This window comes from Thunnus albacares, chromosome 11 (genome assembly GCF_914725855.1).
Source record: "Thunnus albacares chromosome 11, fThuAlb1.1, whole genome shotgun sequence".
In the NCBI taxonomy this organism is placed as follows: Eukaryota; Metazoa; Chordata; class Actinopteri; order Scombriformes; family Scombridae; genus Thunnus; species Thunnus albacares.
Window position 1 is genome coordinate 23,332,603 of NC_058116.1, and position 281,723 is coordinate 23,614,325.

At 39.5% G+C, this 281,723-nt stretch overlaps 1 protein-coding gene across 6 annotated transcripts; it reads left to right on the forward strand.

Annotated features, from left to right (window-relative positions):
* Positions 1-11,654: 11,654 nt before the first annotated feature.
* pard3bb (par-3 family cell polarity regulator beta b) lies at positions 11,655-240,274 on the forward strand. 6 transcript variants are annotated; one of them, XM_044365206.1, is made up of 27 exons: positions 11,655-12,443; positions 12,693-12,920; positions 26,593-26,694; positions 65,357-65,510; positions 72,439-72,533; positions 82,756-82,826; positions 93,211-93,294; positions 94,694-94,819; positions 98,639-98,897; positions 100,430-100,538; positions 101,884-102,023; positions 102,213-102,341; positions 113,787-113,978; positions 114,475-114,633; positions 119,276-119,429; positions 125,783-125,888; positions 126,216-126,331; positions 129,208-129,252; positions 139,956-140,171; positions 142,842-143,073; positions 155,711-155,821; positions 156,310-156,687; positions 180,048-180,162; positions 215,830-215,906; positions 234,400-234,615; positions 234,935-235,042; positions 235,373-240,274. In XM_044365206.1, the coding sequence occupies exons 2-27, from the start codon at positions 12,804-12,806 to the stop codon at positions 235,485-235,487; spliced, it is 3,726 nt and encodes a 1,241-aa protein (XP_044221141.1). In that variant the 5' UTR covers positions 11,655-12,443; positions 12,693-12,803; the 3' UTR covers positions 235,488-240,274. The 6 variants fall into 6 exon arrangements, with proteins under 6 accessions (XP_044221141.1, XP_044221142.1, XP_044221140.1 ...); XM_044365207.1 differs by having other exon boundaries at positions 11,655-11,981; positions 180,051-180,162; XM_044365205.1 differs by having other exon boundaries at positions 11,656-11,981.
* Positions 240,275-281,723: the final 41,449 nt, after the last annotated feature.

Here is a 281,723-nt window from a genome sequence, read left to right on the forward strand (position 1 = left end):
AGTAGGTGGATAGCTTGAAGTGCGCATACATATTATTCTTCAGCTTTAGAGCATCAACACATTGCATTCTGTGTAAAATTCTTTGAACTGCTTGGGGATTAATCCAGAGCAAGAGTCTGTGTCAATCTCCACTATTATTCGCAATGATAATGTTAGGATGAATAAAGCAGGCCAAGACATTTCCAATGAGATGGCGTGTTTAACATAACAAAAGGATGTTTTTCACTGCATCTTATTCTGTTTTCTGAAAAACCTTGATTTCATTCAGGAAGTCAGTCAGTCAGTCTGCTATCATCTCTTTGTTTCATTGCCTTGTTCTTTAAGCCCCTCTAAGCCACCATCTTTTTCTTACCCTTCACAGCATACTTTCTGTCTTTCCTCCTTCCTTTCTTTCTGCCTCTCTTTCTTTGTTATACTGTATTGCCTCTTCATCTTCTGTTTTCTCATCATACTGGTTTTCTCGCTCTTCTCTGAGGATTTGCCCCAGACAGAAAACGCTTGTATGTTCAATTATTTATTTATTTGTTTCTCATTTGCATGAGGGCAGAGGGTGTGATAGTGTGTGTGTGTGTGTGTGCTGGATAAGAGAGGTCAAAGTATAAGCATGATGTAGTTATGGGTTTGCAATTAATGAATTTACATACAGTAATGGGGAATGTTTGGCAGGCAGAATGCCGCTCCCAGATGGGAACAAGTCTGACCTCTGACAAATGGACTGATCACAGAAGCAGAGAAGGAAGGAAAGAAGGAGACTGACCTTAGCGAAAACAGAACGATCTCCCACTTAATTTCACAGACACTCATTTACAGACGTTTTCATAAGAGAGGGAACGAAAGGAAAGATATTAAATTGCTTCATGCATTGATAATATCCTATATTTTGTATTAGAAAGAGACAGGAGGGAGCCAAAGAAAGGGAGAGGGAGATCGACAGACTTAGCAATCTCTGGGCGATCTCCTTAATTTCACAGACGCTCATTTACAGGCATTTTCATAGGAGAGAGAGAGAGATTAAATTGCTTCATGCATTGAAAATGTCATATTTTTTGTAAAAGAGAGTGGAAGGAGATAGAGGGCATGAACCCACTGGTCTTTTGGTCTGCAATTCCTCTGAATCCAATTCAGCATTAGACTGCTTCCCATTCCGTCGCTCTATTCAACGGCTCACATCAAATTCTTATTGCACCGAGAAGGTGCATATAACCAACTGTATTGATTTAAAGGATAAAGCCGGTGATATTCGAAAATTTTCTTAGCATCAACAAATCCCATGAAAAGGCCAAAACCAATAATAAATTGATCCTACTGACAAGTATTGCCTGTGTATCCAAAGCCCAGTACAGCTTATTCCTCTGTGTTATAGATTTCCATTGTTGTCCAAAAACACTTCAGTTTCTCCATTACAATGAAAATGGGCACTGTAGTTTATTTTGAGTCAGTCCCATATGCACCATCCTGCTCCTGCATCCTGCATCTTTCCAAGAGATATCGCTTAAACAGAACATCTTTATCATTGTTATTTTTTTTGACAGCAAAGCAAAGAGAATCCAGGCTAAATACCCACATCATTGGCTTCAATTTCAGCAAATGCTGTGTTGCTGTGTTTGTGTTTAAACCATTGTCTGAATCAACATCAGGAGCAGCGGGGTCTCTCTGTTCTGGCTGTGGAGCCTTGCTGTTGTCAGGAGGGGGTGAGGGAGTGCTTGTACTTGGGCCAGTGCATGAGAGCTCCGACGGATTCTCCGGCTTAGCAGAACCAACAGAGTGGGAGGTGGTAGTAGCTGGGTCGGGGGCAGTGGTTTGCACGCTAAAAAATGATAGATAATGAAATGCTAGTCTAACACACCGAAGCATTTAGCAGCAATTAGCATGAGACATGCACATAAACAAACAGACACTAGAGCTGTGCTGCACTTCCACATAGATGTAGCCCCTCACTGATGGACCTATTTAGGTGAGGCAGCAAGAGTAGAAAAACTGAAACGATTAAGAAATGTGTCAATAGAGTTTGTCTGGCACAAATAGATTGGCCTACTCTCCTATAGAAAAACTGCTTGACAGACAGTCACAGGAGCTAGTCACTTGTTCCACCTGATTGGTGCAGCCCACCTTAGCAAACCTCCTTAATCCGCATCCGATCCTGATCCACTTTTCTCCTTAATTGTACATTTCATGGTGTAAATTACATAAAAATTAAGTAAAGATCATTATCCAACTTCTATATTCCCAGTTGAGTCTCAGTCTTGCCTTGATGTATTGCAACTTTGTGCCATGACATCAGAGGTGAATGGAGAGATCACAGCACAGTCACATGATAAAATACACACACACACACACACATACACACACACACACACACACACACACACACACACACACAAACACACCTCCCAGTCTCACAGCTAATAGGTTTCAGGAGCTGTCGGAATAATTCTCTGCTTGTTATACACACATAATTAGTTTTCAAAGTAGCTTTCCATGAATATAGTATCAATTACTTCCTCTCTCTTCGCTATCCTCCTTGGAGACAGGTGGATTTAGTGGGCTCACATTTTCTGATGTGACAGTGTGTTAATTGAGCTATTAGCCAGAGGTGTGCATCTGTGTGAAAGAGAGACAGAGATGAAAACTCAAGGGGTGTTCAGGTTCAGTTCAGGGTTGGTGTGTGTGTGTGTGTGTGTGTGTACACCTTCACAGGTGTTTTGTTATATTTCCTGTCTGTCTTTCCTAATTAGCCCCAATACCTGCCTGATATTTGAGAAAAAACAGGAACTCTCTTTTTTTAAATAGTCTAATTCTGAGTCTAACAGAATATAATGTAAATATTTCTGTTTGCCTAATTTGACACAGACATTCACTGACTGGTCTGCATGTTGAAAGTTGAAAACATGTCCTGTTGAGGTTTTCAGAAGATGCCTTCCACTCAACGTTTATCTCAACATCTCATCTTTCAACGTTTAACTCAAGCAGCTGTCGTGATATCTTCAAATTTTTTGTATGACATTCCCTCCAAAATTGTCCTCTGACTTTTCAAAAGGTACAATGGGATCCAAGTAGGACTCATTTCAGAAAAAAATGGGAAACAATCATTCTTTTTCAAAGGTTATTTTCAAAGCCAAATGTGTAGCACAATAACAAAACTGTTCCCTAAATTATTTTTTAAAAATCAGCCATTAAAAATGGAAAAAGTACAAAAAGTGCTATTGACTAAATAAATGAAACATGGATTATCTGGTTAGAAGTTACAGTAAAAGTGTCATTAGTTGGATCATTCACAAATTTATCAAAGATTAGTGTTTAGTCACATAGGAAAATCTAAAACCCATAGTCCTAAATCACTTCTTAATCATCTTTAATCACTCATTCTTCTTATTGTCCCATATTGTTGGTAGCCTCCATGTCAACCCTTAAAGAAAGGCCATATAAAATTTTTTAAAAAATCCTTTTAGAATAAAAAATAGGCATTGCCACATGGAAAATAACCACATTAGGCAAGCACATTTACTCTAGTGCAGAGTTACACAGCATTCTCCAATTTCCAACATATTTATCTACCCCTCCATCTGTATTCATAATAAGTCCAGAATTCCCAGTTGTGCTATAAATGTTTTCTTTTTTTGGCTCTGGATAGTAGCAAGGCTAGAGCATGCGTGACACATTGAAGATCTCTGCAGGGACAAGGGATGATCAACGGGGCTACTATTACTAGTGTGTGTGTGTGTGTGTGTGTGTGTGTGTCAGAGCGTGTGGTGGACGGGTGCATTGACAGCCAGCTATTCTTTACACTGTGCAGTGGGATATGGGGTGATATGTGTGTGTGTACGTGTGTATGGGCCACTGGGGGTTTATGGGTGTGGACTGAGTGTGGCTGATCGAAATCTCCCTGCTGACAAGTCCTAGTATCGATCTGTCTGTATATGTGGCCGACATGCCCCACCCACACACACACACACACACACACACACACACACACACACACACACACACAAGAGTGGTCTGCAGGGTGTAGGAAAAATCTTTCAGTAACATATAACATGTCGAGCACCGGGGGATGGCAATCTATCTTGGCTGGATTTGTTTTATTAATATAATTTATTGATGAGATTTGGAGATTTAGAATGCAATACAGAGCAGGAAAAAGTAATGTGAGCACACAAAAAACAAAATGAAGGCAACCAATAACTACCACACAAACAAAAGCATTAAGATGAAGTAGGCATAGATGGAGATACTCAGTGATATGCATTCTTTATCAGACAAAAATGCCATTTACGTTATTAGTTTCTGCTTTTGTCAACCATTATTCAATACATCCCAAAAACAAAAATAAGAAAAGGAATCTTAAAATTCCCTCCATACAAAATTATTGTGTTTATCACCCAAGAGTCTCTGCACACCACTGTGATTCTTCCTGGATTTCTTCCACAGTGGCAAATCTTCTCTCTTTCAGTCCCAATTTTAGTTTCACCAAGCTGTAGGAATACGTTACCTAGTGGAAAATCCAATGACTATACCCTTCTCCTGTGCTATTGAAGTTATTGGGGAATTCTTCCTCATTTATATAAATATACATATTCTAGCAACCTGGTGAATGTAATGAGTCTCCTTTTAACTGTAATCGGTCTCTGAGGATGATCCACTAAATGCTCCACCATGTTCTCCAGCTAGTTGCTAACTTTGTTTGTGTAACATTCAGTGCTGGGCAGGTAGCATATCAAAGCTTTGCCAAAGCTTTCTTGCTCAAAAAAGTTGCCTGTCGCATCTGGTAATAATGCAGACGAGACCAGTGAGACTGAACCAAAACAGTAAAGCTGAGGGTCGTAAAATCAAAACAATGAGCTGAAAGATGCTAAAACGCTCAGTGGTGCTGAGGGGAACTGCAGAGTCAAGTGGTAATTATATGTAGGTATGGTATGTAATAATTTGATTCAACAAAGGGCAGCTTTATTGCCACAATGTATAAAAAAGATCACATTATACTGTTATGTTATGCATAATATATACGGAGAACACTGAGAAATAGATTTTGAAAGAAGTATGTCAGGAGCCTCTGTGATTTCACAGGAGGTCAGACAGCCTGTCTCCTCAGCAATGAAATTAAGTTTGGTCTTGAACAATTTCAGCTTGAAGTGGCCTTATTCCACTGTTGCTGGTGACTTCGACAGAGAGGTGAGAGCTGTGAAGATAGCATGGCCGAAAAATGGTAATAATCATCATCATCATAATTATAATTGCTTCCGCCACTTTCTGGTGTCTTTTTGTACTTATTATCCTTATCCTAGCTTATCAAGCATGCATTATACTGCAGTATGTACAATTTTGGACATTTATATATATTTTTAAGATGCTATAATTATGTAAACATGCTATTTTACCACCTATTATGTCTTCTACAGCCAAATGTCTGTCTTTTCCTTTATTTTATGCTCTTCTTGTCAGGTCAAAGATAGCTGCTAACCATTCAAACAGACACCTATTAAGGTGAAAATGATTCTACATCACCCCCAAAGAAAGGAATATATCACATATATATCAGCATTAAGCCAAATGGTTGCCCTGGAATTATAGTCTGAGCATTTGTGGGTGTCATTGTGTATGTGGCCCCCTGTTGTCTAGTGCCAGATGTGCCTCTCTCTCTCCGTCTCATCTCTGAGAGCCTTGTGGAAATACATTTGATCTGTTTGGGGTTATTTTGACACATTATGGATGACGCATATGGAAAATGTAGGTACATGGTCTTCACTGGTAATATGCGATGTTAGTTCAGTAGTAGGGGGTGGTGGAGAGAATGAAAGAGGGACAAAAGATTACGTGTTACTGCATGTAATTACTGTAAGCACTTTCATACTGTACATTTACCCTGTATGTGTGTGTGTTTCCATCCTGCATGTGTTACACCAGCATGCTCTCACAATGCTCTCTTCTCTCCCACTGTGCCCTTTCATTTTCCTTTTTTCTTTTTAAAGGCAGAACATGTTCTTCCACACATATTGATTTGTTTGCCGAGGTCTGGATGCACCTGGCCCAACAGCAGGGGAGCATTCACATCTTAGCATGTTCGCTGTGGTTCATAACAGTTTGTAATGGAAGAGGCACGACACAGGACACTGCTGAGATTAGGATTTTACCATATGGGGCGAGGAGAGGGAATGAGCAACCATATGGATCAGCTGGGCGAGGTTTGAATGCACATGTGTGTATCTGTGTGAGTGAAAAATAAAACCAAACAGTGGGAGCATTTTTTGGCTGCCGGGTGGGAGATTGAGTTTAGGGGTTAGTTAAGTCGGATCAAGTCAAGTCAAGTCAGGTCAAGTCAAGGATCAATATCGAATGTCCACTAAAAATACAGTGCAATTTAATGTACAAATATAGTGTGTGTGTGTATGTGTGTGTGTGTGTGTGTGTGTCATGGAGCTATTGTGAGGTACTGAAGACAAGACCTCTAAGACATTAGACAACATTGTCTTTATTTTCCTGTCATCTTAGGATCATCTTTATTTTTTAAATGTGCTATTTGCATTACTGTCTCTCTGTGCTGCTAAGATCGGTCAGTTTTGCTTTTTTCTAGATGTATCCACTCATGTCTGAATATAGCCTCAGTTTTAGGCAGTGTTGAGGACATTTGAAAAAATAATCAATTAATACTGTCTGTATGGTATAAATAACTAAAAGTGTTTGTTTTTGCCACAGGCTCAGATTGTTATTATAAGTGTCAAGTCTCGCTCAAGGAGAAGTCTCATTCTGAAATCTCGTGAGAGTTGAATTGTTGTCATGGCTAAATATTCAGTCATGATGTTGAAAATCTTTTAGATAACACTAGGCTACACTTTCTGTACTCCAATACAACAAACTTCTCCTGGTACTCCTCTCTCCAACTCTGTCATGGCTGAATATTTAGCTGTCATCAACAACAACTCTCATAAGATTTCAGAAAAAGACTTCTCCTTGAGCAAGACTTGGTTAGAAAGAATAACAAGTGAAAAGTAGAGAAAAATGTTTTATTTTTCTGTATGGTCCTTTCCATAATGCTATCAGACACTTATAATAACAATCTGAGCCTTTCAGTGGCAAAAACAAGCATTTTTAGTGGATGTACATTGATGGGGTGCAATTGCCCCAAAGGATTACATTGCAGTCTGTTTTCTGGCTGCCTGCTGCAGTGCTCTCTTGCTCAGTACTCGACCAATTTCAAAAGTTGTTGTCCCCATTAGTCACTTACACACAAAAAGATGGGAAAATAGGGTCCAGGTTGAAAAATCCCGTAGTTTCCCTTTAAGTTAAAATTGATGTTGACACATCATGTCACATAGAATAAATGTAATTGGATTCCAACATGTCATAAAGAGAGGAAAAATACAAGGGTTTTCCTCTCACTCTGCAACATTTCAGTTAATTTAAACATTTCAAAATTCATATCATAAATGATTATTCAAGTGTACTTGTAACTTTGAAACTTTCACCAAAGAAAGAAGGAAAAAAATGCATGCATGCAGAATGTGCCTTCTCTCCTGGGGTTCATTAGTAGCAATGGAATTCAGTGACCCAGAAACTAAACCTAGCCCAAATCAATTAGTAGACATACACATGCATACATTTGAGCTGCTAATTACAAAGCCAAACTCCACCTCACAGGGAGGGATTCCTTCTTTGAAGATGAACCAAATTATGAAAAGCTAAAATGTTATGCAAATACAGTATTTTTGTTGGCTTCTACAGCATAATGCTGATGCAATATCAGTTAGTAGGAAATAATTAAGCCAAATTTTATAACTGTTAATTGTACTCTAAAAATTGTTGACTGGCACTGAATGCATGCCAACTCTAGGTTTTATTAAGAAAATATATATATCATTTCACATGAACCAATGTAATATAGAATAATAATTAAGCTAGATCTGTGGCTGTTTATGTTTTCTGTACATTATATTGCTTAAAATATTTTAATTTCCAGTAAGGTGAGTAGATTTTTATTGTGGTTTTGCTGTATATTTCAATACCATTTTAAAGGTGCAGTATGTAGAAGTTAGTGGCATCTATTGGAACTGACTTGGCAGAAATATAATATTAATAAATCTTTTCATTATTGTATCATCACCTAAAATAAGAATTGTTGTGTTTTCATGACCTTAGAATGAGCCCTTTACATCTACATAGGGAGTGGGTCCTCCTCCACAGAGTCCACCATGTTGCACCGCCATGTCTCTACAGTAGCCCAGAAGGGACAAACCAAACACTGGCTCTAGAGAGGGCTTTTCACGTTTTCACCGTCACAGTAGGTTCTCCTACACACTTGGAAGGTGAAGGGAGAGGTATTCAGTCAGTTGCAATCTGCAACCTCACCACTAGACGCCACTCAATCTGAGACACTGGTCCTTTAAGACGATAATGTCAACACGTGACATGGTGATCCTCATTGGATGATTTAAAGTAGTTGACCTACTGTTATTACATATTATTAAATACATTAACCAAACAGTAGTATTCTGTCAAAAATAAACAGAATAAAAATGGGGTATGTCCATGTGACAACATAAAACTATATCATGAAGTACATTGAAGAGAGCAGAAATACAACTCAGAGGCAGAGGCTCCTTTAGCGAAAGTCATAAAACACTTTTCAATAAGTCTAATGAGGACAGCAGTCCAATTTCACAGCAGACATTTTGACTCATCATTGTAAGAAGAGCACAGGTGTTACTGATACCATTAACGGTGGCTCTGTTCATGTGTCCCTGTCAGCCATGACAGTGTGACAGTGAGCCAGCAGGCACAATACGAAGACATTGAAACCAAAACTGCTAAATGGAATTCAGCCATTCATTCATTTCATTATTTACACTTTTGCTTTTCATGTGTCATGTCAAAATCTGTCTCCTGAGAAAATTTATTTGTAACTGCAGGACTGGTGACTTATCAGTGACTGTGATTATTAAGCAATTATTTACTATTTACAACACCCAAGAACTTATTACTAAATCTTCTTTAGGATGATGCCAGATGACAAAAAGGCAAAATAACACATTGAATGTTTCCAGTAAGATAAATTAAAATGCTTGTAATATTACTGGTCTAGTATTAGTATTCTAGTATTATAAAGCATTTTTTCAAAGAGTCTTTTGAACAGCTGCATTCATCTGAGAATGAGATGCATTCACACTGGATAGGCTTTGTGTATGTCCCTGAACAAATGACCAAGTAGATCGTCATAAGTCATCATCATAAATGATTATTAATTATTAATAAGTAGTTAAATGTCTTACGCTTTCTGATAAGTCATCAGGTCTTAAAGGTTATTAATAATGGGTTAGTGTTCACATTTTCTAAGTCATCAGGTCTGCAATTATATTTAATAAGTCATTAATGAAAATGATTTAAGTCTGCAGTTAGAAACATTAATAAATTGCTGATAAATGGATATTCGTCTGGATGCCCTGCAGCTCTTTCCAGAAAGTAAGTGGTTAAAAAGTACATCAGAGATCTCTTCCTTAAGAATTAGTTAGAGAATATGTTATTGTGGTATAGAAAGGAGGGATTTTTCACAACCTGGCAACCCAAATGTTATGAATATTAATAGCTTATAAATAAGTTATAAAGCATTAGTAAATGATTTATTAACCATTAATTAAGCCATTAATTAATGCTCATAAACCCTTACTCTTATTATATAAAGCCTTATCAGAAAGTGGTACCGCTTTATTTTACAGGTCCTTTAATTTTATACTAATTTCGTGATTTTTACTTTTAGTAAAAGTATTTAACGGTTCATTTTTAGGACATTTTACAGAAAGGGTGGTGCAATTTGCTACAAATTATAACAAAAACTGAAAATAGTGTTAAGTTGGTTTAGCTGGTGAGTCCTCTCTCATTATATTTGGGTTGATCCATAGATGTTCTTTTGCAAAATTTCTTACACTCTTGACAACTCCTTAACTGACAGAAAATACTTAGTTTTCAGTGTGTAGTTTGTGTGCTAAACCTAATATTAACATATTACTTTTTTAAAATAATTTCCTAAAAGTAGCTGCTGTGTTCAAATTATGCTTACTAATGGCTTATAAATGATTTATAAGGCATTAGTAAATGATTTATTAACCATTCATTAGATAGCTAGATAGCTAGTTAGTTAGCTAGTTAGCTAGCTAGCTAGCTACATAGATAGAGTTCTTTGTTAATCCCAAAGGGAAATTAAAGTGTTAAAATAATTAAAGGCTAAATTATATACAATAGCTAAATAGACTAACTCAAATATAAAAAAAATAAATAGAATAACTAAAAATATAATAGAGACTCAAGATATAACTATAACTATAATATACTATTTACATATAAGCCATTAATTAATGCTTATAACCCCTTTGTAACCTACTACCGTAGCAATATTCATCTTTTCCCATTCTTTTTGACCTTTTTTTTTTACCTCATAGTTATTTTTTTTACCTCATTGTTGGCTGCTGTAACATTTTAATTTCCCTTTAGGATTAATAAAGCATCTATCTATCTATCTATCTATCTATCTATCTATCTATCTATCTATCTATCTATCTATCTATATATCTATCTCTCTAAGTGCTAACTTAGATGCTGGGTTTTATGTGTCCCACTACTGCAACACTTGCTGCATGCTTTTAAAAATGTAGTGAGCTTTTTTCTTGGATGTCATACTGCTGTTTTTGCAGTAAGTGTAACTGAGGATGTGGATCTGTGGGCTGTCCATTAGAGTTATTTCCTCAATAATCTTTCTCTCTATTTCCTTTTTAATACAAAACTTTATGAAACAAAAAATTGTACATATTACATCAGGCACAAAACAAGTACACAACACAAATCAGGAGTGCTAATAACAAAATTTAGTATATAAATATCTATTATACATGACAACGCAGGGGTGGGGGTGCCATACACAAGAACGAGTGTGGTTGCGTTTTTGTGTTCTGTGGTAGAAGGACTGTTTTAGGACTTTTTAAATTTTTATTTGGAGATAAATGAAAGGACTTTGATTTTGTATATAGTAAGAATTAGCCTAGTTGATGATCACATTTCACGTTTCTTTATTGGATGTTTTAAATATGCAGAGGCCTAGCAAATTGCATTCAAATGCTGCAAATGCTTTGACTGCAATATATTTTTATTAGGAACGATCAAAGATTATGATGGTTACATAAAAATAAAATTTAATGTGTAGATAAATAGAAAATAATTAGAACCATTGTTGAGACCCCCCTAAAATTTCATTTTGAGCTTTACAGAGGGTCCAAGCTATCAATTAAGGGGACCCAGATCCCCCTAGACCCCCCCCCCCCCCATATTTCCCACAGTGATTTTAAGGATTTTAAGGTGGTAATTAAACTTATTTTTGTGGAAAAACCATATCAGTTACACATTATTGTTCCAAGCAGAGTATTTGTATATGTATTAATGCATCTGTGGGGAGATCTTCAAGTTTAAAACAGTGAGTAACATTAGTGGTATCGAAAACATGAGAAAATCAGACCAAGAGGAATAAATGGATAGTTGTTTCATTATCATGTCCATCCGGAGATTATACAATTCACTGGATACATCTCATATAAAGTTTTGAAATGAACCTTTCTGACTTTGTTAGGGATATAAAACTTATTCCAGGTTATTTCTTCCACTCTGGCAGTAATGGGAGCACTTTCTCTTTAAGAAAAGTGACAGCAACCAGCGGTGGAGGAGCTGGTCAGGAGGAGCTGGCCAGGAGCGGACGGCAGTGGAGGAATCTCAAAACTTTTCCCAACAACACACACGCACACATACAGACAGTGCAGTGGTCTGTTTACAGCTTCACATCGTTCCCAGTTTGACCTGAATGTGAAAAGACGGCTACGTTTTACTTACCGTGGCTGTCGATGATGAAGTGGATGCTACTGACCGCTTGGAAAAAAGGAAACTTCCGAGAGGGAAAACTTGCGGAATGATGCCCGAGCGACTGCATCACCTCCCTCCAAAGTTCAGCTAAGGTGGCTAACGTTAGCTAGCTTAGGAAGTTTTTTATAGACTTACCTCACTTGTGAGAACTAGCAGTAACTTAACACAGGTGTGGTGGACAAAGTGAGGGGGTTTTCTAATACGGTGTCGCAAACTGAATGCTTTCATCCTCGGCTTGTTATCTTACAGTAACGTTGTCAAGCTAATCACTTTTAGCCAAGTGCAGCTAGCTGACAGACAGCTTTAGCCTTGTGTCAGCTGAAGTTCAGCACATAACTAACTCACAGTGAGACATGACAGGACACAGACTTGTTTCGTTTACCAGCAGCGCACTCAAACCCGTCATAAAAAGGCTGGGCTGCTTTTAACGTGTCTATAAACGAGTGAACAACACATGCATGGACCGACTGGAGAATATCAACACTTGTTGGATGCTACAAAGAGGAGATGTGAAGGGATGAGAAAGGAAACCCTGATAACCGCAGTTTGAGAAAGTAATATTATAGCTGGCTGTACTATGTATCACCTCAAATTGTGGCTGTAAAAGTTGGTAAACAGACAGTAAACACATCTCACTGTCTTGTTAAGCATCACTTTTGACTGTGGACCACTTTGACAAGCTGTGTGACATTTGAAGGATGTGAATTTTCTTTGGATTTCACTCTCAAGCCACTCACTTTAAGTCCTAAGTCCTTTTTCTCCCATTATTTCTTTCCCTCCTTCTGTATTTGGGCCTTCATCAGGACTTTTCAGAGGCCCATTCTACAACCTGGAGCATCTCTGCATCGCTGCTGCAGTTGTTCATCACCCTCAACCAGAACGTCTGCGTCTTGGATGAAGTGAAAAGCTCTATAATGAAGGTGACGGTGACATTTGGGCAGACAGGTGTGGTTGTGCCCTGTAAGGAAGGGTGGACTGTGAGGGACCTCATCCAGCAAGCCACGCAGAGATACAGAAAACTGCTGGAACAGGTACCGTTCAGTTTGACATCTACCAGCAGCTACTGAGCAATCACAGTTAGGCTCCAAAATGCATATACTTTCCCCAACACAATAGAGACATACAGTACTGCAGTAGTGGAAGAAGTATTCAGATCCTTTACTTAAGTAAAAGTACCAATACAGCAATGTAAAAATACTCCATTTCAAGTAAATGTCCGGCATGAAAATCCCACTTAAGTAAAAGTATTAGCAGCAAAATGTACTTAAAGTATTAAAGATACTCATTTCATCCCTCTGACTGATATATTATTATATATGACATCATTAGATTATTAACACTGAAGCATCAGTGTGTAAGCAGCATGTTACTGTTGTAGCTGCTGCAGGTGGAGCTAGTTTGGATTACTTTATATACAGTTAGCTAGTTAAGTCCAGTGGTTCCCAACCTAGGGGTCGGGCCCATCCAAAAGGTCACCAGATAAATCTGAGGGGTCGTGAGATGATTAATGGGAGAAGAAAGAAGAAAAAACAAAGTTCTGATACACAAATCTGTTTTCAGTTTTTGGACTCTTTCTCTAATCTTTGATTTCCGGTGAAACGTAGGATCATTTGAACATTTATTGAAATGAAACCATGTGAGAAGTTTAGAGGGAAAAATCACTATTTGGTGGAGCTGTTAACAACTCATAGACATGTGAAATGTGACCCCGACTACACACTGCTTTATGTAAGAAAATCAAAAGCCAAAAAGGTTGTAAACCACTGGTTTCATCTTCAAGAATGTGTTTCTATAAGCTTATCATATTCTCCATTGTGTCAAATCTTCATCTGAAAAGTAACTAAAGCTCTCAAATAAATGTAAATGGAGTAGAAAGTACAATATTTCCCTCCAAAATGTAGTGGATTGGAAGTATAAAGCAGTAAAATCCGAGTACCTCAAAATTGTACTTAAATACAGTACTTGAGTAAATGTACGTAGTCACTTTCCATCAGTGTAGGGCTGCAGCTTATGATTATTTTCATTATTGATTAATCTACTGATAATTTTCTCGACTAATGGATTAATCTTTTTGTCTATAAAATGTCAGACAACAGAGAAAATGCCCGTTGTAATTTCTCAAGCTTAAATGCAACGTCTTCAAATGTCTCTTTTTGTCTGATCAACAGTCCAAAATTCAAAGATATTCAGTTTACATAAATGACACAGAAAAGCTTCAAATTCACATTTGAGAGCCTGAAACAACTGAATATTTGGTTATTTTGCTTAGAAAAATTACTAACACGATTATTTGATTATCAAAATAGTTGCAGCTTAATTTTCTGTTGTTCGACTAATCGATTTATTGACTAATTGTCGCAGCTCTAGACACATGCAGCGTATTAGCCCAATGTTTGAATATAGCTTTCCCAAAGATGCCTGTTTTTGAATAAATGCACACATTTTTTTATGTATCCAGCAAGGACTTTCGACATTTTACGAGCCAGAACCAGTACAATACTGGATGTCTGGTACAAAATAATACTTGCTTTGAATGTGTACATCGCGGTTTTTGATGCTTGCTTCCATGGATGTGTTTTTCGTGGTAATTTAAAATACACCGAGCTCTGGTAATGGCTTTTCTTATCCGGCTGTAAGTAACTTTCCACTGACACTCTAAAAATGTAGTCACCTTGTACGTCACCTTAAGAGGCTGTTATGATGGATGGTTTTTTCATGTAGTTGCTGCTCATTTGTTAAACTTTCTAAGAGGTAACACCGTAAGTGCGGAATAACATTTCATGTTAATTTATGCTAAGTAGTCCAACTAGCTCAAGAGTATCAACAAAAAAATGTAAAAAGTAATTTTATCTCTCTCTTTTTGAGGCTCTTTGACATTTGAGCCACCGGTTAGCTACATTATTCATTGTCAGAAGTTTTGTAATAATGTGTTCAGATTTTCATGAACTCCTGAAAGACTTGTAAAAGAGGCGAGATAAGTTTTTATGAAACAGCACTTTCATAACATTTGAGGTTTTTCCCCGAAGCCATAGAAGAATTATTGAAAGCTCTGTCATTTTTATATCATAAAAGGTCCATGTGATTTCCACATCCCAAAGTCTTGGGAAATTAGACAAAGCCATAGAGGTCCAGTTCTCCATAATTGCTGTATAAAAAATTAAAAAGCATATCTGATATGAATTGTGATGGTCCAGACAGGAGCAGGCGTGACTCGTTTCCACTTTAGTTGTGAGTGTAAAATGCAAATGACTCCCTCTTGTGATTCCTTTGTGACTGCTGTTGATTCCCTGTGCTGCTCTCGGGGCAGGAACCCCGTGACCCCCATCAGACGACCAAATCTTCTCAGTGACTCACTTCATATTGGCTCCATTATTCAAAGAGCACACCAGTCCTGTAGATAGATGGCCTCAGTTGTGATTGAGAGAGAGAGATGTTGAAGCCGTGTGTGTTCGTATTTCTGTGAGACAGATACAGAGACGGCACTTGGAGATGCACTCCTTTTTTCCTACCCTCTTCATTTTCTTGCTCTCTCTACCTTTTTTGCCTCTTAATCTGCTTTCATCTACCCATATATCACCCCTCCCCACTCAGTGCTTCTGTGTGTTATGCCCCCCCCCCCCCCTTCATCCTATTTATCATCCTTTTCTTCTCACAAGTACATCTCCTCTTCACCTTCCACACAGCCCTTGCTTCCCTTTCATTTGTACCCTGCTTCTCTTTGAACACTTCCTCCTTTACCCTTTATTCTTCTTTTGTGAGATAACCCTGTTCCGCCTAGAAGCTGAGATGAATAGTCTACATTTAAAAGTGTCTAAACTTAAACTAACAGCACGAGATCCTAGGTGTATACAGTAGGGATGCAAAGGATCACAAAACACACGGTTCGGATCATATCGTGGTTTTGAATTCATGGATTGGATCAGCAAAAAAAAAACTTGGCTTTCCATTTATTCAGTAAAACACTTAAAACAAGGGACGTTTGCCCATGGTGTTAAATGAAAACAACATTCAAGATGTCCAATGTTTGAATAAAACCATAAAATATATCAAATATTCAATAATCAATTGGTAAATAAAAGTGCAATATGAGGCAGGATACCTTCTTCCTTTACAAATAGTAGTGAATGAAACAATAGCCTGTGTCCACATCATCAAAACTTGATGATAACTTGCAAACATGAGCACACGTCTTGTCCCGCAGCTTAGCTTGTTGAATGAACAACCAAACACCGCTAACGTCAGCTAGCAGGCTAGGTTTCATTATTCTCATGCAGGCAGAAGGCTGTAAGATGCTTCCAAATGAATGCAGTTAACTTTTTAAAATGAAAAAAAGATGTGCATGCTTGCACACTTTTCTCCGCTGACAGTGATCTTCATCAAGATTATGTTAACTGTCTGTTATGTTTTATATTACATTCCAGTGGACTAAGGACACCAGTGAATGGTTTGGCACACAATATACCGGAATAAGAGACTAAATATAGTACCCCTTTTTCTTTTCATTAAACTGAGAACTAGTTTTGCCTCAAGAATCAATTCTGAATCAAATCTGACACCAAGAATCTAAATCGAAACGTGATAGCTGATAGTATTTTTTTATTTTTTTTTTTACACATAACACAAACAGTTCTGATATGGATCCCTTAGATGTGTGTCTTTGTTTTATTGTGACCAAGATACATACAGAGTATAGAGATTTTACAGTTGAAAAATCAACTTATCAGTGGTCTTTTGGGCACAAACTATATGATGGTGTCAGTTTTTCTGAATTACCTCAACGAGTGCTGATAGTGGTGGCTATCATCCACTAGCACACATTTGGGAGGACACATCCAAGTCAAAACAGCAAACTAGGCTAACTAATTACAATTTTCACAAATCAGAACAAACACCATACTGATTTCCTTGCAAAAAAATAATTTTAACTTCAGCTCGACTTGAAAAATGACAATTTAATACACGCCATGTTGCAGTGTACTTTATCTCTGGCCTAACACGAGAACAGACACATTTCAGGTGTTATTAATGTTCACTGAGACACAGAGTGAGTGCTCCAGGTGTGTTTTCCTGCAGCTTTGAAGTGTAATGATGCACCACCCTGCTTTATTGATTAGGTCTCCGAGTGTTTAAATGCTTAGTTTCCTGTCTGTGTGAATGAAATGCCTTGTTAAGCACATGCACAGTGTGTGTGTGTTTTGGCCTCCTCTTCTTCTTTCTCTTCTCTTCTTCCTCTTGTTTTCTTTCTCTCTGCTTACTCTCTCCCATAGCTTTGTCAGCACTTCACAATCTCTCCTCCTCTCACTACCCTCACATTCCCCTTTTTGTAATTTCACTTTTTACTTCCCCTTAGTCTGTCATTCTTCCTACTTTTTGATAGTTTTGACCTCTTTCTGTTCTCCTTGTTTGCTGTTTGCCATTTTAAATATTCTCCTTTTGTTTGCGTTCCTCCTTTTCATACTCTCTTTTCTCCTCCTTTGACTGCCTCCTCCTTGCATTTTTCCTCCTCCTCCTGTCATTCCTCCTCCATGAGATAGGGAATAGTTTCCTTAATTGCTACATCTCATCCCCTCTTCTCGGTATTTGTTTCTCTCTGTGTATTTTTCCATGCTTCCTTTGCTCTCTTTCCATCACTCAGTCATTTCCCTTCAACACTAATCTGTTGTAGCTGGGTAATTATGGCTGTTAATGTGTTTAGAAAGCTAGGATATGTGAGTGTGTGTGCGTTGTAAAGCAGTCCACTTCCTAATCCCTCCCAGTGCTAAGGAAATCATGTTTTTAAATTGTCACAGAGACCGCTTTCTGCCTGTCTCTCCCTGTACCCCTTCCTCCATTCCTTCTTTATCTGCTTCATCCTACTTAAGAGAGTATTTTGCTTGTTCGAAAACATTTTTTCGCACGCATCCACTGTAGCTAACTGTCACCAGCAGTCCCATTTATCAGCTGCTTTGTTACCAGTTCCCACAGCTGTGCTTAAGAGGAGCTAACGCTTAGAATAAGTATTAAAGCTACTTTTTTTTAGTTATCTTGAAAAGAGCCGGGGATCCTTGAGGTTTGGTCTTAAGTTACATTTCAAAGAGGATTTGTTTTGTGTTTTAGTTGCATTGCTTTTTTTTTTTTTCTTTAAGTTTAACATCATCACAGCCTAATTATCAGAATTTGTATACCCTTTTGTGTTGTTCAGTATGGAACCGAAAGGGGGATAGGAGAGACAAAAGAGATTAGAACGTGACAGGTGATAGCAGAGCGCTGATGTGTTTGTATGTAGGAGACACCAGACTTTTTGTTCCACTTTTCTATTGAAAACCATCTTCTAAGCTCTTTTCAGTGACTTAGCTTTCATTTCACTAATTAATGTACACAGTCTTGAGTTTGGCTAACCTGTTTTTGACTGATTCTTAGTTGTGAAGACATAGTTTAGTGGAGATAACTTATTCGAGTCAGAACTCAAAACGAAGGCCTCAAGATGGATAGAAACACAAGGAATATACCCTTATTGCCATGTTATTGGTTCATATTTTTTGTGCCTTAGCCTGATCTGAGTCATTTGATATGTAATATTATCTTATAATACTGAGTCCCTTTAAGATAAGTTGCCCTAAAACAGTGCGCACAGTCCATTTTATGTAAGCTATCTGTGACAATCGCATAGCTCTGCATTACCAAATAACCTGCATCAGCATAATTATTGTTACAACAATAAATACAAACAACATAAACAGACTAAGACAATTGTCACACTCTGTATCCATTTACTGCACAAAGTATAAAACAACTGGCATCACGATGGAATAAAGTACAGAAAGAAATGGAATTTCAGGGCTCAGTATTCAATATAGCCGGTACCAATCTACTGAAGTACACCTTGATCCTCTGACATCCCTATAATATATGTCAACCCGAGGGTCCATGGTGTACTGTCGAAGTGAGAAGTGTGTCTTTGTCAGTCACCTGTCACTCAGTTAGTGTGACAATAATGAAGTTGTCATCCACCTCTCTTACATGAGATAGCTAAGTGCCGCACTCAGTGCACCATAATGTATAATTATTTGTTATAAAACCAAGGAGCAGAAATATAGAGCTATCACTCTTGATGGATGAACATGGAGGCTAAGTGTAAATTGTGTTAGGAGGGGGGAAAAAGGAGAATGAAAGTAGCATCAAAGAAAAAATAGAACCGTAATACACAAGGTTATTGTAGAGAGGCAGCAGGGAGGAAATGAATAAACCTTTTGATGAAATAAGAACAAAGATGATGAATGTAAAAGGGCGATAGCTGAGATAGCGAGGCGAAGTGGCCGGAGAAAAAGGAGGGGGTGGAAGGAAAGCGGAGGCTGTTTTCCTGGGGAGTTGTCAGGAAGTCATCAGCCTGTTGACAGACATCTTAATTACCTTTGGCCAAATAGAAACGCGTGCAGCTGTGTGTTTATGGATGCCTGTTTATGTGATTTCAGCTTTAGTCTCTGCTAAGAAGTAGGCTGTATTCTGTGGAGTATCAAACTGTGAAAGGTTGTTGACTTGCCTTTTTCAAATATGTATGAACTACATGTATATTATAGACTCTATAACACAGTACTGGTGATTGAAGTGTGTGGTCCAAATATGGCCACAAGTAAAGAAACAAACTCGCCTTGCTTTTATGGGCTAATGGTGTGTCTATTCAGGTGTATTTATTACATTTGCACGTACAGTAGATTGTAAGGAGGATGTGTATGAAAGGGTTCCCGCCTATGTGGGTGTGCGCTGCAGTTTCATTAGCCAGAGGAGGAAAGCTGATGAGGCGTGGCCAAACAAGCTGATAAAATTGTAAAACATTCTGGCCCCATGCCAGAGCACAGGCAGGCAATCGTTTCTGAGAGGGAGGGGCAGGGAGGAGACGCGTGCCGCCTTCTCTGCAGAGACACTGCAGGAATGTGTTGATCGAGCTCGACGTCTGTTCCGTTCCGTTCCGTTCTGTTCTGTTCTGTTCTGTTCAGTTCCATTCCATTCCATTCCATTCTATTCTATTCTATTCTCCAAGTTAGGAAAGGTTGTTTTCCACTGCCAGACCATTATTATCTAAGGATGAATGCACTTGTAAGCAGATCATTAACACCTCAGTTTTTATGACTCCTATCTAGTAGTTAAGATGCTCCTGAAAATATGATATTGAACATTCAAAACACACCAAAATTTGACTAATTAGACGAGCGAAGAATCATCTTGAGGGCGGCTGTGGCTCAGGAGGTAGAGGACGTTGATTCCCGGCTCCTCCAGTCCAGTTCGATTCCTGGCTACTCCTTTGACAAGATACTGAACCCGTAATTGCTGTGTGAATGATTAGATCCTCCTGATCAGCAGGTTTGGCACCTTGCATAGCAGCCTCTGCCATCAGCATATGAATATGTGTGTGAGTGGGTGAATGTGGCCTGTAGTGTAAAAGTACTTTGAGTGGTCGGAAGACTAGAAAGGTGATATGTAAGTGCAGTCCATTTACCATTTACCTTGAGTATAGCTGAAATGTGGAGTTTCTGATGAAATGTTAACATTGTGAGTAAGGGATACAATGACATTTCCACCAGCAATTTCCTTGCTTTGCTTTTCACAAGCTTTGTCACAACCGGGTCATGAGATGGGTCAACGGACAGTTAAACTCAGATTTTATTTTTCCATAGTTTCGGGTGCTGCAACAGTGCTCGCTGTCTCTATACAACTGTGTTAGTTAAGACAGCTTAGAACGGCTCCGGTGTTAATACTGCATACTTGACATACCTGACCTGCTCGACTATATTGTGATTATTCCAGACCCCTCTAGGACCCAAACATTGGAAACCTAGTTTTCTTTTTCTATTGGAATTGTGATGTAAGCCGCCTCAGATTCAAATTATTGTAGCGTTCAGCCGTACGTTTGTCGAGTGGATGCCTTTCACATTTTGTGTGGAGAGCAGGAGTTTGCTTAAAGTGAACCCTGGACCACAGTTTTGCTTTGCAAATCCTCCTCTTTGCACTGCCTTCACTTTTAACAACAGCATACATACCAAACCTTTGCGTCAACTGACAGACTACAAAGGTTCACTGTAACTGGAGATAAAGAATTGGGGGATGGTGGGGGGGGGGATAACACATACCTGATAAAAAACAGAATGATCTACATAATGGTGTAACTGTGGTGGGATTTCACTACAACCTGATAATCGTTTTTAGATTCCTCAGAGTCAAATACCAAAAACCGCCCAAAATTATCTGTAATAGTATCAGGCAAAACACTGTATTAAGTGCTAATCCCCCTGATTTTCAAATTAGATCTGTGTGTTTACAGCTCTTATCTCTAATTCTCCAATATCTGAGACTCAGAGGTACAGGATTTCTGTAGTTCACAAGAAATATGCAACAAAATCCACTCACTCCTCCTCAATTTCAGATAAGATTAGTGTACTCACAGCTCTTATCTCTCTACCTCTTTATCTCTTGTGTTTTTAGCTGTATGGCTTCCTCACTGTAACAAAAATGAAGAGGGGGTTGTTGACCTAAAAACAACAGCAGGCCTAAGCAATGACATTGTTGGATGTTGGTGTTTGTGCAAAAACTTTATATCGAAACATTTCCTGCTATTTTTTTCCCCTGATGCAATTAAAACATATTGATTGTGAGTCTTGTGTCCTGGCTGAGTGGTCAAATAGTCAGACAGTAGTGATGTGATTTTCCAGTGTGTTCCAGGAAGTTGTGCTCATAGGGAGGTGCCGTTATCTGGCAGTTAAATGGATAGTCTAGTCTAGTTTTAAATTCTACTGGTCACAGAAAGCAGTATTGCAACTGGCTGTATTCTTTATGATTCATTAATCTATGATCATTTTTATTGGTAAATTATTCATTTATTTTCATTTAGAAAATTTTTAGGGTTGCAATCGACAATTATTTACTTTATTAATTAATCTGCTGATTATTTTCTTGATTAAAAGATGAATTGTTTTGTCTGATAAAAAGTTCATATTTAAAATATATGCAGTTTACTATTATATTTGACCCAGAAAAGATCCAAATCCTCACATTCGAGAAGTTAAAACCAATAAATGTTTGAAATCTTTGCTTAAAAAAATGACTGAAATGATTATTTGATTATCGAAGTAGTTGCTGATTCATTTTCTGTTGATCAGCTAATTAATTAATCAGCTAATTGCTGCAGCTCTAAAATTGTATTGAAAATATGCCTGTCACAAGTTTCAGAGAAAAAATTGCTTGTTCAGTCTGACCAACAGCCAAATCCTCAAAGTGTTCAAATTATATTTATATAAAATGGAGAAAAGCAAGCACCTCAGTCCTTGTGATTTGTGTGGTGTGACCTGCGAATTGTTGTGTTTTTGCTTGATAAATGACTAGTACGGTTATTGATTAAAAATAATTAATGTGATGGTGCTGCAGAAAATACAAGAAGAAAACCAAGAAGGCATTCTGGCTTAGATACAGTAGTTTGTGATATACAGCACTACAGCCCAATAAAACATTAAACTGTAGAGAGTGCTAGATTACTAACCATGCAAAGCGGGCAAGTCCCCCGAGGCTCCAGATCCTCAGGGTCCTTAAAAGCTCCAGGTTTACTGTGTGTCATATGGTTTAATTAGATGAATTGCTAATTTGTTTGTGAGTATGCACTACTAAAGCACAATATTAACTGAAATAATAAGGGACATGTTGTGTGTGTTGTACTTGGGTTCAGTAGGGACCTAAAGCTCACTTTTGCCCCAGGGCTCCCTTGGGAGGATTAATGTGGACATGATGACCAGAGTAGGCTTTGTTTGCATAGCAGAAGTTATGCTGGTACCTGTGAGCTCATTTTACACTGGAATGTAATAGTGGACTATAAGCAAACCTATGAAAATCTCAACACTTTAGTCTTGTTATGTAAAAAGAATGTAAGGAATAGTGAGGTTTATCATGTTTCATGTGGAATTAGGACCAAAATCTCATATCCCGATATAGGCAATTTTATGTCCCGATAATGATACATGTCACGATATAGCATATTTTCTGTAAATTTAATGAATAAATAGCTTCATATTATGATGTCTGTGGTTCACTGCGGCAGACCTGAGCCCTCCGTGTACGCGTGCTGCACGCAGCGGAGCAGAGGAGAGACAGTGAACCTGATTTAGTCATATCAAGTGGATATCTCTCACATTTACAGTATTTTTTAGCACCAAATTCCCTCTTTGTGTTTCCTTGGACAGTTTTTCCCGGTTGAGCTGCAGTGGAAGTATAGTAACAAAAAGACGGACTTTGGAACTAAAAAGACGTTGAAAGATATCTACTTGATTTGACTAATTTGGACGGCTGAGGCTTGATATTAGCTTCAGATAAACTTTTAAATACATTGTTGCTCAGTCTGACCATTTTCACATAGACGGAGGACTGTGGATTTTGTCCCCCTTCACTTACATCATAAGTGCGTTATGCAGGGATCTTCTAATGGTCAGTATGTACAGGAGGAATGATTATGGCAAGAAAAAGCGGTTTCAGTGTTCATTTGGGCTTAAAAATTGTGAACCCATCCTTTAAACCATTATATACAAAACTTAAAACTAGTGGAGCCCATTCTGAAGCCCAAGTGGTTTTACAAACACTGGGCTCAGTGAAACTGAGTGCATAGCCAAGGTTACAAAACATACACAATTATTTCCTTAAAACTTTGGCTCTGAAATTTTCCTTAGTAATCATAAAAACATTCACATGTCTTGTCCCAGATTTAATATAGCCCAGAATCCTGACTGATAGTGCTCAAGGAAAATAAACTAAATAAAACAATGCAAACACATTGTTTGAAAGTCTCTCTCTCTCTCTCTCTCTCTCTCTCTCTCTCTCTCTCATACATCTGGCCTGGGTGTGAGCCAAGCCAGTGTTACAACGTAGTCACACAATGAATTCCAGCAGGAAGGGAGGGAGACAGAGAGAGACAATTTGCGCAGTGTAAACAGCCACAGTGTCAAAGTCTTGTGTAACAGTTTTGGTCGAAATCCATTGAAATCTCTTGTTTGGTGACACAACAGGAAAAAAAATAGATGTTTCTTTTAGAACACAGGTCATATTTTACATGGGATAAATGCTTTTATTTTAGTAAGCAAACACAACAATGTTTGTAAGATACTTGCATGTATCAGCTGGTACCAGATGACAGTGAAGAATGACCAAAGTCAAGATCAGTTACACAGGCAGCATATTACTCCAATGAAGTATTATGTAAACAGAGTTTCTGCTGAACATACAGTATGTCATCATACTTACCCCAAGCCATACTTACTAGATGTATTTTAGAATGTCTTCTGTGTGAAAGAATAAGGTCAGATACAGTACTAGTCAAAAGCTTGGACGCACCCTCTCATTTCCTTGAATGAGAAAGTGTGTCCAAGCTTTTGACTGTGTAATCACATGACTAGTGCTCCTATGAGACACCACTAAGCCAATCAGCTTCAAAATATCTGGATAGTAAATCACACTTGGGTATTAAAAACTAAATGAACTTCTGCTGCTGTTTGTTTGAGTTGTTGTAACTAAAACACATCAGAAAGGCAGACATATCATTTAACCAAAAAAACAACTATTTCACACTATAAAATAATTTAAAAAATGGAAGTAAGTAATTTATTGACAAAAGCAATGTTTTGTGTAGGAACTGGTGTTGACATTGAGACTTGCAGTGATATCCAGATGGACACAGATGGCCTCGCTCTATCTCACTCTCCTGGTTTCCACTGATGGCAGTTTTTCGAAAAGCATTGACAAGCACTTGACCCTGAAACAGTGACTTAATAGAGCACCACCCTGTAACATTTTGACTCGTACATTTCCTTAGGATATGTGTGCTTTTATATATGTACCTGTGTGTGTGTGTGTGCCTGTGTGTTGTCTCAATATGTTGTTCAACAAGCAGCTCTATGTAGTCAGCTGTCCGGTGCAGTGTCGGTGTCATTAATCACGGACCCAACACAGCGGAGAAAGGGGAGCGAGGAATGAGAGAGAAAGGGCTGGAGTTGTAATCTGTACCTAGGGAAAGATGTGGAAGATGTGAAGAGGAAAGAAACGGTGGAGAGGGCAGAGGTGGGAGGAGTGGAGAGGGGGGAGTTGAGCACAGACCGAATCACTGTGACGTTGTGCTTAACAGCGACAGTCACTTCCGGGTAGACAACTGGCGGTTGATTTGAATTGCGCAGATATGTAAAATCAGAAGACTTGTTTATTTCTGTCGTTTTCAGCTGTAACTGTAACGTTTAATAGTTATGGTCTGACCTTTTCTGATGTTTCTGCTGTACTTATTTTATTTTATGTACTGTGTTGCTTTGTTTTGTGGGGATCAGTAAAACCTGGAGTGGAATTTGAGTTGTCTTTCTTTTTACATTTGTGAAACTGGATTAAACTGAACTGATTCAGGGTTGTGGGGAAAACAAAACGGACTCTTTACTGAGTGGATTAAACTCTGAGACTGTGGGACAAGTTACAAATGCACAGACTCACACACACACTGAAAAACCTGAACCGTTCTTCGCTCTTTCTCGTTACCCGGCAACCCCATACACAACAAGACTTAACCATTTTCTCTACAGTTGAGAGTATATCTCGGTTGTTCCTCGCCCCTGTTTGCTCCATGCCATTAAATTGTATATATGTGAGGCAGGAGTTTTCTACCTGGAAGTTAGTGTAAACAAACATTGTGATTGGTTCTATGTAAATGAGGAGCAGGCAGGTGATCAGTAGAGAAAGCCATTATGGTTGCTGCGAGCTTTGGTTTCATCCTGTTATTGTTCTATATGATAATGTTGAAGAAAAGAAAAATCAAGATTTCAATTCAAGATTTTAATTATCCTGTATATTAAATCAAAACCCAATTAATTTTAGCACTTTGAAAAGAGAGTTTTTGATCTTTTGTTTACCATGTAGCACAGTAGGTGTAAATAAAAGTGCAAAAAATTCAAACCATCAGAGATTTTCTAAACTATCCTTCACCTGCGCTGCCTCTGCACCTGCTGCCAGATTAAACTGCCTCTCTCCATTGTTTGCGTTTGATGTATTATACCCATATCCAGTATTTTGTTTTACATCAAAGAATGCGTCAGACTGAGCAAGTAAGATGCCTTACTGTTTGTCAATTTTAACATACAAGATTTATAAAGGTGAAAAGACTAAAAAGTGAACAGAAGTCACGTTGGTGAGGGGAGGTTTGAGGCTTCCACCAGTCTGAACATTGTCCTTATTACTGAAATTTACTAAAATGTTAATATTGACTATTAATTAGTTACACCATCAACAATGAATTACTAACCTTTCCATATCAACAGTTAATATGGAAAGTAATGAATTACTGGTTTCCAGTGCCTGTGTTTCAGGAAAAAGTATCTGGAAACTGAATTTGAGTTAAAACAGGTCATTAAAAATTCTGTTGGGGTGCACAAATATTTTTTCAATTGTAATTTTCATATGGTAGAAAATGATAGAGAAAATTATATTTTCACATTTTCAGTTTCATAAATTACATTTTTTAAAATGTACTATTGAAGCTTATGTATTTCTGGCTTGATTTAATCAGATGATAATGTGTGGTCTAGACATTTTACATTAGCAGTCACCATGTAAAGAAACAGACTTAGAGATGTGGTAGGTGTATATAAATAAAGTGGGGAGAGGGGTCCGCAGTGATAGTATGTCGTTCTCTTCACATTGTTTTTTGTTTTTGTGCTGTAGGAAGGGGACTTCCTGGTTCGGACTCACCATGTTGAATACTGTGATGGGGGAATTTTGGACCCTGATGATATACTCAGTGATCTGGTAGAAGACAAGGACAAGGTAAGAACTTGCTGGTGTATCTGTTGCTTTGTTCCTGCTCCTGCTTTTGTTCTGGTTTTGTAATTAAAGGGATATTTTTACTTTCTTTTAATTTTACTTTCTTAAGTATAAAACAAAGTCAACAAGGAGTTTTGTTGTTTTATGTGACTTAAAGCTGACCACAAACGACCATGTAAACATGCTCACTAACATATGTGAGGTTAGACTTTAATAGCCTTTAATTAAAATGGCCTGTTTCCTGCGTGACCACTACTAAGAAGAATACACAAACATGCATGTGACTAACCAAATATGCAGCAAGATAGTCCACAAAGAAGAGAAAGGAGTGCCATGCAGATCCTGTTCTCTACAGAGAGCTAAAAAATCACTGTGTTTAAGTCAACCCTCTTTATTTCTTGAATCCTTTTGATGCCTCTCATATAATGCGTATAATCCTTTTGATTTATACCTATTAATTACTCACATAACACTGTGTATATGCACAAGGATATATATACTGGTACAATGTTTGAGTGGGTATCTGTGCCTTGCATTTCGTGTGCGTGTGTGACTCTGTTCACACAATAGAGTATTGAACTGCAGTGGCCTGTAAGCCACTCCCTTAGATAGAATATTGCCTCACAAGCAAAATTCAAAGGGAAAAGGTTTTAACTTGCCTTAAGCATTAAGCAGTGTCATTAGCAATTCACTTTTAGAGACGTTGCAAACTTAATCCATATATTCCCCATTTTTCTTATTTTTCCCCTGAGGAATGTGTCATCTTTCATTTTCCCCTTTGGAAAGTCGAGGTTTTTTTCATACTCTCTCATAGACTCTGGCATTATTAGAATGTGATAAATGGCCTAGATTATGGGCTTTTTGAACCACGGCTTAGGACCTTAAATGAATCTTGAGCCTTCTCTTGGTGGATCTGCACATTAAAACAGTATCAACATGTTTTAATGAGCCTGTATCCTATGGTGAACTGAATTTTTCATTTAGGTCACAGCCTGAAAAAGTTGAAGAACCTACTGGCTAGAAAGTGTAATGTACGCACAGTGTATTTCTCTGTCCCTGGCTTATACTGTATCCCTTTAAGGATGTATAAATACTCCAGGATTTGTTGGAGATTCCCTGAACCAATTAAGAACAAAGTTGCATTAGTTGACAGTTTCTCTCAGGGCTGTAAGAACCTTTTGGGGAACAAGTGAAATGATCTTTCCCTCTCACTCTAGCCAGGACCCAAGCTTGCTCTATTCATGTCAAAATAATCATTCATATGCTTCAAAGTATTGGGATCTTTTAAACATGATATTAGCAGGAGACCAGCTACAGCAAAATGGAAAATGTTTATAATCTTGCATGAGAAATGTGACTAATGAGGGCCATCTTTACAGTAAAGAAATAATATTCCCACATTATATTTTTATATCATTATATATATGTATATATGTTAGATAGCCTAAATTTTTCTCTCTGCTGGATGAGTTTCCCTGATGAGCTCTCAAGTCTCAAAGTGTGGGAGGGGTTACATGAAACACCGCAGCTGCAGCCCAGCGGCCATATGACTCAGTGACAGCGGCAATAACAGAGTCAGGAGACTAGCAACTGACCTACAATTACTATTGTGAGTGGCTGTTGCCATAGTTTTGTAGAGATTCAAAGAACAGCATGCACTGGTCCTGCTGTAGACTACTGTAACTCGCTCTATGCCACTATGATCTTGTTTTTGTCATTTTTGCTTTTTTATGTGGTGGTCTTACAGTATGGAGTCCCTCCCAGGGTCAGTCAGTGTAGCATAGCATAGAGAACTACTACTACATCATTTTTACAGCCACAAATCTCTAGTTGGAAAAAAAAGATTGTATATGATGTTTGGTTATACAAGCCAAAACCAAATGTACTAATATGAGGGATTCCCGGTCCTGGTTTGTACTGATGCTATTCAAGCTAGTGGCTGATATTAGCTTTTTGGTGTATATGCCAGTCAATAAGAAACAAGAAATTGCAATACAGAAATGCTAAACTAGATTTATGGTCATTCAGAAACTGTCACCATTATATAGTTTGTCCACGAACTGTAAAATGCCCCATTCAGTAAGTATCTTTGTCACAATTCTTATAAAAAACACATTTAAGGGATCCGTATGCAGACTGTAGTATATGCTATGCATCTGTGTTAAAAAAGATATTGTAAGTGTTTTGTTTAGCCACTTCAGTTTGGTTTGGTCTCTACGGAGACTGATGGAAATATCTGCCTCTTAATGCCCTGCTATGTTCTCTTGCTAGTTACTAACTTTGTCTGTCAGCCTTTTGGTGTTGGGTAGATAGAGTAATGTGGGTTTATTAGAGATTTTTCGCTGAAAACATCTGCCTGCTGTGACCAGGAACAAGGCTGATGAGAGTGGTGAAATTGAACTAAACAACTTGCAGGCTGTACAACTAAAATAATGAGCTCAAAGTCTCAGTAGAGCTCAGGGGAACTGCAGCCTGCTCGAGCAACCTTGACCTGCAGCTACGAGTGACCCCATTTACATTACATGCAGTATATTCATTTGATTTATTACAAATATAAAAAAAATTGTGCAGCTTTAACTGGGACCTTTCTGTAGTTGAAGGGTGCATCTAACGATTATTTTCTTTATTATTTCATTGATTCATCAATGGAACATTCAGCCAACATCAGAAAATAGTCAGTGTGCTTTTTTGTGTGACCTGATCACCAGTCCAAAATATTCAGTTTACTGTAATGTCAAGACAAGAAAAGCAGCAAATTTTTACATTAAGAAGCTCAAACAATACAACTGTTGGATTTTGCACTTTAGAAACTACTTAAACGATTAATTGATTATCACAATAGTTTCAGCTCTACTATAGTTTGGTATAGTTCTTCTGATGGTGAGGCTGACACCTGTGTACTTCCCTGTCATTGTGAACAGGACTGAAGAAGCATTGTACTAATGATTTGATGTCAAAAAAAAGGAGCAGTGTATTAGTTTGGCTAGAGGACTAGATAAGCGTCAAGTCATTTGAATAGTTGGTTGAAAGTTAAAGCTGGTTTAGCAGGTTTCTATATCGAGGCTGGAGACATAGTCATTGCAAATCAATGTGTGTGAGAGAGATCCCTAAAGATACATACTGTATCTGTACAGTGTGACAACTGCTTTACATTTCTTCCCCCAACTATCCGCTGAACTTCCTCATCTCACATTGACTAACAAAGGGCTCATAATGGTTTTGGTTCATGTCCTTTGAACATACAAAACATACCTTTGTGGTATAAAATCAAAACATTTAAGCACATGCATACCACAAAATATACATTTCAATACTGAGATCAAATAAAGTGCTATGAAATAATTCCCCCCAAAAACACATATAGTGAGACACACACATACACACACACACACACACACAGAAATAAACCGTACAGAATGATACCCAGCATTACACACTCTTGAGCACCAGAGATTGCATATGAAATGAAAGTGTGAAATATTCATTGGATTCTGAAGCGAGGCTCTCATAGTATTACTGAACTGAGATGAATAAATGGCTCCTAATCCCAGATGAGTGTTTTACTGTAGGGAGACCCAGACTGCCTGGGTTTAGCTTTAAAACCACACACGCACACACACACATGCACAAAAAAAAAACCACAAAAAAGATTTTTGAGGTCTGCTGTAGACAGAGGTCAAAAATACAGTTTTATAAATCCATGGTTGAAATATAGTGATTTATTTGAGAGAGAGCTCTAATTTGTGAACATTTTAGGTGGTATTAATGTCACAACTGAGAGGAAATTTGTATGTATCTCTGTATATAGTATCTCTATATTTCTGTCTATCTTGGATGGAAAAATGCCGTACAAAATAACAATAGTATAGACAATATAACAGTGTGCAACAAAACATCTGTAGCACTAACATTCATTCCAAACACCTCAAGGTACTACAGCGTACAAAAGCACAGAAACACAGCATGTTAAAAGAACACATGTATTGTGGGAAGCACACTTGTCTGTCATCTTACCCGTCATCTCTGTAAGGCCCAGAACAGTAATGACATGTTTAGCTTAGCTTAGCTTAACTCAAAGACTGAAATCTTAGGAAAACTGTTAGTCCACTTTATTTTTCCTAACAGGTCTACACCAGATGATAATTGGATCTGAGTGAGAGAATTGGAAATGTGTTTGGGGCTTTGTGGGCTAAAATACAAGATCAGAGCTTGTGATGTCCGTGCAGTGCAAGTGCTTTTCCATAACACAGCATGGTAAAAGATGCCCCTTTAAAAATTGGTTGGGAGTTGTTGGGTGCCAGTTATTAATGAACTGTCAGTCACACCTTTAGTCCATTTTTTCTTTTGGTCAAATTTTGTATTTTAGAATTGAACAAGCAGTAAAAATACACCTTGTTCAAAGAAATCTAGTTCAGTGAACCTTAAAGGATAGGTTCACAATTTGAGTCTGTCTTAAAACAACAGTATTGTTCCATTACATATTAGTTTCAGATAAACGTTTAAATACATTTTTACATAAAACAACGACTGTGGATTTTGTCCCCCATCATTTACATTGTAAGCGCATTTGGAAGGGATCTTTTAATGGCCGGTATGAACCTATCCTTTAAAGGACCAATGTGTAAGATTTAGTGGCATCTAGCAGTGAGGTTGCAGATTGCAACCAACTGAATAGCCCTCCCCTCCCCCTCCCCTTCCCCTTCCAAGCGTGTAGGAGAACCTACGGTGGCCCGCAAAACTTGCAAAAAACACAAACCCTCTCTAGAGCCGGTGTTTGGTTTGTCCGTTCTGGGCTACTGTAGAAACATGGCAGTGCAACATGGCAGGCTCTGTGGAAGGGGACCTGCACTCTATGTAGATATAAAGGGCTCATTCTAAGATAATGAAAACGCAATGATTCTTATTTTCAAGTGATTATATACTAATTAAAACATACTTATGAATATTATATTCCATTTCTGCCAAGTCCTTTCTGTTAGATGCCACTAAAGTCTACACACTGCACCTTTAAACCCACTTCCACATGAAATAGAAACATATGGTACAACCATAGCAGCTGAAAAATGATGTGGGGTAACTTCTTTTATACGCGTGGTGTGCAAGTTCACCTTTAGACCTCCACCGACACAACCACCCACACCCCACCCTCACCCCCACCATAGTTTTTTTCTCATTTACCCTAATGTCTCCCTTGCATGTTGTTTTCAAGCCCACTCGCAGTGTTATGTCAAAGAAAATGAAAAGTAAGCAGGAAATACGGATTCCCATCAGCATTTTCAATGTAGCTGGAAGTGTAATTCCTAATGTATTTTTCACACATTGTAGGTATTACAGAAACACTCTTACAGAGACCAGGGATGGTGAAATACAGTTGCCTTGTATGATATTGCCGTTAGTTCAGGGACATTAATATTGCATATACTTGTTCAAACACACACACACACACACACAGCATGCCTCCATTTGTACACATCAGTGTGTTAAACATAAGTATTCTTTTATTTTAAGCATGCACACACATGATCACAGCAAGCATCCATTTACTGTACCTCACTATTTATTTGTTCACCGATACACACAACACATTCTATGAGCATATTAGTATGCAGGATATGCGTATGTGTGTTTTAAAAGAGCTGTACACACAGTGGAATTGTAGCATGTATTCACTGACAAATAGCCTAAACTGTACACATAGTGCAATGTTCACAGCTAATACTGCTAACTTCATATTCTCTGCTCTGGTCGCCGCAGTCTCACCGTCACACACGCTTTCTCTCATCTGCACACTCTCTATGCACTGAGCTCTTTCTTAAAGGAGCTAAGCTACTTGTATAACACATTTTAGTTTAGAAGTACATCTTAAAATACATTTAAAAAAAAAGCAGCTTGCAATACACTGGCGGAAACCCTGTTATATCTGATTTGAAGATATATTATATCTATTTGATTACATAATGTTCATGTTGTCAGTTTTTGAATACAATTTGCTTGAAAATATTAGTCTGGACAACACATTTGTAAAGGGATAACACATTATCATCTATATATGATCCAATAACGTAATCCTGGATACACATAATACATACAAAAAAATATTTACTGAAACCCTCTATGCAGAAAGGCTAATGGAACACAGGTTAGCCATGGAGTACAGTGGCTTTCTATTTCTATTATATCATGACTAATTGTACCAGTCATTATTTAGCCTATTATCAGCTGGACACACACATGCACAGATGTTATATTCTGTATACTCCATCTTTATTCAGCTGTAGTTACTATTAGCCTCTAAAAGGACTTCCTACTGGTTCCAGGTCTGGCAAAATTATTATATTTTTGATGAGTGAATTTAGGAAGCTTCCTTCAAAGGCATTTTTCTGTTGGCCCTCTCCCATAGTATCAATATTTATAACAGATGATACACATTTTTACTGTGGTTTTAGATGCATCTCCAAAAGAAACACACAGTTGTCAGTTTATTGAGTACATGTGAACTAATGCAGTTTAATACAGCAGCCCTGAAGTAAATCCTACCTTCATGTTCAGTTTTTGTTGAAACTTTTCTAGAAAAACGTTCACATTTTATAGTCAGTGTGGAGGCTGTAATATTCGATGCAATTGAAATGCCTGATATGGAGTTTTACTAATATTTTATTCAGGGTATCAGATATTAATAACACTTTTCAATTAATAACTACTAACTGGCCAAATTTAAGTATCAACCTGTGTGAACCAGAGAGTATTTAGTAGATTCTCCTTTGAAAATGATTACAGCCTTGAGTCTAGAGTTACCAAATGGCTTGACTGATTCACATTAAATACAGTTACATTCATTCAGGCCGCTGACTTCGTTTTTAGTGCCACAGCAATCCCTGTCCTCATTTTACCTGACATAAAAATGATCCAAATGAGTTCCATGCAGTGAGTAATACAGTGCAGTACAATGCAAAAAAAAAGACAGCGATGGTATTGGATCACGACTCTGTAAATACCTTGGGTTGAGGCATCTGTACCAGGAAAGGAAAAATTGGATCATCAGTGGTGCATTTTCAGTGGTGTGTTTCTGTGTGTATAGATGGTTTGGCTTATACAGAACATAGTATCGTTTTTGTTTTAGAGTATCCCACTTGCCCTATGATAAACATTAGTCCAGATGTCATGTAAATTTTATGGACATAAAGCTGCAACTTGGAAAACACCCAGGCAGCAGTTATATGCACCGTGTCCCTTTTCTCAGCCGTTGTGATAATTTACTCTGTACTGTACAGTGCCTGAACTTGAATAACCCTGTCACAGATTATTTTATTATGTTAGCACAGAAACCTAGCATGGATATCAGAAGAAAGAAGTGTTTGTGAGATCTCCTGTGTTCCTGGGGTTATCCAGCGGACACCTCCTCAGAGAAATTTAGTTCAATATAGGCCTACAATGGCATCAGAGTGTCATTTTCTGGAAAATGGTTTGTAAATGGCCTTGTAAATCCTGTTAAAATACACTTTGAATTGATCAAACTTGAAGCATGTCTGGCGATTATACTGTCTGTCTGGTTGGTAAGATGAAACTACCTTAAACAATGTGACTTGGAGGCAGTAAGATGGACAGTCGGTGGATTGAAGCCAACTCAGTGGGGAGTATACTGTGTGTGTGTATTTGTGTGTGTGTGTATTTTCACCGACGTGTGTATGTGTTAATTTCCAGTCAGCCAAAATCGTTTGCTAGAGTAGACAAACATTTCATCTCTCACTTTCAGTAATATTTAAATAATGCAGTCATTTCGACCCTTGCATTAACTGTCTTATTTTTTGTCTGTCAGACGGTGCTGTCAGTCTTTCTCTATGATCCAATTCGAATTTCATTCCTTATTATTCTTAATATTCAAATTATATTCAAACTTGTAGTGCTCAAATTTAGCTCATTATTAATATGTACCTATACACTGTATATACTGGCGTAAGAAGAATTGCTCGTGGCACTGTTAACGTGGTTGTTTTAAGTTCTGTCCACTAGAGGGCAACGTTACCAATAAACAAGTGATAGCTTTCTTGCTAAGTGATAATTAAGCTTTAGAACAAAATGAATAATGTTAGCTAAAATATAAATATTAAATAAGCTTCATAGTAATTAAACTACACAACTTTAACTGAAATATAAATAATGCATATAAGTTGTTTACATCAATACTTGACGTGTTATTTGGGTCGGGATGCACTGCAAGTCCAAGAGAAACAGGAAGTGTGAGTCTGAGGAAGTGAAATATTACTTGTGTTAAGGCTTTGTTTATGTCTTAATAAAGTTTATGTCATCTCGATTGTCATATGTCTTTAACTGGTTTTTCCTAATTTGAGTTTCTAGGCTAGATTTTAAATCAAAACTTTTTAAATCAAGGGTCTAAGATCTATATCTGACAATCTATATTTTTTTTATTTTATTAAAAAAAAATCTCTTTTCCTCCTAACAACTCTAATCCAACTTTGAAATGATTTGTCTGCTAGTTAAACCATAATGATTAAAAAAAACAAAAGGTCACTACAGTACTAGAATCATTAACAAAGTAGCCAAATCTCTGTTAATGAGGAGATTATTCAGAGCAGGTTCCTCGTTCTCACCAGGCCCTTCCCTCCCTTCTGTGCTCTGTAATTCTACAGTTTTCCACAGCTATGAACATGCAAACTCTGCTGATTGGTGGTAAATAACACAAGCTGCTGCTGCTAACAGATGCAGATTTGTAAAACTTGCTAATTTATTTCTCTCTCTCTGTCTAAGCACTGCCTTTGTAACTTATAGCATGCACACATATTAATACTATACTGTATTTGTGAGCCGCGATAGTTCTTGATACAAATGAATCAATTAAGGGCTTACAAAACTGTTCATTTAGCAAGTATGAATGAGAAATGATAATGTCGGGCTGCTGCACAATTTATTTAGACGTGCACATACATAGACATATAAACACACTTGCAAAAATAATTTGGCCGAGTGAATGTATGTGCAGATTAATTTCTGTCATCACTGATTGTGTGAACTCGTAAAAGCAATGGAGCTGCAGTATAATCGTTCAGACATTCATCATTACAGATCATTTTAGTTTAACTTTGTATAAGGAAAATAATGTGTGGCTTTTTAAGTTCAAATGCAGTTTTTGTTTTATTTGTAAAGCACTATAGACAATTAATTTTATGTTTCGTGTGCTATTATTGTCTTGTTTCTATATGTACGTATGCTTATGTGTATCTATTGGCTGTAGCCTGTAGGGTTGGACTGGATTGGACTGATCCTTCATGGTGACAGACTAGTACAGGAGAAAGTAGTTCCATGCAAACTGTTGATAGCGTAATATGTGGAAAAATGTTGAAAATTAAAAATCTTCAAAATTTCAAGTTCTTTAGTTTGCATGGTTTATGTATTGATCAGTTGTCTGTGCATAATTAGCCTTTAGTAACTCACATCAGGTGTGGACTGTTGTGAATAAAAGGGGGAACAATAGAGGAGGGCATGATACTGGAAATTACAAGAACCAGAGAGTTTAATGAAAGAAAGGAGTAAAGGAGAAGAAAGTATAAGGGTTTGAATTGGGAATGGTGCTCGGAAGGCATGGAGAATTTAGTTTCTTTTCACTGTCTTCAGCTGTGTGTTCAGACAGAAAGCAATAACATACAAAGTCAATGTAAAGATGTGATCAGACGCACCAGGGGGGCAGCCGAATTGACACCAAGACACGTCCGTGCAAGTTGAAAGTTTATCAACTTGAGGGTATTATGAATCTGCTTCATAAATGTACAGAGACAGGAAGGAAATAACGGAAAGAACTAACTGAGTTCAGTTGAATTGAACACAAACACACATAAATGCTCGATGCTTCTGTTGCTAGCTAGTTTACAGCTAACCTACAGTTGTTTTTTTTGGCTGTTTGTGGCAATTAAACATAAACACTCCAGTGGTCAAACCCGTGTGAGTGACACAAGGCGAAAATTTGCTTTGAGTTCTGTGGGAACACCGTAAGAGAAGCGTGGCAGTAACATCAGTAGGTATAACAATTGAAGAAATGATTTACCTCAGTTTGGTGAGGTAACTACAGTCTGTAGAAAAGGCCTTTGAAAGACCAACATGTAAGTGCATCACACAAAGAAAACAGAATGACCAGTATTTTTACAATTTTGTCAGACATGTATGTATAATAAATGTTAAAACATCGATTGAATGACAGGAGGAAAGCGACTGGGTGAGCATAAACATACTGGAGATGAATAGATTGGTAGAATAAATACTGGCAAGCAAGTATGGCTGGAGGGATGGAGAAATACAAGGAAAGGACATGAAGCAAGCTTAAACCCAACAGCCACTCTTTTTACTTTCCCCCTCACCCACACTAATAGTAGTAAAAGTACCAAAAGTACCGCAAATGCAGAGTAAACAAGTATTACAAAAACAGTTTTTCCTCATTTTGCATTGTAACTTCTTTCCTCTACACATCTTCCCTCTTTTTTCTCTTTTCCTGTCCTTTTCGTTTCTATCTCTTTTCTTTCCCCCTTCTCACCAGCTTAGCTCTGTCATTTTGAGGAGCAAAACACAAACCAGTCGGAATGAGGCAATTATGACCCTGTTGGAAGGGTTATTATGCATAATGCCCCATAATCCTCCTCTACAGTTTTCAAAATGAATGATATGTACATGACGTCTGTGCAGTGTGTACGTGCGGACAGAAACTTCCTAACATTGCGTGAATAGCACCAGCTTCAGCCCGGACGTTCAAGATGACATACATAACACTTACATGAAAATATTAGCATAACGCAGAGCGATGTTTAAAGCATTGATTAGTGAAGATGATGCAGTTTCAATGTGATTATTCATGGCAGCTTATTCTGCTAGGACAAGATAATGAAGACAATAGACACCAGACAGATAGGCAGAATTTGATTGGATTCTTATGCAGCATGTGCTGTAAGTTACGTACTTGTCCATTAAGGTAGTTGATAAGATGCTTACAGCATCACTGTGTGTGTTTTTGCTGGTTAACGCATCAACATTAATTGAACCATGACCCAGATGAAAACAATGAGACTTGAAAAGGATTAGAACAACATACAGACATATTGAGAAGCTGATATTTGTGTGGGTGGCCTCTGACACAGACCACATTTAACCATGACATTTTAATCCTAGGCAATTTAACACAAACCTGATACATAAACTAAGCAGACAGGCATCCAACAAATCTCATTGTTCACCTTGCACCCATGGGTTGAGCTTAATAATCATATTAGCATTGTGTTAAGTATTCATTTTGTAGCTTCAGCAGTATCTGCAAGTCTTGCTGGCATTTTTTTTTGCCTGTGCTGTACAATTTTCAGTTCATATTTTTTTTTGTATTTTTTAATTCCTAGCCCAATAACAGTCATATTATTGTTTAATCTTAGTTTTGTTTAGATAAATACTTGCAGGCTCTAGCAGTGTTAATTCTTTATTTATGTGGAATCTTTTGCTTTAAGTAATAAACCAAATAGTTGGCATTTCAGTATCTGTCTTTAGTGTGCACACTTCTGTATGCATGTCTTCATATACCACTGAGAGTTTATCCCTCACTTGATTTTGTCTTGAGTTGCTGCTCTGTTATCGCTAGCTCCCAGGGTTGACTGGGCTTGACCCCGGACTCAATCCGTCTAATGAAGCTTTTCTATGTGGGAGTGTATTCTCTGTTGATGTTCTACTTGGCCCTGTGCATTTACTTTGCTATGATTATAGATTATAGGTTAGATTATTTTAACCAATGAAGAAACATGTCAATCACTTGCAGGTCCCCTATGTGTGCGGTAATGGAATGAGTGTTTGTATTAGACCTTGAATCTGACCACTAGCCTGAAACTGAATAAAAAATTTAAAATTTAGCTCGGAGGGAAAGAAAAGAAAAGAATACTTCCATTTTATGTATGGGCATGTTTGTCCCAAAGTTTATTTGTCCCTGCATTTAGTTTACCAAGCTTTTAAAATATGTACAGTTGAATTGTGCCTATTGAGAAGAAATAGCACAATAGTATTTTTTCTCTATACCCTTTGTTCTGTTTTTCCACCTTGTCCTAATCATAGGCTATTTATCAAATGATCTTTCATGGCAACCGGGTTCAGACATATTTTCTTTTTATAGTATGATGTCAGCTTTCAAAGGTTAAGTGAATGAACAGAAAGGACAAACACACACTCTCATATGTTTCTCACATATGCCCCTTATCCCCACACTCCCTTTAAAAAAAAAAAAAAAAAAAAGCATGTGGTCATGTCATACTAACAGTTTTCTAGTCACCTTTGCCCTCTCAGCCCCCCCATATGAAGCGGCCAACTGGTGAGAATAATATTGACCTTCCACCAAAAAAAGCAGTGCTGCTTATTGCTTTCACACGTTGCACTGGTTTCATTTACTGAGTATCCTAGTGTGTAGGTGTGTGCGTGGATGTGTGTGTATGTGCACATGTACATGCATAAGGAGTGGTGGCGTATATGTTCCTTTGGGGTGTAGCTTTGAGGGGTGTGAATTGTTGGGTTAGCCTATTTGGCCTGTATTATTTCACAGTATAAGTCATTGAGAGCAACTAAATAATTTCATTGGCTGTAATGAAATACAGTATCAGTTGATTGAGAGTGGGATGTGACAGAACAAAGGTTCAACTTGCTGAGCTCAAGTGGAGTATCTGTCTTGTGTCTGTCTCACTCTTTTTATATGCCAACTGAATACAAATAAAAAAGAGATTTAGCTGTTTTATTAATATCCTGAATTTTATTGTCCATAGAAAACTATTCTAAAATAATATGAAAGTGTCAGTGTGGTCACAGAGTTGACAAGTTGTTTTCAGGGTCTGACTTTTTCAAGTCAGAGACAGAAAACTTTATATTCCAGTAAGTTCTCTTAATCAAATTCACAATACTAAGATTTAATATTTGCTCCACGTGACACTGAACAAGATCTGCAGTTTAGAAAATGTTTGCATGGCTGGATTGATGAAGTGTTTCATTATACAGTATAGGTTTTTATGACATTGCATATACAGTAACTGGTCTCTTTTTTTTATTTGAGAATTATAAACATTTACAAAAATAGTGTGCAGTATATTTTGATAAATATTTTAGCATCATATGGATATTTCAGTTATATTTTCTGTGATATCAGCAAGCACCATAAGGAAATAAGCAGTTTTTGTTACAGCTTTTTAGCTCTAAACCCCTTCTCCACCACATGAAGCTAATAAATAAATGTAAATGTCAGCTTGTGTGTGTTTGTGCGTATGTGTATTGTTGTCACAATCCTCAGCACTTTACCATATTCGACCATTTATGAATGTGTGCGTTTGCTCTACCTAGTCCTTCAAAAAGGAACCATACATACAAGAACCATAAAGTATTCTGCCTACGTGCGACTCAGATGTGACTCATGTGAGCTGTTAGCTGTACATAGCTGCATGCTATTTGCAGGAGAGCACCTTATATACGATATTATTGAATAATACATTTAAGAAAGCAGTTACTTCAGTTTTATCTTTGTTTAACTTAAGAAAATTCTGGCACATTCAATCGTTAGCCTAATTTGTTCAGTGCACTTACTCAGTGCTTGTATTGGACCATAGTTCCCTGGTGATATGGTTATATAGATTTGTGTGTCATCTGCATAATTATGGTACCATATTTTATTGTTTTCCATAATCTGAGCCAGTGGGAACATGTAGATGTTGGACAGAAGAGGCCCCAGAATGGAGCCTTGGGGAACTCCGCATGTCAGTTTTGTCTGCTCAGATGTGTAATTACCTGTGTCATGGCAGCACAGGTTTGGGCCCATTTACAGACTGCACTGCCTATATTTATGTCAACACCACCACACACATGAGCCTGATAACAATGAGTAGTTGTCCCTGTCCAAACCAGTTTAGTACTATGCCAGAAAGTCCCACCCAGTTTTCCACTCTGTCTAGTAATATGTTGTGGTCGACTATGTCGAATGCAGCACTGAGATCCAATAATATTAAAACTGAAATTCTGCCACTGTCTGTGTTTAAGTGGATGTCAGTGAAGACCTTAACAAGAGCAGTCTCAGTGCTGTTGTGTGTTCGAAATCATGACTGGAAGACATCAAAACAGTTGTTTAGTGCCAAGAAGTTGTTCAGCTGTTGAAAAAAAGCTTTTTCAGTGATTTTACGTAAAACGGGAGGTTTGATATTGGCCTACAGTTGTTCATTAGTGAAGTGTCCAGATTGTTCTGTTTTAAGAGCAGCTTGATGACTGCAGTTTTCACAGACTGTGAAAAGATGTGTTGACAATTTGCAGAAGATCTGAGGCCATGCAATTTGAAACATTTTTGAAAAAGCCTGCAGGCAAAATATTAAGGCAGAAGGAGGAGGATTTCAGATGTTGTATAATGACCTCCAGGTTTTTATGGTTGATTGGATAAAATTGTGTCATGCTACTTGAATTGATTTTAAGTGGACACAGGGACAAAACATATCCCGTACCTGATATGGAGGCACTGACAGCTTGTCTAATTTTCTAAATTTTGTCAGTGAAGAATGAGGCAAATTCATTGCAGACCCTGGTGGATAGAAGTTGAGAGGCTACTGAAACAGGAGGGTTTGTTAGCCTGTCGACAGTGGTAAACGAGACACATGCATTATTATTGTTTTTGTTGATGATGCCAGAGAAGAAGCACCGCCTTGCATTTCTCAAATTATAAATGCAAAGTCTCTCTTTATAGATGTCATAATGAACTTGGAGATTTGTTTTTCACCACCTGTGTTCAGCTTTTCGACACTCTTTGTTCCTGTTTTGACCAGTGTGGCATTTCTCCATGGAGATCTTTTCTTACCAGAGACAACCTTCACCTTAGTGGGTGCAACGGCATCAATAACATTTGTAATTTTAGAAAAGCTCATTGACTGAGACCCAAGAGAGGGCAGGTGTGGAAGAGAAAGCCTGATTAAATGTTTCACTGGTGTTTTCAGTGATATACAGTTTTGTGATTACCTCTGCTTGAACATTTGTGAGCACGGAGATGGTACCCTCAAAGAAAACACAGGAATGATCAGAGGGAGCAACATTAGTCACCACAACCGTAGAAACGTTGGCAGATTCGAGATGATTAAGTCCAGAGTTTGCCCCTTATTGTGTGTGGGCTCTGTCACATGCTGAGTCAGTCCATCAAGAACACAACACAGTTCTTTAGTCCATTTGTCCTGGGGGGTTTCAACCTGGATATTAAAATCCCCAACAATAACTACACAGTCAAAGTAAATACAGATTATGGACAGCAGTTCAGCAAAATCATTAAAAAAGGTTGAATGGTATTTAGGTAGCCTGCAGATATTTACAAATATAGCTTTAGAAGAGAAATTCAGCTGAAGAGCCACATATTGAAAAGAAACAAAATTACCATAAGATATCCGCTTGCATTGGAGGGAATCATTAAACAAAATGGCAACTTATGCACTCTCGCTTCACTCATAAAACTGAAGTTGGGAGGTGTTGACCCGATAAGAACAGCTGTACTGTTGTCTCGGTCTAACCAAGTTTCAGTTAAAAACATAAAATCGAGATTTTGCTTGATGATAAAATCATTGATTAAAAATGTTTTTCCTGTCAAAGACCTTAATAAAACTAAATTACTTAACTTTTTGGGACAGGCTGTGGCTGATGAGGAATGAATGCTACATTTGATAAATTTACAGAACCGGTTGAGTGCTTTCTGTCTCTTAGCAGATTCACCATTCTTTTTCTATTACCTATCAAGACAGGAGTTGAGCAAGCTATCGGCACACCGGGCCCCGGCTTGTCCTGGGAAGAGTCATGAGTGCCATTAGCCTTGCAGCCTGGACCCAGCAGATATCAGTTAGAGCTTGCTGTATTTTGTACAAAGACAGCTGGACATGCTGTGCTTTTATCAGGCTCGGGGAGACAGAGGATTCTGATGCTGTCGTGGAGGGGTGGTTGTGGGGCTGATCCGGGCACCGGCCTGCCCCCGCCCCACATGTGTGTTAGTTTTCATAGGTGGGTTGTCTTGTGTGTGTGTGTATGTGTGTGTGTGTAGGCAGGTGTATCTGGTAGTCCTTGAGAAGGGTAGAGGGGCTATAAACCTTCTCTTCATTCAGGAGGCAAGATAACAGCTATTAGCCGAATTGTGAATTATATTTGATGGGGCTATGGCCTCATTGGTATATTGCGGTACACTGACACATATATCAGTCTACATTGACAGTCAACATATATTAACAGAGCTCCCTTTAGTGGATGTGCATGTGTGTAGCTGAATTATCAACTTTTAGTGATATATGACTTACCTGGTCTTTACAGTGTCAGCCTATATAATGAATATGGTCCTTTATGTTTTTGATGGGGTAAAAGGATATGGGTTTCTGATTGGGGGTTGAAGATAAAATTATTACCATGAGTGTGTATTAGGCTTGGGCAATTGGACCAATATATTGGCTATTTGCGATTGGCTGAGTCCATTGCTGGTTGTTTTTTTGGGGGGGAGGGGGCGATTTTTTGCAAGATTTTAACTAACTTATGATACAAGTAGCATAGGTAGTCAAGAGAGAGAGTGTACGTGTGTGTGACGGTACAGCTGTGAATGTAGCAGTGCAGTATGTGTACCGTTTAAGCTGTTTGTCAGTGAATAAATGCTACAACTTCTCAAGGCCAAAGCCAAGTTCCTGTGTCTTGCGTTCTACCTGCTGGGGTTTAGCCTTGAAGTTAGCGACAACGGGTTAGCCTAACCTGACCAGGCTCACTTAAGGTGGACTGACGTTCAGTGTGTATGTGTTTAATCATGTGTTTATATTTGAAGTGCATTTATTGGTGTGTGCATTTAGCTCTTTGTGTGTGTCAGTGAGTCATTTGACAAAACGCTGCTGACACTCGCCACACACACACGTACAGCACATAAATAACAAAGAACACAATGACTTGAAACATAACCTTTAATGCTGCATAGCCTCATATGTTACAGACGTCATGTTTCACTTCACACACACACAGATGGGTAATACGATATTACTCGTATAGCACATTTTGAATAGGCCTGTAATGTTCCATTAGTTTGATTGCTTACAACCCGTTACACATGATGGCTAGAGACAATAAAATCAGATTAGAGCAAAACTGAATTAAATTGCTTTTTTTATGCTCTTTTTAATGGTTTAATTTTAATATTGTTCATTTACAACACACTAGATGTGAGTAGATCATTTCATTTAGACGCAGACGCATGGAGATGACAATGCACACAGACACATCCACACACAAACATACTTCTGCTCACGCACACACACACACACACACACACACCCTCTCACACTCTTCAAAAGCAGTGGAGTGGAATAATGGACAAGGCGATGGAATAGTGGGCAGATTTTATCATTCACACTCTCTTAACCACCAGCCATCTGCTAAATGCACACATTCATGTCTTCTAGTCTGGTGGTTTGTGTGCGCATGTGTACAGGCGTGCACGCACATGCATATGAATGAATCAGTTTAAGTCTGTCAAGGCTCGGATGAACACTCATCATGTTAAACTGGCTGATACAGTTAATTTATCAGAACAGTCTGTTTCAAACATAGTTGTGTATCTTGCTTAATTAATAGATAAGAGAAAACACTAAAAAAACTTATGGTGCATACCTGAAGTATGTTTATAAGAATAACTGAAGTAGTATATCTGATGTAGGAAAGTTTCTAAGAGGACATGAAACACAGAAATCAATTAGTTTCAATTCATGCCGTGTTTTGTTGTTCTGAAAAAGATGAAAATGGAAAAAGCACAGAAACTCATCTCCCCCCCCCCCCCCTATCTGATAAATATATAAATATATTCTTTCACCAAAGAACGAAAAAATAACAAAATAACCTGAAACCTGCAGTGTCTACTATGCCAGCCTTAAACATTACAATTAACCGCTGTTTAAGATACATCGTGCTCTGCTTCAAGAGTTTCCAATTAATGGAAATTTTTTCCTAAAGGTCACCCGAGCTCTGTGCATGTATCATTATCTCTATGTTACTTAGAGAGGTTGCTCATTATGACAGGATAAAGAGGAGACAACAGTGAGATCCCCACCATAATGAACCTAAATGTTCCCACTCACCTTCACCTCTCCTCTCTCCCTCTTCACAGTAGTTATCCTCTCCACACTCATTCCCTCTATCCTCTCTTCTTGCTCAGCGTCTACGCTGTCCCGGCTCTTTGTCCTGCCTATAAATCTGTCCACCGTTTGTTCTAATTCTTTCTCCCTTTACACTAATTAACACTATCTGTCAATCTACTGAATATGTACCCATATACTGCACAGAGAGCAAAAGTCATGACGTCACGTCAGGTTAGCCTCCGCTCCGCTAGCTTCTGTAATTCAATGCAATCTCTCATTTAATGTTTCTTTCGTCGTTCTTTCAGAAAAAATGAAGAATGTTACTTGAGTTTACTTTCCATACTCTAAGACAGCTCGGCCTCCACCACAGCTTTTGTTGTTTGCTATTTTATCAAATAAAAGGTCGCTAAAAAACATAAATATTGCATAAAAGATATTAGATCGTATTTCAGAAAACTTCTGTCCTTATCTAAACACGTGAAGCGAGCCACATGACATATGTAGTTGAGAAGGTTTTGTACCAAGGCTGGATTTTTAGTTATTTGCATAGTTGCAAATGTTAATGAGATTTTTAATGAGGTTTTCTTACTTCTGGAGTGGAATCCAGAAGTTCAGGTTTGACTTCGGCTGTCTATTCTCCATTCCTCGCCATATTTCCTTAGCTAACATCAATCTTCCTCCAATACTTGTTATTTTCCTCCTTGTCTTGGCCTCTCTCATTCTGTGTCTTTTCATCGAACATGTCTCTTCTCTCCCTGCGTCCTGAGTCATCTGCCCATATTTAGTAATGCTTTGGCCTTCTCTTTCCCCCATGCACCTCTTTCTTTCACCCTATCCTTTTAATGAATACAATCATTTTTGAGTCACACCTTAGTGTGCGTGCACGTGATTCAGACCTGATACATGTTGACCTTTAGCCAGGAACCAGGGGGGTTAATTGAGTAATGGCATTTCTGAGAGACAGAGAGGATACTATGAGGGAGGATGACACAGAGAGCTGGAGAGAGAGAGAGAAAGAGACAGAGAGAGAGAGAGGGAGCGAAGACGGGAATGAGAGCATTAAGAGAGTGAGGACGAGACAGATCCGGTGTAATTTGTAAGAGCATATGAGGAGGCGAAGCAGCAGGGGTGCAAGAGAGAAAGGGGTTAATTGCTAGAGTGGATAAAATGAAAGACAGAGGGAGGCTGGTAATTAAAGAACTGTGGAAGAGATGGTGAAATAAAGACAAATGTGAGGTTAATGGTGACAGTGTGCGAGATGGGCACGAGGTGACAGCATGAAGCAGTCAACCAGCAGGATACGGAAGATTGATTTTAAGTGATAGAGAAGGGGTTAACAGAGTGATTGAAACAAAACAGAGAGAGAGGCAGATAGGGTGAAAGCGAAAGGGTTAATTATGAGTATAATAAACGATGAAGCCTGTAGTTTTCATGGATCTTAATTAAGGAAGCACAGCTGCACCTGGGGCCCACCTAGAATAGATGGATACACACGACTGCATGAAATTGTGTGTGTGTGTGTGTTGCTAATTGTTATTGTTATGAAGTCCACCTCCTCATAGAATCATTGTGCTGATTAATTATCTTTATGAAGTGGCTGAATGTGAGGTTTGTTGGGGACAGAGTTAACTAAATGACCAGATGACAAAGAATTGGTCCATCATATGCTTGTCTGTTAGTGTGGACAGATGCATATAAAAAAATCATGGACAGAATGGTAAAAGGGAAAAGCCAATAAAAGGATCTGCATTTGGAATAGTCGCTCACATTTTGACCATTATGAGCCCCTATTGATATATATTTTCTCTCTCTCTCTCTCTCTCTCTCTCTCTCTGACAGCGTGTTACAAACTTGTAGGACTTAATCACATTTTCAAGGATTAAGAAAAGAAGCTTTGTGTTCAGATGGTGTGGCATTTAAAGCAACACATCAATCAATGCCAAACCTTTCAGCTGGCAGAATGTGTTTAAACTTATCGACATAGAAGACATACTGCATTTATAACTGCATGGAAATGCAAAACACAGTTACTCATGTATTTCAGTGAATCAAAAAAGTAGTTAATATGCACATCAGTTGTTTAAAAATTGAACGATGGCTCTCTTGTTGCTCCTCAGAATAATCCTAAATACCATTTTAAGATTAACCTCTGACATCAGCTTGTTGTGCATGCTGATACATGTCTGTCCGTTCTGTAGTCTTGGTTGCTGTGGCTGTTGCTAAGGTGTGGTTTGCATCGTCCACTCTCATATTTCGGATTGGATTTCGGCTCCGACGTGCATAGATATATTTGAGAGGTTGACAAAAAAAGTGAAATCCTACTACTGTAGTTTGTTGCGTTGTTTATTGATGTAGCTTCCAGAGCCGGAGCTTCCAAGAGCTAACCAATCAGAACAGAGCGGGCTCCTAGGAAGGGGGGGGCCTTAAAGACACAGGAGCTAAAATGTCCTGTTACAGACAGAGGCTGAACTGAGGGGCTGCATAAAGGATCAGTATAAAATAAAATAAGGAGTTTTGTGAACTTTAAATCATGCAAAGATATTCCAGTAGAGCTCCATATTAGAGCTGTAAATATGCATATATGTCCCCTTTAAATGAGTCTTTTTAAGTGTATGAGAACTGTCAAATCAGCTTAGATTATGAAAATGCACAGACTGTGTAGTACGCTTGATATTTTGGGTAAAAAAAAAAAACAGCCAGTGTGGAAATCTGTACATGGAACCTCTGAAGACCTGCCAGTGTCATTCTGTAGTTCATTATGCTTAACACAGACACAGCACAAATTGCTGCTTGATCTAATGACTTAAAAGCCTCAAGTCATACTCATCTATCTCTTTGAAGGTATTATGCATTTCGCTGCAGCAAGCCTCAGGCTGTTTTAAGGAAATGTGTTGAAATGTACCTAAGAGATCGTAGGCTAATCTCCAGTCTCCACTTTCTTTTTTTTTTTTGCAGACTTCTTCTGCAGCTGTGTTTTTTTTTTTGCAGTGTATATATTCTGTATTATAGTGGATTGTCCATTTTAAGCACATATCATGTTGGTATCAAGATGGGGTTGATTCATGGTCTTGTGAATGGATGATATGATCTGTTTGGAAGACTAATGTAATCACTCTGTGTTGGCCATGAGCTTTACTCTTCACCTCAATCACAGAGATGTTAGAAGGACCACCTCTCATGTCAACCTTTTAAGAAGAGAAGCAGTCTGTGATGTGTTCATGCTCTTTGTAGGTACCGTGTGTGTGTGCTCAGGCGAGATGTTTCGTGTGTCTGTTGTTGCCACACATACACTCGCACACACACACACACACACACATACACCCAAGCTACCAGCAGTTAGTAGAAAGATTTACATACATTGACAGAGTAATGCGCTGGGCGGTGAGAGCTTTATAAAGAGTGAACCTGTCCCTGAATGTGTGAGTGATGATAACAGGCTCATTTAATTGCCTAACCCTTACACACACACACACACATACACACTCACACACACAAATCATCATGTGTAGGCGTCACATAATTTCTGTAATTCACCTTGAGGAGGTGGCAGTAAGACAGCATGATGAAGGGATGGGAGAAAAAAAAAAAGCTAGAGTGAGAATCAGCGAGCAAGAGAGAGAGAAATGGAACCAAAGCTAATAAGAGGTCAGAGGTGTTTTCATTAATTTTCTGAACTTGCTCTTTTGGTAAACAGTTGTAAACACAAACCTAAAGTAATTCAATGTTTGTCAGCTGGTATCTTGGCAATTATTGTTCTCCATGTGTTTGCAAGGTGATAACTTATTTGTTTTACACTCGTCGTACAGTTCGAGTTCATTTCACTCTCTTTTTTCCCCTTTATAGAATTTCCCATGCACCCATTCGGCCCCTAAACCTGCCACAGTCAGCTTCGACTTAGAGTTAAGCCTAGCTATACTGAGACAGTATAAGATAATGTTGCATATTTTTAAATAAAATATGAAGACATCAGACATCGAACATCTTTATTTTTGGCTGATAGCTTTCAGCAGATGCTTAGAGAGAACCTGGTCATATTACATGCTGTTGCTGTGAGACTATTGAAATCTGTCTCGAAGCACATGATTAAAAAAGCCACATATTTTTAGATGCTGGCATTTGCTGCTAAAACCATGTCTGACTGTGTTGTCAGACACATCCAGCAAGAACACCTTTCCATGGGAAATAATGAGAAAACCAGCAAACTAATACAATAACCAACTAATGTGGCCTGTTAGTGTTGCATTTTTACAGGCCATTACCAAGCATTGTTACTATGTGTTTGTGTTATCTGTGTTTCTTTTTGTCAGTCTGGTAGTACATATATCCACTCAGGTAATGCTGGGCACACATCCACATAAACATAAGCCCCGTTTTTGATCAAAACAGTTCCAGGAACTAAGGAACCAGAGGAACTAATCTCAGGAGCTGAACTATAGGAACTAAAAGTCACGTGCTTGTTTGCATTTCCACCACATCTGAGGAACCGTGTAGGTTATGCAAACGACACCCATAGAGTCAGGAAACGGGGGCTCTGTTTATGCTTTAGAACATTAATTTACCATAATAAAACAATTTGTAAAATAAGGCTTCATTCACTTTGTTTTCTCTACGGCCGCTCCCTCTCTCTCATTCACTCGCTCGTTCCTCTCTGCCTTTCTCGTGCTCTTTTTTTAAAAACTAGTCGAGAAGCAGACAGCAACTTTGTTCAGGATGTTAACAAACATCGAGAAAAATGTCCATCCTTCATCTTAATATCGATATCAGAGAACTTCCTGAATTTATGAATGAAGCAGGACACGAGTTTAAGCAGCCACTGTGACTGTGTTTGATCAATTAGCAGAACTGCAAAAAATGTTATCATGATATGTTTTTTAATATTGATTGACGTCAAGCAGAAGGTTAATTATGTTTTGTAATATACAGTCATTTATCATCACAATGAATAGGTGACAAACATTCAACAGAACCAACATGGCTTTACGTTAAACACAGAATAAATAAAATGAAATAATAAATATGTAAACAACTGATGTGATTCCCATATCAGTTCAAACATCTCTCAAACATTTTAGAGGTAGTATACTGAACATTGATTGAAGAAAATAAAAAAAAATCTAAATTCTTTGAATATTGCACGTTCTTGGCAACTTCACTACTACACACTAAGTTTGCAAGAAAGACTAATCTGTCTGTCTCAGGCTTCTGTTGTTTTCATAATAAATTGGAAAAAAACCCCACAACTGGGGTATTATTAATGCAAGTAGCTAACCTCATTTGTTAAATCAGAGTTCAGTCCTGCCCTCAGGTTAATTTTGCATAGGTCGTACGTTGTTGGTGCGAGCTTACAGATTAGCATGCTAGCCACAGGCTTGTTGACCCGGCGTTATCACTCATCCTCCCCCTGCATCCTCAGCCACATGACGCTGGTGTTTGGTCAGGAACTCGCCGGCCTCGCGAACACATGATCTTTGGCGACAGTTTCCTCACGCTCCGTTTCCACGCAGACGGTCATTCTGAGTTGTTCTGAGTGGGAGGGGCCGAAACATGCATCAACCACATGCATTTCTTTCTCTGCTGTATGATCAGCTGTTCGTGTAGTGTTTTTGTAGGGACAGGAAAACAGACTCAAAAATAACTATCGAAAATAAATCTCTTAAATAAATAAATTTATCATCATTATCATGGAAGATTTTATCGTGAAAATGATCAAGATTGTTTTATCGCCCAGCCCTTCTGCAAACCCCTGCCCCTAAAGTTGCTGATCCTTTGGAAACATGACAACTCGCGGAGCAGGGACTTTTTTACCATGTGGAACTATCCAGGGACTATACAGGAATTACTTTTAGTCCCTGCTTACTTTGGTTGAAATGCAGGTTTAGTTCCTGAGTTCCTCAAATGGTTCTTGGTCCCCTGGGAAAGTTCCTATGGTGGAAAAAAACCCTAATATTTACTCATTTACCTATCTATCTCACACAGTTTCTCATCTCTCCTTTTATAATGGGAGCATCTGCAGACCCTAATGAATAAACTGAGTGAAGTTACACAGCTCCACATAGGAGGAGATAGAGACAGTCCAATCAGGAAGATAATTTGGGTCAAACTGTGTCTGCTCTCTATTGTACAGTCCAAGGGAAACCCCCCCCAACTGTTCACAAAAACATGCCATCTCTCTGTCTGTCTGTCTGTCTGACTGATTTACTGGCTGTCCATCCATCTGTCCTTCCTCCTATCCATCTGTCCGGCTCTGTCTGTCACTACACTTTTAAGAAATCAAAGGAAAAATATGAATCAAAGAAAAGGCCATCGATTGCATGGATGTTTCAGGCAAACACCTCCTTCAATGTCTAGACTTATGGTTTGCATTTTTGTCAGCAATACCCATTCAATTATTTACATTTGATAAAGTAGTTTTCATTGTTAGTAGCAGAGTCCACTGTTCCTGCCCTGGATTCAGATTCTTACCTACATGTACCTAAAACGCAGGTGTGTTTGGCTGCACTGTAATCAGATACACTGGTTGCTCTTCTGTTACATTTCTGATTAAGTAGCTGCTCGAATTAAACCACACTTGCCGTTACCACTACTGGTGACCACAGGTGTCGTCAAACAGACCAGAACTGAAATCTTTAAATAATGAATCATAGTGTAACCAACACTCTATTGTTCTCACTGTGAAATTTGGTAATTTCCCTATCTATCTACAAGCATTGTTTATATGCCAAGGCTGATTAGGCCTTGGCATATAAACACTGCTTGAGATGTAAACCCCATGCAGATTCAGTCTGCCATCAACTGTTATCAAAAACGGACCTGAATATTGCAGCTTTTTCATTGCACTATATCCAAGCTGGAAATTTCACAATTATGGCAACACTAAATCTCACAAGATGCAGGTTTTTAGGATTCCAGTTGATGTTGTGCAATTAATAATATGAAACTATCATTATTTATGTCCACAGTTAATCTTCAAAGAGCTTTTGTCACTGTAAACTATAATGGACTCCAACGCAGCGCCCTTATGATAAATACTGCATTTGTGAAGTATATAATGTTCAGTTTAGCTTTGCAAGAGCAGCTCCTATTTGGACACTGACTTAACCATGTAAGCTAAGAGTAATAACTAATTTCAATATGTTTTAGATTGATGGATGGAGTCACCATTCAATTGTCAATTTCATTTGACAGAAATTGTCGGTACAGATGGTGAAAGTGATTCCTTCCTGGGTAGAAATAGTCAATGGTTGCTGAAAGTCCTTTTTTCCCCCCTTGCATGGTTTGAAGTGACATGGTGAGATTGATTGTTCTCCTTCAGCTCTGAAGCAGATAAGCTGTCGGTCAGGTCAGGAGACAACCTTTCAGCAATTAACCCCATAATCCCCAAAAGTAGTTACAGATTATAGACATGTGAACGGCTAAAGCTGCAATCCTTTGTCTTAAAGAACAGAGCAGTGGTCTTTCACCTAACATGTTAAAAAGTTCAAAAAATTAAGGATCTTTAAAGAATAATTTGAAATCATGTTTTCCACTCATTTGATCAGTCCCTCACCAGAACAGATTCTGCTCCAGTAGCAGGTGTGATACAATCTATTATATTCCTATTTTTGTGTTTGTGTGTGTATGTATGTGTGCTGCTTTGATTCAGGTTTCAGGACTGTCAGCTGACAGTTATTACTGCTTAGCATTTTGACATGTTAATCCTCAGATAACGACCGTCGAAACACTTTGTGTGTGTGCGCACAAGTGTGAAATGCTGTTCGCATGTATGCGAGAGAGAGAACATGTTGTGTTTAAGTGTGTGTGTGTGTGTGTGTGTGTAGCCTAATCAGTCACATCTGACAGACAGCAAATCCTACTTCAAAAAGCCACTCTGACATCCATTGTTATGTGGAGAGCCAATTGAATGAGATAAGATGGTCGAAAAAGAAAAGGAGAGGACGAAGGAAAGAAAGGCTGGAGAAATGAGCTATCATGGATGTGAGAGCTGTAACCTTGACTGTGTTTTGAACATTGAGAACCTTTAAAGCAGCTGCGCAGAGTCGTTGAACCTCAGAACATTAGTTCAAGTTTCGAGACATCAGCGTAATCTCGCACAAAAAGAAATAAAAGCATAAACAACAAGTAGTGATAATGTGTTCGGAGTAAAGCGAGTGAGGGTGAGTGAGGGCGCATGGCAGCACTGTGACTAACAGAAAATGACATGTTATATTTTAAACAACAGTAATTATCAAATCATATTGTTTGACCAGACTAGGACAGATGGAGGCAGCCTGAAGCAGTGTTTTTTTTTCCTCTACTGGATTTTTAAAGGGTAACTACACAATAAATCATTTTTTTTACACTGTACACATAATCACATAGGTCTGTGTTGGAATATGATGTTAATACAGGTGATTTTGTGTGTAAGAACGGCTTTTCCTGCTCAAAATGAGTTTGGATTTGAAAATTCAATCCATTCATTCTCTGCCCCTCCCTAATTGTGACGTAACACGCAAGACTCTGAGGTATATTTCATGTATCAGCTGCAGAAGTAGCAGAACACTGGCTAACCGTAGCTTCAGTCTGTGCCTCTCACATTAGGGGCTGCTGGTAGCATTAGCAAACGTGATAAGAGGCAGCGGCGAGACGACGTCGTACACGAACGAGAGATTTATTCCCCCTCTGTGGCAGTTAACACAACACATGGGCCGGCTGATAACTGTACTATATTACAGAGCTTAACAAGATATTCAGGGCTGACAACGGTAACGTTAACGACGATAAACAGCAGCTACGTACTGACACTCCCCCACAGACACACAGACACACACACATCGGAGAGCCTCTCGGAGTAGAGCTACAACACAGTTATCACACAGAAAGTTTTACAAAAGGATGTGCTTCTAGTGACCGTCAGAGCTCCAGCCTTTTACGATGCTGATGATTGGTTAGCTGGCTGTCTACCAGCTCTACATCACTATCCATGCTGCACTGAGCGGTGATCAGTCGGTGTCCCCTGATCTTCTGCGTCACACACTGCATAGTCATGAGGTCACCCCTCCTACAGGTGTTGCCCTCCACTCCTCTGTTGCTTTTTTTTTTTTTACATCTGTTGGGATAATGATATTAAATTATAGTAATTGAATTAATGCCAAGAGTAACATGATGAGTCAGTAACAAGGTAGCACTTATAACAGAATTGTATTGTCTAATATTTAAGTATTTCTGGTGTTTTCACAATTCCCACAATTCTCCTTTGACCATTTCTTCCCACATTTTTCAATAATATTTCCACTGTGAGGAACTCATTTGTACACAATTACAAATGTTCTCTTCTCTTCCCAGTGGGTGAAGCCTACACAGTTTCCTCTTGTCAAAGGGCTCCTCTGGCGCACGAGTGCTGCCGTTCAGACCACTACTGGTGGATCATTGAGAATATGGCCCGCACCAAATGTGTCCATCTGTGCCATTGTGTGTCTCCATAATGCTGTTCCATATGGCCATGTGTGGTCTACACACAGCCTCGGGGAGTCTGTGGTAGATGGTTAACACACACACACACGCACAGCTTCAGGGAGTCTGTTGTAGATGGTTAAAATACACACACACGCACAAACACACACACACACACAGATAATCTTTCTCATGCACATGAAGCATGAATACATATATGTACGAATACAAGGGCACAAACATTCACGCACACGCATACTAAAACGGGTGTAGGCAACTACACACACACCATCTGCATGAGTGAGGAAACAGAAGCTGTCATTATACTTTGGCTGCGTGACAGATATTGAAGCTCTGTCTGTCTGACGTTCACAAAGTCACTGAACAGTTGTACTGCTGCTACCGATGGGAGGCTGCTCTACTTTCGAGAGTTGAAAATGTTTCTGCTTTCTTGAACTCTGGATTGAATGGATGTCAGAGATGCACCCATCGCAGTTTTCTCGGCGGATTCTGATTTGCTGATTCTGATTTGCTTTCTTTCTAAGAACTATAATTGACAGCGTACACAAATGTTTTTTGTAACTTTTCTTTGATGGAAAATCCCATTGTATGTTCATAATAAAACATCGTTCATCTAACACATAAAACATCAAGACAGTATTTGGTTTTCTAACTACATGATGAACTTTTAAGTTCATTGAAGTCAACTCAAAGTAAAATACTGATAAAATATTTGTCAGTGGTGCAGATAAACCCTGGTGGGAACCAGAAAGTACTTTCCCATCGTATTTTTCACCTATAATATTTTGTAGTATCCTAAATATTATCTTTTTTAGTTGAATCAAAACGCACTTTACTTATATAACAAATAACTCTCATGATATCTTAAAAGTGATTTGTAGCAGTTTTCTCACTCTGCTCTACTTATCAGGTCATCATATCTAGATTAATAATATTTATCAGCTATATTAATTCAAAGTTACCGTTATATTTTCCCTACGGATTGAAACACACGGCAAGATTCATGTCAGTGTGTCAGATAATGAGAAAGAGGTTAAATTAAATGTAATATAAACAAAAACAGCAGCGGTATTAACAGCAGAGACACACCTCAATTGATTTTCAGTAAAACATTAATGTCAGACTTTTCCTTAAGAGGTAAAATCACCTGGTTTCAACAGCTGAACACGTCCAAGCGTGTTATATATAGAATATTTTAGGCTGGACTGATTCAACACTTGTCCCATCTTGAGCAGACCTGGGATGGTCCGGGTGTAGCCCGTCTTCAGGCCCGCTGTCTGAGCCCTGCTTGTTGCTGGTCGTTATGACATGTTGCTGGTGAATAAAACTAGTAAATTAATGTTTAAACAGGTTAAAAACTGCTATAACGTTACCAGTCGACTGCGAGTCTCTGCTGCAGTTCATATCGTTTAGTTTTAGCGTGTATGTGTGTGTGTGTGGCTGTGACACACTGTCTGTGCTGCTGTGTGTACGTCTATGTGCAGCAGGTGTGTAAATTTGACCAGCAAAAAATCTGATATATGAGACTGATCGGAGCCGGGCACTGGTCATGGTCGATCAGCTGAAAACCGTCCGTTTTCAATCGGTGGCTGATCGATCGGTACACCTCTACTGTGTATATATAATATCCTCTTGTATGTATTTTTATCTTCATATCTGTTGTATGTGTGTAGCTGTCTGTTAAGAGTAGGAATCTTTGGGAATCTCACTTTTCCATTCAGATTGTTGGTTTCACGATTCACGATATGGAGAAATAAATAATTCTATAAATAGTCATCATAAAAAAGGGAAAAAATGGCAAGCAAATGCTTTTTGAAGATGGACTACAAGATAACTCTTGAGATCAGACTTTTTCATTCCATCAACATAACATTAATCAATTCACAATCGTAGAAAATGAGAATCACGATTCTTATGTGAATCAAATGTTGTCTGTGACCCTCTCTTTATTTCTCTCTCTGTGTCTCTTAATGTTTGAATTTCTCATACTTCACGGTATTTTTGCCCTCATTCATCTTTTTTTTCCCCTCCTGTCTGTCTTGTCTGGATTTGTCTTGCTCTGCTGAGAGGTAAGGTGACTGGAGATCAATAGAGGTTCAGCACACACACACACACCCACACAAACCTTCACAAATACACACACACACACACACAAACTTCAAACTGCTGACCAGGTGAATTTCATTCATCCATATTCTCCATACGGAGACAACACTATCCTGATTATCGATCACCACGGCGATGGATCGATTGCAGCAGAGAGGTCACAGTCAGAAGTACGTGTGCGTGTTTGTGTGTGTGTGTATGTGTGAATCTTTTTGTCCCTGTCCTTTTGTGCAGCGTATACGTGAGTACTTTAACAGTATATGCATATCCCTTTGTGTTAAGTGTGTTTTATAATCTGTATATAAATCTGTTGATGATCTGACTCTCTCATCCTTTCTGCTTGTAAGAAATGTAGAGATTACAAGAGAATAGAAAAGAGAGAAAGAGTGAAAGTGGGAGAAAAGCAGCATAGAGAGATTAAGAGTATCGATATTGAGAGAGTGTATCAGATTCACGTGTTAATCAATAAGCTCTTTGTTGCTTCATGGATGTATCCAATAGACCAGGGTGCTGGAACATGATGATTTACATCAGCTGATTTGCAAGGAAACACTACAACTCAAAAGAAGAGAGAGTGTGTGACAGCTGAGGAGCGGAGCTGCGGAGGTGTTACAGGAGGCAACGCGAGGGGAGAGTAGAAGCGGGACCAGGAGCAAGAGAGGAAAAAGAAACAAAAGTCGTAAGGGTAGAGGAAAAAAAAAAAAAAAAGTGATGATGAACGGAGGCAACTGGAGAAGAGGAAAGCTAAGAGAAAGGAGGGGAAACGAGAGGAAGCGAAGGAGAGGAGGCAAAGCGAAGCCAGAGGGGGAAACAAGGCTAAGCAGGAATATGTGCTGATGAAAGACGAAAAGGCCAACTTGTACATAGCCTAACACAGAAGAGCTGACCCGCCTCAGGGTTCATTCAAATTCTCTTTGTGATCTGCACAATTATTTTTTTATGGGCATCGCACAGAGTTGTTGCAGGGCTGTTTAAAAATTATTTCTTATGCTAGTTGTACAAAGTACTCTGTCTGCCTACCCAAGTGACCTTAACTTGCCACATTAGCAACCCCACACTGACGTCTTTTATGAGTGCACCACAAAGAGCTGCATCAAAATTATGTCATGAGACATAAAAATACCGTTTTTTTTTCCCCACCTTGGCATGACATTAAAAGGGCAGAGAGGGGAATGACGACATGCTGATACAGAGAGAGAGTGGCTCACCCGTCCTGCAAAGTGTAGCACCAATTCATTTACAAAGAGTACAGTTTGTGCAAGCACTGTAGGACATAAAACATACTATAGCCATCGCTTCTCCATACAGCTTTGAGAGACACACAGGTATGCAGATAGCACTTTTTCTTCCTCTTTCTGAATAACAGTTCTTTTGTTTGATAGTTAACAAATGGATGACGCAGTAACAGACAGTAAGGCACAGAGGTGGAGGGGGTGGGAGGGAGGCCGGTGGCTTCAGGTTGCTCTACAGATGCAGTGTCTGTTATGTAGAGCTAGGTGGTGCTGTCAGTCTAGTCACTGTCATTGTGTGTGTGTGTGTGTGTGTGTGTGTGTGGGTGTGTGTGTGTGTGGGTGCGTGTGTGCCACTGAGTGATCAAACCTGGTCTCCCTTTTAGGAGGAACAGTTGTGTCGGAGTGAGAGCTTTATGATTCCTTCCCTGGAAGACACTTTTATTATCTTATTTTTCTCGTTGTATTGAGATAATTGAAATTGACATTCCTTTATTAAAAAAAAAAAAATACAGCTGAGATAGCAAAGATGACAGTGAATTAGCAAATTTGCAATTTGCAGGGAGAAAAATATAAAATTCTTCTTTTAGTACCCCATATTATCCTCCCTCAATCTTCTAATGTACTGTATCATGCCCAAAGCCATTTAGCCAGTTGTAAACTCTTGTACAGTTTATCATAATATGTCCTGACTATGCACAGACTTGCACACACACACACACACACACACACACATTCTCAAATGCGTGTACAGGTGCCACTATGAGTGGTCACCCCCCCCAGTTTGTTGTCAAGGCTATGGTGATGGAGTGGTCATTGCTAAGGATATTGCTGACTGCATAAGATGGCAAAGTACACATATTCAAAGAGGCATGCACACACACACACTCACATGGACATGATAGATTTTTTTTATGTTAAGTGGTTATAAGTGGAAATCAAAGCTCAGTGGTATACAAATAGCTTAAGCATATTTAAAGATTATGTCGAGTGTGCGTTTGTGCGAGAGAGTGCATTCGTTCACTGTCTGTGAGCTATGTATGTGCTCATGCATTTGGCTGATTGTAGCTTTTTATTGATCCGCCCCAAATGAATCAATCAGGCCCTAATCGACCAGATTAAAAAGGGTATGATGTATAAAAAGACAGTCATGTAGGTGTGTGTGTGTGTATGTGTGTGTGTAAGCACTGATGCTTATGTTATGCATTTAAATCCTGAACCACGATTAATCTACCTATCTCAATTTCATATGCTCTTTTAATTTAAATAAAAGGATAGGAACCAGCTCCACACTTTTCCACTAACCCCCACTCCCACACACACACACACACACACACACACACCCTCTCATACACACACTTTCGAAGATGCTGAGCAGTGCATACTGCTTTTTGTGTATTATATATCATTTGCATCTCACTGAAATATCACTGTTTATCGGTAAGTGAGCCAAAACATATTTGAAGAAATTTTTATGACCTCCCTGCCCCCATAAAAGCAAGGGCAGAGTAATTCCTGTCAGCAGGCTTCTTCTTAGAGGTTTAGATTTGACTTGAAAATGCCATAATTCCTTTTATTTATACTTTTTTATTTATATGATTTTTTTTGTAATTTCCTTTTTTAAATATTATACAAATATTTTATATAATATCTTAAATATATCATCATTTTTTCACACTATCATGTATGTTCCACTTGGATAGAGCAGTGACTCCTTAAGAAAGTAGTAATTGGTGCATTTGACTCCCTCTGAGACACTCTCAGCTCAAACAGTGTCTACACAGAAAACTTTTAAATTTAACCACTCAATTTTTACAAGCAGTGGAGACTCAGAACTCCCAAACTAGACCAACGTGACAGACGCTGGTGTCTGGATGGAAATGTTTGATTGTGGCTCGTTGGGTCAGGCCTTTAATTGATCTAAGCCCTCAGGTCAGGTAGTCCAAAGCTCACGCACATAGAAACACATGCATGTACTGTACACACACCAGGTTACTTCCCACAAGCCTCCACTTGTCCTAGGTAATCTGCTAAATCTTGTAGTGACCACAAAGTATTGATTAATATTGGCAGAGGAGAAGGAATAGAGAAGGGGTAGAGAAAGAGCTCAGAAGTAACCATGGGAAAATGATTAAGTCAGCTAGTGTTTAACCTCTGGGTTTCTCACTGTGTTTTTAATTAAAGCTGAACTAAATAATTACATAGTTGAGAGACAAAATGGGTCATGGGCGTTTTTGTAGTTTGCCCAAACAAATTAGCACATTGTAATGAGCGTGAGTCACGGACGTGCTGAGTTTGGTCCCATATTGGACTGTTGAGGTCTCCTTAAAGGACAGGTTCACAATTTTTCAGGTCTGTCTTAAAATAAAACCTAGTATATGCCTGGAGCGTATACGGTCAATGTGCGTAATTGTGGCCAGTATGTAACAGGGATTGTCAGTGAAAGTGTCTATAATGTGAATTCCTGGATATTAAATGTTCATCTGCAGTTTTGCAGTTTTCTGTGGTGGTCCCATTAATATTTGCTAGTAAAGTGTACTGAAGTAGCGTATCACACGACATGGTTTTGCTATGTTCGAGTCAAAAAAAAGGTTATAAATTTAGTTGTAAGAACAACACTTTCCACTCATATCTTGGGATGTTTGATTTGAAAGAGAACTTACTTTTAATTATAATTATTCTAATTATCTGTCAATGTCTGAAAACGTATTGTCTCATCCATATGTTTATGCAGCATTAGCATGCTAGGCTAACAGTCTATCAGCTGTGTGACTTTTTATCTGCGCTGTGACGTCTTTTAGAGCACACAAACACCGTAAACACACCTGTCACCTGCCCAGCATGGTGCTGTTAAACCGGAAACACCACGGCTACACCTTATTTTTATACAGTCTATGGGCTACATACAACATGGCATGGCTATGCTAACGATGCCAGCCAAGCTAACTAGCTGCTGGCCGCTGTGCACGCTGGTAAAGTGGATCCGTCACGTCTCTTTGTATCCGCGGGTTGGTGCTCCTGTCAGTGTCAGAGCCTCCATGTGAGACGCTCTTCGGACGGTAAATGTTTTAAACGCCCCCTGAGGAAGGAGGTACTAACAACTGAAACTCTTAGTGCCGATTCATTTTGAAAGAGGAACGGCCAATGGGGAAACTCCAACACTTGGCAGGCTGACCAGTGGTGTGAGTCAGTCAGTCAGTCAGTGACAGACATTCGGGTTATAGGTCTGGTCCGTGGCAAAAGTCAGGTTTTTCTTGCCATAATCATTCCTCCTGTTCATACTGACCATTAGAAGATCCCTTCATAATGCACTTACAATGTAAGTGATTTGGGCCAAAATCCATAAGCCTCCTTCTGTGTAAAAATGTATTTAAAAGTTTATCTGAAGCTAACATCAAACTTCATCTCTCCCTCTTTGTGTTACTATACTTCCACTGCAGCTCAACAGGGAAACACTGTCCCATGAAACACAATGAGGGAATTTTATACGAAGAAGACTGTAAATGTGGCAGATATCCACATGATATGACTAACTCAGACTGCTGAAGCCTCATATAAGCTTCAGATAAACTTTGCATTGAGAGTGCATTTGAAGGAGATCTTTTAATAGCCAGTATGAACAGGAGGAATGATTACAGCAAAGAAAAAACCCCTTTCAGTGTCAATTTTCACTCGATGGTTGTTTTTAAGACAGATTTGAAACAACTGTGAACCTATCCTTTAATCAAGACGTTGAATCTCTATACTGGCTGCATCAGTGCCGTTTTGTGGTTGAAGTTGACCTCTGACATCCCTGAGAGCAGGAGAAAGAAAATGTTTTACTTGAACAAATCATCACAACAAATGAAAAAAAAAATATATGACAGAAAAAGGACATCTCCTTCCAAACCAAACAGGTATTTGAGGTTGTAATTCATACTGTGGTGAGGGAGGTGAACTTACTATGTGCTCCAAATGAAAGTATTGAATAGTGTGTCCATGAGTAGTCCCTCAGCTGTGTCATTCTAAAATATTTGTTTATTTCTATGTTTTTCTCCTCATTTTTGTTTTGTCTTATTAGTCACCGTGTTTTGTACAGTTTTAGTTGTATTATTGTCAAAATTATATTCATTATCATTTTCCTAATTTAGCAATAATTCATTTATTAACTCAGATTATCGTCAGACTTTGGAGAAGCACTGAATTGGTTGTTGTGATTAGTCATAGTCACTCTTTGTTTTGTACATTTTCTTAAAAACCAAATTAAGACAAAATGAAGCCTTATCCCTTTCTCAGAAGCATTTTTTAGCACAAGTATTGAAGCTCACAGATAGATAAAGGCATTTTTTACACGAGGTTGTCAGAAACACGATCAAAGTAAAAATATGTGTTTTGACAGTAAGCTGAAACTGAAAAAAAAAAAAAAAAAACCCTTAAAAAAAGAGTTTACCAGCGTGCTTTGAGTTTGTCGAGGATGTTGACAGTCTGCTGATGCGAAGGTTAAATGTTACATATAATAGCATGACAGTGACGCACGCTGGCAGCATCGCTCGTGAAAAGTAACAATTAACTTATTACGTAGTCTATAAAAACATCTACTGGCTACGCTGGCCTTGAGGTCAGGAAACAGCTTTGTGGCCACAGTCCCTGATCCTCTGGACCAGTCTGGAAAGTCAGCATGGAGAACATGACGGTGAAATGCTCTCCTTTACTGTTTACGTGCCCTTGAGCAAGACACCGCATCCTCAACTGCTGCATTATTTAGTTTCCTTGGAATAATGATGAGAAAATATGATTTAAATGGCATTTTAAGTAGTTTTGTGGCTAATACTTTGACATTTCCCTGTGTTTTTTTGGTCAATAAATTAAAGTCTTCTGTTGCTAATGCCTGTTTTTGTTTACCCATGCTAGCTGTTGCCCTTCTTCTTCTTCTTCTACAAACTGACAAAAATGTAAAATGCACAACTTGTTACAAAGTTACTTAGAAAAACAGGTGAAAGGTACACGATCATGTTGGATTTTATGCATTTGAAAAAAAAAATGTCTGTCCTGATTCTTAGGCAGATATTGACAGACTGTTATAAGAGGAAGAGAGACAGAGTTGGCAGCATAAAGTGGACGCGTCATTGCACCAGCACTTGACACGGTGACTCTCAGACAATCTCAAGTTTCAGGTTTGCCTTTTGCTCATACATTTTTTACAGTACAACACATCTGTCAGTCCCTTTCATTATTATCATCATAATTCTCTCTTACCTTCTGTCTTTCACTCTCTTCACGGCCGCTTCTCTCTCTCTCTTTCTCTGTGCTCTCACTCTACGCGGTCTCACCTTTGTCTCTCTCTCTCTCTCATGCTCTCAGGCTGCGGTATCATTTTGTTTGGCAGGTCTTTTGAGTTCCCCCCCGTCGAAGTGAACGTAGGCAAAGTCCTCCTCGCTCTCATCTGGCTGTCTCTCCTTTCTTTCCACCTCTGCTTTTTAAGAGACTCAGCAAGACTATGTTGAATTTTTCTACCCATTTTTCTTCCTGTCATTCTTTCAGATGTTCTTATTTAAGAATCTGCCACCCTTCTGTGCGCGCTAGTGTGTGTGTGTGTTACACGTCTGGTAGCTATTAGTCGTGTTCCAGCTTTCTCTAAGAGACAGGTTTACTGAGATGGATAAGACTGTGAATGTTTTTATGTTAAACATATGCAGTTTTTAACAACTTACTATATGTATTTTACCTTCCTGTCTTCACTTCTAAGTCTCCACTCTCTCCTGTCTGCTTTATTAGCATCCCTGCACGTATTGTAGCTGCTGGACAATCATTTTTTAAAATTTGCACCGAAGCATCTTGAGAGAAAAGTGACAAATACTCATCATCATCTGACGAAAACGCTTTACACCTCAAGCATGAATATGATAGAAATAAGATGTGTAATGAGACGAAACAGCGAGGTAGGTGAATAGAGACAGAGGAAAGGCTAACACAAGAGGTAAGGATTATAAACAACAAGCAAAGTTAGAAGGAAAGAGTGAAAAAAAGTCAGACGAGGTTCGTTACAAGAGGAAAGATGGAAGACAAGACAATAAGAAAGATGTGTGTTAGACAGATGGAAGAGAGGAGTGTGACAGAACATGAACGTGTGAGACTGAGAGGCATCGGTCGAGCTGAATAGTTGGTGAGATATGGATGCCGAGAAAGGTGCAATGTTGTATAACTCAGTGCTATTCTGCTCTCTGCCTGGTGAGGTTATACTGGGAAGAAGGTGCACAGATACAGTATATGAATTTACACGTAGACATACACACTTTCTAAAAGATTAACTTAAGAAAAAGAATAAAAAGGAACTTTACTTGGATTTCATGAAGTATACAGAGGACAGTTTAGCTTTTTAAGAATACAAGATTAAATTCACTATATTAGTGTAACATCAGCCATGTACAAGAAACACCTCATGTTTCTTTTTAAATGCATTTAGTACTTGTATTAGTAGTATTAATATGTGTGTGGTTCTAATATGCTAACAGGTTTAATTTGTGTAATTGTCTTACTAAACTAAATGTGTTGGTATCATAAGTCACAACTTTTTCTGTTCCTAATTTATCAAAAAGCCAATGCAGAAAATCCAGTGAAAACCGCCTAATAGATCAGGTCAGCCTTGAAAAAAAGAGTAACTGCTGGACTTCGCTGTACTGGCACCTGCACAGGCATTTAGTCTGAAATGTTGGCATCACTTTGCGTTGTAGAATTGCATTTTATAATGTCAGCTTAATTGTTTTTTTGCTTTCATGTGCAGAAGAGACGGCCAACAAATCACAGTACAGTGACTCACGTCTGTGTGCATACTTGTATGCACACTTTCATATTTCAGTGTAGCAGGAAGCCTCTGGCTTTACTGGCAAAGTCCCCTTTCTTTACTCTTGACCACTATAGACATGGCGCACACACACACACCCATATGCACACACACACACACACAGGTCTATTCAGCTTTTGCGTGGAGGCCCCTAGAACACTGTGTTGACAAGCTCTGTGCTATGTTAAGCTAAACGCAGACTCAGTGCAATACTCAATAGACAGGGATTCCACTATATAACACAGTTAGAGCTAGCAGGGTGTCGCACACACGCAAAGGGGAGACACGAATGGAGGCAGTTGTTAAACAGTAGACACACACTCTGTCACAGGAATGCTGGGCTCCTTGGACGTCCTCTATAGCGTCCTCATCCACAAGGTAACACACAGATCATGTGCATAAACAAACCATTTTTTTTTATTTTTCTTAATCTTTTATTTGAAGTGTTATGGTTACAAAAAGACAAACAGTCTTTCCCTGAGAACTGTTTCTCTCAGCGTTGTCCTTTAGCTCCTGTTTATGTACATTCATCAACGTTTAGTCATACACCTGTTGATAACTGAATCCTTGGTTGACTTTAAGTCGAGAAAATGTGGGTGAATCTGAATCTGGTGGCTTCTGTTAGCATTTTTTTCTTTTATTTGCATCCGTTTTACCTCTTAATTTGGCTTCGTGACGTGTGGAGCAGGTGAATTGCAGCAGTTAGCACACTGTCTGTGAAGCAAACTGGTGTTGCTTTTCTCTCTCAGTGTGAGTGGAGAGCGGATAGGGAGTAACAAACTGAAAACTTCCAGTGACTGTGAGCGGAGTTATATTAGAAGTCGTGCTGCTCCACTCTGATCACGTTCTTTGTTCATAATGCATGAAAAAAAAATGAAGAAAGTGAAAAATAACAGCTACTTTGTGTGTGTGTGTTTTTTTTTTTTTTTTTAAAGCTGATGGCGGTGTATGAGGAGCAGGAAGCCCAGCAGAGGGGTGCGGCTAACGCAAGCCTAGCCCCCAGCCCTGACCTCTACCAATCCGAGCTCTCCGTCTTCCAGCCAATCACAGGAGGGGAGATAGAAGTCACTTCCTCAGCCCTCAAGTCCAGTGAGTAGTTTTTATGGTCTTTACTGTATATGTTGGTGATGTGGCCTGCTCCAACCGTAACTTTGACATGAGTTGACGAATGATAGAAGCAGGAAGATGTGTGCTTTATGTTCAGTGTTATCTAAACCATATTCATACCATTCATGGCACAGTGATCAAAGAAATGTTCCCTATAGAAAGAGCAACCTTTAACATAGCCGGTTCTGGTATTTGTCATGGTTTTACCAAAGTTTGTTCATATTAGATGAGGTATTGTGCCCCCTAAAGACAAGCCAGTCCAGGTTAACTCTGGCAACCGCGACTGCTCTGTGTCTGACACTGCTGGCTCCGAGGGACCAAATACTCTTGTCTGGGACTTTGTAATTTCAAAGTTTAGAGACGCAGGATCTAAAAATAATTTCATAGGACTTTTTTTTTTTTTTTGACCTTACAAAGAAAGAAAAGTTCTCTGGGGGAAACCACTGATTCCACCTTTTTAGGTGTAACCTGTAGGTCAGCGCATGGACAGATCAATGTCATGTGTCATGTCAAGTGATGTCAGACAAGAAACAGATTCAACGTGGCTGAAATCTGACGTCGAGGTTGACTGGTCAAGTCGGTGAAGGATAGCAGCGATGTCCCAAAACACCATTTTTGGAGGGGATGGATTTGATGGCTGAAACTAAACATTTGTACATGGAAAGAACAAAAGAAAGGAAGGAATAAAAATAATGGTTTATTGGATAAAATAGTTTCAGAACCATTAATGTTTTTGTACAGAACAGGAACGATGTTAACTTTGAGTTACAGTACAGACAAAGGTCAGGATGTGACGGGCTAGTTTTTTTTTCTGTCGGACAGTGATGAAAACAAGATGGGGACAGCTGGGAACTTGGCATCGCTGTGTCTTAGATGAGATGAGATGAAGAGAAACAGAAAAAAAGAGAGGACAGGAAGTCTATGTGTTCTGTCAGGCGGCAGAACAAAAAAACCGATGTGTGCGTCTGGTTTCTGTTACCTGGACGAGACTTACAGTATCTGCAGGGCCTTTCTTTCTCTTTTTTGCTTCTTATTCTTTCCTCCTCCCCCCCTTCCTTCATTTCATCCTGTCTTATTTCAAGTCAAGCGTCTGTTCAGTTGAGGCACCGTACCGTAGATGTGAGCGTGAGAGGGTTTAGAGTTGTCACAGTACTTTATCCAAACTTTATTTTACCTTAACAAACCATATAGGTGATGGATCGTGTGTACCTACGATTAGCCAAAGGTTAAGCATTACTTTAAGTTGCCTCTTGCTGTCAGCTAATCACAGGTTCCAGTTCCTGTAGTTATGAATTGTAGATTCTATATCTGCTTTGTTGCACGGCCCGTACGATCCATCAAGATGAACGCTTGACATTTAAGCATAATCTGTCAAGGTTGTTTTCTAAATGTCATTAAAATGTCATTGAAAAATGAAATGTGATAATGCTCATACTGTACATCTATTGTTAGCTGTGTTTTATCAGCAAATTTCATTATTTCACCTTCTTCTTTTGTTTGATGTTACTATAAAAATAATTTCCAGTTAGCTTAGAAATTGCAAAGTGGTTTATTGAGCTCAAGGACTCACAAAAATCAGCTTTTATTATTACAGTAAAATGAGTTTCCCCATCCTCCTGCATTAGATCTGCATCTATACTAGCAGTCGTACTTCTAATAGTAATAATATAATCGACATTTCAGCTTGTTTAACCTTCCTTAGTTGTGAAGAGGCCTTAGCTGTATCATTCAGACACTGTTAAGACAGGAAGTTTAGTCTGTTTCAGTATGGTCGCCTGTCAGCAGAGATTAGTAGTAATGTGTGACTGTCGTGGGAGATTAGAGGTAACGGAGCTCTGGAGACTATCACTGTCAGTGTGAGAAGGTCAGAGTTAGGCCTCTATCACTATCTAATGTTTTGCCTCTCACTCTAACCACTTCTCTCACTCACCGTCTCTACAAGTCTCTCCATTTTTCTGCCTTTTATTGGTCTTTTCTCTCCAAATCTTCCTTTTGTTTTTATGTTGATCACTTCCTTTCATGATACTCGCTCGCGTTCGTTTTGTTAAACGACTCTCTTTTTATTGCCTTTTTTATTTATCCATCTCTCTCCTTCTGTAGTCCTCTGTTAACACTTCCATTTCTATAAAAGACTCAAAAACAGAATCGTAGCAGTGTTTAATGAGCAGCTTAAAATCAAGAATCAAAGTGCTGAACATGTCTGGATAATTTAGGAAGGAGACATGATCAGCATTAGACTGGATGGTTTAGACATTCCCATCGGAGTCAAAGATAATCAATGATCTTGTAGTGATTACAGTGGACGTGGATGCAGAAATGTGAAGTGTCAAGTACATATACTCTACATTATTAGGGCTGTGTGATTTTGTACAACAACACTTAAATACATAAATATAATATGATGATATTTAAATGAAGACGACTGTTGCTTTCACAAGATGTTTACCTTCAAAACACTTCTGAGAACATGATCAGTGATGTTGATATAATAGCTACATTGGTCGAAGCATTTATTATTCATTTGCACTCAGACAAGCTCAGCAATATGCATCACTGACCCTTTTAACTAATTAAACTATTTGCTGATATTCCAGTGACAAAAAAATCCAACACAGCATTCAGTCTCATGCTATCGGTGCCACAAGTATATCGACATGTATTATAGCTCTGTATAGTAAAATTACTGCAGTGAAATAGAGGATAGTGGGGATAATTAGGTGATTTAAAATCATCTTTGCATTTTGAGGCATAAAGATAGAATAGTAGCACTGTTAGCAGTCCCTACCTAGCCACGGGTATCTGTCTCAATGTACTACTTTACATAGACAGCATGTATCTTCATACAATGAAACACTGTTTACATATTTCTAGATGATCCCTAGTTTCATGTCTTACTGGTTCAGCTTCAGTTTAACTGTAGGAAGGATACATAATGTGGATATGTGTTTTGTTTATGCAAACAAAAAATACATAGTGCTGCTAATTTACTTGGTGAAATGATTTCAATGTGTGTATCAGTACTTTTTAACCATGATCATTTTAGTCGCCATAATCGTTTCATCTGTACTATACTTCTACCGCAGCTCAACAGGGAAACACAAAGAGGGAATATGATGCTAAAAAGACTACAAATATGGCAGATATCCACTTAATAGAACTAACTCAGACTGCTGAAGCCTCATATAAGCTTCAAATAAACTTTTTAATGCATTTTTTACACAAAGTGACTGTGTGGACAAACTGTGGATTTTGGTCTCCGTCACTTACATTGAAAGGGATCTTTTAATACCAGTATGAACAGGAGGAACCATTACAGCCAGGAAAACCTCATATGAGCACCTGACTGTTGTTTTAAAGGACCAGTACGTAAGATTTGATGGTATCTAGCGGTGAGGTTGCATATTGCAATACCCCTCTCTTCACCCGTCCCTTCCAAGTGTGTAAGAGGACCTATGATGGCCGTGAAAAACGTGTAAGGCCCTCTCTAGAGCCAATGTTTGGGTTTGTCCGTTCTGGGCTACTGTAGAAACATGGCATTGCAACATGGCGGGCTCCATGTAGATATAAAGGGCTCATTCTGAGGTAACAAAAACACATAAACTCTTATTTTCACAGGGATTATACAGTAATTGAAACATACTGTTCCGCTAGATGCCACTAAATTCTACACACTGTACCAGAGAAAAACCCACTTTTTCTCTCTTTGTTTACAGCCATGTCTTTTTTGATGCTTTCTCTTCATATTTTTGCCTTAACCACCTTTTTCACTCGACATTTTTTTTCCATTCCATCTCGTCTTATTTGTACATTTTTCTTTTTTTTTTTAATCTCACTAACAACGATCTTTTCCAATATTAGTCCTTTTTATTTCTTCATCCATTTTCTTCCTCTATCTCTTGTTTTTTTATCTCTTTTGTCCTCCTTCCCTTCATCCCTCTTTCATCACCATTCTTTTAAGAGATGAATTGATTCGGGGTTGATGTAATCCATACCCCCGGCCAGTCTTAAGAGCACCAAGGGTCCATTTTGTGACAATCAATATATGACCCTACAAATATCATTTGGCATTTGTTCTGAGTAGTTCACTCAATATAAGGTTCCCTACGCCCTCAACACCACCCTTCTCATTCTTTTCCCAACGGCGCTATAGAGGGTAACATGACACTGTTCTTAATGTACTGTATATACGGATTGATGGGTCCTACGAATGGGATCGTAAAAATGTGAGAATTGGGAGACACAGATCATAATTGTACCTCCAGTTATAAATGTAATTTATTTGCATAGCTTCCTGCGGTGTTGACTTTTTCTCTCACTTTCACTCTTTCTCCAAGCTCTAGCAACAGCAGCAGCAGCACAGGCAGCAATAGTGCAGTGTGCTGCTTCATCCATCAGCTTCTGTTTAATGATGATTTTATGCAGTGGGCTGATGAGATGTGAAGAGGGAGACACTATCATATGTTACCTCCGTGCACACTCAGATCTGCAAATCAGCCACTTATTGGCCATTTGGACGCATGAACATCAGTGTGTGTTCACTGAAGAGATATGAAGGGAAGGGATCATACATTAACTTTGTGTGTACTCGGGCTTTCGCATCTGCTCCTTACAGACCTAATGAACACAAAGGGCGCCCGCACACTCACGTCTTCTAAAACAACATCCTGGAATGAGCTTTCTGATGACCCCCGCTACAGTATGTAATTACCAGATATTTACATACACACATAAATGTGTCAGGATGTGCCGGCTGATGAGTGCAGATGATAAAAAGAAGTGGTTATGAAACCAATAGGTTTAATTCAATTAAATACAAAAGCTTTTCTTTCTTTCTTTCTTTCTTTCTTTGACTTTTACCCTATATTTTAACATTTCCACCAACCTCCAGTCATGACAATGTATCGCAAATTATCTCTTTTATTTTCTTTTTTGACAAGCTAAAATAATGTGCTTAGTTTCAGTGGAGTTGACAGCGTGCCAATTACGGCATCTGTTCCACGAAACACATTCTGCCTTGTAAATGTATGTCTTCTTTGGCAATTAGATACAACCTTGTAAAAACTCTGAAAACTCTTGTGTCTGTCAGTTTGAGTCAGCTCTTTGGAAAAATGTTTGTATCCATGGTTACATAACATACCGTACACACCCTCACTCCTTGTAATGTACATGTCCTTGAAAAGATCTGCAAAAAGTCATCAATAGGTGCGTTTACATCCACCCGTTTTTTTTTTATTCGCTTTTTCAATTTGTGCATGAAAGACAACCTGAGTGGAAATGCTGAAAGTTTGAAGAAACACCACCAAAAAAAGTTTTTACACTCGGCAGAGGTGGAAAAACTTTGGGTGTCGATAAAAGCGAAATGCGACAAAGTGCAACGGAGAACAGATTTATTGAATAAATCATGATACACATGCAGCATGAGACTTAAACATCCACTTACGTTTCCGCTCCACTGAAGAGACGAAAAATAATAAAATTGCAGCAGACGAAAACATCAGATCTCTGCGGGGTGATGAGGAAACTGTAATGCTCCTCATATTAATACATGAAACAAACAGAAATGTCACATATTTCCATCATCTTTTCTACTTGATTTTTCACCATTTGAGCTTTGACTAGCACTCTAAAAAAAAAAAAGGATACTTCTTCTACAATGGTTTTAATGGCCCTGACTCAAAAAATAGCACCACCAGCTGTTTATAGGTAGCTGTAAAACATATTAAACATCATATTTGTCTTTTTGAAAACCTGCAGATAACTTAATAAATACACATGGACCTGCAGACATATTAATACATTTTTGCACACTCACTCTCTCTTTCTCTATGTAATTCCAACTCAGTCTTTAAATCAGCCCATTAGTTTATTATGTTGAATGTCGTAGTGTCTCATAGACGCGTTGTTGTAATAACAGGATGGAAATTCATTTTGTCAACCTAACAACATGAAAATATTCATCTCCTCTCTCTCATCACACTTTGACACTTTGCTAAGAAACACACACACACAAACTCTCCTTTCTGTAGTGTGGCATGACTAGCGCAGTCTGTATCTTGTCATCTAAAAGATTATTATTAGACATGATTTTTTCTGAACTCTGACTCCATCAAAATAGCATTATAGCATCAGACAGTGTGTACATCAAATCGGTGTGTGTGTGTGTGTGTGCATGTATAAGAGAGACTGGCTGTACGTTCTGTAGCAGTGCAAATGCAGACTTTCTCTGTTCTCACCATTTTTTTTTTTTTTTTTGCATTAGTCTGTCTCGGTCTGTCAAATATCTTGTTTCATTAACGGTCTGATGGGAGGAAGTCACACTGTAACATATTGGACTGGCGCAGGTTCCTTTGGTAAAAAGGAGAAACTGGAAGGGAAGTGAGCACAGCTTGAAACAAATACAGCAGATTTAATGGGGAATACGAAAAGAAAAGTCAGAGTTACTGTAAATGTGGCGATCCCAGCAGAGTTGGGATCGGTACATATACATATTGACAGTGTCAGAACAAACCTTTTGGATTTCAGGTATGTTTTACATACAGTAGATGTTGTCTCTAAATCATATTTTTCTATAAATGAAGCTGCTGGATAGTTGATGTTCGGTGGTATGTCATTAAATTCCTCCTGCAAATACCCCATATAAACAAAGCTTTTCAGGAAATGAGACAACACAGTTTATTTACAGGCTGTTAAACACATACCTTTTAATGTTTTCAGTAATTATGCACCGTAACAGATCTCAACTTTGCATATGTGCAGCGTTTTACGAGTGTTGTGAGAACACCAACCGAAGAGTACACATTATTACTTTGCAATTTATCTTTAGGTATCTACCCACATCCTTGCTCCAAGCTACCTCCACATAACAGATATGTATGTGTGTGTGTGTGTGTGTCCTTGTGTTTTATTACAGACACTCCCCTGCTGGTGAGAAGCAGCAGTGATTCAGCCCTCGGGCCCCAGCCATCTGAGACTGAACCCTCCCTCAATGAGGACACCACTATGATGGTAAGACACAATGTAACTCCAAATACACGCACAGAAAAAGCCACAAATAGGGACGTTCTCCCCCCGCCACTGAGGACACAGATACTTTGGTTGATGTATAATGAATGTGATATCTGACATATATGATAATCAGTGCTGACACAAGTTAAAATACTGGCTGCTTGATGGAATTACCAACATACTGAGGAATGACCTAGAAGAAAGGTCAGCAAATTCTATAGAAATCTGTCTATTATTTCCTGATTCTTAGTCACTGCTTGTAGAGTGGCTAAATTAAGTTTTTCATAATGTCATGTATGTATTTTCTGTTCTTTCTTCCCTCGGTAAAAAAAAAAAGTTGTCTTAAGTTTGCTATAACATCTCCCAGTGGACGATTTTAATGTTTTTAATGGTCTGCTAAGTCTTTGTCGAGTACCGATGTTGGGTCAAATTTTCCACTTGAACAGAAGAGATAGAATCTAATCGGCATATCGGGGAAAAAAAGTTACTGAGTGCAGTCATGCTCTGCAGTGGATGAAACCTTTTGTTGGACACCCCATTAACTTTCCTTTCCTCTAGAGGAAAGAGGGAATGTCTTCAAAGTTGGGAAATAAATGACTTAATAATTGCTAGTAGACACAACATCAACTACTGGTTTTATTTGCTTGGTAGTGCAAAGGAGAATTCTGTATTCATGCTAGTACTATAATATATAGCTTTAACATTAATCAGATAATAGAAAAAATGATCTGTGACATGAAATTTCTTTTTATCACCTCTTAAGTTTAATTCATGTCTTTGTATAGGTTCATCAGCTTTTGTAAGGTATTGATTTGCTATGATGACTCGTCATGGAAACGCTATGATCTTTCCTCTACTTCTGTCATAATCTAATGGACAGGTTTCCATTAAATATGCTAATCACATTAATACTCCCCAGGGTATAAACACTTTGATTTTTATGACCCTGTGACCTTTCCTCTAGCAGGATTCCAAGGATAAGCTTTATATTTTTTTTGCTACACTACTGGTATTTTTCCTACAAATGCATTTGCTATTCGCTGCTGGAGTAACAGATTTTCTTCCTCAAGGATCAATTAACTTCATTGTCTCTTTAAGTCGGAGGAATAAATAGGGATGCTTACAACCTTAGTGTGCCATAACAGTAAAAAACTTTTGAGTGTTTGTTAGTTTGTGCCAGGCTTTGCTTTGCATGTAGGAAAGTCTCACACACACACACACAAATCTGTCACATTTCATTAAGAAAAACATGCAGAATAATTCCATAGATATCAGATGAACAGCGCTTTAATTAGTTTATTGAGCTACACATAAGCATGGTTTGGTATTTCATACCTGAAAATGTAAAACTGCATCTAAGTCGTCTCAACCAACCAGCAGCAAAATTTTAGCAAAATTTTTTTACCAGTTTTAATAAAACTGGTAATGAGCAACATTTTTCCACAAGTGGCCATCAGTGTGTGTGTGTACGTTCGTGTGTGTGTGTGTGTGTGTGTGTGTGTGTGTGTGTGTGTGTGTGTGTGTGATGGCTATAGGGCCGGGGGTGTGAGATGCTTTTAGTGTCTTCATTTTCCTTCTAATCCAGACACGCTTTGTCACATCAAACTCCACTAACAAAAACGGATGACTCTCTTGCTTTTAAAGGTCAAAGGGTTAACACTTGATCCTTTAGTAGTTTTTTTTTAATCTCCCCCTTCCTTACCACTGCTAATCTCTCTTTTCATCTCTTCTTTTTTTTCTCCATATTTTGGATTTCTTGGTTTAAATAGTGTTAAAGTTGAGATTTTAGGCCCATTCCTAATATAAAGCCAACACAAAAAGCTCCTGTTTAACCCTTTATTCTGTTAATCATACCTTATGTCTTCTCTATGAAAATTGCAGTTTTGTAAACACTTGCCTAATATCCTTTTGCTTCAACCTGATTTTATGAAATCTTCAAAATGAAAGTGAAGGCTTAGCACCAGCTTCATTGTTAAAACAATTCACTGTCTAAACATAATATCATCTTCCTCAGAGCCTGATGTCAAACCTGTGGATCATACAGTCCATTCTCTCTCTCTGAAGCTAATATATCTAATATATATTATTTTGGAACTAGTGTCTGTCCGAGTAAACTTAAAAAAAGTTACGCAGTTATGCATTTCACAAGAGCTCCAACTGTAGATGCTCCCACTCCTATCCAAAGTCTCATCGGTGCTCTAACTACACACATTTATAAGTGACATTTGTTTGTGTTTACAAAAGTAATGTTGAACAGAATGCTTGTAAATTAAACTTAAATTGAATTCTTATACAGGAACATAATATAATTCATAGTGTTATCAATGCTGGACATATCTGTAACATCATGCTGCTACCGGCGCTTCTAAATCTATAAATTTATTTCTGATCTAAGTAGAAGAAAAACATCAGTACGAGCCGACCACCACATAACGTTTCACCGCCTTAAAAAGTCACGATTTCCAGCTTAACATATACAGCAAGACATGAAGCAACATTAGCATTTAGCTGAAGATCTGTCTCTGACCATGAAACTATATCTGGCTTTATTTTTACATCTTTAACTATCAATCCGCACAGTGTCTCTCTTTCTGCAGCTTGATTTGACTTCAATTTACATTTAGTGTAAACAGTAGCTGCACTTATCTAGTGTGATTTTTAAAATAGCATCCAAAATGGACAACAGTGAGTTTTAAGGATCTAGATTTTACTTACACACTAATTTAGTCACACACTTATTCAGTCATGCACACAGACACGCATTCACTTACAAAAATATTGTCATAACTGATGATCATAATTCAGGGTGCAAGCGGCGAAAAGATGTAATTTTGATGACTTGTTATGGTAGTGTTACAGTTTCATATTCCCTTGGACACAGTTGGACACAGCGAATCCCTCAAGTTCACTGGTTAAAGGAACTCCACGCCTGATTGGGCTCCTGAGTGGTGAGCCTTCTTCCCTTGAGATTTCACACTGGACAAACATATTTTCTTTTAGCCACACTGAATTCCCCGTAGAACGACCTGTTTGCAAGGTTCAGTTCTTTTGGGGACTGTGAGTGGATCTCAGAGGTAGACAGTTTTCCCTTCTTAATGGTGTTGAGGGTGACCTAACACGTTTGTGACTAAACAGCAGTTATATGTGCTGCAAAGTTTTAACAACAAATGCTGTATCTGTTGTCGTATTAACAGATATGTCTGGCGATTTCCTGTTTTTCTTATTGTGAACGAACCGCATGTGTAGAGTCAAACCGACAATTAATTGAATCTACTTGTGTATTCAGAGCCTGATGTATCTTGTCCCCCTGTGCCGTGGACCTCCGATGTTGTTTAAAAACTATTAAAAACACATCAGTGAGCCTCACTGTTTGGCTGGGTGAGATGTTCCTTCACCACAAAGAGTTTGGGCGTGATTGTTTGTGTAGAAACGGCTCCGAAGACTAATGACAGCAATCACGTTTTCAGTCTCCGGAGAGTAGTTCGGTGTAAGGCAGACACTACTGCAGAACACGGTTCTGTTTACAGAGCTTTGCTAGCTTTTTGTGATACATATCACAACCTCTTGACTTGATACTGAAGTCGTTTACAGTGTACAATGTAGCACAAAGCAATCGCCAGCCATATCCTTAAACCGTTTGATATATTGTTTTACCCAATCACACTGACTCCGTGCAGGCCGTCCTAAAAACTTTTCCTGTGATGATCAATCACAAACAGACTCGCGGTTTGTTTTGATTTGTAGCCTGTAGTTTCATGAATCACAGTTCAGAAGAAATTAAACTTGGATACACTTGTCACTGATAAATGTAAACTGCCAGCAGTAATCTATTTAGTTTTACTGGTAAAACGTAATGCCACGTCTACACAGGAGGCGCAGCGTGAGCAGCATGTTAGAGGAGCAGCAGCAGCAGCTAGTGCTCCGTTTATGTGTGTGTACACAGAATGTCATCAACACCTTTTAGAAGCATGAGGCAAGACAGTCATTCTCCTTTTGTTTGAATTTGCTACTGAATATCAGTAGTGTAGGCATCAAGGCTGATCAGATCCTTCCTACATAAACCTCCTTTGGTGCAATAGTACCTTGTTTTTGTCACTGACCGGCTCAGATTGTTATAATAAGTGTCTGATAACATTATGGAAAGGATCCCTTTCTTTACCTTTTGCTTAATCCGGTCTGTTCGTTATTCTGTCTAACCAAGTCTCACTCAAGTAGCAGTCTCGTTCTGAAATATCGCGATAGTTGAGTTGTTGAAATCAGCTAAATATTCAGCCATGGCAGAGCTGGAGAGAGGAGTGCCGGGAGAAGTTTGTTGTGTTGGAGTACACATTTAGTGTTATCTAAAAGATTTTCAAAGTCATGGCTGAATATTTAGCTGATTTTGACGATTATGTTAAGATACCAGTTGGTTAACAGATATGTTTTGTTTCGGGGAGACACGAGGTGTTTACAGTGGAGAAGTAAATGAAATGGTTTAGTCAAGTCATGACAACAATCATATTAAAAAATCTCCCTTTTACTGTATTTCTTGCTCGATCGGTCTTCAGTGCCAAATGTTTTTCCTCTGAATATGCCTTTCTGTCTCACACCTGCTGTGCTGCAGTAACTACCACTTGAGTGTTGGAGTGGTGAATGACTCTGATTACTGTAAATAAAGGCATTTCTCTCTCTCTGCTTTTTTCTCATACAGAATTTTCTGTCACTGTCTCTTTTTTTTGTCTTTGTCACTATCTTTCTCTGTTTCTCTCTCTCTTATTCACCCTCACACACTCTCTTTCTCTCTCTCACACACACACACACACACTCTGTCACTCTCTCATAGGTCCGTCTCTTCTCAACCAGCCAGGTTCAGATAGAGGTAATGGCTCCGGGTAATTGTTCAAATTGTCACTTGGCCTTTTGGTGAGAGCGATGAGGGGGAGAAAGTACTCCTCTTGCAGTAATTCTCTGTCTTCCTTCTCTCTCCGTCTTTTCTCCTACTATCTGTCCCCTCTCTTTATTTAATTTCAATCCAGAAAGATTTACTGGTGCGGCTCTTCCGTTTTAAATGCCAGGCACAAATGAGTACAGTGAACCACAAAATCACTCTCTCTTTTCCCCGTTTCACTTTCTCTCACGCCCCACAACACACTCACACACACACACACACACACACACACACACACACACACACACAGTTGCAGGTTAGTTACAATGTGTTAATCAGGCTGGGACTATTTGCTCTTGCCTGGAATACTACTGGGGCTAATAAGGCTGTAGAGGACTTATTTATCATCCTACACCTTAGTGTGTGTGTTGCAGCTTCTGTGCTGTCAGGCTGCATGCATGTTTTTATGTGCAGATAGGTGTTTGCATATGCAGGGGTTTGTGTGAATACACTTTCCTTTTCCTCTTTGTGCCTCCCCTTTATGCCTATGTGTGCATTTAGCGAACTGAGCTAACCATCAAGTACGCCAAATAAATCTGACATGTACTTAAGGATGCAGTAATATAACAGAAACTTCTCCGCTTAAAGAAAGTGCTCATGATTATTCATTAAAAAAAAAAAGTTATATTGACATATTAATGTTGTCATTTGACTTTAAACTGATACAATATAAGAAACGTTTTATCCATTGTTATTATAAACGAATTAAGTGAATTTATTTAATAGAAAAGTTAGTGTTTTTATTTGGAATATATCTTTGTTAACTTCACCGTTCTGCCTTCTGTCCCTTTGACATACTGTTTATCAAAACACATGTTCATTTCAATTCATCACCCACGTCTGCAAAGAGATATTTCAAGATTGATTGACTTAGGTTTATCACTTTCATACAGATGGACTCACACACACACACACACACACACACACACACACACAGACACACACACACACACACCATACACGTACACACAAACTTTCCAGCATGCATTCCTATTAATTTATCATACTCACTCTGGGAGCGTTTTCAGGGAACACTTAGCTTGATTGGTTATTCAGTAATTAGTAATATCACTAATAGTTCACTTTTTTTTTTTTTATCTGCTTTTAGCAATTATTAGATTGGACCGAGAAGACTGCTTGCAGCCCATTTATTATAAGCATAGTTAGTCAAGGTAGGATTATCCATCATTGAGTTAAAATGGAAATTCTGCTTCTCTATTCTCCATTTTTTTGGAGGGCCACTAATGCACACAAGTATCGACTGAGCTGTCCAAAGTCAGCAGACTGAGGTAGTAATTTTTCTCTGGAGTTGTCTGTAGTACATTTCCAAAAAAATATTTGTCATCTAATAAGTATCTTTTTGATTTCTTCTCAAATAAATTAGCCAAAATAAATTATTTCTGAATGTTGAAATGTAACATTTGTACCTTTTTAATATCCAAAATGCTCGGACTTTTGCTAATGTTGAACATGTTAGTAATAAGTAATTGAGTTGAGCTATTGGTTGCAGTTCACAGGAAGTTGGTTATGTATAAGTGGTAGAGGTGTTCAGTTAAATGTAATTTTCTAATGCTTAGTGCCTAGAATATGAAATAAATTAATGTTTAAGGTATTTTAAGCAAAAGAAAGACTTGACTGTTAAACCAATTTAAATGATTCAATAATATCTATGATATTGTGATGTCAATAGGAATAATTATAATAATACATTTATTTTGTACCACACTTTTCATTCATAGTGAAACTCAAAGTACTACAGTATTAATAACATAGAACATACAACATAAAGAAAACAATAATAAGAGTTAAATTGAAAAAAGCCTTTTATAAAAGACTAGGGTCTGTGCTGCCCTCAGATGGTTAGGAAGACAAGCGTGACGCAGCAGAGCAGAAGGCTCGATCCCCCATGGTGCAGAGCTTAGTACTGGGGGTCTGGTGGAGCAAGCTGCTGGCAGATCTGAGGGTGCGGGTGGAGGTTTGTGGTTGATCAGTTCCTGTAGGTGGGTACGCGCATGTCCGTCGATGGATTTGTATGTGTGTAGAAGGACTTTGTAGTCAATCCTGAAGGAGACAGGGAGCCAGTGCAATGAAAACAGAATTGGTGTTATGTATTCGTGTTTTCGCACTCTGATCAGGATCCTGGCAGTGCTGTTCTGAATGTACTGGAGCTTCTGGATGCTCCTGCCTGGGATCTCTGTGAAGAGCGCATTGCAGTAGTCCAGTCTAGAGGAGATAAAGGCATGGACCAGTTTCTCTGCATCTGTTTAGAGATGTTTTTGAGATGGTAGAAACAGGTTTTGCTAGATGTCTTATATGGTCATCAAAAGTCAAACCTCTCACCCAGATTAGTGCCTGAGGAGGGAAAGGGGGATGTCCTGGCCATCAAAGGTGAGATGAGGTATGGGGGATGACTGAATCTGGTGTGTAGTGCCAACGAGGAGAGCTTCAGTTTTGCTGCTGTTTAACTGGAGGAAATTTGTGCTCAGCCAGTCCTTTATCTCCTTAAGACATGAATAATGCGACACTTTTATTCATTCAAGTTAATTTACTTGTTATGAATTACCCATTGCTAGTAACATATGTTGCTGGCCTTTGTAATTAATATCTTGCTCTTCAAAGAGAGAGACAGAGAGTGTTTCTACATACAGGTATTAAATGAGACATTCAATTAAGCACCAAAAGACTTTCCAATTAATGTATCAGTGGCTGTTTTTTTATGACAAAGAGGTTAGGATAATTAATGTTACCTGTCACCCTGTTATTAATTAAGCTCACATGACAGCATCTGCAGCTAGGCAAGACTAATTGATTTCCAAGCCACCAAACCCCGAACATATGTTTAAAGTATCTGCTGTCTGTCATTCACCGCTCACCTTCTACCGTCTCCTCTCGTCAGCCCGTTGTCTCTGATTCCTCGGCCCTAAATTTTTGCACAACTTCAGCTGTTGTTTCTCGCCTCAGCCTGATTCTGTCCCGCTCTCTGACATCTTACTCACATTTTCTCGCTTCATTACTCATCCGTCTTTGCCTCGGTTTCTTTCCTCTGCTCTCTCCTTGTCTGACAGGTGGTGTAAGTCATATGGCGACAGGGTGAGAGGTCAAAGGTGAAAGGTCATGTTAAGAGTCCATTAGTGCCCACGACTAACATCGAGCCTTATTGAACTGTGTGTATTTGTCCGCATATGCTCACAAACATGTGCGCTCAGAGACTATACGATATACACAGGAGTACATGACTAAACTCAGATATCCACGAGCACACATGACCATGAAGACACATGCACATTAGGACTGGATGGCAGTTCTGATTATTTCGCCAGACATTCTGATACAATAGTATCAGCAAGGCAAATTTATTTATATAATGTAATGTAATTCAGGCTCGAGGCATTTTCCGAGGCAATTATGATGTTAAAATAAAGACAATGAAGACAACATTAGTAGGCAGTAGAGAACAAAAGGCTTTAAGTGGGTTTTTAAAGGTGATCAGGATTGTTACAAACCTTAGATCAGTTAATTAAAGCGCCCAATTTCAGAAACAAGGGTTTTATTATTTGGCACATTTAATCTCATACTATAATACTGATGCTTACATTTGTGGCAGTGGTGATGTGTTTCAGTGCATTACATTGTAAGGAATTGAAGGAGACCTTAGTATATAATACAATCCAATAACACACGCTGCTCCACAACAGCCTCAGAAATGTCTATAGATGGTTCTGTTGAAGAAGTAAGAAAACCTCATTCTAAATCTCATTGACATTTAAGATAATAGAGATGACCCTAAAAGCCATTCGTGGAATATAAGCTTACTGAATAATATGTTGTGTGGTTTGCTCCATATGTCTAAATAAGGATTTTTTTTTTTAAAGGCACAGTATTGTTGTTTATCTAATATTTATTCTTTGAGCTGCCTTCAATGAAAACCATTTTCCACAAGCCTGAGAGCTTATGTCATCATCTTAACAGAAGGGGTGAGTCAAGTTGCTGCGGCTAATCCATACATGGCTGTACTCTGGCCCTTACCAGGGCATTAAAAAAGACATCTTTAAGACAACAGAAATTACACCTAAAATGTAGGTGTAAGAGATTACATTAGAGGAGAGTGTTGAAGAATATTGTAGATTCATGATGCCTTTATTATTATGTGTGCTCCCACGCCAGTAAAATTTAATTGGAGCTGTATTTTTTTTATGCTAACAAAGAAATACTAATTGCAAGCGCTGTTGTAGATACTCATTTATCTTAGAATATGGAGTCAACCACAGGAACACATTATAACGTGTCCAAAAAAACAGATACCAGCACCCCTCAATAAGAGTTTGCTATAAGATACAGAAGCTAGTAGACAAGCAGCTGTTCCCAGAGGTGACATCAGGCCTTTTGGTCTCTATAGACCAATTAAATCAATACTTCTCTTTCACGGTGTTTAAAAGCTACAAAACATTATATGATAAATATTTGAAAATGTTATTAGCTTCACAAAGGTGGGATTTGTCGCAGGGCTCTTCTGACTTTATTAAATTGAACAGTTTCAACTCTCTGGACTCACAAACATACGTAGGAGCGATAGGTTGCTGAAAAAGCACCCGCATTCGTACGTGCAGACACCGTCACAGGTTGAATATAAGATCATTCATCACTCCTTTATCGTGGGGCATGAAATCTTGTCCTTGTGGAGCTCACCTCCCTGAATCCCTAACACAACACACACACACACGCTTCATGCCAGTCCTGTGTCATTGAATAAAGTAGTAATTACAGCTCCCTTGGCTCACATTTACATCTTTTTTTTTTTTTTCACACCTTCTCTCTCTCTCTCTGAGTCATCATGCCCATTGACAGTGTTATTTATTAGCGCTTGACAACACTGTCTTCTTGCCTTCAAATATTAATTGATATTTTTCCATCATCCATCCATCAATTTAGCAGCTCCCTCACTCATCTATTCATTCATTCCCTTTATGTACTCCCCCGTCTTTCGAATTGCAAAGACGTAGTCGTTGAGCTCAGGATTTCATATTAGGTATAGTGTATTAAAAGCCAAAATCAAAACAGAGGGGAGCTCCTTTTTATTGCTCTTCTTACAGCTTTTTGTTGATTTATGCTGTTTATCAGTTCATCCATCCACACGTCCCTCCGTATCCATGTTATCTCTCATCATTTTTTTTTTTTTTGCTTCATCCATGAACTCTTTCCACTTTCTGACAGATTGGATGTGTTCTTTTTATTGTCTCTTCTCCAAATGCCATTTACTGACTTACAGGAAATCTATTCTGTGTGTGTTCTCTGCAGGCAGCGAGTCCCGCTGTGGAGAGGCCAGCAGGGGTGGAAAAACCCCAAGGCAAACATACCTTCAATGGCAGGTCAGTGTGTTTGTGTGTGTGTGTGTGTGTGTGTGTGTGTGAGAGAGAGAGAGAGAGAGTTAACTCTTGTCCATGCCGGGTTAATTTTTTAATCTATTGTGCTGATTGTTTATGTATATTACTATACTATATTTGGTTTATGTATGTTATGTAGTTGTGAGGGTAGTTATTTCATGTGCGTGTTTGTCTACATACATGTTTATTGATGTTTGTGTGTGTGTTTCTGTCCTACTTTCTCTTCATTAAAGCTGTATTCTAATCTAGATCAAGGCCTTTACAGATACAGTTAGTGTAGAAATTCTCCATCATTAGCCCACTACAAAAGTCTGCCAAAACAGGGTCAGGGTCATGCACACACTCACCCACGCACACACACACACGCACACACACACACACACACACACACAGACATGCGTAGACTGGCATCCACACACAGGCACATAAATAAATAGCTACAAACACTCTTGCATCTGCTTTTTTTTACAGGCAGACACAACTCAACCCATAGCACACACACACAAACACTAATGAGTCCTGCTTAATTAAGTGTTGGAGGTTCAGAATACCCTATGTCTCCTGTGGGCCATTTCGGTGTGTGTGAGCTTATTTTAGTTGTGTGAAGGGCGAGGCAATATGGGGCCAGGCTGATTAATTTTAACCAAGAGAAAGGACAGGCAGTTACCATACATGTAGAACAGTGGACATTAAAGCATATGCTAGGCACCTATGAATCTGTTTATGAATAATTAGAAAGAAGCATTACTCATGTTAAGATGTTTGTATGTGTTACCTCTTGGACCGTTCAATTTACCAGAATATTCCTGTTTTCTTTGTTAGCATAGTCCTAGCTTAGCTTAGCATTAGGGGACTTAAAGGAGGCTTAGAGGAGAAGAAGAGACTCAGCAGCCAGACATTTCTCCATTCTCTGTTTAAGAGTGGCTGAGATTGACAATAAAATGAGAATAGCTGGTTCACCTTAAAGGTCAGTCCACCTTAAGTGAGCCTGGCCAGGTTAGGCTAACTTCCAGCTATTGGAGAAACAACAGACGAGACTTTTCTTGGTCTTGAGAAGCTGCAGCATTTATTAACTGACACACTGTAGTCTGTACTGTACATTTACTGCCAGATTGACAACTTACTGCTAACCTTTTCCTCTGCCCCGCTCACATTCACTGTCACTTTTCTGCCGCTCGCTCTCAGCACTCGCTCAACTACACACTCGCTACGCACACACATTACACACTGCCCTATTCCTTAACAGAGCTATGCTACTCTTATAACAATTCCATGATAACGTAGGGCAATATAGTGCTTGCACAGTGTGTGAGTGAAAATCAGTAGTAGTCCATTAATATTAATGATCGTGTGAAATTGTAGCAGTGGTGCTCATAATTCTGCAGCTGTAGTGTGCCGCTGCAGAAGGAATATAGGGGAAACACTGGCATGCTAACACGTTAAACTAACATGGTACCTGGTGAACTTCATACCTGCCGAACATCAGCATCTTAGCATTACCATTATGAGTATGTTAACATGCTGTTGATAGCATTTAGCTCAAAGCACTGCTGTGCCAAAGTACGGCCTGATCAAGTTGTCAGCATGGCCGTGGACACTTACACTTGTTTGTAGAGCTGCAACGATTAGTCGATTAATCGATTAGTTGCCAACTGTTTTGATTAAGTAAGTAACGATTAATTGTTTTGAGTCTTCTCAGTGAATATTTTCTGCTTTCTTTAGTCTTAATGATAGTAAGCTGAATATCTTTGGATCGTGGACTGTTGGTCGTGACAAAACAAGACATTTGAGGATGTCATCCTTGGCTTTGGGAAACAGTGATTGACATTTTTCACCATTTTTTAACATTTTATGGACCAAACAACTTATCGATTAATCAAGAAAATTATCGACAGATTAACTGATAATGAAAAATAATTGTTATTTGCAGCCCTACTTGTTTGTGTTTAGATGATATGGTTAAAATGTGGATTTGTTTATATTGTTGTTTCTATTTGTGTGAGCATTTGTGTTGCTTCACTTGATGGATACTATTGTGTGATGTCTAACAATGTCACAGAATAGATACTTAAAAGAAAAAAAAATCATTGATTCAGTCATTCACATCTCTATTATCATGATTGATAATAGAGATGTGACCTCCTCCTCCTCCCCTCAGAATTATGTCCTAACCCTGAAACTTTTCCACTACTGGCTATGAGCACAAATTAAATTACTTCTAGGAAACATACAAAACCAAAGTGACCAAACAGCTTAACCAAGGCCAGTCTCAACAATAGCATGACTAAGCAGGCATTCAGACTGAAAACAGCCCCGGGGGGTGTGTTAGTGGAGGCATATTGCTTCAGGTACCGGCAAGAAATGTTGGTTAATGTTGGCCTGAAAGTGGCCAAATATGAAACCCAGGCAGCGAACGGGTCAGCTGTAAATCAGCGTGCTACTCCGTCTGACAAAAACAAACGACCTCTGTTAATGGATTTGTATTAGTCTGTGTTTTAGAAATCAACAGGTTAGTTATTGGCACAGTTAATTCATAAATACTAAAACAAAATAATGTGTAGTTAATCTGTAAAGAGTACATGTGGGGAGAGAGAATTAGAGCTTTGTGGAGAGAATAATGTCTGACCTCAGCAGCTGTTTTAGCCTCTCTCCATAGCAACCAGCTGTACCCACAGAGCGCAGACAGAGATTAGATCACACACACACACACACACACACACACACTCACACTCATATTCATTGTAGACTGCATAGAGGCACTCACTGTGCAAGGTTAGGGCAATGACTGAACAGTCTTGTTTCTTTCTCTTGTATCTATTGAGCTATATCACGTTCAAATTATGACATTGAGTTACTGGGATACACAATCCTGTCACCTGAATTAATGACCTGATGTAAATTCTAATTAAAGTAACTATCTAAATGGAAGTGAATTTCGAGAAAGTTATTTGAAAACGTGGGTTTTAGCACGCTTACTATACAGCTCAGTGCAGTGAATGTAAATGTAATTACTTAAGACACCACCCACTCACATTCATTTCATTCTTTCAGGTTTGTTTTCTCCACATATATCTTCTCATGTGTACACACACACACACACACACACACACATACTCAACGCATAAACCGTCTCAGCTGTGAGTAATGTAAAAATGATGTAATGGTTTTTGTGGTCGCCGGGGAAACGATCCTTGAAATTGCAAAAAAAAAGTCCAAAATGAGTACAGGGACACAGCTATAAATATTAGAACAGTAAAGCATACAATAAATGAACGTGTGTGTGTGTGTGTGTGTGTGGCTATATATGAGTGTTTATATGAGTGTTGGTTTATTGAAATAGCATTGCTATCATATTTTATTTCTTTGTGAAATAAGGCTCTATATCGGAGGTGTTTTAGAAAACCGGGAGGTGAAAAGGTAAATAGGTTTCACTGGATGCACAAGACAAACTGGATGTGAAAGGGGTTTTCCAGGGTTAACAGTGGTTATATATCTGTTATTTTCGGACATAACACTCTCATTAATCATCAGTGAGGATTTCAGTTCTCATGGTTTTGAGAGACTTGGTCTGTATCCATCCATCCATCTATCCCTCACTCCCTCCCCTCATTCCTTTGTTTCTTTCCTTTTATATACTTGTTGGAGCCAAAATGGGTGTTTTACTGTACTATAGCTGAAGTTACATTTACACTCCAGGCCCCAGTAGGGAGCAACAACATAGCTATGGTGGTGTCCTTCACTATTATATAATATAATTCACTTTTTCAGTTAGTTTTTTTGAATGACAGGAGGCACAAAAGTTCTTACAAAGTCAACATGACTGCAAGATATAGATAATACACAAACACGCCCGTAGTATATGTCAAACTTCATCACATCTTCGGCGCTTCAAGCCCACTACAGCGCACCACGAACACACGAACATTCATCTGCTTAAGGTTAGCGTTGATCCCGTAAACAACACTCAAGTCATTCATTTACCACAGCGCCAGCGCTAATTGGATAGGGCTGTTAATGTAATATATCTACACACGGTTATTATTGATGCTAATAAAATGTGTACTCGTTCATTCATCAAAGAACTACCTTTTTTTTTTTAACGTGTTTGTGTATTTGCATATATTAACCTTTAGCAGAACTGTACATTTTAACTGTTCCCGTTACTCCCTACGTCTTTTGGCGCTTTGGACTGTGAAGACCAGCTTGAAAAGAGTGAGAGAGAGAGATAGAGAGAAAGAGAGAGAGATGATAAGAAAATGGATGAGAGGGTGGAATGCAGCGAGAAGAAGAAGAGTGGTTTGGTAATGCACATCCTCGTTTTTTTTTGTTACGTCTCCTCTGTGTTTCTGTCTTTCATAGCGAGGATCAGTGAAGTGGCAGGTGGATAAAGAGAACACCTGCTCTCTTCATCTCTCTCTGCTCCTCTCTCTCTTTCTCTCCCTCTCCCTTTCGGTTCGTTTGGCTCTTTTTCTCTGTCTCTTGTTCTCTCTCATTGTGCTCCCTCTCTCTTTTCTCAAGTCCTCACCCATTTTGTCTCTCTCACCCCACCCCACCCCCGCCCCCCCACTTCATTTTTTGCATTGATGCAGCCTGTCAAACATCTCACAAAAAAAAAAAAAAAAAAAGGAAATGTAAATGGATCTCAAGTGCTTGCGTGTGTATGTGTTCTAGTGGGAGTGTTAGAGATCAGAGGCAGAGCAGCAGGAAGGGATAGAGGGAGGGGTGGATGTTATTTTTCCTCTCATATTAATGCTATTCATTAGCCTTGTCTAATTAATTCAGTGCCTCCTCCTTTCATTTCACTATATCTTGCTCCCAGACCACCCTCGTTTCCTACCTTTTTTTTCCCTTCCCTCCTGTTTCTTCTTTTCTTCTTCTTTTTTCTCTGTGTCATTTTTCTTCTTTTCTTCCCCTTTTCTCTTCTTGTTTACCCTATGTGAGTTTTAGTCACAGTCGTGTGGATCTAAGCATGGCGATGTCGGTGAGTTTGCCCAACGCTGTTGTTGAATGCTGTTGGATGAATCACCATGAAATGTGGTAGAAAAATTCAGAGTCTCTAGAGGATGAATCCTCTTGACTTTGGTGATCATCTGCAACCATAGGGTTGGATTTTTATGCCTCCGTGCTGGTGACAGTTGTGGACAGAGGCGTTATGTTTTCCGGCTGTCTGTCCGTCCGTATGTCCCTCTGTCCATCCGTCCTGTTCTCATGAATGCAACGGGGAATTACTTCAAATTTTGCACAAACGTCCACTTGGACTCAAGGATGAACTGATTAGATTTTGGTGGTCAAAGGTCAAGGTCACTGTGACGTCACGTCTGTCCCATTCTCATGAATGTGATATCTCAGGAACACCTGGAGGGAATTTCATTACATCTGGTACAAACATCCGCTTGGACTCAAGGATGAACTGATAAAAAATTTGGTGGTCAAAGGTGAAGGTCACTGTGACACAACATGTTTTTGGCCATAACTCAAGAATTCATGCTCTATTTATGACAAAGTTTCACACAATAGGATCAAAGGATGAAGTGAAGACATTTTATATCCAAAAGGTCAAAGGTCAACTTCACTGTGACATCATAATGATCTGCGAAAACATTTTTCTGGCCAGTATTCAACACCATAACTCAGGAACAGAAGGGGAGATTGTGACCATATTTCACATTTGGTGGGATATTGAATTGGTGACACTAATCTTGCGTGCCCACCTTGAAACCGTGGTGATTGTACAGATCTTCTGTGCTGCCGGGTTGAAGTTGTGTAAAGCATCCAAGTTTTAAAACTTGTAGCTTCTTTGCAGCAACATCCATATCTGAAGGACAGAACTCCCCGTACACGGCCGGTATTTTCAGTCAGGTGCTGGTCGGTCGCAGGAACATAAAAGGTGAAAATCAAAATTAACCACTGCACACTGAGATGACTTTACTGTGACTTTATTAGGAGCGAACAATGCGTTTCGCCTGTAGGTTCGCTCAGCACCTCAGAATTCATTCACCTCAGAACCTAATAAAGTCACAGTAAAGTCATCTAGCTTTATCTGAAGCTTTGTCTACTGTCATGGTTGCAACTTATTGTTCTATCAGAATCAACTTTACTGTCCAAACATGAACACATACAAGGAAAATACACTTAATGCCTTTTTATTAAATTCCTTCAAAGTCTTCATTACAAATATTATATGGATTTAGATAGACATGGATGTAAACTGCAACTTGACTGGTTGGCGGAGGCATGCAACCGTGAGGTGGTATTTCTAGTTTCTAGTCTTAACATCTACAAGGTGGATTTGCCAAAAAAAACAAAAAAAAAATGGTTGTCTGGGTTACGGTGGCTGCAAACTAAGCAAGTTAGCCCTTACGTCCTTCTCCCTAGCTACTTTTAGCTTTTCTTTGGGCGTTCCCAGGCTAGACAGCCTATATCCCTCCGGTGTATTCAGGATCTGCCCTGTGGTCTCCTCTCTGTTGAATTGGTCAGGAACACCTCCACATGGGAGTTGGCCAGGAGGCATCCTAATCAGTTGCCCGAACCACCTCAGATGACTCCTTTCAGTGCAAAAGAACAGTAGTTCTACTTCAAGCTCCTTCCAGATGTCTGAGTTCCTCACCCTCTATCTCTAAGGGTGAGTCCGGCCATCCTGCGACGGGAACTAATTTAGTCCCGTCTGTATCTGCAATCTTCCGGTCATTACTCAAAGCTCATGACCATGTGCGAGGCCTCGTAGATAGACCGGTAAGGCTCAGGCAGGCGTCACCACGACTGCCACAGTGTCTGCGTTACTGCGTCAACGGATGCTAATCGAACTGTGACTTTAAAACTCCAGTGCCAGTTAAACTTTACCAACAAAAAGCGAAATTGTTGGATGTCTGAGGTGCTCCTGGAGCTTTTTCACCACCATCCACAATTAATTTGTTTGCATAATATAATGCATTGTAAAAGTATAGTATACATCAGCATCACACTCAGTAATTAAGTGCTTTTTAGTGTGTATACTGACTGTTTTGAGGACACTTTCAGTCACTTTTCCAGTGGTAATGGTAGATACTCAAAACCTGCTTAGAATATGTATATGTAATATGGAATCAGGAGAAATTTTAGCCTTGGTTTTCCCTTAACTCTGTTTTTTTACCTTTTTTCCTTTCCTCTCTAACCTCCCTCTTTCTCTTCTCTCTCCATCCTCGCCTTCCTACCCCTTCATTCTTCCTCTTCCATCTTCCCTCTCGCTTCCTCTCTCTTGAAGTCCCTTGTTTCTTATTGCCTGGATTAACTTAAATTTGCTGAGTGGCGATGAGGCAGCACCGGCTTTGTTTGTGTGTGTGTGTGTGTGTGTGTGTGTGTGTGTGTGTGTGTGTGTGTGTGTGTGTGTGTGTATGTGGGAGAGAGACAAACAAAGGGAGGGAGAGAGAACTTGTTTTTGCATTTTATATCTCTCCCCTGTGCCACCCATCATCATCAACCACCCTCTCTGGAGTTTATCAGCATCTGTACTATTATCAGTTCACGGAGGTTTAGGGATGGATGGATGGTCTAGAGAGAGAGAGAGAGGGAGACAAAACGAGCAGACGGCATTAGAGACAGAGAGAGAGGAGAGGGTGTAACTAAAGAGCACAAAACTAAGTTCAGACGAACTCACTTAGAAAAAACACACACACACAGGGAGCAGAGAGAAGGTCAGGGGAGGATTAATGGCTGTGCTCTGATAGATAAACTAATCAAACAAACAAAGGCTTCAACATGCACACAAATTTAAACACAGACAGAATGTAAAGCAGACTCACACTTAGAATAATACAAACCAGACACAGACATTGAGAGATTGAAAAAGAGGAAGAAACCCATGGAGATGAATGGCACAAATAAGTTCTGACAAACACAAATGCACACTCACAGAGCAGTCTGTAGTTTTGTTGATTTTGAATAGAGAGTCGGCGTTCCCTCCTCTAAGGACCGGGTTCGCAGACGTGGATTAAGTACTTGACAAAAAAAGTATTTTTAGCACAGCGAATGCATCCACGGAAAGTGATGTGTCAATAGTAGTTTTCAAAAGTTTTCCCCAGGAGACACGTTTTCAAGACGGCTTTGACTCTGGTGTCTGTATGTGTTTGTATTTTTGTGCCACCATGCGTGTTTGTGTGCGAGACCTGGTCTACAGTTCTGTTACTGTGTTTTTTTTGGTCTTTCTCTGCTTACTTCTTCAGTTTCTCTTGAGATCATGTTTTATTTTCTGTACATGTGTGTGTATAAGGAATGATTGATCAGATGTTGCTCTTCTGTATTGTGTGTCGTCCAGGTAATTTTAGCTTGTGTCACAGATAGGGCTGCACTGAATCCTTCGAAGCTTGGTTCGTTGCCATGGTATCTGAAGGGCAAGATCAGGATTCAAATATTCATACATATATATATTGCAAAAGATAATCTCTCATTTGGTGTTTTGATGAAGGTGGTGGAGAGTTCTGTCCAACACCAAATCAATCCAAAATCTCCTATAGGTGTTCAATTGGGTTGAGATCTGGTGACTGCGAAGGCCATAGCATATGATTCACATCATTTTCATACTCATCAAACCATTCATTGACCCCTCGTGCCCTGTGAATTAGGGCATTGTCATCCTGGAAGAGACCACTCCCATCAGGATAGTAATGTTTCATCGTAGGATAAAGGTGATCACTCAGAACAACTTCGCATTGACTTGCAGTGACCCTTCCCTCTAAGGGGACAAGTGGAAGGTGGCCAACAAGGCTTTGAATAAATTCAAATAATTGCTGCTGAAGCCTCGAAGCCCAAAAAAAGGTATTCGGGTGTGTCTGACTGCTTCCTCACAGAGCTGCTACCATCGCCTTAGACTTCAAACTTTACCTGTTTTGTTTGGTGAAAACAAATTCTGGTGCGTTTTACCGTCTAGTACAGTTTGTTTGGGCTGGTGTGAAAGCTTTCAACTGGACTGAGACCACTTGAAAAGGTGGGTCTGGTTCGATGTCAACTCTGGTTGACCATCCACAGTATTTTGTGATGTGATTTTAGCCTAATTTCAAAAGATGAACTCTTATTACATCCATCTGCTGATTGAGAACTCATCAGGAAGCGATCTTGTAATAAACAATCTTTATATGCTATGTATATATTTATGCAAATCATTTGGTAACCATAGTAGCATGTATGCGATGATCAATCAGACAAGTAAAAGCTGTTAAAACTGTGGTACATTGTGCTTGTATCATAGTCCATGTACTTTTGTAGTGCATGAATTCCATTAAACAGTGTGTGACATTGCAATCCCACAGTAATCCCCCCTTAATATTGTTATCTAAGACGCTCCTGTCTAAACTTGTTTGTCGTTATAACATGCGGCTGATTTGCAGTCCAATAATACTAATAATGCTCATTATCCGTTATTTATTCGTGAGGTCTTTCTGACACCAGAGAACATAAATATAAGAAATATTAAAGTGCTACATGACTCACTGTCGGTCAATACAATTTGATTTTTCCACATGGCTGCCTGTAGCACTGATGATGCAGGATGACAGTTACCAAAAGTGTCCAACTAATGAGTTACCTGTCAGTCTGTATAACTTCATGTTTGCAGCTCCTGGTACGTTAATAAAAAAGGCAGTGCAGGGCCTGAACTAAAAGGAAGACTTTGGTCCAGATGAAAGTGCCTCTACTCTTGTTTAAAAATCAATAACTCATCTTCTTAGTAGCTAAATTTAAAATATTGCACAATATTCATCAGTAGTCTGCTGTGATTTGTCTACATCATAGGATCAACATTTTGCATAATGACAACAGAATGAGCCTATTTTATATTCACTCCTCTTGTTCAACATTGGCAGGTTTCCAATTGCATTCATCCATGTCTTTATAGTTGGCACACAGCTCGCTCTTGCTATCAAGAATTGTATACAGTTAATGTGGTTCAATTCCACAAACCTTAACAACACAAAGTATCAAAACTTCACAAACTACTCATGCAGTGATCGCTTAAGTCTGATTCAATTCACAGGTGTCCTCTGACATGCTTCCAAATACATGCACTGTATATACTGTAAAAATACTGTACCAGTATCAGTTTCTTGCTCAAAACTCCCTCACACGCACACACACACACTCACACACACACACACACACACACTCACACACACACACACACGCACACACACACACACACACACCTCTGTCTCATTCATTGGTTGTACTAAATCAAAGATGCCCTTTATTTCAGAACGTGAACCTGTATTGTATTTTAGTATACTAATAGCAAATATGTTATTTTTCTCCCACTGGTGTGATTTCTGGTGTGTGTGTGTGTGTGTGTGTGTGTGTGTGTGTGTGTGTGTTTGTGTGTTCAACTGTGTGTGTGTGTGTGTAGCCTGACCAGAATAGTGGAGATCCTGGGAGAGGATAGTCCCCTGGGAATCCATGTGGTTCCCTACAGCTCATCCCTCAGTGGACGGTAAGTTGTGCTTCCTGCAGCCACACACACACACACACACACACACAGGCACTTATTCCTTGACATACAATCCTATCCATAAACATTCCACAACATAACACATATACATCCACCTGCTGCGTTGGCTGCCTGTAAAGGAATTTAGTGCCACGCAATCACTTACTCACTCGCTCTAATTCTGTCCTTTAACCTTAAAAAAGCCTGGTCTGTTTAGCAGATACAGCGCGTAGCTATAAGAGTTATATTCTGCTAATCCTGTTCTGCACTTGTAAGGAAGGGTCTGAAACCCTAGGCAATGCAATACACAAACCTAGCAACGACACGCACACACACACACACTGACACACAATATGGGAAAAAAAATAAGAAGAAAATGAAAAAAATTGCACAGCTATGCAGGGCTTTTATTTGGGTGTGGGACAGTCAGACAGTGGACGGGGATTTCCTAAAGGAAAGCAGGATGAGTTTTTATGGCTGTTCTCATGACTCACCTGACCCTGCCAATCTCCTTCTTAGATTCCTCGCTCTCTCTCTCTCTGTTCTCTTTGCCCTTGCTTTCTCTTTTTTTCGCTGCCCTCTCCTCTGTCTTTCCTGAAGACTTCCTCCATCCCTTTCCACCATTTACCATCACCCTTTCACCTCTTTCAGGCCTCGTTTTCCTAGTTTTAATCTTGTGTTCCTGTGTTCATTGTTCATTTATCTCTTGTCATTTGCCAAATATATGTCAAAAAAATCAGCATCAGAGTATTTTTACATCAAAACCCTTGTCTTTTCTCTTCCTGTAAAACAGTTTCAAGTGTTTGATGACTCATCCTGCACATGGGGGCGTTTACAAAAGTTCATCCAATCAAATGTGCCTTTGGGCACGTAGCTAGCCACACAGGTCACATAATACCACACTTCACCATTTGTGGGTTGTAATAACGATCAGAGCAATATGGAGAGAGATAGGAAGAGATGGGTGTTTGGATATCAGTGGGCGAAGACTTTTTCATTTACAAAACAATGTGGCTGAGGTCTAATTCATTCATCTCTCCTTCATCCTCCTCCTGATCTAACAGGTAAGGGAGGTGTTTGTGGAACCAACAGTCCCCTGTAGCTCTGTCCCGACCCTCTTTTTTAACAATAAAATCAAAGGCAAAGGATTTGTTTTTCCATCTGCCTCGTCTGTCTACCTTTCAGTCTATCCTACCAGTGTACCAGAGTCAACCTGTGGCCATTGTGCTCCCATACATATCTAACATACAGTAGCCATGTCTAAGTACGCTATACGCCCCATCATACACAAGAACGTGCTTGTGTATGCATACATGGGTGCAATGTCAACGTGATGTAAACATGCCCAACGATTTATGCAGTATATAACCTCCCTTTCTCTCTGCGCTCACTCTCCTGACAGGCCTCTTGGTCTGTACATCCGTGGAGTTGAGGAGGAGAGTCGGTCAAGGAAGGAGGGATTGTTCCAGGAGGACGAGTGCATCGTCAAGATCAACAACAACGACCTCATGGACAAGACCTTTAGCCAGTGAGTGCCACACGGTTTGTGTGTGTCGGGCCTCAAAAAGGCCTCTGAGATGAGTTAAATAGCATGTCCAGAGGATAACAGAGAACAAAATAAATGTAGCTACCTCTACACCAGTTCTAATGTAACACTTTACAACATAGTTTTAAAAAACATTGATGTATAGATAGTGACAAATTACCCTAGTGTCAGTTCAAATAAATATATATGCAGTCGATCTTTATGGTCAAAAAACAAGACCATAGATGGGTTTATTTTGCATGCTCAAATGATATAATTACATCTAAATATATGTATTATATTGTATTATATGTTTTTTTTCTATGATTTTAGGGTATTGAAGAAAACTGGGTCCTAATTATTTAAAGGGCAGGTTCACCCAAATTACAAAAACAGTGTGTCATGGGTAGTGATGTCTACTCATGTAGGAAATTTTGGTTTTATGTGCTCATGTTTTAATATGTCTGCCTCAAGGATTTCTGCCTGCATCCCAATACAATGACGAGGAATGTACTTTTTTTTTTTGTAGATCAGATCTTAAAACATGGCCAAAACTAACAAAACAAATCTATTTTTTTTATAAATATAAATATACATTTATAGAAAACGTAACATTATCAGTATAAGAAGAAGTAAAAACAAGCTCTAAAGGAGGTGTGGGTAGATGCATTTCACATATAAAACCTCTTGAAGTCAGACCTGCCTCTCTTTTCTTCCTATTTCCCCTGCCGTCTCTCCGTGTGTCTTGTTTCCCTTTCCATTGTCAGAGGGCTTATATCACTGTTGTACTGCCATCACAGACAACACCAAAAAGACACTTGGCAGATGTTTGGAGAGCGGTGCATCCTAAATTATCAGTGTGGGTGCGTGTCTGTTAGAGCTGGCCTTTGTGTCTGCTCATTCCTCTCAGGAAAAATTTGTTCAAGATTCATTTGACACCAGATGTTTCTCGGCAGAGTTCGCTCGCTGTGTCATTGAAACACCTCAAAAGAAGTACGTTAACATTAGAGTATTTGGGGATGTAACATGATTACAGAGCATTAAAATGACAAAAGACCCACCTGTAAAAACGATTGCCTCAGATTACAAGGACCGATGTGGATGTTTTAATGATTACAGCACATTACAATGTCTATACAGTCTACACAATAGTCCTTGTCCAGTGTTCAGTGTGGTAATAAGATTATATGTGAGGTATTTTATGCTGTACTGTAGGTAAATGGATTATATCCGGAGGGGGTGGCAACTATTGTTCAAAGACAGGTGTATAGTCCAGTGTGCACTCTCTTACCAACACAATACACACACACACACACACACACACACACGCACACACAGTTTTTCACCCATACACACTCAACTTAAAACAAATATCCCTACACATCTAAACACAGACAGATTTCAATATCAATGAAACTAACTAGTCTTTAATCTTGTATGTGATATAGACAGACCATTTGTACATGGTGACAGGTGTGAGTGTGATCTGTGACACACACACACACACACACACACACACACACACACACACACACACACACACACATACATGTACACACACTTGTCAGTATTGTTCTGTCATGGCAACTGAATTGAGATATGTAATATGTGTAAGTAGGCCATTTACAAGTCCACTGATCCCTATGAGTGCCCTGTCCAAGCACACACACACACACACACACACACACACACACACACACCACATTTGTCCCAACGTGACAGCTGTATTTAGGAAGCCTGCTTGATTAGAATATCTCTTACACAAATGTGCCTCCACACCTTGTCCAATCAGAATAATGATGTCATCTGTGCACAATAGTCCGCATACACACACACGAACACACACAAATTTCACATGCTGTTTCATTGTACTGCATTGTGGTTTTAATACAATGAAAATCTATACAAGTGTCATTCAGCAAGGTGTGACACAAGCATTTGCTTAGACTGCCTAGTGTGTTTAATGGTATTAATATGCAAAATTCTGTCTTAGAAGAATAAGAAGAAATGACCACCCCCCCAAAAAAAACACACACACACTTAGACCCTGTCCAAACCATTTTTACACAATACACCATTCACAGAAGTTGGCCTTGGATTTATATGCAAAATAATATTTTAATGTGTCCCTCAGTGTGCTATGGAGCCAAGAAAGCAGAGCTACAATTTTTAATACTTACATTTCCACAAATTAGTAATTTTGACCATCCACCATCTAATTACTTGTGTGATGCGTTAAGTAAAAACCAAACACCCAAGACACAATATTATTTTGTACAGCTAAGTGCCATTGAAGTGTACAAGAATACATAAAATATTTTAAGCAAAGTTGATTTCCACTGGTGATTGGTTGATATAGATGGAAACTTCCCCACAACGCCATTGTATCACCAGATTTACGTCCATAAGTCTAACGTATTATTATTGCATATGTATTGTATTAAAGGATGTATATCCTTCATCAATGACTTTCTAAACATAGTCTCTGGCTACGGAAATATTATGATCATTATGCATCTAATAATAATGTAGGCGGAAAACAATAGGATTGTAACCTAATAAAATTTAAATAAACTTGATTTTCCCTGTTGGTTATCTGAGATGAATGATGGTGCGTACCTATGGCTCCTGACGCAACGGTCCCTCTAACTTGCTTAGCATAATCTGATAAAAAATAATTCTCTGCAAAATCCTCTCTTTTATACATCATGTGATAATAATGGTCTGCTGTACAGGTGTCATGTCTGTGTTATGTCTCCTGCTCTTGCTTCCCTTCAGTTTATCTTCAAGCTCAATAAGGTTAAAAACAACAGCAACAGGCACAGTGACCCAACAGAAGTAACCAATGACAAGGAGGGAAAAATAGAGATGGATATATACAGTTTACATATAATGCAGTTTGGATAATAATGAAATACAGCTGACAAATAATGATATACGTCCCAGTATTACACAGTACTATTAGTATGACAACAGTACTACGTTTTAATGAATCTGGGTACATAAACTAGTCAACTGTGTTCCAGGTTCTCGATATTCTGCTTTTCTATGTTTCTGTTGTATAATTAAATGGGTTTGTTAACATTTTAGATCTCACATTGGGTACAAGTAACTTCTGATAAGCAGTTGTCATTCAGGATTTAAGATACTTTGTTGAAAAAAAAAATCATCAGTTGACAATCATTTGAAATCCATTTAGTTAACCTGTTAGGCAACACTGTCCCACTTTAGCTTATTTTCAGGATCACTTATGCTCATTCTGACTTTTTGGTTGTAAAATTGAAAGATTTACGTTTTAATGAGACCAGGGTCATGACTGCAATCAAAAGGGTTGAAGAACAGTAACCTTCTTATTTTGAATATATCATTTTCAGGCTTGTGCACAAAAAATTGGGTGCCTGGTAAGAGGTTAACATACGTATATGAGCCTAACATACGAGCCTATGAATTACAATTTTCTGAAAATCGAAGGCTCCATTTAGATAATTAGCAATTAATTGGAACCCTTTTAATTTGTCATTTATAATCTGGTTTATATCGTGAATCTTTTATTAAATCTTTTTTTCTTAATTGAGTTATATATGCTTTCATAATTACTTTGCTTGTTACAGAGATTGGTAACATCATACTGTACATAATTGTGATTAATGGCATAATTAGTGTAATAAATGATACTCGTGTCCTACATACAGCACCCATACTTGCACCCACTTGTTGAACAAAACTTTATCTCTCTTTTTCCCTTTCTTCCTCTCCTTCACCAATCACCCACCCCTCTCTGTATCTTTTCCTTCTTACACTCTCTCTCCTTCACCCTCCCAGAGCCCAGGAAGTGTTTCGTCAGGCGATGCGCTCATCAGTTGTCCGTTTGGAAGTAGTTCCCTCCTCCAACAGAGAACGCTATGAGAAGAGTCTGATAGGGCACCTGGTTAACAGCAGCGGCGGCCCTGACGGCAGCCCCCGAATTACCAAGACCAAAGAACCTCCTCCACCTGTCAAAGCCAAACCCGTGTTTAAACCTTCTGAGAATCCAGCCATGCGATTGGCAGAGGACGCTGCCAATCTAGAAGCTGCTGCGAGCGTAAGTTGCTCTGCTTTATGTTAACCTGACTTCAGCGGACATCTTGACATTGTGAACTTTTACTAGAGCTTTCAACGATATTCTGCAGTCTTCCTCAATGGATAGAGTTCGCTCAGTTATCATTACCACTCATTACCACTACCCACTGAGAAAAACCACAAGATGTGGTTAAAATCTCTGGTAAAAGCTAGCAAATGGGCCTTGATATTAATATTTTTCATCTAATTACTATTTCCAAGGCCAAGAATAGTCTTTCACATTCAATTATTCATTGGTTTCAGTCAGTCAATATAGACTGATACGATCTAAAAACTGAAATCCACAAAAAAAAACTAAGCAAATATACGAATCAATGGATAAAAACATATTTATTTATGGTTAGATGAAGTATTATTAAAGAAATAGAAAAGGTGGATATGTCTGACCAGAAACTAAATCAACAAAAGCTCTTTGGACAAACTGGAGAACTTTCCTGGAGAACATACAAGCCCTAAACGCTTCCCCAGACATCAACAACTTGGAAGTGTTCATGAACTGTAATTGAAGGTATTAAAAAAACATGATTTTAGGGATTTGACCCAAAATATTGCTCTATCAATCCAATGAATTTCTTTCATAAGAACTGGTGAGTCTTTCTTATTCAAACGCATGTAATTGTGTCGTCAACATAACCATAGTGACATGGCTGACATCTGAAAAACAGCTGGCACCGAGGCAACAGTTACTTAGCAACAGCTGATTATCAAATTCATTTCTTTTGGGCACCCAAGTGAAAAAAAAAACAAAACAAAAATAAATGATGTTGTGATGCAGGCGTTGGAGCAGTGTTTCATAAACTTTCAGCAGGGCTCTACATTTGTTGCTCGTTTCTGATGTTTCCCTACATGCAGTATACACATTTAGCTTTGTGGGCTTTATGTGATACTCCCTCTACATTTTCCACGAAATGTGTTTGACATCGAAGTGTTACAAAAAACAAATTCCAGTCCTATTTGAGTATCTGGCTGCTTTAATTTTGAACAAGTCAGTTAATCTGTGCTCTCTTCATTGCTTTCGGTAGTCCAAAAACAAGAGAGTAGTTTGTTTGTTGTTGTTGGGAGGCGATTCGCACCACGAGACCCTACCAGTAAAATTTCAGTACAGTGGATTTATTTGGAAAATCCAACTTTGCTGTAGCCTCTTTGAAGTCTTAACAACTAAACCAGAAGTTATTTCATAGTTCTTTTTGACTGATTTTTTGTTTTTCCCTTCGTTACATGAAAATAACAGAAAATACTCCACATCTTCAATTCTGTAAACAAAGCTGAAGATGTTGATGGCAACGGGTGACTCATAGGAGTCACTCGTATCTAGGCTATTACTTCACCCACCTCTATAATTTTGTAAATGTCTTATGAATAAAAGAGAGTTCAATTTAAAAGTTCACCAAGCAATTTAAAACAAAGCTTCAAGAAATTTTTTGCAAGAAGAATGTGACAAATTCAAATGTAGTGCTGTAAGAATGACTTAAATGCTCTACATTCCCCACCTAGACCCCCAAGGGGAGGAGTGAGAGCCCTCTTCCTAAGAAAAGTCCTGCCCTCTCCAGCTTGGTGACAAATAAGCGAGGAGGACGAAGATTGAGGATTGACCTAAAGAAAGGTGAGGAACACCTGGCTTACACAACAGAGCCTCACTCACACAGAGTCCAGCTTCGTTTTTAAAGCTTCGGTTTTGGATCAGCACTGTTCTGTGTGTGTGAGTTGATGTGTTCACTGACAATTGGAAACTTGTGTTTGATCTTTTAAGTGGCTTCTCAATTTTTGTCCTTTGGTTTCACTTTGTTCCCTTTTTAAACATTTACATATTCAAAAGTTTGGTTGTCTTTAAAATAAATATACATGTTATTTTGACCATTTTGTAGCAATATGGATTATCTATATGGTGTCGATAATGTCTTACTATAATGCTAATACTTAAAATCGGTGTGGTGTGTGGACAGTATGTGTATCAGATCAGCACAAAAAGAAGTAATCTGCTCTTTTTTATTTTTATATATATTAGTTCAATTTTTCTTTCACATTCACTCCCTTATTTTTAGAGTGTACTTTATTAACCCTCTTTATTTCTCATTTTCTGAATGTATGACTCACTTTATTTCTTGTGCTTTTCACTCAGCATGTTTCTTTACAGCTTTCATTCTCTGTTCTCTGGCTGACTCTCCTTCCTCTCACCCTTCCTCTCTCCATTTTCCTGATTCCCTCTCTTCGTGGTCTATTAAGTTTTTATTGATCTGTTCATTTCTGCTGATATGAATTCATACTGGACCAAACTGCTGACTTGGCTCTGCTAAAGAGACCAGACTAAATGAGGTCTATAAAACACACAACTGGTCTCTGTGTCTGTGTGTGGTCTTTTTGTGTGCATGCATTCATGTTCATGAGTGCTTTCTTACACGTGTGTGTATATATGTGTGTGTGTGTGCACATGTTTTTCACTGATTAGTATTTTAATCTTCCTCACTTCTCTTTCCAGAACATTCACTCCTCATTTCCGCTGTGTTACACTCACGCCTCGTTTACCTCTTCTCTTCCTCAGTCCCTTCTCCTCCTCTCTGCCCCACACCTGAACCCTTTTTGAAACCTTCACACCTGCTGATACTGTAGCAGCATTTATAGCTAAAGGGTTTAAAGCAACACACACACACACACACGATCTCCTGAGGCTTTAAATTATCACGTATACAGTATGTACTCAGTAGCTGAGTCAAAGACACTGTGTTATAGTTCTCAGGAGTAGTTTAAGGTGTGTGTGTTTGTGTGTGGGAGGATGACTGGGGGATTTTTAGCCTGTGAAAGACAAATATAGAAGCAGGGAGTAAACAGCTATACAGAATATTTGTCTGTCAATGTAGGCCTAGTAGTGCTACGTTTACTCGCATACTGTAACTCACCTCTCAATTCTCATTTATTTGTGTGTATTTGTGCATCTGTGTATGTATGTCTAGGTTCGGAAGGTCTTGGTTTTACTGTTGTAACCAGAGACTCTTCGGTTCATGGCCCCGGTCCTATTCTAGTCAAAAACATTCTGCCACGTGGAGCTGCTGTTAAAGATGGACGCCTACAGTCTGGAGACCGCATACTAGAGGTACAGGACTCATGTAATCATTTAACAAAGGACATCTGCTTGAATCTTCACTCTAACTCTGCATAGTGAATTTTATAAGGATATAAAAGACATGAGGCATTGAAACATCAGAAGTAAAGAAGGAGAAGACAAGGAAAGAAATATACTGATGATACACTGGTGGTGTTTTTACTTTGTGCGTGTGTGCAGGTCAACGGTGTTGATATCACAGGTGTGGGCCAGGAGGAATTGGTGTGTATGCTACGCAGCACGCGGCAGGGAGAGAGTGTGTGTCTTGTGGTCCTGCGGCAGGAAGACATGTTCCTGCCCCGAGAAATGGTAAGAACCAATCACAATGCCTTATTCTCAGACCATTCTACACCCTCAGCCAATCAAATCAGATTTTCTGGTCAAGCGGCAGTTATAAGGATAGCGGTTTCTTACTCATTTATCTAACAAGGTAGCCAGAAAGACATCAGTTTTTATTTTCATACGTCAGTTCTCTCTAACTTTGCAATTTTTGGTCCAATCAACAGGCTTGCCTGGATGATGCACAGCTCAGAAGCCTATAGGAAGGCTTCTTTTTTTTTTATAAACATTAACCACAATGTCAATAAGGGCTTTTCTGAATAAATCTGAAAGATGATACACTTCCCTGTTCATAATAATAATTTTCTCTTTTTAAACTTGCCAAGTAATCATGTAATACAGTGTGCGCCCATTGTGAAGCTTTTTATTGATATTGTTCATATTTTGTGCCAGTCTTTCCCTGCAACTTTGTTTCATGCTGAATTTCAACACTGTTTTGATTAATAAACCTCTTCAATTCACTCTCGTTCTATTTTTCTATGCTTTTTCCTTCAATCTGACTCTGCATGATCAGCTAGTGTGCATGTACTGATGTCAATTGTAGTTCTTTTCCAATGTTTTCCAACTGTAGGTTCAAAATAATATATTTTTCGAAATGTCTTGTCATTTTCAGACACTCTCTCAACTCAACTCAACAGTTGCTATTTTTTTTTTTCAATAACACAATAACTGATTTTCCGTATTGTAATATTTTCTTCTTTTCTATCTGCTTTCACATTCATTGAGCAATAAATCTGTACCTCTTCCCCCATCCTTTCGACTGAGGTTCTGTCACATAATGCTCTGTTTCATCACTGTCATTTCAATTATAGCTGCTGTGTCGGCGATGACTCTCACTTTTCCCCACAACTTTGAAGTGTCAGTTGTTTTGCAGCACACATGCATCCCTGCTGACACAAAGGGAATAACAAGGAGTCTTACTGTACTTTCTCAGAATGTTATAAGACCACTGATTTTTATTTAGGTCAATTTGCTTTTGTCTCCCCTCCACCCATCACTTTTGTCTTTGGTTCATTTTTTCCATCTGTCGCTATATTGTATTCGCCTTTTATGTTGCCTTTAGTGTCTCTTTTCTTTCTTTCCGTCTTTTTCCGCTCTTATCGACTGATGTTTCCTCAGCGGCTGCCAGGAAGTTCCATACACACACATGTGCATGCGACCTTGAGCCCCATAGGAAATTCTGTTTCTGCAGACAGGAAAGGGACCAATGTGTTGGAGTGTGTACATGTGTTAACATTCTGGATCATTTGTGAGTGTTATATCCAGTTCAGAGTTTTTCTACATGCACGCATATGTCTGATCTTTAAGGCAGTTTTCTTTGTGTGATGACCAAGGACGCCCTTTTTTTGAGTTTTATAAGTGTTGCCGAATACCTCCACTCATCATCTTACATGTGTTCACTGAGAATTTCTACTGGTACTTCTCTCCCACCATACTGTCACACAGCAAACTATGCTCGAAAGCTCCCTGGGTATCCAGTTCCTTGGAGGAATGAATCATGATGTTTTACAGCTCCCAGATGGAAAGTTGTTGTAAACTGGGGAAAAACCGCATCATTCAATTTATCCCGATGCCTCTTTTAGGTTGCATTTTTTTTGTAAATTGTATCTTTTGACAACTTTACCTCAATTTTGAGCTAGCGGGCATTCAATCTGACCACATGGTAACTGGACAAAAATATCACTCACTCGGTCAGGAAAGTGGAAACGGACCTCCCATTGGTCTAGTATTATTCATACCAAATGCCAGTGTATTGTCCTTCTGCATACAATCTACAGCAAAATATCTCCCATAGGTAAAGTATTGTTCTCTTAGTTTTTGCTGTCTTGGTGGAAGGGGGGGGGGGTGCGCAACTCAAACCAGCGGATGACTCAAGGACGCTGCTGGTGTGTGTGTGTGTGTGTGTGTGTGTGTGTGTGTGTGTGTGCGTGTGTGTGTGTGTGTGTAGGTAAAGGTGTGTACATATGTGCCAAGCCTTTGCATGCTTATATCAGTTTCAAAGGCTGAATACTCACGTTCTGTTATATTTAAAATAATGATTTATTTTGACGGACAGTGATGTTTGGCTCAGTGCTGTTTATGCAGACACATATCGTCCTTGGTTCTCTTTTTCTCTATTCTGTCATTTTTCATGAGGTTAGTTTTTCATCATTGACAAAACAAAAGGAAAAAAAAAACAAAAGTGATGGTGCCCATAAGGAGGTGTTGGAGATCTACCAATACACCCTTTTTAATGTGAGAGTTAGAGTTTCTGCAGTTGTTGCTGAAAATAAATTAATGAGAATGCAAATTTCATCTAGGCAAAATGGGACTGATGTGGTGATGAGATGTATTGGACAAAAGGCAGACTGATGAGGCTCCAGCCCCATGACCCTGAATAAAAGAACGAGTTTGAAAAGTTGATGGATTGACTCTGCATTACAGTTTAGTGTGAGAACTGATTAATTACATGGGTGAGCTGCAGTTTCTCATAGGCGAGCTGAGCTCAGCTTGAATATATCAATCTAGGTAGATGGTGGGTGTGTGTGTGTGTGTGTGTGTGTGGGTGGGTGGATTTTGAGCATTATGATGTAAAGACTGAGGAAGATGTGAACCTGCAAACAGGACACAGAACAAGGAATTCACCCTTTGATGGTTTTTGATAAGTAGAGATGAAATTAATTATTGTACCAACTCATTCACACCACTGCTAAAATTCACTTTTCGCTTCAAATCAACAGACTTTTCGTGTCAGCCTCTCTCTTTCTGTCTCTGAGTGACTGTCTCTTGCCCTCATCCTCTCTTCCTGACAGACAGTAGGGCCCAGTTGAATTCACCTCTGTCTAATTAACAGCTGATGTTGTTTAACAGTCACAACAGCTTTCTAGAGCAAGTGCAATTGCAGTTCTGCACAGTGAAGCTGTGAAAAAACACTCATTAATTAAAGTTTTACACTTGTTAAAGTGTAGTGCAATAAGTGTATGTGTGGAAGGGGGGATTTCAGGGCAGTGGTAGTCATCCATTACCAGCTGTTGAGGGTGTGCCGTGACTAGTGTGGGTATTGTTGATATTTGTACGTTTGAACATTTTGTATTGAGCAATGAAACGCCTGAAACTGTAACTTTTCTTTCTAATTTCTCTCCTTTCATGAAAACCCATTTCTTAGATATGGTTAACATTAAAGAATAAACGCTGGAGAATATTAAAAAAATGGGTGTACAATAATGTGTTGAGGACAGAACAGGGTGGGGAGAGTAACCGAGTTAAGGGAGGTCGGTTTATCCTGTTGAGGGTTGCGTTGGCTAGTGTCCAGTGTCTGATCCACAGACAAACCCACCCATGTTTTCAAGAAACCTGGCAGTGACCTAACAGCACTAATGTGTCTTCCAGACATTTCCCCTCCACCTGTATCACTTCCTCAAACAAAAAAGGTAATATCAATCACTTGGGCTATTTTGGAAGGCAATATTGTCAAGCAACCTTAAACTGACCCTCAGTGTTGAAGTTTTCGCCTCTAATTTTTAAATGTATCTTTAGTAAGTCTGTCACTGTGATAGAAGTTCATAAAACACATAAGTGGCCACATTTACCGTGTTCAGAGATATTCTCTGTACTCTGCTGTTGCCAAGTCTGGATTGGCTCGTAATAGTTTTCGGGTCACATCTTTTTTTGGTTTACAGTACAAATAAAGTCCTTTCAAAGCATTGAGTGCAAACAAGCAATGAATTTCACACCGTGTTTCGTATTTTCACACCTCGAAATCAAGCATATGCCTGGTAGTATGATCACACCTCACTAGCTGGCACATTCTCCAGGTTGTCTGTTTCACAGAAACAGCATTCACACAAACCTCCACTCAACTTTACTGCCATTTCTGTTGACAACCTCTCACTGGATGGTCTCCGATTTTAGATTAAGGTTTCCCTCATTCTCACTTGTAAACAAGATCCTAAAATACTCCTCTATGATTTGGGGCTGCATCTCTCCCTCAGCCAGAAGGAGGCAATCCACCAATTTTCCAGCTGAGTACCACAGTTTTAGACTTGAAGGTACTGATCATCATCACGGCTGCTTCGCATTCAGCAGCAAACTGCCAGTGTGCGAGTACTGTTGAGGTCTATCTATAAACTTGATCTTTTTGCTTTTTTAGGTTTAAAATTGTCTGCCAGACTGAAGGTTTTCATTTGTGTAAAAACACTTAACCAAACTCTCCAAAATAGAGATCTACTTTTAAATCAAACTTCACATGCTCAGTGAGATATCTCACTTTTAAAACAGGACCTTTGCCTTGGCATTGTTTATGAAGATGATAAATAAATATCAAAGCCTTGATGGTTCATGAATACTGATCATGGACAGTAATGATTTTTTTATATAATTTTTTCTTAATTTCAAGTTTTTGTAGTTTATTTTGCTACCACCCTGACCTTCAGCCAATCCCAATCTTTTCTGAAGACCGCATTGACCGCCTTTTCTTATCATTATCATCTTATTGTGAAAAGATTGTTGAGTACCAAGGAACAACTCTGCCCCTACCGCCTCTGATAGGTCATAAGCTCCAAGATTATTTTTGCTTTGTTTGGATATTTTAATGAGTTTCCTGCAACACAACATTGTTATTTTATACAAATAAGAATCACATACAGCTTCGGCATGTTTTTCATATCATGTTCTAGGAGACTTTTAAACAGTTATATGGATGCAGTTTCTATTTTTTTATGATTAGAAATGAAGGTTTTATGCCAGCTTGTTTGTGTTTATGGAGAGGAAACAGAAGAAGGATGATGATGAAATGATGGAAGGATCTTGTCTTTCTTCTCCTCCCCCTCTTCCGTTCTCTCATTTTAGCCCACCATCTGGTGTTGCTTGCTAATGTCTGTGCTCACTGTAGAACAAAGACATTACACCACCTCTATACAAACACACACACACACACACACAAACACACACAAAGTCACTTATTTTTTGACATACAATTCCTATTCATAAACATTCCACAACATAGCAAATATACATCCACCTGCTGTGTTGGCTGTCCGTAAAGGCATTTTGTGCCACGCAATTACTCACACATATAACATAAAAAGACATTTTAAGTCATTTTATTCACACAAGAACAAGCATACGCCTGCAGAGTTGGCTAGTGCCTTGAAACTAATGTTTGAAACAATGATGCTCTTTTCTGCTTCCAGACCTTTCACACCTCCTGTTCTCCCTCTCCCTCCCTTTCTCTTGTTCTTCCATGGATTTGAATTATTCTTGCATATTACTGACGGGTGCCCTTGTTTATTTTCCTTTACCCACCTGTAATTATTTTAAGACATTAGAAGGATAAACTCTTGTCATATGATTCAGCAAAAAGGAGAAGAAGGTGCTGTTTATAGTTTTTACCAGGACCCAAAAAAAGAAACCTAGCTTAATCTTGGAACTGTGTTCTGGTAAATATCACAACACCACTGTTAAATGAATCCAGCATACAAAGATTATGTGACATAAACATCAGCTGTATATAGTTTTTTTTTAACCTGTGTTTTTGTCTGATAATGTTGATTTAAGTTAGAAAACATGACTTATGGATCAGCAAAGTCTGGAATAAACAGAACAGAATTGTGCATAGTGGGATTCATCATCATAGACCTCACCTTAAACACAAAAGCACAAACAATGAAAAATTAAATGGCACAGCCTAAGACAATATATGAGGATTTGAATATAAACCATCCACATCCGCACTTTGTCTACTGATGCAAAGGATCGATTTGAAAGGTTTAAGTGTGATACCGTCAGGCTATTTTTGCTCTGCTTCTGCTATCTAGTATGTGATGAGCTGCTGACTATCTGTCTGTCCTTTTCCTGTTCTGTGTCTTTTTTTTTTCCACAACAGGAAGCATTCTCCTTAGTGCCAGATGCTCCTCACACACACACACTGACATATTAAATCAGTAAACAGTTGGCAGCTGGTGACAGAGAACATTCAAAACACAACAACTTTATTGAACAGTTCCCTCATTCTGATTATCCCTCATCCATCACCGCTGCAGCCAGTGTGTGTGTGTGTGTGAGAGAGAGAAAGGGAGTGTGTGTGTGTGTGTGTGTGAGAGAGAGAGCGCTTCTGTGCATTCTGTTGTCTGTTTCTGGTGTGTGTGTGTGCGTGTGTGTTACATCTCACTGGTATCGTCACCAATGTGACCTCACAGAATCACTACAGTAGATCTCCCATCTGTTACACCCTCAGAGACCTGTTTGTGCACACTCACACATACACACACACACACACACACGCTCACACACACACGTGCACACACAAACTCCCTGGCAGCTTGGTGTCTCTGCAGGAGCTGCCATCATCCCAGTGGAGAGGAGCTGAGAAGGGTCTAATGTCTCTCTTCTTCGTCTCTCTCTGGCTCTCCGTCTCATCTTGTGTCTCTCTCTTCTGTTTATTGAAGGTTTATCAGCTCCTTCATCATCCTATCATCTAAAGTCGCTGCTGTGTCTTAAAGCCCTCAGCACACACACACACACACACACACACACACACACACACACACATATATGTCAGATTTGATTCCAAGACGCTGGGGATCTACATGGGTATTGTCATAGCAAGATGTTCTTCCTACAAAACAAAACAAAAAAAAAATGAGATTAACATCACCTTCAGATTTATAAGATTTATAAGTACAAATGTCCACAAGATTTGTTAACGGTTTAACACTTCCACTATCATTATTACACACAGAAATAGATTTTTTTTAATGACCAGTAGAGGTCTGGACAAGCCTGTCTTTGTTTAGACTGTACTCGCTCGCTTCTTCTGCTTTTTGAGCGCAACCACTTGACCAGCAAACTTTTCTTCCACTGCTCTCACACCAAATTCACTCACCAGTTCTGATCACATTTTTATCCAATAATTCCTATAAACTATCCCCCTTCTAAGGTTTCATTGTGAAGAAGACAACAAATATGGTTCAGAAACGTGCCAAGAAGCAATTCCGTACGCATGCGGCGAGCTTCTGCACTTGAACAGAAGGTTGCCCGGCCCACACCGTGACCCCGTATTACAACGTGACCACCCATAACCGTCCGTAGCCTCGGAAAGCGAACCCTGCGCCGCCGTCATCTGCCGTGGTTTTTCGCAGGACCTGCAGGCCTCCCCACCCCACATGTGTTGACCTCTAATACGCAGCTCCAAGGGAGATTACCCTGATGGTATTAGAGCTGTACTCGTTATAATACAAATCACTGGAAACATCAAGGAGTTTTGTATTTGTGTCTGTCCGTACAGCTTCCTCACAGACATTTAATCCATCATATAAGAAAAAATTAATGGGGGCCAACCAATTCCTTTTCTCCTTCCATCCCCTAGATACAAACTCTGGTCACCCGTAGTTCTCTCATCCACAGACATTTATGTTAGCCTCAAAAACCACTGTGGTTTTCACCTCTGTCTTTCTTTCCCTCTGTTTTTTGTGCGTGCCTTTTCATCCTCTTTCTTTCTTTCTCTCTATGGTTGTAAAAGCAATTCAGTCACACCAAGATTGTGGTCTGCGGTCCTCCAGCTAGAGCCTTTACACTGACCATTAGGGGATAGTGGGAGAAGAGGGGGGTGGGAGATTGGACAACGGGGGCCAGTGATGGACAGTGATTTTTTTATAAGTCAAAAGCATAGCCCATAATGTCGGGTTTTGTCCCTGCAGTCCTTACCTCAGCCATTTGTGTGTGTGTGTGTTTGTGCGTTATCACACCTCCTGCCGCATTTAAACACAGCAGCGACTGTTGTTTGGCCTTGTAAGATGGATCCTTGGGCAGTCATTTCCACAGCATGGGACTCTCCACACAAACACATGCATATACACACAGATTTTCTCAGCATGGCTGGGTTGAGGGGCATCTGGAAGGCTCTCAATAAAAAAAAAAAAAAACATGTTGCAGAAGGCAGGTGTCCTCACACATGTGCACTCATACACAAATATACACGTATAACAGTTTAAAGCAGAGTAAGTGTTCGCCTAATATTACACAACTTATCTTTATTCATCTTTCTCTATTTCTCCCTCTGATTCATAGTTCATCTGACCTTTAGGGGTGAGTTAAGGACATTTTTCTTTATGTATGTGTGTGTGTATAGTTGACTGCTCAAGCTCATTTTAATATAGTGTGTCTTTTCATGTTTCTCTCACACACATTTCTAGTGCGGTTTAATAAAACGACACACATCCCCACACACACACACACACACACACCGACAGACACTGAGCCGTCTTGTTAATAGCGCATCGTCCCGTTGATCGATCATTGTGGCAACCCATTTAAATGTTAAACGACCAGCATGAGGAGGTTCATCTATGCAAACAGCTTTTTTCTATAACCGGATGGATTTGATAGAGTTCATTTGGCGAAGATACAAACACTTTTTTTTTTTTTTATAGCAATAAACAGAAAAAAAAAACCACACGTGGACACACACCACTGTTTATTATTTTAGTATCACACACAGATATAACCACCTATCATAGCAATGAGGCTGAAATAATAATAACGTTCCAAGAAATTGCAGTGTGCATCGGCAATTTGTTTGTGCTCATGTCCACTTCTGTGTGTGCATGCGTGTGTTTTAAAGCAATTCCAGTTAATGAAAAAGGGAGGCCTTGTTTAATTTTGTGGGTTTTTTTTTTTTTTTTTTTTTTGAGTTAAGCCACGAAATGGAAGCGAGTTCTTTCTCTAAGCACTTGGATGTAAAAACCGACGGAACAGTCAGGTTTGACACCAAATGATGATTTTGTTTTTCTTTCCTCGTGCTTGTTTGTCTGGTAAATTATTGGAGGAAGCCCGGAGGCTGTGCTTATTCATTGTTTTACAAGGAAATTGAATTCATCACCCAGATAAACAACTTTACATACATTTGCATATTTTTGTCAGATTCTATCAAACATCTCATGACCCGTGGGTTGTCCTGACCCTCAAGCTGAGAACTGCTGGTGTAAACTTTACTCTACAGTTATAACAACACCCGTCCTCTGTCTCTAAATTCATTCTGGCGTTGGTTCTGTCCCGTGCTGAGTGCAAGAAAAAGAAACCATTAATTAATGAAGAAGGGAAGTTAAATCAGGTAAATAAATAATGAATCGGCGGTGGGAAAAAAAACTGAAAAGTTGATGAATCGAGCACTCTTACAGAATGTCAGAGTCTAATAAATTCTCAACGTAATTATGCGCAGAAAGTAGCTAATATTTCTCTTCTGGGTGTTTTTGAAGTTCTTTCCAAGGTTGTGGGGCTTCCTATCATGTCTGGACAGTTAGTCTGATGGGGGGGGCAGTTTTTGCAGCAGGGAAAACAGTTTTCTGCAGAGTAGAGGACTTTGTGTCGGCTTAACGTTGTTAAACCTACAATCCCCACAGACAAACACTGTTTAAACCTGACACTGCTGACCCACGCAAACACACAAACACACACATACACAGGCATGCTCATAAAGAGTAAGACTGAAGTCATGCATGTACATAGACAGCCGCATGTAGACTAAAGCTTGACAGGCACTCAAACATAGACTTTCTACCATGAGCACATACTGTACACTCATTCTTATTTTTTGTTTTTCATTTTTCTTATTTCTGACACACACATACTCTCAGTAATGTAGATAAACACAGACACAAGAAGTCAACCATGTAAATGACATGTAAATGCATTCACAGACACAGTTATTCATGCTACAAACATGCTTTGTCTCTGTCTGAACACTTCAGATATGATGTCCAGTATCAATTGGTCATTTGGAAACATCTCATCTTTGTCCAGTGCAGTGCAGTCGTCTTAGGGTCACATTGAACAAATTTCCAGTACAACCTTGACATCCAGTGCATATTTGAATGCCTTTTAAATCATTATCCCCTACACTACACCACACCATACCTTAACCAAAGCTTAAAGGAATAGTTGGATATTTTTTTGTGAAATACACTTACTCGCTTTCTGGCTAAAAGTTAGATGAGGAGATCGATATGACTCTCATATCCGTGAGGTAAATATTTAGCAGCTAGTTAGCTTAGCCTAGCACAAAGACTCGAAGCGGGAGCAAACAGCTAGCCTCATTCTGTTCACAAAATCGGCAAAACAACCCAGATATAACATGTTAATTGGTAAGCTTTAGGGCAGCTGGTAAGTTTTTACTACCCTCAGACAGAGCCAGGCTATAATGTAGCTGTTTCCCCTGTCATTCCAGTCTTTTTGCTATGCTAAGCTATGCTAACAGGCTGCTGGCTGTAGCTTCACATTTAGCACACAGACATGAAAGTGGTATCAATCTCCTCATCTAACTCTTGGCAAGAAAACAAACAAGCATATTTCCCAAAATGCCTAACTAATACATTAACCTCACTGTGGTTGATATGCACAGATTTCATATGAATACAATTTCTTTTTTAAGTTTGTATTGAATGTTCATAAATCGTCTCTGAGCAGTATCTGCTTTATGACTAATTGTCTACTTTGAACATCTATCTGGGGACATTGTTTAAATATGATACATCACCGTCGACATCAGTTGTGTTATTATAAGATAATATAATTTCTCCTGCAAAGCTCCTGTTTTGGACTTCATGCTGTGCTACAGACTACTCAATTATTTTTCTCATCTGATCCACAGAAAAGTTTCTTGTCTCTCTAAAAACGAATCTTTCAGAAATAACAGTTTATCTGAGGTTGTTCAGTATTTGGAACGGAAAAAGTGTTTTTGGACGTTTACTTGCATTATATTTCAAAAAAGTATAATCCATATGTGCAACAGTGCTACCTCTCCCGCTGAGCAATCACTAGCTTCTAACACACTTTTATTTGGCGGGATCCACTCGCTTCCTTTGTTTCCAGTGTTTTTCCTGTTAACTTTCTCTCAGATGCAGTCGTTACTGCCATACTTCTCTGTTGATAATATGTTGTTTTTCCACCATCATTCTTGGATTATGATAGTCATTTCTGTCTGAACAGTCTCTTGTTGCTTCTTGTTTCTTTTTCTGGTTTATATGCTTTCCTCTCTATACTCACTTCACTCTCACTATTTTTCTCTCTCTGGCTCTCTGTGTTTGACACATTCTCCAATTACCTCTTGAAAATGCACAGGTCATTTTATTGATGTTGCTTAGCCGAGAGATGAAGAAAGAAGCAGACAGTCCAAATGGCTTTTTTCATTTTCCTTTTTTTTTTTTTTTTCTTCTTTTCTTCGAAAATAGACTGGCTGCAATTTTTCACTCATAGAGAATTTTAGCTGAAAAGCTCCTTGTGATGGTTTCTCTCAAATGGAAAAGCTTTTAGTTTTAGCTTTTGGAGACAATTCAAACCCAATGAGCTGACCTCTGTCTCCTCATCCTCACCCTGTTTCCACCCTTCTCCCTTCCTCATTTGATGTCTCTCCTCTTCTACCTCCATTACTCTCACTCTCAGAAGGACGAGGTGTCCCGTGGGCCAGGCTTTATTTCGGAGAATGGGAAGGAGCAGCTCATGTTTGAGGTGCCTCTCAATGACACCGGCTCGGCAGGGCTGGGCATCAGCCTCAAAGGAAACAAGTCCAGGGAGACGGGAGAGGATCTGGGAATCTTTATCAAATCCATAATACACGGAGGGGCTGCATACAAGGTGACATAATATTCTCATATGTACGCAAATGAGCAAAAATATACAGAAAAACAGTGCGCATTTCTTAAAAATGTCAGTCGATAAGGGAAAGGGAAATGCAGCAGGGGTCCCCTGGCCGTGGATGTTGCAGTTATATGGTATGCGCCTTAACCATTAGACCACCAGGGTGCCCCGAATTTATCTTGGTTTGATAAAAGAGATGTTCAGTGAAAGCCACGTGTGTGTGTGTCCCATTATAAGCATCACAAAGTGGTTCAGTCAGATTTTTCCTGCCATTTATTAAGAGACAGCTGAATGAAAACACAGCATAAGGTAAAATGAATGAGGCACTTTGACATCAAGCTAATCAATTAAGGACACATACACACAAATACATGCATGCAAATAAGGTTGCATGATTTTTGAGCTAACAATGGTCTTGTAAAAACATACATATGTCTGAAATCCAGCGCAGTGCGCAGAATGTTTCAATCAAGCTGATGTGCATGTCTTATAGGACGGGCGTCTGTGTATCAATGACCAGCTGGTAGCAGTTAACGGAGAGTCGCTGCTAGGACGCTCCAATCATGTGGCCATGGAGACACTGCGCCACTCTATGTCACATGAGGGAAATGTAAGAGGGACAATCCAGCTTGTGGTCCTGAGGGCTCTGAAGGTACACACACACACACACACACACACACACACACACAGAGTAACCCACACATTTAGAGCATCAATTCATTTGAGTTTTAGGTGAAAAAGGGCAACAAACAAAGAACAGTGGAACACAAGAGCACACTTTCTCAACAGCAGACAATTTTCCAAGGCAACAGTTCTAAGAAAATGAGCATCGTGTTTACTTTAAATTCTCCCTCCAGTCAAAATTGTGTTTTTCTCGTATTTTGATCCCTGACCTGGATGTTTGAGCTTCACTGTGCAGAATGATGTATGTACAGAGTTTAACACTAGAAGGCTGTTTTCACATTCATCTGCTGAAAGGGTAGAGTTTCACTCTGCTCACCAAAAATCTTGAGGTGAAGGGGCGCACATATGAGCATGATTTGTGACATTACAAATCATCTTTGGAGCCAATTGAGGGCCAGTAAAAAGAAAAAACTTACACAAGTGAAGCCCGAAGCCATCACTACACATGCACTAAAAATAGACTTTTCAATGAAGCAGGAGGAATCTTGTGTCCAGCAGTCAAACTATCCATAGATTCAAGAAACAATGAGGGAGAAGAAGGAGTTATCATTTTAAGTATTTTTAACAAACGTTTTTATGGAAAAAGTGTCAGACACAATTCATTATTCCGAGCAGAGTATTTTTTTTTACGTCCTAAGCCATGTCTAGAGGTGATCTTTACATTTGTGGACTGAAATTCACTATCGGAGATTAAGTGGAATATGGGGAAAAAAAAAATGTTTATTTTAGTTTCAGTCAAACTATCCATAGATTCAAGATACAATGGGGAAAAAGAAGGAGTTATCATTTTTTGTCAAGTATTTTTAAATATGGAAAATGTGGCAGACACAATTCATTGTTCCGAGCACAGTATTTTTTAGACATGTCTAGAGGTGATCTTTAAATTTGTAGACTGAAATTCACTATCGGAGATTAAGTTGAATATGGGGGGAAAAAAATGTTTATTTTAGGTTTATTTTATGGTTTCACCATAATCACACTTGCTGGTCTGAATGTGTGTAATAGCCACACGAAGGCTATTGCTTATGAACATAAGGAGCATGTTTATGTTTTAATGGATGAATAAATGTGAAACACATACTGAATTAAGTATGTTTTTATTACCTTTTGAAAGCCAGAATCTAGGTTGGGACACCTACTGTGAGAATGCAAACATGCCTCTGTCACTTGACTAAGAAGAAAACAAACATGCGTGCTTCTTTTTATCTTCACTCTGTATCTCCTATCCCCTCTCTTGGCTCTCAATGACTACAGCATCTTTTTTTTTTTTTTTCTCCCTGCAGTCTATTGACTCTGCCTCTTTCTACACATGATGACTTTTTAGCCCTTCCACCCATTCTTTCGCATACTTGACACTAGTCTCCCTGCTCTCTTCTCTGCTCTTACCGGCGGCAGCAGCAAAAAGAGCATTTGCACTTCAGTTTTTTTTTTGTGTGTTTGTGTCAGTGTGCTTGTTTTGTGTGTGTTCTTCACTCAGCTGTATCTCTTTTCTTTATGAGTAAAAAGATGCTTTTCATCTCGGGCTGCTTTTCAGCTGATGCCTTTTTACGTGGCTCTGCAGAATGTTTGTACAATCCCTTGTACACACAAGTGTAAATGGCTTTTTGCCATGGCCTGCCGGTAGTGGGGGGGGAAAAAAAAGCTACATATACACCCTGGATGATATGCTCACACACACAAACACAACAAGCACACAGAGAAATAAATAGATGAACGCAAAGAGAGTCCATACAGAGGACAAAGGTTCCAGTATTAACGGGAATTTAGAGTCGTTGATATAAATGAGGTGTAGAAAATATTAGAAACACCTCTCGGTACGATGTAATGCACACTATAGTTGTAAAAAACCCACCTGTCTAAAACTATTTTAACAAAACTCAAAGGTAGGATTTATTTTCCTAATAAACTGGCAACCGAGTGCATGCGTGCATGTAGTCGTGTGCTTGGGCTCGCAGGGCTTAGGGCATCCCCCTGCCAATAGCTTGATGGTGGAAGCTGTTAGCAACATCAAAGAGTTGCATCCATGTTTTCCCTCTTTGTCTTGAAGAGTGGAAAAGAATGGATAAAAAGAGAGGAAGATAAAGGCAGATAGATAAGAGACTATACCTTAAAAGCCTTTTTTAGGCTTCAGTATTGATGCTTTTAACATTACAGAAGTAGACTGTTCTATTTTTTTCCTCTTCTGATGTTTTTTTTTTTACCCTTGTATGTGCCCTTTTACTCTCTCTCTTTCTTTTACACTCAGTTCTTCTTACTGTATTCATCTCCAGCCAGCTCTCTCTAATCTCACAGTTTATCCAGCTGGTCCTTCTCACTTAGTAACTATTCAAACATCATCATGCTAAATAACAATAGCTCTATACAAGTTCCATATCAATAATCTGATGCTGTTCCCTTAACATCACAGTATCTGATTTTTTCATGTTTCTGTATAACTGTCAATATTAGGCATAAGGGAAGTTATTTTTGAAGTTGTTTTGAGGTAATTCCTATAAAAAAAACTGTAAACATTATGATTTGGAAATGAATTCAAGATAAAAACAAAACTAACTAAAACTTCGATGAAGTACCCTTGCATGCTTTGTATTATGACAGGGTTAGGACTTCATAGCACCCAGTACCTTTCCTTACTAATATTAAGTGTTTAGGAATAGCACTCTTTTGTGGAGGAACTACTCTAGCCTGACCTTCTTTAGCATGCCAACACCTTGACAAGAACCACAAACTGCTTTCAAGTGGAGCAAATGAGTTATGAGAGCTGAGAGCACAATTTAAACCTAAAGGACTGTTACATTATCTGGGACACTCCTGAGTTTCTGTGTTCTGTAATACTGAGGATATCGTTTAAAAGACAGAAATGAAGGAATACAGAAAACATTTATGGATCCAGCAGCCATAATGTATTTGTTTGTTTATCCAGGTCAACACAGGAAAAATATAATAAATATAATGTATGATGTGTCAAGCTGAATCTAATTTGCATCTCAGTCCATGTTTAGGTTTTTGAGTTCAGCATAAAAGAACTGAACATAAAAACAGGTTTTTGTAAAGCAGAATTGTTTTTATACCTCAACAATCACTTCTTCGGTGTCTGGAGAGTGAGAACCATTTGTTTTTACAGAATAAACTGATTGCACTATGACACTGGCTAATGGGGGGGGACTGGTGAAGAGTGGTGTCTCCTGGGTGGGAATCGGTGGAGATGCTGTGAGTGGGGCAGGTGCTGGTGTTCATGGGGGGTCAAGAGGAAGATGACAAGGCAGATTTATTACACATATGTTTTTTTTTGGTTTTTTTTTCGCTGTTTGAGTGGAGGGCTTATGCAGCACAGAGAGGCAGATACACAGAAAAACACACAAACACGCCGCACCACACAGCCTAAATTGCATACATATGCATACATGTTAATGGGTAAGGGTTAGAATATTCTCTACTTACAGTACGCTCACAAATGACAAATACATGCAAATTAAATTCCTAAAGAAATAATACACATAAAAAGACACACATCAAGACTGAAATCCCTGCTTTGTTTGATTGTTAGAGGGCCAACCCTCCCTGAGGATTAGTGTCAGTAAGACTGTCATTGCCCCCCACACATACAGACACAGACGAGTGTAGCGGTGTTAAAGACAGTTACAACCCACGGGTCATGGGAAACAGGTCTTTTACCTTGATCCTCCACCATCCTTTCACTCTCTTTTTATTCAATCTCCTTGACATCTAATTGTGTTTGAATAGACAACTACAAAGCCCTAACTCACTCCTCTGGTCATCACTCCATTTAAACGCAGTCTGCATACCAAACATTTGTACCTTTTTCATGTATTATGTTGTTATTTATGATTTATTTTATGATTCATTCAGAGTTCATTTTATTATTTTAGTTAGTTTCACAAATCTAATTGTTTTTGTTTGCTTAAAGGGGACATATTATGCACATTTCCAGGTCTATATTTTTATTCTATCTTTCTTACTCTACTGGAATATCTTTGCATGGTTCAAAAATGACTCCTTATTTATCTTCTACTAGCTCTTTATTCAGACCCTCGGTTCAGCCTCCGTCTGAAACAGGCTGTATTAGCTCCTGTCTCTTTAAGGCCCCCCCACCCGATGAGCCCACTCTGATTGAGTAGCTTCTGGAAACTCAACCAAATACATCTTTACATCATGTTCAAGAGAAAATTCGAACTGAAAAACGCGAGTGGACAATGCAAACAACCGTAGCAACAGAGGCTGTTTGTGGGCATGTGTGAACAATCTGACGTCAGTTTGAGGAGGAAGCAGAGGTAACTTTATAAACAGAGCATTCAGAGCAGGCTGAAGCCCGGTCTTTTGATTTTTTTTTAGGGAGCATTTTTACATATAATCACTCAAGTTTTGGAACTTTAACCATGTTTACCACAGACATCTGGCATCATAACAATATATAAATTACATAAAATCAGAAAAAATCATGATATATCCCCTTTAAAAAAGTGTAAAAAGGAAATTATAGTCTTCAGTACATCTTGATATTTTTCTCTCAATCCATCCATTTAGGTAACTATCCCTCCATCAAACCAGTCTGTCCGTATGAACTGTGTGTTTTTGTTACCTTCGTTTTGCAGGAACAACACGGAGTGTCACCCAATCGCTCATTTGACAGCTCCTCTAGCCTGCCCGGACTGATGAGCCCGGTGAACGGCCTGACGGGATTGGTCAGTCAGACCAACGGCCCCGTTCACCCTCCCATGGTGAACAACAATCTTTATGCATCTAACGGTGAGCGGAGGTTTTTCACTTCAGCTGTTCGACAGCAAGCTAACGGACATTTACATATAGCTCTATTCTGATTTTATTTATTTCATTGCATTATTGATTTTGAATCCTGGAAAAAAAAAAACAGTTCTTGCTTCTTCTCTCTTTATCTTGTCTTTGGGTATATCAGATATAACAGTATGGAGCATAGCAGTGGACAGTTCATGCAAATACACCAAAAAACTTTGACACAATGTGAAAACTTGCAGTGGAAAAATAAGTATTTCTTCTAGACCTGCAGGCTCTTTTTGAAAGACTTCTAAAGCATTTACAAATAAATTCCTATTTGAGTGCTGGTTCTCAAGTATCAAACGTTTGGCGTAGAATCCCCGGTCAAACTCTTAGGCTGGTTTAATCAGTGTTTGCTTGCATATTCCAGATCTAAATTAGGACACCAGGAAATGTAGCTTATTTATATTTAATAAGACAAAGTTATTGCATATCGGCTTTTTGTTAAGATAATAATAATAATGAACTCTCATGCATTGAGAAGTTTGGCATATCTTGTTAAATTTAATCGGGCTCTGAAGAAAAACATGTTTATATTCCTCAAACCAAGTTGTAATTAAAAAAAAATAAACATTGTAATCTTTTATTAGTATTTTGAACTAAATACAAGGGCTAACTGAGGAAACGGTACTGCTGGGAAATTATATGTTCAAACCAACACAGCAAACATTTTCCACTGTTATTATATTATTATTATTATTATTATTATAATATATTATTATAATAAGTACAGCCTCCTGTGTTTTTAAAGTGCCATGATATAACAGTGATAATCTACATTGCACATTATTTTTTTAAATCAAATTCTCAGTTAAAGGAAGCATTTTTAAGCATTTATTTTGACACAACAACACACACAAATGCTGATTTGATCATTTTGACTGTTTGCACTTAACAAAGACGTATTCCCAAACGCTTTTTACCGCTACTTTCAGCTCTTTTCCCATTTTAATCAGTGATAAGAATGGCCGGAATTTGTTGGGGGGATCCCTGCATGTTTTTTTTATGAAATTGCTCCCCACTAATTTCTGATACATATTTATACTGACCACACACACACACACACACTGGCAACACAGACATTTTTCTCTAATAAAACCAATTTCCAACACTGTTTATTTCTCATGTTGCCTCCTGGAACAGCGTTCTGGTTAATTCCGACCCCGTTCAACTCCTGATTTATTTTGTTTTTCTGTTTTATTTTTTATTTTTTGCCGTTGAAGCAAGCATCAAAGGTGGGCACATCATTTGCCATAAGCTCAGTAAAACACTAAATAAGTTTAATAATGATGAAAAATAAACTATGTCTTCAAGATTAAACAAACTAAAAATAAACACAAACAAAACAGATATTGTCATTCACAGTGCAACTTTAATTAGAGACTATTTTGGCCCTATTTTCCCTTTCATTTCTCTCTCTCTCTCTCTCTCTCTCTCTCTCTCTCTCTCTCTCTCTCTCTCTCTCTCCACGTTTTTTTATTTTTCTCAAGGTTCTGCTGTTTGTTTGTTATTGCAGGGTTCAGCCTGTTATAAAGAGTTATTTTAGTGCCGTGTGTTTCATATCGCTCTTTCTCACTAACTCTATCCACTCCCACTCCTATTTATCTTTATGTGCTTGTGTGTGTGTGTGTGTGTGTGTGACTGAGCATGCTCGCCTGACTGTATACGTGTACATGCTTGTGTTACCATTAGTGCATGTGTGCCTGTTTGTTAAAAAAAGTGTGTATTTGTGTATGTTTGTTTCAGAATGATATCTCTGCTTGTTTAGAACTGAGTTGATGGCTGCTCTGTGTGTGTGTGTGTGTGTGTGTGTGTGTGTGTGTGTGTGTGTGTGTGTGTGTGTGTGTGTGTGTGTGTGTGTGTGTGCGTGTTGGTTCAGGGATGGGTTTGGTGGCCAGTATCAAACAGTGTTGTTTTTTTGTGTGTTTACACTGCATCTGATAAACAGCTCTGACCTTGAACACACGTCGCTGTTCAAATTCACCTCGGCTGTGGTGTCATTTACATGCACGCTCTAGTGTTATCCGTGTGTGTGTGTGTGTGTCCACATACTATGCAGCACATTTCTCAGGCTCTGTTTGTGTGCGTGTGTACACTTGTGCACTTGACACTATTTCACTCCTCCTAATGAACTATTTCACATGCTGAATCCATCTTATGTGGTATTGAAGTCCAAATTAAAATGAAGATTTTTCTCGCACTGATGTTTGCATTTGCAGAAGAATAAATTGAGTTTAATGAGTCCCTACATATGTATTTATGCAGATGTGTTATTTTTTTTGCATTTTATAGCTCTTTCTCTTTATCTCAAATCCATCGCTGCATCTCATTCTGTCCGCTACCTTCCTCTTTCTCACTTTTTCCTTTTCTTGTCTCTTTGTATTTTTCTCTCACTCTCTGGAGAGTTAATCACGCTGATGGGAAGAACTAAAATAAAATACAGTTTTAGCTTAGCTTCGAATATTATGCAATATTCCCAATTTTTGTAATCGAAGAATATTAAAATTGGTTTTGTTTTGTACACCCAAACGACCCACCAGTATTTGTATTTCCTCTAAAGGGGCGCTTCACAGATTTGACACATAAATATCTGTTAACTCATCATTACGAATACTACTTAGCCTGTAAAAACAGTCATATAATGTCCTCTGGAGGACCGTTGTCAGCTGTGTGAAAATAACCCTCATGATGGCAACAGGATTATTTGGGTTTGGTGAGTAATTTGGAAATGGAAAGCCTGTGCTACAAACTAGAGCAGGGTGTTCCCTGCCTATCTAACTCAAAAGACGGGTCGCCTTTGTATTACTGGCCTCCACCTTTGTTGAAAATTCTGGCACGTGATGTTGACGGAACAAAAAAGGCGGAACTGGAGGGCAGTGCAGCACCCGGACAGTCAACAGCGTGCTAGGGTTATCTTGTAATTAATCCTCAAAACAGGAAACAGTTGCAAGCATGTTTTGATTTAATGAATCAATAATTACCTTTGTGAGACCAATGTGATTGTAGTGTGAACTTTCTATGCCGTAACTCAGAGACTAATGTTAGCGGAGCGGAGCAGCGAAGTCCAGCAGGAAAACGACCAACACACACTGCAGCATTAATACAACCTGAACCAACTCTGAGGTGAAGAAAGTCAGTCTGTTTCACCTCAGAAACATGTGCCTGCTCAGCGTGTTGGACAGCCATGTCTTTCCCCGGAGCTACCGGTGCAGCAGAGAGTCTGCTCTCCACTGCTGGAGACATGACATTAATAACAACACAGCAGAGCACTCCTCCCCCTCAGTTTGTTACTCTCATACAGACAGGAGACTATAAGATGCATTCAAATTAATTAATGCACGTAACTTTTAAAAATATAAAAAGGCTGCAGACCATTTATCTTATCTGCGAGTTCTGTTTCATATTGTATTTCAGTGGATTAAGGACACAGGTCAGTGGTTTGGCACACAGTATACTGGAGCAAGAGACTGAAAGTGCCCCCTTTTCTATTCATTCAATCAAGAATTGGTTTTGAATTGAGAATCAATTCTGAATCTAATCAAGTATGGTGATAGTATTGAATCAGGAGATCAGCATATCATCCTAGCCCTACAAAATAAACACTTTAGTTTGTCACAACCTTTATATTTCATCTTTTTGTTACATCTTGGTATAAAATTTAAATCTGTATGGACACTTTCGTCTGTCAAATCCTGATTTTTTCACTCTTAAGGTGCACGCACAAACCATGTATGCTGCACCACACATGTTCTCCAGCCTTTGCCTTTGTCTGGTGGGATAAACCCTGACTAGAGGTCTGGAGTTTGAAAGACATGGGGGTGTTTACCAGGCAGGTATTGTCTAAAGGCGCCTTTACGCTGTTCCACTGTGGGCTGTCTGAGATGAAAGTGAGAGAAACCAAAATCTTTGGTTGTCAAACCACAACAGCGGTCCTAGATTGCACTGTGAGACATCCACCGACGACTGATGAGGGGCGAAACAGGCAAAATTCTGACAGTGTCAGAAATTTAAGACCATACTCTCACAATGTGGCTGCTGCTACAAACAAACCAATCAGAATAAGACGTAACGTTTCACAAGTGCAGTTTTTTGAATAAAGTTTAGGGAGAACACATTTGTGGTGCACAAGAACCAAAACAATGGAGGTGAAACAAAGAAGAACTTTGTTGACTTTGCTGCATTTTCAAAACATCAGAGTGGCACAGATGGATGACGTGAGCTGATGACATGTCTGGTGACACACAATTAACTTATAGTCGTTATTGTTGCGCAGTCTAAAGGCGCCTTAATGAAGAGCACTATTGAGTTGCATTGTTGGAAGTGGAGGATCCAGTGTTTTTGGAGCTTTTTTTTGGGTCTTATATATAACTTGTAAGAAACCAGTAAAATTGCTGTTTGGAGGTAAATTTCTCAATTCTTTGTAAATGGGAAACCAAACATCATTGCTCATAAACTCTGTCATTATAATTTGTTTTCTACCCCACACCTGCACAAGCATCTCACGGTCATGTTGCTTAGAAACACATCTATAAAAGGGATCAACCAGCAAGATATGTCGGCCTCTGCTGCGTCAGTTTTGACAATTCATTCTTTTTCAAGTACAAGTTCCTTAAAGGCTGTCCTTTATGGTATTTACATGGCCTAAAGTGTTTAAATTGGTTAAAATGTCTTAAATAAACATTGTGTTTTACAGTATATCCAACATTTATCAATCTGAAATCACAATTACATCATACAAGGACAGATAATTTCTTTGGAGCCCCCCATCAAAGTGAAAGTCACCATCAATTCATCATTCTGTCATGAGTTGTTGATGTAAAATTACTGTTCAGGCAAATTAAACTTCACTCTGACCAGAAAACATAATCATCTTTAAATGATACAGGCCCTTCCTTTTTTTTTTAGAAGATTTTTTCTAAACTGGAGGGGATTTTCATAGACCCATATGATTTATGTGTAAGATTCTTGATACGGTGGTTTCCCCTAAGACAGGAAAGGGTGGTGGAGGAAGGATGGAGGAGATTGGGAGTAAAAGAGAGAGAGAGAGAGATGATTAGACAGACAAGTTGTAGCCAAATACAGACGGAAGGAGGGAAAAAAAAAAAGTGCAAAAGAAGAGGATTCATATATCTGCTATTGGAACAAACTGCTATTGATCTATCATCCACACAACAAATGCCTTTTTTCACTTCAAAGAGTGGGAGTCAGTGAGAACAGATTTGTGTGCGTGTGTGTGTGTGTGTGTGTGAGTGTGAGAAAGAAGGTGAAAGAAGAATGTGTTTTTGACAGTTCAGCTGATTAAGGTGCTGGCAGTGAGGAGGAGGGAGGAAGTTTAGAGAAAAAAAAAAAGAAGAGGCTGAAAACTGAGTGGGAGATAAAATGATTTATGGGAGATCTGAAAGGAGAGATAAATGACAGCCAAAATATCAGATTGCAAGAATGGGAGCAGAAGAAAAATAAAGCAGGTGATTAGTGTAGAGAGAGAGAGAGAGACAGAGAGAAAAAGGGAGGGAGGGAGGGATAGAGATGAGAGGATGCGATATCTTCAGACGCTGCTATTGTCCTCTCCAGCTCCACCGTCACACATGTGCACAAGCGAGCACGGAGAGGAGACACACAGCGACGATCGTGCAATAATCCCGCCATGTGTCGTGTGGCAGCTAAGCACTCAGAAGAAGAAGTGATGACTAAGTAAATCGTGCGCACGCATCAAGTTGACATAAACTCGTTTATCAAGCAGACGCAGCTATATCACGACAACACATCTGGAGCGACTTCTGCAGATGTAGAGCAGCATTTGCTGTGTGCTTTTCATCCTCTTCCTGTTTCTCTTGTGTTTTTTCATCATCCAACTGCTTTCTATCTGTCTTTCTCTCTATGTTTATCTCTACCTTTCCATTTAACCTACTGTTCAGATGTATCCTTGTTGAAAGTGGCTTATTTTCCAGTTGAACTGAGTAGTATGTAAATGGCTAAATTGACCCCCCTTCCTAAAAAAACAAATCTAATCTTTCTTGCTTTTTGAATGTCAGCTGTGGTCAGACTGAAATGAGGCCAGTTTCAGTCTTTCACCCGTGGCTGAGAAAAGTCATAACGTCCACAGAAACATCTCTGTTCTACGTCAGTTTTAACACACGATCCCGTCGAGCTGCTGGCCTCCTGTTTGAAATTGATCAGAACCGCTCTAACCTCCCAACACTTATTGACCAGGTCTTCAAACCAGCTCCAGCTTGTTTGTTCATCTTAACCTTAACGTTGTGATTGGCTGCATCTTATCACGACTCTGTTTGTTTCTTTTGGCTTTTCAGCGACTAATGGGAATTATTCCCACATGGATGAGGAAGAGGAGGGGGAGCTGTGTGGACATGAAACGGAATTAAGAAGCTCTACACAATACTCCTACATACAGGAAAGGTGTGTGCTAGCGCATGTTAATCTGCATGTACTTGCATGCATACATTTGTCTGTGTGTGTCTTGTAGTTTGTCAAAGTGCAACACTGGCTCTGCTTTTACAGTAAGCCAGTTTCAGTTCAATTTGCACGTTATCTGCATGAGATATATCTTCACACAAAACAAATTAAGAAAATAAAATAAACAACGCTGTAATTAAAGAAGAAAAGTAACAGATATAACAGATCTCAGGAACCGAAAACCAAATGTGTGAACAGATACCACAATAATTCATCTGAATGCTTTAAAATGTGTGTCTGTTGTTATTTTGTCTCATAATATTTTTCCAGGGAAACCTCTGGCCCAGCTCAGCCCCAGTCTCCTACCCAGAGCCAGAACCAGCGGCAGTTCCAGCATGTTAAAGCATCCAAGAGCATGGACCTGGGTACGAATCCGCAGCACACTGGTGGGGAGATTTTTCTGTTTATCTACTCTGCATGGTGGCTGCATGCATCTTATCTGCACAGAGATTTAAATATTCCTGCTGATGCATGGCTGTGACACCGACGGCATGTTCCCTCCGAGCCACGTGCAGACTGACACCTATACAGACACGTACTGCATACTGAACACACACACACACCTACAGATACTCAAACATGTCCTCTCTTTCTCCCCTAACTGGCATGTATTTTTCTACCTTCTGAAAAAAAAAAAGAAAAGATAAACGAGTCTCAATATGTGTTGCAGGATTTTAACCGTGCTTCATTACGCTCTTTTATGTACGCAAACAAATCACAACCTCCGCGATCCCGCTTCGTTCACCTGTTGCTCTCTGATCGCTGAGTTCTGACGCGAGGGTTCAGTTGATATTTTACAAAAAGTCAACTTTGGAAATACGTGTACGTGCTCGTGCATACATCTGTGTAACATGACAGTGGATGCAGCGGCGCAACAATAGCTTATTGTTTCAAATGTCACTTCCCTCAGTCCTTCTCCTCAAGCTGACTCCTCTGCCATTTCTCGATGCGTGTGTGTGTGTGTGTGTATGAGAGAGAGGGAGAAAATGAAACAAAAGAGCAGGAGACTATTTGAATAGCATAGGCATCCGTTTCTACATGAATAACAGACTGTATGTTCTGTGTGTGTCTGTACATTGTCCTTTTTTTTTACGCGCTTGATCTTGACAAACACATTTGGAGTCGATTCATGTTTGCTTGAACGGCGTGATGTGTTTTCAACGCCATCAAGCAACAGTAATAACAAGTATTTTATATACAGAAATAGTTCAGAGGGGAGGATTTCCCATCTCTGTGGATCGATATTATCCCTCAAGGGTTCTTATTCCCCGCCTGCTCACTGTCTCTATAAAGCTCAGGAGAGCACAAACAAGGCAAAGAAAGCTGAAGCTAAGAGGAAACAAAGCTAATTAAGTTTGTATGATAACTGTTCAGCCCAAAAAATGATGGCAAAAACATCAACATCAGCTTATGATTAGGAGGATATATTGGTTCATTGTGACAAATCGTTGTTTAGAGAGATCCGGAAAGCCTGGCTTGCTCTGTGGTGATGTGAAGAGGCTGACCTTCACATGTAAAGCTCTCTGGTTAAAAGGGGTTTGGTTCTAATCTTCTGTGTTTTGACAGAACAGACAGTCATAGTCGTAGTAGCGATAACAAACATACATCAATAACACGACGAGACTCTCGAGCCTCCTGAAGTTCTGCTATCAACACAAAATAGTCCGCTCTCGTGAGCATTAATTAGCAAATATTTCTTTGTCAGTTTACTTTGCCTTTGCATAACTTTATGTAAATCAGATTTTGCTTATTAGTACTTTATGTAAATGGTGGCCGTTAGTGTTTTGTGTATGAAAAAATTTTAAAAAAAAGGGGGAGAGAGAGAGAGAGAGAGAGAGAGCATTCTCAGCATTTCATTCATGGGTCAGTTACATAATTTCATTTTTATTTAATTTGCCCTGATTTCATTTTCCACCCCAGTCCAATTAAAAATTTAGGAATAATTTAAGATCAGTTCCAGATTATGAACTTCCTCCCCTGGTTATTACTGTCAGTCCCACACTGTCTCCATCTCTGTCTGTCTCTCTCTGTCTCTGCCTTCGCCTGCGTCGGGGGTTCGTCCCTCTCTTTGTCTCCAGGTTCGTTCACCGCCGATATGAACAGAACAACAACTCAGTTTGGGATTAAGCTACACAGGTTACATTTGAATTAATCTGAATGAGTGTGTCAGTAATTATATTAGTTCAAACTTTTGATTCTTTTCAAATGCAACGTGACATCCCGTATACGCGTATGTGTGTCTACATGTGGGTATCCGTGTGAGACTCCCTCCTTTATGACACGCCTGTGTGTGTGTGAGTGTGTGTCACACACGTGGCATCTACACATCTGCTGAAGTAGACACACACGCACACTGTGATCCACAAACTACTGGGCTGCTGAGGCAGTCGTGTTGATTTGCCGCAGACAGATGCTGTCAGACACACACACACACACAGCTAGAATTACACTTTAGGCTTGGTTTTCATTAGAAAGGTATTTGTAGGGAGAAGCCATGTTACTGCTTGGTTTCTGTGGTCTGAGTGTGTGTGTGTGTGTGTGTACTGGCAAAGTGCTACTAGTCAATGTGTTCCTTGTTGGCATCGGGCTGCTCTGTGGCTTTAGGAGGAAGGGAGAAAAAGCAAAAGAAAAACTTGTAAAAATGAAAGGAGGATTAACAAGGAGTAATGATGGAGAGAATGGTGAACAAAGGAGACAGAAAAGGAGGGGGGGGGGGGGGGGGGGGGGTGCCGCTAAACGGGACGAGTGTAACCGAAGAAAAAATAAAAACATGGAAGGAGAGAGGTGAGGGTAAAGAGCAGAAGGTGAAAGGGACAGAGAGCAAAGCATTGACTGAGAGGCGAAAAGAGAGAAAGAAGATGAGAGATTGAAAGAGAGAAGGGAGGGTGAGTGACAAATGAAGTGAGAGAGAAGAGAGGAAAGGAAATGACTTCAGTAGCAGTGAGGCTAACTTAACATCACAGGAGAAAAAAAAAAAGCAGCTAGCACTGCAATCATGTAAAAAGAGACACAAAGAATTATAGTGTGTTAGAGAATGATGGAGAGAAAATGAGAAGCCCAGGAGAAGGAGAAATGCAGGAAGATTACAACTGGATTTGGGTTTTTTTTTTTTTGTTTTTTTTTAGGAATAAGGAACACATGGACAGCAGTTTGGCTTTTGCACATTTGGCAACAAGAAATGGAAAATGTGGAAGTCAAAAGGAAAGGGAGCGTGTGTGGTTCATTAATATATGCATATTTACATATGTTTCTTTTGTTTCAGTGGCAGACGAGAGCAACGTAGGATCCCTGGTCGGAAACACCGCAGGTGAAAACACTTACAGCCTACACCTGCATATAATCTCATAATCAGTCATACACACACACTCAGGAGCACAATTAGACGCACGCACGCACACACAAATCACTCAAATCAAAAAACAAACAGAACCAAAACAAAAAAAAAGTTGCACCTGATACCTGAAAATAAAAGAAAGATCAGCACACAGCCAAGTTTCCTCAAGTGCATTGTTGCATTTCATGTGTGTGTTTGTGAACATATGTGGACTCAATTTCTACTCAGAATGAATGAAAAAAGAAAAACAATATACACTGTATATGCATATATGTATATGTGTATATATACTCCACCATATTACAAGATACAAAAAGTTCTCTATCTTCTCTTCCAACTTAAAATCTCATTTTTTTTTGTGCTGTGAGCAATCAAACCAGCTTCTTCTGTCTCTATCATCACTTTGCAGAGTGTTTGAAGCCACTATATACCAGAGTCCCTCTTTTTTTTTTTCTTCCCCCTCTCCAGTTTTATGTATGCCACTCCACTTTTCCTCCCGCATCCCCGGTTCTTCTGTCTCCTCGTATACCCTCGGCTCCTCTCAGCTTCCCTCTAGAAATACCTCCTTAATTTAGCCGAAGTGCAGATGAAAGGGAGCTTTGGACGAGGAACTGGAGAGAGAAGAGAAGGGCAATACTATGGCCACTTCTTAAAGATACACGTAGACAACCTAGTTCCTAAGGGGTAAGAGAGAGAGAGAGAGAGGAGAAGAGATGGCGGATGCTTCAGAACCTCTCACCTTAGTGGGCTGCACACACTTCTTTTTTAAAAGTTTGATGTCAAACTTTTCTTTTTCTCTTTTTGCCTTGAAGTTTCATTCGTGGCTACTTGAATGTAAGAGCACTCAACTGCATTCCACTCTATGCAGGTCTGTCTCGCTGTATGCCACTTTATGCTCGCCAATCAGTCCAGCCTTTTTTTTTTTTCCTCCACATTCTTCTGTGTCTCAGTTTTTATACAAGGCGGTATTGACTTTTATGTACGAGGTGCATAACCGTTTGAAAGAGAGAAAGCAAGAAGGCATGAGGTGCATGAAGGACAAGATATGTGAAGAATGCAAGGCAGAGTTTTAACATGTATTTTACTAGATTGAACTCCTAATAAAACAATAAAAAAAAAGACTTCTTACAGCTCAAAAGATGGGAGGAAAAAAATGTTTTTTTTTCCGTTTTAGTCTTCCGTTTCTCATTTTTGGGTTTGGAGCTTAAGTGTAACTGTAGTCTAGAAAGCATGCTCAATGAGCCAGAACTCGGGACAGTGGTTAAATGTGTTCTGGACAAGATGTAGTGATGTAAAAAGGCAGGCGAGGGAACATCTCGTACAGGACAAGAGGATTACCTCAGAGGGATCAAAATGGTAAACATGAAGAGGTAAGGCTGTGTGGAAAAAAAAATACACAGACAATAGACATCTCTCTAGTGTCATCGACTCTACATTACAGACAGTATATTACAAAACACAGCCCTGACTTTTTTGTTGCCAGCACATGTAATCTGAACATCTGTTTATTTTTTCTGCTTAACTTTTATTAACTATGTCGACATTCACGTGGTCCTGTTCACTGTCAGAAAACTGTAAAATGGAAAGACCTTGAATAAATATGAATTGCTGTGTAGAAGGGGAATCAGTCTCATTGCCAATGTCTTTACTTTGTATTTTACTACCTGGAGAGCTTTCTCCATAGGGTGAATGAAATACAACAAGGAAATATGGCTTGTAATTCGGGGTGAAGTTATGAGGCAACTAAACTTAAAGTTGTCAAGTAAAAGTTGATTATTTTTCATCACCAATCCTAAATATAGTAGTTTCCCAATTGCTGAACGTGGGAATGCAGCTTTATTTTATTCCCCTGGTTCATTTCAAGACTTTTTTTTTTTTTTTTTAACTCAAGCCTATTTACACATTCCCCATACCTGTTGATTGTCAGCATGTCTCCTGTTTTATAATGTCACTAAGAGAGCTGTTAAAGTGAGTGTGTGCCTGGCAAGCATGACACTTTTTTTCCAAACCCACTTTCCTTTTGCTGTGATGTATTTTTTTTTTTTTTTTTTATAATTGATATGCTTCCAACAGCCCTGTGCCAGGACTTCAGACAGCTGCGCGGACTTTGGTTAAAGAGGGGGCAGTGAGGGGGTGGGGTCCTGGGAAGTGAGGGAGTTTAGAAACAGTCAGTTCTGGGAATACTGTTTTCACTTCCAGCAATGGTCTTTCCCTCCACACCCCAAGAAACCACTGAGAAACTACACCACAAGTACACTCTCTCTCTCTCTCTCTCTCTCTCTCACACACACACACACACACGAAACTTATGGTAATATTATGGTAATGGAAAGTCTCCATCATCCTGTGGAAAATGTGAGCCTTGGAAGATTTCATATTATATTGTAATTTAGCTGAATCTGAGATGCAAAGTGACGGAAATGGGAGACCATATTACAAAGTGTGTATGTATGCATGTGTGGAGACTTTCCCTGAAAGTGAAAGGGTGCGTATGAGTCTGAGTGTTCTTGTGACTAAATGTTTTTTTTTTTTTTTCAGTGTGCGGGGGCTGCAGTTTAGCAAATTGTGTAAATTACGAAAATTTCTAAATAACCGCTGCACAGAAAAGTCTCGAATTCAATACAGGACGCACAGAAAGAATTGTTGGCAACACACCACAAGCTCTGTGTGTGTGTGTGTATGCGTCTTTGTGGTCAGACATGCCTGACGTTTCTGTGGTGGCACCGAGAAATAGGGGCACAATCATTCCAATAATTAATCAAATCAGCTGTGGAAGAGAAAACATGTGTTTCCCTTAGGTTGACTGCTTAGGGGTGGTGCTGCGGTGGGGTGAGGGTGAGGGTGAGGGTGGTGGGCTGGGGTGGGGGGGGTGGCGGTAGCAGAGAAAAACTTGAAAGAGACTCAGCAGCCAGACATTTCTCTGTGCTCTGTTTAGGAGCGGCTGAGATTGACACTGAAATGACAAGAGCCGGTCCACCTTAATGGTCAGTCCACTTTAAGTGAGCCTTGTCAGGTTAGACTAACCCATTGTCGCTAACTTCAAGGCTGACCCCCTTCACTTTTCCAGCAGTTGGGGAAACAACAAACGAGACTTTTCTCGGTCTTGAGAAGCTGCAGCATTTATTAAATGACACGGTGTAGCCTGCACTGTGCATTTACCGCCAGATTGACAACTTACCGCTAACCTTTTCCTCTACCCGACTCGCATTTACCGCCACTTTTCTGTCGCTCGCTCAACCACACACTCCGCTAGGCACACACATTATGCGCCGCCCTATTCCTTAAAGGAGCTACACTACTTTTATAACAGTACCTTTCACGTAGACATCCTTTGAAGAGTGCGGAAAGGCAGAATAACTCAAAACAATTCCACAGTAACTATAATGCTATTGTGCTTGCACAGTGTGTGAGTGAAAATCATTAGTAGCCTATTGATATTCATGATCATGTGAAATTTCAGCAGCGGCGCTCATAATTTTGCAGTGGCAGTGCGCTGCTGCGGAATGACTATAGGGAAAACACTGAGGGCAATTCCACTTAGAAATGACTCAAGACACTGTCATAATATATAGATATGTAAGCTATATGTGAGCTATAATATATAGCTCACATAAAGAGTGTTACAGTGAAGAAAAGAAAGGAAAAAAAAACAGAATATATCAGTCCATATCTTTCTCCAGTGTAGCCCGATTCTTTCCTCAAGCCACTTTAAATAGGACAGTACAGTCAAACACTCGCTCTCATGCACTGAAATGAAAATTGCTGACGGGAAATAAAACAAACGGTTGCAGCTGTGTTTCTTTCACCGTGTTTTCCTTTGGTGATGGGGACAGCCCAGAGCCTCTGTGTCTCCCAGAATCAGTATATGAGAGATGTTTCCTTGTGAAAATAAATGGTGAGCAGTGCATATCCACAGGAATGATTAAAAGCTTGTCATGGAGAAGTGAGAAATGTCTAGTGAGCATATGCACCCTTGTGCAAAAAAAAAAAATCTCTTTATGTATGCAATAAACAAGTGTTTTAAATGAGTGCAAGAGTGTTTGACAGACAGAAAGAATGAAACTCTTAACCGCAGTCCTTACACAGACGTTTGTTAAGATTTGAAAACTGGCTAAATGATAAATTATTCCGAGGAGACCCATACTTGTGGCGACACTCTCATTCACAAACACTGACATGCCTAAGTTTTCCACGCAGCACACTGGTATAATGTAAATACTGTAGCCAAAATGCTTGTCTGCTTTTGTCGTAACTTTCTGTTTTAATGTCTTCTTTTTTGCTAATTTTTTTTGTTCCTCCACCCACCACTAGTGCTCTCTCTCTCTCTCTCTCTCTCTCTCTCTCTCTCTCGCTCTCTCTCTCTCTCTCGCTCGCTCTTACTTGCCCTCACTCATTCTCTTTCTTGCCAACGCCATTCAGGCTTACAGGCTGACAAACAGGCAGGGGAGCTTAGACCAAACAACATCTCTCTGAAAATATGTTTTTGTGTGTGTGTGTGTGTGTGTGTGTGTGTGTATGTGTGTATGTGTGTGTGTGTGTGTGTGTGTGTGTGTGTGTGTATGATGCTGAGGGAGACTGGTGCAGTCCATTGTTTGAATCTCTCCCTAGTGGAACTTTGACTTTGATGACAGTCACACACTGACAAGACTCTGCCAAAACTGCGTCTTTAGAGAGCCACATCTCTGTATATCCCTCTCTGCCTCCCCCACTCTTATGATTGTTTCCTTCTTTCTTTCTCTTCATCTTTCTTTCTCCTCTTTTTTTTCTAGGTTTTTTTTTTTTTTTTTTTTTTCCAGTTTTCCATTGTTTCCTGGTCTCTCTGGCTCTTGCAGACTTTGCTGTGGATTTAACCTGAAAGCCACCTTGTTAGGATGATGTGGATTGATGGATTGATTTGTCACAGGGAGAGCAGTACGTCTTTGTGTGTGTGTCTGCGTGGGTGCGTGCATATGTGTGTGTGTGTGTGTGTGTGAACGCCACTCGACAACGCCACCACACATTAGCTCTTGACAACCGTTCTTAGACGGAGAATTCAAACAACTGAACTAAGCAATCCCTGTTTTTCCATCATTTTACCATTATACCTCCCCTTTGTGTGCGTTTGTGCTTGAATCTGAATACCTTTTGCTTGCGTACGTGTTTTCTTTACAAGGTATCCGCCTCTCTCCTCTGTATTTCGCACACACTGACCTTTCCTTGTCTTTGTGTGTACTCTTGGCTGCCTCTCTGTATATTGAATGCCCTTTGACCCCTCTCCATCTCCCCCAGTAAGCCAATAAAGGTGAGCAGTAATCAGTAGATGGTCAGCGCTGTCGTTCCTTCGCCGGTACAGCCATTTATCTCTATCAGTCTCTACACACCGATCGTACTGTACTCTATACTGTATGATGCTTGAGAGCGAGAGGCACAAAGAGAGGGGCGGCCATTTGTTTCTGTCCCGGACTAATCGGTTACATTCCCTGTGATGGATTTATTTTCAAAGAGTTTTGTGTGTCAGTGGAGGAGTGTGTAGGCTCGCTCGTGTACATGAGAGATACCGCAACAGTCTCTCACAAATGTCGTCCACATCTCGAAACACAGGTGCAGCACTGTAGGTTTACATTGTCATTAACTAATGCTAAAAAGACTTTTTTTATACAGTGACAGATGTTTCCTAATGTTTAAGGTTGTCAAAGTTGATCTTGAGTAACAGCTAAATCTGAAAAGTAGCACATTAGGGATCCTCTGCTTGCAGACACAACAAAAAGATGCTGATACAGTACTGTAGGTGTTAACAGTAAGGAAACAATGATGATGGCAGGGGTTATTGATTGTGATTTCTATTGCTGCAAACACTTCTTTGTTCACTGTGACAAAATTGCTCAGTGCAAATGAAACAGGAACTGACTAAATGATGCATTGTACCCTTTACTCTCTGTTCTGTGTGTCAGTTTAGATGTGAATCGGAGGAAATTAGAAAATCATTATTAGATTGCAATTGATGGGAGAACTTGCAAGCGTTGCAAGTCTATAGAGGTTTTTAGTGCCTGTTTAATTACACTTTTATCAAAAGACTTAGCATTCAGTACTCCACACAGCTCATGTACAAGGATAGCAATGTAGAATTATCATGAGCATCTAGCATTAAAATAGATCATTATGCTTAAGGACATGGAAAGGGAACATTGGCTTCTGTTGGTTTCTGTGGAAACCAGGCCAACCATGCTACATCTTTGAATTATTACTATATTTGGTACAGGTCTGGTGATGAATGCAATTTAGATCTTCTTTCTGAACCGTCGCTGTTCATCGCAGCGGCATCTGCATCACGCTGAGCAGGAACTAGTCGATACCGTTCTGAGACATGAGACTGAGGATGATGTCACATGTTTTTTTTTTTTATGGTTTATGATGCCCATTCAATTATTATGGAGCCCCTGTGGGATAGCAAAACCTCATTTCATCTTCTGGGAGATTGAACCACATAACACAGACACACACAGCCACAACGTACAGTAAATACGAGGCACTTTGCTTACAGGAATGATGCTCGCACCACAGTATAAAAAGATAGCAAACACACACACTCAGTCACACACACAGGTACTTTCCCCCAGAACACACACATCTACCTCTTAGGAGTTCTCCGTGGTTGAGAAAGTCAGTGATTTCATAAAAACAAGTTGTTTCTCAGGGCAGTTTGTACACAGTATATCCAGTCATAGTGACTGCGGTGGGAATTGAACTGCATGTGCTTTAATGCTGTAATGTTTTTCTTAAACTCTGGGTTAGAACACAAGGGAACTTCAACCGATGGGAAGTTTAAGTCTCTCCTCACTGAAAAAAAACAGGTTTCTGGCTGTAGAAATAATACAAAAATAGAAAGCAAAAATTGAGCTGTATCTCCTTTTCAGAACCTCTAAAGTGTGGTTTGGTGCCGTAGAAGTCCGTGCTGTTGCTGAGTCTGCTGGCTTTGTTGCTGCAGCCTGCTGCTAAGCCGCTCCTTGGTGTAATTTTGACTTTCAAAGTAGCCCATTGCATTCCTGCCAACAAAATAGCCTTGGGATAGCTTGGTGTTCTCTCTCGTTTATGTTTTGTTTTTAATTCTTTCTTTCTTTCCTTTCTTCTCTCCTTCTCTTCCTCTCTCTTGTTCTCACCGCCATCCTCTCTCTCTCTGTCTCTCCCTCCGTCTTTCCCAGGCCCACTTGTTTCTTTTTCTATAGCGTCCTCTCACAGTTTCTGTTTTTCTCTGCCAACCCCCCACTCTCATATCTTCTCCCTCAAACCACTTTGTTACTCTTGTCTTGCTTGTCATCCTCTCTCTCTCTCTCTCTCTTTCTCTCTCTCTCTCTCTCTCTCTCTCTCTCTTTAAAAGCAGCTTAATTCTATCATCTTACAGTTGGACAGCAGTAATTACATTTATGACACAAATCCTGCTACTCACAGCAAAATACTTTATGTGTGCGAGACCAAGTGTGTGTTTGTGTGTATGTTTGAGTATGTGGATGCATGCTCAGCACCCACTGTCTGTGTACTTACATATTTGTATGTGTCGTTGGATGTGTGTGTGTGTGTGTGTGTGTGTGTGTGTGTGTGTGTACTGGTTATTCCCTGATAACCCAACACCACTAAGCTATTTATAATAGTATTTATTTCATCCTCCTACCCAACCCTCTGCAAACAGACATGTTTGGACTCAGAGGTCACTCTCTGTGTACATACTGTGTGCTCTTCTGTATTAGACTTCTTAAACTGACAGCAGTTGCCCTCAAACTTTGTAGTTTCCCCCCAGTGAAAAACGAACCTTGACCCCAGCTCCTTGCATTGGGTTTCACTGAACAGCATCACAGGAACATTTCATAAGGAACGTATTAATCTACAGAAAGCCATGCGTGACGAAATAGTGATATGTACAAATCTAGGCATGTCTTTTGAGTTTTTAAGTATGCTGGATTATGAATGCATTGTAACTGAAATGAAAACGTTAGCCGCTTGTTTAGCTTTAAGGGTACTTGTGTTTTGAGAGTGTTGCTGGCAACTGCAAACATGTTGGCCTGAAAAGTTTAGAGTGTGAATAAAGGGAATAATACATCAAAAATCCTGGACATTTCATGTCAAGTTTATTCATGCATTCGGTGGCCTTGGTTCAAATGTTACTGGCAGCTCTTACCCGCAGTCCTTAGAGCTTTAAAACAGTGGATTATCTATTCAAATGGGCATATGTAACCTTTATTAAGAAAACACAGAACTCTCCGCTCTAGAATAAAGATATGTTTTTGTATTCACTGTATCTCTTTCAACTTTTTTTTTTAACCCTTTTCTTCAAAGATTGTAGACTGTTCTGTGCTCTTTGGCCAATGATCTATTAAATTTATCTCTCGGTACATTTTCCTTCAGGCTGGTGTTCAAGAGTGCAGGGTGGGATCAAGTTTTTGGCAGTCGTAAAGTCGGTCACCAGTGGTCATAAGAAGGGCTGAATGGTTTCGAAAAAATTATCTAATTGCGATTATTTTGACCGATATTGCAATTGTGATATGATTTGTGATATTAGAAGGATCATAATTATTACATCATTATTCTCATTTTCATTGAGAAACATATTAAAATGATAATGGTGTGATTTTTGTAGGAATCTGTAGTAAACAAAGATGTTTTCTTTAGAATATGATGTGTAGGCCAGGACATCTCTGCAGCATGACACATTTGAGAGTTCAGTGGTACAACAGCCAAAAACACTGGTCTACAAAGATGTGAAAAGAAGTTTTTAAAGTGACATTACACAGTGTAGTGTACAGTACAGGACACTACCTATCTGTTTGAAAACTGTGTAGGATTTACTAGTAAAAAGGTTTGAATTTAATTACATTGCCTTGACTTTTGGCATTGAGTTTGAGGCTGTTATTGACTGAGAGTTTTAGGGTCATGAGCAAAAGTGTGTTTCACTGATGACATATATATTCTATAATTATGGGTTTTATGCCTATTAATCTAAGACCCACTTACTATATAATACATGTCATAGAGTCACTGTCATTTAAATTACATTCCTGCAATTTTGTGGAATTTCTCAAAATTTGATTCTTACATAGTACATAGTGGGTTGAATACGGCTTTTTGTTTCAGAAGAGTATTATTTACTGTTACAGTGTGACAAAGACAGTTATCTTCTGTAATGTGTCTGTTCAGATCTGTTCAGCTTTATCAAAAAAAACCTACAGTTTCAAATTTATATTTAATATAGATTAACTACATGTCACGTAAATGATGTTACTTCTTCAGTATGAATGTCATATGGACTGTGTTTATGGATGGGAGTGTCACCAGTCATGGCCCTTGTCCATTTCCCCTCCTAGCAGCCGACTTACATTATGCATGTGCATACATTCCATGTGTGTTATTACTCTGTGTGTGTGTGTGTGTGTGTTTGGTTAATGGTTGTTTAAATAGATGTGGAAGTCACATCAACCCTCTCATCTTCCCTGCTCTGAGGAAAACACACACACACACACACATACACACGCACACACACACACACACACACACACACAGTCATGTGTATAGGGAATCATTAGCTAAAGTGATTCTGCTTTAGCTATCATGAATCACAGTGGCATCATATCGACAAGCCAGAGCCAGCAAGGAATCCAAAATGTGTGTGCGTGTGTGTATGTGTGTATAAGGATTACCAGTATTTTGAGCTGGCAGCAAGCCCAGCCTTCCTCCCTTCATCCCATTTTTCTCTGTCTTCCTCTCTGCCACCATGGTATTCCCCAGAGGAAACTTAATTTTCTCTCTATCTGTCCCCTGTGTCCCTCTCCTCCCCATCTCGCCCACCATCAGTGTCTCCCTGTTTTTAGATGGCACACCGCGGCAAACTAAATTGGAAGGACACGTTAACTTCTCTCCCCTTTTTTTTGTGCTACAATCAGCAATCATCAGACATGGTGGGAACATTACGGGGGGGTTTGAAGCTGAACTTGGACCAGCTTCAGCAGTCAGAATGTCATTGGCTTTGGTTGGGTCTCTGCAGCAGCATAGCAACTATTGCTAGGTAGCCTGCTTAATGCAGAGCCCGCAAGGGTGGCATGCCTCGCTATTTTAACCCACTTGTGAAGTGTATATGCAGGGAAATTGTGAACCTTCACAGCATGTCTTTGCTTTACTCTCCCTTGAATACTTCCACTATTGCCCTGTCTTATCATCCATCGCTCTCCTCTTCATCATTCTTTCTGCTGCATCCCTCCCTCCCTCAGTAATATCTCTCTCAGTATACTTGTAATGATGGATGGAGAACCAGTAACAGTAAAGCAGACCTCACATCCATCACAAACTCAACAACAGCATAGTTAACTGCATCATTTTTTTTTTTTTTTTTTCCCTTTCTCTGCTCTCCTGTGTGTAGCCATGTCATTGTCTTTCTGGCTCCTAGCCAGTGTCTCCATGGGCTTTTTAACCCAATCAGAGCAAAACACAGCAGGGTAAACTTATTATTTGACAACCTAATCAGACCTGGGAAAAATGGGCACATCCCACTAAACCATTTCGCTCTATAAAATATTGATAATAAATGTCAGCTCTGGCTTTATGAGGTAGTTTTATTGTTTTTAAAATTCAAATGGTTTCAACTGGCGCTGATACAAAACGCATCCCTTACCCTATATTTCTCTCTCTCTCTCTCTCTCTCTCCCCCCTTTTAGCTCCATCGACTCCTGTGGAACTCGGCCCTACCCTTGGCCTGAAAAAGTCCAGCTCGTTGGAGAGCCTCCAGACCGCCATGTCAGAGGTTAACAGAAAAAACGAACTCCTCCCCTTCCACCGTCCTCGCCCCAATATGATCAGAGGAAGAGGCTGCAACGAGAGCTTCAGAGCAGCTATTGATAAATCCTATGATGGGCCGCCTGAGGATGATGATGGTAAGAGAGTTAGTGTGTGGAATTTGTCTTGTAGAGGCAAAAATAATTCAACACTCAATCACACTGAAACTTCAGAGTATTTTGCACTTTTTGACCACGCCCCTACCAGTGATGTCACAACAGCAGCTATTTCACTCTTTACAGTTAATGCCATTTTCAAACTGACAGGGATTTACTATCTGTGTAATTCACATGTAACGGTTGACATACAGCATATCTTCAGTGATACACGGTGATTGATGCATACTCATGGCTTACTTCCATGTGCAACATATTCCCCAATCACAGTTTCTCCATCAAAGCAAGACAGGGGGTATTAGCAGAAGTTCACCGCACCTCAAAAGTGTCAGCACATTCATTATTACGAACCAATACAGAAGCAATCGCCCTACAGTATGTGAGTCAATGTTGAGTTTGGCTTTAAATATTTATCGAGGAACTAAATGGTAGCCGCTCGGTTTTGTTTCACTGGGAGGTGCGGTTCAATTCCCAGCCGTGTTATTAGCAGCGAACTCTTATCAGTCACCACCAGAGTAATGAGTCAGGCTGTTTCAGATCACTACACTACACACAGGATAGGACTAATAGGGCATGTCAACACCACACACGCAGCGGCCACATCTGTCACCACCATTATAAACGTTCAACACTTGGAGAGCTGCTGTTAATTGACAGAGAACAGTTCTCTGACGCACACTCAGGAAATCCTTTTCTTTCTTTCTCTTTCTCTATATTTGTAAATCCGTGAGTATAAATGATATCTTCAATTCAACGTCAAATGTAAATGTTTGTCAGCTACAATCTATGAGCTTCTGAGAGGCGGAACAGTTTTACCTACTGGTGATTAGGAAGACAAACATCGCTAACATTTTGAATACTCAGTCAGGGTTCATGCCAATACCAGCACTTGAACGCTACCCAGGGCGTGTCTTGCCAAGAAAGGCAGTGGGATCCATAATAACGTGTAGCTGATGCATTGTGTCGGATCATTGGCTGAATCCAGCTAATACCACAGTGCTTCACAGATTCCAGTGAATTCAGTTGTCAAGAGGTCTTTTCACTCGGGGCTTTGAGTCACTAGCTTTGATGTTTTCTTGTCAGCTGGGATGGATTATAGTGGTGAATAGTTGTTTCTGTCATTCTCTGCTTGTCTTTCTTCACATTTTGCTACCTTCACTCGTGTGTTATACCTTCCCTCTCTTTTTGTTTCTGTTTTTCTTTGTTTGTCTTTATTCACACGCCATCTCTATAAGCGGCAGGGATCACTCGTAAAAAAAGAGCAAATTCTTATATTTGTGGTTTGGAATGAGCTCTGCATCATGTTAGGATTTAGTGGAGTTGAACAAATAGTGCAGTGATTTGCTTGATATGATAGCACATGGCAAAATAGCTCACCTGCACAGTATCAGTATCAGTACGGAGAGGCTGCTGCAACATCCAAGTACAACCCGATCAGTCTCGATTCACCAAATCTTTGAAGTGGGTCAGAACAAACCAGTGGTCTGCACACATTTTGTTTTCCTGACTTTGCTGTTCAGATTTTAAGAAAAATATATAAATACACCTATAAAGTATAAATAAAATGAATTATTTGTCATGAAGAACTCTCACTATAACTCTTGAATGTATATTTTGTGTGCGGACAGACATTGGTTTAGTGCACACACACACACACACACACACACACACACACACACACACACACACACACACACGTATACAATTACAATTTCATTCTGTTGCTAGACAGTTTTTTTAATTAAGGCTGAAGTGAATGTCCACACAAAGTTAAATCTCAATTGAAGTAACTAATTTAGTTTTGTTATCTTATAAAATCTGACAAGTGGTCTGTGTGTGTGTGTGTGTGTGTGTGTGTGTGTGTGTGTGTGTGTGTGTGTGTGTGTGTGTGTGTGTGTGTGTGTGTGTGTGCGTGCGCGCGTGCATGTGTGTGTGATTGTTGTTATTCAAGGCCAGGTCTCCAGTCTGTCGAAGAAGTAATGAGGCATCACAGTTACGCTTTGAACATTTTCACTTTCTTATTCCTAAGAGTTAATTAATTCACTGTAGTGTTAATAAATCTGCCACGGAGATGTGGAGTAGAGAAAGTTTAACATTATGTCGTCGTGTGTATTCATGCTGGTGATATATACCTTGTTGTTTAATTGTTTCTTTTTGTTAATACGCATCGCTGTGTGTGTTTGTGTGATACCACCTGTTATGTGGTCTTCATTGTATTTTACCATTATGAGGGCGTTAGCTAAACACCAACGCTAAATGTTCACCGGGGCGCTCTTCCTCCAGCACTGAACTCTTCTCCTTATTCATTTAAACTTCATGACTGACTTAGCACTATCTAAAAACATTAAAATGATATATGATCTGCTTATTTGACCACAGGCCATGCCCCAATCTCCCTGTTAGCTTTGAACTGCTCCCTCAAAAAAAAGGGATTCTCGGGATGGTTTGGAATAATTAATGTTAGCTGTTGATCAAGCCATTAGTGAGCTGGGTTGTAGTAAACAATATAAGATTAAATTCAGCCTCAAATAATTAATTATCTTCAATTTATAAGAAATAGCTTTGGTGGGAAATCACTCATTAATTGATTTAACTGTGTTTCATCCCCCACTGTCTCTAATCCTCTTTCTTGCTTTCTTCCTTTTCCTCTAGATGACGGTTCAGAGCAGAGTTCAGGCCGGGACACCCCGGCAAGTAGTTCATCCCGCCAGGGAGTTGGAGATCAGATAGAGGAGAAAGCAGGCAAAAAAAACAAGAAAAAGAAAGCGAAAACAAAGAAGAAAGAAAAGACCAAGGGGAAAGGAAAAGAAAAAGAGAAGAAGAAAGCAGAAGAATCTGAAGAGACAGAAAAGAAGAGCAAGAAAATAGGATTCGGCCTGCTGAGGTGAGTAACTGTGTGTGTGTGTGTGTGTGTGTGTAAGAGAGAGCCTGTGAGAGATAGAAGGAAATGGAGATGAGTATGTTGTTGTATGTTTTAGATAGAGGAAAGTGTAGAGAGACAGGAAACAGGGGTAGAGAGATGGCTATGACAAAACCCAGATGTTGCAGTTGTGTGGTAGGCTTCATAACCAGTAGGCTACCAGGGCGCCGGGAGCTGATTAATTTCAAAACTGTTGGTCTTCAGTTTGTATTTACGGTCATATTATTTTACTGCATGTGTATTTCTTTGTATGCAAAATGACCAAGAAAGGTAAAATCACTTCTATCCAGCGTTTGATGTCAGTAGGTGTTGGATACTGTTGTAATTGGTTGGAAAGCAACCGTTCCAGTTACAGCGGTGTTTGTGTATAGTGTAATATGGATTCAGCAGTGATGTTCTTACTACACACATTTAAACACTTTACTAATCTGAATATCTCATCCAGGTACAAACAAATAATAAACATGTTGTAAACTGTAAATATAGACTAATTATTTATCTTTTTCAACATTGCCTAATTCAGTCGATTATCTCCATCAATAGGTTAAACACACTGGTTCTGTCTATCCTGTATCTATCTACAGTATGTTATTATTATTATACATATTACATATTGTATTAGGCAACAACTCTGTCTTTGTCCAGTGTCAGAAAATGAGACGGAGTCAGACAATCTGATATCCTAATCCTCAAACATGTATCAACTTTTTTTCTCTCAATATACTGTAGGCGCATAAACTAGCACAGTGTCTTTAGACCTCCATTCATACAGTATTAGACAAAAAAAAAAAAACCCAAAAAACCCTAAAACATGAACACACCAAGGTCTTTTTCCCCTCATGAAACACTATCACATGCTCACAGGCACACAGAAACCACTTTAAGAGCGGTGCCCCAATTTCCTTAAGAGGTGCTTAAAATTATCTGTCAGAACTATTTCATGTGATTAACTTTAACACTATATCTTCCAGTGTGAAAGAGGGCAAAGATACACACACACACACACACATACACACAGCTAAAAAGGGTGTTTCAATGAACAATTTGTACTTTCTACCTTAATTTGAACTTAATTTCAGGTTGTGTGTGTTTTTTTTTTTCACCATGGTTGTTACTGAAATGGGATTTCACATGACCATTACATAGATACAGATCTTTTAGAAAAACACTTGCATGCAATTTATTCTACAAAAAAAAAAAAAAAAAACGCACCCTTTCAAAATAACACTCACAAAAGCGGTCTGTATGAACCAGAGCACAGAAAAACACTTCCAGATTTCAAAGTCACATTTTATCACAATGATTATATCTCAGAGTCGCTCGTTATTTATAGTGAAATATTAGGCAATTAGACTAATATGCACTCATTTGACTAAATTGAATACATTCAGTGCTCACTTCTTTGAAACACACCTTATTCTTCAACACTTCTCCGTCCTGTTTTTCATGTTCTCGACTCCGTGCTGCTCGCTTTCTCTCATATCTACAGTAGTCAGTCATCGACGAGAGATTTTCTTATGATGAGCAGAAATGTTCCTTTTTATGATATTAAAATGCTGTCATCGCCAGTTCAGAGAGTGTAAATGGGTCTTTACTCCTTTTGTGCACCAAAAGTGGAAATTTAAATGGATAAGTGGATGGATTGAGGTTTGTGGTATGTTCCTTTTCGGTCACCCACTTATTTTTTTATTATTGTAATTTAATGTCAGACCCACCAACCCTCTTACCTACCTGCTTCTCTTTTTTATTGTCAATTCCACCTGAAGTATCAGCCCCTTCAGCCTATCATTACACACAAAATGCAACTTTAGGATGTATAAAAACAGCTTTATCAGATGTTGAATTAAGCTTAAAGTGTGTGGATTATTATATAGAGTCGTTACAGTTGAGTTGTTCCTATTAAACTTTGTAATGCTTTGAGCTCCACAAATAAAATACCATTCACCTCCATTTTTATTGGGTCGGCAACAGACATCTAAGCAGCAGATATCCTACACCACTACTGGTAAATTGGAAAATATTTGTTTTTGTGAATTGGGTGAACTGACCATATAATTCAATGTAAATAATTCCAAATTTAGTGATGTAACACAATTTCAAAACATTTGTTTCAGCCGCAGTTGGACTCCACCTTGGAATATGCTCCATTACATATAACTAGGTAGCGGTTAGCTGATATTTTTGACTGATGAATAAGAACATTTAATTATTGTTATTGTTCCTATAATGGATTGTTCCGATAATCCGATAATGTGGACTACCATTTGAAAACCTCTCTCTAGCTGTCCTTTCTCATTCATGACACAATTATTTCTGTCTTATGACTGCCTTCCAGGAGAGACTGTCTGAAAATATGCACTGTTATCTCTGTATTTAAACAATATCACATCTCCCCCCGTCCCCCCACCCCTCTCCGGCTTTTCACTCTGCCTTTGAGTGAAGTCGTCTGGAACAATTATAAACACATCTGATTTCTGATGTGGTCACGTTTTAAGTAACCGGTTCTGAGCGACCATAAATCGAGCTTTAGAGTGGAGCAGGTGGATGGTAGTGATGATGTCGATATAGCTGATATTTGACCAGAACACTTATGTTATTGCAGCCATATGTGTACATGTTACCAAAATAATCGCTTGTCCATAGTGATTTCACAGGTCATTCAGCGCCAAGTCCGATTTCACGTGTACAAATCATCACAAAATCACAGCTCCTTAATCCTTTGTCGTTAGGTGTTGTAAAATAGTCACATATTGTGCTCGTTAATTTAATTTGTAAGAGTCCATGTTTAGCTGTCTGAAATTAATTATTTGGTCATTGTGATTCTGTTGATTAAAACACTAACAAGAGCAAAGAGACAGCTGCTTATCAATAGATTACAGTTATCTTTTACAAACAAGCGTTGGTAACTATGATGCCTTAATCCAAAATTATGTACAGATAAAGACTCTGTGTCTCTGAGGTGTAGATGCATTTTACTATCTTGTCTAAATTATACTTGTTTTTTTTGTTAGTGAGTCAGTCAAACAATCAAGAAATTTTTCAACAAAACTGTTCTGTGGTGTTAAAGTGGAGCAATGTGCAAGTTATGTTTCACCAATGGCTCACTGGTGGCACAATGTGATATATTCATTCCTTCTTTGCCTTCCTCTTTTCCGCAATCCCTTCTCCTTTATAGCCCCAAGCGACTACTTTACACGCCTAAAGTTATCTTTTCGTTCACCTCCTTCCCTCCATCACTCTGTCATACCATCTTAGCAATGTCTTAAGTGCCACAGAGTTCAGTAAAGGTTACACCTAATCCCTTCTTTCTGTGTTCATCCATCTCTCTTCAGCCTATATTCCACTCCGTTTGATTATGGTCTGCACAGCCTATGCAGCACACCCCAAAAATATCTTCAGTTTAATCTAACCGCACCTTTCTTGTACGCACCTCTCCATCCATCCTCCCATCTTTTCATCTAACCATCCATCCTTCCGAGCCTTAAGTGTCTCAAGAAACCGTATAACACACCCAGGGATATTTTTAGACCCTTCCACTACAAACCCATCTCTCATCATCCATAAGAGGGTCTTGATTAGAGCCCAGTGATAATCTCAACCTTTCTCTCCTTCTCCTCTTTCTAGTCATATTTCTGTAACGTCTCTCCCTCTACCCTCCATCCCCAACACACACCCCTAATCTTTGCATCATTCCAATTTTTCCTCTCCGTCTGCTCTCCCCCCCTCCAGCCCCCCCCAGCTTCAGCTCCCTATCTGCGTTTGATTGCTTGTAATGGTGGGAGACTGAGAAGGCAAATTGGTGCTATTCAGAGGAGTTCAATCTAGGCCGAGCTGCTGATTTGTCACATTCATCTAAAGCCAACTTTGACTAGCCTAATGGTCTGGAGGAAAGGTGGTATGAGATACTCAACCTTACTCCCAAGTCCTCTGGTTTTACAGTAGGAAATGGTAATGTTTATCATTGGCTGGTTCACACATTTGATAGGATCTCTTTACCAACTACTATATTATATTTATATCCAATGCGCCAGCTGCAAAAACTCTCACTGCATTCCAATACCAAATTTCTCTCTTATAGTAGAAATCTCTTCACTGGTTTCCCCAAATTCAACCGTAATTGCCAAAAAAGTGCAGATTCCACTTGGTTCCTCACATTAATGAGTAACGAGAGTAGAAGTGTAGAAAGATCTAATGTAATTATTGTCACGTTTAATTGACACTGTGAGCAGACATTAATGTTTGTTTAAAATGCCCTTTAAAGTGGACAGCTGGCTTTGTCATCTGGACCGCTGCCACCTGCCAATCAGAAATGCCAATCATCTACGTGTGTGTGCGCGCACGCTCGCACTCACATTATTAACATCCTAATATCATGGATATTCATGTGGTGATAAAACATGATTAGCCACAGAGTCAGATGTTTGTCATATAGTTGGCACACGGTTACTGTGAATCTTCCTTGTGTGTGTGTGTGTGTTCTCTGCAAATTGTCTGCAGTTGTGTGGCCTTAATATCTCTCCAAACTCTGTATATTTTATTCTTTAGTGCTCAGACAGTTAAAGTTGATATTCAAACAAATCTGGCAACCCTCCTAACAATCGTACACACACACACACACATATATATATATATATACATACAACCGTAATTTAACACTCTATAAACATAATTAACTTGGGTTGTGGGAATGGTTCTGCTGTCATCTGTGTTTATATGTGTGTGTGTGTGTGGCCGGCTGTGAAAGGGAGAGAGAGAGAGAGAGAGAGAGAGAGACTGTCTGTGAAATGAAATGAAAATATGGTAATCTATTAGGTGAGACTGGAAATGGATAAGGTCCACCAGAACCAGAGCGGTACAGGCGCTGCAGTCGCCGGCGCATCGTGTGTGTGTGTGTGTGTGTGTGTGTGTGTGTGTGTGTGTGTTTGTGATTGTTGACGTGCATTATAATATTATGTGTGCATGCTGTTCGTTTTCAGATTTAAAACGGTGTGAATTTATGAGAATCAATGATAATGAATGCACGGTTGTAATCATGCACTGCTGTACTCACCTCCATCACCGTTCTAACTGCTGTATTAATGAAAAAAAATAGTTTGTTTTAGTGTAGCAAGACTCAAAACTAAAAGAGCAGCATAAATGGAGTATGTAGCCACCAACCAAAGACTGAATGAATAGGGGAAAAAAAAAAAACGTCGGGGTTGGGCAGGACAAAAAACTTGAGGTCACAATTAGAGCATCATCCTTCTTTTTCAGCCTTGAATCTGCTACCTTTCCATTACCTCCCAATGATGCCTATAATTACTCTCTTCCCCCATATTTTCCCCCTTTTCCTTCTTTCTCTTCTCCCTCTCTCTCTCTCTCTCTCTCTGCTCTCACCAGCTGGTCACAATGCAGCACCTCTTTTAGACTTAAAGTGCTCCATCGTTTGGACTATTATCCCATCTCAACGGTGGGGCCCATTAGGACTGAGTAGCTCCATTGTAGGTTCTATTTTGGTTGAGCCCCATGCAAGGCTTAGTAGCCCAAGTCTGTACATATTCTATGCCTGTGTGTGTCTGATTGTGTGAGCGCGGTGCGCGTAGATGAAAGGGTTGATGGTAGAAAATGGACTTACTCTGTTGCCGCGGTCCCTATCATTCGCAGGAGACTCTGATTGGGAACACGCCATTAAATCCAAATCATCTGCAAAATAGTATGAGTGTGTTTCAGGAATGCGCTGTAAGGTGGCTCGGATGGAAATTGTGTATGTGTGCATGTGTTTGGATTAAACTGTCTGTGACTGTGTGATCTGTAAAATGGTTACAGGTAAAGACAGTTGTTCTGAACATGACTTTTTGTTAGTTTGATATGTGTTACTGTATTTTTGGCATTTGTTAGGTGATGTTAAGGGACATAAATAAAAAAAAAAACAATGCAAAAACCAAAATAACATACCAAACATACCAATCAGATGTCACAAAATCATGTGTTTTGTGACATCTGATTGGTATGTTTATGTTATGTAGTTATAGAGATTACAACAATAAGGCATTGATGAAGACAGCTAAATGTTATGTTCGTATATTTCTAAGCCAACACATCCAGACACAAGTCAACAGTAACAGGAAAACTCAATGATCCATAACACTGATCAGACTTAGCAGACAGTCCGCTCCATCATTGTCCTCTTCCTCCTGAAGTGAGTATCCTGTTTTCTGTGTATTGTCATACCTGACAAATATACTGCATCTTGTTAATAAAGTGAATTACGCTTTTAATGGCCAGCGCTAATTAGCTAGCGTGTTTTGTTCTGCTATGTCATCTTTTCATGTACTGCACATAACATAAAACAACATGGTCAGGTTCGGGTAAAGCAAAGGCTGCCCCTTAAAGTTCTTTATGCAGGAATAAACTCTTTCTTCTGGCTAGACATGGTTTGTTATTGTTTTGTAATCAGAGAGAACATGCTTGAAAGGGGGGGGGGGGGAACCACCGGCTGCCAATCAAACATCATGACAGGAAATCATTGGGGTGTCACTGTCTGATGTCATGCTTGCCAATCAACAGTGTGTGTGTGTGTGTATACGCTTGCATGTGAATTTGTGCTTCCTTACATCACACACATCAGGGTGGGTCTGTCAGCTGTGTGTGTGTGTGTGTGTGTGTGTGTGTGTGTGTGTGTGTGTGTGTCCGCGTGCATGTGCTCGTTATCACTGCACACTTGTCAATCATTCATTCCCTCAGGGATCCATTTGCCAATGATAGCAAAGGGAGGCGTGTCTGGGGAGTGACAGAGGGAGCGGGTGAGAGGAGAGAAGAAGAATAGAAAGAATAGGTGAAGTGAGAGTCACAGATGTTTGCACTCGTTTTCTACTCGTTTGTCAGTCCTCATGTACTATTCAGAGGCACACGTGTGGAACAACCCTCTGAACAGTCTGCTCAGTGTTGTGTGACTGTTGTATGTTGTATTTCTCAGGCTGTTGAAAGCAGTTTTATAGCTCTTGATGTTTTATGTTTAAGTAATGCTGGCCACTCCTCACCTCCGCAAGGTGTTCGGTGTAAGGTCAAGATTAGAACATGTGTAGGTTAGGTTTGGGTTTTAGGTCAGTGATCATCTGTACAACCCTGTGTGTTCATGATTCTGGTATTCATCTATGACCAGGGAGTTCTCTCTAGTGCATTCATGACAAAAAAAACAGAAACAAAGCAACCACACCGTTTTTAAAAGTGTCACAAAATGTGAAACGATAGAAGAAAATGGCAATTTTACATAAAACAATGTAAAGATAACTTGCACCTGCCTTTAGCAAACTAAGCTAAACCTAAACCCAAAATGACACAGCAGTCAGGCTCATACAGTCTTACTGGCCATCTGCTATGATGGCATACGCAGTAAAAATATTTGAAAGATTTGGAATGACAGCGTCGACACACTGATGGAGTATTATAACATTACTTGCTGCCGGTTCTTCTGTTTAATGAAGATGATCTGTTCATTTTGATTATCTGTTTTATCTTGTGAGAAATCATGTGGATATACTATGTACAACAGATTTTGTGGTATAGATACTGATGACTTTACATCAACTCTCACAGATGATACAGAAAATACATTTTTTTCTCTCTGATCAGACATCACACTCAGTAAATAGTTGTTTTTTTGTTTTTTCAACCTACCTTTTCCTACACAGATGGAAGCTTTAAGGAACCTGTGTACATATTTCTAATTAAATCTTCCTCACATGCAAATGAGTAGCTGTACACTTTACATACAGATTGTGGTGTTAGGTCATGAATATTCATGAGTTATTCTGTTCCCACTAATGATAAATACAAGAGGTAATGCATTTATCCAAACTGGCTGCTAGTCAGCTGTTCTTACTCTGATATTCCTTGTGAAACGAAGCTCAAGTGATGATGTCGTAACTTGGACATTTTAAAATGTTTTCCGGGCATTAAGCTAGTTTGTGTGTGTGTGTGTGCGTGTGTACATGATGTGACTCTTTCTACTTTTTAGGAGCAAGATAAATCATAAAATGACAAAAAAACTAGTTTCACATTTAGAAAATCTCTAAGTTTCTACATGTGCGCGATGGTGGCGCTTAGATAACGGTTTGTAATTTAAAGGGTTTTATGTCACTAATGTTATATGTTGAATTGTATGTCTGTGGCCTCTATATATATTAGGTTTCACTATTTTCTGTGTGTCCCTTGTGTGTGTGTGTGTGTAACAGTATAAAAAGGGACCGGAGAGATAGGTATCATTATTTTGTAGTAGTCCATTATCTTTGTACATTTCTCTCCTCACTCTGTGCCAGATTTACTAAATGATGTTGTGCCGGTCTGCGCCGCCGTTTTCATTGAATTTGCGGCTGCAATCAGTGCCTGGATTACTAAGATGCAACTCATTACGCAGTCAGCTCCTGGACGACAGCTGATACTACCCTTCAGGTGCGTTCGGTGAGGGAAGGAAAGCTCATGGGCGGCAGTTCAGCGGCAGTATTCCTACGAGATCACCAAGCTCAGAAAAGAAATAATAACTCAAGAACCTTGATTGTAATTTTTTTTTTTTAAATCTTGCCATCTTGCATCTTCTTCTACTCTCAAAAAATTACTTTTAAAATTATTAGATGATAATCTTTAGCGTGAATCTAATTATGAATACATGAGGAGGCAATCCACACTGTAATGGGAAATAAAAAGGAGAAATAATAAGACGAATCAAACTGTAGTGATTATACACTTGCACACTGAATGGCCTTAGTAAATCCAGCAGGATTTATATAATCAACCTCTGTTAACATCTTCTAATATTGTCTCCTTCTATTATTTGCACAACCCCCCCCCCCCCCCCTCCCCGTAAATGCAAATGCAATGAGGAGAGATGCACAAACGACACCCGAACTGCAGCTCCAGCCTGTTGCGTTTGTTTTGATAAATACAGCACATGTGTTTGGGGCACAATGCCTGGAAAAACCTGTGCAATATGGCTCTGTGTATCTCCCTTCTTCAGACCTGCGTTTTGCTGCTACATGTAGATAAATCAAACACAGTCACAGATGGTCGCTTGTTTTATTGTAATCAGCGTTGTTCTGAGAAACTGACCCCATGGAGAAAACACCTTCACACAATGAACACAGGGAGGTAGAAGAAGGCAGGAATAAATAATAAATAAATAAAAAAATAAAAAACGAAAGACAGAAAGCAAGGTCAGTGTCCAGTAGCCATATAACACACTCTGTATTAATGGCTCCTAATCTAGATACTTTTATATATTTCACTTCCAGGTTGGCTCTTGATTCTGAGGTTAAAATTTGTGTATAATTTCCTTTTTTTGGGGGATGAAATTTATGTTTTGTGTAACCTGGACTCACATGTTAATGTTTGGATATGTAGCACTTTTCCCTTTGTCCAAAAACCCCACATACAACTTTTATTTTGCAATTGGAATAACAATTGTTTTGTTGGCTTCTGAGTTCACTATGGTTGGATTCATCTTATCGAGGACGGGTGAGTTAATATCTATCAGCTACCTCCTAAACACAAGTGTAATATTTTTGTCAATCCCCTCATTATTCCCCTCCGAAAATGAAAGACGCTCATCGATTCTTGCGGCGGGCCTTTCATGAGGAGCCTGTCATTATTAGAAAACACCATGATGCCTTATTTATTATAACATGTTACAGAGAAGGGAGGGACATTTTATAATATAGTCAAGTAGAGGCCATGCGTTTGGCATTTGGACACAGCTGAGGCTGTTGTTCATATATCTCTCACTTCTTAGGTTTTGTCTTATCTATCTACTTCCATCTGCTTTATCTTTCCTTGTATGGGTTATGTGCATGGGCTCTACTCAGTAAGCTTTATGTCTTGACAGTGATTAGCGGTTAAGGTTAAATTTAAAAGTATTTTGAGTTATAGTCCCTTCTGTTTCTGTTAGATGTTTCATTAAAGGGCATTAAAAGTCAGTCTGGCTCACTCTGTATCTCTTTCAACTAATACATAGTACACGGAATCCAGCTTTATCCTCAGTTTTTCATCTTTTCATTTTTAATTTTTAAATCCAAGACAAGGAAAAGAACAGGGATGACAAGGAGAATAGAAGAGAGAGAGAGAGGAGGGGATGGGAGATGTTAAGTGCAATGAGAGAAGTGTTTGATACCAAGGGATGAAACATAGAGATGAAGGGGCGGAGGTGAGGTGAGCTATGGACAGAAAAAAAAGAGAGAGGGTAATGAGAGAAAATGAAGACATGGCTGAGGTAAAAGAGGAGGAAAGGGTAAAATCAAGAGAGGTGAAAGAGAGGTAAGTGAGGGGAAGAGAGAGTTGAAGGAAAGGGTAAGCTTGTAACACTGTAGGTTGAAGTAATTAGAGCAAGTCTTGTCCCCGGTGAGCTAAATACACACACACACACACACACACACACACACACGCTGTTAACGCATTCATGGTTATAGTCCTTCATTGCCCATTGAGGCCCCTTCTATGGGTGGTAATCTTTACCCGGCAGTCCACATTAAGCATTTCAAAGAAACACTGCTCACACATATTACCCCTTTGTGTATGTGATCTATAAACTAAAGGTACAGCAAAACAGTTACACATAAAAACTGTAAAATAACTGTGACTTGTCATCTTAGATCATACACTAGCAGGTAAAGTGGTACTTCGGAAACATAAAAAAGCAGTTGAAGTGTAGACAAAAGGATAATAAATCAATAAATGTGCTAGATAAATAAAACATAAGTTGCATTATAAGGTCACGGTTTGCATGTTGGAGATATTAACTGTTTAGCAGCCGTGACTGGCTCAATTAACCATTTCCTACTCACCATACAGCTGCTGGGGTGTAAAGTTTAATGTGTTTTTTTTAGCATTAGCATGTAAGCAGGCTATACAGTATGCGGTTGTGACATTTTGAGCATCGGAATGACTCATGATAATAGCTATAATGTCAATCTGATCTGGGTAAACAGCATATTTCACTGTCTTTTTTGGAGGATATTTATGTCTCCTTTTAACCTTCCTGATACATTAGTTGCAGTATCCATGTATTTCAGCCAATGTTAAGTATGTAGTAAGGAGAAAAGCAGTTTAACTTCAATCTCTATGATAGGAAATTGTATGGAATGTGTTTACCAAACGTGCCACAAATGTAAAAGTTAGCGAGCTGTACATGGTCAGCTTTATTATGACAACAGAGTTTGTCAGCTTGAGCAATAAAATATTATCAATATGAACAATTATTGTAAACAAAAGTATCTTTATTTTTAGGAGACCTACAGAATTTCATTCATTAATCACTGTATTTTTTTCTCTCTCTTTCAACCCATACACCGCCATACAATCTAGTGGTAATACTGGTAGACTTATACACCAGTATAAGTCAGACCGACCCAGTGACGCATCAGCTGACCCTCCTTTACAACCCTCCTCTTGACCAGGGTTGGATGCGGGTCAGAGGCTGCCTGGCTTTGATGACCTGTGATTGCTACCATTAATGAAAATAAATCCAACGTTTGAATGCCATTTAATCGACTGAGGGAGACAGAGAGAGAGAGAAAGAGAAATAGAGAAAAATAGAAAGCGTGCATTGACGATCAAGAGCGAGGGAGCGTACATTATTCAGTGTAATTCAGTGTAATTCTCAGGGTTATCTGTGAAGTGTATGAACGACACAGCAGACTGGAGTCTCTGCTAACAGCGACAAGCAAGGTGACAGCTGTCTCATAAATGGGTCCAACACAGGTCGAACGTTCATTGAGTAGACCGGCGTCATACACGCGTCTGCTATCTGAAAGTGGTTATAATTGTCAAAAATGTTGAATGTGTTTCTATTATTGCTCTATTACAGTGACCCTGAGAGGCCAACACACTGCAAACTCACTGTAAACATGTGGAAATAGACATAATACGAACAGCGTGTTGAGCTCTCAGCACCATTGTACCTAGAAAAAAGAAAAGAGTCACCATGTTCATTCACTTGTGTGTTCAAAATATCTTTCACACATGTTAGGTACACCTGTTATGAAGTTCAGTTATGTGTGTGTGTTTTTGTTTGTGTGCTTGCTATGGCTTGCATGTGTGTGATGCGTGGTCTCCTCCAGGTAATTACTTGTGCAGCGTCCAGTAATGTTGAGTATGCTGTTGATGCTGACCACACACAGACAGTATTGACTGGTGTGGCTTGAGTATTGATATGTAGCCACTTAAAACAGGCCTCTAAGTCTATTGTGTGTTTGCCATATTTTTTTATCTAGATTAGGCTGTATTAGGGTATGTACTTACTGAGTATTCATACGTTTTAGCAAGAAGTTGATGCAGCAAGAAGTGTTATTTACCTTTATTTGTGTGTCTATGTGTGTTTCTGGTTATGTTTGTCTTTGAGTGAGAGGTTAGAGAAAAGCAGATTCATGACAGTACTCCACTGGCCTTTATATACACCTTTTATAAGTGTGTGCATGATATCATCCACGTGTTTTTGTCACTAGAACAGTGTTAATGTGGTTTTTGTCCCCCATCTGCTTCACCGTCGGCCACAAAAAGTATCCTTTTCTCTCTGTTATTGTTTCTAATTCCTATCTCTCTTTCTTTCTGTCTGTGTTGCTGTTTCTCTGTCCAGGTTTGGGAAGAAAAAAGAGGAGAAGAAGGAAGCAAAGGCAGCTTTGCAGCGACAGAAGTCAGACATTCTGAGTGATCTGGAGCTCGAGAGGATGAAAGACGAGAGGGAGAGGTGGGGAACTTTCTGGAGATGAGATGATTTCAATTTTGTTTGCTCTAAATTTACTGTCAAATCAACAAAACAATGTGTACATCGAGAAAGGTTTTTTTCTTGTCTTCTCTCATGGTAACCATCTTTTATTTTCATCCTCAATCACAGATGATTGTTAATTTATCATTTTCATTGAAATAGACTGAAACCAGTGTGCTTTTCATTCTTATCACTCTTTCTATTCCCTCTATTCCTCTCTACTCCATGCTTGTCATTCCTGACCTCCATACTAAAGGTGTCTTTCTATGGGGTTAGATTAAATATATTTCTCTGTGGTTGCTCTTGTCCTCACACAGTCATCTGCCACACCATCAAACTTGCACAAACATGCAAAAACAACATACTGTATACTTGTGCTGGCTCAATTTTTGCTCAGTTTCCTCTCTCTTACTCGTATAATTTCAGTAATATTTGCAAATGTCATAACTGGCTATCCATTTGTCTGTCAGAATCGAGGCAGGGCATCCTGAGCTGCGGGAGCACCGGTCCAGAGACCAGCAGGGTGGAGGTGGCGGGTCCGCATATCCAGATGTTGAGGACGACGACGCAGACCCCAACTATGCCCGAATACAGTCCTTCAGGGACCGCAACATGGGTTCAATACCACAGCAGCCTCTGGCTCAGTCACCTCCTTACAGTACAATTCAGCACAGCCATGTCCGGACTCCATCCCCCCAGGGCCCTTCATCCTTTCCAGGGCATGGAAATCATGGTAACGACCCTGGAGCCATCCCTGATGATGATCCCCTCGATAGGCTTTACGCGAAGGTCAACAAAAGAGGAGCCGGGGCTCCGTCCCCACCTGTGTCTGCTGCCGCCAATGACGGGTAAGACACTATGACCTTCTCAGTGCTCATAAGAGTGTAAAAAAAGCTCAGGCCCCTTGTTTGAGGGTGGTAGTTATCTCTAGTTCCTTTTACACAGCCTGTTTTGTATAAGGTATGAACACAGAATGGCGGGGTATTGTTGTTTCACAATTAAGCCGGCAGTGGAGGTAGCCACACTGCCAGATTGACGTCTGTGTAAAAGGGACAGCCGGCACGGTGGGACTACACATATAAAACATCTTAAAAAGACCTGATTTAGCTTTTTTTTTTTATACCGGATGTTAAACCCGGGCCCCCTGTTGAGGCCAGATCTTGGAGGAAGTTTCCTCTGGAGGACCAGTCAGGTTCAGCACTAACGGGTAACAGCTGTTGTCACTGTGTGGGCTCATCTCACACAAGGGCAGGTGTAAGGGGCCTGATGTGTTGTCAGCCAGGTGTCAGAAACTGGCTTTTGATACATAGAGAGTAACCAACAAACCGATTAATAACCTGTTTCCCTTCAATCCACCTTTTTTCACTCCACTCATTTCCTCTCCCGTCTCCTCTCCACTTTAACAGTGCAACATTATATTGCTGATGCTTCATATTTTTCTCTCTCTCCCCCCCTTTCTCCTGTCTAAATCAGATTTATATGCCACAGGGCAGCTTGTGTGTGTGTGTGTGTGTGTCTGTATGTGTGTGAGTGAGAGAGAGACAGACAGACAAAAGGAAAGATCGAATTGTTTGTGCTCACTTTGAGCTTCAGTATGAGCGTTTGTGTCCGCTGACATACTGTATGTATTGTGTGTGTGTGTGTGTGTGTGTGTGCTGTGTGTATTCCAGCACAAAAGGGGGAAAAAATCACCGCAGGGCTGAATGTGTGTCTCTCAGCTTCACCATCCTTACTCCTTACCTGTATTATGTTAGTCACAGCTCACTTATTTCTGAATATATCTACCAGTACAGATATATTCACACACATGTCTTCGTGCCAGGAGGTAAAACTGTTTGATGGACACTTCCAGGCTTCATAGAGATGTTTTCTGACACTGTGTCTTTCTTGTATTGTTTCTCCCATGCATAAATAATATTTCATTATGGAAAGTGAAGACTCCTTTGACCTTGACTTCAAGAAGAAGTTTCTTTAAATGTATTATTGATAAAAGTATTAAAAGTATAGTTGTAAAGTTAGTTTATGTTTTATAATTACAGTAGACACTTTGAGATTTTTAATATTAAAGCATTAAAATTTTCTTTCCTGCATTCAAAATATGTTATCAGCTAGAATGGTGCTTTTCTTAGTCACATTGTTGTGTTTTTATAGACTGTGCCAAAGCAACAGATGAACCACAAAGCCGTATAGAAGAGTATGTGTCCAGCAAACTGATAATCTAGATAATTACCTAAGTGAATATACTGTATATATGCCATGAATGCAGCGTAGGCGTCTTGATTGTTGACACAGTACTAATTTGCGGCTACTGTGTTTGATTTATCCCATCCTTTCCTTAAAAGAAGTAGAGTGGATCTTAAAATGTGTTGATTTTGAAAACCTATATCCATGGCCACAGCAGTCCTGGCAGATAGTGCTACTCATTTATCATCACTTCCTGAAACCTGATGATGCAGACAGAAGGAAGGCCAGGTATTGGCTGACAGCAATCGATGGTGCCAAAAAAAGTAGCTAGTGTGTCAGCAGTGTCTGTGCGTGCGTGACTGTGTGTTTATTGTGCGTCAAGGGAGGCCAGAACAGCAGTGTACATGTGGGAGAGGGAGATAAACAAAATCACTAAGGACTCCATTCCATCAGCACCTCAGCAAATGACGCACACTGATTTACACACACACACACACACACACACACATACAGATGCAGTGGCCAAAACACCAAAAGCATACAGTTCACAAATGTACAAAGTTGTGTGTATGCAGACTGAATACAGGATGTCAGTAGACTGATGCTTAGAAATCACGGATATTGAAAAGCTGAGTAACATAACAGGTGTGACATCATTCATGATAATGCTGGACGACGATGATGATGATAATTTTAAGTGATGAAACAGCACTAACTGACATTAGACTGCCCCATCTGAAACCAAGGGTCAAGTGCTGCTTGATGACTTGGGCCCATACAGGTGTGTCTCAGTGGAAATGATAATACTTTTTGATTTATTTGGTCTTCATTTAATGAATAGCTGCTGGAATATTTGGTGAATAGGACACAGAACTGTATAATGCTTTCTGTAAATCTGGAATTGCAATTGATAATTTTACTTGTAATATATGCCTTGTTAACTACATTTGTTGAAATTGTTCCTTTAGTTCATATCTTCTTCATGGAACAGTAATTTCAAGTAGGATACACCGTTTTAAATTATTTATACGTATGCTATTCTTTTGTTTAGTAATGGTGAAACAAGGTGTGCCAAATCAAAATGAAATAATTCTGATTACATAGAGTATTATGTTTTGTTTCATTTATACTTGCCATTAATTTCTGGTCATCAACTGTCAGTGGAGCTGACACAGTATCAGGCGTATTCTCTGTAACTACTGGTGCACCTCCACTAATTTCAAAATCCCCTTCAGTGATTTTACTCTGGAATTTGTCCTGAAACTAACACAAAACATATCTGACACATACTCTGGTGCAGCACATTAAAGAGCACATCATTAACCAATGGCATACAGTGCCTCTTGAATCTGTCAAAAGCAGCAGATAAGAGCACTTTAATCAATAAAGTTGGGTGTATGGGTGGTGCAGGGGGGAAATTTTCGCCTTCCACCGCAGAGATCTGGGGTTCGATGACTGTGGTACCTACGTTTTAGTTGTGAGCTCTTATGAACCTCGTAGCTTATGAGTTAGCCTCATAGAATATAGCTGGCATGTTTTTAGAGATTTCCATGGTTGACACAGAGCGAGTTGTCTTTGCAAGAGTTCAAACATTGTGTCAGTTTCTTCAGACAGCTGACATGGGCAGCAGTGTGTGGCAATTTACATTTAAATACATAGGTTTTAAAATATAGTCAGTTATGTTCCCCAGCACACATCTGGCTGCTTATATGCATTCTTGTGTGTATCTGTCAATGTTAATGAGATTTTTTTTTCAGTGGTTTTACAGCTGTATTATGGAAGGGCAGTTATTTAACCACACAGCACAGTAATATATTACACTGTCTATTTCTCAACTAGCCCACCAGCTTCTAACTAAAATGCAAAGAGTCTCTGTCTGTCCTTCGATTTTCTCAACATCCGTTCATCCGATCGACTTCACACTTGGCGGGTGTATTGCTGAGGACCGAAGGAAGTGCGTTGTCGAGTGTGAAGTTGTTTAAATGAGCGGTTCTTGAGAAAGCTGCAAGCAGTAAAATATTTCAGTGAAGTTAGTCATAAACATACTTTTTTCACTTCCTTTGGAGTCAACGATTGGAAACACAAACAGCACCACTCTGCCATTGCAACCCACATTGTGGTCAGAGGGGGGATTACACCCGTGGGAATAAGAACTGCCATCTAAAATAGAAGGAGTCTGTGTCTGTCTGTATGTATTTCTTGACAACCGTCCATCCGATCCGACTTCACACTTACCGTTTGTATCGCTGAGGACCCAAGGAAGTGCAGTGTCGAGTGCAAGCTCCCGTCTCTACTGGAGGCCAAGCAGTCGGCTCATTCTGAACAGGCACGTTTTGAACTGGCACTGCACTAGTTAATTCAAAAGGGCACAGCCCACTCAATTCCTTATGCATGGCGGAGTTTAACGCAGACTCATTTAGTAAACCCATTAAACACACACACACACACACACACAAATGGACACCACACAAACATTACACAAAAAGATGGATGTGCTTTAGAAAAGAAGCACAGACACAAGACAAAATTTCATCCTCCATCTCCCTAAATAATTTTTTTTTTTTTTTTTACCTGTCTCTTTCCACAAAGGAAAGTATTTCCTACGTCGTCATCCTTCATCTAAGACTGGATCCACAATAGATATTAAAAAAAATGCCTCACATCCACGATATTAATTTTTCTATGCGTTGAAGGATCAAAACCAGAGGCCAAGCAATCAGCCCGTTCTGAACAGGCTACATTTTGAACGGGCGTTGCACTAGTCTACACAGATTTGAGGGCCCTAGTGGCTTACATAAAGAAAGGAAGTAGTAAGGGAGCCTGGGTGGGAGAGAAAACGACACAAGCAAAGGAGCTGTTAAGAAGATTTTGAAGTGGAGAGTGAGATTCTTTACCCACCTTCTGCATGCAAACACACACACAATCTTTCTTATTCCCTCTTTTCCTTTCATTTGGACCATTTTCTCTGTCTTGTGCACTTACACACTAAGGTGCATGTACAAAACTGAGGCAATTAAGATGTCAAACACATGCACACACACACACACACAAATGCGCACACATACACACATGCACACACAGTCAATTTTCTGAAGTGACCACCCAAGCCTTGGATGAGTGCTACCCTCCGTTTTCTTGAGTGGGCGCCCCCTCCCACCTGCCCAACCACTACCACCTAACCCTTCCAAGTGCCCCTTGCAGGTTACCATAACAACCACGACCTCTGGCACTCCACCAATTAGAAAACAATCAGCCTGGAGAGACCAGAGTGGAGTGAGCTTAAGAGAGAGTGGTACTGTAGCGCATGAGTGAAAGATAAGTAGAGAGCAAATAACATCTAGACAGAAAGAAAGAAAAAAAACAGAAAATAAATAAAAGAAAGGTCCAGAGTGCAACAAGTGCACATTGTACAAGGATAAAGCATAGCTTGTCCTAACTTTAAAATTTAGATCACAATACTGTGATATTTATCAAAAATATTTATTCCAATGTAATACAGTAGTCTTGCAACAAATGCCTTTGTGGCTTATAATGTTGCAGAGAGGTGTTTTCAACCTTGTGGTTATGTTTTAGCCTGTAGTCTGTAGTGATGTACTGTACCATATTGTATTGCAAGGTCTAAGTAATGGCTTAGAGCTCCTCAGTTTGTATATGGAAGGGCAAAATGTTTGGCAAGCCTTCACTTTTCACACTTTTTTATATGACATACTGTACATACAAAACCCACTATTTAGGTTTTGTCTTGAGCATATAAGACCATGCTCAGGATGACAATAACACCTCATACCAGTGATATTTCCAAATTAAACTGAATAAGCATCTGCTGGATTAATTATCCTCATGCAATTTATCCACTTATTGAAAAGACAAATTCCTGCTACACCCCCGTCTATCCTGTAGTTGCTGTTCCATTCGTGTTTGTTTTGAACTTACTTTATTAAAGAGAAAAAAACATGTTGGATGTGAGTTTGCTACTGGCTTTCACTTGTCCAACCATCTGCCATCGCGTGAAACTCTCAAAACTTTGTTTGTGCTGGAAGAGCAGCCGTTCTCTTCCTGTTTTATATCACAGAGTAATAGTCTTTCCTTCTGTAAAGCAATCTGCCAGATTTCCTGTAAAATACTAGAGTGTAAAAGAATTTAAGATACAGTTTAGAGGTTGCAAACCTTCTTGGTGACATTTTTATCAAAGAAAATTGACTGAAAAAAGCTACATTCAGGCATATGTTACAGATTTATACAGCTGTAACATATACTGTAATCCCCAGACATAAATAAGCTTGCATGTATACAGTATCTCTATGTTCTCACCTCATACAATACATGATTGGACACAACATTCATATGTGTGTCAGAATTATGAAATGGAGACTGAGGGAGAGGGAAATCGTACAGGAGAGCTTTTAGTATTGCATGGCTGGCCACTGGAGAGGCTTTCTCTCCTCCATGTTAATTAATCTGACATTCTCTCAGCTCAATGAGTGCCACACACACACACGGACCATTTTTTACACAGTTATACATACTCACTGTCTTTATCTTGCACACACACACATGCACGCGCACACACACACACACGCACACACACACTGGAGGGAGCTTTCAGTGAGTGCCAGGCTGGCTTGCGTGAGTGCTGTTCTGTTTCATTCCTTCCTGACTGCCAATAGCAGTAAACAAAGTGGATATGTCTCCTCAGGCTCCATGCAGGTCGAGATCTTGTATAAACAAAGTCACATATGTGACATGTAGGCTACCTGCACATCCCAGCTATAAACACCACATGGTAGCCTACATCTGGCTTCTTTGATCATCTCACTATTAGCCTGACGTTCTTCACAGGTTAATTGCTCCATATACATGTTTTGGTTCAGTATTTTGCCTGCAGGTCCAAGGGAGGTAAGTATATTCTGTGTTGTTTGATGTTTGTCATACTGCCTGTGACTCTTGTCAGAGTGCAATTTGTTGCCCTATAAGACTGTGATTGTGAAGCCATCCTGCCTCTCCTTCTTTACTGTCTAGAAGTTTTTGAGTGCCCTTGTCTTGTGCTGGCTTGCTCACCAGCTACACTAACTCTCTTAAACAGTTTATTCTGCCAGCTGATTCCGCCAAATGCTAGACGTTCCAGTTGCATGCAGTAGTTCTCACTCAGATTTCCCAGCATAACCCCCTATTTGGATTTAAATGGTGCTGGTGTGTGCCTCTTTTGGAGCTCAACTTCAGGTTGAGGATGGCCTTGAGTTGTGCCTAGATGTGGGTCACCTTAGGGAAGCCCTGTCTGACCCATGCATTAACTGCAGTATTTAGCCACTTTCAGTGAGAGAGGAAAGGCTGTGTCAGGTGGAAGGCCTCCTGTTTGGAGGTGACCTTCTGCCCTCTGGGCTCACTCATAGAAGCTCTGGTTCCCTCAAACAATGGGAGAAGCGCAGATGCAGGCCACATGAAGAGCGCAGTAGTCCAGAACATAAAAAGATGAAGCAGAAAGCTCCCTCTCGCCAAGCGATGGAGGCTTTACAAGCTGAAATAGATCAGATTTTCACAGCAGGGCCTGGACTACTGGGCAGCCCTTTCCCAAGATGCATGGGTTTTGCAACAATGTCCCAGGGTTACAGGTTGCAGTTGGAACGCTGGCTTCCACCACCCTCAGGGATCAAGTTGACCTCAGTCAGACCCTCTGAAGGCCCTGCATTTGTCACAGGAGATAGCCACACTTTCTGTCCTTCCATTTGGCCTGTCTCTGGCTCCTCACATTTTTACAAGATACATGGGGGCAGCATTTACTCTGGGAGTAAAGATTCTCCCCTATCTCGACAACTGGCTTATTTGCACACCCTCATTCCTGGAGGCAGAACAAATGCCCACGATTCACAGGGTGAGATTGTTGGGCTACAAGGTCGTCCTAGTGGCCCCAAGTGGCCATTGAGGATATGGTTCTCCATGCTCCTTAGTCTATTGGACAAAGATCCTTGGCAGTAGTTCCCAGTGAGGATGGACCTCCTGTCCCAGCTGGATGGGAAGGTGTGGCATCCATTTCCAAGCCTTCTTCAACTCTGGGTATGGCCATTGAGAGGGATCACTCACTCTTGACTGACCTTGAGTCCTCAATTTGTGAGACCTTGCGGAATGCAACAGCTCACTTCACAAGGATGGTGTATGGAAACTGTTGGGTTGTGTTTTCTTCATGGTGCAGGGACAGGGGGTTAATCTCAGTCTCTTGCCCTTCACAGGATGTACTCTGGTACTTTCAGTATCTTTTTGATGCTGGCCAGGCTGCCTTAACCTTGAACTTATACGTGGCAGCCATATCTTAGCTTAGCTATATCTGAACAATGGCCACATTGATGGCAGACCAGTTGGTCAGGCATTACTGGGTGGAACAGTTTCTGCGTGGTGCCAGGAGGAAGGTAAACCTACCCCCTCAGATGTTATCTGTCTACCAGGGGTGTGGCCACATCCTGGACGGCAATGAGGGAGATGTCACTATCAGAGGTCTGTTTGGCGGCATCCTGGACAATGTCTTGCACATTCTCAAGGTTCTGTTGCCTTAATGTGGCCTCTGGGTCCATGCTAGCGTCAGCTATTCTGCCATTGACTTCTACAGTTGACCAGTAGGTGGGTATTGTTCTTCGTGAAACTACCGGAATGAGTTACCCACTTCTTTTACTGCCACTGGCAGTCAGGAAGGAACAGAACAGAAGTTAAAAAGATAACTGTGGCTCTATGAATTCCTGGAAAATTGCCAGTCACTAGGAACCATTCAGGGCTAGAAGATTCTGATTGGCCAGATGCAGGCTACCACATGGTATTCATAGCTTGGATGTGCAGGAAGCCTACATGCTGCACATGTAACTTTGTTTACACAAGATCTGGACATATCCACTTTGTTCCCTGCCACTGATAGTCATCTAGGTATTCACAGAACCTTAGTTAACCTCATAACTTCTGTTTTCCACATCACTCTCTTCTTGTATGTAATTAATCTTGGTGGGGCAGGGGTTTGGGGGTGTGTGTGTGTGTTTGTGTGTGTGTGTGTGTTTTGAGATGGGGTATCTTTGCTGGCTTTGACAATTCTACAAGGATCTAATGCAAGTACTGCTGTGACATATGCACATGTAAATCCTTGCCATTCTGACATTCAAGACCATGTTTGCATTTTTCTGACAAGTGACCTGCTATTAATGACTGTCCTCTCCCCAAAAACAACAGAATTGGTTGTTTGTCCAAACAGCTTAAAAAGACCTAGGTTTAGGTTTAGTAACAGAGCAGGAAATAGCCTGATTTCTTATAACAATGCAGACAATAATACTCTTTAACCAACCGATATTTACGTGTTACCAACTAGTTGTATGTACGGGCTGTTTAAGTGACATTTTGTCACTGAGATATAAGGTGTTGACAGCATACAAAAGAAAATGGGATTTTTAGGAAAACTGTGTGTAAAGAAATGTGAAATTTTCAAGTAATTTAAAAACCAGAGAGGCAAATGGATTTGGGGACCATGGTGGATATGAGAGAGAAGAGACGTTGTGTTTTGGAACTAAAGGGAGGTAAATTGGAAGGTTAAGTGGGATTTGGAATAAAGAGGAAGGGATGTTAAAGAAAGAAAACGGTGAAGGGGTGAATGAGAAGAGAGGTACGGAGAAGAAAGGGCCAGAATGAGTGTTTGGAGCTAAAGGAACATAATAACAGGAGGAAGTGCTGAAGAAAAGAGGGATTTTAATTCTAAAAGCAGGAAGAGAGGGAAGCAGAGTAGAGAAAGTGGAGGATAACGGTAAGGGAAAGAAAGGATATATGATAAGAAAGAAAAGAGTAGATGAGCAGGATGTAAGGGTTTAGAGCTTAAAAATGAAAGAGAAGAGGATGATTTAGAGGACAGCATAGAGGGTCCAAATTTTGTCGGCTGAAAGGAGACATGAGTGGACCCAAATAATTGCAGGAATGGGGAAAGTGGATCAACTAGTAAAGAGAAAAGGAGAAAAGAAGGGGTAGCAAGAGATTCAGTGGGGAAGAGAGGCTAAGTGGATGTTTTGGGATAATTCAACAGATGAGATGGGGAGTGAGGACATGCAAGGAGAATGAGGAGGTGGGGGGGACGGGGGGGGGGGGGGGTCCAGTGAATGCTCAAGGCTAAAAGGGTAAATTAGACTAGAAAAAGAGATGGGAAGGTAGAAAAAGTAAGGGATAAACTGAACTGAGATGCTAGGAGTAGGGGATGCAAAGAGGAATAAAAGAGGAATGAGAAGAGGTGGGGGAGCAAGTTGATGGGGAGCAGTCGAGAAAAGGGCCAGAGTGTGTGTTTTCCGGACTCAAAGCGCATGATTCAGCCTGGCTAATAAGGAAAAGCTCTCAAGAGGCACTCGTCTGCCCCATCCCTTCCTCCCCCCTTTGCTCTCCTTCCTTCAATAGTCCCTTTCTAGGTCTCTCTTCACCCTGTTGCACTCTCTTCCTCTCATTTATGATTTCCGCCTCTCGTATTTGCACAAGTAGTTCTCAATGAAAAATAAATTCCATGCAAAGGACATCCGCCCACGATGGAGCATGTACACGATAAAAGGACACATGGGCATATGCAGCACACTCAGGACTCTTAAAAGGACACACATGAACACAACAAAAGTTTCAAGACAAAAAGACTACATTCGCTCAGGGACAAAATTACAGAATTAGCTTTGTACTGTCCTCTTTAATGGTATTTTCCATCCGTGTAGACAACCCAGACCCGCATCAGAATCTCTAATAGTACAATGACGGCTCTAAAATTATGAGATGCCTACATATTCTTTTGGTCTATTCTTTTGTATTGGCCTGCGTCCATGTCACGTGACTGTCAAGCTTCTGTCTGCGAAAACAAACATGAAACAAAGAAAAATGGCTGGCATACCTTTTATTCTCAGTGGAAAACGCAATATTTTAAGATAGTTTCAGCATTAAGATGTGTTTTGATTTGTCATTTGTCACAAGAAATGTGCATTTTATTTTTATAATCTTCAATCAGTGATTCAACAGATGGTCTTCATATTAATCTATGGTATTGTTGAGTTATCAAGGACACTTTCGTTTTTTTGTGTTGAAAAATGAAGAAGATATTATTAAAATCGACAGTGGGGAAAATGGGCTACTTCCTGGCAGTGGGTCCTCCAGTCTGCCCACCGGACTGATGCGGTCTGTGGGAAATCCAAAGAAGAAGAAGAAATATGTCATTCCTGGGGACATCTAAAATCTACAGTTTTTACTGAAAGAACATCATCAAACAGTTACATAAAATAACATAAATATCATAACAGCTCAGATAACTACATAATGCAAAGACAATGATTAAAAAAATCATGCAAACTACGTGTTTTCAGCGATAGCAGCATCCATAGCAACGGTAGAAAACATTGCATTCCAACAATTTTCTGGTGGGACCTGAAACAATCTTTGTCATAACTAACAAACTAAACATCATATACATTCACTGAACAAAGATTATAAAATGCACATTTTTCATTAGAAATGTTATCAAAATGCATTTTAATGCCAAATCCATCTTTAAAAAAAATGCATTTTCCACTGAGAATAAAAGCAATGTCAGCCGTTTTGTTTGTTTTGTCAGAAAGAAGCTTGATAGTCATGGGATGTGGATGCAGGCCAATAGAAAAGAATGTAGGTATCTCACAATTTTAGAGCCGTTATTGTGAAACTAATACATTTTGCACTGTGGACCAATGTAGCTATTACACATTTTGGGACTGGGTTGGTGTAGATGTTTATTCCTGGTGGTCTATTTTGGACTTTTCATACAGTATGGATAATGAAAGCAGGAACTGAAATTTGAATAGTGGCATCCTGTTGCTAAACAATATGCACACTGTTTTTTGTGGGTTTTAGAAAGGTTTAAGCTCATGTTTGGGGATGAAGGTTAGGTGAATGCATTTTGAGTAAGTTTGAGGTTAGTCAGTAAGATTGAGCCATTCTGGTTCAAGTTATATGGCTGGGTGAGAAATCTTTTGGAGTGATTAAAAGGGCCAAATGGTGGACCCTTTTTACCAACACTTTCAGCAGTGGGATCAAGAGCAATGTAACACACATGGTTGTGTGTTTGTGTGCTGAAGTCTGAGCACTGCCAGTTTGCCAGTAGATGCAGTATCCTTTCATATAATTTGTTCTTTGAAAGCTTAAAACTGCAACTGTAGGCTAAGCTGTACATGATATGCACCTCTTTCAAAATGTATCTACATGTGGAGCTACTTTGATTGTTCAGCTTGGGCTACTTGGCTTCTAAAAGTTTCTGATACCGGTGGAGATAGTTGATTTTGAAGACAACATTAAGCAAGTGGAAGAAGTTGGCTCAGTTAGCGGACGTTCAGACCAGAAACACCCCCTTGTTAAAACATAGCAAGGGGCTATGATGGTGAAGGTGTGTTTTGATGAGACATGAAATATGATCCAGGAAGACTAGTTTAAGTAACAGATCCATGAGTTTGAAGGCTTATCAGACACCAAAACACTGCACTGTGTTTTATAATACTCATTATTAATATTCATTATCAAGGTGGCAACTATTTCATCTTTTGTTGCAACAACCGCAACGTACAGTAGAAATACTGTGTTCACGTTACAAAGTGATCTACCAGGAATGCGCGCTTGCACGTATTTGATTGGCCACCGCAGAGCTTTATCATGTGACGATGCATTGGGTTTCAGCAAAAGTTGAACTAGGTTGGACAACCATGCGTTTTTTTGCACAGCGCTCTCTGTGTTTGCACCCCCCACAGTGTCGCCTCATTCAAATGAATAAGAGGGCTGTGTTTTCTTCCATGTCAGACTAAAGTCAATCTTAACATGCTCTTATCATCCTTCTTTTCATTAACACACGTCTAGAAAAAAACATTTCTACAGCTTTCCACTCCACTAACACGCTGTCTATCACAGCGAACGAAAGAAGAACAAAAACACAATGATTGCAAAGCAAAAGTCTCCTATACAGTAATCAGACAAGATAAACCTTCCAATCATCACTCTATATCACAAAGTGAATAAAAGAATGGCAACAGCTACTGTGAGGAATATAATAGCCTGATCATGTTATTGTGTAGCTATTGTGGTTGGCAGAGGTATTAGGCAAATAGGCCTCCTGCCACACACGCGGCTGTTTAAGTCAAAGGGGAATATAGAGCCAGACAGCCTGCCCACATGATTTTATGCCAGCCAGTTTACCACCTGTAGCACTCCCTCTATCTCTGTCTGTCTCACACGCATACACAGAAGGCTTGTCTAAAAAATGTTATGCCAGGCAATTTTCAGTCTGTACAATACGGACACACATAAACACACACACACACACACACACACACATACACTGATTGTCATGGCGATAGGATGCCAGCCTCTTCTGCCGCTGCGAGTGTCTCTCTTGCACTCGCAGGCATTTAGACAGCTAGTCTGATTGATGTCATGGCAGTCGATAGAGCGCTAATTACTCCCCGTGCTTAGACGGCGCCGCATAAGGAGCAGTGTCATATCCTGTCAGCTACATTTTAAAAACACGTGTCACTTCCTGTTAGTCCGTCGAGGAAAAGAGAGCAACAGAGCAACCTGACAGTGCGTACACGCGCCCCACCATACATACACACAACCGCGTTATATCACGGCATAATACAACGTGTCTATCCTCTGTCTATTCTCGTCCCTTCCCTTTTTTGTCTCTCTGACCCACCTGCCAGCATCGGTGATCTTTTGTTGTCAAACTTCATTAGCGGAGACGTCAGCTAATTAGAGCAAAGCACAAGCTTGGGAGATTAGGAGCAGGAAGATGATGAAGGGAGAGAGATGGGGGGGTGGGGGGGGGGGGGGGGGCAGGGCAGAGGGGATGGAGATGAGCAGATGATGAAGAGATTAAGATGGAGTGGGAGAGAAGGAGAGATGGATGGTATCAAGGTAGGCATGGAAGTAACAGCACTGATGATTACCTGCATAGAACGAAATGAGAGAGTGAGAAAAAAATGAACAGAGGTGCAAAAATTGAAAGATTGTGGAAAAAGTGACAGAATTGTGAATATTTACTGCTCTAAATTAGGTTAAGGAAAAAGTGAAGAGAAAATTAGATGTATCAGAAATGTCAAAACGATAGAAGATATATGAAATAATAAAGAAAGCGGATATTTATATAAACACATGATGGGTAATAACTTGTGGTCAAATTGATTGAGTTGTTTTTGCGACTTGCAAGTAATCATGTGTGTGTGTGCGTGTGTGTTAACCATCTCCCGCAGACAAGTGTGAGCGAGCAGCCGTGTGAAACAGAGATACACGATACAGGAAGAGACAGAGATAATACATTGACCCGTGTCTGTTGTTGTGGTCTGGTTGATCCTTGTAAGACACAGCTGATAACGATCTTCTATTCTACAACTAGACACCGGGGACAACACACACCAGACCAGTACGCATCTGCAGATGCGTGGAAAGAAAAAGACTACAACTCCCTCTTGTCATCATCAGTCAATATTAAGCTACATTTCCTCCCTCCCTACATGTGCTCCCTCACAGATATCGACTGTGGTCTGTGTCCTGCCATTGCCTAGAGATGATGCCCACCTAGAAATAATGAAATAAATATTATTTTTTAGGCTGTTCATTTATGAGTTAATATACTTCAAATAATAAGTATCCCCTTAAGCCTACAATTTTTGGATACACGGTATTTTTTTGCCTTTATTTTGACAGTGGATGGTAGAGAGGAGACAGAAAATCAGATGAGAGAGAGAGGAGACATGACCTGCAACAAAGGTCCCTGCATGACAGATTTCAACAGGGGACATTGTGACGATACGTTCGGTGCCACCAGGATACCCCTACACAACACCTTAAATACAGTGAAAAACATAGGAACACCCGAACATACATAAGTGGACCTAATTAACATTATCATAGTTCTGCAATCATATCAATTTATGACAGAAAAACATTATAATTCACAAAGTAAAATGGTATAGTCATGTACAGAATCCTAAAGATCTCATGCTGTGACAGAGTATTTTTTAAAAAAACTTTAAATAAAGCCGTTTCCATGGCAGGAACTTTCCCAGAAGGCTAAGAACCTTTTGAGCAACTTAATTCCTTTACCTGCATTTCTCACCGGAGGAGTCAGGGTTTAAATTAATTTTCCAAGGAGATTGTTTTTGACCCCGAAAAGTCTCTGCTCAGGGGACAGTACTTTCCAAAATTATAGGGGCGTGGGTTTGTAGGGCTGACCGTCACCGATTGGTTAAACACAGACACCACGGTTACTTCACCTTATAGACTCCAGTGTCGATATTAGGATGAGTGGAGGTTCATTTCTCATTGTTTGTTAATGTTAAAAGTAAAGTTAAGCTATGATGTTGACTTCTTGACTCATATTTTACAAAAAAAGGCAAGACAAAAAGAGAGAGAGAGAGAGAGCGGCGGTGGTCAAGCAAGCTAGAGAATGAATGAAGAGAGGGCCCCTGTGGTAGCACCACTAAGCCAGTGAATGAGAGAAATAAAACTTTATGTTCTGATTGTTTCATGGTGGTTACATTGTAAAGCAGAAATACTTGACCATCAAACACTAAACAGATGATTTACAGTGGAGACAGGCGCTCTTGAGTTGCATTTCTCCTTTTGATTCATTCATTACATCCCATTCATGCAATAAATAATGTAAATACAAAGAATAACAGGATAAATCTGTGTTGTTTTTACATCATGTGTTAATACTGCGTTTCTAGTGCTCCCGTTATTTTTTTTAATTCATCATGGGTCTAATTTACATGATCTACGTGGTTCCTCAGATGAGGTCGAAATGCAAACAGAGACTTATAGATTAATTCCTCTGGATCCAAAGTATCTGGAACTTTTGGTTGAAAAAGGCCTTTAGACATGAAAACTTTGACCCACAATATCTTGATATGTAGATATTGTTAATATTTTATGGAAGGATAGTAAATGCTGAGTTATCGTTTGTCCTGTAGTTGTTTAGACTATACTTGAGTACTGTGTGTACGGTAGCTCCTCGAATGGATTCAACCTCCTCTTAGGGAAGGAGTGAAGGTATGTACTGGTTCTGTATGGTCAGACACATTTCCCTTTGTAGCAATAAATGCTCTCAGAAAAGAAGACAATTCTGACTTCTTATCCTGCCCCACACAACTCAAAGAGTTGTATTGATGTTAACCTTAATTAAAGTATTATGTATGATTAAACTAATTCATGCAGTCTGGGATGCCATTAAACAGGCCAGGGATGCTGCGAGATTAATCATATCATTGTTCATCTATTGTGCGTTTTTAATAACATTTCACCACATTCAAAGAATCGGTAAACATTTACATTTACTACATTTTATGTTACGTTTTCAAACATATCTAAACAGAATAAATAAGCAAAAAATATCAAAATCACTGTGCTAAAAACTCTGTTTAATATGCAGGTAGTCTCAGCTGACATGATGACTCGCTGTTGCCAGTTGTCATAGTAACACAACACGCTTTCCGGCTCAGGAGTTTTTACAGGGGCTCAGCAGTCAAAAAAAAAAAAAAAAACTCAGCACAGAGACAAGTGAATCTGAGCCCGCTGACAAAACTACGGCACAGATGAGGTTCGGCTGCTCGTGGGAGACGGATATCCTTCATTGTCCGTGTGCATTCACTGTGGTGTTACATGTTCCCAAATTCATATTTGCGTCATGTGGCTCTCTGATCGCTGGTATACATGAGAACAAGACAAGAGACGTCCTATCAGTGGAGTCAGACCTGCAGGTTGTTCATTGTCCCATCAAACTGAAATGATTTTCTTTTCTATTCTTTTCCTGTAGGTTACGTCTTAATTATAAGCTAACTTTAATTGAATAAAATGAAAGAAATATATTTAACAGTATTTATTTGCATTCGTTGTTTATTTTTTAGCAAAATCATTTATCTGTTAATCTGCACAGTACCTGTCGGCTTTAATTCTGAGTGATTGAGAATGACTCTATTCTATTTAACTTATTATTGATAAAAAAATTCCCTTTCAAGGGGCGCCGTAGTCTAAAAAAGTTTGGGAACCACTGGATTAGAGAGTTTAAATAGCAAGTCAATGGCCATTTACCGTTGCATTGAAGAGTATAAGACAGTCAACTGTGACATTTGTGACACTGTGACATTTCTAAAGCTTCTTGTTTGTTTTACATTGATCAGTATCAGCAGGATGAAAAGTCACAAATTTTCCTACCTACTTTGAAAAGGAGGAAGGAACCATTTAGTATACAGTACGTAGCATCTCTAAAGCTATTGAATCAATTTCAGTTTATGTTTTCAAGCCTTATTGATTTTTCCAAATGGCTATCATGACTTTGTGTTTGTGCTAATGAAAGGAAGCCCTACTTTATTACTTTACTTTTTTTGAGAAGGTCAACAGATCTGCCAGTGGGAAGCACTTTTATCCATTTCTTGTCTTTCTTTGTTTCTTCTAAGAATGCAAGACTGACACTCTCCCACACACACACACACACACACACACACACACACACACACAGACATAAACATACCTTTATTGTGATATTTGCAAAGTAAAGAACAGTTCCACTCCCTGTAATACCGAACCGTACCACTCTAAATCCACAAAAGAGATGTAAGTAGATTATGTTACAAAAAAAAAGAGGAGGTTTCTGTACATATTCTTGTATTGTGTAGCTGCTCATTTTTTTCTATACACACACACCTGCACACTTGCAAAGATATAATAAATCAGACTGAGCCGAGAATCTGAGTGACATATTTCCCCTGTGCCACATCTAAGAGGAGACCATACATCACCTGTGTGTATGTCCGTCCCTGTACGTGCACATCCGTGTGTGTGTTGGCCTGCATGTGTGGCAGATTACACTATAGTCCTTTGGCCATTTTCTGTCAGATTTATGAAACCTTTTAGCTCAAAGTCATCAATTAGAGAGGACTAAAACATTTGCTTGATCTGTCCTTTCTCTTTTTATCCATCTCTTTGTCCGTCCCTGTCTTTCTTTGTCTTTATCTATTACCAAAAATACAAAAAAAAAGGTTATTAGTTGGATCTGACAAATCACTGTTTTCCTTTAGATACCAGCTCTGGTGTTGGTAATGGATTTGCCACATCACCCAGCATGTTTATTTTAATTATTGATAATGTTATTAAGTCTAGCTTAAATGAACCAGACCTATAATGCATTTTCAAGGTATTTACACTCAGCGTGGATATTAAACTTTAAATAAATGAAGCATCTTTTGAAGAATTTAACGCTACGCATTGTATATTTTTTTTCCTGAATGGTTTGTGTTACCGTAGGATTTGACAGATCTCTCGTCATGTCATTAAATATTAATGTTAAATATTCATGACCTTTGATTATATGTCACTGTATTATACTGGCTTCAGCACTTGCTTTGAATCTTGCTTTTAAATGACAAAGATTTCCAAAACCGGTTAAAAACAAGCCAGGAACTAGATTTCAGAGATGTAACTTTAAGACTAGACCTGTAAATATGTAAAGGCTTTAATGACGAGGACAAATTCCTTTATTGTGGACATTGATACATATTTCTGGCTTACCTCACCACGTTATTAATGGAACAGAAGTTTCAATTATTAATAGCAGCATTATTAACAGCTACGTCAAGTTTCTGATTCTGATTTTAAACATTTATAGAATTATTATTGGTTTGACAGAGCAACAGCAAGAGATTGATCTCCCTGTGTGTGTGTGCGTGTGTGTGTGTGTGTGTGGGAGAGAGAGCGAGCGAGAGAGAGAGAGAGAGAGAGAGAGAGAGAGAGAGAGAAAGGAATATGTTGCTGCACTGAAGCCTCTGCTTTTATTTAGAAAAATACAAATATGACGCATTATTTTAGGCCTTAAAATTAAATCCAAATATGTCAAAATGAGAAACATTTGAAGCTGTTCATGATATTTTCGGTACAGAGTCACCTACTGTATCACATCAAGCACAGAACAATGCTTCGCTATTGTTGCCTGTTACTACGTAGACTAATCCTGTCGGTGTTTAATGACCACGAGGTAGTTAAAAAGTGAAGTCATACAAGTCTGCTTTTTTATAGTGCGCTTGTTTCTCCAAAGCTAATCAGTATCTTCCTCAATCTGCGCTCATGGAAATATCTGCATGTGTGAGTTGTGTTATGTCTTTGTTTATATTAGTTTATCTATTTCTTCTTGAGCCCACCCAACTCCATTTATTTGGGTGCGGTCATAAATCATATAAAGTACCCTTTGTGTGAGTGCGTGTTTGTTTATATGTGTGCTTGCGTCTGCGGACAGAAAATGAATGTTGTGTACATTTTATCACCCCTATTTTCCCCGGGCCCTGTGTCAATAAAATGGCGGGGTGGTGTGTGGGAGTGTGCATGTGAGTGAGCGTATTTGCATGTGTGTGTATGTGAGGTGTGCATCATCTGGTACTCCTTGTGACACAAATTATTTCTACTGAGATGCATAAACATGAAGCAAAGAAGAACACACACGGAATAGAGCGGAGCAAAACACAGGAATTATTCCTTCATGCAACTCAGATGGGTCGGAGACTGAAGTTTCCTCTAGATTGAAAGAAAAGCAAATTTTTTTGCATCACTTCATCTGTGCAAATTTGACTGTATGACTGCTTGTGCAGTCCTTGCTTGTTCGCTACAAATATTAGCCGGAGCTAGCTAGCAATGTGTGCGATCTGAAACTCGGACTGATGTCAGAATTTACCAGAATTCCAGTTGTTTGTCTTATTATCCACTGAAGCGCCAACTTGTGTTGACACATTTTCACCTCATTGCAAATTCATGTCTGTTCACATCCTCTTTAATCTCTGCACTGACTTTATATGCAATCACACTGCCTCTAAAATTCACTTTGCATTTAGTATGATCACATTAAATGACTTTGTTTCATTTCTCCCAATTCTCCCTAATTTCAAAGTCGTCCTCGGTTTGGAGTGGCCCTAAAAAAAAGAGTAAGATACCAGGAGGTGGTAAAACAACCCAACTATGGAATGGGACAGCACCCGTGGTGTGTACACTTCATAAAACAGTGGAACAGAAATCCCCAAAAACAGTGACAACAAGGGTGTTGGCAGCCATCCAGTTTAATTACCAACCTCCACTGTTTTCAGTGTTTTTCTTGGTTTGTGAAGGAAAGCGTTAAAGGCCTTCGAACACTTTCTGCGTTCTGCAGCCGCAGACAGCTGTGGACTTGCACAAGGACCGCCGATACGGTTCCATTCATACTTTTCGGGGTCCACGGACACAGACATGTTCCACACATGAGCACTAGTAAACAGGGTTGCAGCGTGATGTGAGTATTAGAGATTGCTGTGCAGTGTTTTTCTGATCAGCCTTTAAATGCAATAATCTGTTACAACAACCAGACTTGCTGGATTGTATTTCATTGTCTCAGCAAGGCACGGTCAAAACCTGAGGGCAAGAGAATAGGATGTGGGACGTAAATCAGTTCCTTGCTATAAAATGTGAGTGTGTATTTTTATGTCTATCTGATGTGCTTGTGATGGGTGTTCTTCTTTCTTCTTTACAGTATGGGACACTATAACCCCCATAACACAGAATGTAATAAAGTTTAATGAAATTACAAATAACATATTTTAAGTGTAATAAAATGACAAAATAAAATAAAAAATAAACCACAATGTAATGTCACTTCAATAAAACTAAAGAAGAGAATTGGAAACATTTAATTGCAAATAGCACAGTGAGGTGATAAGATAATCAAGACTTAAAAAAGTTGTTTTGCTCAGTCATCAGAGACCGTTAGCATCTGATTTCACTCTGCTCCGACTCTCTTTGCACACAGTAGATATTGTGTATAACTGCTGACGCAGCTCTCTTTCTCTCTCTGCAGTTAGAATATGGAGCACAAACAAACTCAAACAGACAGACACACACGCACAGAGAGAGATTGTGTTTCACTATAATGCATTCCTCCGTATATAACGTGTATAAATGCAGCTTCTCTCTACCTAGGATGTCATTCTTACTGTACGCCTCCGGTGAAAAGTTGAAATGGAAATAGAGACTGAATGAAACACAGAGCCAGGACACTGCATGCTGAAGCTTAGCATAATCATTTTATACACATTTTTATTGTCACAAATTAACAACACACCTAAGAACAGATTATATTAAAGTCAGCTTTTTAGAAAATGTCTTTCATTAGCAAATCTATACATAGACTTCTGTTGTACTTGGCAGTAACTGCAGCAGTTGCAGTGGTGAAAGTGTTGTAATCGTGGGAAAAAATACACTAATTTTGTGACCGCACTGAGCAGAACAGCATACAATCTGCACTGTGGCTGCTTTTGCTCTTCAGAGGACTTAACAGTGTTGACGGATGCAAAGAGACGTTTCAGTATATCCTAATGTATTTGCTGCCCCTGTGCTCTGCCCATCGGGTAAGGCCCAAGCGTGGTGTGAGTGAGAGGATGCGGGCTCAACAGGGAGGCTGATGAACTCAGATCTTTAGTGACGCAGGTAGACAGAGAGACAGTGGATGAAGGTACTAAACAAAGTCACGTTTTTTGGGGGGATGTGAGGGTGAGAGCACTTGCAATAGATATGATTTGTGATGTGAGACTGAATATAATGTGTTTTCAGTGCTGCAGATATTACACTCATTCCCACAGCTCTCTGGGTTTATGGTTTCACGGAGAGAGGAGGGAAAATGAAGGTACGAGACAAAGTCACAAAACAGGTAAAGAACAAACGGGGACAGAAAAAAAAACAAACTTGCATTTGTGAAAGGTATTTACATTTTGGAAATACAATACTGCTTGAAATGTATTATTTAGTATTTTAAAAGATAGCATTGATTTTCAACTTCATATAATATCATTTTGAAGTAAAATATGTAATTACAATATGAATATGTTAGTAAAAATAAAAATTAGAAAACTGAATAAAAAAAAGTACCTTTCTGAAATGAATGTAAACAAGCACTGTAAGTCTGCTTGCTAATCTGCTAGCGATGTTAATGTGCCATGTCATTGTCTAGCATGTTTCTGGTACGTGATATGGTGTAACTGGTTTTCCCCGTCCACCGTCATCACTCTCTTTCTCTCAATGACCAAACATACATGGATAAAATTGGGGTTTTTTTCTTATCATCTGATCTGTTCTTTGTTGGCTGACTCACTGAATAGTCAGAGAAAAACACCGCTGAGAAAACGCTGAATCAGAGAGAAGAATGTTTCTACAAAGACTTTACTTGAAAGGTATCCTATGCAGTTTTCTTATTAACAAACCAAAGTTTTGTTTACACCGAGTGTTATTCACCCAAACACGATGTGCGTATCCTTGAGGTCTATCAAACATGTTGTGTGCATTTCCCTCCTCATAAAACATTCACAAAACTGATGTTTTATTTCAAACCCTGCATTGTTTACATCCATCCGTCTGCTTAATAGCTAGCAGTCTTCTTCTTCTTCTTCTCTGTCTTCGCTTGTACACTGCTGCATATATTGGCAGGTTACCAGCACTTGATGATCAGTGGAATAGTGAGAAACCACCAGCAGAAATGTTAGGACTGGAATATCCAAAGCTGTACTCAAGATTTACTAAAACCCACTTCAGAGCAGCGTTATTCCTGATTTTTCATATCCCCCACCACCACCTTCCCCAAATGTTTAACACAGTTATGTATTTATGTATAAATAATAAAAATGAATGATGGCTGAATTCCATGCGGCTGCTTTCATGCTGTCTCATTCTTACACGGTCATGACTTGACGGGACATGTGAATAGAACAGAGCCGTCGTTAATGTGCCGTGCTATGACAAATCAGAATAACTGCTGTGAAAACTGGCAGATTCCAGTTTTCACAGAAACAAACGTTTCCAAATTAGAACAGACCAATCTTCACAACACTTTACGGGTTACATGCTGAGTATTTGTGATGCAACTAAGAAATCTGGCTCTTGGCTTTCCCTCTCAGAAGGTATTATTTTTGGTCACAGACTGCCTTGGAGACAGGGAGGAAGTGTGTGTGTGTGTGTGTGTGTGTGGCTATATTTCGGACTTTTCATAAATCGTGATGGCGCATTTCGATGCATTTTTCCTCCTTCCATCATCTTGGTTCAGAAATTGCAGACTGCAGTTCTAATGGTGCATATGGTTACATATATGTATGATATGACTTTCCATATTTCCATTATGTGTTGGTGTGTGTATATATGTGTGTAGGTGCATGACTCACAGGGGTGCCCAGGGTTCAATGTTGATATGCTATATATTTCCTCTGTTGACAGAGAGAAAGAATGTTCATAGAATGATTGATGTGTTTTTCTTCTTGCTTTTTGCAAGAGAAAGATGGAAAAAACAGATATAGATGTAGGCAAGAGATTGATCTTTGTGTGTGTGTGTGTGTATGTAGTGTGTGTGTGTATGTACGCAGGTGAGTTCATCTAGTCTTTTACTCTGTTGTCTTAATTTCTGCAGGCTGAAGTCAGTAAGTGTTTGAATAAACAGATCACTTCTAATGGCTGGCTCATCTGGAGACTGCTGTTAGGTGGTGATATCCAACAGAGTTCTTTTTATATAGTGTGTTAATACTGATGTGACGCAGTTGTGAGCAATTCAATTGAATTGTCATATAACAATGTGCAGGCACATATGTAATGACATACATGGCATAAAATAAATATATATCATATACACATAGTAAGACATAATATAGTAAATATATAGTGCTATAATTTTGTAAAACAAAAAAAAACACAAAGAAAAATATCAACATATGTACAGATTTAATATCAAAAAATAAAACCACTGCCTTGGTTATGTGCATGTCTATTAAACATGCTTTGAATCTTAAAGTGAAACTAAATTTACTCAGTTTAGTGGTCAAATTCTGCACCTGTAGAGATGGGAAATTCTTCATACTACCCATAGATACCAGTCCAAATCCATTTTTGTGTTTCAGGTTGATCTAAATGCTTGTTTCTCAAATCTTTTCTATGTGTGTGTGTGTGTGTGTGTGTGTGTGTGTGTGGATGTGTTTAGCAGTGTGGACAGGATCCAGCAGCTAAGAAGAGAATACCAGCAGGCGAGGAGAGAGGGAATGGTGCCGCCTTATGAGGAGTTGGACCCGCGGCGCAGAGGGCATGAAAACGACAGGGTAAGGATCTCAAATATACACATGGACACACAAAGACACACGGCACGGGCAAACACCGATGCATGTCAAGTAAATAGCCCCATGATCTCTTTTCTGCTCTTACATTTGTTTCAACTTTTCATCAGTTTGCCTCTCCATGAGACAACAACACCAGCATCTCTGTATAGTGTGTTTGCACTGTGTATTTGCTTCTATCAGCCATCATAGCGATCACTGCTTTTATTGCATCTGTCTAGTAGTGATCAAGGCCCTTTAGCTGTCAGTCACAAGGTGACGTGAATGGCTCCTGTAGGCATTGAGCTGACAGCGCTGATATGATCCACTTTTTGTTGAGCATGAGACACAGAGGAGATAAGTAGCGGTTTTTACTCGCTTGTCATCCTGCAGGTACTGTTTTTCAAATCACAGAATCACAATCACATCCTCACAGATACCCTCCTTTGAGCTCAAACCGGTTGAGTCACGCTGTAAGAAGCTCAAAGACACGTCTGCGATGCTGTAATAACATTAAATTATTAATGTGCTAACTAGAAATCACCTCCTACACTGGTACCAGGTGTCACCCTGCAATCATTTCATTTGCTGCTGTTGCTAACCAAATGTAAGTCCTGCTATTATAAATATGTTGCTAGGTATCTGATCTTATTTCTATTATTCTGACATTATTTTGTGTTATAACTTTGCTATAAATGGTAAATTTAGTATCTTCCCCACCACATTTATTTGACACTCAACATTTAAGCATGGATAAAAGGACATTTTGAAACTTAAAGTTGGCATCATGGAATATTTACTTGCTGTTGTCAGTGAAATTTAAACAGTAATTCAGGTGACTTCAGGCTCCGCAGTAAAACCAAGAGCATCTTTTATTCCCTTTCTCATTCAGAGACGCAGCACAAGTATCTTTGAGTACAGTATTCTTCTCAGCGCACGCACCGACTTCACTGGATTTCACTCGACCTCGGTTCTTCTCACATAACACGACATTTCATGGCTTTTTGTGAGAAATAAGGAAAATAACTGAGCAACCAAAATTAATTCCTCACAATGGAGCTAAAATTAATCTACTAAATGACAAACGGACAGGTTTATTGCAGCACAGTTTAATCACTGCACCGTGATCTTAAAGAGGCCAATTCGTACTAAGTTGGAGAGTCAGATGCTTTACCTCAGTACCCGGATGCTGTCAAACCTCATTATGGTGTGGTTAAAAGACAAAATACATTAATGAATAAATGTCAAGTCAGTTTTATTTGTATAGCCCAATATCACAAATCACAAATTTGCCTCAGGGGGCTTTACACCAGTCACATAAATGAGAGAAGAGACAAGAAAATATATTATTCACAGAGGAGAGAGAGGGAAGGATAAAGACATTCAGAGAGAGAAAGAGAGAGAGAGACATGAAGTGAGGCTGAACTCCTGCAAGATTTCCAAAACCTCACCGACAAAATGGCGCCGACAGCCAGGGAAGCAGAGCGATCCCAGGATGGGTGCTGGTCCAGCAAGACATGCAAGAGGTGTTTTTAGTTGCAAGAACATTGAGCTACCACAGCATTTTGTGTTGGAGTCCATATACTTTCAGTCACTGCAATCATTATAACCCCATATCCCTCCTCCTTATATTAGTGCTCTGTTCTTCTGTAGGATTACAGCGCTGTAATATCAGTTTTCTATCTGTTAAAGTAAAACAAAAGGAGGTAAAATATGGAGCTGAATGAACCAGAATTGGAGTAAGCTATAAAAGAAAGATTTGAGAAGTGATTCAAAGGAGGACAATAATTGAACGAAATGGATCCCCTCAGGCAGATCATCGCAGTGCCTCAGGGCCTTTACAGAAAATGCTTGATCACCCCTGGTCCTCAGCCTCAACTCTGGGAAAGCTTAAAGGCCACTGCTGGAGGATCTTAACAGTTCAGTAATGTGGTTAGGTGTCAGGCCAGGCAGTACAAAAAGTCTAAATTTTAAAATCAATTCTAAAATGAACGAGTGTGAAAAAAGGCTAAATCATGTAATTTAATGTAATTTTATGCCATCACATCACTATCTAACGCTTCTTGAGTAAGACGGGTAAAAAGAGCGTTGCAGTTATCAAGATTTGACAAAATGAAGGCAGGTAGAACAGTCTAAGTGTCTTAAACATTCAGCATAATCGCTGAAATATTCTCAAGTTGATAAAAATAAGACTGAAGATCAGCGGTTCGATTCCTGGCTCCTCCAGTCCGCATGTCGATATGTCCTTGGGCAAAACACTTAACCCCAAATTGCCATCAGTGTGTGAATGTGTATGAATGATTAGATCTCTGATGGGCAGGTTGGGACTTTGCATGGTAGCCCCTGTACCATTCAGCAGGAAGACTAGAAAGGCGTTATACAAGTACAGTCCATTTACCATTTACCATAATGATTAAAATTTAAGTTGGATTCAAATATTATACCAAGATTTTTAACTACAGGATTAAATTAGTTGCCTTACACTTTTTTACATCAGCTAGACAGACCTGTACTAAACACAGCATACCAAACTCTGCAGTAGAGCTGAAACAATCAGTCTATTAATCGATTAGCTGAACAGAAAGTGAATCGGAAAATGTTTTAATAATTCAATTTTTCAAGCAAAAATGTCAAACATTCTTCTCAGTTATGAGCTTTCTCTGCTTTTTCTTTGTCTTATTTCTTATTTCTATGTCATATTTGTGGGTTTTTAGATCAATTTAATGATGTCAGCTTGGGTTTCCACAATATTGTGATGAGTATCTCTCTCTATTCTGATATTTTATTGACCAAACAATTAATCAAGAAAATAATCAGATTAATTGATGATAAAATCATAAGTTGCAGTCCCACACAGTAGTTTATTTTCCATTTATTTAGGTTTAGGGGTGTAATGAAGTGGGTTTTATGTGACACAATACTGAAATTAACATTGAATGATTTAGAAATATAGCACTTTTGTCGTTGTATCCACACATTTATACCCGCCCCACTTTAATTCAGATCTAAAAGTCATTTGGTTTGTGACCAGCCAGGGGCAATCTCCTTTCCCCCCCTTTGCAATCGATAGCCACGCATTACACTGTTCTCTGCCTCCAAATGAGAAAACTTTGTAGTTGTTTATAAAGCGTTGAGGGAGAGCAATTAGCATGCTTCAGAGGTGGAAATTAAGTTTGAAATTTGAAAGTAAAAAAAAAAAAAAAAGGAAAAGAAATAAAAATCAAAAGAAAACAAGACCAGTAGCAATCACCACAGCACCTACCAAGCCCCTCTCATTAGGGATGAAGCATTTTTTTAATTAAAGCAGAGGCGATTATTTACCTGACTCGCTTTCTGTGGGATTGTAGAGGGAAACATACTGGTTATGGAGGTGAGCTGAAAGCAAACTAATTCAGTTTCACTTTTATTGTTTTGTTTGTTTCTCCTTAAGAAGTTTTTTTATATATATATTTTGTAGATTTGTTGAATGACTATGAAAGTAAAAGCAACGGAAACTTAAGTGTAGAGGAGAGAGAGCGAGACGAGGGATCGAGGCAAGCAGACAGAGAGAGAGAGAGAGAGAGAGAGTGTTGCAGTGTTGCCAAAGTATCCTGAATGTGCCCCCCCCCACCCTCCCCCTATAGGTCCATTACCATCTCATTGATTCATGGTTATGGGTTAGCTGTCTCCTCAAGCAAAATTATGTTTGCCTAAAAACAATTATCAAGCAACAAAAGCCACACCACAAGTTTGTTTCCAAGTGAGTACACTGTGTGCTTGTGGGTGGGTGTGTGTATTTTGGAAGACAACAACAGACTTTCTCCCTAAGGAGAAGGGGAACTAAATCAACAGGGCGCTGTTGCTGTCACATACACACTCATACACAGTCCTACACAGAGGGTATGAAGCCAATTGTTATGGTGGGCGGTGTGACACAGCTTTTATTATAGGATTTAATTATAGCGAAAAGCTTTCATCTAGTTTTTTCCTGTACTTTCAGTTTAGATATGTGTGTTCATTTGCAGTTAGTCATTTAATTACTAATGAAATGTTGTAGTGAGATGAAAAACGGTATAGAAACCTCAGATTAAGAAAATACTGTCTCTTCACTGTGCTTGTAGTTTTATTTTGCTTCATCTCTAAACGTGTTAATCCTGTGAAGAGCTTGTTAGGCTTACACCTTTTTTTTTTTCTTTTCATACTTTGTTGCATTACATTATGTTATTCACATCTTTATCTTCCTGTCCATGCTCTCCTTCTGATTCCAGTTATTTTAAAAAATTGCCTTTGTTTACAGCCTGAAAAATACATTTATAATGCGTTAATGGTGTCGACAGACCATAACGCTATCGTTTGAATTTGAGCCAACCATAAGAAATATTCCACATAAGTGAATATGTTTTTGTCCAGGGAGATTGTGGACGAACTTATTTTTAGCCAACTTGCATGACAAATGTTTAATGTTACAGGACTGATATCAATTTCCTCCAGAGATCTTTGAGCCAACGTAAGAAGCCGTTTCCTCTTCTCGCTTTATTGTCCGGTTATTATTGCCCATGTACATCAACTGGAAAAAAGCGGAAAACTCATATCTTTCTTCACCCGTAGGAATTGTGATTAAGACAGCAAACATTTGCTCCTTCCTTTCCTTTCTGACATCCACCTCTTCTTCCTTTATCTTCCTCTACCCTTTGGCCTTTCACTCACGCACATATACTGTAAAACGATTAATGTAAAAAAACAGCCTGTACTATATGACAACAAAAGGGAAATAGTCAAGACGCTATTAGATACTATACAATGCTTCACTCCAAACTATTGAAACCCCTCAGTGCTGGCTGGGACTACTTATTTATAAAGACACCTAGTCTCAAAAAGTCAAAGATGAGTGCAGCTATAGTGGACTTCAGTGCACAAGACAAGAAGTTAGGTTATTTTTTCCACTACCTCAAAAGTCCTTTGTCCTGGCTTGCAATTCAGTCTCACTTTGCAGTCCAATTATTTCCATTTCCACACCATTTAGTAAAAAAAAAAAAAAAAAAAGTATCCTGAAACATGACATATACATCCCCGCTGCCAATTGAAAGAAAGACATTTGTGATGAATTTGACTGACCTCCATTTCATGCAATCACTGAAAACACCTGTCAAATTGTGCTGCCACTTAATCCAAATGGACACAGAACTGTTGAGCACAAGCTTTTCTCACATTCTGTGCCAGTCTATCTGAGTGAGGGAAGTGTGGGGTTTTTTTTCCCAGTTGAAAGGTCCACAGACCCACTTTGGCCTTAAATGTATTGGCAACACTAATCTTGTGTGTCCTGTCTTGTCTTGGAACTTCCAGTTGAGCTCATTCAGCCCTCCTCTGTTTTAGCCTTTTTTTTTCTTGTCTCTATGTTTGATGAAGGGAACCTGTTGGGACTTTAGTGAAGACTTCAGCTCACTTACTCTGTGTTCAAAGTGGGGAGTCTGCTTAAAATTTCGGGTGGTTCATGGCAATGGATTGGTAACGGATTGGTATCAAATTGGGCAGACGTGTTGATCAAGGTTAACAGGATGTCCTGTTCTTATTTCTAATGTCCTTTTATCATTAATTCTCCTCCATTATGGTTTGCTAGCTAGCTAGTCATGACTGTGTGTGTGTTGCTATGCCGACCCGCGGCAGCTTTAAGACACTAATGTGATCAAGCCATCGGAAGAGTAATTCTTCTGTAACATTTCCAAAATGGCTCAATCAACAAAATGTATTTGCCAAATCAATTCTGATTAAATGGTTTAAATTACTTAGACTTGGCATAGAATGAGCCTATAGGCAGTTTTTAAAAATGTATGTTGACATTTGTATTTGTTCATTATTTAATAATGTCCATATTATAATTATGTCTCCTAATGTGTAGGAATAAGTAAGTTTAGTAAACATGGAAATTATACCAATATATAATTGGAAAGTGCGTAGTTGTTGAAGAGAATTAGCTAGAAATATTCCATATAAAATGTATAGTCTTATTAGTGTGTGACATGATCCAAATAATACTGAATCAACATGCTCTGCTCCGCTTTAGGTGCCAAACCCTCAAAAGTAAAAATCATTAGCAGGACAGCATGTCAACAAAGTAAATTAGTGTTATTAATTCACATAATGAAGTGTGATGCATTTATTTATGTCATACAGCACACCTCTGCTATCTTCAGGGTGCCAGTTTGCATACTGAAGAAGGATGTCTGCTCGAAAAAGTCAGCACGAGAATAAATCATCTAAGTGGATTAGTGATTATGTTTTTGATCCATTCAACCGTTTTCTATACCCACTATTACAGCTCAATACCAGGGGGCTGCTAGCTGTTCCCTGCAGTTTTTTTGTTTATTCCAGTCGACATAACGTCCGTTCCATCTAAGACACTTTGAAATCGGACCCAACAGAATTCAACTAGACGATCACAAGGTTTTTATTTACTAATCTGATATTCCACCCGTCTTTTACCCTCACAAACACATACACACATGCAGTGCTTCTGCAAAGGAAGGTTAGAGCCTGGAAATCAGTCCTTTAGCCATGTTCATGCCCATAACACTGATTTTATAAGAATGAACATAAGCTATGGTCTTTATTCTGTTATATTGGAACGTTACAGCCAGAAAATTAAGTCTTGTGGTTCAGTTGTCACCTTTTTAAAGTGTTTGGGTCAACCATAGCAACAGCCTTTTTAACATACTGTATGTATGGTATTGGTACATTTGACTTTTCTATATCAAACGGTATAGATAGAGCAGTAACCCTGGACACCATAATCTTTAATTTACCCTCTCTTATCCTGTGGTTAACATTCAAAAGAAAGTTGTCATGGAATTGTAGTTTCAGTAGCAGCCGTTTTTTTTTTTTTTTTCTTTTCCTTCTTCATCTGAAGATAATCCTGCGTAGGCAACATTTAAAAGTAGAAGTCACAGCTTCCCAACATGTGTATGGAACAAATTTAGTTTGGTTGTTATTGGCAGTGAAGATCAGAAATACCTAAATGCTCCTGGACCTAACATTAGCAGAATTGCTCATCTTTGCCACCTCCAAATGTTGCCTGTGCACTGTTATAAGAGGATCTTGTATCATATCCTGTTGATTAATACTGAATTCCCTGTACTGTCAGAACTATGCCCGGTCCTATCCTGAGACAGTTGTGTGCGTCTGTGTGTGTGTGTGTGTGTGTGCGTCTACATTTTTTTGTATATTCTTTCTGCTGTGTGTGTGTGTGTGTGTGTGTTTCTGGGATTGTTTCCCTTTGTCTTTTGCTTCAAGGTTCCAGTCCTCTGAACTGGATCCAATGTTCTCCCTAACCTTGTCACTGTTACCATCTAGAGACAGGCATACCATTGTGTGATTCACAATAGAATTTGGGAAAATCTCAGCACGCGATTCCCATAACCTGCTTATTTTTATCTTACTCAGCTTTGAACCAACTGTAAAATCTTTTTGAGTTTGTTTGTCTGATACCTTCAACATGCGCACAGTGTGCAACACAGTGTGAATTTACATAAAAGCCTTACATCAATCTTAGTAACAGTGTTATTCAGCTCATTAATGTTCTGTAAAATTAACCTTATATGGAAAACATGATTTAAAAGAGTACTCAACCAGTTTAGCCTTGCATCACTGTAACATTGTTAGACTCAGGGTGGACATTTAAAAAAAATCATCCAGTCACAATTGATGCAGCAGAACCAGAGATCTCCTCTTTTTTGATTCCATGCATTCTTCCTAACTACATTACCCACAGTGCAACTCGACCAGTTAGTGATTTGGGTGTGTTATGCTAGTAGCAGCTAATTTAGCCTTGAATTGATAGCCTCAAGCTGCACATCCCCCCCTTTTTTTTTTTCAATTTCAAACTTGTGACATTAGTTGAGGCAGTTCATCAGATATTGTGCAGTTACTTCTGGAGCCACAAATCCTTATATAACCTTTTTTTTTTTTTTTTTTTTGCATATGCAGTAGTACTCCCCAAGACCTGTAAACAGACTCTAATGTTCACAGCTTCACAGCTTCCCTTTTAATGATCTTGACACCATCTTTAAACACAGACAAAAACTAAAAGAGATCATACATACTGGGACACTGACACAAGGTATTGACTTGAGTTAAGACAGAGAGCCTTTTCACAATGATAAGACAATTTAGTGCCATGATCTGTGTGCATGTGGGTATATTAGTCACCCACTGAGACCCATGACTAACAACGAACACTGTTTTTCCATGCTGTAAAAAGCAGAGTAAAACAGTGGCACTGCACAGAGTCCACCAGGGTGAATTAAGGTGAGGGATCTGGTTCTTCGGGGTAAACATTTTTTCCCAGCATTTCTCACATTTTGTCTTGGACCTTTATCCTGTAAAAGAATCAGCTCGTCTCATTGTGTTGCTTCTGTGAGACGATGAATAGATGAATTACCTTTTGTAGTGACATTTTCTAGTACACCAGATACACCCTCACGAGGACCTCTCCCCTACTGATATATAAATGGGAAACGCTTGTGAGTGGGGAAATGCTGTTTTTGGAACTCTGTGCCATGAATATGTAGTATTTCTGGCATTGGGGAAGATGTGTATTCCACTCTTCATTGAAAAACTGTGAAATCTAATCTTTGATATTTTCACAGTTGTACTCTCACTATTGAAGATCTTCATTGCAGGTTCTTACTTTGTTATGGTTTGATTAAATTCCCCCTTCACTCAAAAATCCAGATCTGGTGAAGGCGCTCGTAGCTACTCAGTTATTGTGTGTGTGTGTGTGTGTGTGTGTGTGTGTGTGTGTGTGTGTGTGTGTGTAAAGCTGTAATGAAATGTGCTATATAAATAAAATCTTCTTGCCTTGCCCTCAATCATTTTGAATAAGGACAGTCCAGTCGTATTTTGCTGCAATGCGACCTCCACAACTTGTTGCGGTGGTAAATCAGAGTTGTGCACATTTCTGGGAGATTACCTTGTAAAATGAAGGCAGTATTTCTACAGTGTATCTTGCGATCGTTGCGACAAAAGATAAAATATTTGCTGCCGTGATAACTTTCCAGAGTTGTAAAATCCCATCTCAGAGTATTATAAACCACTGTGCAGTGTTTTGGCATCTGATAATCCTTCTAATTCATGGATCTGTTACTCAAACTGGATTGTATTTCATGTCTCACCTTAAACAATACACCCCCACCGATGCAGCCTCTTGTGCTAAAACAACCCCTAAGGTATGAACGGCTGCTAAGGGCTGTTTCATCCAGTTGTTAATTGAATGGGATTTAAAGGTAGAGTCAGTCATTCTGGAGAAAGATTGTTGATATTTGAACAAAACACCCAAACAAATACACCCCTCCCTCGGTGCTCCTTCAGCACCCCAAATTCATGGACGTGCATTGCCATGGCGACGACCAAAAGAGAAACATGGTGGAATCTAGAGTGTGTCAGCTGTTCCTCTCACATATTATCACAGCAGGAAAAAAATTCAGCCTCATGTGAGCACAACGGTCGATCCACACTTTCCGCCTCTCTGCGGCCTCCCCACTTCTCACTCGACCTGCGTTCGGCGTCTCTGTCCACGGAAGCGGCCGTCTGTCAGCTGCAGCTCCTGGGGAGCCGAGAGGACAGCAGCCAGCCAAACCGCCTTCAACAGGCTGACTGACAGCAGACGTTCACTGAACCAAAAAGAGTTTGTATGTCAGCTCGGCGGGATGAAATCGAATTGTATTTATTGATTCATTGATGCGGTTAAAAAGTTCAAAATGCATATACAGCGGGATATTTGTGTGATTTAAACAGCTGTCTGCTCAGATTACGCTTCACTAAACGCGACAGAAACAGACTCAGGGCGTTAAAAAACAAAACAAAGTGGTGGGTTTCGGATTCAGTCCGGATTGATACATTTAATAAAATGGAAGTGTATTTGTGCCATGAGAAAAGGCTTTCTATGTGAATTGGAATAGTGTTGCGTGGCTCGCTCTGAGTCACTGTGTTTACATGCTCGTTTACAGAGCCAGTGCTGAGTATGAACACAGTGCACACACAGAATGGACAGCTAGCAACCATGAGGAGATAATCACTGAATTGGACAAAAAGTGTATTGGATTAGAATCACTGAATTTACCTTTAAGGGATTTGAGGTTTGTTTTTTTTGTTGGGGGGGGGGGGGGGGGGTTTGGAAGAAATTTAGTTACTTTCTATCCCCTAAAACTGGGGGACATGGTGGATTACAGAGCCAACACAACCTAAATGCTTCATTGCCCTTAATACTTTCTGACTGTGCCGGTGCAGTTGGTTGTGTACATAAATCAGCCATCATGGGTAATAATTCCAATTACAGGTTCTGCTTGGAAAAAAATTCCTGTCAGAATAGTGCTGTAAATGTAAGCCTTATAAATATGCAGCAAAACCTCCAAAATTGGATATTTTGGCAGATAATTAGATATTTGTCATTTTATAACCATGCTTGGGCAGACAAAGCCCCTCTGCCCTCCCTCTTTACACACACACACACACACACACACACACACACATATATACAGACTCACATAACCCACTCCTTCATGACCTCCAAACTGTTCATGTGATTTCAGCCATTATAAAATAGAAATAGCCACGCTACCTTGGGTGTTTTATAGGTGGACAGGCAGGGGATCGAACCCCAACTCTCTATTGGTAGAAAGAGACCGCAGTAAACCTTGTAGCTGAGTGTTGCTCTTTGTTATTACAGACAGGGTTAAGAGAGTTGTTTGTGCTCTACATAAAAATGTTTTTCAGCTCTCTCTCAATCCATTCTCTCTTACTCTATTTTAATTTAGTTTTCCATCACATTCAGTCTGGTTCATGTTCTTTCAGAATTTTTTTCCTCTCTCTCTCTAAACCTCTCTGTTTCCCATTCCTCCCTCTCCAGTAAGAGGTACATCATTATTTTTCTATTAAATATGACATTGGGGAATGAAATATTGTTGATTGGGTTGGTCGAGAGGATTGATAAGTCTGTCCATTTATACATACTATATCGTCCTGTCACTGCATTCAATCACTTCGACAGAGAGGAGGATGGAAATATTGATAAAAGAACAGTACATGTATTACACACATGTGAATATAGTAGTCAGAACAAGTGCAAAAGCAGAGTTTTAGAACCAAAGAGAGAAAAGGAGAATAAGTGAAGAGTTTTGTTCTTCAGCGTGCAGACTGTACCAAGTAAGGCCATATTTCTCCAGTCTCCATTATTAATGCCAGTTCTGGGTGACCATAAATCCACTGGAATATACTGAACCACATCACCCAATCACCAAAGACTGCACTGCTGGCAGCAAACACACACTCACAGACTGCATTTCTGTGCTTCTGATTTGAAGGCGATGCATTACAAAGGAGTCTAATATGTGATTTTTTTTTTTTTTTTGCTCAATCAGCACACACACACACACACATGTGTATGCACGCATATGCACATAGACGCACGCAAGCAGCCTCAGAAAGCCAGCATGCTAACACATAGGCATGCACACTTAAAGCACATGTGCACACTCAAACATGCACACACATGTTTCTACCAAGTGCTAACACTAAACCACAGGTTTTCCCATGGAAAAAAACATTGGTGTTACTAAAACCTTTGGATCATATTATCTCATTTTCTCTCTCTCTCTCGTTCTCTGTCTGAATGCAGCCTAAGTGTAATGAACTTATATTTAACTGCTGCTCAGTTGTACAAGAGAGACTTTTCGACTGTGTGGACTTTCCCTGTGCTAAGCATTTTTTTTTTTTTTTTTTGCAGAAAAGGCCCTTTATTTACTTTGTTGACAGATTAGACTAAGATTGAATAACATTACAAATTTTACCCATTGCGCAAATTGGATAAGGTTTAGTTTCTAGCGACTCAGGAGACATCCAAAGTAAATTTATCATCTAACAAATCAGCATTATTCCAGAAACAGCAGGGTAAGACCTGCACTTCCCTTGTTGGCTTCAGTGAATACAAGAATGACTGACTGGATGAAGAAATGAATGATACACTAATAAAGAATGTCAGATTCTTTTGAAGTAGAGATCAGAATGACTAAGATAAGCTATTTTGCAAAGGTTACGTGGCTCAGGAGTGACACAGACAGCATCGCCCCGAGAGGCACACAAACACACAATAATACATGATCGGACACACACACACACACACACACACACGGGCACACATGTACATAGTCACGCATCTGCAGACAAATACATACTTTGCAGTCAGATGGTGGTGCTTCCTGTGCGATCATGGGATTGAGCCCGACGCTGTTACTCATTCTGGCCTTATAAGGACAAGTATTGGAACGGTACAAATGTGCTGAATCTAATGGAACAGAAAGGAAACTGGGCTTACCCTGATGATCCAGAGCAACTGCGAGAATGAAAGAGGGAGGGATCAAGACCGGAGAAAATAAGTGGGAAGAGGGGAGAGGCAAATTCAAAGCAATCAGAGAACAGATATTCTACATTTGACAAGCTTTCCTTTTTTAGTGTGCAGCATTTTTACTGTACAGCCTCTACAAGTTAAAATATTAGCATGAAAAGCCGGCAAACAATTAATGCACTTTGAATATTACTTAACATTCTTCCATGTCTCCCTTCCTCAATCATTACTTTATCTTCTCCTCCCTCTTTTATCTTTATCCTACTGCTCTGTCTCACTCCCTCACTCGTCATGAGCTTATGTTTTATCGCTCTCTTTTGCCTCCTCTTTTCTCTATCTCCTTACCTGTCTAGCCTTATGTTAGTAATGTAACAGATATAAGTGATGTAAGGGAGGTCCAGCACTCACTAATGTGTGTTTGCATGTGTGTGCGTGTGTGTGTGTATGTGTGAACCCCTAGCAGCAGGTCAGGAGGTTATAATCCTCAAGTCAGACAAGATGGGATCAGTGCCGACTCAGTGGACCCAGACACATGGCTGCGTCTACTGGGACTATCATAGACACACGCAGACACACACACACACACACACACACACACACACACACACAGCTATGATATACATCCTCTCACTGTCTCAGTCAATAATAGAGATACACTCATGGTCAGACATTTATTGTTCCTCTGTCTCTCCTACGGTCTTTTTCTGTCTCTTTTCAGTCCCCATGGACCACTGCGCCACTTAGCCAAACTCTCACTCTCTCACACACACACACACACACACACACACACACACACACACACACACTGAGTCATGAGGTAATCTTCAGCAAGGTTCGGTAGTTATGACTGACTGGAGCAATTAACGACTGACTTATCGTCCGAGATTTGGAGCCATTAACAGTTAAATCATTCACACTGACTGACCCAGATCGAGCGTGTGGGTGTATGCATTAATGTGGTGTGTGTTTGAGGAATACTCAAAAAACCTGCAATGGTAGCTTCCAGAAAAGTATGATTATATATGTGTGTGTGTGTGTATGCATGTGTGCAGTGAGGAGTTAACTGCAAGCTCATATGAAAGCAACTAGAGCCACTGCTGCAGAGCATCAAGCCAAACGCATAACTATTTTGAGTCAGACCGGTCCAAGCCAAGCCACACAGCCTCCATTTGATTTGGCTGGAGAACAGTAGAAGAAAACCTGGTGTTGATAGAGATCCCCTTACGCACATACACACACATTGTCTAAGCAAATAAAAATGCGTAAAGCAACACAAAACTGAGCACACTTCTGCCCTGTGGGCGTAGTGTAGCAGTACCAACGCAGAGAGCTCTGGAAAAAAAAAAAAGTTAAATCAGGCTCAACTTCTGCTGCAACGTAATGTGGAGTCATACAGCAAGGTGTTGCATCGGCCAATCACATACATGCAAGCACATATTCCTGGTGGATTTCTTTGTAATTAGAGCATAATATTCCCACAATTTACCTTTCAATCGTTGCAACAAAACATGACATTGTTTCCACCGTGGTAACTGTTTTTGGTCTGGATCACCACTAACTGCACTGATGGAACTTCACTGGTCCTTTACACATATTTATCTGAGAAAATCTGACAGTCTACCATGACGTTTTTCAACACTATAGTATTGAAAATCTGTATGCAGAATTCTGCTCCTTTTTATGATTAGAAATCAGTGTTTATCCGGTAAGTCTGAAGAAGTTGTGACTTGCAGAATGAACCTTTTTCTTCTTACGAACAGATAGAAAGGCATAGTTCTTTCATTATGTGTAACTTTATTATTTTCTGTTTTCATTCTATCAAAGTGCAAATATGAAATCCACTGTGTTGACTTTAAATAAACCTAATCAAACACAGTTGTAGACAACAGTCGTGACCTTTATTTTATTTTAAATTAGAAAAGATGAAGGGAAATAGCTAAAAATAATAAAATAAATAATAGATTTTTTTTAAAAAGTCTGTGAAATATGTGTCCAACCATGACCAACTCTAAATTCAACACCTACTGCCTCCCCTTTGTACAAGGTACTAATCATTTCCCCTAATTATGTGCCCTCAGGATTAAATTGGGGACCTACTGCTGGATCCACAAGGAAGCAAGTCATTTGAGAAGAAAGAAGGGAGATAGAAAGAAAGAAAGAAAGACAAGATGGAATTTAATGTGAGGAAGAACAGAGGGAAAATTCAGAAAAGCACACAGGAGTAAAGTCAACAAATGAGCAAACCGCTGAACGTCAGAGATGAACATAACAGTTAAAAAGAAAGAGGTGGTGATGTAGATAAAAATCAAGAAAGAAACATAGCAATGAAAGGAGGGGTTGAAACAGAAAGCATGAGTGAAGCAGATGGATGGAGGGAGAGAGAGAGAGAGAAAAAAGACTGAAAAGGGAGAGTTATGCATTGTGTCATTATGGAGGAATGTTAATATGATTAGTGAATGACTCTGACCTCGCTGTCTGGGACTGGTGCCTGGCTGGTCTGATGACTGCTAAACGTCTGTTGGACACACACACAAACACACACACACACACTCACACATACATACACACAAAATAGAATGAAAGGATGAAAACATACATCCACCCCATGCCGAGACACGCACACACAATGCATGCAAGTATGAACGCATGATCTCACTTTAACAGAGACGTATGGAAGCATGTCTGAATGCTCATATTTTCTATTACATACACAGACCTCCCTCACTGGCATATGTGATTTGTGTCTTCTGTCTGCCAGAAGGTCAGAATGAATCAACATGTCATGACTTATTATCTGTTTTTAACATGCATGATTCCCTACAGTCTGGACTCATAAAGTTAAGGTCAAGATCCAGAACTCTTAATGGATCTGTGGTCATCGGGTCCCCTCATGACTACTTCAGTAAGATGTTTGTGCCTGGGTCCCAGGATGACAGACATAATTTATCATGCAGGTCCTCACAAATAAAACTGGAAGAAGTCTTTATTCCATGATTTAATTCTCTGTATATCAACCTTTATAAAAGTTTACTGTGGTTGATTTCAGTTGTTGCACATTACAAGAAGAAGAGTAAACCTTTTGCTTAATGTCTCCTTTACAATGCCTCTCTTGTAATATTGATGATTCATTTTCAAATAGTCAAAACGAAAGTTAATATGTTTTGTCAAACAAAGAGTTAGCTGTTGGTGCCTAGCCAAGTTTAGGCTTCATTTCCAGTAGCTGCTCTTCAATAAAGGCCTTCCTGTGTTTTGTTGTCGGAAAGCTCTAAGTGTAAAACAACAGCAGAAATGTTGTGTTTGCCGTAACAGCACAGCTTGACTCACTTCATTATGGCTCTGACAACACGGCAAGGTTGCTACGTGTTACATCGATACAAACAGAAATGTAAACTCAGCTGCAGAGACTATGACTAAGTATTAAAAAGTAACACAAGGTGAACATGACAAGCCTTCTATTAAAACCCCTTCTGCTCAAGCCACCTGCATTACCATGTATGTCGATTTCAATCAGTTTACCAGGACGATACAGCTCAGTTTGAGGGTGGAGGCTTCAATTTATGACCATAGTATCTCAGCACAGTTACAACATGATGTGAGGATGCAGTACAAAGGTGTATGATTGCAGCACAGCATGTCATTGCACAGTTAAAATGTGTGACATTCAGCCTGTAGGAAAAAAAAAGTACGAGTGTATTGAGGTGATTTAGAAAAGTCTTAATATAAGTACAAAGACAATAATTGATTTTCCACAAGAAATTAGAGTTTCAGGGTGGAATGTTTCCTCACAGCGAGAGGGATATGTGCTTGCATATTTTTCTTCTTGGTGTTCCGGTTTCCTCCCATAGTCCAAAGTATTGGTATAAAGATTAACTGATATGTATTGGACAACCAATACAAGAGTCAGAGATTTGGCTACATTGATAAACCACCACAGATCCAACCCAAATGAGGCGCAAAATTTGGATAAAAACGATTCAGCTGTCAACAAACGATCATCCCAAAGTCCCCTGTCTATCTCTCTCTGCACTGTGACTGTAGTCTCTGTGAGTGTGTATGAGTGCAACCCACTCCTCTCCTGCTGCCGTGATATTGACCCAATCACACCCCAAATTCACAGACTGAAAGAAATGCGGATACCACCGTGTTTACCACTGCCTGTCGTTTACATTTGCATTCTTCAAAAAGTGCACCGGTATCATAAAATATGTTGGGAGAAACAGAAAAGTTACAGACAGGAACTTTAACACTAGCGTTAGCAGCTAATGTTACTTCCAACTGACCCCTAGCTCGTCCCGGTTGAAAGTAAAACTTAATTAGCATTTTAGTGAAAAAATGGCTCAGATAAAACAATATCTAGTGTATCACTGCCCATGTTTACTACTGTTAGTGTGGCTAAAAACATTCAAACTTCTCTTTTTCTTTTTTATTCGTTTTATTCACATTTATTATTAAAAAGATGGCATGTACAGTACATTTTTAATGAGCGGACACACACAATGGCAATTGCTTCTGGAATTTCAAGCCCTGCATGCATTTTTATCTGGTTCTTAGGGATATTCAGCAAAGGGCCATATCAATATCACATGCAGAAATAGAAATTATCCTTTAATCTAGCGTGAAAGCCTCTTTTGTTGCAGTGCTGTTGGCAAAAACTGTTGGAATAATAGATTTTATTATGTAGAGGTCACATTCCTGGAAAACCTTTCCGTGGTTGCGGCCAATGATGTGTGTGTTTATCTGTGAGTGAGTGAGTGTGTGTGTGTTTTGCCTTCAGGTATTGCTCATGGGTATTGATGTCATTACATTTTATCAAATCTAGATGTCTATTTAGCCCTCATGACTTCTATTCAGGCTTTGAGAAAGATGCCAACAGGCAAATATACACATAGACACACACACACAAAGTCTTGTCCAGGTATGTGTGTAAAGAGCGATAGGTTTTGGTCCAATGGAGAGTGTTATCAGCACTGGCCACTGCACTGTGGACAGGACAGATAGCCAACTGCTGTGTGTGTCTGTGTGTGTGTGTGAGTATGTGTTTGTTCATGTGTGTGCACATGTTTTTCTAGATTGTTGGTTCAGCTGTGTTGTCGGGGATATACACACCTGTAAGTGTCAAATATGTGTACCTGTGTATGTGGGAGCGCACACTATATACACACTTAAGAGCAAGCGAGGATATACGGCGTGCGCGCGTATGTGTATTTGGAGATTGTCAGCGATTCTTAAAGCGGCATGCAGCTCTTGAGCTTCTGGGAGAGAAAATATCTGACGTTGAAATATGGTGAGTCATCTGGTAGATAAGAAATACTGAGGGATGGAGAGAAGGAGAGGGGAAAAAGAGAGAGAGAGGGAGAGGTTGAGAGAGATACTGTAGTAAGAGTCAGTGAGTTTCACAATAAGCAGGTCTGAGAAGATGAGATGTCAAAAGAGGCTGAGTGAGGGGAGGGAGGGGGGGGGGGGAGAGATGGAGAGTCACACAGAGAAACTGAAAAAAGAGTGTGTTGAAAAGCCAGCCGGGGAGAGGAAGATGTTGAGGAACATCAGCAACACAAACACGCCTTTTTAACTTCTTGTTAAACCCTTCTTCTAACTGTATATTTTAACATACATTTGTAGTGTTAGGTTCTGGTCAATATCAGGAATTCTTCTCAGCATGAGAAAGTTACTAAATAAAATAAAAGTTGTTTGTCTGTATGTGTTAGCCCTGTGGCACTACAAACAGGTAATGAAAACGGATGGATGATTAAAATGGAAAATAATGCCTTGGAATAATGTGGAGGTCACAGCATGCAGGTAGGAAAACATGGTCGTGTGTTTATCTTTGTGTGTGCCATGTGTATGTAGAGGTGTGTTCGTGTGTTTCCTTTTATTTATAGATCTTCGGTCTTCTTGATGTTGATTTATGGAATCTGGATTTAGCACACATGACTTCTGTTCTAGCTTTGAGAAGGAAGCCAACAGGCAAACATACATACACACACACACACAGCTTTGTCTAGGTATGTGTGTATACTGTGTGTATGACTTGTCTTATGTAGATTTATCACTTTGCATGGATGCTGTATGTTTGTATAATATACATTTTGCACAGAGATTCATATATGAAAGTATGAATACAAACATACCACGTATACATGTTCTCTAAGTTTTTCTGTTTACTTTATTAATTCATATTATTACACATTTCTCTATATATTTGTTTTATTTATCACTTTTCTCTCAAATGCTTCGTCAGCGCAGACAAACTTTCATGTCATGCTAATAAAGCAAACCTAAATTGCGAATGAGAGAGATGTCTGGAGAGAAAGTCTTATCTTTAAAGAGGGGGGGAGTATTTGTCAGGGAAAGTTGTACTGTAATAGAGAGGAAATTCAAGTCACACGCTGAGATATTGAGAAGAGGGGGAGCTTATGTAACTATGGCATTTCAATACAGCTGTCCAAAATGCTGACTGAAAGAAAGTCAGTTTCACTTAATGTTTTTTTTTCTGATAAAAAGTAGACATATTGCCAAAATGCTTAGAGAATTTTCACTCCAAATCAGTGTAACTAGTGAGGCAGAGAAAACATTTCAAGTTCCACCCTGCCCTGCATTTTGTGTTTTTTTGGGGTTTTTTTCTCCAGACAGCTCACTGAAATGTTTTCCCCCAGCCCAGTAACATAGGCCTTTCAATTTAATACTCCCATTTTCACAGTTTGCCAACTTCACTTGTGAGTGTTCTTCATTAAATTAAGCTTAATGGACAGGAAAACAGTGGCCTGCCTTGGTGATTTTTATTCATTTTAAAGTAAAGCTGAGATTAAAAAAAGGAAAGTGATCAAGAAAATAAAGTAATTTGAGTCGGATCTGAACCTCTGCTGTTTTTAACACATCCATAATAACAATCACAACCACAAACTACTGCACATTAGAGCCTAGTTTTAATTTGACTAGAACTACAATGTGATGAAAAACACTCACTTAAGAGATTAAATGTGTTATTTGCCAGTTGTCAACTAAAAGCTTTTGCAGGAAACTTCCTGTGTTGAAAAGTCAAACATGGTAGCCTTAAAATCTAGTTCGTTTGCCGTTTGGTTTCCTTTTTATTTCTTTTACTAGCATTGGGATTCTCCTATTGGTCGCTTTGTAATGGAGAGATTTGTTTCCAACTGCTAACTCAAAACTAGCCAACCTCTTCAGTGAAGATGTCTCAATAGTGTTTGGGAATTCAGGCCAAGTCCCTCACACCCCCTCTCTTTCTCTCACACACACACACACACACACACACACACATGCACACTCTTCCTCCCCCCTTCTTCTCCCCCCTCTCTGTCCTCCCATCTGTGAGTTCAGATGAACAGAAGTCTCCCGGGGCTTTTCATTGGCCGCGCTCCACACTAAGAGGCGAGCTAATTGGCCAGCTGGGGCCCAGCCGGTTGTTGGAGACAGGGCATTGGCCGAGAGAAGGGTCAAGTGGCGTGTCATTGGTCAGATTGGCTGGTAACCTGGCAAAACTTCAGGTTTTCTCTCTTGAGAAAAGCCTGGTGAGAAAAAAAAAAAATCCGGGAAAGACTGTTGAGCATAATTTGGCAAAAGCTTTTCTGAAAAAAAAAAAAAAACGTTGGTTAATTTGCAACATTTTAGAGACATTAATGTGTGTATTTGTGGGTGTTGCAAGTCCTTGGAGTCCTTGTATGAATTTGCAAATAAACGTTCAATCATTAGGTCCCAAATTGTCGGAGGCACTGCGTCACCTTCAGCTTTAGCAGTTTATCAATCCAAACTGGAAGGAAATCACAGCCAACTGTAAGCATGAGCGCATGTGTTTGCTTGTGTGACTCATTTGTGTTGTATGTGTTTTGTTTTTGTGTGCATTTGTGTATCTTATCTGTTGATTTTATAATTAGTTCAAACTAGTAGTAGTTGATGTTGATGGTATGATCTCACTATGTATTTTCTCTCTCCAACCTTAACTTTTTCCCTGGCTTCTTTCCTTTGGGACTTTTCCTATCCTTCTATCTCCCAGAGCAAAATCTACAGTGGAGTCTTCTAACCTAAATGACCAACGAACTGCCCGTATCTAACATAATATGAACTGGCACGTTTACTGAGTACAGCATCATTTGTCAGTGCCTTCCAAAGCTATTACGAATGAGCATTACATTTATCATCCATATAACCATTTTTCCGATCAGCCACCTCTATGGTTATGTTTTGGTCAAGTTTAGGGAACTACTTGGCTGAGGTCAGGGAAAGATCATGGTCATGAAAAACAATTCCTCTCTGATCTCCTACCAACCAATTTCTGTGGTAGCAGATGGGATGCTAAAAGTGGTCTCCTTTGTCAAAGCTATGAGGTTTTCTGGCGCTATAAAAACATTAAGTCACTCCCACCTTTGCTTACAGAGACAACAATCTTTACTCACACAGGAGGTCCTTGTCAGGAAAGTGTAAACAGAGAAGGTGATTTTAAGAGTTTGAACAATCGATCAGTGCTGTAGTTTTTCTGGTGAAGGCAGTCTCCTCAGTCGAAGAGACACAATCTTTCTCTCTCTCACACTGCAGGTTAATATCTATCCACCTCCACCTTTTTAAGTAGCAGAGTGAGCTAATCCTGAGGAAATGAGAGGTGGAGGTTAGTCACCAAGGATTAGTCTGGTCCCAGGACATCAAACGTTCCTTCCCCACCCAGGAGATAATCATAGCCAGGTTAGCCAGGAAATTAAGTGACTGCCTTTTGGAGGGTTTCTAATCCCCGTCTTGCTCTCTTCTTACATTTCTCTTTCTTTCCCACCCGTCCCGCTTTCTCTAATTCTGTTCTCCTCCTCTGCCCATCCCCCCCTTCCACCCCACCTGGACCAGAGCTAAGTCTACGTCCTGCAACAGACTGCTTGTGTCTGCAAGAAAACTTCCATCTCTATTTCTAGGAGCGTATTTGATAGATGACACTATTCTCCTTTGTACTGAAGGTAATATCTGATCCTTCAGCCAAGTCAGAGTTTTCAGACAAATTGAAAATTTAGTCATCTTTCTTGTCTTTTGGTCAGGTATAACATGCAGTCATGTTCCTGGTTAATATGCTCATCAACACACCAACCATTTCAGTTACATCGTGACATACGTAAAGCGAGCAGTTTTTAGCTACAATTCTAGAGAGAGTTGAATTTTTAGAAAGAGGTTTCTCAGGGGTCATACAATGTGGGTCAGAAAGGACTTATGCTTTAAAGACTTTATAGTTGTGTGTGTATTTGTGTGCATTTCTTTCCATGTAAGACCCCCAGAAAGAACAACTCCCCGCGGGCTTTATGTGTTTGTGTGTCTGTACATGTGTACATATCTGTTCATGGATTCAGGTCCATATACCGAACAAAAGCTCAGCGTAGCAAGTGGATTTCTGCCTCTTTCCAAAGCTTGTCATCCAGCACAAAAGCAAATGTTGCCTCCATTCTCCACACTTCTTTGTCCATTTTCGCTCAGGGTGCCTCATCCTTTCACATGTGCACAGTCATACACATCATACACACACACACTTTGCACAAATAGTCAGAAATACACTTATTATTATTATTTCATTTTCAACTCATTTGTCTCTACATTTCATACAAAATTGAGGAATATTCACCCACTTGTAATAATCAAAGAACTTAAGATGTACATCCAATCTAATGAAATCCCTGTTTACACATTATGGATGTAAAAAGACATGCCAGACTCAGTTGTTGTGTAATAATCAGCCCCTTTCAGACCTCTTTACGTAAATGTGATGGCAATTTTGTCTGAATATGGGATGGAGTCAGTTTTATGTAAAAGTCACGATGGAAATCTTACCAAGTCAGAACTTGTAACTTTCAAAATGGCCCAAGTCTGAATCGAATGCCAGGAAATGAATGTTAAGGCAGCAGAACAAACTAAAACATGTGCAAAGAGAGATAAAATACATAATCTGTAGTAATCACCTAATAAAAACAGTTAAATAAAATATGAACCACTGTAAATGAACAGCTTATACTTTGCTAGGGAGATTCTATGTCAACAGTTGAGTCTATAAATATCACATTTTTACCCTCATGTTGTGACCAGTGCAAAAGAGGTTAAAAAACCCTCAGACAACCACAATAATTATTACCAGCTGTCGCCCTCGATATATTTTCAGCTTCCATCCATGCCAACTGCATGGATCAATAGGACAGGCGCCATATATCTCTCGGGCACCTAAATGTTCTGTCATGTCTGAATAAAACTGTGAGGAACATTTACATAAAAGTGGCATGACTGAGTGACATCACATTAACAGTTTGTTGAAGCCACATATCCCATGTCTGAAAATGGCTTTAGAGTGATTTAGAGTGTTTCCAACGCAGATTAAGCCTTTATACGCACATCCACACGCACCGGTGAGAGGACGTCAGGTTCATCGCCCCGCCGTTACCTAAACTGACATTTTAGAGCAGAGGGAATGTAAGGATGACAGGAGAAACCAGACAAGAAAAACAGAGGAGGAGATGAGGAGGGAAGAGAGTAATGTAAAAATAGACCGGACAAGATATAAAACATGTTGAAACGAGAACAGTATGACAAAGGAGACAATAGAAGAGGAGAGGTCAAGACTTTCATGAGATTAGAAAGGATAAAAAAATATAGGAAAAAAAATCCAGACACCCTGGCTATCATTCCCGCCCGACTGGAGCCAATCATCTGAAAAAGGAAGAGACAGAGACCGAAAGAGAAAGTGTCGCTTTCATCCTATTACAGCTCCATCTAACCTGTCACTGTAGCCACCTGCTCCCTCTGTCACACACACACACACACACACACACACACACACTCAGATGCCAAAACGTATATTTTCAGTCTCGTATTTAGATTCTGGACATATTCATGCACATGCATACTTTCCCTCTCTCTCTCACACACACACACACACACTCACACACACACAAAGCAGAAAGGTGGCTGTGCTGCTCTTATGTGCTTATGCTCTTATGCTAAGTCCTGCTCCTGAGATATCATAGAGAAATAAATAAATAATACGAGAATCCACAAATAAAAACCCAGCAGAGATTTTCCTACCTAAGGCGCCGGCATTATGAAAAAAAAAAAAAAAAAAAAAACGGCAGAGGAGGTAAAAAATTTACCCTGCTCTCATCTTTGCTGTCTCTGTCCTCTCTCTCCCATCATCTCTCCGTCTCCGTCAGGTAAATTGTCTCCCCTTTAACCTCTACCTCTTTTCACTCTACCGTACTTCTCTCTCTCTCTCTCCTCCACTTGCTCAGTCTTTCCTTGGAATTCACCTTTCTTTGTTCCCCTTAATCCTCAAAGGGGAACTTTTTTAAAGTCGGGAAGTTTGGGGTACAGAGACACAGATGAGGAGTCTGGGGGGGGGGGATGTAGAGGTAGAAGGATATATTATCTGCTTAGAGGAAACCAAATTATCTTCCTTCACTTTTACTGCTTCCCTCCCTCTGTCCCTCTATATATGCCATCACCCCTGACTCTCTTTCTCTCTGTCCTCTTATCAACTCCCCACCTTGCACTTTCAAGGACAAGCTTAACTGTTAAGAAAACTAAGGATTGGATAAACCTGTGTGTGTGTGTGTGTGTGTGTGTGTGTGTGTGTGTGTGTGTGTGTGTGTGAGAGAGAGAGAGAGAGAGAGAGAGAGAGAGAGAATTTAAACGTACATTATGTGTGATTTTGTGTGTTGGTCTTTTATTTTTTTCCTGCCTGTATAATGCGTCTATGTCACAGCATCTGCACACACTTTAATATTGTGTGTGTATGTATATGTGTGTGTGTGTGTGTGTGTGTGTGTGTGTGTGTGTGTGTGTGTGTGTGTGTGTGTGTTTCTCTAAAGGCTTTGTAGCAGAGACTAATCCTATCCTCTGTGCTATCGCCTTACCTTCCTTCTTACTATCATTTATTTATCCTCATCTCTCTGCCTCTTTCCCACCACACTCGCTGTTTCCCCTTCTCTCTCTCTCTCTCTCTCTCTCTCTCTCCAAAAATATATATATATATTTATATATAAATCAACATCATCAGTGTACTACTTTGTTGCACTTTAACTCCTACTACTTTCCCAGTGCTACACACACTTTGCAGAACATAGTTCAGTCTATGATATCTAAGCACAGGACTTGTATTTGCACACATCAGCAGTGGAATAACTTCACACTACCATTGAATTGTTCCATATGTTCTTAGAGTCATGATCATGATAATTTACCTGAAGCTTCTTACACCATAAGGGCTCTGGAGGAAAATGTAATAAATGTCAAAGAATGAAATGCCCCAATACAGAAAAGAGATGCACCAATATGATATTATAGGGCCAATGCCAATAAGGATAATTATAGACTAAGTTATTAAAATTCAAAACAAGATAATAATGATTACGATTGCTGATAATTTCATTATTACAAATGCAAAATGTGAAGATGACAATTCATATTAATTTGATTTACATGTTTTTTTCTAATACAGCACCAAGTTTTGCAGCATTCACCCCTACAATAAAGAATATATTTATTTATTGTAAACTTGTTTCTAACAACCAGTTTATCTTTTTAATATGTAGACTTATTAACATCAGGCTATATCTCCTTATCAACAAGACCCTTAGAATAACCTCTGATTAATGGTTGAAGCCCTCAGACTCCACCGTTTAGAAAGTCTGCAGGTCTTAACAGCTCCGTGGCATCATTCATCGTCTCCTCTGTCCTCCCTCTGCTGCTGCTGGTCAGACTCACTGCCGCAGGTACTTCTGGTTGAGAAGAGGAGCAGGCTGGTGTCAGCCTAAAGTCTACAAGAATTGAACTTATTTTAAGATACTTAGCTTATTAGACTCAATCGTTGCATACGGTGAATGTCCATTTTGAGCTCGTTCATAACCATGAGCTCTGTATGTCTACATATCTGCTGTGGATAAGAGGGAAGCGGGAGTTTACTGCTGGAAGTAGACGACATCGTATTTAAGTTTATGTTCTGCTTGTCCAACAGTTGTTTGATAAATTGCTCGCACATTTGGCGCTTGGCAGGTGTTAATTTTGTACCCTGTATGTATTCATATTAATTATGTTGTGATGACAAAAATCTGTTATTGCTGTCACACTGTAGGGACCTACTTTCCACTCGGCGACAAAAAAAAAGTGTGTGATTTTCATTTCCTGTTATCATAGAGACCTTTTAACCATGACTTTGATCTTCCACTGACCTAAACCAACTTTTAACCAAACCTTAAAGCCCCCCCCTCACTGAAAATCTGAGTTTAAAGGGTCTATCTAATGAGCAGGATTTGTGACATCACAACTAGTTCAGAGCCAATCATGGTCCAGGTTCAACTTACACAACTGTGGAAACTTGCCTCCAGTCACTGAGAACGGACTTTAGGAGACATCTGATGTCAAAGCACTTCAACTTGTGAAATTAACAATATTTGCATATTGTTGGATTCTGTCATTTTTAGTGAGGGAGAAAGAGTAGATGTCATTTTGAGGATTTTAACAAGATAATTGGAATTTTTATGTGGAAAAACAATATCAGACACAAATTATCATTATATATAAAGTAGAGTGTTATCCGGAAGGGACACAAACAATGATGTCGTACTGATAGAGACATCAGATAAGAAAACGCTCACATGTCATTTTGGAAGGCGATAAAAAACAACCTATTTTGATGTTTAGCTTACAGGAGTTGTTGTGGTTTTTGGTTAAGAGTTAGTGTTAGGTTACAGTTGGGTTAGAAAGGGTTTGACTCGTTATCATTAAAGTCTTTCCAAGGATCATCAAGTCTCCGAGGAATTAATGTACATTAAGTCAATGCATCAGTTCTCCTCGGTGACAAAAATAAGTTAGTATGTACGTGTGCATGTGTGCGCGTGTGTGTGTGTTTGTCAGGATGCCACCCACTTGATAACTTTTAAATGCCATTTTAAATAAAGAGGGATGAATTTGATTGATAGGTCTACATCCTGATATGCATACAAACACACACACACACACACACAAACCTAATATGAAGTCGCTTGCACTCCCTCACAAACCTACACCAAATAAACAGGATATGCTTTGCATTAGGTAGTATTAATCACTGTATTCATGGGAGACGCTCTAAGCTGCGTGCTTTGGGGAAAATTGACCTTCTGTAGTCTTAATTGTACCAGAGGCTCAACAGCGCTGTGACATTTAACTGTGCTCCAGTCTTAATTCTTAGCCCTTTATTCTAGTGCTTTGCTGACATTTCAGTGAGAAGAGGTTTGTGAATAAAGATGCTTGGTGCTCCTTTGGTGTTGTAAACAAATAAGCAAATTTGCCCATGGTTATTTATTCAGTTCCTATCTTTCTCTGCCTCTCTTACAGTTTTGTTGTCTATCAACCACACTCTTTTGGGCTGCCACTCCCCGTGTCTCTCTGAGTGAGATTTTACAGCCCCAATAGCACAAAGTGACCATAATGGTATATGTCTGCAGAGGCTTCACGGGGTTGTTGATAATAGCAATGACTCAGCGATTACTTTGCCAGGTGCTGAGATTTCTAGTTTTGTAACTTCGCTGTTTTTGTAAACACACACACAGGAACACCACCCACTTAGACCCCTTTTTTTTTTGGTTAAAAATGGATCACGTTGCTACAAGTAAGTGAACAACCGTCAGACTTTAAAGCTAAGAAAAGAAAACACAAAGCATTGATGTTTTTGCTGAATTGTAAAGAGATTTCTTATCATTACACATTTCTGATTAGCTCTGAGCTAGCTTACTCATGTAGTTCATAGAAAAATTAATGACGACATTTGCAATTTCATGACAGTGCATTTGTCACTGATAAAATATAATCATCATATATTAGGATTAATATCCTCCCTTTATACAATAGATACTCATTTGTCTGACTCCAGTCCAGATTTGCAAATTTAATCCAGACAGGCAGCGAGATTTCTCTGCAGCACTTTTGAGTGACACATCGCTATCACGTCAGCTCATCTGTCTTCACTCAGCCCCTTCGCTAGTCGCCACAGTTAACAAGGTTGTTGTCTGATGTTAGAGCTCCGGTTGAAAAACTAATATGGCTTTGTCAAAACTAGCCAATACAAAAATGAAAGGTTGACAGTAGAACCGTGTATTTAAGGATGAGTGGACTGAGAAATACGTGTTCATTTTGCCACGAGAGAAGAACAAGACTATTGTGTGTATTTGTGGAAACAGCGGCTATACTGAAGAGTGATAAAGTAAAACACCACTATTAAACATGCCTCATCTAAACACAACCATCCCCAGAACAGGGTTAGTACAAAGTTGAAGTCATGACAAGCCTCCAACAGAATAATTGTTAAATCAATGACATTTTCAACAACACAGTGAAGTCCTCACAAATGAACACATACACCAGTGTCTCCGACTGGCCATCACACCTTTTGAAGGACATGGTTACACAACGAAGGTGCCACTTCTCCTATTAATACAGAAATACTATTCTGGAGATTTTTGTACTGAAATATCATTGTGTAATGCACCCTTGGTAGATATTTTTGAAGTGAGACTTGTATTTGAGTACCCCTGCTTTGTACTGTATATTCATTTTATATCACAGAGCTGAAAAGGCTGGTTAATTGTAAAAAGTCATGTGGAGTTATGTGCTTTTGAAAAACAACAAGAATGACCAATATTTATTTAAACAAACCTACAAATCCTATGAAGGCAGCAGCCTATGTTTCTGATCCATATGTTACTCTTAAATGGAGAGATGAGCAGGACATACTGTGGTTGACTTTGGGAGAGTGACTGTCTCCTGTGTGGTCAACACAGTCTCATTAGCAGAATGATGAACTATGGAAAGGCCTCATTTGAATAGCTATGTGTGTGTGTGTGTGTGTGTGTGTGTGTGTGTGTGTGTGTGCAGAGCTGAACTTGCATTTAAATGTGAAGAAGCATGTGCTTGTGAGTGTGCTTGTCTGCTCTCTCTCCTTTAGTGCTACTTTGTTAAGAGGCTGTAGTAATTAGCCTGAGAAAATGGATGGCTTTTCACCAGCAGCTGCAATTACTACTTTCTCTAGAATGAATGGATGGATGGATGGATGGATGGATGGATGGATGGATGGATGGATGGATGGACAGAGGGATGTTATACAGTAGTAAATTAATGGATTTGTAGTTGTAGATAGAAAGACCGGGACGCTGCGAGGGAGGGCAGAGGGATGAATTAACGGAAGGAAGCATGCATGGATGGAGAGAAGTGGGGGGTTAGAAAGATGGAGTGTTTGGGGTAGAAGAGGATGAATGGGCTCGGTTTACATTTTCATCTCTTTTTTTTTTGAGAGAGAGAGACATGGGATGGTATCATAACTCATTGCATGTTGTCATGAACGACATACAGGTGATGAAGGTTATAAGCTAAATGTGATGTGAGTTTGGAAAGTAAATGGAGAATAAATTACACATTGACATCTGGACAGGTGTTAGATTTCTGTATCCGGAGCATAGCTCACTTCACACACACGCACACACACGCAGACATACTCACACGGCAACAAGATGTTTTTTCTTGGTCGCTAGATGACATATTACTAATATTATTTTTGATTAAGGTGCATTAATTAATCAAACATACGTAGCATGTGGGTGTGCGAGAATGTGATAAGGTGGCTGGTCGTGTGTGAATGGATTTCCTTTTTTAAATTGTGCATCCGTGTGTATCTAAATCTTTCTTTTTCCCCCTGTGAAATATTAAGAGCACGCCTGGACTGGAGTAATGACAAAGAAAGGCCCTTCAATATGAACAGGTGACAAAATTCACCTAAGTTGTATTGTAATTTTCTAAAAACCTGAAGCAGTTTTTACACACGTGTGGCATACTCAAGTGGAAGCTGGAAAGCTTTTCCAATAAAAAGAACAATTAGAAAAAATGAGGGCTTTTATTTAATACCGTCAACTGCATTTTGTTAAGTAATTCTTTCAACTTTTATTTCATTTCATAAGAACTTTATACAACAATGACACAAAGTTAAAATGTCCAAATACATGGTGTGAATGGGTGGTAATGGAAAAGAATAAAAAGGCTGTAGTACCTATTTGCACCATAGATCAATGGCCACGTGCAAATTTGAGGTCGACGCTGAGTACCAATTATGGAGTTGACACTAAATACTGAGTGCAACATAGCCTACAAATACTATGTCCTCTAGTCTTTTAGAAATAAAACAGAAGGTCACATAAAAAGGCACTGCTGGGGCAAAATCCAGCATTAGTTGGAAGAAGGTACAACATGTGGTTCGTATATACTATTTTGTTATTTATTCTGTACACACAGCATCAATTTTCTTCCTCATTAAAGGATTTTTTTCTTCATTAAAGGAGTTTTACCTACTCAAATTAAGGTCTAATGATAGAGGGTGTCGTATGCTATACAGATTGTAAAGTCCCTTGAGACAAATTGGGCTACATAAACAAAATTGCCTTGACCTATTTCAGAAAAATGCGAAAATATTAAAGAGATGGTTAACATCTCTGTGTTGTTCATGGCATCAACACAAGTAAAAGTTATTGATCTTTCCATCACACAGCTATTGATAAAAAGCAATAGCCAAGTTTTATGCAGTGGTATCAAAGAGTCTGACCAGCTCCTGATGATATTTTGGGTTTGACACCCAAAAACTAAAGAGATGAGCATTTTGGGCCATGTTTCACAGTATATTTTGTAGTGTCAGTGACATACTCCCAGCAGTTAATTACAGACGTGCTGTACTAAGACATATGTATAAAGTCTTCTTCCTCTGAACACAGGGGATTGATCTACTGTATTTTGATTAGCTTCATTGTGTATCTACAGGTTAGAGTGAAATGAGCTCTATTGGCAAGTTCAGCATGCCAAACTTGAGACATAAATTCATTTTAAAAGCAGAATTATATAATGTGTGAACTCACCAGAGACACCATTATAAAATGCACATCACTATTAGAACGGTTACTCGTTGTCTTTCGCTATATGCTTCTTCAGGTAGCTCTCCTCCAAACACACCCATCTAATACTTTCTCTGGCTACACACACTAACATGCACAGGCTTTAGGCATTAGGTATATCACAGGTATCGGGTACATACTTATACACACACACACACACACACACACACACACACACACACAGAAACCTCAGCTTCTTCAGAGCTGTGTTTTAATTGAGTCAGCCTTAAAGTGCTGGCTGAGCAGAACATTATGACTGATACGGATTAGAACCAGCCTTCCCTTATTCATCGATTTCTACACAGGAGGAAGACGGGGTGGTGGGGTTGTGGGGTGGGGGGGACACGCAATGGAGGGAGGACGGAAGGGATCAGAATCTTTTTCTATTGATTTCCGGAAGGAGAAAAGGACTCTGAGAGTGGGAGAAAGACAGATGGACAGAGAGTAAAATAAACATATGGAAGGAGGACAAAGGTAGGGGATTGTAAAAGATGGAGCCCTCCCCCTCTCTATTAGTCATACAGAGCACAAAAGAAGAACAGGTGGGGGTCCTGAAGGAAGGATAGCACCGAAAGGAAAAAGAAGTGACTGATAGAGATTATGCCATCCCTTTTTTTGTCATCATTGATTTTAGGAAGAGAGGGGGGTAGCGAAAGACAATAGAGGAAAGAATATAACAGAAAAATGGAAGTAAATGGGAAGGGAACAGGAAGATAAAGTTGTATGTTCGGGGATAAGTGATAGACGGATGGAAAAAAGCGAAAGGGAGGTGCCTTAAGACAACAGCATGAAAGATAGGAGACAAAAAAAATAGATCTTAAGTAAGATTTAGGGAGAGAGAGTGAACAGTACTCAGAATTTCACTTAAGCAAAGTAGGGAAAAAGATGAGGTGTGGACAAAAGAGAGGATGAGAAAGAGTCCAGCGGGGGGATGATGAAGAAGAAGTAGCGGAGGGAGATGATGAAGGGGTGATGAAGAAGAAGCACAAAAAAGGATTAGAGAGAGGGAGGAAGAAAGAAAAGAGATGCTTCACATTTGGGCTAAGTGTTCTCGTTGAGGCGGTACGCGTCTACCAAATACTCCACGTCGGTCTAAATCCCTTTGAAATCCTTGAAACAGCTTGAGTGAAAAGGAAGGGACATTTGAGCTATTATGTGTGTGTCTGTGTGTGTAAGATAGACCGATAGAGAAAAAACTGTAAGATGGAGGGTGTGTGTGTGTGTGTGTGTGTGTGTGTGTGTGTGTGTGTGTGTGTGTGTGTGTGTGTGTGTGTCATTGCTGAGAGTGATGGGGCAGTTGGTTTTGTGTGTAAATTGAAGGGTCTGTTGAAAGGAGAGAGATGAGCCCCTCTTACTGTGTGTGTGTGTGTGTGTGTGTGTGTGTGTGTGTGTGTGTGTGTGTGTGTGTCTGCTTGATTTCCACACTCCCCTCTCTGCCTCTCCTCTGCTCGCTATGCCATGAAATGGTTTTTCACTAGACCATTACCCCAACCAGTGCACTACGCTACCGCCACAGCCCTCTGTGAGTGAAAGTGTGTGTGTGTTTAAGTGTGTGTGTGTGTGTGTGTGTGTGCACTTGGAGAGAGAGAGAGAGAGAGAGAGAGAGAGGAGTGTGTATTTTGGTGTGTGCATAACCGAGGATATGCATGTGAATACAGTAGCTGCACTTGAAATAGAAAGATTGTGCATGTTCTCATTATGTGTGGGCAAGATGGATTGTGTGCATTTGTTGCTACGTGTGTGCGTGTAACCGTGTGTGTGTGTGAGAGAGAGAGAGAAAGAGGGTGTGTACAGTATGTCCCACGCAAGCTCAGCTGTCATAGTGTGTGTGTAACCGTGTGTGTGTGTGTGTGAGAGAGAGACAGAGAGAGAGAGAGAGAGGGCGTGTACAGTATGTCCCACGCAAGCTCAGCTGTCATAGTGTTTGCCCTGCACTGTACTCATGTCACTGTTGTGAATGCTGAGAGTCTACTAACATCTCTTTTTTTTTCTCTCTCTCTCTCTCTCTCTCATTCACACACACACACACACACTTTCACACACAGCCGCTGACATACAGGCAGCTATAGTTAAAGCTAGCGAGTCATTCAGCTCACAAACAAACCAGGGGATCTTCTAGCTCTGGCTGAGTTGTTTTTGGTGATTGTTAATCTTTTTTTAGCTGTCAGCATCTTTCAGTAGAACCATATGTATTTTCCTTCTCTCGACCAAAAAAGTTTTTCAAAGTATGCACTATACACACAAGCTACATTCAACCTGTCATTGTATTTCAATGCATTTTCATGTGTCACATGTTTTACACAAATTCATTATTTTGGTGTCCATTGCTGTCCAGTATTAGTGCTGTGAATCCCAGGCTTCCTGTCCAGTTCTCTCGTATTTATACCAAACTTCTATAAACATAATTGTATAAAAGCTTTGTCACAAAGGCACACTCAGAGAGGTATACACACACGTTATTATTTGCTTATTTATAGGGTGAAAGTGTTCTTCATGAATACGCTTATTTGCTGTTATTGAGTAACATTTATGCCTCAAACGCCCACAATACACAACACTGTGTTTGTGCATGTGTGTGTGTGATTAGTGGTCAGATAGAGATATTTGTTTACACTCTATACACTTCCTCACTTCATACACACACACACACACATGCACATTCATTACAAACTCATCTGTTTGTGTTTACTCAGCCTGTGGCACCACGCAGTAATCTGCTCTTGATCCATGTGTGTGGAAACACACAAAGACAAGCACCGAACCATATTCAGTACTCAGGTTCTGGTTCCAACGCCTTATTAAAGGACAAGGCTGGCAATTTTCTGTAATTTTCAACAAATCTCATTAAAAAAAATAAAACGTTCCTACATGATGATGAATACAGGTGCTTTAGTTTATTCATCTGACGTACACCTTCTGGATGCCGTAAATACTCACTAATGCATCAAATGTACACAGTCTGCATCTGAAAATAGTCCCCAAACAAGTGCACTCCTTGTGAAGCACCCCTTTTATTTTAAAAATGATTTTTAAAGATTCCTGTCTGGGGGTTTTGGCTAAGTGCCACTTACAGGGATGGGAAGTTATTGGGAGGCAACCTAAAGAATTGTTGTTTTTTGGTGTTTCCATGAGATTTCTTGACATGAAATTACAGAATAATCCCAATCTTATCCTTCAAGAACAATCTATCCTTTCACCTGACTTCCTCTTTCATTCATTTCCTCTTCTCACTTCTCCCTTTATGACTTCTTGCGTTCTTTTCACTAGGGCTGCAGCTAACGACTGTTTTCAAAATTGATTAATTTGCCGATTATTTACTCGATTTATCAATAAAAATGTCAGAAAAAAGAGAAAAATACCCGGCACAAATTCTTAAAGCTCAAGGTGACGTCTTCAGGTGTCTTGTTTTGTCCGATCAACAGTCCAAAATCCAAAGATATTCAGTTTACTGTCATGTTCGACACAGAAAAGCTTCAAACTCTTACATTTGAGAAGCTGCAACCACTTAACATTTGATTAAATGACTAAAAAGATGATCAAAATAGTTGCTGATTAATTTTCTGACAATCGCTTCAGCTCTACTCTTCACCCTTTACTCTTTTTTTTCTCCCGTCTGCCAGATGTTGCAGTCACTCCCCTTCTCATTTCTCACCCTTCTCGCTATCTCTCTCCTTCCCTCTTTTAACATCTCGTTCCAATCGTCCCCGTCTTCACCCCGTCCTCTCCCTTGTTTTTTATTTCACCTCTCATCCCTCCCCCCCCCCCCCCCCCCCATCTCTTCTCAACGGCTTCATAACATCCCTCCTCCTATCTTCCTCACCCACTCTCTCTAACTCATTTACTTCTCATTCGCTCCATCTCTCTCTTTCCTCCTTTTCTTCTCCATCTAATGCCTTTTTCATTCTTTCGCTCCACCTCTCTATTCCCTCCTAATATCCCACTGTCTCTCTACCTGAGATATTGAAGCTATAAAAACAGGTGTTCAAAAGAAAGTAGGACCAGAAAATGTGTTTTATATGCCTCCTGGCATCATTCCCTGGAATGCAGAAAGAAGAAAGGAGGCAGGGAGAGAAGAAAAAGCTGTGGTCTGTAATATCTAATTCTCAGCACCTTTTACGTTGACGACATTACCTTCAGTCAAGGAGAGAAGAAGCAGCTAGATTTTTTATAAAACCTTCAACCTTTTGTCTCCATCACTTGGGACTCAAACATACACTTCACCCTCTTTCTATTATATTCTTCTGGATATAATGGCACCCTTTTACCGTGTCTTCCACCATGTAGGAACATGGCGTACACCCTACTTTTACAGGACATAGTGGTTTCTAAATGTGCTAAATGTCTAGAAGATGACATACACTGATGTCCTGTCTGAGGTGCGACAGAGTACTTTAAGAAAAATGTCAATTTTATCAGATAGAAATATGTATTATCAACAAAATCACTATCGAGTGGCAAGGGAAGGAACTTCCTGTCGCTGGATATTATTTTTTATGTCAGAGTTCAGCACGTATGCATAGTCACAACACTAAATCACCTGCATCACTCTCTCACCCCGCAGTATATAAAAATGAGTCTCATTTGCAATATTCAGTGTGTCTTACAGAGAGAGCAGCTTGTGTGTACGTCTCTGTGTGTGTGTGTGTGTGTGTCAGTTAATGGAGCTTGTTGACGTTTGGGGTTTAGTCGGCTTCTTTAAGGAGCGCTGCAGCAGCTGGAATATCCCTACTGAATAGACCGGGATAATCTCTGAAAGAGAGAGAGAGAGAGAGAGGGAGAGAGTGAGTGTGTGTGTGTGTGTGTTTGAGCAAAAAGAGAGAGGAATGGGAGTAAGTGGAGTAACAGAAAGAGCGAGAGAGAGAGAGGGTGAGAGAGAGAGAACCAGTGAGATCAAGTGTAAGAGAGGAAGAAGGAGAGATTGGACTGTCAGCAGCTTGACTTAATCTTTTTTTTTTTTTTTTTTTTTGCTCAAGATGGAGATGAGACGTGACTATATGTGTGATTCTCTGTGTGTGTGTGTGTGTGTGTGTGTGTGTGTGTGGACTCCATCCTGTTTTCAAGTAACCTAATCTAGGATGGAGACCCCCCCCCCCCCCCTCTCCCCCTACTCCCAAAAAAACCCCTCAGAATCCCAAAACTCTAACTCTAAATCCCTAATAACTAGCCTTTGTCAATCCTAAATTACCTCTGTATCACTCACTCACACACAAGGAAATATGGGGGCTTAAGATTATGAACTTCTGCTCACAGTTTTGCAGTTCAGAACTTTAGAACTTCGGGCAGAGGAATATAAATTTTTTTTGCCATTTTACTTGAAGATTTTGTCACACAAGCTCACAACATTTACCAACTGTCTGTCTTTACCAGATGCCAGGCAGAGGAGCAGATCATCGATTGGCACCACGGTATGAAGAGGTGGAACGTCAATATGCGTCCTTACCAAGGTACTCATTGTTTTGTCTGTCCTTCTCTTTTCTCTTTTCTCTTTGAACCTTCTAATTAAATCTTCATAGTCTTCTTTCCGAGTGTCTCTGGAGGCCTCAGTCTCAGCCAGGAACTCACCTTATCCTCTCTCTCGGGGGAACACACATTCAGACAGGGGTTGAAAACTGATCCCTGACTCCTAGATCTGCTCCCCCACCAAAACCAAAACTTACTTGGACTTATCAGTAGTTTTCAGAGTCATCATGAGTGTATTCTCTGGTGTTTTTTTGACTCTCTAACTTCAAACATCAGCTATTATATCTGTAGTCTGCATGTTGTATTGACTCATAATTCCCCAAATTCCATTTAAAAATTCTGGCAACTGTTTTTTTTTTTTAATTAGTTTTTCGGAAAGACATCATTTCAAGCGCTACACTCTCTCACAAATGTTGTATACATGAAGCCCTGTGTGGCCGTGAGGGTCCAGCTCTGGTCATATTCGACCGTCAAGCAGGGGAACATAACAACTATCTCTGTGCACCATGCTTTAGCCTATTGCTCAGTGCATTTAGTAGTTTTCCTCTTGAAAGAATGAAATATCACCAACATTAGCCAACACAAGAACAACCGCAACTAACTGAGTATATTAACTGATTCCTGATGAATTATTTCCATTTTTCTCATGATGTCTTTTCTGATGTCAGATAAATATTTGCGTCCTGAATGTCTATAGCTACTTAAAAGTTTGTTTAAATATTCTTTTTGAACATTTGTGGAACCACAGCTACTTATTGACCATATAAACATGTCACTCTTAATGTGAAACACAGTCGCAGACATATTATATTCACCAAGCATCATCAGTCACTGCCTGTCTTTCAACGTCTCATTTTTCATTTGCAACATCGCCACTTTCACCGGCTGAAATGCCTCAGCTTTAATCCTCTTCTTCTTTCTTCGCTCTTTTCCTATCTCTTCATCTCCACATTTTCTTCTTTTCTTTTTTCGCTGTTCTTTAATTCCTTCTCTTGTTTCTCCCCTTTTCCTCTTACCCCTTTGATATCTTACTCTTCTCCATATCCCCTTTTTTCATGACCTTACAGAGATCAACAGTACTTTAATGTACTCAAGTAAAGTAGCTGAAGAAATCTGCACTGTAAACTCGTATCTAAAAAAAAAAAAAACACTCATTAAAGTGAGAAGTGTGAACTGAAACAGTAAGAAGAAGAAAAAGAAGTAGTGGTAGTAGTACTTTATTGATTGTGGGGAAATTGATCCTCTGCATTTGACCCATCCTATACACAAACACTAGGAGCAGCGGGGCAGCTGCAGTTCGGCGCCCCGGGACCAACTCCATTTCTTTTTGCCAGTTCCTTGGTCAGGGCCACTGACAGGAGTATTAACCCTAACATACATGCCTTTGATGGTGGGTGGAAACTGGAGAACCAGGCGGAAACCCACACAAACACGGGGAGAGAACATGCAAACTCCACAGAAGAAAGAACCCGGGACAGCCAGGGGTTCAAACCCAGGAACCTTCCTGCTGTGAGGCAACAGCGCTAACCACAGAGCCGCTAGCTTCTTCTCACCTAACACCTCGGCAGACAAAAACCAGACAACAACAAATGTTTGTGTGTTCGAGCGAGAGAGAGAGAGAGAGAGAAGAAGAAGTCAGCGAGTGGAATGACAGACAGAAGTTTTGAACATTAGAAAGTTTATAGCCAGATTCCCACCCCTGTTAAAATGGTGAGGGATGGCTTTTCACACCTCTTTCGTGCGTGTGTGTATGTGTGTGTGTGTGTGTGTGTGTGTGAGAGAGAGAGAGAGAGAGAGAGAGAGAGGGAGAGAGAGTGTCTGTGTGTGTGGGTGATGACTTTGGCAGATGGGAGCGAGAACAGTGATGATAGTTTTGAGGTCTGGCTGTGGTATCTGAAGAGCCTTGGGAAATTGGACACACACACACACTCACATACAGTACACCATGTCTCGGTTTCCACTTTGAGACATGCACCGTAATCTGTAAAGGCTGTGCCAATTTTACATCCATGCATCATGTTTGAAAAGGGCCCTGAGTCATTTTTCCTTAAAAGCCACTGTGGCATTATTATGTCGCCTTACAACCTGGTAACATATCCAAAACATTTTTCTACATGGTTCAAGTTGCAATTTAAAGCAGTCACACTGCTAATAGTACAGCTTTCTTACATATGACATTTTCCTATATAGCATACAAAACAAGATTACTAAGTGACGCTTTACATGTTGTAGCCTTTAAGCAGCAAATTTGACTCTGAAAGGAGACTTTCTTAAGCAACACCAGCTACGCTTCTGTAAAAAATGGCAGGAAATTACACTACATTAAAGAGCTGTTTTGCTTCCATGAGCAAGATAACAAGACAGATTAGCAGTATGTTGCAGTAAACAGCCCTATACATACATAACGCCTTCTTTTTTGTCCAGTCTCATGTGGCTGATGCCAAATATATTTGAAGAGAGTCAACGAGAAGTTAAACACATCAATCTAAAAGCCAAAAAGCCATAACTAAATAGATAGATTAACCCAGAAATGTGTCCCCTCTCAGAGATTTACATCTAAAAGGAACTCATCTTTTCCTCCTTCTGTCTTTATTTATCTTTTTCCCTGCCTCTGCATCTCTGTCTACAATTTTTTCTCTCTCGCTGTCAATTAACTCAGAGAAGCTGCAATATCCAGAGAGTCAAAGATGGAGATCATGTTTGGAAACAACATCCAAGCTGTTGACCTTATGAAAACATATTATTTTGCCACCGGCCCAGAAATAGCTTGCAGACTGTGTGTATCTAGTGTCTACATGCCTGTGTACCTATATGTGAGTGTGTGTGGAGACATGTTTGTGTATTAGCGCGTGTGTATTTGGTAAGTATGTGTTTTTATTATTTCCAAGTGAGTCCAGAAATAACTGTAAGGGTGCTTAGTCAGGTACTGTATGTTTGACTCAACATCAGTTAACTGGAGCACTGTGTGTGTGTGTGTGTGTGTGTGTGTGTGTGTGTGTGTGTGTGTGTGTGTGTGTGTGTGTGTGTGTGTGTGTGTGTGTGTGTGTGTGTGTGCGCGCGGGTGTGTGTGTGTGTGTGTGACAAGATTTTGATGGCTCTAAAATTAAAACATGATGCAGCAGTGGATGATGTTTCCCTGCCTAAAGCACAAACACTACCTAACAAACTGTCAGCAAATGTCACTTCATGACATACAGAGGAATGTGTCGAGGGTTTACTGTATATTTTACATATTATTACTTTTTTTTTTTTTTTTTTCTTAAGTGTTTTGGTAATAAATATATCAGACAAAAACTGACATCTGCATCTAGAGTCACTTGAAGTGGGTTTCCAGCACTAAAATAGTTTTTGGTTAGAGTAATTAAACATGATGTTGATTAAACTGATTCAAAATTTTTGCTGTTATGTATCCCAAAATGAAATCCATGTATATATATATATATATATATATATATATATATATATATATATATATATATATAAGATAATAACTATTACTTCTACTTCATTTAAAAGACACAGAAAAAGAATGAAGGGAGGACACAACAGAGCACGTCCTCTCACTTTAAATCCCCCGAGGTCTCCTCTCACTACCATTTTCTTGAAATTACCTCTTCATCCTATTCACCCTCATCCTCCACATCTCACCCTCTCTCTCTCTGGATTCACCATTTCCCTATGCTTCTCCCCTTCCATCTCACTTCTTCTCAGTACTGTTATTATACTGAAACAAAGGACCTCTATAGAGAATGTGCGTCTTTTTATCCGTGTGAGAACCAGTTTGAATTTTAAACATTTGAGGACACTTTACACTGGTTTGTTCAGGATTTAGATTACATTTACATTTGTGTGTTTCGTGAACAGGCGTGTAATAAGAGAGAGAGAGAGGTATATGATGTTCAGCAAACATCCCTGGCTGGAATCAAACCTATAAGCTGCAGTTACATGGTATGTGTCACTGACACTCGTCACTTTTGTGTTAATGTTTGAACATGAATGTACATCTGTTTGAAACAACTTAAGTGAGATATGTGTGCGCACGTATACATGCCTCTTATGTATATGGGTGTGTATGCAACTGTGTGTGTGTGTGTGTGTGTGTGTGTGTGTGTGTGTGTTTCAGTAATTCTGGGGTCAGTAGATGGCTATCACAGTGTGTATATGAACAACATTAGCAGGTCTCGCCCCTAGCATGTGTGCACCATTACTGCCCCATTTACACACTCACTCTATACACACACTCGTAGACATGTGTGTTTTCTCCCATATTATTCTTTTATATAAGAAAACAAAGCTAAAAGAAAGAAAACAAGGTAAGAAGTTGACAGATTATACAGCAGACTCATCTTTACTGTTAACAATGTTAAATAGTAGCAAAAAATATTGACCTTAATGATATCATCAATCTACAAAGATAGAAAGGAAGGAAGAAAAGAAAAGAAAAACATTTTTATAACCTCAAAAAATGACATGGGAAGCCATTAACCAATATAATAAGAAATAATGATAATCGGTTTACAGCAGCGTGTTATAACTCACTGAAATGAATCAACTAAACCTATCTAGCATGTTTTCTGCGGTTTGGTGGCGCTCTTCTTCTATTAGCCCATATTTCTATTGATGACTGTTCTTGAAGATGTCAGTTGCATGTTAGTATCACAGCACAGACCTGGACTATGTCAACTTTGATTAAAGTCATGATTCTGCTCTCTAAGGATTCCTGTTGATAACAGCAATCAGTTGTTCGAAACACAGCCATGACCCAATTGGATTAGCCAAACACCCTTTCCCATGTTTCCTTGTTATTGCTCTTATTGGATTAAAAGGGCCAATCAGAAGTGCCATTCAGGTTTCTGGGAATGCTGTCACTTCCTCATTATAATGATAATTAGATTATTAGTAATTAGAAAGCAGATGTTACACTGTGTCTTGCGCTCTGTCTCTGTATGTCTCTTTTACATACAACATTCAGACTGCAGGCCAAAGTGACCCCGTTCTGATTTTGTGGTTTTGCTCATATGTGACTGAGCGAACAGCACAAATCTCATGGTACTGATCTTTTCAATTCTGATTTGGGCCACTTTCATATGTGGTCCTAAATCAGATACAGGTCTGATTTCCTGCAACGCGACCTCAGTCTGAACAGTCATTCGGAATTCATGCAACTTTTACGTCAGTCTAAATCGACATTTGTGAATACAAACATGGAAGACAGCTGTGATGGAGGTAGTCAGAGGAGAGACAGTGAGGTGTTAGACATCATAAATATTTGGGGTGACACTTCTGTACAAGCAAAACTTGAGAGGTTGTATCGTAACCGGTCTTCGTGAGAGTCTTATGGAGACGTGCTGACAGATGTAGTTAAAAGTAGCCCTTGACATCCTGAAATTTTTGGATGAAATCTGTTTCCATGAAGCCGTTCATGTCACAATCCCCCCCCCACTCCTGGCTCCAACTCCGCATCCACACACACCTCCGTACAGAAGTAGCAGCCGTTGCTCGTCCTCGTTATCATCTGCTCACGCATCCGCTGGCTTCCACCGCACATCAACTTATCCATGAAACTGTAAACACTGCCTCCATGTTTACTTCTGTATGACAGCATGCTGCGTGTGACGTCTTTGTTATCGTTCTTTTTGCACATGCGGGTCAGTTCAGGCCCGTGACCAGTTCACACTCAAATCTGATATTGGCCACATTTTAAAAATAATGTGAACAGCCAAACAAAAATATCGGATCTGAGCATTAAATCCGAATTCACCTCAAAGGCTCGCGGTGTGAACGTAGCCTTAGTTGCGTTTCGTCACTTGTTACCTTTTTATTTCTGCCGTTGCTCTCTGCATCTCTTCTCAGCCCCTCCTCTCCTCCTCATTATCTCTGAACTCAGGATGAAAAGGACATTGTTGAATATCGTTCTGCTCTGTTGAGGAGGGAAATGAAATGGAATGTCTCTCACTTCTCTCTTTCTGTCTCTCTCTCCCTCCATCTCTCTTGAGAAGACCTCCCAACCAGGCCTGAGATTTTCCCAGACCACTTTACAACTGCCTGCACAATCTGCCCCATTGTCCAGTTGTTTTTCTGTGTGTCTCTGGACTCATCGAGACTCTGGTTGTTTGTTAGCCATGAAGGGGATCCCAAGAAAGACCTTTCCTCTCATAGAACGCACCCCCCCCACACACACACCCCCACCCCTACCCCCAACCCGGTCTCTCTCTTTTTCTCTCTTGACCCTTTCTTGTTCCTAGCTTCTAGTGTTTCTGATGTGTTCACCCATTGCTGCTTTACAGAGTTCTGGTCAAAGCTTTGATCTAGATCACGGTTTTTTAAAATGTCGGGTTACAACCTATAATGTGTTGCAGAACCAGTGGGTCCCCATATGACAAGAGTATGATATGCTTCCACAAGTATGGACCCTGAATGTTTTGGGTATCCTGCAGTTGTACTGATGTGATACTTTGCTCTTCCAAAACTCTTACAACAGAAGGAACATTTGGGTTAAATAAAACATGGATTGGGGCAGAACATATATTGGTGAAAATTTGAAAAAAATGCCTGAATATGTCTTATAAGGTCACTGTTAATTATGCTTAAATCTTATAAACTGATGACAAGGATTCACAGATTCGATAACAAGGCTTCAGATGTGTGCAACAAGTGCAAAATGAACTCAAAATGAAATGTTTCACGCTTTCTGGGATTGTTGGAAGGTTCAAGAGCTATGGCTTGATTTGGATCAATGGTTAACTACAGTACTCAAGTGTCATATTTCTCCATCTCCTTCACTTCGTATTCTGCATGACTGTACCAGATAAGGTATCCGTTGGGCTGGATAATCCTTTTTTTTTTTTTTTTTTTTGGTATGCAAAAAATTATTCTTAAAATTTTTGGAAATCAAATCTGGCTCCAACAATTCAAGATTGGAAGTCTACAATGGGATACTTTTTGAAAATCAAAAATCAGAGAACAGTAATAGGCAGCTCCTATCTGTGCTTGTGCAGTGTTGCTCTAGTAAACAATAAAAAATAATTCTAAAAAAAGTGATACTTTGCTCATGTATAGTGGTCTTTAACACACCTATTGTGCCTATTTAGAATCGATTTTGCCTATACTTTATGACTGTTAATCAATCACCAAATATGTTTGTAATACATCAAGCAATTATACATTATTATTTACTGCTTGAACAAGTAGATGGACTGTGCTTCATACATTTCAACAGTTTGCAGCTGTGAAGTTTTAACATCTGGCAATCTTCTAATGACCATCTGCCATCCCTGCACCGCTACGAGCGTTTTTACAGACATTCTCAAACTTATATTGGATAGTTAAATGATAGATAGATGTGTTTGTGCCTGCAAAATTATTGTGTCCCCAAAAACTATTACATGCAACATAATGAGTGTCTGCACAAATTGAACTGAAAGTCTTTGACACAAAATGGAGCATTTTTATGATGATTTATGAATCTGTTGAATTAGGAAGCAGCTCTTATTACTGCAACAGGCACAGGTTTGACATTTAAATAAAGCAGTGAAAGTAGGCTGTGTAGGTCAAATTGGTGAATGGATTTATACTTATACAAGTCACTATAGAGCAGTAATACCGTAGGTTGCAAAGTTACTTTTCCTAAGGAACCATACAAACACTGAGAACATGTTTGAACCCTGTCTGCGTGTGTTTTTGTTCCTCTTTTAAAAGTCGTTTTTACAATTTCCTACCTCCCTGTTAGAAGTACTGTTTCAAAACTCCTCTTCATGTACCAAATTAGTGGCTATTGGGGGATAGTAATTTCGTCTGCAATTTGTATCCAGTGGTCATGCTCTGAGCAAAAATGTCCCCAGCTTGAAACTATTACTTCTTTCTGAGGAGAACCTTATTGGCTCAAGATGTGAAATGATGGAGGTTATTTCAATGGGATATGGTATTATCAGTAATGGATTTCATGATGTTTCAGGAAGTCAGCCACTATACTGCCTATAAGTGGGTATGTATGATTTTGCCATAACTAAATGTCACCTTAAGTTTCAATGATTTCACCCAATGTAGATAGACATAGATGGCCCATTCGGGTACTTACAAGATGCAGACAATTCGCTGCCAATGTTATCAGTCTGTCTTTATGGCTGTTACAGATTCAAATATCTAAACGTTGATACAGCTAACAATTTGGTTTGCACCATTTAACATCACTCATTGCTCAGTTTGATGTTGCCATTTTCTAAATTGGTCTCCCTGTGACAAGGTTATGATTTCCTTTTGATTTTGCAGCTTGTCAACACATGTAATTTAACAGTGATGTAATAATTATATATTTTGTAAAGCTGACATTTATACAAAAATTTATTTACTTGGTGTGTTCTGGGACAATTTCATCCATAGTGTCACAGTCACAGGCTGTCATCCGTCATTTTGATTGGTTCAAGAGGGCGATACTTGGCTAATATTAGCAGGTCAGGGGGTAGAGCCCAAGTGGACAATAAAGATACGGACGCATGAGAGTGGAATGCTGCGGATGATAGCAAGTGGCTGTTTTATTGAGACTGTCAGGTACAATGATAGCTCGTTGCAGGGAAACCAGTGGAGAGACTGCAGAAAACTTGTTAATCTCACTGAGGTTCAGGTTGTTGTTGACAATAAAGGTATTCATATCCTGTATGTTGTGGCCTGTTAGTTGCTGGTATAACCAAAAGGCTTAGCGGTAATTAAATCCCCTGGACCAGACAACATATAATTTTATCAATGCTACCTGTGCCATGACAATAGGTGTGCTTAATAAACAAAATCCAAATTTCAGTATGGTAATCTCATGGTCACAGGTGATGATGGAGACTGAAAGGAAGAGGAAAAAGATACAAACATAAGAAAGTTTAAAGTGCTGTATATTATAGCGTGACTCTTTTTTTGACGGCGATGGACAACGAATAATATTCTTTATCCCTGAAGTATTTTTGTTTAGTTTCTGTTTGTTAACGTTAATGAACTGAAACCAACATTGAGCCGAGCGCACCGTTGGCAACACAAGAAGACGACCAGAGTGTGCTGGTCCCCCGACCATGTGGCGAGTGTGAGCAGCGCTGCTGGAGACGAGTGGGGCGACGGCGCAAAAGAAAGTCATGCTCACCAGGGTTCAGTTAAGACCCGCATCCTTTCTTGTTGCTGGCAAAGGTATTCAGTGTATGTTGTGGCCTGATAGCAGATGGTATAGCCACAAGGTTTAGTGGTAATTAAATCTCCTATACATAACAACAAATCATTTCACCAGTGCTATCTGTGCAGTGACAGGAATCTGAATGCAGAACAAATATTTCTGCAAAAAATATACATTTATATAAAATAAATAGATAAAATGCAAGAACATTGTGTAATTTCTATATTTCACAATGTGTAAAGTCTATATTTTGTTATTAGTCTCCATGAGAACATATTATAAGGTGCATTTAAACATTTTCTTCTCCTTAGTTTCCTCAGGAGTGCTGCCATTTGAATCTTTTTTTTTTTTTTTCAAATCTGGCTGAGCAAACACAGCTGATCACGTTATGTCACCGTGCTATTTCAAGATGTTCTGTTTGCACACTTTATCTTTAACAGGCAAGACGAGAGAGCGAATGCAACGGAAAATGAGTTGCAATGACACGAACAAAGGGTTTTTGAAGGACATTCGACCCCATAGTGTAGCAGTACGGGACATGTTTCTTTGTGTATTGATAATGTATTTGATCAGAATTTGTTGGGGTTTTTTTTGAGAGTCTGTCTGGTGTAAACTGACAGTTTCTGCGATTTTTGGCTGTAGCTTCATCACTCAGTTTCCAAATGGCATGGCCGTATTATGATGGTGTGCGAAACAGCACTCCAAATCCCCATTGTTCTGCCCTCTCTGCGTTTCCGAGGCAACAGTCTTCTACCATCTGGAAGGCCCTCATCCCTCAGTTCCTCTCACTTTCCTCTAATGGGTTTGTCCTCTGTCCTTCTCCCATCTCATTTTCCCTTTTCTTTCAGTACTGTTTCGCTTTCTCTTCTCACAACCATCTTTTTTTTTTGGTACTTTTTTGTGCTCCGTTGTAATTCTCTCTCCTGTTTTCCCCTTTATCACTGCAGATTTTACTCATACTTTACCATGCTTGTTGATTTGCTCACCACTATCCTTCTTTTTATCCTCCTGTGGTCATTTTTATTTCACCCCCTGCCTTTTTTTGTCGTTCTTTTTTTCTTTTTACACTATAACTGCACTTTTCTGTATCGTACACCCTCGTACAAATTTGAACCCTGATACATACATGGCATGTTTCACCCACATGTGTGTGTATATACACACACACACTTACACACACAGGGGAATGTAATCATGTTAGTTTCCTGGACTGGTCAGTTTGTAATTCATGATTTCCAGGTGGATTAATCATTTTTGACAGAACTTTATTGACAAAGACAGATAGGAGACCCTGAAAGGTGTTTAGTTTCACTCAAACGTGAACTGTATGAACAAGCATCCGGGAGTGTGTGTGTGTGTGTGTGTGTGTGTGTGTCCCTCTAAAATAGGGCCCATTATTCTCAGCAGATGCTGACCTTCAGCATGCCAGTTCTCTGGAGGGCAGCACTTGTTTCTCTGCCTTTTTTTTTTCTTCTTCTTCTTTTCTTCTCCATTTCCCCCCTCCCATCAATTTCTTTTCTTTCTTCTTCTTCCCTTCTCATTTTCCGCTCCTTTCTTCCTCCTCCTTTCATTTTTTTTTTTTCTCGGCCACACAAGACATCCATCTGAGAGATTCAATCTGTCTTGCTTGTAGTCCTATTTATCGTCCCTTCTTCAGTAGTGTTTTTCCCTTCTTCATTTTCTTCTACCTCATCGTCATCTCCTTATCTTCCTCATCAACCTTTTTTTCCCCTTGTCTTCTCTTTCACTATCACTATCATTTCGACTTCTTGTAAGCTTCGTGCCTTCCCCGGAAACAATCCATCCCTTTCCCATGTCTTACCGTCATCCTTGTCATTTCCTTCCTCCTCTTACTTCTTTTCCTTTCTGGCTCAGCCGTCTGTGGTCACACCTCTTTTTCATCATCTTACGTCACCTTCTCATCCTCTTTACATTCATCTAAATTCTCTCTGACCTTTGCTCTTTGCTCGTTTGAGAGGAATACAGATGAAGACGTTATTTTTAGTTTTCTGCTCTTTGCCTGTAAACCCCTTGTTGACCAGTCATCTTAACAGACATCTGCCCCCACCCCGAGGTCCTGGGTAATTACATTTTTACGACTTTTACATACAGTCGTTAAAACTAAATTAGCAGGCAAGTCAAGAAACTAAGAATTGCATCTTCATTTTAGTCGTTGAAAGAGTCCCCACCGATGATGATGATGATCCTTAGAGTTATCAGTTCAATCTTTCTTACCAACATTATTTGATTCAAATGTGTTTGATATTCAGGTTTGTATTTGCATTTAGCTGCCCTCTAGGTCACTAAAGCACAGCAACAGCAGGTCATTCAAGTAGAGATTTCTTCTTATCATTTTCATCAATTTATACTCTTCAAAGCTATAAACATTTAATCGATATTTCTTTAAAAAAAAAAAAAAAGAAAGAAAAAAGTAAGCAAAGAAATATTTGTCGTGCTTTTCAAAACAAGTTACAAAGTGCCTCATGTTAAAAGCATGATAGTAACAACAAGATTCATATTTACAATAGAATTTACAATAGAAAATAAAATAGTTTACAAAACAGAAATAATTTGAGGTTAAACTAGATAATAGTAAGGGGCAAAGTCAAGCTCTGGGGACATCCAGTAGACAATCAGAGACTTCAAGATACTATATGTCCACTTATATTAATATAAAGTCTTAGTTCAGATATATAGGAGGGATATATAACACTGCTGTCCTTGACAAGCCTGTGGTAGGCTCCTGAAAATCAGCATTTTTTTTTTTTTTTTTTTACCTATCTCAGGAATGTCCATGAAACTAAAACGTGAAGCTGACTTATCAATGGCCCAGTCCTCGACCAAATGGTTGTTAGCTTTACCAAATGGTATTGAAGCTTTGAATGTTATGTCTATGTCCCGTATTCCTGGTTGATAATACCCTTTCTTAGCCTTTGACCCATCTAAGTGGAGTATCATGTGACTTCAAGGGGTCAGGGGTCAAGGGAGGTTTAAGGGTCTCTAACACACAAGCACCAACACAAACCACACTGACAGCTGAACCAACAAAATACCATCTCTGACACACACATACACTCAGACACACAGTATGTAATCACTTAACCAGAAGTAGGAAAACAGCCTAGTGTCTTATTGAGCTTCTCCAATAAAACAGAAAAAAAAACCTCTCACTGCCGCTTCAGGCGTCAGACATAATGACTCACCTCTGTAAGAGTTTGTTTATTCACTACTCACACTTTCCACTTCCAGATGCCACATACTGTACCTGTGCAGTGTGCTCAAGACAGCAGCTTAGCGTGGTTTAGCTTAGTCAAACAAAGACAACTGCCAATCACGTTGAGAGTCTTATCTTGTCTGCATGATGACTGAAAATCTCGGTTAACTGCCTGCCAGATGCCTCTGAAAACCAGTGATTTCTGATTAGATTTTTTAAAGTTGTGTACTGTATTTGTGCACATGCACGCTTATTCTGTAGCACCATTAACATACAAAGAGCCTCGTGTCCTCACTCTGGCAGCTGTGTTGCCGTTTTTGGACTCTAATAAACAGGGTATTGAAGAACAATACATGACAGAACTTTCATAATTACATCCCGGGATCCCCCCCAAAGCATCTTAGGATATAATTGGATTTTTAAGCACTTTGCTGATTAGTGCAAATTACTGAGCAAAAACAGATATCCTTAACTAACCTACCTAACCCCTTGACTTCCTGAAGTCATACTAATGCTGCAAATGTGAAAAACAGAAAGACTGTTTATTTTCACATCACCACATTAGTAAAAATAAGGCGACTCCAATGCTTCTTTTAGAATTTAGTGTTTTTTCATCCAGCACATACATTAGCTGATTTGCATATAGCCGAAGACTCTTTGACTATTGTTTTGTCTTATTTTCAATCATTGACAAAGCTTGTTTTATCATCTCCTGAATACCAGATGATTTTCATTTGAAAGTCAATTTCTTACACAAATCCGATGCTATGAATTATAATATACGTATTGATGCGTTAAAGTCTATAGGATTTGCTGCACAGTTCAAAACCAATAATGACTATAATAAAAAAAAAAACCAAGACGTGACGCAGGTTTCATTTTTATTTTAGTATAGTCTCCCAGCAAACAGACTTTCCTGACATTTTCCTACCCTACCTCAGATAGAAGGTAAAATATTTCTCCATCCTTCATTATTTCTCACTTAAGTTTTTATTGCCTCATTGTTTGGACTGTGATGCCTCTGTGATTAAAGCTTCATAATGAAGTATCACATTAGGAAGATGAAACTAAGTTAAACTTAGTTGAACTGCAGAGACATTATATCACAGCAGCTCCATTTTCACCGTGGCTCACAAAATGACATTACAACAGCAGTTGTGGAACAATTTGTGCTATTAATCTGTTTTATTACCAGACTGTCAAAATATCGTGACTCTCATTGACAAATAATCTGACACTGTTGAATACAATTTGAATATATGAAGTATTTTCCTAACCTCCGAACCAAAATCTGTTTTAAATGGATATCAACACAAGGTGAGGACTCAGCTCTATAAAGACTCATAAAGACGTAACCGAATTAAACCTGCAGTAGTTTATCTCTTCTTTCCCCTCGCTCCTCTTTCACCCATATCATTTCAATATCACTCTTTACCTCCACCTCTATCTCTCCCTCACCTTCTATAACCCTCTCTCTCTCTCATCTGAAACTTTTTCCCTCTGTTCTCATATCGAGGTGTTGTTTGTGTGTGTGTGTGTGTGTGTGTCTTAGTGGTTCGGTTTTATTGAGACAATCCATCTGCAATGTGGCTGTCATATACTCTCAGGAGTTCTTTAATGTGCTGTGTCACCACGCTATGTCTTGTCTCTCTTTCTTAGAGGTATTTGTGTCTCTCTGAGACAGCCCGGGATGATCGATGGTTGTGTGGGTGGGTGCGTCTGTGTGTATGTGTGTTTCAACTCGAATAACAGCTGTATCCAGCCCTTTTAGAACGACTAAGTGAAAGTGTGTGCGCGTATGTGAGAGAGAGAGGCAGGTGCAGAGGGCATATAACAACTCCTTGTTTCCTCTGAAATCCATAAGAAATCTCTTAAATACCAGGGAATTAGAAAGGCTCACATTACTCTAAATAACTGTCAGACCTAGAGGAAATACTCCCAATTATCCTTTAGAATAACCAATATACTCTGTGCACTGCTGTCATATCTACCAGCGCTGTGGAAGTCATCCTTAAACAGGTATTACAGGTTGAATTTCAACTCAAGCTGAGCCCTCAATGGCTTTTTTTTTTTTTTTTGTTCATGATTGGGATGTTTTCAATTCTTTCATTTTAGTTTGATTATTCTTTCAATTATGTTAAACTAGTTGTTACATGTGCCAGGAAACTGTTCTCATTCATTACATCTGTTTCTATCTCTATCCCTCTCTCTCACTCTCTCACACACACACACACACACACACAAACTCACACACACAGACCACCAGCTTCCTCATTTGGTCCTCTCCAGCTGTGTGCCAATTTGCCTCCTCCAGAGTACGTGAGGTTTGGGAGGGGCCAGCGCTGCATTTAAGCTAAGGTTTTGTGTGTGTGTGTGTGTGTATGTTTATATGTGATTTAGTTCTCATACTGTATGATTATCTTTGTGTGTGTGTGTTTAGTGTGTTTGTTTCTCTGTGTGTATGTTTATATCTGTGTTTTAGTTCTCATACTGTATGATTATCTGTTTCTGTGTGTGTGTGTCTGTGTCTGTGTCTGTGTCTATGTGTGTGTCTGTGTGCCAGTAATGGCTTCTATCCTCATTACCCCATAATCCCCAGCTGCTGTGCAGTGCTGACTGGGTTCCTGGAGAGAGAATTCCAAACTTGCCACCGGATTTACAATGGATTCCCTAAAGATTCTCACTGGATTTCCACTCCATCCCCAATACGGCAACTCTCAGAAGATTCTAGATCTGCAACTAATGATTATTATTATTTTTTTGATTATTCTGGTGTTTTTTCGCAATTAATCGTTTATTCTGTAATACGCCAGAAAGTAGTTCGAATACAGAAGCAGCATATTCCTCATTTGACGAACCGGAGCAGGGAAATGTTTGGTACTTTACATCATAAATGACGTCAGTGATTATTTGGTTGTTAAAATTGCAGGCAATTAATTTTCTTTTAATCAATGAATCAACTAATTGGTTCAGCACTAGTCAGTTTAAGAATATTAATAACAAATCAATTATAATTTGAAGGCTGTTTAATACTCCCATAACTTTCAAGCGGCTCCTAACTGTCTTATCAATTGAAAAGTATGTGGATCTTACGGTTGCTTTCCTTCGCTTCATATATTTCCAGCTTTATGTAGTATCTGAAAACCCCAACCCTCCCAGAGATCCATAAATTAACAATGTTTTCCTTTTTTTTTTTTTTTCCTCTTGATTTCCAGTAGATCACTGTTAGATTGTCAGGCAGTAGCAGAGGTTTGCATCGCATAGAAGTCTAAGCAGGCACCGAGCGAACATAAAGCAGCAAGTTGAATGGCCAGAGCCGTGGTGCCATACACAGTAAAATTGTCACATCAGATAGATCTCAGATGTCGGGGGGGGGGGAAAAAGAACCATTTAGTGAGGTGGAAAAAAGAATTTCCCTTGGTCCTTTCAACTGTCTGATCTTTAAAATTATGGGCAGATTACTAGCCTCTCACTCCTCCCTGCTTCCCATCCTCATCTCTCTTTCTTCTTCTTTTACTCCACATTTGCCCCCTTCCGTTTTTCATGTCACCGTTTCTCATCTTAATCCTTCCTCTCTCTCTGACCACATATAATCTTCCTCTAACCTTCCTTTAACTCATCTTTTTTATCTCTGTCATTACTGGCCCTTTCTGCATCATCTCATTTTCTACATAACAGGTTTTCACTAATAATTGCTGATACTGTGAGAAGAAAGTGATATAGTATCCTAATTTGGAAAAGTGGCAGAACAGATAACATTACAAAAAAATCATAGCGTATTTAAACAGGTAATAGAAAATGTCAGGCTTTCGTTTGTCCTGTAATTTTTTTTTACAGCCTTATTTTCCATTTTCTTCATCTCTCCTTCAAACCCGCTCCTTCCTTCAGGTCTTCTATCTCTCTTTTTCTCCGTATCCTGCCCTCTTCCCCTCTCCGTCACCTCTCCGCTGCTCTTATCTCTGCCTCGGTGACATTATCACGGCCCCGGGGCAAAACGCTGAGTGACAGATTGACTGACTGATATGGGCACAGGTATACAGGCTTGTGGCTATCAAGAAGAGATGGATAGCGAGCCACGACGTGCATGCAGACTTGTGGTCATAAAACTTCTAAAAAGAGCAAGAGAGAGAGAGAGAGAGAGAGAGAGAGAGGCAGACACATGGACAGGCGGGGCAGCTGGCAGACTGACTCGTTGGTAGTCTTTCTCGGCAGAAGAGAAGCAGACAAAAACCGCTGTGGCTATCAAGAAGAGAGACATTTGAGACATGTAGCTGATACGCTTACCCAGAGTGACTTACAATAAGTGTAGCAGAATAAGTTGAAAACCAGAAGACAGATGACAGATAGGTTGACAGATGAGTTGACAGGGAAGCAAAAAATGTCTGCGCTCACACACACACACACATACACACACACAGTGGATATAGAGCCAGGAGGGGCAGAGGCAGATATCCCAAACATGATGGGCATGTAGTTAGTTAGACACTTTCCACTGCTGACCACCCAAATTGACATACACAGGCGTCAGCATGGAGACCACCAGCACTCTGTGTGTATGTGTGTGTGTGTGTGTGTGTGTGTGTGTGTGTGTGTGTGTGTGCTCTGTGAAAGTATTTATGAACAAATCTGTGTTTGATTCACTCTGTCTGTCTGCCTCTGTGGCTGTGTGAACATTAACATTATCTCCAGGCAACAGGCAACAGGTCAGCTCTCTGATTGGTCGGAGGCTACGGAGCCCCGCCCACTCAACTACACGTAATGATAAGTGTCACTATGACACTCGGTGAGAGTTTAACGGGATCCTGCTCCGAACACATTTCTAACACAAGTGAACGTTTCAAGTACACATTATTTTGAAGTGTATTAATCCAACATGTTAAGTAGACTGAATGAACATACACAAGCAAGCATGAACACACAGAAATGCAAGAAATAAGACTGAAGTATAAGTTAAAATGAAAGGAGAGAAAAGAGAAGGAAAGTGAGGCAGATGGGTAGATAGAGAGAGAGACTGAGAAACAAACGTAGACGAACAAAAAGAGACAGAGGGACAGAGAGATAAAATGTAATACCTCATAATGTTAGCTATGTGGACGACACGTGTTTGTGTACTTGCTTTCCACTGGGCACAAGACATCGATATCTATTAACAGGACTGGACTAGATTACCACAGCTGTGCGTGTGTGTGCGTGTGTGTGTGTGTTAACTGAGCTCTAGCCCACTTAAAACTGTCACATGTCACTTATATTCTGTTGCTATGTGATCTTTGGCTGGGATGGGCTGTTGGCTGTTTGTCTGTGTGTGTGCGTGTGTGTATGTGTGTGTGTGTGTGTGTGTGTGTACTTCTCTCTCTCTTTCACTCCTCTCTCCCCAGTCACAAACAAATTGTTTATAGCAGATTTTCATGAATATTTTAGCCATTTAGTCAACTGATTTACAAGAAAGAAACAGCAACAAGTGAGGCACTAGAGTTTGCAGATATTCCCTTATTAAAAGACATGAAAAGAACAGCAAGAACCAAACAATTCCAACCCAGCGTTAACAGTGCCAGCAGTTGTTTGATGGTTTGTTTGATACTGAGTGATTTTTGGCGGGCAAAATGTTTTATTCACTGATTCAGTATTGTTGCCTTTCATTACATTTCTTTTTACAAAGCATCAAATGAAAAGACATACAGTATAATGACTTATACACTTAGTGCACGCAGCTGTCCTCAGACTATTGTTTATAAGATCTTAATGCAGTAGTCTATCAAGTAAAAGTTGTGCGTAACAAAAAACTTTGAATAAGTAAATTACAATATATAAACCTGTTGTACATTTTATACTTGCTAGGTTGGGATTCATTTAATGAAATCACATTAATAGCGAAAAGGAAGCTCAGTACTGTTAACGAAAGGACGGTATCTGCATCTTTAAGAGTTCAGCCACTGATGGGTGGATGGTCAAAAAGGTTGTGTCTTCCTGATCGCTCATTGGTTGAGGGAGTGAGTAGACTGAACCGTTTACATTGTTTGCAGTGCACGATAAAACTAGTTTTCATTTTTCAAGTATAGGAAACTCACTTGTTAAATGTTACTGTTTATTCAAGCCATCATTTGTTTCTCTTCTCCAGACGAGGTCCATTGGATCCAGCTGATTACCCCATGCAGCCCTGGTCAGGTCTTTACACCGGACCTCCCCAAGCCCCACAGGGATACCCTCAGGCCCCGTCCTACCCCAACCCCAACCCCCAGTCTGGTCCATCTTACTCCGGCTATCCCCCCGGCCAGCCATACTCAAGGCCAGGGGACCCTCGGGGTGTTGACCCCGGGTACTACCCCCACCCAAGGTGATTAAATGCAAGGAAGTCGCTTTGTATCACATGATCCATAATACTTAACACAGAGACTATCTTTTAACATGGGTCAGAAATGTAGAGCACTTTGAAAATAACACTTCACTTGTCGAATCCTGTCTTGAATTTGTGACAATAACTTTATTCAACGATGTTAACTTTATGGAGAAATTCAGTTCTTATCTTGTGTCGTAATACAGCCTTACCTGTCTCTACCTGTTCTTCCTCATAAAGTGATAATGGTCAACTTCTCTTTGTTTCCTACTCTTAGTTCTCTCACACTGCCTGACCACTCCTTGTTTTGTGCTCCTAGCTCCCAGCAGAGAGGGCCTTTGAGGCAAGATGTGCCCCCGTCTCCCACCCCTCCACTTCGCGGTCTCCGGTACGACACTATGACCCGTGGAGCTGGGGCTGGTTACAGGTAAGGTGCAATTTGTGGATGAAGATGGCTCCCAAGTAAAATCTGAGATCTGAAATGTCCTCTTCCTTTGTTTCAAAAGTGACTCATATTGTACCCTTTCTGTTGATATTTACCAACAGGAGAAAAACAGCACCTTATTGTACTTATTGTACTGTAAATGACTGCCACATAAGAAATTAAAAAAAGAAAGTCGTTTGTTCTAAAATGCTAAATAAAGTTTGATTAAAGCCTTTTGGAATAGAATTCTACAGCATTACACATAGATAAGACCTCAACAATTCACTCGGACATCACTATGACCTTCATAAATGAGTGAAAATGTTGTTACAGGCACATGGTGGATCCTGTTCCAGACCAATATGGCTATACTGGAGACAGCGGAAGACAGCAACAGCAACACCAAACCAACCCAAGACAGAAGAATGCCATGACTGCAGCTGTGTAGACGAATCAGGTCCAGAGATGAAAATAAGCAGAGTACTAACTGCTTTCAGTACTCCAATGAAACAGAGTTAAAACCTCATAGTGGTGTGATTTGAATCACCGTCATTATCAAACATTGTCTATGCTGTTTGAAGTATATGGTAATACACAGACAAGCAAGGTAAAGGAGGTTAATTGTAGAGTGGCTGGCGTGATGCATAATATCATGTTGTTTGAAGTCATTTAAATTGCCTCAGTTTTCTTCCTGGAGTATAAAATTAGCAGGGTTTTTACTTTTCTATATACTCTGATTAAGTCTTCAAGATTCAGCTGGAGCCAAAAAGGTAATTGGATCCATTTAAATTAAGCCACTAAAGGCATAGAAACATAGAGCTCTACAGCCTCATATTTTACACAATACAACAGTACAACCGCTGCACCCACAAGACAAAAACTCTCTGAAACATAATGACTAGCACTGTAATATGCTAGTTATGCTAGCTATAACTTATGTGGCCATTCATATAGATAAATGACACCTTTCAGTCTGTCGGTTGGTCGTTCCACTACTTTGATCAGAATTTAAATATCTGAACTATTGGATGGATAGCCATGACATTGGATACAAACGTTTATGTCCCCCTCAGGATGAATTGTAATTTCTTTGGTGATCCTCTGACTTTTCATCAAGCACCATCATTAGGTCAAAGTTGCCCAGTTCTCTGGTTAATGACCAATTACCTGCACAACTAATGTCATTTCCATCAGACTCTGCAGTGCTAAAGTACAGCGCAGCTAGTGTGGCTATAGACTCTTAGTCTTGTTTGTGTGATAAAGTCAAATTTATTCTCAAAACTGAAGCAGTTCATGTTTAGTAAAATGTGATTGCTGGGCTTTGAGTCTACTCCTTAGGGTAAGTTAAGATGTAGACGATTGAAAAAGTCAAAATATTCCTGTGTCTCCAAAGTGTGTGGATTGAAACTAATTAGCCTGAAGATATGGTTCTTTGCTGTATGAGTAAATGCTCCTGAACCAAAAAATAGCATTCAAGACAGTATATCCATACATGTCAGATTTACAATAAAAACATTAGCATGGTTTTAGCATATGGCATTAACTATTTGGGCAACAGTTATAGTTTTTTAAAGCATTAGTTCAACATTTTGGGAAATATGCTTGTTTTCTTATTTCTTGGCTCTGAGCTGTTGTCAGGCAACCAGTGACCAGAGACTCAAGGAAGTAACTGGCCAAGAAATACTACAGCACATAAATCCCATAAAATGACGAATTGTTGTTTTTACAGTTTGGGTTTTGTACGGATTAAACAAATGAGACACTACATGTTAATCAGTGAGCTGGAACTGGTAGGCAGGTTTTATAACTGCTGTCACTGTAGTCTTATATTTAATGGAAAGATAACTCTCTGCCAGAAAGAAAATAAGAGTATTTCCCCAAATACTGAACTATTCCTTTAAATGAAGTGCTCATTTTGAGGCCTATTGTCTATATGCCAAACAGGGAGAACGCCACTATACCGATCTTTATGACAGTACATATTTTGTCGTTGTGACTTGTCAATGAATTATGGAACTTTTTGAATAATTGAAATGCATTATAGCACAGTAGAGCACTGTATGAACTATCTTTCTGTGTAATAATGTGCCTTTCATTTTTATCCAGCATATTTCTCTCAATAAGGATGATTTTAAATACCTGTTTTAGTACAGGACTACATATAATAAGGGTCTGAAACCATGCCTTACTGTTGGTTTACAGCACTTATGCATTAAAATTATATCTGTATAACAACATTTCAAACCACAGTCTAGAAGTTTTCAAATAATTTATATTCAATTCAGGACACAATAACATTATTGGATTTGAGTTTATCTTTGAGTGATTTCTTTCTTTTTTTTATCTACTTGAATCATCTACTTGAATGTACGAAAAACTTGCATGGATTACATTTTCACAGTCATCTGTACGTGATCCGTGAAGTCAACCTGTGTTTTTATGAATTATTACTGCATCATTAAGAGTTTTATTCTCACTTATTGGTTTTCTATCGTTAAATGAGACATCGAATTCAGAGATACTCCACAGCTGTAAACAAGAGGACCACTTTTTGCAAAGTTTCATCAGAACATTAATATCAACCTGTGGAATTTTACATTTTTGGAAGAAGCTAAGGAATAACGCTGAAACTCAGTTGAAGCAATAAGCAAACCAAAGCAAGATGATTCCAACACCCAGCCCCAATTAAATATTAATTTGACATTGCTGCCATCTCCTCTACTGGGAGTAACTCCTAGTATTTAGACAGTATTTGTTTAAAACATCTTTTAAACATCCAAACTATAGAAGAAGAGCACATATGTTATAACGGTGCTTGAACACGATCGATAGAAATGTAAAATAAGTAGAGAATAAGAAATCTATCAGTCTAATAATGCTGGAATAGATCTTTAATTTGTATGTTATAATCTAATCAAACCACTTTGTCACATATCAGTCAATGTGCAATTTTCACGCTGAACGTGTTGGAGCAGAGTAAAATGTTTATGCCTTGCAGATGTCGATACTGTTGGAGGCAGAAAAAGCTTTTTTTGGGGGGGGGGGGGGGGGGGGGGGGGGCAGCGGGGGGGAGCATACATTTCACTCTATTACTCACTTTAGCCTCTTTTTCTCTGTGTTGTCTGTGTATTCTATGTACTGTAGTTTGGATGTGAAGGATGTTCCTGGCACATCTCTGTGACCCGGTGGTGTGGGCGTCAGTGTGTGTTGAAGTGCACACACAAGTTCTGTTGAAACATGAATTGAGCTTTAGAGTACTCTTCTCAGTGCTACACCATAGTGTATATCCATTTAGCCACTTACTAAACCATCAATTAAGTGTGACTAAGAGTTAGTTTCTATCTCATTTCTTTGTTTCACTCCACAAAGCTCAGCAGTATTAATTTCAATGGGGATTAAATGTTTAAAATGACATTTCAGGAATAGGTGAATTGCATTTCTGTTAATAATACCATGGATAAAATCCCACTAAAGTGAATGTTGAGAGTAATTTGACTGAAACCGCGCAGAGTGAAGCAGATTTTGTCTGATAACCGTTTGTTTGTTTGTTAACGTAGACACATTTTGATTGGAAAGAGAAAGGAAGGCAGAGGAAAGAAGGAAGGAAGGATGGGTTAAAAGAATCTAGATGAAAGAAAAACAGCGAAGAGAGGGAACAAAGGAGTAGAAAAGAGGGATAGGTACGGAAACAAGGAAGAAAGATAACACAAAAGGATGTAGAGAGGGAAGAGGGATATTGATGAAGAGGGATTAAAGAAACTAAAGAATAGATTGTTGGAGAGAGTCCTTGTGGTTCAGATTTGTTTGATTCAAAGAGTTTTCAAAGAAGAATAAAGCAGAGGAGAAAAAAAAATGATGTGCCTAAAATTTACAGCAGTGGGCTCGTATTGACTGAATGTAGTGACTGGGTATTATTCACAAATATTTATCTTTTTCATGCTACCATCTATTTTCAGCACCAGTATGAGAATCAAAACTTCCAAATAAGGGAGGAAAATTAGAGAAAAAAAAAACTGTCAAACTCTGGCTGAAAATACAATAATAATAAAGTACAGAACCAATATCAAAATCATCCGTATGCCCTTCTAGATCATTCACTCCTGTGCTATGTGCTAACAGCGGGCTAGCACTTCAGCATCTACTATATTGTGTCTAGCATTACCTCAACTGTGACAATGATAAATGGCGAGGTTAAAATAGAATTGAAGGGGGGAAATGGTAAAAAATGTGCATGCAAAGTTATAACAAAAAGCATGAAGTGAACGTTTGAATCTGTAGCCAATAATAATAAAACAAAAGATTAAAGAGTTCTGTTTATAGATCAGAAAAGATCAGTTTTATTACCTTGGTTACTGAAGAAAAAAAAAACCATGGAGCACTAGAGAAAATGATCTACTGTGGCCACATGGATGATTTTGGTGTCATCATTCTGAAAAATTGCACTCCTTTAAGACAGAATGAGCAGAAAAGCTCAGAAGGAAGACGTCACCTCAGCTTGTGTGTCTCTGTCAGTGCCTGGTGACGCTTCGCTGAGCTACAGTATGTTGAGATGTAAACGTTACATGAAGTTATTATTATATTACTGTTACTCGTCTGATATTAGTACACCATTTACATGTATGCAACTCTTCTCAAGCATTTATTTTTATATATTTCTTTGTAATGACAGTTGGTGTGTTGCTGGTTGAGACCTAAGCCACAGATTGTTTGACTAGTGTTTACATGCTACTGTAAGAAGCAGCTACACTGCATACTTTTGACCACGTTTCTCCTAAATTCAATTCATGCTGGTGTTTCTGTTTTATATACACAGTTAACACAAATAAAAATTAACTATTCAAGCAATTTGCAACTTACTTTTTCAAAAACTTTGACCAATAAGACATTGTGACACTTTGCAGAGCATCGTTAAACATATCAAGCATTCTGTATGTATGGCTTTTTGGTTTTTCGCAGTATACGAGTTGCACAAGTTGAAGGTACTAATCAGAGTCTTCTGTCTGAAGAGTTCTGGTACTCCTGGATCTCCCTTTCACAGAGACCAGTGTATGAAGGAACCAACTAAATAACCTCTCTGTCTTAGAAGTATAACATTTTTTTATTAAACTGCTTGTATTCAAAAAAAATCCCAAAAAAGAAGTGTATCAATGATAACCATGATTTCTACTATTGTTTTCCTACATTTTATATTTATGTATATAACATCTTTTTTGCATTAAAAGATTCATTTTCAAACATGTTTCCCCAAAGATGTCATACTTTAAATGTTTTTACTGTGCTTCTTTTTAAGCTACAATGCATGCCCAGCACATCTGCTAAGGTTAATTAAATATGAGTCAGGAGAAATTATTTCCCTCATGTCCCCCATACCCTGCAAGGTGAATCATTAACATTGCCAACCCTATTTAGTCCATCATTTAAGCAGCTGATAAATTGTACCTTTGTGATAAGAGATAGATGTTGGCCCAAATTAATGCAAGACTAATTATCAATTAGAAAAAGAAGATAAGGTACACTGATTGCAGTGAAGTTTTTTGAGTTTTTCTGGCTTATTGCCATCGCACTGCTAGGTCATATCCCTCCGCTTAATAAGCGTTTAGTCACAGTCTGTGGCTTAAGGTGCTTTCTTATTTATCAGACACTGTAGGTGCAGGACTTGGGCTGCAATCAGAGAAGTTAGTAGTAATGAGACATAGAGGCCAAGGGAATGTTTTATCAGTCAAGGCTTAATTAGCATATCCCAGACCTCTCTGCCAATGGGGAGGAAGTGCTCACTGCCAAGTTTCATTTTGTGCAAAGTGTTCAATACGGATCTATAAAGTCTGTGTGTGTGTGTGTGTGTGTTTTCAACATTCGATATTCTGATTATAATGGCTAATTAAGTCCTCGTGTTAATGCAAGTCAGAACTTATATTAGTTGAAGAGATTAATTGCAGGGTACTTTGGACTCTTCTCGCTGGAGCAAATGAAAAGAGTGGAAGGGCTAAACAACTGGTCCGCTGGCTGACTGGTTGTTTAAATGACTGATAAACTTTTGACTACACTGCTCTTAAACTGTCTGGCTGGTTGAGGAAAAGAGTGAAAAACTCACTGTCCCTTTAAATCTGTACTAAATTATATCACCCTGTTCTTCAACTCTGTACATCTTTAAGCTCATTGTTTTGTTTCACCTTACAGCATGGATAGGTCCCGCTCACCAGTCCACCTCCTAACACTGCGTTCAGACCGACATACACTCAGCGTGATGCAGTGGGGGTGCCAATGCAGCAGGCTCTGGCAAAACAACGCAGGGTCATTGGGCTAAAAAGATGAACCTGGCTCAACTTTTGCCGCAGTGCAATATGGCATCTTCCGGAAAGGCACTGCCAATCACATACAGTAGATGCAAGCGCACATTAACGCTGGATTACTTTGTAACGTGAACGGAGTATTACAAAAGACAAAACTCTTGATGCTGATGAGGTGATATCACTCACTCTAATAGCTACCTTCAGCTAATCTTTTCTCCCAAAACCAGTAATAGCTACTTGAGCAGTCTTTGGCTACTTCCCATGAAAAGTGGACACAAGCATAGTCAGAGGTTAATGTTGCCAATTGCAGAAGAACCTAAGAAATAAATGGTATTGGTTTGCATTGTGGGTAGTGTAGTAGACAGGGTTTCTGGAGAACAAACACTAATTGTCTCTCGTTTGTCCCTTAACTTTCAGACAGTGTAATATTAAAAATGAGAAAGGCTCTTCTAAGAACCTGAGGACCTCATTGTATTTCAAGATTCTGTTGCTGGGAGACACCAACAATCACCTAATGCAGCTGTCATTGACACGTAATGTGTTGAGGTGAAATGACTAACCCTACGGTAACTTTGCGGGTTTCCTGACAGACTAGCTGACTCAGTGGCCTTGTGATGGTAAATTTCTGACTGATGAGATTGTCGAACAGCCTGATTGACTTCCTGACTGACTGTATGAAATAGTTACTGACTGACTGACTGACTGGGTGTGTAATTGCTCCAGCCTTCCTCCCAGGGCAGGTTTGGCATGCTGTAATTATTAGCAGTTATTATTAGTAGTTTTAATAAGCATTGGAAGCCATTGTAATTAGGATTTCCTATTATGAGTGGCTGCCAGTTTGTCGACGTGCGAGTGTGTGTGAGTCTACTTGGCAAGGTATTGTTCAGTTGTTGCTATTATAGGCAGCCTGGCAGCCTGCTTTTTGTTCCCTTGACTTCTGATTGTTTTGCATGTACACAATGTGTTTGAAGGCTGTCCTTGGAACTGCCAGACCACCCAAAATCCTCATTAATTATTGTCATCTTCCGATGTTGTTTTGTCTTTGACTGTGCACTAGTGATTCGAGCATGTCAGGCACATATCAGGAGTGTTTTTTCCTGTTTTTCGAGACACAGTTGCGTGCACACACACACATATCCAAAAGCTATGTAAAACAATTCATTCCAATCATGTCAATATAAAAATCATGTTTGTTGCCTCTTTATGAATTTAAATAATCATTGACAGAAACTGATGACAGTTCAATACTGTATGAATCAGCACTTGTTTGCAGAAGTGATACACAGGCCCAAATGTCAGTTTCTCATGAAGTCATCAGATTTTCCCACTCAGCACTTTGTGTGCACTGCAGAAAAAACACTTTACTGTGTTGGTTCAAAGGTTTATGAGATCTTACTAAAGCAACAAAGTAGAGACAGAGATAGTGCCAAGCTTTTAACTTTTTAAGGTACTTTGTGTGTTTTACTTATATTATGGAAATACAGCTCTGTAAGTTTGAGCCAGCTCAGCATGGATGTTTTTGAGTTACAACCCCTTAAAACAAAGCTATGTTTACTGGGAAGCCTTTCTCGATACATGCTCATATCAGTGGGTTGTGACCAGTTCAACCAAAGACTGATTAATCCTTCTCAGGTAGTTTTATTTGAATCATTTGTAGTGGCGGTAGAGGTAATATTGTCAAGTAATTCACCAGAGAAAATGCCAGAATGTAAATACAAAGTTTTGCTTCTCTATCCTGACAAATATCACGTCCCCTCGGAAGGTCCTTAAACACAGGTTGGGAAACACTATTCTAGTGCGAATGAATCCTTTAAAATGTAGATACAACTGAACCTCAACTGTGGGACTGTATGAACAAACCAATGACCACATATATTGTGCTTGTGTGTGTGCATGCATGTCAGTCCTAAGACTCACTTCCTGACAGGGTCATGGACAGTGTATTAAGAACACTGACTGCGTCCCATTAAGTGTTTTGTGTGTAAAAAAATTACATTTCCTCTGTCCCCTGTGCACTGTAATGACTTGTGGTAAACTCCAGTGGCAGCTGTTTCCCCTTTTCCCGTCCCACACGCACGCACACACGCGCGTGCACACACTCCAGCCCGATGGTAACCTTGAGGCATCTTGCTAGCGCACATACTCAGTGTCTTGCTCGTTGATCCGCAGCACTGAGCCACACTGAGATTTCTGTATGTGACAGAGGAGAGCAGTCAGGAGTTATAAACATGCACAGAAAGTCAAGCATACACAGTCGACCCCACACTCTTTACTGTGAACACAAAACAAACACACAGAGCACTAAAACACTATTTATCTTACTCACTTAGACAGAAACACTAATACCAGTAAAGTTTTAGTCATTTCCAAGTAAGGCAGCTGACAGTGGATGAGACTGGAGGAGTATGTAACAGCTTCTTGTAGCTTCCTTAGTGATCACGCGAACACAGAAACAACATCATAGGAAACAATGAAACCGAAATAAGAGCCTTATCTGCTTGGCCTTTATTTCTCTACATTTTCTCTTTTTTATGCTTCAGTAGCAGCTACTGTAGCATCAAACATTGATTCCTTCTTACTTACCTAAAACCTCAATTATATTTCACAAACTGGTGCTTTTTTACATTCCCTTTTCATTGTATTTCTTTATTTTAGACCGATTTAAAATTAAGAGAAAGTTCTCCCACAGGTGTAAGACCTTTTTAATTTAACCTGTTCAATTATCTGTATATTTAGCTCAAAGATGCTCACTGTTAAAGGAGACCTATCATGCACATTTCCAGGTTTATATTTTTTTATTCTGGGGCACTACTGGAATATCTTTGCATTATTTACAGTTCAGAAAACTCTTTATTTATCTTGTAATGGCTCTTTATGTAGCCCCTCAGTTCAGCCTCTGTCTGAAATAAGCTGTTTTAGCTCCTTTCACTCCAGAGGTTACCTAAGTAAACAGTATACGAGTAGGATTTCACTTCTTGTTCTCATTCTTTACTCGAAATGGAAACTTCTCAATTCCCAATTCTGATCGAAAATATTTGAGTAGACAACGCGAACAGCACGTTGGTATACGGTTCAACAATCAACAATCTGATGTCATCCCGAGGAGGAAGCAGAGGTAACATTGCAAACAAAACTGTGCAGGCTGAAGCCCTGACTTTTGACTTGCAGAAAGCATTTTTACATGCGTTCACCCCAAGTTTTGAACCTTTGACCATGTTTAACATAGACATCAGATATCATAACAGTATAAAAATAACAGGAAATGATAAAAAGTATGATATGTCCTATTTAAAGGCTGTAGAAAATGTGCAAATAGTTAATAATTACATTGGAAAAGTTATGTAATTTTTGTGGCTAGTTAAAATAGAACCAAATAAATAATCCCACTATCATAGACTGTAGAAAAACATCCTGTATGTGGCATCAGTAGCCATCAGAACTTGTGCTTTGCCACTAATCTCCAGTTAGAAAGACTTGTACTGCAGTTGTACTGTAGGTCTTATCAGAGGGTCTCAATCCCAACTCCTTTGTGGGCTTTAGACTCATAAGAAAAAACATTCACACATTATCCAACACCTGTGCTTGTGTTCTCCATCAAAACACACACACACAAACATAATCCTTCACTGCATCAGCATTTAGTTTGTCAGCTGATGAAAGGAGAAATGACACCCATCATCTTTTTGAGATACAGAGAGAGAGAGAGAAGAGAAAAAGGTGTTGCTTTTTCTCTGAAAAGGAAATGAAGTCGTTTTATTCACCAGTAATTGTGTACTTTTCTTTCATCTTTTTTTCCTTTTCCCCGAAACAAAGTTACAAACCACCAAACAGAACTTGCTCATCTTTTCATTAATGTGCTTCTCTTGTCTGTTTTTATCCATCACCCTTTAATGTCGTCCTTTCATGCATCTTTCTAAACTTTCTCTGACCTTATTTAAAAAAAAGCCTTAACATAAAATTTGCTATTGCGTTATCTATTTTTTTGCCACTGTAATCATTTCAAGAAACAAAATAGCCTTTTTTCTCATCAGTGCTAATGTATCACTGAAAGTTTCCAGTGGAGTCTGAAAGGATTTCATTGCCTCTGTGGTCAGGAAATAAATTCAGCACAGAAAAGATGACATGAAATTTCAGTTAGAGAAAGAAAACATGGAGAGTTGTGAGGCTATCACTCGGCTTTGATTGCACTAGTAGTGTGTCCGTCTTTTTTTTTTTGTGAATAATATTTAGTTTACAAAAGTAACGACAGCAGATCAAGCTGGAAAGAAAGAGTTTACTTTTAGAGCACAAAGTGCAAAATACAAACTATACAACAAAATGAAAAGCTACAAAAAAAACATAAAGAAAAATAACTTTAAACCTCACAACCCATTTTTTAATGTTTTAACTTAACTACATGCCACCTTACTTACATTAAACATTGGACATCCTATGTCCAGTATGGCTCCCTGTACTGTGAAGGTGACATTTTTTAAAGGCAGACCTGATTTAACCCACAATCACGCTTTCTATGTCATTCTCTTTGTTCTGATTTGAGTCAAACTTTAACCTTTTAACATCCACTGGGTCACCGGTGACCCGCTTAAGCTAGGTGTTAGCGGTAGCATCACGCAGTAATGAGTCAAAGCAATGGGCACAATTGGGCCAATTTGAGATGATTGGAGAGGTTCAGGGACATCAGGGACACCACAAACTAAAAACTCCCTAGCTCCCATAATGTTAGACCTAGAGGTCTGGGATTTTATACGGGTTGACAAGATGTGGAAGGTATATGGTGTTCTGCATAGTTCTGGCATAAAGCATGTCCTAATTATTGTTATTTAAATATGACTCATTATAGACGAGGACCAAAAACACTTTTTTTTTAAGCCTTACTTGAACTGATGTAGTTTTGTTTGTGTTTTAGCCACATGCTAAACAAGCACATTTCCAGAAGCTAGAAGATGTCACTTGTCAAATGAAGCCTAATATTGCCTAATTGGCTCTGCTGGTTGAACTTGCAGGTCTCTTGCGGTGCCCGGTGGCCTCTGGGTTTAAGATGCCGTCAAGATTCGAGTCCAACTGTTGACCTTTGTTTTATGTCATTTCTCATCTCTCTCTCTCCTTGTCTCCTGTCATCTATATACTGTGGACTATTGAATAACACCAATCAAAATGCAACGAGATTACTTATTGTCATTATTATATGTGCCTGTAAATTAAAAGTACTTTGCTAAGAGGCTACCATGCTTGATGTTGAGCTCTTCTGTGACATTAATATGAATTGCTCCCACCGGAAATGCCAGAGTTGCAGTACAAGTTTCAACCATCGACTTGTTTTACCTCACCACCAAAAGTTTTTCCTTGGAACTTAAGACCTTTAATGCAAGTTTTGTTTTTTAATCTTTTATGACATTTTTCCATTTTGTCTTTCAGCAACAGTAACTGCAGGTCCCCACTTAAACAAACTCCACTGACTGAGCAGGCTGGAAACTTTGCCAAGAAGCCAGAACTAAATGTGATGTTTATGTGACATAAACACCTCTGAAATAAACACTCAAAGGTTGTTTTAGACCATCAGGCTCCTCGTTTTGTCCCCACTGTAGATGTACACTACATGTCTGTGTGGTTTATATGTGTGTATTTGAAAAGAAATTAGCTTTTTTAAAGTGTTTTAACAAGGTTTGAGGACTTGCTTGCCATGAGTTGAACACAACAGACCCCAACAAGGTAAACCAATCAAATGTTTAAATTAAAGGTGGTAGGGGAGTGCCCTGGTAGCTGAGTAGTTACTGCACGTCAAATAACTGCAACATCTGTGGTTCGACTCCAGCTAGGGACCCTCATTGCATGCCTTGCCCCTCTCTCTTCCCTTGCCCCCCATCAGCTATCCATTAAAGGCAAAAAAACGCTCAAAAATACATCTTTAAAAAAATTTAAAAGTGGTAAAGGTCTGGGTTAGGCTTTACAAATCCTGGCAAAAGGGCAGGAGTTGTAGAGCCTGAGAGCCTCAACTCAGGGCAATAATGTCCACTTTAAACAAGCTTTGCTTCTTTGAAACTATTTGGATGAGAGAACTCCAGGATGAGGAAAATCTGTTTTTTTTTATTAACTAAATTTAAAGCGTGTTCTCTTAAGGTCACCAATGTTTCTCTCACACATACTATACACAGCCTAGGGGAGTTCTCAGCCTATATACACACACACCCAAATCACACAGTCAGTTACAGGGATGGGACCAGCATGACATGAGCAATTATAATCTTCCCAAAATACATCTCCCTCTTTACACAATCCCTGACCGAGCTAATAGACTCTGTAGTTGAGAGTTTGTGTTCAAATCGCTTCAGGGAAAGAAGCAGGAGAAGGGACAGAGATAGAGAGGAGGGGTTGGGGTGGGTGGAGAGGGGGGTACATGCACCAAAACTGTTTGGTTTCTAATCCTGAGCCTTTGCAGTAAACACCAAAACACTCAAACAATCTCTGTCCCACAAGTATTTCTCTGTTACTCAGCGGCAGCCGTTAAATACAGATTGTTCTGTGCGGGGTAATAAGTTAGAGAAGGAATGGCAGACTAACAGCCATGCCTTGTTTTCTGAAAGAAACTGAAATATGAGGGGTGATTTTGGCCAAACATTTCACAAAAAAGCTCTCAAGATATACGGAGGCAAACTTTTATAGGAATGAAAAATAGACAAAAGGATGAGGGAGAGATGGTGAGGGTTTTATTTTATTTTTATTTTTTGCAGAAGAGGGGCACACAAGGACAGAGCAGAAGCAAGGAGCTCAGAGATGACAAGAGTATGAAATATGAAGATAGGTAGCGAGGAAAAGGATATTGCACACTTGTTTATGTTTCCCCGTGTCACACAGAAGCACCATCAGTCTATTATCTCATCAATTTTTATTAGTTTTATTAAGAAATTCATGCAACAAGCAATAATAAATCACAGTCTGGATTTAATTTGATGCCAATTCTGAAATTATAAGGTATCTTTGCATCTTTAACTGGCACTATCAGTTGAGCCTCTTTTTTTTAAAATACAAGTTTACCTTTAATAACTACAGTACATTAACTGTACTGAGAATCTGGTGTCACTTGTCAAAAGTCTACTTACCTCCAGCAAACACCATGAATATATTGGAGGTATTATATTTACTATCTTTATATAAGTGTCGGTTTTAGGCTCTGAGTGCAGGTCAATAGGGCCTTCAGTATACAGAACAACATAATAACATTCAGTGTAATACAGTTTCAGTGATCTGCTAAATATTTTACAGTGCATGTTCATCATCCTACCATCTCACATGATACACAGTCCCAAAAAAGTCTTGTGAAATTAATGTTCTTTCCTGCCATGTAGTTGACTCACAAAATATTTACTAGCATCTTTAATTGAAATTTGTGAGCCTGCTATATTTCTGTCAAACAGCAAACTGTGCTTGTTGTGGTTGCAGTGGCTGTCGGGCTATCAGTTCATCTACCTTGTTGGTGAGCGATCTCACGTTCCCCGTAGTGATCGATGGATGGAAAGCTTTAAATCTCCTGCGTCTGTCGATACTTCTCCTGACCTTCACACAAGCTCTCTGTCTTCGCCAACAGCATCTCCATAACTCAGCTGGTGCATTTGCTAGCAGAGCTGTGGTTCCACACCGGCACTCTGGAAGCTCATTGTCTCAAGGTAAGTTACTTCTCCTAAAACTTAAAACTTACCAGAAAGTTAGATGACTTCAGTGTGTACCGGTTCTCGAGTGCCCATGTTTTACAAAAGTAGACAAAAGATAGAAAGATATAAACCGCAGTAACCAAAAGTTTCCACTTGTTTAGCTTTTGTTTAGCTCTTGCTATTGTATTTCAGTTTTGAACTATGCAACAACAGCAACATGTGTGTTGCATATGAGCAAAGCTATTTGCTCATTGGCTGCTTCCTGTTACTTCAAAATAAAATACACATATGCACGTAATTATGGCTCAATCACACATCACACTCAATTAAAAGACATGGGGGATGGGGTGCATATAACCAAAGTCCAAAGCAAAAAAAGGGGGGTTTGCACACCCAAATAAATGAGATGTTTTCTTTTTATTTTGTTTAAATTGTCCAATACAAGCACAGGGTATCAAAGGAAAGGAAGACCCTGCTTTCATGTACCAGTTGTCATGGTGACTTGTGAAGCTCCATCGACGATAGCTTCACGCATTCACTATTCACTCACAGTTTATTTAACCGATTCTGGACACTTGTTCATGAACCAAAAGTTTGCCAACCTGAAGTGATTTAACCCAGAATTCAGGTTTGGGATCAGAGTCCGGCTTTCTGGAACAGACTCCTGGGCAGTCACTCCAATACTCCTCATACTCCAGATGGCCAGTCCGGCTCTGGCTATAAGATTCATTTGATACGAACTTGGTTGGTTGTGCCATAAGTTGATCTTCTTGTGACTAAGTGCCATGTGCTGGCATGGAGAACTGGTGGACAGATTCTCTCTTAAAGCCTATTTTATCCTCTGGAAGGCTTGAATAGAGCAGGAAGGACAGAGAAGAGGAGATGGAGAGACTGAGAGTGGGGTTTATCAGGTCAGAACCCTCCAAATGTCACCGATGTTCCTCTCTCCATCTGTCTATCTGTAAGCTATCTCCTACCTTGCTCTGTATCAATTCATGTACTTTTCCATCAGACAGAAAAGCACACATTTTGTAAGACAATGCACAGTATGCGTGTAAAGAATAAATCTAAGCAGATGAGTAGCAGTTTAGATGGAAACCTGCAGTTTTGGAGACACTGGGATGATCTGTCTTATATCTGGTATGTATTGGGGTCATGTGCCTTGATTGTTGTCCAGGAAACGGTTTTGAGAGTGAGTGCAAGATGAAAGGAAGAGTTAAACATGGATAAAGGAGTTAACAAGGATAAAGACTGCGAAAGGATGAGGATTAGCTGTTGTTTTCTCCATGGCCGATTTGGTTTGTTCCCAGACTGTGCGTGTGCGTGTTTGTGTGTCTGTGTGTATGTGTGTGTGTATGTGTGTGTTGGTCTTGCTGGATACTGTAGATGTTTGTAGCTGTTTTAAAAGCCATACAATGATTCATTCATGAAGGTACAAGTAATAGCAACAATATTTCAGGATTTGGTACCAAATTTTCCTCAGCATAATTTGGTGCAATTTATTAGCATTTTGTTCCACATTGGGTGCTGAACAGCCGTCACACTAACGAGATGTGGGCTACTTCTTCACTGTTAGTTCAGAGTCCTGCTGCCTCCACTGACTTCATTAACTTGGTTGTCAGATGTTTCTGCTGACACACACACACACACACACACACACACACACACACACACACACCAGAACACACACTCTGCTGTCCTTTTAGTAGCCTCAATGTCCTCAGTGTTTTTAGTCTTTGCATTATAGAGACTCCTCAGAAGCATGGATGCAAACACCTTAAAGGGGACATATGTTTTTTGTGATTTTCTGTTATTTCTGTTATTAATATTTATATTCTGAGTTTCAGCTACTGGGTAAATTCTTGTGTGTGGGATGGAGAAAGAAATATAAAGAGAGAAATCGCAATTGAATCAAAACATACATTGATATGTGTCCGTGTGAGACATTAAAGGGGGACGTATCATGCTTTTTGTAATTTTTCTCATATTTTCATACTGTTACTAATGTCGGATGTCTATGTGTAAAAACATATGTAAAAATGTGTCCTGCAAGTCAAAAGCCAGGGCTTCATCCTGCTCTGAATGCTTCGTAGTGTTACCTCTACTTCCTCCTCATGATGACATGAGATTGTTGGCACATACCCGAAAAATGGCCGCCCATTCCATAGCCTTTGTTGCTAAGGTTTTTCCACGGGTTGGTCGTGTTGTCCACTCGTACTCGGGCCAGTACAGGATAAATAATTAGTTTTTTGAAATGTTAATCAAGCAAAGATATTCCAGTAGAGCCCCACTATATAAATATAGACCTGGAAAAGCGCATGATAGGTCTTATGTAATGACTCATGTCATGGGAAGCTTGTAGAGTTACAAGTAAACTGATTATGGAACCAAAACCGCAACTTCTGTCATTTTGTTATTTTTGAATAAAAGGATCTGAAAGCAAACGTCCCTAACTTTAAAAGGTCATTTAATTTTATATCTTACATTTAGAAATACAGCGTTTTATTTTGTAATCACCACAGAGAAAGTCCTGCTGGGCTTTTGACATACATGCAGCATCCCGTGTAAAACTCCATACACTGTGGTAGAAAGATGGGTTGTTTGTTTACAGTAACTGTGTGCCTGTCTCTGTTCATGTCATTGTGTCCTGTTGTATTGATACCATAAAGAGGACAAGGTGAAGCTCTTATACCTCCAGTGTTTTCGTGGCAGGATGTGAAGAGAGAGATACGTGCGCAGCTCAATTAAGGGGAAAATGAGAGCTTGCAAGGTCCTCGTGCTCTTTGTTACTCTGTGAAACATGGTGAAGCACATGTTTTGTAAACAGGGGATTCATAAATTACCTCGACCCAACAACGAGGCTTTCATTTTCCTTCAGCTGTTTTGCCAGTTTTATATCACATTAAATTAAAAAATAGACTTTCCAAATTTTCATACCGTAGCGTAAAAATCATCTTTGGTTTAAATCAGTAACACTCGTTGTAAGTTTACCATTCTCCAAATTATAGAGAAAATATTGTTTAGTTGATGTGGATGGTGTGAAATCAATTTTCCTCCATTCTAATCCAATAGACAGAAAACATGGCAGTGGTAAGATACTACTGGGAGGAGAAAATAATACCATGCCAGATTAGTGGTTTTGGTGTTGTGATAAAGAGACTTTGGCACATGTCTTGTAATCTGTGTGTGTGTATGTTTGCCCATTTGAATAAGCAAGTGAAAGACAGATGTACGTATATGAGTCAATTAATCAGTTAGTATCAATTAATTGGCGACTATTTAGATAATTAATCATTTCTTAAAGTAAAAATATCTTTATCTGGTTCCAGTTTGTGATGATCTGCTGCTTTTATCTGTTTTATGTGATAGAAAAGTGACTATATTTGGGTTTTGTACTGCTTGTTGGATTTAAAAAAAGAATCTGAAGAGGCCACCTTTGGCTCTGGGTAATTATAATGAGTGTTTTTCACAATTTTCTCACCTTTTATACACAAAAATATGAAAAGAATAACTGGGAAATGAACGAAATACAAAGAAATTGTTAGTTGCAGCCTTAGTTATGTATGAAAAAATAAAAGAAATGAGGGATAAAAATGTAACAACCAAGTTACAGAGAAAAGATCAGAATGTGTTTGGGGTTAGGATATCTTTTTTGTTGACAGTCTCCATGTGGATCAGCTATGAGCTCTGAGGGTGTGCTTTGATTTGAAAAGACTTTGTGATGAGGGGGGTTTTTGGTGAATTTGGGTAAAACCAGCGACAAAGCCTCACCACTTGTGCCAAACCACGTTTTTTGGTGGGTGTTATGATGAGAGGCTGCTGGCAGTGGCCACGACTTTTTTTCTCACGGAAACTGATACGGAACTAATCCATAGAGCTCATAAACATTTGAAATTGAGTGTGTGCTCCTGAAAGCTTTTTAATAATATTCATCAGTGCTCAACCACACACACACACACACACACACACACATAACACATTGTCCCCATGAAGAAACGTTTTACACCCTATAGCCACGAGAGAATTAAGAACGCTAGATTTGCAACAAGCATTAAAGAGCGCTGATGACACTGAGAGGTATAGTCAACAGGGACTTAATTAATTTTCCAGAATGTGGCGTCCATCGCAGCTGTGCTTTCTGAGCCAATTCTGAAATGCAAATAAGCTAAAAAAGCAAAGTGTGACATTATTCTGTGTTTCATTTCTTTTTAAGCTCTGTTGTGGTTATGATTCGTTCATTATTTGCTCGGAGGAGTGTTGTAACGCGATAAAGGTTTGAGTGACCAAAATCTAGAGCATTTTCTTGCAATATAAGGATGTACATTTTTAACAGAAGAATTGTGTTTTGGATGTGCTCGTTGAGGGTGTGTTTTGTAATTCCTGTGTTTGATGATAGACTAATAGTTGCTTCATCCCTGCTGATGATTATTCAAAATGTCTATGTAGAGTCTGGAAGGAATGAAGGTTTCCACTGTGGTCTAAAATGGAGAATCATCCCTTCTTCTTGCACACAAGTGTGCGAGTTTGTGGGTACACATGCACACTTGTAAGAGTTCTCACACGCTCTAATCACAAACACTTTAGACGTGCACTTTACACACACACACACACGCAGAGCAAAGACAAAGTCCAGAGAGGGAAGAATAAACAAGCCTGACAGGTACGCTAACAACAACCTCTTCAGTAAAAAGTAAATGGCTTCTCTTCTCCTTCATGTGTCACGTCGTCGTTACTTTTACTTCTGTCCACTAGTAAAAAAAAAAAAAAATTGTGTGTATCTGTGACTCCTAATTTTTATTTTTTTATTTTTGGCTCACTCATGCTAATAAAGTCAGTTTGTGGCTTGTGGAGATGGAAACATTCAGAACTGCTGGAATAAACACAACAAACAGATTTTTTTCGAGTGATTGCTTATTGGAACATACAAAAGGCCTTTTGATTTAGAAGTTACAGACACAAACGCCCTTTCCATCATCTTGCCATAACTGTTGAATCGTGAAAGTGTTTTGTTAAACCTCACATATCATAGATTTGTTGGAGGGAAGAAAGTAACCATGTTTCTTTTTCATGTTCCCAGTTCTCTATAAGAAAGCCTAAATTTAATTGATTACATGACAAACTTCTTACCTCTTCTTACTCACCACTGAGCCAACTCACCTATGACTTACACGCGTTATTTTTAATATCCATGAATTTGTTCTGTCTGCCTTTACAAGCTGGATTTGTATGGATTAGAGAAAGTATGCCATATGTCCAATTATGGAAGCTTATTTCTCATGGCCTCTGATATTTTGGTGAAGGTGTGGTGATGTATATTTAATGGATCATTTCAACAGGGGTTCTGTTCTGTGTTACAACATAAAACATACAGTCTACACGCTCACAAAGATCCCCTGAGAATTAAGCTTTTATCCAGACACCTTAACTCAGGCATTTTACACACAAAGACACATAAACAGTACATGTGTGCACCAACACACAGGCGCACACACACACAGACACACACAGACAGACATGGAAAAATCTGTGCATTCACACACATCAAAACACAAAAGCGTGAGAAATGGTTTTCACCTGGCGTGGATAGAGTTTCATCCTTTCAGCCATGAGAGTTTATTAGCTGCTTAAAACATTACCACTGAGGGAGTTTCCCTATTCTCCAAAGTGCTGCATTCCTCACAGTATGCACACACACACACAGACACACACACACACAAACACAAACACACATACACACACAGGGGAAACCAAACCTTCACTTTCCATCCCTCTGTCTCCATCAAGCCAATCTCTTTCTTTCGCTCTATTACACCAGTATACACACACACACTCCACCTTCTTTTCTCTCTTTCTCCCTCTCTCTCTCTCTCTCTTTTTTTTTTTTTTTTTATTCCTCTCTGCTACTTCCACTCCTTCACTCACACTTGCAGACACCCACACACTCCTGTAGGTGTAATGTTACGATGCAGCCTGTTAACATTCCCGGGCCCGGCTGCTGAAGCTTTCCAGATTGCGCTGTTTAGACAAACGCTGCCACAGAGGAGCGTTGGAGACAGAGGAGGTGAGGGATGTAGGACTGAGACCACACGGCAAAAAAAAAAAAAGAATAAACACACGTGTGCAAGCGTGCCTGAACTGACATTCGAAGAAACACATGTGCATCTTAATACATACAAAAGTCTGTGTAGCAAGAGTGTGTGTTTTCATGTGCACATTTAGGCGTAAACACACATAACACTCACCCACGGTTACCGTACATCCTGCAGAAGGACACTCAGCTTTCCGTATCTCATTATACTGTTGAAATGTCAGCCTCGTTAAAGTGGCCCATTTGACTTAATTGAGAAGCAGAGTGTAAATAAATGCTTCAGTCCAGTTTGTTTTCATTGGTCTCTCCAGCACTCTGCTCTCATTCTAAACCAATTCATCAAAGAACCCTTCACTCTCTCAGGCTTTCTTTCTTACTTTCTGTCTTTCTTTCCTTTTGTCTTTCTCTTTATTTTGCTTTCAGGCCTTTTTTTTTTTTTTGAATTTTCACCTTCTCCTTGCCACTCTCAATTTGCAAAGTCTTCTCTCCCTTGCCTTTCGACTGAGGGCGAAATCTGAATATTACAGAACTAGCTGAGCTTTTCCTGAGGCGGGCGTCAGGTATAATGTGGCAGATTCCCTAAAAAAAAACTCCTGTAAATGGCTAATGGCTACTGTAATAACCAGCTTCTGTTAACCTCAAACTTTTGGCTGTGTGGTTAGATCCTGCCTACACAAACTATCCATAAAAAGTCAAAAGTGCAAAGTTACACAACATGAACTGGCTTTAAAAGCACCCACTCACAACTCTATATAGCAGGTTAAGATATGTTTTTTGGCACCCATACTTTCTGATCATTTTAACACTTGTATCCAGAACAACAAAATATCTCTCTAGTCTTGAATAACCCCAAGTTTGTGCCACTCATAGAGACTTTTTTAGGCTTTTTTTTTAAACTTTTGCATTGATGAATCACAGATATAAGCAGCACGACACTTTCCAAAACCCTGTAGGTTGTTTCACAACACTTTCTGCTGTTTTGAATGCAGCAGACAGACAAAAACCAGGCAAAGGGATATGCTGCTTCTTGATTTCATCCTTGTTTGGTCAAAGAAAAAGAGTTGCACTTTGTAAAACCTTTTAAAAGTACTTTACTATGCAGTGGACATTTAATTTATGCCTTCAAAGCAGCGGTTATGACCTGCTGGAGTTCAGAAGTTTGCCTTATATTTATCTTTGGGGAAAACAATGTTTTATCCGTGACTAGAATATTCTAAGGCTGAAATGTTAAAACAGTGATTTCATGAGAGACAAAAACTTGGGTTAGGTGTCATTAGATGGAATAAAAATGGTGCTGCAGAGAAACATTTAAGAAATGATAATTACTTACCCAAAGTATCAGACAATATAAAAATTTGGACCTGATGATGGCGCTAGATGAAGTCAGTCAATGGCCAAAGTGATTACAATTCATCCTGAGGAAGACATGAATGTTTGTACCAAATGTCATGGCAATCCATCCAATGGTTGAGACATTTCATACAAAACCACAAATGTCAAACTCATGATGGCTCTAGAGGAAAAGTCAGGAAACCATACATTTCTGTACAAAATTTTGTGCCAATCCATCCTGTTCATGTTGAGATATTTTACAGGATAAGTGAAAACTTTGACCCCTTAGTGGCACTATGGGAAAAGTAAAGGGATCACCAAAGTTACAGGGGTTTCTCCTCTGTGCACCATGTATCTGTATCAAATTTCATCTCAATCCATCTAATAGTTGTTGGAATATTTCAGTCTGGAGCGAAGTCTTGGACCAACTGATAGCGCCATCCTTGGTGCTATGCTTCATGTAGAGTATTAAGGGTGCTTCTATCCACTGGACTTTCAAGATATGGATGCTTTGAAATGTTAATGATGAGGCCTCTGGACAAAGATGAGGTGATACTGTACAGCTGACTCAGCGCACCCGTCTATCCATTCTCTACATTCTCTTCTGTACATCCAACATCTATTGCATGTCTATCTGTCCCCGGGGGTTAGGGATCCCTCCTCTGTTGCACTTCCTGAGGTATTTTTTTAAGGGAGTTTCGAATTGAGTGTCTGAGGATAGATGATGTTATATTTCTGTACAGATTGTAAAGCTCCCTAAGGCCAATTTGTGACTTGTGATATTGGGCTATACAAGTAAAAAATTGATTTGACTTCTTTGGCTCATCTCCCCTCCATCTCTTTTTAACTCAGTCCACCTTTCCTCCCTCTCCTTCCCTTCTCTTCCTTCCTTTTCTACCCGCATATCCATTTCCAGTCCTTTTCAGTTTGTTTCACCTACTAGAGTTACTCGCTACCGCTGTGACATACACTGAACCCCCCTCTGTCTGACACAAACACTTGCAGTGAAGCAAACAGACAGGATTGAATGCTCGATTGCTCGCACATAGTATACGCAGACCGACTCGTTGACCCATTCAACCACACAGACTGACGGGGAAATACGGCCTACACTCACACACACAAACACAGCCGTACACTCTTTTAAATGCAGGCGCAAATGTCACACTCCAAATCCTCTCATTTCCTCTTTCCTGTAGCTGGTCAGTCAGGCGTGCATGACACTCCGAGAGTATCGATAGCAGGGGCAGGTTTTGTCGGTCCTCTGAGACTCACACACACACACACACGCACTGACGGCCACGAGGACAAGCAAACACAGCTTGCAAATATATGCACACAAGCCCACACACCTCACACCCCTAGAGATGTGGTTCAAATCCTGCCCAGTAACCCTTAGCCGATACCAGCGCCTGGGCCAGGTGTGTGTGTGTGTGTGTGTGTTGTTCCTGGATGGTCAGCGGTGCATTTCAGAGCCAGGTGATAATGAGGTCCTAGTTGACTGCACTGCCATGTCACTGCAGGGTTTTATATGTGTGTGTGTGTTTGTCCAGACAGGTCACGGACTGTTGCTCTTTACTGAACCCCCTTGCTGCTCCCTGGACAGCCGTCATCACCTGTGGAGGGTCTGTCTCCCTCTCTTGTTTTGCTCTGCTCTCTCCGCTGTCGCTGAGCGTGTCTGTGTTTGAGCATGTAATTGTATTTTTTCTAATTCTTTTTTGTATTCATAACTTCTGAAATTATGTAAAATTCGGTGAGATACTTTCATAGCAGGTGTTGGCTGAAGTGGCGTTGGGACTGACTTTATGATTTATGTCATTCTAATACAACACAGTTTATATTTTTAGCTACAAGATCACAATTTCAAGCTTCCAAAATGATTAATGTAAACCAATCCACGCCATCTGTACTTTTTTTGCATCCCCTTTTATAGCATCTGTTTGCTTTATTTTAGGTGGGGTTGTAAAACGGCTCCTGTGAAGTCCAGTGGGACAGAAATATTCAGCACATTAGAATCCGCAGACTGCAGGACAAACAACAGTTTGATGAGTAATCCAATAATCGTTTTGTCACTGATCCAAAGTGACATTCAATTCTTTGTGTTTACATTGATACTGCAGCGCTGCACTGACCTATTTCATGCTTGCTGCCTCCCGGCTAATCATCCTACTCCTATCATAAAGTCTCATATTTACACTTACATGAAGACACACGTTAATGTCGATAAACACAGTGAATTGCTGGATATGTACAGGACATGAGAGCACTAAAGAATGAGTTAGATATATTAAGTTGATATCTTTCAAAGTTACAACATTTTTTAGTATTAAAATTCCCTCTTTGCTTCCACAGACAGTGTTTACTCCCTGAGCTGCAGCAGAGGAATAATAAGCCAAAAGAGCAAATTTGGTACTTTGGAAGATCACTTGATTTGACTTCCTCAAACTGCTGGAGCCTCAGGTTAGCTTCAGCTGAACTTTTTTAGAATAATTTTGCACAACAAAACAAGGACTGTGGATTTTGTCTTCCATCACATACATTGAAATTGCTTTTAGAAGGCATCTCTTTGCAGCCAGTATGGACAGGAGGAGGAACAATTACAGCAACCAATAATCACTTTAATGTACATATAGGTATGTCAGTATTGTTTTAAGATAGACTTGAACAAATTCACAGAGAGGACTGTACACACACACACATACACAGTATTGATTGCTCCATAGTTTGCTGAATACCATATTGACCAGAATAGCGTAATTATCATTTCCACATGCACAAATGGATACATTACCTCCGAATACATATACTGCAGGCAAACACATTATACATACAGTATATACAGAAATATTGATGCTTCTTTTTTTCCACTCTTTCTTATCTTTTCCTTCGTTCACTCGAGACTGTCCTCACTTAAAACAACCTACAGTACATGTACAGTATGTTTAGGTTTTCCTGACAAGTGACCTCTCATGGTATACGTCAAAAATATATGGTTCTCAATGGACCACGATGTTATGTAGAGGCAAACAGATCCCACATAAACCAAACACCACTGACAGGTACTGCCAGGCACCATGTGCTTTCCATTTTTGTGTGATATGATGGTCCAAATCCCTCAAGAACATCCATGTCTCTCTGTCACTTTCTGTCTCTTTGTGTATCACTTTCATCTCTTGATTGAACTCACATATGTCATCTACAGTATGTTATAGTGATGTAGAGTTAATGACCCTCACTATGGACACCAACTGTTGACTTGTGTGTGCGCTGGATGCTCTGTTTTAATTGGCCAGCTGTGGTACAGACATCTGCGGGTAACTAAGGTGTTGTTATGGCATAAATGATTACATATGGATTTCTTGCTGTTGTTTTGTAGTTGGCAACGCTCTACGTAGTGCACCAATGTTTTAGATGCTCTCAGCCTCCGTGAGCAGTGTGTGGGTGGAGAGGAAGCCACTTACAAAGCCTGCTACTATAAACTGAATGTTAACATGAGCGAGGGCACGAGGGGTTGTGTGTTTGTGTTTGTGTTGCTTGGGTAGATTACCGATTTGTCTGATTTGTGTGTGTTTGTGTGTTTAGGGTCTTGCTTGCATGCATTTCTGTGTGTGTTTAATAAATGAGGAAGGGCAACAAAGGTTGAGCGCAGTGCTTGCTCCCCAGCTGGCTTCGTTGTATCATAGCAACTCCACATGAATAATAATCATAAACACACTCGCATACACACACACACACAAACACATGCACACAGTAATGAGCCATTCTTCTCCAGCTACTCTAGTTAATCTCTCTCAGCTGTTTCTACTCTACACTAAGATCCAGTTTACAGTAAGCATTCGTTTACTTTTGCTAAATAATGATTTCGATTTTAAATTAGTTTGACATTTTAGCCTTAACAAGCTGGCTAAGAGAAAGGTGCCTGAACTGTTTTCAACTACAAAAAAATGTATTGTGTTTTTTTCCCCCTGTGCTAATCAGATTGTTATTTCAGTGAAGATTATTTGACAATGACTTCGTTTGTCCTAACCACCTGTGCACAAACTAAGACACAGTATTCAGGAGTCAATTAGGTAATTAATTCTGACTATTTCTTCAAATATAGCCTCTGGTTTCTGTTCCAGAAGAGTAGAAAAACCTCATTTAAAATCCCATTAATGTTTGTAGCATCGTAAATAACTAAAAGTCCACCTCTGAAACGACAGCATGTCATGTGGTTCACTCCATATGTTTAAACAAGGACGGTAAATTAAAAAACGACAACTATCTAGTATCATTGTTTATTCAATTTTTCTGTTTTTTCACAGCCTTCGACAAATAGCATTTCCCATATTTGACCATCACGAGTGAAATATCACAGCTGGACAGATGTGTCAAGACCACGGGCGAGCAATGGGGTCATGTCAGTTCAGACATGTCTGTAATAACAGCGGAACAGAGAGGACTGAACAGTGTAGGCGTTTTTAGACAGCAGAGATTATAGCTAAAGAGTTCAGAGCCAAGTTACAATTATGTAAGTACCCACAAAAATTTCATGGGAGCTGTATTTTTTTTTGTATACTAAAAAATGAAATGTTTAACCTCGTTGAAATTGTGAAAGATTTCAACTAGTGAGCATGTGCTGTTGTTTTTGGCTCTTGATAATGTCTTTTGGGACTCTGGAGGAGCTTTGTCTAGTCTGATAAGATGACCCTGATGATGTCAGTTGGGTTATCTCAGCTTGGGCTTGGCGACTACAAATTCAAACATAAATTTATATTACAAAACACTACAGATGCAGAGTTTGAAAGCTGTTTACCAGACATGAAGGGTCCAATTAAAAGATACTATTGAGTTGCATTATGAAGAGTGGAGGGTGTTTTCCAGAACTTGATCTATTCTAGGAACTAAAAGTCAGGATATCTTTTTTGACCTTTCTTTTAAAAATATCCATCCATAGCGAGTCCTCAAACTTTACGGAGGTGCAATACTAAACATTTGAACAGTTAGAGGAATGCACAGATTTGTGGTTACAATGAAAAAAGGTGAAAATTGTTTGTTCTGGTTGAAGCCGAGAGGAATATCAGGAGTAACACAGACAACAACCATTGCAATCAAATCAACAATGGGTTGCACTGAAGCTTAAGATTTGGGGACATTTATTTTTTTTGTGTGTGTGTGTCATCCTTGATACACTACATAGAGTTTGAAGGCAAGCATGGGAAAACTTTTATTTGGTTTTAGTCCATCTGAACAATGAGGTGAAGATAAAACAGCCTTACATATCTGCCGCTGTCATCCTTTTATCTGCTGAGCAAAAAGAATGTGTTAAAATATAACCTTGTATTCTTCCCGACTTCCCTTAACAATGCCAGAAGACAACCTTCTCAAAACATCTTTTAGCTATTTTCCATTCGCTGTTTTTTTTTTATATGGGATGTTGAGAAAAGGCAGGAATTCACTTCCTTTTTGTGATATGTTTTGCACTATGGTCTGAAAATGTCTGCTTAAGACATCATTTTGTCTGTTTACGGCACCAATAACAAAACTGACACAGAAATGTAAGTTACATGACTGTTTTCTACAAGAGCGATAAAACAGAAGTCAATAAAACTCATTTGGACAGTTGAGCGGTACTGACAAAAACCAGTGAAGCAGCACTCACAATTTACAGTGTTTCAGTCAGTCCAGCACTGGTGAAAATAGCTATTTAACTGTGCTCTTAAGAGTGTGTATGTGTATGTTGGAAGGAAAATAGTAGCTGAATGAAACATGTTCTTTTATTGACCCTGCTGTCTATCTGTTTGGTTTCCTGCCAAAGCCTGTAAACACTTTGAAAGGAGCCAAAACGTAGAAAAATCTGCTTTTTCGAGCCTTGTCCTCCCAAGAAAAAACGAAACGAAAGGTCAGTCGCCAAAAACAACCTATAGTTACGTTTGAGTGACAGACTCTATCTAGCAGCTGTAATAATTATGACCCTTAGAAGTGGCGCACTCCATAATTTGTCACCCTATGTATATATATAGGGTGACAAATTAGGGTGACATATTCTTAGGTAGCGGGTTGAGTGGATGGATGGACTCACTTGCAAAAAGTGGACTTAGTGGACTTTGCTGCAGGAGACAGGTGTTCGCTTCCCGCTTCCTATGATTGTCATGGTATTTATTGTTGCCATGACGAGGAAGGTTGCCTTACTTTAAGGAAGTAGTAACTTTAACCTACACCATGTTTCAAGTGCTCATTTTAACCAAAACCATGATCTTCCCCTAACCCTAACCAAGTGGTTTTTGTGCCTAAACCTAACCAGGCCTTAACCACGCTGTTGTCACACCATAAACATTATTTTTTAACATCGATTTGACAAATAATGCTGTTCTGCTGATTATTGCTGATAGAGGGGCCTGATTAGAAAACTCCCCTATGGGTCGTTCTGAAGTGCACAGTCAAACGACCTACATATGTGGTCGTTTAATTTGGAGGACTTGTTGGCTTTTTCAGATGTTAAACCAGCAGCTGCAGTTGTAAAGTGCAGTTAAGGTCTGTTTCTGCCAGAACAAATAGTAGCCTAACTCATATTTGAGCCTGAACTGCTGTTGTTTGGTGTTTTAAATGGCTCATCTGTAAAAATATGCTGAATACCACAAATGTATATTGGAATGTGCATCTTCTCTCTTTTTTTACCCCGTGCCCTCCTTCGTTTTCTGCTTCCACAGCATCATTAACTCTCTCTTCCCCTTTCAAACCATTTATTTGTAAAAAGGAAAGCTCAAGAGTAAATAATACTTTTATGTTGATTTTGCGTTCGGACCAAGCCACTTCCTCCTAAAGCCTTGTTCAACTGGTTGTTGTAATTTGTGTGTGCATGTCTGTCTCTGTCTTTGTCTCTTTCCAAGTCAAATAGAAAGGTCAGAGGGTCGGACGAGCGGGGACTGTTCCTCCAGTCAACATGACAGAGGAAAGAAAACAAACAGTTTTTTAGGGAAGTTGGGAAATAAAGAGAGAGATCAGGGATTGTTTATCACACACACTTCCTTCTTCTTTTAAATACTTGACCTTTGCTCATCTCTCTTTTCATCTGCTGCTCTCTCCGTCTCTCTTTTCTCTTCCCCTTCCTTCCCTTCTGTCACTTTGACACCCAAGTGACTTCAACACCTCCCCTCTCCATCACTCTCTTCTGTTTGTCTCATAGCGTTCTCTTTCAGGATGTGATATACTCAGGCGCAGCACGACACACACACACATACACAAAAAAATCTTGACCCTGTAACAAGCAACAGAGTGTGTGAGAGTAAGGAAGCTTTTAGTGGCGCCTCATATCTTGCTTCCTCTTGACACACACAAGAAAGAACACTGAACTGCCCCAAAGTCTGAATGTCGTCTTTCAGAATCATTCACCATCCTGTACACACTCACACAAACACACACACACACACAAACACACACACACACACACACACACACACACACACACACAGAGCCTTGTTCTTTCCCTCTCAGTTACACACTTCATTCACCAACATGTACCGGCTGTTCTCTGAAATGTCTTAATGAAAGAACCCTCACAGTATTTGCCCTTCACTTACACACACACACACACACACACACACACACACACACACACACACACACACACACACACAAAGCTGTGAATGACATACTGAATAATTTGGTGTAAAGTAGACATCTTCTCAACCTTCAACTCACCGGACCGATTTTTTTCTAATGAATGTGGTCACACTGTACAAATTGCATTTACTCCTGGCTGAGATCTGATAACAATGCGTTCTGAATGCATTTACACCTGACATTAACATGTATATTTACTTATCTAGATAATATATCCAGTTACAGATCACATGTTAATACCGAGTGTAAATGGGCTACACATATGTCTATTACTCAAGTGGAACTGAGTAACCTCGCTGTCAGCTCTCATCATGTGGTGCATTGTATCATCTAGAGTTGATGATAGTCAATTACTGTAATCAACGTTGACAGATTATTAATTGGTAACCATTTTTTGATAACTAATTTATCATTTGAGTCACTTATCATGCAAAAAAACATTTTCTGGTATCAGCCTCTTGAATGTGGATATTTTCTGTTTCCAGTGTTTTATATCATTGTAAACTGAATATGTTTGAGATCTTGACTGTTGGTTGGACAAAATTAGCAATTTGCCACTCTGGTCTCTGGGAAATTGTAATGGGCACTAATTAATGATAAAAAATTATCTTGAGTTGCAGTCCTATAATCACGAGAGAGGAAAAGTGTGATTTTTTGAGGCAAGACAGAGAGTCTGAACTGTGATCTTTGATTCTTAGGATATGTACTGCTCCTCTTTCCCACTGCTGCTTGTTAATTGGCGGTGCATCGTGATGCTGACACCAGTGTCAGTGTTTGCTGTGTTTGCACGCATATCTGGACGTGTAATGTACGTACATGTGAGAACAGGCTCGGCAGATCTAGTTGGTGCTTCTGCTCCAGTGTTTTACACTTTTGATGTGTTGTCATGGAAATTGCTTCTATCTTCCATGGTAGTGTGTGTGTGTGTGTGTCTGTTTATTAAGCTGATTATAGGTGATTTAGTTGCTTTTGATGCAGACACGTACACCTGAGAAAGACAGAGAGCTGAGCACAGAGAATATAACAATCAAAACAGAAAGAGGATATAGCAATGATAAAAAATGGAAGGCAAGTGAGAAGAGGAAATTAGTAAAAAAAAAACTTCCTGGAATCCAAACTGATGCTGTGGATAAAGTTGAAAAGGATACTGATACTGTGAAGGGACTTTTTCAGATTATTAAAAGTTTGTGGTCAATACAAAAACACCCAAGCAAAATACAGACACTTCCGTTTATTTTATTTTTAACTGTTTTAACAAGATGTGGTTGCTTAGACAGACCATTTTGTCAAACATTAGATGTCCTGCTCCACTTGGTTTTCAGGATATACTGTAAATTCTCAAATAAAGTAAAATTAAATGGTGGCCAAGTCTCCAAAAATAGCCAGTACAAACAAATAATGGTCAGGTAAAAAAAAAATCTTTGAGGTGGCTGGAATAACCTGTAAAGTATAACTACTGTAAATTCAGTATAATGTCAATTTCCACAGCACTAATTCCATCAGTCCAACAACAGAGTCACCACTATGCTGCTCGCTCTTTTTTTTAACAGAAATAATGTTTTCATACTCATTAAAAGCTTACCCGTAAGTGTTGAGTTTCATTCATGGTAGCTTAGATTGTTCAGGGAAAAAGGCAAAGAGTAAAGCCTGACATGAGTCTCGGTGCACTGATGGAATTGATTCTGTGGAAATGGAAATAATGCAGAATATATCCAGACAACAGGTCAACTTGGAGAACGTTTGGAAATTACAACAGGTCTTTACTGGTCTCTGTGTGTATTGCTTATTTTGTTTCAGCGTAGTCAACCGTACATTACAGGTATTGTGGGTCTCAACGCAGCTGCCTAGAAATTAATGTGAACCTTGGCTAGCAGGTAGCATTTGTATCTCTCTGTCAAATCACTATTCGAAGTAATTGCTTTGTTAGAACAAAAGTTCAGTTTTGTGTTCCTCGCTGAACTGCAATTGAAGGTTAGTAACATGAAACCTTAGAAGCTACACCCTTGATCTGATTAATTCAAGCTGCTGAAGCTTCATATTAGCTGTGGTTGAACTTCAGAATGTATTTTTTGCTCAGGAAAAAGCTGTAAATTTAGTTTGATAGTCTCAAAAGCTTCATGCTTCATGGCCAGCATGTAGAAGAAAAGTAATAAATCAATAACTTCTTCAATGTATATATGGTCATGTGAGTATTGTATAATGATAGACTTGAAAACATATGAATCTACCCTTTTATCATTCTGTTTTTCCTCCACTTGTTCTTCTTTGATTCATTTCATCCTCCTGCTTTTCTTTTGTTTTCCTTCCGTTTCTCTTCTATTTTGTCTTTTTGTGGGTTTTTGGTGTTCTTTAGTTTTCTTATTTACTGTATTTTCTCTCTTCTTCTTTCTCTCTTATTAAGGACTCTCCGACTCTCTCTTTCTCTCTCCCTTTCAGAATAAAAAAGCAAGATGGAGTTCATGAGCAAAGACCTCCGGTGCTCATTTGTTTGTTTATATGCATTTATTGAGATATAAACCACAGGTGGAGTCCAGTCATTCTTCTCCTGCTGCCTGTATCGGTGTGTGTGCATGCAGGCATATATGAACGCAGTCTCTCTGAGGAGGAGGCAAATTAACTTCAAACTATCTATTTTTTTTTTTACTTCTTTCTGTCTGCCTCTGCTGTCTGTCTTAATACTCACCACATGCACATATGCACGCACGCACATATGTACATACAAATCTGGCAGGCAAAACCTTATTTCAAAAACCTTAAACCTATTGTGGATGCATCATTTATCCTACATCCTGTTGGGCCAGCAGTCTGGCATGTCTGCTTTGTGTCAGCAACATCCTCAATTAGATTTTTGCCATGGCATTTTGTCTTTTTCTCACTCTCTCTCAAGCAGCAACCTCCGGGGCTGAAAAATGTGGAAGTGCCAAAAGCTGGAGTCCCTCGAATGGACACTTGAGCCTGGCTCTAAAAGCGAGTCAATCTCCATAGACCCCCATGTTAAAATGACAAACTTTACAGCAGAAATAAACATGTTTACAGCCTGGTACAAAAAAAACAGTTTTGGTTATAGTTCATTTCCCCTTTCATGACAACTGTATGGGGGGTGATTTTTTTTTATATAGCTTGTTTAAATTTTATTATAAGCTGTAAAGTTCTGCATAATTAAGGACATGGACGCTTTGAGTGACAGGTCACTAGCTGCTAGGTGGCTTGTCTCAGCAGCCGGGCTTCATTCGGTCTGCCTCAGCTCCACCTCTTTGCACATTTTGGAATAGCCGGGAATCAGGCAGAGTCAGGCGCTGTCAAGATGGCGACAGTCGGAGCCACCCACTTTGAGCTTAGAAACAGCTCGTCAGAAACCGATGGGTGACATCACAGTGGCTACGTCCATAATTTTTTACAGTCTATGCTCTGCTACACATCTCTATGGAATTTAGGCTGACACATTTGGTGCAACAATTTAAAATTGAATTATATTCCCCAAAATTAATTCAGAGCAAAAGAAGCATATTGTTTAGAAGTATGACGTGTACTGTATATAATAAATCAGTTTGTTTCAGGACTATTGAAGTTATAGTATGACTGTTTCCAGTACATATTCAAACCTTGGATGACTTGTTGTCCATAATATCATTCTGTATCTTAGGAAACTTTACAGTCTTGACTTGAATTCATGTATTTCCTTTGTTTTGATAACACACATACACACCCACACATACATACTGGAGTATATATTATATGGTAACTCATGCTGCTGCAACCCTGCAGTTGCCTAGTAATTTACTGTGTTCCAGATATAAACACAAAGACCATAATACATGCAGAAAAGTTGTTTGTTCTTATTCTCATGCGCATGCTCTGAGGAAGCAAGACTAGATTCAAAAAATGAAAAAGAAAAGCAAATTTTAGAAATGAAGGACACTAAATGTTTAGAAAGAATTGCATATAATCATATTCTGAATTTTTCTGAGTGCAGACTATTTTGGTTGGTTTCTCTGCTTTGCTGTGAGAATCACTCGCTGAACGTCATACTGTATCTTTTGATTTACTAGTCTGTCTCTCTGAATGTCGACTTGTAGCTTTTTATATCCGTACAATGCTCATGTACATAGCGTACAAGTGCACACGTGTGTGTGTTTTGTGTGCAAGAGGACTAGACAAAAAGACAAAAGAATTGCAGGCACTTTTTTTCTATACTTACTGTATGTGTTTGAAAGAGAGAGGAAGAGAAAGAGATTCATTCATCCACATGAAAGTGTACGAGTGGGATGAATGCAATGTTTTGATTGATTTAATTGATGCATCTGTACATCAGTCTTTGCTGTGTGTGTTTGTATGTCTGAGCCTAACACATAAAATCTTATCCATCTAGAAATGTGTGTGTGTGTATGTGTGTGTGTTGTTTGTAAGTGGGTGTTAATTGATGCATTCTCTCCTTTTGTCTGTTTAATGGAAAAGCACTTCTCATTAAACTGTCACTCACAAATCTGTATTCATGTGTGCGTGCAACGAGAGAAAGACAGAAAGATGGGAGCAGGTCATTATAATACAGTGTGAAAGGAAAAGAGAGAGGTTGTAAAAGGGGAGCGGAGAGAAAGAGAGAGAGAGAGAGAGAGAGAGAGAGTGAGCACAGGAGAGGTGCAGAAGAACAGACCATTACAACAATTAGTGTGCCATTTAAAAAGCTTTCCCTCACAGCCGTTTGATATTGAAATGAAACAATGTGTCTCTACAGGAGGCTGTTGGGAAATTAGCCTAACAATGCATTAACTGACACACACACACACACACACACACACACACACACACACACACACACACACTCGCTTTTCATCACCTGTGGAGGGCTTGTTTCCCTCTCTCTCCCAATTCAGTCATTTCATCCAAATTAATTTAAATTCTATTCCGTTCAAATCAATTAAATTATGTTAAATACATTTCAGTTTAACGCACGTAAGTGGGCTGTACTGATGGTAAACAGTGTTGACAAAATATCAGAATAAAAAAAACAATATTTTTAATATATTGACCCTGGTGTGTGTGTGTTGACGTTTTCTCTACAGGATTGTAACCTGAAATTACAGGAACAATAACTGATATTGATGGCGATAGGTAATCTTGTCAGACATGATCTCCACCGAGGGCATAGGTTTGATTTTAGCTTAGGGACATCTTTTGTCAGACTGCCAAAATTAACTGTTGCATATGTGCACTTACTCACACAAACACAGACTAGGTGAAGAAGAGCTTGTAAGTAATATTTAAACTTGACACAATAGATTTTTTACACTAAATGTTCCAAGAAAATAAATTCACCATTGCTCATCTTCAACTCTACTACTGCTGTGTGCAGCTAGCCAACATGTACAGCTTGAAGTTTAGAGTTGCCAGATCATCAAGTGGGGTATCCCCCCCCATATTCATCTCCTTCAGTCTTTCACTTACAAGACCACACACCGTTTGTACTGTATATACAAAATAGTTTATTTGGTTTAACAGTTAGATGAGGGTTATGTATGATGGGATGATTGAGGGTGGAGGGGAGGAATGAAAGGGGTCGAGTGCGAGGGGATGAATGGGGGTCACGATGTGTCTGGAACTGTCGAGGAACCCAGGGAGTGAGACTTGGGACGGGGGGGGGCACGTCTTGATGAGCTTCATCTTCACTTGACACAGTTCTTCTGTGGATTTAGGCTGTCTCAGTTGCTTCTGTCTCTTCATGTAATCCCAAACTGACTCGAAGATGCTGAGATCAAGGCTCTGTGGAGACCATACCATCTGTTGCAGGACTCCTTGTTCTTCTTTTGGGCTGAAGATAGTTCTTTATGACTCTGGATGTATGTTTGGGCTCATTGTCATGCTGCACATAAATTTGGGACTGATCAGATGCCTCCCTGATGGTATTGCATAATGGATAAGAATCTAAACATCTAAAGTGCTTAACACTTTTACACAGTACTTTATATTACAAGGCTCCTTCCGAGCCAAGCAAACCATTATCATGCACTCATTTCTGAGGAGTGGGTGCCGTTTGCTTGCTGGTGAAGACTGGTAGTGGTGGAGACAAAGGGGCTTGTCAAATGGTCAGATGGTTAGGGGTGTCTGTGTGGAGCCATTTCTTTAACTTTCCGAAAACAGACAATCCAACATTTGTGTCCAACCTCCCTGTGATGGAGGGTCAGCTGAAGCCGGTTGACCAATTCAGGTAGACCCCCACATGAGTTTGACCCATGTAAATATGTCGGCCTCAGTGGGGTATAAGAGGCTGCAGGTTGGAACCCCACCACACCAACACTGAACACTTATTACTGCCACCACCACTTTAAAACTTGTGACAGAATAAAGAAAATAAGTCTTTATTTTTCCTTAGGATCACCTTCACCATGTTGTCATTGTTTCAGTGTCAAACTAATAAATATGACAACGCTGTCATGTACAAAGATTTATACAAGATACTGTAATTCTATGATTTAGCATTGATGTGCATGAAATGTACAACGTCCTCTGTCTCTCTCTCTCTCTCTCTCACACACACACACACACATACGCAAATTTGATCATTGGTGAGTCATTGTCATCGGTGAGTCCTACTTTCTCTGGGCTCATCAGTGTGTTGCAGCCTTTCTAGTCATGTGAAGAGTGAATAGGGGGATTCAAGTATCTAAAAGTGTTATTCACAGGTGAAGGTAAAAAGGTTCATTTTCTGTTAGATGCAGGAATCTAAGTGCTGTACTGGTCTGTGTTGGTGAAAAAAAAGAGCACAAATATGAGTTTTCAATTTATGACGCAAATCTTCATTCTGAGTTTCTCCTTTCTCCTTCAGTTATAGGCTATTTGAGTTAGCAATCAAAATTATTAGTTTAATTTGTCTTATTTTATGGTCATGAGCTCAATATAGTGTGAATATATATGGAAACAAATTAACAGAAAATGCAGGTAATATTGTTCATTAGAAAAAGAAGAGCTCAACAAATTAATCTCCTCTATTTTGAGGGCTTAGCAGCAAAACTGACAAGGAAGACATGTTAGGGTATAAATGCGAGATGTTGTGTAGGGACTATGTCTCCCGGTACAACCCTTTCTCCTAGAAATTACATTTATATACTACTAAATTGTTTTCCCAATGTTACATTTGCAAACATAATTACTGCCTGGAGTCAGTTTGCAGGCAACATTTTTTCAAATGAATGAAGCACTACATTTGTACACCGCACTGAAGTCAGGGGGAGGAAGTAGGAGTGGATGGATGGTCACCAGAGAACAAGGTTGTAATCCAGAGTTCACTGTGTGGTTAGGTTCAGGTACTGGGAGCACTTTGGTTAAAGTTAGTGAAAGATTGTGGTTTTGGTTTCTTAATAAACATGTTGTGCTTCAAATCTCTGCAGGCTCTGCACACCACAACCATGATCTTTCCATAATCGTAACCATAAGTGTTGCCAGTGCCTGAACATAACCATTAAATGATGCTGTAGTTACTAGCAGTGGATATTGTGCTGCAAGATCAGATATATTTGCAAGAAAAATACATTGTCACTGAACATTTACTCATATGTTCAGTATCAACATGATTGAGACTTGCCAGATACAATGATTAACACTCATTATGTTGACAGAAAACATAATTCAGGTGGCATCACGTTTCCTCCAAAACATATCTGCTGTTAGAATTATGTACTATATAAATGTAATATCTACGAGACAGGGTTGCCCAGCATGCCTAGAAGGGTATGTGAGATCATTTCCAGGATGTCCTGCTTTCCCGTATTGCCACTCTAACCTGACTTGGACAAATGGCAAGATAGACGATGGATGACGTTTCTCTTTATTTGAGTGCCGGTGTTCCATTGCTTTGACGGGGACTTTGCTCACCCAAATATAGGGGTAATAGGGGTCACAGAGATTGTTGAGACAGATAGATAGACCCAGTGTTTTAGTGTTCTCTCACAGCAATGGCATGCTTGTGTGTGTGTGTGTGTGTGTGTGTGTGTCACAACCCATTAGTCTTGATGGAGTGGGGCAGCAGTAGGGGGTCACACCATGAGACCAACTGTGTTTGGGAGGAGTTGGGTTTAGCCAATTGTTTTAGCGGGAGAAAAAAAAGCTCTACGTATGGTTGTGTATGTATGTTTTCGTGTCCTTGCCTGTAATGGCAAGGACTGCTGTAATGGCAAAACTCATCTGCAGGGTCATAAAAGTCACAAAAAGATCTGATTTTCCAGTAAGGAGGTTTTTGTAATTGAACCTCAGCTGATATACAATAATAGAAGTTTAATAGCATTAAGCTTTACTGGAAAGAACCTCTCTCTTGTTCTCTCTTTCCCCTTCATGTCTCCATTCTTTAATCTTTCACTCATTTTTTGTCTGTTTCTGACTGATTGGGTAGCTGACTGCTGACTGACAAACTAGAAAAGTTCTGGATATATGACTTGCAGTTTAAATTGCACCTTCACTTGACTGAATTACACTACTGACTGCTTGAACACCTGGTTTGGACACTGACTATTTGACTATATGGTCATCTTATTGACTGGCTGACTGACCAGCTGAATGACTAAGTGACTACTGAACGTCCCTTGCAGAGGCAATTCTTCACTGACCATTTGTCTTTTGTCTGTTTTATTACTGCGCCATAAAACTCTGGAGTGAGAGAAGAACCCTAAAAAGAGTGAGCTGGAGATAGAGGAGCTCCGTGTGTGTGTATGTGAGACAGAGAAAATGGGAGAGAGAGATGCTTCATTAAATCCTTTGTATTTCATCCTGTGCCTTGTTTTAAGGCCATCCAGAGCTATAAAGAAGAGAGGAAGGCAGATGGAAAAGAAGAAAACATAAAAGATTGAGTTACAGTGGTCTTATCCATTCTCATTGACTCCCTCCATCTTCGCCCCTCTGTCACCACCCCTGTCTGCCAGCGAGAAAAAAAATGCATTGATTGTTAGACATAGAAAAAGCTGAAGGGAAAGAGAGGATTGAAAGTGGGAGGGAGAACTTCAGAGAGTTTTAAGAGACAGACACTTTACAGCAATGAAACAAACACACCCGAGAGAGAGAGAGAGAGAGAGAGAGAGAGAGCAAACAGGAGTTGACTACAACCTGCATAGATGCTTTAAATTATCCATATTTAATGTGTAATGCAGTAATAAGAGGTCCAAATACTTTTATAATATTTCACTTTGATGCAGTAAATCAGATGGTGAAATTGGTGTATATATATCACATACACACATCTCTCATTAAAAGGCTAAGCATCATGTCCTAACTAACACGCTGGCCATTTTCTTGGTGCCATTTTCAGACATATATACATAGACACTGCATCGGCCTTTGTCAAAGTTGTTGCCATATTGGATTGGGCAAGACTGGTCTGTAGACAAATACCAGTAAGCAAGGGAGCTGAGGTTTTTCTGGATAAAAACACTAAAACGTTTACATTTACACCTTGTAGATTATCCCTTATCAACCCTCGAATATAAAAACAAGTCACTGAAATTGGTTGAGAAATGTAAAAGTTATAATGCTTTTTATCCAGAAAATATGCAGTTGATGTATCGCAGCAAAGGGCTGAAGCAATCAATGCGGCATCTACTTATATATGATTTCAGAGCTTTGAATTGAACTCTCAACCTGCAGATATTTTTGCAAAACCATTTTGGATGAATATCCGATTGCCAAACCAACCAGTTCGTCCTTATCCTTGAAGCGTTTTTCTTACAAAAGCGAAACATACAGCCTGAAACCCTTCAAATAAAGCCTCGCCTTTTTGAGGTTTGTCCAAGTATGTTTTCGAGTGCAGCGTCTTTTTCATCTCGTTTCGGTCCGCCACGCTTGAATGGATGCATTACTTCCCCTGCAATAGATGTTTTTACCTCCAGTGACCACAGGGGGCATTAATGAGCCCATTTCACCCGCACTCAAAAACATGTTTTGACGGTCTGGACAAGCCACAAAAAGCTGAGATTTATGCTTTATTGGACCTGTTTTCAGACAGTGTGACAACTGTCACAAGAGGGAAAGGCTAAAAGGATGTAGAAAAAAAATAAGGGAGGATGTAAAACATGGAGAAATATGGTGGAGAGATGAGGGTAAAGGAAGAGGTGGATGAAAACAGAGGAGACACATAGAATAATGATGAGAAGGAAGGAGAAGGACCATGGGAGTAGTTAGCAAGAATATGTGTGCGTTTGTGTGTGTGAGAGAGAGGGAAAGAGAGAGGAAGATGTATGGCATGTTGCTCCATAGCCTATTTGCTATTTAGCGAAAGGCACTGATATATTGTTGTTCTATTTCACAACACACACTTTCAGACATAACAATATCTCATTTGTCCAAAACTCAATTATAATAACTGTAAAAGAATATCATCAACATTTCAACTTTAGAGACAGATGAACAACTTTGCGGTCGATAGATATCAGTCTTGCTTTGTATTCATGTAGTCGTCTCAATAAAGGTCTTTAATTTTTTTTTTGTATTTTATCAAAAAGAAAATAAAGTGTCCCGCTTCTTTGTGGATTCATTACTGCTCTTGTGGACAAAGAAATAATATTGTGTCATACTTAATGAAAGACAGTCAATCATTTTGGCAGACAGTTATTGACAACAAGCTTCTTTAGCCCCTAGCCCAGACTTAAACTCATAAATCTTGAAAGATTTTAAGAAAACCACTGTGTTGTTATTGTTCATATATGTTTTCATTGTTCGGTCAGATTATCTGTGGCCTGCCTGCAATATCTGATGATTTTTGAGTCTTTGACCCAGATTTCGTCTTGATGGATTAATGATCAGACATGATCACTCATTTCCCCTGTTAGCGATCTAAAGGTGACCTGACACCAGCATGCTACACTCCCACACTGTGTGCGTGTGCATGTGCATATGTGTGTTTTCCTTTTTAGTATGCAGAGACAGCTCACATGTTTTTTTTAACAATAATGTGCTCAGTCAGGCTTGCATGATAGCATTATAAGAGTGTGTGTGTGTCTGTTTCTGTCTTCTTTCCATGTCATCAAACCGTTCAGTGCCACATGACGACATTACACACTTTTGTATTTGTGTGTGTGTGTGTGTGTGTGTGTGTGTGTCACTTTGTGTGGATTTGGTGTCTGTTAGCACACTTTAGTAGGTCTGGGAAATGAAACAGCTGTTGACCACCCCCCCCCCCCCCCCTCTTCATCTCATCCACCCATCTCAGACGCTGTCCATCAGCCAACGCTCCTCAATCAATTAGAGTCCACCAATCTGTGTGTGTGTGTGTGTGTCGGGGAGGGGGTGATGGTGGATGCGGTCAACCATCTCAATGAAGTGGCAGCTCCAAATCAAATTTGCAGGCCAGAGTAGCGACCCCTCATTTCCCTTTCTCATCTTTCCTTGCTTAGTAAACACACACACACACACACACACACACACACACACACACACACACACACACACACACACACAGCAACACAGTAGATATGCTGGATGAAGACATACAAATAGACATGTGCATACACACGTACGCTCTTACACAGACTCACAAAAGTATACACACACACACATACACACAGTCACACACACACACAAACATACCCTGAGTCCAGAATCTGGTTATTTCCTCATGGTAGATTATTATGGTAATCTGAGGACTCCAGGTGCTAAATCTACCAGCTGCAGGAAATAGGATTTTACTGGAAGCAATTCCATTTCTCCATCCATCCACTCACCCTTCCCTCCATCCATCCGTGCCCAGCCACCCTTCCATCCATCCATCCATCCATACCCAGCCAGTGGTTTTCTGTCTTTACACACCCATTAACCCTTTCAACACTGCTGGCTTCCATTTATTCACTTATTCTGTGTTCATCAACCATCCTCATACCACAGTTTTATCCATACATCTATCCATCCATCTATCCATCCGTCCATCCATCCATCTATCCATCCATCCATCCAGCCATCCAGCCATCCAGCCAACCATCCAGCTAGCCATCCATCTGTCTATCCTTTCCTTCCTTTCAGAATCAGACTGAGAAAATAGGATTTCCTCCAGAAAGCAACTGTGTATCCCTCCCTTTCCCTCAATCCTCCATCCATTCACATGTTCCTGTATCTCTGCCAGACTGCGAAAATAGAATTTTCCCTGGAAGTAACTCCAATTATTATATCACTCCCCTTCTTCTGGTCCTCGCTCCCTCTCCCTCCCTCCTTCCTATATACAGATGCACAACTACTGCCGTACATTTGTTCCCCAGTAACTCCCTCCTTAATTCACATTATCAAATTGCAAATCCTCGAGTTTGTCATTTTTTAATTTTGGTTTTCTGTAGGTGGAGTTATTTCCAGTGTCTGTAATTACAGCTCACACAAACTTCCCACTTCTAGTTGTATTTGTTCAAAACAAACACATCTCTTTCAGTTTGCAGAAGCATAAATCACCATTGTACTATACCACAGTGAAAGAAGCCATATGGACTCTCATTAATTTAACTATCCAGTCATGTAGGTAACAAAGGAATACATCCAATCACAATCCCTGCCAACTATCCTCCTTCACCTAATCTAAAGAACCTGTTTCTGCTCTCACTCCTGTTAGACCATATTCCAATTGATAGTAGCACTGTATCAAAAACTTCTCGATTGATTTCAATGAGACCATTGCATTGCAACAGTTGGGATCCCAATGCAGAGGGTGTTGGCAAAAACAACAACAACAACAAAAAACACAGGGAAGTCCTGAACCTGGCTCAACACCTTTTGCAATGCATAGCAACATCATCCGGCAATGGACTTCATAAACCAATCAAATACATGCAAAGAAACACTCCTGGTAAATTACTTTGCCTTGTTTTTTTACCTTGTTGAGAAATTTGAGAGATTGTAGTCCTGAAAGGAATTCAGTAATTGTTTTGAGGCCCAAAAGCTTCCAATATTTCACAAAAAAACAAAGATTAAAGAGCAGTCAAAAAGATAAAGGAAGATTTGTGTAGCAGGACTTTGTTTTTTCTTCTTTCTTCTCCCATAAATCATCATATGATGCCTCCAGATTTATTGTGTTATCTTGAGCACCTCAAGCTGCTATAACAGTAAAATGCTACTTACACACTGATGCAACAGTATTAACAATCTAATAATATCATAAACATATATAATACAATGTCAGTCACAGTGGTTGTTTTTCTGTAGTACTTTTACTTAAGTAGGATTTCTCTGCAGGATCTTTACATGTAATGGTATTAAATAAAGGTTTTGAGTACTTCTTCCGCCACAGGTTCTTTTCAATCTAAACACAACCATAGCTTATATCCCTCTCAATCTCCTCCACCTGGGCCCTGTCTCCCTTTCCTTCCTTATATTTCTGTGTGCAGATATGATGACCAAGTCCTTTCTCCATCCCTCCCCTCAGCTGCCCTTCCATCGCCTGGTTCACTCCTTCGACCATCACTCTTTCCTTCCAATCCTATAAGTATGGTTCCATAAAGGTCAAAATATTTTCCATTTCAGTCCCCTATAGGAGAGGGAAATGTCACCCATACTGTATGAGCTTTAGAAAAGCTCAGAAATGAGCTGTATGGAGACTACAGGCAACAGGAGTCCATGGTGTGTGTGTGTGTGTGTGTGTGTGTACATGTAGTCTGTCATAGGCTACTTTTGGTGACGAATTTCAGACTTAGGACCAGTTAATTGGCTTGTTCAATTGGAAACAAAAGTCGTGTCCCCAATCGGGAAAAAGATGATTTTTGGCTCAGTGGTTAAGGTTAGGGTTAGGTAAGTAGTGGTGATGGTTAGGGAAAGGGCAAGTCTCCAGGAAATGAATGTAAGTCTATGTAATGTCTCCAAAAATGTGTGTGTGTGTGTAGCTGAGTGTTTCCCTTCTTTCTGTCATGGGGTTGTTGTTAACCCTAACCCAAACATGATAATTGCAACTACAACTCCCAGAGTAAACATACTCTGTGTTAAATTCCTTTATTGAAACCCTACTGTGTGGTAAAGCTGACTCTGTGTGTGTGTGTGTGTGTGTGTGTGTGTGTGTGTGTGTGTGTGTGTGTGTGTGTGTGTGTGTGTGTGTGTTTGCTTGTGTGTAATTGCATATTGTTCCTCCTAATTACAAGCTAAGGCAACAGCCAGATCCCTTCAAGGTTTATAGTCAGCATTAGCATACAGAGAGAGCACTGAGGAAGGGGAACACAAATCAAGACAAACTTTTTTTTTCCTTCCATATAAATGTGAATGAATAAGGGAAGGAAGGAAGGAAGGAAGGAAGGAAAGAAAGGACATAAAGCATGGGGAAGTAGAAAGAGAAACGATCAGGTGTATGATGCATGTTTTCTACAGTATAAGTGAGTGAACAAGAATCGGAAAGGAGCATGTATAAGGTATGAACGGAGGAAATTACATAAGTTGGAAGAGAAAGGGAACTAGAGAATGAAAAAGACACACAGGGAGAAGCCACAAGTGCTGTAACATGACACACACACACACACACACACACACAGTCTATGCAATCAGCTCTGAGGGTTTAAAAGGTACTTTATCAGTGTTAGGTTTCCTGACCCATCTTATCAATGATCAGAGACCACACCGTCTCTGCATTTGTGTGTGTGTGTGTGTTGGTTTTGTGCGTGTCATGATTAAGCCATTACTGATAATCCTATCAGTTTGTGTCATCTAAGACAACAAGGAATTCCCCCACAAAGAAAACCACAGTTATTGTGCTCTCCACAGCACAAGGGATCCACACACACCGACACATTCACACACCTTCCTTGGGCTGTTGTTTTTGATAATGTCATTAGACAGAAAAGGATGTGAAGATGTTCTGCATCCTGTTTGAGTGTGTGTGTGTGTGTGTACTACATACTAGTGAGCAGTGACCCGTGCCTCTCTGTGCTCCCAGTGTTACAGTTGAGTGACTTGCCCATAAACAGGTCTGTCTTTTGTTTCTCTTTAACAATACCACCATACATACGTATGACTGTACTCGTTGCAACTGGAAGGTAATGAAGTGTGAAAACTTAATGTGTGTGTGTGTGTGTGTGTGTGTTCGTGTGTGTGTGTGTGTTTCCCACACACTAAAATACAGTGAGTTCCAATTACTGAAATGCTGCCTTAAATAGAGAAGAATGGGGTGACCAATGAACTGATTTGAAGGTACAATAATAAAAGAGTGAAGATAACAATAGAGGGGCAGGAAAAGGAGGGTTGGGCTGGATGGAGTGTAATGGGGGTTCACTCCCCCCCCACCCCCCCACCCCCACCCCCCCCATCACCACCCCACCACCCCCTTTCTCTTCACTGTAAACTGTGTTGCCAATTCAGACAGTGACTGATGGTGCTAAACACAGTGCCTCAGCTGTCACACCAAAGTGTAAACTGTTAACTTTAAGGGAGGACAGGGAAAACAAATCTGTGTCATCAGACTGATGCTACAGTGTGTTTTCAAAGTGTACAAAGATGTTAGTTGCTAGGGTCATAAAAACCATTAATATTTCAAAGAGTGACCGGTTCATGAACATTGTTTTATCACCTCAACACTTTATGAATTTTCCTAACTTTGAGAATTGCATAAGGACATAAAGCTGTATTTATGACATGTTTCAGTGGTGCACCACAGAAAATCAGAGCAGAAACACATCTCTTCTGTTTGGGGTTACTCAGTATTACCCCTGCTGAATCCCAAATAAGTCCATTTGGATTTCTGTTATTCTTTATTTATAGTTTGTTTACAAGAGGTCTAACAGGGAGTAAGACCTCTCTGAGCTCTAATTTACACCAGACATAAGTAATGTCACCATGTAGGATTCCACACTGTGTATTGTTTTGTCTTTGAATGACTTTTTGGTAAACAAAAGGAATATATATTTGGTCACACATTGCCTATGTAACTTGTAAAACATGAAACATAACTCTCCTTGGTGTAATAACAATGCTTTATGGTCATTTCTGTAGTCTCACCGTCATGAAATGTGTTAGCAGGACTGTGGGACAGCACATGTCAACAAAAGGCAAGGGTTAAGGTTGATATACATTCAAATGATTGGAGGAAGCATTATTACAAGACTCAAGTTGTACTGCACATACTATAGAGCAGCTGCCCTTGAAGGTGGGACAAAAAACTGGACAAGGAGAAGAGCTTTATAAAGTGGAACATCTGTTAGAAGGACAAGACATCAGGCTGCAGAAGATAAAATATTGTATTTACTGCCAGCACACGTCATTACATCTCCCAGTATGTGAAATACCAGATTTGTTGGTTCAATTCAAAAACATGGAGCTCTCTCACGGCCAATGTTGTCGTCACACTCTCATCTCTCCTCTACTCCATAAAGCAAAAATCTTCTGATCACAGCCGTCACAGAGGCAATCAGTGCGGGTCAGCGGTTCACATAGACAGTAAGGAATGCGATGAAAGTGGAGAATAATTTGCAGCACACTTGGAGGGAGCTCTTGCTGTTTTCACACCTTTGCACAACTGGAAAATTGCTTCTAAGAGCATGCATCACTGTTGAACTGTCTGTTGTGGAAAGTTACATTAATTGGAGAACGCAGACACCTTTGTTTGAAGAAGCTTCAGAACAGTCTATTTTGAACTTTTCATACATTTATATTGAGCTTCATCATTAAAGATGCCGCTGGAAAAAGACATAACAGAACACAGAACCACATACGATGTTCATTTATAACTAAATATCAATCTCACAACAAACTTTAGTGATAATTCCCCTTATAGACTACCAATGTTAAGCTAAAGCCTATTTATTCTAGGCACCATTTTATTTCTAAATGCGTCAAACAAAAGCTGTGAGAAGACATTAAATTTAACATCATTAGGAGGAAGACTCATGCAATCCAAACTTTTCATACAGTTAAAACTGCACTCCATTGGAAAAAGACATGAATTTGATACCTACTCAAGCACGGTAACATTTCAATTACAAGAGTAGTTACAAAGTCAGTTTGACATCTTCGCAGCACACGTCATTTCCCCACTGAGGAACACTAAGCTGCTAACTGCTGCTGCTGCGCTACCAACTGAGTCAAACATCCAGAGAGGACATCCTTATCTCCAACCACACAGAGAGAAAGAGAGAGAAGAAACAGAGGGGGGGCAAGGGAAAGAAATTACAGTAAGAGAGAGCAGTAAATGAGAAAGTCAGACAGAGGAGAGGCAAGGAGTACAAGATGAAAGAGATGAGGAGAGAAAAATGAAGATAGGGAAAGCAGAAAAAGTGTAAGAGAGAGGGAAATAAAGAAAAAAATCGGGTAAAAGGTAGGTAGACCAATGATAGAGAGAGCAAAAGGAAAAGAGAGAGAGGGAAGACATAGAAAGCAAAGACAGAAAGTTATTAGAAAGAGAGCAGACATTTTTCATAGACTCTGCTCAGCCTACTGTGATCCCTGGACATCGCTTGTGTCTACGTATTTCCGTATGTGTCAGTTAACGTCTGTGCTTGTTCGTGTGCATGTGTGGTTGTGTGTATATCTGTCTCTCTCTATCACCTCTATGTCCTTGCTAATCGCTGAGTGGACTCCCTGCAGTCTCCACAGGCTGTACTGTGATTATCACCACTTACTTGTGCACCCACACAGAAACACACATATGCACCATTCTACAGACACGCATAAGCACACAGCAGGACAATACACATACTGTATACATTCAGTTATTTTCAGACCTGTGTATATATAATTTAAAGGTAAATGTGTGGAGTGCATCTATTTCCTGAAAACATGTGTATCCATGTTCATCCTTGTAC

Bases quoted from the DNA above. Each gene is read 5' to 3' on its own strand.
- pard3bb (XM_044365206.1), top strand. From the start codon at position 12,804: ATGAAGGTGACGGTGACATTTGGGCAGACAGGTGTGGTTGTGCCCTGT. The intron at 129,253-139,955 runs GTGAAAACACTT...CCCCCCTTTTAG, and splicing joins CCTGGTCGGAAACACCGCAG to CTCCATCGACTCCTGTGGAA. The intron at 235,043-235,372 runs GTAAGGTGCAAT...ATGTTGTTACAG, and splicing joins GGAGCTGGGGCTGGTTACAG to GCACATGGTGGATCCTGTTC.